At 39.3% G+C, this 288,358-nt stretch overlaps 3 protein-coding genes and 1 long non-coding RNA gene across 8 annotated transcripts; 1 reads left to right on the top strand and 3 right to left on the bottom strand.

Annotated features, from left to right (window-relative positions):
- Nucleotides 1–16,925: 16,925 nt before the first annotated feature.
- LOC127645346 (uncharacterized) lies at nucleotides 16,926–47,604 on the top strand. Its single transcript, XR_007970772.1, has 3 exons — nucleotides 16,926–17,781; nucleotides 18,573–18,658; nucleotides 46,281–47,604. It is a non-coding gene; the product is annotated as an uncharacterized LOC127645346 (long non-coding RNA).
- An 84,296-nt stretch (nucleotides 47,605–131,900) lies between these two features.
- On the bottom strand, nucleotides 131,901–176,421 carry LOC127645332 (CYFIP-related Rac1 interactor B-like). Its single transcript, XM_052128914.1, has 11 exons — nucleotides 176,243–176,421; nucleotides 152,804–152,893; nucleotides 152,420–152,541; nucleotides 151,529–151,634; nucleotides 140,154–140,290; nucleotides 134,905–134,982; nucleotides 134,008–134,124; nucleotides 133,362–133,441; nucleotides 133,134–133,260; nucleotides 132,457–132,527; nucleotides 131,901–132,300 (listed from the first exon to the last, which is right to left on the bottom strand). The coding sequence occupies exons 2-11, from the start codon at nucleotides 152,874–152,876 to the stop codon at nucleotides 132,234–132,236; spliced, it is 978 nt and encodes a 325-aa protein (XP_051984874.1). The 5' UTR covers nucleotides 152,877–152,893; nucleotides 176,243–176,421; the 3' UTR covers nucleotides 131,901–132,233.
- Nucleotides 176,422–177,959: 1,538 nt separating this feature from the next.
- On the bottom strand, nucleotides 177,960–265,798 carry asap1a (ArfGAP with SH3 domain, ankyrin repeat and PH domain 1a). Of its 2 annotated transcripts, XM_052128794.1 has the most exons (30): nucleotides 265,693–265,797; nucleotides 265,384–265,469; nucleotides 263,909–264,035; nucleotides 230,565–230,637; nucleotides 225,696–225,841; nucleotides 224,805–224,879; nucleotides 222,051–222,100; nucleotides 221,416–221,545; nucleotides 219,276–219,361; nucleotides 209,347–209,422; nucleotides 208,899–208,985; nucleotides 206,800–206,900; nucleotides 206,161–206,230; nucleotides 202,071–202,158; nucleotides 201,842–201,890; nucleotides 195,908–196,071; nucleotides 194,557–194,690; nucleotides 194,191–194,282; nucleotides 193,823–194,009; nucleotides 191,752–191,837; nucleotides 191,535–191,650; nucleotides 188,049–188,116; nucleotides 187,722–187,829; nucleotides 186,549–186,774; nucleotides 184,941–185,102; nucleotides 183,877–183,952; nucleotides 183,435–183,499; nucleotides 182,776–183,338; nucleotides 181,681–181,803; nucleotides 177,960–181,387 (listed from the first exon to the last, which is right to left on the bottom strand). In XM_052128794.1, the coding sequence occupies exons 2-30, from the start codon at nucleotides 265,440–265,442 to the stop codon at nucleotides 181,313–181,315; spliced, it is 3,462 nt and encodes a 1,153-aa protein (XP_051984754.1). In that variant the 5' UTR covers nucleotides 265,443–265,469; nucleotides 265,693–265,797; the 3' UTR covers nucleotides 177,960–181,312. The 2 variants fall into 2 exon arrangements, with proteins under 2 accessions (XP_051984754.1, XP_051984755.1); XM_052128795.1 differs by lacking the exon at nucleotides 184,941–185,102 and having other exon boundaries at nucleotides 265,693–265,798.
- Nucleotides 265,799–267,786: 1,988 nt separating this feature from the next.
- Nucleotides 267,787–281,665, bottom strand: LOC127645187 (nucleolar transcription factor 1-like). Of its 4 annotated transcripts, none has more exons than XM_052128724.1 (20): nucleotides 280,613–281,665; nucleotides 278,711–278,815; nucleotides 278,407–278,588; nucleotides 278,004–278,087; nucleotides 276,278–276,433; nucleotides 276,044–276,108; nucleotides 275,830–275,950; nucleotides 275,603–275,713; nucleotides 275,375–275,502; nucleotides 273,847–273,988; nucleotides 273,684–273,725; nucleotides 273,007–273,120; nucleotides 272,738–272,893; nucleotides 271,510–271,620; nucleotides 271,173–271,258; nucleotides 270,168–270,357; nucleotides 269,670–269,717; nucleotides 269,126–269,257; nucleotides 268,772–268,873; nucleotides 267,787–268,420 (listed from the first exon to the last, which is right to left on the bottom strand). In XM_052128724.1, exons 2-20 carry the CDS (start codon nucleotides 278,766–278,768, stop codon nucleotides 268,337–268,339), a joined length of 2,112 nt encoding a protein of 703 aa, XP_051984684.1. In that variant the 5' UTR covers nucleotides 278,769–278,815; nucleotides 280,613–281,665; the 3' UTR covers nucleotides 267,787–268,336. The 4 variants fall into 4 exon arrangements, with proteins under 4 accessions (XP_051984684.1, XP_051984685.1, XP_051984686.1 ...); XM_052128725.1 differs by having other exon boundaries at nucleotides 268,772–268,870; XM_052128726.1 differs by having other exon boundaries at nucleotides 269,192–269,257.
- Between the last annotated feature and the right edge of the window lie 6,693 nt (nucleotides 281,666–288,358).

The following is a 288,358-nucleotide window of genomic DNA, read 5'->3' as shown; positions in this document are numbered from 1 at the left end:
TGGGACAAAAAAGCAGATTTGTATCAAAATATAGGATTTGAAGTATAAGTGTAACCTAACAGACCTGCCGCTGATAAGTATGTCATTAATATTAATCAAACAACAATAATAAGAAAACAATAAACAACTCACTGCTCTTGGCAGGATAAATTTAGTAGTATTAATGGAATAGAATCACACAGTGTTGACCAGTAACTAGTAGTTTTGTTACAATTTCATTTCATTCTGAATGTTTACTTGAATACTTTATAGACTACTGCTGTAAAAAAAAAAAAAATTAAAGCTGTTAAAAAAGGACTGTTTTCTTAATTAGATTTTATTTGTTGTTTTTAATTTGTTTATTATTATTGCTTTTTTATTAATTTGTTTATTTATTATTGGATTACAGACTATTGCCTTGTCTTGAATAAATTACTTGACCACTTGAAACAATGCTTACATAATGAAAGAAAAAAGTATTGTTATTAATTGTGGTATCAAAATAGGTATATGTTCAAAACTCAAGCGAAAACCAGGCTACAGCTGCGCAGCGCAAATGTGCCTTTCAACTGCCCAGGTGTTGAGTGGATTAAATTATATTTATCCCGCATAAATGCTTATTATCTAAAAGGCGCATTTGGACTGCACGATTAAAGCCTGGTTTGCAACATCACAGAACCACTTGCACACGTGAAGTGATCTGCTTCATTCTGCTGTATTACTTGAGCGAGCGCACGTCAGCCGTTGATGATATGACCGGGTAGGCTTCCCTCTTTCACAGCACATATGACAATATTTATGCAACCAATTTGATTTCTACTGAGAATTGTCATGTTCTAAGTGCTGTGGAGGAAGTTAAGTCCTGACAGCACTGATTTGAATTTTTTTTCAAATTGCACATCATCCCATTTACTAAAATGTATACTGATTTTACAGCAGTAAAAGTAACCGGTATTTTGATATAAAATGTATAAATATGTTTGTGGCAGATCTCTGCCTTCCCTACGATGGAGGAAGTGGGAGCCAGGTGAACAGTTCACAGAAGACTTTAATTAGGTACAGTTCAAAGCTTGCGTCATACCCAAAATACTTGGCTGTAATCACTGCCAAATGTGCTTCAACTAAGTACTGAGTTAAGGGTCTGAATACTTACGTCAATGTGATATTTCATTTTTTTTTCTATTTAATACAGTTGCAAAAAAAAAATATCTTTTTGCTTTGTCATTATGGTGTATGGAGTGTAGATTGAAGTGAAAAAGTAAATAACATATTTTAGCATAAGGCTGCAACATAACAAAATTTGAAAAGGGGTCTGAATACTTTATCAATGCACTGTATATATATCAGAATTGTTAAATTCCTTACTATTCCCATCCCTAATGTTAACCCAGGGTTAAGCGCATTTGAAAAGCTCTAAACACACATATTATTTTGTTCCTGACATACACAATTATCATCTCATCAGTGTGGCTCTTGTGAGATAAGGGAATTAAATATCCTACAGAGGGTCTTCCTGTCCTGTCACTCTGAGGGGCCTCTGAGCATTTGTTTCCCCTGGCTGTGCGCACAGCTGCGGCAGTAAAACCTCCTCTGTCAGCAGCTGATAGTGATCTATGTTTGCTGTGCAGCATCTGCATAATCAGTATGCATGTCTGTATTCTCAGAGTAAGCAAGTTCTCTTGCTATCACAAGGTAAAACCTTCTCTCTGGCTTTACCTCACCCAGATAGGCTTGCCCTGGTACACATCCAAAGCTACTCAGGCCAACTTAAGCTGGTATGGAATCCAGGTGTCTACAATCATTCTGTTGAATGCCAAATCCGCAATAATTGTTTATGCTTGAATGAAATTCTGATTTTGCTCGCTGGGGCTCTTATTTCACATTTTAGGTTGGAATGGTCTTGTTTGTGCTCACGCTCTCTTTTTTGATGTGGCACTAAAACATTGCTTAATGTGGACTCTCTCACTAGCATACTGAGAGCGCTGCATTCCCACAAGTTTCGTAAAAAGCTAGAAGTGTTGGAATTTGAGATGTTTAAGTACTGCAAACAACTCTTTGTGATAAGTTCTGAAAGCCCAGCACAGTATTGATTTAAAACATGCACTGGTTCCCATAGCTCAACTGGTAGAACATGGCACATGCAACAGAAAGGTTATGGGTTGGAGACTCGGAGAACACACAGCGGGCCAAAAGTAATTTGAGTGCAATGTAAGTCGCTTGAATACAATGTAAATGACAGAAATAGGTAACTTAAAAACAAATGGGATCAGTCAAAGCAAATAGATCAGATCTGAGCAAACAATTGGAAATGGATCTCTGAAGTCTGTTAAGTGAATGTAGGCAGAGATTGTATATAGAATAAGACAGGTCACTGGAATACTTATGAAATGGTAAAAGGGCTGTGTGTAAAAGAGCTTTTTAATATAGACATCACCTGTTACCTGATGACCCCTCAGTATTGGGTCTCAGTATCGGGTCAAATCTCAGCATCTTTGATAGACGTCTCAGCCTGGAGGAAGGATCACCACCTGCAGCTCAACCTAGTGAAAAATGAGCTCCTTGTTGTTCCAGCCAACACTGATATTGAGCACAACATCACCGTTCAGCTAGGTTCATCCACAAAAACATCTTCCAAAAACAGTCAGAAATCTTGGCGTAACCATCGACAACAAACTCAATTTCATCAACCACATCGCAAACGATCACAAGATGGCGCCACAGACAGCCGCCTCGGTGTGTGTATGTGCGTTGTTTTGTTTTGTGTTTTAACTCTGTTTTTTGCGTTGGTACCGGGTGCTCTTTCACCAGAGATGAGCTTATGAACATAAGGGGTACAACTCCAGAGGACTTATTTCCTACTTTTCTTCTCCCTACACTCGAAATTTTGGACATTCTGGTCAAAGGTGCGCTCACCTTTACTCAAGCAGTGAAATGCCGAAGGAGAGGGAAACGGGCTGGTGCGCTTGTGCGTCTTCGCCAGCGAGGATTACGCACACCGTTACCAGGAATATTTCTCTCTAACGTGCGTTCACTGTCCAACAAACTGGAGGAATTACAACTGCTGTTGGGGAAAAACAGGGACTTTTCTTCATCTACTGTTTTGTGCTTCACGGAGACATGGCTTTGTGGATTAATACCGGAATCTGCGCTGCAGCTGGCAGACTTCCAAATTTACAGAGCGGTCAGAGACATGGAACTTTCCGGCAAAACTAAAGGTGGAGGAATCTGTTTTTACATCAACAGCGGTTGGTGCAACGATGTGACAGTGATCCAGCAGCACTGTTCTCCTGACCTGGAATCTTTCATCATAAACTGTAAGCCTTTTTATTCACCCTGTGAGTTTGCTTCATTCATTCTGGTCGGTGTTTACATCCCGCCGCGGGCCAACGTGCAGGCCGCACAGCGCATGCTCGCCGACCAGATACGGTGTGTGGAGCGGACCAACCCGGACTCTTTAGTTATTGTCCTTGGTGACTTCAACAAAGAAAACCTCACTCATGAACTCCCTAAATTCAGACAGCTTATTAAATGCCCGACCAGAGAGGAGAACATTCTGGATCACTGTTACACCACAGTCAGGAATGCTTATCCTGCCGTCCCCCGTGCTGCACTGGGAAACTCTGACCACGTCATGGTCCACCTGATTCCTGCGTACAGGCAGAAACTAAAGCTCTGCAAACCTTTAGTGAGGACATCAAGGAAGTGGACCAGTGAGGCTGTGGAGGATCTCCAGACATGTTTTGACACCACTGACTGGGATGTGTTCAGGACTGCCACAAACAGTCTAGATGAGTACACAGAGGCTGTGACGTCATATATCAGCTTCTGCGAGGACTGCTGTATTCCATCACGCACCAGGGTGAGTTACAACAACGACAAACCCTGGTTTACAGCTAAACTCAGAAGGTTAAGGTTTGATAAGGAAGAGGCCTTCAGGAGTAGGGACAAAGACAGATTTAATGAGGCGAAGTACAAGTTTAGCAAGGCGGTTGAAAGAGGCTAAACGACGTTACTCTGAGAAGCTCCAACACCAGCTCTCAGCCAACAACTCTGCAACTGTCTGGAAAGGGCTTAGGCAAATCACTAATTACAAGCCTAAATCCCCCCAGGCCATCAACGACCGACGCCTAGCCAACGACCTGAATGAGTTCTACTGCCGCTTTGAAAGACAAAGGGCCAGTCCTGAAACCATCCCCCATGACAACTCCCAACAGCTCCAGCCACAGTGCATCACCTCCACCTCCCCCACCTCAGCAGGGGCCGGGGCACCCCCACCAATGCCCACATTAAAGGTACCCCCCTCCACCCCCCCACCCACCCCAGTGACGACTCTTTCCATCCATGAGAGGGACGTCAACAAACTCTTCAGGAGACAGAACCCCGGAAAGCTGCTGGACCGGATGCTCTCTCCCCATCCAGCTTGAAGCACTGCGCTGATCAGCTGTCTCCAGTGTTCACAGACATTTTCAACACCTCACTGGAGACATGTCACGTGCCAGCCTGCTTCAAGTCTTCAACTATCATCCCTGTTCCCAAGAAGTCAAGGACCACAGGACTTAACGACTTCAGACCCGTCGCCCTGACCTCTGTGGTGATGAAGTCCTTTGAGCGCCTTGTGCTTTCTCACCTCAAAGTCATCACCGACCCCCTCCTGGACCCCCTGCAGTTTGCATACAGAGCCAACAGGTCTGTAGACGATACAGTCAACTTGGCCCTCCACTACATCCTCCAGCACCTGGACTCCGCAGGAACCTACGCCAGGATTCTGTTTGTTGATTTCAGCTCTGCTTTTAACACCATCATCCCGGCTCTGCTCCAGGAGAAGCTCTCCCAGCTAAGTGTGCCTGACTCCACCTGCAGGTGGATCACTGACTTCCTGTCTGACAGGAAGCAGAACGTGAGGCTGGGAAAACACGTCTCCGACTCAGTCCATTAGCACTGGATCCCCCCCAGGGCTGCGTTCTTTCTCCTCTGCTCTTCTCCCTGTACACTAACAGTTGCACCTTCAGTCACCAGTCCATCAAGCTTCTGAAGTTTGCGGACGACACCTCCCTCATCGGACTCATCTCTGATGGTGACGAGTCCGCTTACAGGTGGGAGGTCGACCACCTGGTGACCTGGTGCAACCAAAACAACCAAGACATTGGAGATGGTTGTGGACTTAAAGAAGAACTCAGCCTCACCTGCACCTGCCCCCATCACCCTCTGCGACTCCACAATTGACACTGTGGAGTCTTTCCGCTTCCTGGGAACTATCATCTCCCAAGACCTCAAGTGGGAGCTGAACATCAGCGCCCTCATCAAGAAAGCACAACAGAGGATGTACTTCCTGCGGCAGCTAAAGAAATTCAACCTGCTAAAGTCAATGATGGTGCACTTCTACACAGCCATCATCGAGTTCATCCTCACTTCCTCCATCACTATCTGGTACGCTGCTACTACTGCCAAGGACAAGGGAAGACTGCAGCGTGTCATCCGGTCTGCAGAGAAGGTGATTGGCTGCAATCTGCCGCCGCTCCAGGACCTGTACGACTCCAGGACCCTGAAGCGTGCTGGAAAGATTGTGGCTGATCTCTCCCACCCTGGCCACAATCTCTTTGAATCACTCCCCTCCGGCAGAAGGCTGAGGTCCATCAGGACAAAAACCTCACGCCACAAGAACAGTTTCTTCCCATCCGCCACTTGCCTTATCAACAATGCCCGGTACCCACCCTGACACTCTCCACACTCCACCTCTGGCTCTACATTTCACTGCACTACTCTGCTCTCTTTTATTTTATACTTACTTTTAATTGATACTGCAGGGACATATTTATATTTATATTTATATTGCTTTATTTTTATTCTTGTTCATATATTTAGAGACTGTGTGAACGCGCCTACAACACCACAATAAATTCCTTGTATGTGTAAAAAATGTACTTGGCAATAGAGCTTTTTCTGATTCTGAAAGACAGCACAATCATGTAGATGTACACTCTAAAACATCAGCAGAATAACACCCCTTCTTTATGAACATGACACACAACTCCTTGTTCAGTCACTTGTCATATCTAGACTGGATTACTCAAGTGCTCTCATTGCCGGCCTTCCTGCAAATTATCCAGAATGCAGCAGCATGTCTGTTCTGCAACGAACAAAGGGACTGCATATATATTTATTTATATATATATATATATATATATATATATATATATATATATATTATTCATTTATTAATCTTGTTGCACTCTAATCTGTCTTGGATAGTATTTTTGTGATGCAATTGAAACTTTGTAATGCAGCATTTTTCGTACTACTGTCTCAAAATGAATCGCATATGTTGTATTATTCCTCTTTTGTAAGTCACTTTAGATAAAAGCGTCTGCAAAATGAATATATGTAAATGTCAGTTTTCATTAAAACATGAAAGTTTTTTTTTTTAAACGTAATCTGTGCAAAAGATACACAATTAATGATCCAATTGTAGTCAGATTTTATTTATTTGCTGTAATCTTAATCTTAAGATTTCGGTCTTTCCCCATTCAAGTACATAGGAGCTATACATGTAGAAAATAGCATCCGGCAGGCTGCCCTGAGGTCTCATGAACATGGCCATAGAGTGACCTGACTTTATAATATTCTCTTTATTGTGCTTTATTCTATGTAATGTGTTTTCTGAATCAAAGAAGAATTTGCAAATATGTTAATCAGTAGCTTAGTGAAGTTGGTACAGTTTATGTTTCGTCTTTGACATTTTAAACTAGTGCTTAAAGACTCCTGAAGGTTCTTTAATCATGACTGTATGAACCCTGAACGTTATGTTCTGACAGATTTATTGATCAACTGATAACAGGACTTTCCCTGTATTTATCTGAACAGTTCAGGTTATTGATTCAACGGGGTCATTTGAACACTGCAGCTTGATTTTCTGATGATGTCTGAAGTGTTTCATAAACACTACTTAATGGCTATGAATGACATAAGATGACCAATTAGTCATGACTTGCCTTGCTGATATCAAACCACAGACTGACTGAAAAAATTCACAGCACACTGTCCCACACATTTTAACAGGGAAAGCCATTTAAATTACAGTCTTTTTCTATGCTTTACCCTGATAAATTATGCAGGAGGATTCTTAGATATTAGCATTGCTGTGTAATTATCTTTCAAACATGTTCACAAATGGAGCAATTCAAATATTTCAAATCCCACTGGAAAGCTTTTACAATAATAATCAAAAGGGCAGCACTTCTGGTAAACATAAAATGCTGTGAATAATGATTTAAATATTCAGAAAAGATCCTGCTTTCCAATCCCCAATTTGAGCCATATCAAACAGCTGAACTATTTGTCAATGACCCTCAGCAGTAAATCTGGGAAAACAGGATTTTCATGGCTTTGTGACTTTCTCAAATTTCACATAGTTATTCAACAACTGGTAGGCCGATGCCAACCTCGCATGAGTCACACACATATAGACAGGTTTGGGGAGTAACAAAATACATGTAACGGGATTACATATTTAAAATAGAAAATACAAGTAACTGTATTCCACTACAGTTACAATTTAAATCATTGGTATTTAGAATAGTTACATTCAAAAAGTATTTTGATTACTGAAGAGATTACTTTGCATTTTATTGTCATTTGTTTCATTTAGTCCTTTCAGAAGGAAAACATTTATACATATAAATTATGTGATCCAAAGTGCATTTGAACAGCAGTGAAACACTTTTATGATACGAGCAGACAGAGAAGTTTGGAGAAGAAGAAATAAACTGTGTAAATTGTCATCTTTACGCTGAGCTAAAATGCTATTTCTAGCATTTTTACATGCACATTGCCAGGCACGATCCTATTTTTTAATCAAGAAAGTTCACGTTGGATCAAAATGTATTTTGTCTAGTAAGACCTTTGATATTAGGGCAAATATTATATTTTTGTTAATCAATTTTGTATTGTTTTCCTTTAAAAATATCAATAAATCATAAAAAAAAAAATCAATTTGATTTATCTTGTTTTAGAAACATCACTGCATAAGATATTTAGGTTTTTCAGAGAATGTATTTTTTAGCATGTATTTTGTTTTACTGTAATTGTTTTTATAGTCAAAACAAGTGAAAAAAATCTACCAGTGCCAAAGAAGTAATCCAAAGTATTTAGAATGTTACTGACCTTGAGTAAGCTAATGGAATAAGTTACAAACATTACATTTTACATCTAATACATTTTACAGCATGTATTCAAAAGTAACCCTCCCAACCCTGCATGTAGATGCCGTCACCTGACCTGATATTGTTGTGGGTTATAGCCTCAAGACTGACATATAACTGAAGAATAACTGCCAGGCCAAATCATCTATTTGTGGATAGTCAGAACAATAAGGTCTCTGTATGTTCTATTTGTTTAGAATAAACTGTTTGTCACTTGGGGATGTCTTTTTTAAATGCTTTAGGCTCTTGAAAGTGCCCTTGTAAGTAGTCTTGTTGACAAAGTCCATAGGTAATTATACTAATTAATGACTGTAACATTGCCAATAAAATGTAGCTGTATACTTCTATCCAGAGGAGTTGTGGAAAGAGTGATAACACAATAAATTATATAGTTATACAAGCGCTAACTGTTTTCTTTGGGCTGTTTTTTTTTTTTTGCCGTCAGGGCTGGTTCTGAACATGTTGCCCTGATCCCTGTTAAAATGCTGAAAGAGACATGTGCCTCTCCGCAGCACTGCAACAAATTCTTCGAGATCAGCACAGAGGGACAGTAAACTCTCTTGCAAATATTGCAGCCCTCATCTGGTTTATTCAAGCAAGTACTATGGTAACCAATATGTAGTTAAAAAAGTGTTTTTTTACTAAAAGACTGCTGAATGTTTCCAGACGAAAATGGCCAAAAATGCTATTTTCGATGTTTGGCTGAAAGAGGAAAAAAAAAAAATGTACACATTAAAGTCTACATCCCCATGAAGTGAAGTAATTGCTCTCTTGGTCATTAGCACATTAATAAAGAGCGTTTTCCAGAGCTCATAGCCTATTCTGTCAAGATTCAAAGTGACATTATAGAAGCTTAAAGGCATCATTAAAGTAGTCCAAATTACTAACTAATAATTCTACTTACTGAAAATACAGAATTTGTTAGAGAAACATATGCTTCTTATACACTGTGACTGATTATATACATTTTAAAATATTTCAAATTTAATTGGTGTTTCTAAAATAATATTGTCTCTAATTACATCTAAATATTATTTTTGAAATAGATATTTAATGGAAGTGCATGCTTATCCAGTTAAAATAATAATTAGTTGCTGATGAAATCCAATTATACATGACATTTTCCATTAGGATTATATTTCCCCATAGCATTATCATACATTATGTTCAGCATTATATATAGTAGATTAATATGGCACTATTATTAAACCTCTGTAAATTTTCTCTCACATGGTCAAGGCAAATCACTCTCAAGCTTCAAATGGACATTCGATCTCTTGCACTGAAAAGGCGCGTCTCTCTTCCGCTCCTGGTGCTCCCTGTATTACATTCACTTTTCACACCTGTGGCTGCTAGTGTGAAATCGTATTTTAGACCTCTTTGACTTTGTGTGCAATGAATTGATTTTCATATGTATGCGTGCTTTAATTAGGCATAGGACGTGTATTGGACAGAAGAGACCCTAAAATATTATTATTATTATTAAGTCCAATCTCCAATTTTTTTAACCGTGATGTATCGTGCCACTTTAAACCATTACACCCCTAGTAGTTAACAATAAAGATTTTCTTAATAAGCTACACATTTTTATGTAATTCTTCTCTATTTTGTTCTACACAATTATGAAATCAAATACCGTATATAAATAAATATAATAACATTTCCCGTGCATTGTCATCACTGACAGTAAAAACAAAGGCAACGTGCTGTCAAATTTGTTAATGAATCACACGATTGCTACAGTATTTGTTTATTATTATTATTATTTAAACCGATTAATTTGTGAGACTAAATCAAACATGGGAGTCATTTGTCCGAATCATGGACTGAACCAGTCAGACATCTGACTTCCTCAGTGAATCGGCTCTGATTCACTCGCACACTGAACCACAGGCTATTATTTCCAGCTCCAAATGTGCAAGGAACTGTTATGTTTGCAAACTGTCATGTTTACTTTATTCAAACAATGTTCAAATTTAAAAAACTTAAATCAATCTGAAAATCTAGTAGGTCATATGTCTAGGAAAAGCAGCATTACATAACTTTGTGCTTTCTAGTGATATCTGTGGTTGAAACTTAAAATTGCAAGCAATTTGCAGAAGAATACATTATGTCAGTCTTGTTTTGACACTGCTCTTCTGGCGTATGAATCTCCCAATTTGAGCATACCTTAACATTGCCTGTGTATGATCATGACTGGAGCTGGAGTCATATCATGCTATTTTCATGTTGATATTATGTTGTACGATATAACATGAAACAGAAATATTACTTGCTTTGATGTAAATTAACAACTCTTATTCACATATTTGAATTCATTTTACACTTAAATCGATTTTCTAACATTATCCTCAAAGCACTTTAAATAGAGAACAGGAACTCTCCTCAGTCACCACCAGTAGATCTTATTATGATTATTCAAGAATTGTATCTACTATTAATGTTTGAATTGTACTACAATTTTCAATTTAAGAGGTTAATATGATTTCAATAGAAGACTTTATTTTTATACTATACTGTCCAGCTTCAGTTACTACAATAGCATGTCTATGCAATGCACACAATAACACATAATCTAAAACATAAAACGAGGATTCAATAATAATGGCAATAAAATATGCTTTATTAAATGTTAAAATAATATGCTTAAATTTGCAAGTCAAATTCAGAATTCATGCATATTGTCTATGTATGTCACATGCTTGCACTCTTGTCACACAGAGTCTAACGTAATGTGCCAAACTTGGGGCATTATGTGATGTGAAACAACCAGTCCCATTGTGAAGCAAATGAGCCTCAGTGCAGGAGAGCCCTTAAATACTCCTCCCTGCTGTCCTGGTAACTCACTCTCTGAGGGTTAAACCCTCACACTTATTCCCATTTTGATGTTTGAGTGTAATGATACACTGGCAACTTTTTAAGCCTTTGTTTGTTTTTGCAACTAGTCTAGTAGTTCTGTGAAATAGTTTGTTTTAATGTTATCTGAAATGAGGCACATTTGATTTATCCATCACTTTACCTGTTGTTTCAGAAAGCTGATCCTGTAGTAGGGCTAACTATAGCCTGTCTTTTTAGAGGGGTTTTCCCCAAAAACAGCACTGAAAGCAGTTCCATCCCAAGAGGGTTTAAACCCTGTTGTGTGGGTCATGCTCTGACAAAGAGCTGTTGTCAGGGAAGGATTACTGGGGTCAGAAGTCAACAAAGAAGAATCCCGAGTAATGCAATTGAGCACAATTTATTTAGTATTATACCATGCATTTTGTCAGTGGAACTTTTTGATTCGATTAATGAATGTGAGCACATTATGTCATGTGTAAATGGTGAAAACCATTTCTGCTTGTTCTAAGCTGAATTAGAATGCTGGTGGTACTCTATTTTAGTTTCTCTCCATAAACTTGCATATAAATAAAGGCAATGTGCACGCTGTGTAGAGATGATTTAGGAGATTACATTTGTTTTAAAATAAAACATACCTACATACAGATCAACAGAGGCCCATTATTTGATAAGATCAACCTATGCCAGGTTGATGGGTTTTTATTTTTTTGAGAAAGGAACATTTTTATAAAATATGGCTGAACGTTGATAATCAAAAATCAGGGTTCCCATGGAATACTTTTAAAACCCATGGCACTATTTAGCTACATTTCTTTTATTAAGAAACCTGAGTGCATAAGTGAACTGCATCTTTTTAATAAGACTAATAAAACTTTTATGACTGTACTATTTAGCTTTTTCTCTGTTCAGCAGCACTTTTACAGAGTGAAGTAATACTGTTTTTGTATGACAATATCCTCATTAGTGGTGCTAAGGCATGCAATATTATTATTATTATTATTCATCATACATAGGTTAGGGGTTTGTTCAAATACCTGAAACTTAAGGATTGGTCTACTTTGAAAAACTCGTTGCACCAAATTTATACTACACACGTGAATGATACCTAAAATAGACCCTCAAAACATCTTAACAAACAATGCCTTGGCTGCCACCCACAACATGCAACATGGCTTTTCTTCAGGAAATGTACAAATCTAATTTACATGTTCTTTTACCATTAAGTTAAGATGTTTACGTTCAGTGGTGGGGAATTCACTCTCATCAAGAGAGGGGCAATTCTCATCTCCTCCCACATGAAAAAATCCAGTGAGTATTAAGAGCGTTGAGAAACACCTCTCTGATTCTGACTCATTCACTGCACTTTAGAGCTCTTTGGTGAGTCTGGATTGGGGGTTTTCTTCATGCCCGTGATCTTTCATGCTATGCTGCAATTCACACCTGCTCTATATTCAGTCCTCGCTGTATGAAGGACCTGCTTTGGTGCTGGCATAGCCGAGACATCTTTGGCAGAATCCAGTCTAGTTGACAGTGCCAGGCGTTGTTGGCTGTGTGCGTTTTGGTTGCCATAAGTTTCCTACTAGTCTGGTCTGGCTCACACCCCTCTTTCTCACCGTATGCAGTGTTTGCTTTTGCCTGCTCCACTAGTTCAGAGTCTGCTACCTGTGTGTTTTGTGTATACATGGATGTGTGTGTTTATTTGAGAGAGTATTTCAGAATGCTGCTGTAGTAAATGATGTGTTGAAGGTGAAATGTGTAATTTATATGCAGCACCAAAAAGAGAGAGCGAGAGAGAGGTTGTTTCTGCTCTGATTTTCCAAAATAATACTACTGCCTTCTCCATATCTTTTGCCATGCCTCAAACATGCCTGATGTTTGAGCCTGAAGTTATTTTGAGTGTGCTGCTGTGCCTACACACTTTGGGAAATCAAACTACTGAATGGCTTACTTATAACTGTCTCTGCACGTTCAACTGGGATAGGAGAAAATACAGTATTTTAACACCCAAACACATTACACAATTCACCTTTACTGTTTCATGAAAACCTAATTTCTGAAATAATGCATACTTATTTCCTTTCCTTGCTTTCTTTCCTTTCTTACTAGCTCCTCCCTCTTAGGAGATGAAGAAAGGATGCGAGGAAAGGAAACAAGTGTAGAGGAATCTAAGAATGACAGATTTGTAAAAAGGAATGTCCTTCTCACTCACGTGCAACTTCAAAGAGTGGTCTCTGCACAACTGCATTACATCAGAGTGCATGCAGTTATATTTTTGAAACTCGATTAATTGATATTTTCATAGTAAATCTAGTAATACAAGATGCACTGTTGAATTATGTGACCGTTATAGTTTATTTAAACCGCAAAGGTAAAACATTAATTAAAATATTGTTTCAGATGTGAAGGGGAGGAGAATTTCTGCATTTCTCAATTTAAGAAACGAGAAGCACCCATAGAAACCTTGGCATATCCTTCTCTGCTCATGCTTCACCTCTAGCTGTGAAACAACCTGCTGCGATTTCATTTTTCATTTGACGGTGCACCAAACATATAATGTAGATCACGCAATCCTGAAACCGCATCATAACTGCTTAAAGGCTAATTTATACTTACTGGGCAAATATGCTTCGCTTAGTTTGCCTACAAATGATGACGAAATGCAGCGATGTTTATGTTCTGCCAATGTGTTTGTTTGGTGATATTTGTTCTGTTCGAGTACGTCTTTGAAATTCTTGACCTAGGAGAACTCAGCTGGTCGAAGAGCAGGGGCGGACTGGCCATAGGGAGACCCTGGAATTATTCCGGTGGGCCGGCCTTGAAACAATGTCAGGGGTGTAGGGAATGAGAGGCTCAGCACCCAAGTGTAGAGTTAAAATAGCCAAAGTATTTATTTATAAAACCAAAAAAACAAATACCCCATAGGGGAAAAAGTAATCCAGTCTGGGGCAGAAGAAACTGGAGGCAGGACCGACCGGACTAGGTGGGGATAGGGAATAAACTGACTGACATCAACAAGAACAACTGGAACCGAACAAAAACACAAGACTGACTAGGTACACAAGACGAACTGGCACTGGACAGGACACATGAGGAGGCTATAATACCATGCATTGGGCATGAAACACAAGACAGCTCGCGACCCGGGCACGCAACGCGAGGTAGTGTTGTGCGATCTTCTCCATAGTCAGATCATCCTATCGTCAGCATGTGAGATCGCCAATACACTATATTATTGCACGGGGGGAGGGGCAATTTACTTATTTGCTCATTTATCATTGCGAACAAAGATGGAGTTGCAACAACATACCATTTTATGTTAATGTGCTATGCAAAGAATATGAAATGCTGAATGACGATGCCGTTTTCCCCATGGCTCAAACAACAACTCTATAAGAATGATGTCTTTTTTTATAACAAGCACTCTTGACATAATTTGAGAATATTGGTCCATCACCTTGCAATTTCATTTTGATGTGGTATGAAGTTTTCTGTCTGTTTTTAAAACGGTTTCAACATTTAATTTATATAATCCTCAGACGCGTATGTCGGTGTCGCAAGTGTCAGTTATGCGGTGATGTCGATGTGAAAATATGGCAGGGCCAATTTATAGTAATATTAATTTGATAATAATAATAGCCTAATAATAGTAATAATAATAATATTAATCATACATTAATGGGAAAACGAGCCAAATATCATCTTGATATCGTCAAAGGCATCAGCTATTGGTGATATCTCTGACTATCGTCGATCCCTGATATCATTGTCTATCGGCACAACCCTAACGCGAGGTGCACCCATATTGAGACAAAAATAAACTATTGATGTGAGGACATGCCACCAAGATGACTTAAGCACAATGCACCCACGTCAATAGCAGACAGAACATGGAGCATGAATGTCCAGATCCTGACACAGACCGAAACTGAACCGGACAAGAAGTCAGGATCCAGACATTATGTTCCGGACATGAAACAAGACAGACTGAAGAGAGCACGGCAGGGAATTAAACTGAAACGGTGCGCTCACACAAAGACAGACAATGAAACACAAGACAGTCAACTTTTGTAATATCAATTTCTAATACCAATTTCTCTTCCCAGTCTGCCCCTGTCAAGGAGCATTGATGATTGGTTAAAACTACTCATGGGTATGGTTTGGACGTGACAAAAGACAGCGCAAAGAGTAAAAAGAGAGATTGGAGAGAGAGTTTTTAAAAGTTGTAACAAGTTTCAAAAGAACAAGAACAAAGAAGCAACAGCGCTAAAAACCTGCATTATTAGCTTTACATGTGGCTGGGGCAGTACATTAAACATTGTGACATCACCCTAAACTAATTTTAAAACAACGTCACACGTAGTATAAATGCCAGATTTGTTTGCCTTAGGGAGTTTGGCTTCTTCCATAGAATAAATCAGGCTTAGTATTTGTGTGAATTATTATGGGGATATTAAGCTTGAATTCTCTTAAAAAGATCTTAAGGTTTGATTATACATTAATGGGTGACTACACATAATGTCCTTGACTTTTAGACTTGAGCTGAGGACTTCTCAGAATATATTTTTAATCACACAAGACTCTGAGTCACATGTTCTTCCTCTGTCTGTGTTTTCGGCATTGCTTTATGTTCTTGGAATGGACAGCATAAGGAAATCTAATCAGTGTACACAAACAGCTTTAAACAGGCCATAATAGTTAAATATTGCACATTTTGATTGGTAGTCACACCTTTGAGGTAATCTATATCTCAGCTGTGAGCGGTTATTTTCTTTGTATGTAGTATGTACACACATGTATATTCATTTTCAATCTTTTTTTTTTTATATACAAATGCACAGTAACTAATTGTTTTGTAGTTGTTTTGGCTTATCCACAATATTTAATACATGTTTGATTTGAGTTAGACTAGTAGGCCCTGTGTTCTATTTTGTAATTTGTTGTGAAGAGGGGTGGCAGCTAGCATTTATACAAAAGTTATTTTCTTAATTTTTACTACAATAAAAGAATAAACAGTGGTGGTGTTTTAGTTTTTGATCATCTTAATATGGAAAGTTGGTTATTATTTTGATCATCAAAGTCAATTTATCCTTTTACATGGCATCTAGCACAGGATAGCAAAGATACAAATCAAGTTCCTTGCAGAAAAGCAATAGCTTGTATTGAGTTTTTATTGAGAGTGGACCCAGTTACTGTAAACATGCTCCTAATTTGGAACAGTCTGTAATAGAAAACAACCAAGAGTAAAACCACACAAATAAATTGTTTGCTGAGAGCATGGAGATGGGCAACAGAGAGTTGTGTATGTATACTGTATGTGTCATGTTACAAATGCTTTGTCAATGTAAAGCTACTTGACTCTTGAATCTTGAGAGAGGTACAGCAGGTTGAATAGCACTCTGGGCTAATGACCGGTGCCCGGTAGGTTTTTGGTGTTAGAATGATGACAAACAGGTCACCAAGAGAAAAAAATGAAATGAAACTGCTGTAGGACTTAAATGGCAGGTCAGAAACCAAGCTAGTAGTTAACCGGTTGTATTTCCTGTGTGAGATCACTGTGCAGCATCTGCTTGCTCTGAGGTTGTTGAGTTAAGAGCTTCTTTACAGGATGAAATTATTTATAACATTTATAAAGTTAGCAGATATTTTCATCCAAAAAAACTGTGCATTCAAACCATGACAGGAACTAATAACAATTCAATAACATTCTACCCTTTGAAGTTAGAGGACCAGAAACACAAGATAAGAACTGAGTATAATAGGCTTATTTACCAACTAAATACCTGTTTTGTGTTTGTTTGTTTTTTCTTTGTAGGGTATGAGAAGGATGTGAGCAGTTCCAAGTAGACAAGTCATCATAATATTCTAAATGAAGTTCATCCTTTTTCCTAAGCTTGAGTCTGAGGTAAATCACCCTATGCAGTGGCACACTCATGAACCTACTCTATTTCTGTCACCCCGGTGGAAATGTTCACGGCTCTGTTGTTATTGAAAGTGATCCTTTGTAGTTTTCCTCTATTGGGCGTTCAATTACAAGAAACCTCAAGTCTCTCAACAATGCATTATACACTTCTGAACGGGGCACTCTGTGGTGCCTAGTTCATCAAAAATACTCAGCATTTCCTGTGCTCTCCTTCACACATCTGAAACCTCAGCACACGAGCAGTTCTGAGAATTAACATCATAGTGTGACATTCTTTTCATGAGGAATTAACCCCTCTGACACTTAAGCTAAGGGTTTTCCTTATTGAACTCTAACCCACCACCAATTTGTAGGAAAATGAAAGCAATACTCAACATGAGCGAAGCACTTGTAATAATTTCTAAAGACTGGCTAATGAGTGTGTTTGTGTGCATGCCTTTTAAAGTAACAGTTTACCCAAAAATGACAATTCTATCATCAATGGCTTACCATCATGTCATTCCAAACCTCATATTACTTTTTTATTATTCTGAGGATCAAAAGCATACATTTTTTAAGAATATACTGTTACGGCCTGAGCCTTATGTTAATCTGTGTACTGTTTTGGCTGATCTGATTCTCTCTCTCTGAATAGACTCCGCCTCTGCACACCTGCAGCCTGTTTTGGGCTGGAGATATAATGGGAGAGCGGAAGGAGAATCGGGGGGTTGTTGATCACCTACGATTTGTTCCCATAGCGGAGTGATCGTTTTTCGATCACTGTTTAGCCCTGTCGAGAGCTTGGCGTGCACTGGAGGAGAAGGGCATGAGTGGACGAACGAGAGAACGAACGATTGAGAGCCCTGTGTGCGTCTTGATGTTTCCGCCAGCCGCTGATAAGCTGTGTTTTTCATGTTGTTTGTTTTAGTGTCTTGTGGGTCTATGGTCGTTAATTTCTGTCAATATCGTCTGTTGTTGTATGACACGTGAGTTTGTGTGCTACAATAAATTGTGAAACGCTATTGCGTGTCATTTATGTTGCTTAACCCCACTTTTAACCAGCACTTCAATAGTGGGGTTCGTAACATAAATGGGGGCTCGTCCAGGATTTTACTGAGTTCAGCTAGAAGTAATTAAGTAACTTGATTTGCTTTGTGTGGGTCAGGTTTGTCCTGCACATTTCCCGGTTAGTTAGAGTGAGCCAACGGGACTGTGTTTAGCGCCAGTTCTGGCTACGGTTTACTGTTTGTTGTTTTTCTTTATTATTTTAGTTTGTTGTTTTTGGAGGTATTCCGGGGGAGAGATACATCTCTTAATCGGTACCCTCTGAAGACTAGCTAGAACGTAGCTAGTTTTCTGGTTGGGTAGGTAGGTCCGGGTTAATTGCTTATGTATTTTCCTTATTTACTCAGCTTTAAAACAATCTAAAATATATATATATATATATATATATATAATGGCAACTTTTGATTTGAACAGATTTATAGATCAACCCAGTGTTGAGGGGTTAGAGGCATGTCGGAAAAATGATTTGCTTTTGATAGCCCAACACTATGAGATTTCAGTTTTTAAAACGCAGCGTAAAGAAGAAATAAAAAGTTGTTTACTTGCCCATTTGACTAATCAGGGGGTATTTTCTTCTGGTTCTCTACAAGTAGGTGATCCAGTGACAAATGCTGCAGGAAGCTTTCCATCACGAGTGCTGGTCGGTGATCAGGTTACTCCAGGAGTGGTGGCTGGTGAGGTGAGGCCACCTTTTTCTATTCCTAGATTTGAACCGATTTCGCTTTCTACTGAGGCATCACCTGATTTTCGTTCAGAATTGCGTTTAAAGGTTCGGCTAGCTCGTTTACAATTGGAGACGCAAGACCGTGCTCAGGCAAGGCAAGATGATTTAAAACTTCAAATTGAAATGCATCGAATCGATGCTGATACAAAAGTGCGACTACGGGAGTTGGAGTTGCAGGCCGTTCCAGACGTACGAACGACGGTCCAAACGACAAGTAGTGTGAATGATAGTTCGGAGACAGCTCCTGGGCTGCCAAATTTGAGTATGGTTTCTGGTCCTTCTGTTTCGGCTGGTGCTGAATCTGAGTCTGTAGTTATGTCGTCATCTACACATTTTGACGTGGCTAAAAATATTGCTATAGTTCCACCTTTTCGTGAAAGAGAAGTTGAGGCATATTTTCAGGCATTTGAACGAATCGCGAGTGTTTTAAAATGGCCAACTGAAGTATGGGCATTGATGTTACAGTGTAAATTAGTCGGTAAGGCGCAAGAAGTGTGTGCATCTCTTTCATTGGAAGAAAGTGTTCAGTATGATGCTGTGAAAATTGAGATTCTTCGAGCGTATGAATTGGTTCCTGAGCATTATAGACAGCGGTTTCGTACTACTAAAAAATCTGGTTCTCAGACCTATGTCGAGTTTGCTTGTGAGAAAGGCATATTGTTTGACCGGTGGATTAAAGCGTGCAAAGTAACGGATTATAATTCTTTGCGTGAGTTGATGCTGATTGAAGAGTTTAAGAACTGTGTTCCAGAGCGCACTGCTCTGTATTTAAACGAACAAAAAGTTAGTGCAGTGCAGCAGGCTGCGGTGTTAGCAGATGAGTATGCTTTAATGCACAAAACAGTGTTTTTAAAACCTTCAAGTGATTCTGGAGGTCCTGCACAAAAAGAGAATGAGAATAGGCCTATCTCTGATCTTAGAAACAAGTGGGTACCTACCAGTTCAAAACCTCGCAGAGAATGTAGTTATTGCCACAAAATAGGACATATTATGACTGAGTGTCGTGGTCTTAAACGAAAGCAAGAGCGACACGAGTCCTCTTTTCAGCCTCGAGGGTCTGTGTTGGTTAAAATTCTATCTTTACCTTTTTCTCTTTCTCCAATAGCGCCTGATGTCTGTTTTCGACCGTTTGTGTTCGATGGATGTGTGTCTATGAATGAGGGTGATGAAGGTCGAAAACCAGTACGGATTTTGCGTGACACCGGAGGATCTCAATCCTTTATTTTATCAGACATTTTAGATTTTTGCACAGATTCTGCGTGTAACACCAGCACAATTGTGCAAGGCATTGAGATGGGGTTTGTAACTGTTACTCTTCATCGCGTGTGGGTTACGTCTGATTTAGCATCAGGGTGTTTTGAGGTAGCAGTTCGTCCTTCTCTACCAGTGAAAGGTATTGATTTTATAATGGGTAACGACATTGCTGGTGGTAAGGTAATGCCGGTCGTGCAGGTGACTGATGATCCACAGACTGATTTGCACTCTGATGTACTGGATAAACGTTTTCCAGATGTGTTTTCAGCTAGTGCTGTTACTACGCGAGCACAAGTAAAACGTGATGTTCAAGAGAGTAACCTCAGTGATTCTGTTTTCTCCAAAATCTTGGGAGACAATACTTTTCCGGAGTCTTTGAAAGCTGCTGAAATGACTGCGAGTTCTCCTGTTTGTTTTGATCTTTTGGCAGATGTGTCAATTTCACGGGAGACTTTAATTGATGCTCAGGGAAATGACCCGACGTTAGAGAAATGTCGTGTGAGTGCTGAGAATAGTTTGTCGCTCCTCGCGATAACCAACAGTTCTATTGGAATGATGATGTGTTGATGCGTAGGTGGAGTAGAACTCCAAATGTTGAGCAGACAGATGATTGGAATGAGGTTCAGCAAATTGTGGTGCCCTTGGAATTCTGACCACATGTGTTGAGTTTAGCCCATGACCATCTCTGGTCTGGACACCTTGGGATAAATAAGACTTATGACCGGGTACTTCAATATTTTTTCTGGCCAGGGTTAAAAACTGAAGTCTCAAAGCATTGTAGAAATTGCCACATCTGTCAGGTGGGTGGAAAACCTAATCAGATTCTGACGCCTGCTCCCCTTTGTCCTATACCTGCAGTAGGTGAACCGTTTGAACGTGTTCTTGTGGATTGTGTGGGTCCACTTCCTCGCATGAGATCTGGTTGTCAGTATTTACTGACGATAATGTGCGTAGCTACTCGGTATCCCGAAGCCATTCCGTTAAGGAGTATAACTGCTAAAACTGTGACAAAAGCTCTTACGAAATTCTTTACGACGTTCGGTTTACCAAAAACGGTCCAAACAGACCAAGGATCTAATTTTTTATCTCGAGTGTTTCGAAATTCGTTGAAGGCTCTCAGAGTTTCTCATGTAGTGTCAAGTGCCTACCATCCCGAATCTCAAGGAGCCTTGGAGCGCTGGCATCAGACATTAAAATCTGCACTGCGCAAGTACTGTATTGAGACCAGGAATGAGTGAGATGAGGGAGTTCCCTTAGTGTTATTCGCAGTGCGTGAGGCGAGACAGGAATTGCTTGGATTTAGCCCTTCAGAGTTGGTGTTTGGCCATAATGTGAGGGGACCTTTAAAAATGCTGAAGGAAGAATTTCTTGGTGCAGGTCCTTCTGAGAAGTACTTGATTTTATCTCTCGCACTCGTGAACGTTTACGAAATGCTTGTAGTGTAGCAAAAGAAGCTCTTTCCCGTTCGCAGGAGAAAATGAAACGCCGTTATGATAAGAAGGCAGTTGTGCGTAATTTTCTACCAGGGGAAAAAGTTCTCGTCTTGATTCCGACCCCTGGATCTGCTCTTTCTGCGCGTTTTTCAGGTCCTTATCTTGTTAAAAATAAGGTGGGTGACACAGACTACATAATACATACTCCAGAACGGAGGCTGAAAAACTCGTCTATGTCACGTAAACATGCTGAAGCCATATTTATGTCATGATCAAAAGGACAAGATTGTTAATGTTCCTGAACCAGTCGTGGAGATAAAAGAGCGAAGTTTCGTTGCTTACTTATACGTTACCTACCGATGATGTGGATGATGGACTAAAAGTCTCTATGGAAGTCTTGAATGGTGGTTGTTTGAAAAATTCTGACGCTTTAGCAACACTTCCTCGCGAACTGTCTTATTTGTCTACTGAACAGCGGAAGGACATAACGAAATTGTTAGACAGTTTCCCAACTCTTTTTAGTGATGTCCCTCCTGGTACTTCTGTCATTCAACATGACATTGATGTCGGTAGTGCACTCCCCATAAAGCAGCATGCATATCGTTGCCCGGTGAGTAAGAGAGAAGCCATGCAACTTGAGGTGAAGTATTTACTGCAAAACAGTTTTGCTGTTCCGAGTGGTAGCCCATGGAGCTCGCCATGTATTTTAGTACCAAAAGCTGATGGATCTTCTCGTGTCTGCACTGATTTTAGGAAAGTAAATTCTGTTACTGTACCTGACGCTTTTCCTCTGCCACGTATCGATGACTGTATTGATACCCTTGGGGCGGCGAAATATATTACCATGTTTCCATGTAATTACAACGTATGTGTAATTGCGTACAGTATGTGAACTTCAAGGATGCAATAACACATTAAAATAATAATAAAAGTGGTCCATATGACTCATGAGCTATATAGCATCCAAAAAGAGCTTTAAGGAACAGAACAAGTTGTTATTACCTAAAAATCTTCTTTTTAATTCGTAAATTAATCATACAGATTTGTTTTATGAACTGGATCAACAGATTAATTGAAAAGGTCCGACTTGAACGATTCTTTCACGACCCAGACATTGCTATTTCTCCCATGAAAGGAGAGCTAGTGTGGAAGTTCTTCAGTGACTAACAGCTTAAATTTCTATATTTAAATTTCTACACCAGCTTTCTGATGGTTTTAGAAGACTTCAGAAGTGTATAATGCACTAGTCGTATCGACTGCTTTGCTTTTATGATGCTTTTTAGGGCTGCATGATATGGAGGAAAAGTGCAATATGCGATATGTTGTTGGAAAATGCGATTTGCGAAACGATAATCCTATGATGATGTAATTGGAGCGAGATCCCCCGCTGCCCAATTAAGCTGAAGTTTATTGGAATTAAAAAGGACCATCTATTCCAGAGATCACAAACTTAGTTGTTTTTTGCTCCAAATTGCATGTTGACTGCATATAATATGCCGTTTTACATTAGCTATTTAGCAGATATAAAAATTCTTCAAAATGTTTTGATTTTTTTTTTCTTAAAAGCATATGAATATAAAGTTACTTTCACCATAATGTGAAATATCCTAAAATAATTTGTTGGAAAAAAATATATATATATTTTAACACTGTAATCATGTTTGTACAGTATTAATTTCAAAATAAGTTAAAATGCAGTTTGGGACTTTTATTTAAAAAACTGTCATCCAGAAGCACGTAACATAGACATTAGCCTTTTGCTTTGGTTTAACATGCTTGTTGTCAGTCCGTGCTGAACTTGAGACTGAGAGGAATGGTTTCACGGAAAATGCATTAATTAAAACCTTTGATGAATCCACACAGACCACAGTGGCTAATAAACAAGCCAAGTTTGAGTTTGTATACCAGTGTCTGGTCTGATTATTATCTTCACACACACACAAACTAAGTGGCAATTGCACCGCCAGTCTATTTTCTGCTATTTTCGTCTCTTGTAACGTTACTGTATTTAAATAATTCGATAACACTATAATAACTACACAGTATAAAGTATTTGTAAAGCATTTTTATATAGTTAATTGATCATTCATAAATTATTTTCCTACATTATTAATACATTAATAAACTACATATAAATCGTATGTTATTGGTTTCATTTCCTTTAGCAAATTTTTTTTTATTGTTTAATAAGTTCATAAATGGGCAGTTTGAAAGCTTAGCGTTGATCCACTAACCGTTCTTACCGAGCATGATTTTGCTGGTCCTAGGCTATCTGCTGGTTGGCTGTGAACCTCAGTCAATGCAGGACACAATGCAGCTTCTGAGTGAACGCATGAGTCAGTTTATTAAACATTCAGATAAATAACCCATTTCACCGGATCACACATGTGCTTCCCCTCTGTTCATCTTCCCCTCGCTCTCTCCGCAGCACTACTCTCACGTGAACTTCTGCGAGAGTCTCATCCAAACTTATAAAACTTTGTGTCAACATCCTTCTCTAACACATGTGTCCTAGCCTGAGTATTAAACCACAGAAGCCTGTGATTTCATTTAAGAAATATCCAGTTCTCTTGTGTTGCACGCTTCAAAGTGATGTGTGAAGGTGATGACCCGCTAAAAACATCACATTATTACTTCTCATAACGCTTATTTCATGCTAAGCTTACAACACATTCCAAACTATTTATTTAATTAAATTGCAGCCCCTTATGGTGTAACAATCAAATGACCACACAGCAAACTGCTTATCTTGAAGTGTGGAACTTCCATCAAACAGACACAGAAACTGGCACAGCGATCCATCAAAATAAAAGTTTGGTTGGTTGTGATACTGAAGAAATTATGACAAAAAATACATTAATACTATTAATAATGTATAGTACAAATTGTATATTAATTTTAATAATAATATATATATTATTGCTATTATATCAGGAATAATTATATTTAAGCAAATTTCACAAGCAAGTTTGCTGTTGTACTGAATGAACTAAGTTTTTAATTTATTCCTTTTAATTTATCGTTTTTAGTGATTTCTCTTTTGTGCTTGCATTATTTGACAAAGAATAACTGTTTTAGATTGAGATGTTAAGATGTTGTTGAAGCACTTTATATGATAAAATAATTACATTTGATAATCTCTTTATGAATGAATTTGATTTGTCATATTTTTGATACAAATAATAATAATTAATCTTTTAAACATGGAATTCAGAACAATTTGGGAAAACAAAGCAGAATTAGGGGAAAAAATATTTCATCATCCTATTTTTTATGGCTTTCCAACTTTCAAATTTCTTTGAATTAATAAAAGTTGTTGATTTATTGAATATATAATTTTGCTCATTTAAACTGGCTAAATAGTTTTTTCTACGAGAGACAAATGTCATCCTGAAGGGGGCACCTCCCAGCCTGAAAGCAGAATTAATCTTTGATTGGCATTCAAATCTTAGACATTTTTGTCATACTGCAAACATTTGTTAATTAAAAACTGTGCTTATATAATTTTTCTACAAGGATTGGTACCGGAGATACAAATCCGCCCTGCAACCTCTGGAAAATTATTACATAAAATGCCCTATTCAGTAACCACAAACTACTGTTATTGTTCCTTCCGGCCTAGCGCTGAGAAAAGTAACATGTTCGGTGTACACTGTGCGTTGCTCATACAGCTGAAATTTCACGTACTGCCCTCTAGAGTAAACAGGTGGTACTACAAGCTTGCATTTCTCAGGAATCTTCCTTATTATGGTGCGATTAATTGCGTTAATTTTTTTAACACGTTTTTTTTTTTGTCAAATTAATCGCACTGAATTAACGCATTAAATCGACAGCCCTATTTATTACTTTTACTCATCACTGAGTTTTCATGCGCACTAAAATAAAATCCATTAGAACCGCAGACCTGCTCTCTGTGCATCTAAAAGTGTTTACTTACGTTGTCATTCACTCCTGACAAGAATTGCCCACTGATGCTAGAAGTGCTGACCAACATGTAATTGACCAAACATTGCAAAGTTACAAATGATTCAGCCAATGATATTTGATCTTTTGGATTTAAGCTTGATTGCCAGAGACAGATGGTTCGTAGGTGTGTACCTGACTTCGATTAATTTGAAAATTGCAATGGACTTTTCAAAATTCTTAAAGAAAAAAAGTAAAACAGCCTCAGCCAGCACCAACTGCAAGATGAGGCTGCTTCAGGTAACTGTAACTTACTGTATAACTTACTGATTGCATTGTAATTTAGCTATAATACCCGATCCTACCATCTGTCAAATTAGGCAATTTGTTGCTGAACAGTGTTTAATTCTACTTGGCTTTAACAAGTGTTTGTGTGTTATGTTCAGTATGTACGTATTTTGTATAAAGTAAGAATAGGTTGTATAAAGTTGAATATGTGCATGACGAACATGTTAAGAGGTTTTAGTTATTATAGAGAATCTTTATTTATATATTTATTCTCACAAAAAAAAAATAATGTTGTAAAGTGAAGGTTATTTATTTTTTAATACAATCATAGAGCTCAGCTTGCCTTTTTGCCATGTCACAGATGAATCAGCTAAGAGAGAAGAAGCTTTAGGATAAGAAATACAAAAAGGGGCAGAAAGTGAAGAGGATGATCTAGGAACATTGCAGTCAGTCCCAAAGCAGGTGAAGCTTCAGCAGTATACCTTGACTCAGTGGATCACAGCAAAAAGCTTTCAGTAAGAATGGGCTAGATGCATTTCAGTGACTTGAATACTCAGTGTCCAGAAATTCTGCGTTCTGCTTTTCATGTTGTTTCTTTGGGAGGCATCATAGTCGCAACAACAAAGACGCATAAACAAGTACAGGTTTCTCCAACTGGAAGAATCATTCAGAGAGCATGAAAAAAAATAGCTTTCATAAAGCATCCATGACATGCTGGAAGAGCTACAAATCAACTCAAACAAATGGAGATATTGTAGAACAGCTACATAGTGCCAATGTAGGAGAAATAACAGAGATGTGAATACTTCCATCGTTTTGTTGCTGTCATTTAATTTTTGGGGAAGCAGGGGATCGCAATCCGTGGGCATGACGAACAGAGATAGTCAATATCAGGGCAACTTTCTTGAGTGCATGAATTTTCACAAACTGTTTGACCCATTTCAGCAGCGGTGCAATGCTCCATACATTGCTTCCTTACCTGTCTCACTCATTTCAAAATGAAATGATTGCATGTATTTCAGTGGAGGTCAAAGAAAACATTGTAAAAGAAATGAGAATTTCAAACATGCATGCTCTGATGGCAGATGAGGCATGGGACAGGCACTCTGAACAATTGGCAGTATGTGTGCATTATGTTTCACCTGAGGGCAGAGTAAAGGAAAATGTCCTTGGTTTTGATGCACAGTCCATCACTGATGCAATAGAGCAATCACTGCAGTCGCATAGAATTGACCATCTAATGTGTGTTGCACAAGCATATGACAGTACTTCAGTCATGAGTGGAGCTGTGGGGGGTGTACAGGCCCATTTCAAAATACGTCATTGTGGCATGGGGGTTGTGGTCATGTGTTGGTCTGCGGGAGAGGGAAAGCGATAAGTCTCGTCACATGGCTCATAATTATCTCTAACTCCTGTCTGATGGCGAAGGGAGACTTAAAATGCCCGCCAGAGCGTCAGAGGGGGAGAGTGGCCAGAGAGCTTCAGCAGACAGAGCTTCTGATATTTTTAGGTTCATAATGAAATTTACTGTTGTGTGTGTGTGTGTGTGTGTGTGTGTGTGTGTAAAGCAATACTGCAAATTAAAGAACTGACCTTGAACCTGCTTTGTTGTCTCCTGACTCCTCCATTAGGGTTGTGCCGATGGACGATATCATTGTCCATCGTGATGGCTGACCAACATCACGATGTAGAGCCACCATCGTGATGCCACGCCCCCTTTTGCGAGTCTTGCTAGTGTGACTCACTAATCCTAGTCTATTCTATAGTTAACCTAAAAACTTTGCAGGGATTGCTCTGTAAATTAAATTGAGAATATAACTAATGCATATATGCTATTTTAAATACTGTGGTATATGCCAGAGACGTGACGTGTTAGTCTGTGAAAATACCGTGTCAGGCAGGCTGCAGAAATATTGGACATTGTTAGCTTCTTGTCTTTTTTTTACATGTCTTACACTGTACATTTAGATTAAAATATTTTATGTTGTAGGCTACAAGAAAATAGCCTTTATTAATTAATTATTAGTAGTTGTAGTGTCTCAGAAAATCTTGCTCATTGTCACATAGCTCTTGTATACACTGAAGCAGCAGTTTAAGATAAACCCAGACCAGCGAACGTCAAATAACTTTTGTCTGTTTAATACTTTTAAAGAAAAATTTCCTTGGCCATAAATCCATAATGTCAAATCAAATGAAAGAAACAAGGTGAATATGAATAACACACATTTATTAAAACATAGAAGAACAACAAATAAAGAACAAGAAAACTGGAACAACACTCAGACCGAAACTCGGCATTAACATTTCGCTTATAATTAGCAGCACAATTAACTTCAGCACATGCTACAAAATAAATTGTTATTGAAATATTGTAAAGTGGTCATATGAACTACACAAATGAAAGTTTAAAAAATTATATGCAAAATCGAATAGCTCCGCAACGGATGGCGAAAAAATGCGTAAAGAAGTCTAATATCTTTCACCATAGACCATGTTTAAATTTCAATGTTTCTGGCTAGAAATACCAACATATTCACTTTATCTGGTTTTAATAAGCTGCGGATTGGAGTAACTATACTACCCGCTGTGCTGAAGACCCGCTCTGATGGAGTACTGGTAGCACATATGCACAGATATTTCCGTGCTAATCTTGCCATGAACGGAAACCTTTTGTCGTTCGTTTTCCACCAAGTCAGCGGGTCCTCTTCCCCATCAATGGCCATTTCCTGCAGGTACATGGTCATTTCTGCTTCGACCTTTTGCTCATCAGTGAGTAAGAAAATAGTATTTATGTAAAGAGATATATTAAAATAAATAGTGCACAACTCTTCGTAAGTGAAAGCTAAAAAAAACAAAATGCTTCACGTGTCGTGCAACCTACTGATAAAGCGACGACGAGTCATTAGTTGGGTTAGTAAAATAACGAAATTATAATTTTTCATATAATTTTTGAAAATGATATGAAAATATATAGCAGGAACATCGCTTTCAAGTCCTGCTCCAGGCACAAGCGGAGGACCAGAAGTTGCTCTGGAGCCTGATCGCTATGGAGGGGGCTGCCGCTCCTCCTTGGAGCCTGTCCCATTGGTGACCCTTACAAAAATGGAGCCAAACGATGATCCGGAGGCCTTCCTCGACCTCTCAAAACAGCAGAGGTTTGGAGGGGGCCTCCCTATTAGTGGGCAGCCTGCCTGTTGCCCCTGCTCTCCGGTGGGAGCAGCTTGTGGCACAACAACTCCCCGCTGCCAGCTTCCTGGATTACAACCACTTGAGGAAGGCCATCCAGCAAGGGGTCGTTCGGACCCCGTAGCAGAGTCGGTAGCCCTTCTGCTCGTTGAGCTTTGGGAAGGACGGCCGCCTGTTCGCGTTTGCGCAGCAGCTCCGTGACGCCTGCCGGAAATGGTTACTGGTGGGGGAAACACACGGCATTGTGGAAGTCATCGATCTGGTGTTACTGGAGCAGTCTGTCTCCCAACTTCCACGAGGTATGTCTGAGTGGAGCATGTCTAAACTGCCTCAAATCATGAAGGGAGGCGGTACCTGTAGCCTTGGCAATGGTAGTTCCGGAGAGGGCGGAGCTGGGGCCGGAGGTATCTCCCAAATCAAGTTCATTCATCCCGGTCCCTTGCGGAGACCACCTCTCACCATCGCAGCTTACAGATATTGCCAGGTTGCAAGCAGAATTCACAGATATGTTTAACCCCTACCCTGTCGCACAAACCTCATAGAGCACCATATCGAGACCACCCCGGGAGTGGTGGTTCGTAGCCACCCATATCACCTTCCTGAACTCAAGAAAAATACTGTTCAGGAAGAATTAGAGGCAATGCTTGAAATGGGCATACTACAAGAGTAGCACAGTGATTGGGCCAGCCCGGTAGTTCTGGTACCGAAGATAAACGACTAGGTTCACTTCTATGTTGACTACCAGAAAGTGAATGTGGTGTCCAAATTTGACGCTTATCCAATGCCGCAAATTGACGAGTTACTCGATCAGTTGGGCACGGCTCAATTTTACTCGACGCTGGACTTAAAGTGTTATTGGCAGATCTCTTATCTCCAATATCCTGAGAAAAGATGGCTTTTTCCACACCATTCGGATTACACCAATCTGTGACTCTCTGTTCAGTTTGTGCGAAGCCCCGTTCACGTTTCAGCACCTTATGGACAAGTTCCTCAGACTGCACACAGCATATGCTTCTGCATATTTAGATGACATCATAATTTACAGTAATGATTGTCAGCGGCATATGCAACATCTGAGGGCTGTCCTGAGTACGCAGAGACTGGTGGGACTCACAGCCTATGTGAAAAATTGTGTACTTGGGCATCTGGGGTTCCACTTGGGTCACAGGCAGGTGCATCCACAGGTTGACAAAACCACAGTGATCGCAGCCTGCCCAGCGCCCAAGACCAAAAGGGGGTAAGGCCATTTTTGGGGCTGGCTGGCTACTATCAAAGGTTTTGCTTAGTTATTCTGATGTCACCAGCCCACTGACTGACCTTACTAAAAATGGGGCTCCCGATCCGGATGTTGTCCCGGCCTGAGTTAGTGGTGGGGGCATGTGACATGGGGGTCGTGATCATGTGTCGGTCTGTGGGAGAGAGAGAGCGGTAAGGCTCATCACCTGGCCACGCCCCCCGTGCCACAGTCATCCAGAAACTGTATAGCTTCAATGCTACATGAATTAAATCTTGTGCTGTGCCATACATGCAAGGCAATACCAGAAGCCACCAACTTTTTTGATTTACTGGAGTCTTTATTCTTTATTCAGTGCATCTCTAGTTAATCACCAAAAGTTCACTAATGTTCAAAAACAGCTTGGTCTACAATCAACTGAGTTGATGCAGCTGTCAACAACACGTTGGGCATGTCAGGTGAAGGCCGTCATTGCTTTAATACTTCTATGCTTTACTGCAGTGTCTTGACAAAATTTAAACACAAATGGCTATAGGCCTCCGGTCAAGACTCTGCAAGTTTAAGACTGTCTACATGCTGCTGATGTTTCCTAAATTTCTATCCATCACTGAAGGTCTCCACAAATACCTGCAGAGGGAAACTGTTGACTTGGGACAAGAAATTAATTACAAAACAGCAGTCTACGACTCTCTTAATGAAAAACCCACAGTTCAGAATGCTGCTGAGTTGTATTAAAAGACAAAGGCCTTGTGTGAGGCAAATAACATTCCAGAGTCTTCTGTGGGTTTAAGATGGAAACAGAAGAGGCTGGATGATTATGTGATGCTAACATGTAGGACAACCTCAGAAATCAGTTCTTCAGATGACTTCAGGTGTATGTTGTACTACCCTTGCCTTGACCCAATGATGCAAGAAATTGACAATCATTTCTCGGGAGTAGGAGTAGATCTTATGAAGGGCATTCAAGCCTGCCACCCATCATCAGACACCTTTCTTAATGATGAATCCCTCAAGATACTTGCCACACATTATAAAATAGAGTTGCAGTCAGAGGAGCTCCTGGGTGGCAAAAAAAACTTTTTGAACAGAAGGAAGGAGAAATAAGTAATTCCTGACATGGTGTGTACAAGCTGTTAGATATTGACATGTTCCCCACGCTGGATTCAGTATTTCAAGTATCACTGACAATCCCTGTTAGTAGTTGCAGCTGTGAACGTTCCATTAGTGCCTTGCATCGACTGCATACATGGTTAAGAAACACAATGGACCAAGACAGGCTTAACCACCTGGCAATGATGTCCATTGAGAATGAGCATTTGGCTGCTGTTGACCAGGAGAAGGTCTTTACTTTTTTCATCATTTATTAGACCTTGTGTCATTTTTATACTGCATTTTATTTCTTCAGTGAAATGCAAAATGAGATGTTAGGCAGAATGTCTTGGCTGCTTTTTTCTTACAGTGGATGGTGAATGGTAACTATAAAAGTATTCCATAGATCCTGTGCCCCATTTTCCAAGTCGTCTGAAGCCATTTAATAGCTTTAAGGACTAACATTTTAGCCATTTGTTACAGATGTTCACTTTCGTCAAAGCTCTCAAATCTCATTTGCACTTGTTTTTAGTTAAAAATGGGAAATTTAGACCTGTCGTTGACAGCACGCCATTGATAGTCACGTGTCATTTGATCAACTTTGAAAAACACAACAAGATTTAAGAGCTAAGGCAGAGGGGAAGATTATCAGTAAACAGCTAATTAAATTTCCATCATTTTAAAACACTGTATTTAAAAGACTTGAAATACAGCGCTTGAGTTGTATGGATTGCCTAATGATTTCGATACCAATATCTTGACTTCGATACCAGTTCCTAAACGATACTTGTTTTGATACCAATTTTATGAAATCCGTTTTTTTTTTTTTTTTATACCTTTATTTAACCAGGAGAAAAACCTCACTGAGATTAAAATCTCTTTTACAGGAGTGTCCTGGTCAAGATAGGCGGCCCAATTATTCAAACACATATACACACATATAACAATAAAACAATACAACACACAATAAAGTAGGATTAAAAGTACAGCCTCAGAAACAGTTGCAAATCATTAAATCTTTCTCTAGCGCTTGTATAAGTGTTCTGAAATTGCTGAAAGGCACCAAATGATTCAGCCTCAATGTCATCTGTAGAGAGTTCCATTCTGAAGGTGCAGCATAGTTAAAAGCAGTTTTGCCTATATTAGTTCTGATTCGAGGTACATGCAGATTGTAAAAAAACTGTGAGCACAGTGAATAGTTACCTAATACTAATACCTAATAAAAAAAGTTTTAAAGAATAAAAATAAAAAGAGAAAATATTAAAGGAAAAAAAGTACAAATATAAATTCAGGAATATCTTTAATTAAAAACGAATTATATTTGTTTTATCAAGACATTTATTCCTTTATTTATTTTCTTATTATTACATTTATTTATTTATGTATTTATTTATTATTTTTACAGGTTTTGTCCTCCATATGCTACATGCTTATCACTGACATTGATGAGATTAACCCCTTAGGTATCAAAATTTGGTACCGAACGACAATAAATTTTTTGATACTCTATTGTTTAGTGGCAATTTGGGCAGTGCCTAAAATTTACCGAATTCAATATCCAGCCTTAACCGTATATCACAATCCACTTTCGTTGTATGTAAAAACTTACAAATAAAAAAGAACTTACAAATATTCTGCCTAATATCTCCTTTTTTATTAATTGATGAAAGTAAATAAAACAGTTTTGAAATGACATGGAGTGAGTAGGGCTAGGTATTGATACAAGCTCTCGATTCTGGTTTGATTTGAGTACATTTAATTTTGGTATATTTCAGTTATAATGTATATTTTGCTGCATATGAAAGCAATTTGATGATTGTCAATACCAAATTTCGTAACCACAACAAAATAATACTAATTAATTTTAGTAAATTTTGTTTCAAGTTCACAAGTAGTTATTGAAGTCAAGTAAACAGTCTGTACTAAATTAAGGACAAAACGACTAGTTACAAGCAATAGAACAAATAAAAAAGCAATAGGTCAAAGATACAAATGAAGAAAACAGTGCTTTTAACGGCAATATCAAGTGAATTGAATGTTATCGAGTAAACTTTCAGAAATTGAAAAAAGTAATAACTTAATTTAACAAAACAACTAAATTACGGGTCTTCACTGTTTTTTTTTTTTTTTTATTAATTTTTTTAAGGCTACGAAAGTTATCCAGCCAAGAGCACTGAGTGGTTTTCTTGTTATTGTTGTTTATGTTCATATTGTTTCATTTTGATGGCATAGTAGACTGTAGCAGGTCTATAAGGCTGCATTTACACCTTAAAGCTGATGTATGTAACTTTTTCTGTGTTAAAATACTTTCTCTTATCCAAGCTTAATATGCAGGGACAACTATTAGTAAGCCTATTAGTAATAGGTAAATTTTCTCGAAATCTCTTTCTATGGCACTTTGAAAATTTCTCTGTTTGTTTAGAGTGGTCCGCTTAGACCCACCCCAACAACGATACTCAACCAATGGTGTGAGTTGGAAACAGGACTATCTCGGCAGCGTATTCAGAAAGCGGTTTTAAAAGCAAAGTTTATTTTTTGCTATTCCCTTTGGTGGTGCTAGTGTTGCAGAAATTACATACTTCAGCTTTAAATCCAATATTATGATATAAATGAAATGATATAAATCATAATGTTCCCTTAACATTATGATACATAAATTATTGAGTTTACATACACTTCACTAAGAGAGGCATTTTCATGGAATTGTGAAATCTATTTTAATGTTTAAGTGCATCACTGCAACTCTGCGAGCTAAGTCTGGGCGATAGGACTATGTAATCGGATATCGAACATATCTGACAAATATCCAGATGCCAATAGCTACGCTCATTAAAAAGAGATGTTGAACAATATTGGGAAATGACAATCACTTCTCCTAAGCAACCAAATTGGCCCGGTTGCTAGGGAGGGTAGAGTCACCTGGGGTAACCTCCTCATGGTCTTGATTAGTGGTTCTCGCTCTTAATAGGGTGCGTGGTAAGTTGTGCGTGGGTCGCAGAGAGTAGCATGAGCTGGGAGTCTCCCGGTGTCATGCACAACGAGCCACATGATAAGATGCACAGATTGACTGTCTCAGAAGCGAATGCATCTGAGACTTGTGACTGTGTCTTGTTGAACACAGGCATGTAAAGAGTTCTCACTATTTTCTAAACAGTTTGCTAAAATTGTGTCGTCTATGAGAATGCAGCAAATGGCCTACAACTCAGGAGGTTCTTGGAGTGAAGTTCGCTTTATCATAAAATAATACAAAATCACCTTGAACGTAAAATTGATTTATATTTTAATTATTACGATGATATTTACATTTATAAATTTCTTTGGATCTGAATTTAAGTAATTTTCCACCTGTTGTTGTAAACGGATACTTGCATGACGGCAGAGGAGGTGTTTAAAAATAGATTTTTGTTGACTACTTTGTTGTTTTAATAACTTTTTTTGTTTCATTTGAAGTGCAATTTGAATTTAGAAATATCTCAGGATTTTGTTTTTCCTGTTTCAATAAATGAATTTCATTTTGAAAGCTAAATCAATAAAGCAAAATTATTACATACACCCTCGGCAGGGGGGTTGACGAGATATTTTTTTATAAAAATATTGTGAACATATTTCTTGCATATCACCCATTCCTTCTGCGAGCTTGCTTAGAACACATAGTCATAAGCACAGCTAGTCCCTTTAGTTTATCTCTCTCTTCTCTCTTTTTGGACTGTTAAGGAGATCAACCATGGTTGACTATTTGTTTTTTGTTTTTTTATGTTGATTACCACAAACATTTACTTAGAATTGCCCCTGCTTTTCGTTTTGCAATTAAAATGTTTATTGATTCACAAAGAACACAAAGAAACAAACAACATATATAATGAATCAATCACTTTTAACATTAAACCCCCACTATAACCCCTCCCCCTACTAATACCCCCCAACCCACGGACTCAGCTGTGCTCAATAGAATATAAACACACACACACAAAAACACAAAACTAAATCAACAAAATAGAAAATACATTAATCAAGTATAATTAAAAACTAAACTGTAAATTACTCTCTCCACCGCTCCTCCCCCAAAAACGCTAAATAATTGCCACATTTCATATTGAAAAAATTCCTAACTCCCATCCTTCGGCTCGACCCCTCCTCGAAGTTAGCCATCCTCCCCATCTCTGCACACCACTCTGGGAACAAGGGTGCTCCAGCATACATCCCCTTAAAATAACCTACCTACCAATCATCACACAATTTTTTATGTACTTATCCTCCAAATGTTTAGACCAATTGACTTTGTATCCTGAGAACTTGGAAAAGGAATTAATAATTATGTGGTGGCAAGGCATATATCTAGTGGGGTCAGTGACAAATAATAAAATATATACTGTGTAAAGCAGAAGCTTATGTGCCACACCTCCCGCCACCACCCCAGGAAAATCATCCTCCTTTCTTATCGTGGCTGCTAATGGTTCCAGGGCAAGACAGAACAATAATGGGGAAAGAGGGCAACCCTGCCGAGAGCCCCTATCCAGAATAAAATAATCTGAAATTAATCCATTTGTTTGTACTGCTTACATGGTGTCTATAAAGTAACTTAATGCAACCAATAAATGTACTCCCGAACTCATATTTCCAAAATCTTTAAAAGATAATCACATTCTACCATATCAAACGCCTTTTCGGCATCAAGTGAGATGGGTGCAACTGGAGACTGATCATTCGCTACTGACCACATAATATTGATGAAATGCGTAATGTTATCAGAAGAGCTACGGCCCCTAATATACCCCACCTAATCTATATGTGTAAGAGATTTCATAATTTTACTTAATAGGTTTGCCAGTATTAAATTTTATATCTAGCTGGATCAGGGAAATTGGATGTTAACTTTTACACTCGCTTGGATCTTTGTCCTTTTTGAGAATCAGACTGATCCGGGCTTGTGTCATGGTTGGGGGAAGCTTTCCATTCTTTATTGATTCCGTATAAATTTCTAACAAAAGTGGAGCCAGTTCCATAAGATCTAAAAAAAATCAGCGGCAAAACCATCTGGCCCAGGAGCCTTGCCTGTAGGTAAGATCTTAATTACTTAATGACGTAATCATTCCATGTCCCGCAAAAATACTCCACAAAACCGACTCCAGCCAACAGGAGGCATAAGCACAAGGAACGAACAGATTCATCCACAACTGTCCCAAAGCAGTGTTATTCCACAAATCAAACTCCAGCCGCTAGGCAGAACCATCACAAAAACAAACAAAACATGCATCTCGGTTCCTCGGATGGTTAAGAGTCAAATTCACTCGAAGGCCACAAAAAAAATATATACCATGACTTACTCAGTCCATCAACTTTATAAAAGACATAATTTGTGTGGGCATGTAAATATTTTGCGGCCCTCCCCAACATCCACTCTCAATCTGGCTGGGATCCCCAGTGCAACAGCGATCCTCCGTCAATGCAAAAGTTTCTTGAAGGAGAAGTGTTATTCCACAAGACAAACTCCAGCCGCTAGGCGGAACCAACACAAACAGAAACAAAAATGGTGCCCAGCTTCCACAGACCATCAAGTGTATGTTCAGCGAGTCAATCCACTCACATGAGAAATACTAATAGGGCTTTTCCACTGCTCACTTTTTGGGGGTTTTCCACAGTGGATAATACCTGGTAATTTTTTAGTACCACCTCGGTCGAGGTTTCAGGCGAGCCCAGCCGATACTAAATGTGACGTTAAAAACTCTGCAGACCACTGATTGGTCAGATAGAATCTATAAGCTTAATGGCAGGTTAGCTTACCCTTGTGCGTCGTCGAGTTAACACAGTGATGTCCTCATCTGCGCTTTGGTGTATTATTTTCCAAACTCTCCTGGCTTATTTGGCTGTATTTTGTCTTGCTGCCGTCAGCCTGTTTTGAAACAAAGTTTGTCGTGAATCAAGAACACCATTCCTTCGATATCCTCCATTTGTTGTGTGCTTTTGTCACGTTTAAGTTGATGTCACGGCTGTGGCAGCGCAACTATGATGATGAGCCTATAATCCCAACCACGTTGAGGCTGCAGTGGAAAAGAAAGCTCAGAAAAGTAAAGCGAGCAGAGTCGAGTCAAACCGTAACATGCAGTGGAAAAGTGCCATAAATGATTTACTCGCTCCAAAGTATTTATGAAGAACAGTGCTTGTTTGGGACATGTAAATACCCTGCGGCCATCCTTCATTTCTATTCTCAGTTTGGCCTGAAACATCAGTGCAAAAGTAATCTTCCGTTGATGTAATAGTTTCTTACAGTCCTTGAATCGATCGCATTTCTCTCTTGTCAAATTTGCAAAGTCCGGGAACCAAAAAATATTGTGATTCTTCCTAGAAAGCTTTCCTTTTCCCCTTGCCTCACACAACACAAGATATTTATTGGATGATCTCATAAATTTGGCCAGAATTAATTGGAGCCTGTTTCCTTCAGCAGATCTGAAAGCGGGACTCTGTGAGCTCGCTCGATTTCCAGTTTATGGTCTGTTATTTCAAGCAGACTCTGAAAGAGTTCGTCTATGAATTTCACCATATCTCTGCCTTCTTCTCAGGAATTCCAACAATTCGCACATTGTTTCTTTGGCTCCTATTTTCCAAATCTTCCAGTTTTTCAACAAAAAAAAAAAATCCGCTTCTGACGTCACTCTGTTTACATTTACAATATAATTTACAGTCTATAAATGTAATTAATGTTAACAAGTTATACATCTTTTCAAAGGTCTAAGGGTTCAACATTGATATCCGATCTCTGTTTCATGATAGCAATGCTCCAGAAACAGCAATTTAGTTATTTGTGCCAGGAGTTAAATTATCAAATTAAATAAATAAATCAAATGAAAACATGCAATATCAAAACGGGACTTCATACCTTTTTATGAAACCGCAATCGCCAGATGAATCCAGTTCGCCACGCTTGGGTCAATTGTCCATGTCAAGCCTTCATTGAAAAACATCACATAGCACTTTTTGTCCATAAAAGTGATCAATCTGGGAAATATTTATATATTCTCCATTGTTTACATGAGATCTCGCCTGAAAGAATTACCCTTTGTCATCGTTCTTCAACAAACTATGCAATCTGAGCAGCATTCATGTTGTAAAACTGTATATGATCTTGTGTATTAGAGTCCTGTAAATAAAACGAGCCTGTCTTCAGAGTCTGTTTTTAAAAATGCGGCATAGTTTTATTCATAATAGCCAAGCAGTGCAGTCAGATTTTGTGTCGTCTTGAAAGGCGGAGCCTTAATTTTACTCTGTACACCGGCAGCGATTTTCAGAGATAAAAGCTAATTTTTTGTTAAATGGTAAAATGGTAAATGGTCTGCACTTATATAGCTTTTTTATTAACCTTAGAGGTTACCAAAGCAATTTACACTGTGTCCCAATCACTCATCCACACTCACATTCACACACCAATGGCGGCAGAGCTGCCATGCAAGGCACTAGCCTGCCATTGGGAGCAACTCTGTGTTCAGTGTCTTGCCCAAGGACACTTCGGCATGTGGAGCTGTGTGGGCCGGGATTCGAACCACCAACCCTGCAATTGGTAGCCAAACTGCTCTACCATCTGAGCCACAGCCGCACAGATCATCTTCAAATTTGATCACAACTTCTTTAGACTTGTGGCTTTGTATTTAGAACATTAACTTCAGCTTCTCTAACTTTAAAAAATAACAACATATATTAATTCTGAAACTTGGGAAATTAAGCCCACAGTGTCTTCTTTCAAATGCTACTACAACTGTGTCCATACTCCAAAGGGCCCAGTAAATACAACCATTTCAGGGATGTAATTTTCATGGTTTGTGCTCAAAAAGGGGGTGCTTATCAACAGGTTAAGCATCTTATGTGTCTAAGACATTTGCACAGTACTGTATATTAGGGCTGCACGAAATTAGAAAAAACTGACATTGCATTATTTTGATTTTTCTACGATATATATTGCGATATGAAAAAATACAGAAAAATACACTCGAATGGCTCTATTTGAGTAGAATTAATTATTCTAGAATGATTGGGGTGATTTTGTAGGGAACTGCATCTTCATGGAAAATAAAAATAAAAAAGAAACTGAAAATGACTTTTTTACTTATTTTGGGTAGTTTATTTTATTATAATAATTAATACAGTGTTTAATTCACCATGGTTCTATTGAATTCATGTAATCATTTTCTATCAATTTAGGCTAAAGTCAATGTATCTAACAAATTATGGTGTTAATAATGCATGTTGCTTACCCTAATGTAAAGGGGCTCATTTGTTAATCAAGAAGTGTGGTGTCTAGAAGGGATCTAGGAGATTACAGGAGGCTTTATCTCTGAACTCCAACCAGGTTAAATAGAGCATTACACTAAGGAGGAAGTTTCATTATCACAATAGGAAATTAATGTGAATGACAAAACATTTTATTAAATTTTATCTAATTACAAACTTCTTTTTTATAGAAAAGTAAACTATAAACATCTTTTAATTTAAAACATTTGAAAAATAAAAAAGTGCAGCTATACACCAACCCTGAGTGATTTACAAAAATACAACATAAAATAAAATGTTTGTAAAACAATTAACGCTTGTCAAGTGACCGGATAATTTTTTAAAACCCTCTTTGGTAACCTTGTTAATTGGTACCATGTCTTTCGCAAGGTGAAAGGTTACTGAATCTGTGATTTTTTTTTTTTTCTCTGTCGTTTGGAACCTTTCTCGTATGGTGTAACACTGGCAAAGGCATCCAAAATAGTGTTTTGCTTTGGACGGCATTCAGGTCTGGCTTTGCACTCATCATACAAAGATTTTTGGTGCTGACTTAAATTATTAAAGAAATTGGTCCTGTTGCCTCATGTTGTGGCAACATTTGCTAGGCACTCTTGACAAAGTACCTGTTTTTGGTCAACATCATCCTGTCTTTAGCTGAAATATTTCCATATAACTGACATTGCATTTCTTTTTGCAACCAAATTCTCAATTTCTGTCTTTTTTTGCCTGTTCCTCGCTCATAATTTTGTCATGCAACGTGCAGCATCGAACGTGTTTTAAAAACATAATAATCAACTCAGTGTATCCAAGAACCCATAAATCGGAGTAAATTACATAATATTAGTCAGATATAATGCTAGATTTCTTTTTGAAAAAAAAATTACAAATAATGTAGACTGATATGTTTACCTTACTACATTGCACGTTCTGCGATGACGATGGTGAAATGATATATCGTGCATCCCTACTGTGTGTGTGTGTGTGTGTGTGTGTGTGTGTGTGTGTGTGTGTGTGTGTGTGTGTGTGTGTGTGTGTGTGTGTGTGTGTAATATAATAAAGATGCAACGATCGACCGGCCAGGGACCGGAATTAGCCGATTTTCCACATGCCCGGACCGGTGACCGGCCGGTCAGCCTCACGTCTTTCCGATTCCAAGCTGGTCCGTTTTGTTGCCAGCGGCGCAGCGTTACGACGCACGTAAACATGTCATTGGCGTGGAAGATCTTCACTGTGAGTGAAGAATACATAAAGTTCGAAATTTGTAATAATTGTAAGGCCAAAGTAAACCGTGGGGGAACCACCACAATAACTTTCGGATCAACAAACCTAATTAGACATTTAAAACACCATCACCCAGCTGAAAATGCCCATTTTAAAAAAGAAGCTAAAAAGTGAAAGTGGCTAAAGTGTGTTGACAGGTATGGTTACAAGCCAATACCGAAGCAGCAATCAGTTTTACAACTGATATTTGGACATCTAACGTAAGTTGAGCGTATTGGACACTTCAGTTTTTCAGATCTTTGGAATTGTTTTGTTAGACGAGTAATAAAGAGAAAAAGGTCCATTTATAAAAATAGTGGAAAATTACATTTGTTATATAAAGCAACTCATTTGCAGTTAATTGTTATTTCTACCTCTTTCCAGTCACAGAGCACTTTATTTTGAGAGTTGTTCAAGTGAGAAAAGATCCTGTAACTTAGTGCAGTTTGGGGGAAATTGTAATGTTTAATAATTTATTTTATTATGAAAATAAAATATAGCATTGAAGAAAGGTAGATTTTGTTTGTATATGCGGTCAATAATGGTTCTTAGTAAGAAAATCGGAATCGGAAAAAATCTGTATCGGCAGGTCACACTTGTAAAAAAAAATTGGAAATCGGAATCGGCCAAGAAAATTGCAATCGGTGCATCTCTAATATATATATATATATATATATATATATATATATATATATATATATATACAGGTCCTTCTCAAAAAATTAGCATATTGTGATAAAGTTCATTATTTTCCATAATGTAATGATAAAAATTAAACTTTCATATATTTTAGATTCATTGCACACCAACTGAAATATTTCAGGTCTTTTATTGTTTTAATACTGATGATTTTGGCATACAGCTCATGAAAACCCAAAATTCCTATCTAAAAAAATTAGCATATTTCATCCGACCAATAAAAGAAGTGTTTTTAATACAAAAAGTCAACCTTCAAATAATTATGTTCAGTTATGCACTCAATACTTGGTCGGGAATCCTTTTGCAGAAATGACTGCTTCAATGCGGCGTGGCATGGAGGCAATCAGCCTGTGGCACTGCTGAGGTGTTATGGAGGCCCAAGATGCTTCGATAGCGGCCTTAAGCTCATCCAGAGTGTTGGGTCTTGCGTCTCTCAACTTTCTCTTCACAATATCCCACAGATTCTCTATGGGGTTCAGGTCAGGAGAGTTGGCAGGCCAATTGAGCACAGTAATACCATGGTCAGTAAACCATTTACCAGTGGTTTTGGCACTGTGAGCAGGTGCCAGGTCGGTGCTGAAAAATGAAATCTTCATCTCCATAAAGCTTTTCAGCAGATGGAAGCATGAAGTGCTCCAAAATCTCCTGATAGCTAGCTGCATTGACCCTGCCCTTAATAAAACACAGTGGACCAACACCAGCAGCTGACATGGCACCCCAGACCATCATTCCTTCTCCCCAGTCTTCCTCCAGACTCTGGCACCTTGATTTCCGAATGACATGCAAAATTTGCTTTCATCCGAAAAAAGTACTTTGGACCACTGAGCAACAGTCCAGTGCTGCTTCTCTGTAGCCCAGGTCAGGCGCTTCTGCCGCTGTTTCTGGTTCAAAAGTGGCTTGACCTGGGGAATGCGGCACCTGTAGCCCATTTCCTGCACACGCCTGTGCACGGTGGCTCTGGATGTTTCTACTCCAGACTGAGTCCACTGCTTCCGCAGGTCCCCCAAGGTCTGGAATCGGTCCTCCTCCACAATCTTCCTCAGGGTCTGGTCACCTCTTCTCGTTATGCAGCGTTTTTTGCCACACTTTTTCCTTCCCACAGACTTCCCACTGAGGTGCCTTGATACAGCACTCTGGGAACAGCCTATTTGTTCAGAAATTTCTTTCTGTGTCTTACCCTCTTGCTTGAGGGTGTCAAAGATGGCCTTCTGGACAGCAGTCAGGTCGGCAGTCTTACCCATGTTTGCGGTTTTGAGTAATGAAACAGGCTGGGAATTTTTAAAAGCCTCAGGAATCTTTTGCAGGTGTTTAGAGTTAATTAGTTGATTCAGATGATTAGGTTAATAGCTCGTTTAGAGACCCTTTTCATGATATGCTAATTTTTTGAGATAGGAATTTTGGGTTTTCATGAGCTGTATGCCAAAATCATCAGTATTAAAACAATAAAAGACCTGAAATATTTCAGTTGGTGTGCAATGAATCTAAAATATATGAAAGTTTAATTTTTATCATTACATTATGGAAAATAATGAACTTTATCACAATATGCTAATTTTTTGAGAAGGACCTGTGTGTGTGTGTGTGTGTGTGTGTGTGTGTGTGTGTGTGTGTGTGTGTGTGTGTGTGTGTGTGTGTATATATATATATATATATATATATATACTGTATATATATATATATATATATATATATATATATATATATATATATATATATATATATATATAATTATTTTGTATTTTATTTTTTATCCATAAAATGCAAGAGGGGCCAAATCAAAGGTCATCATGGGCCAATGTTTGGGCATCTCTACTGAGAGTATTACATAATCACTGATAAACTACTGTTTTTCAAATTCCTGTTAAGTTTGAATGCTGAGAAGACCCAGTTCTTCTGACATTATTTGTCTTTATCATTGTGTTCTTGCTTGAATGAAGCCAAAGTTACACCTGATAAAGTAAAGGGCTTGTCAGCACAAACAGATTTTGGGGGAAACTGAGAATGAAGTTAAGAGAAAGACATAGATAGAAAAAGACAAATGTTCACACACTGCTTTAGCTCGCTACTATCACAACTTTCCTCTATATAGTTTTGTTGTTATTGAAACAGCTACAAAATACAGTACAACCATAACAATGGTGTATTTGGTTGTGAATTAGGCCTTTTTATGGCCATAAAATTTATAAATTTTATGATACAAGATGATCTTATGCACACCAGGAATTTTCATGCAGCGAAATACATTTTCCAAATTGGTTGATTTTGTAGAGGTTGAAGGCACTATTATTTAATAATAAGAGTGTATATAACTGTTTTTGACGTTTTTTTAAGCTGCTGAATCCATCTTGACTTAATTTGACAGGAAGCATGATCCCAAAGAAAACCGAAGCTGGGAACATTGCACAGTCTTCTGTAGGGAATTCTCTTGCATATGTTTACTGTGAAACTTGAGCAACAGTGTGTCAGTGCTACAGCTGGACAGGCTCTACTGTTCTGTGCTGTAATGGATTATAACATATTCTGCAGCATTGGAGCATTTCAGGTCAGTGAGATTATTAGCACACAAATGTGGAGTAATGTCTTAAAGCCTGAAATGAAAATAAGCAGATGATCAGGATCAGTTACTGCAAGAGCACATCTTGACTGCTGTCTTTTTTTTTTAAAGCAGACCCTCTGTTAACCAGACTCTGCGGTCGCCGGTTTGTTTCAGTACGTTCTGTCAAATTACAGAGAGGTATTCTTGGAAAAATTATAAATATGGAATTTTTACAAGAGGAAGTTGGGGGCCCCCTCATTGTTTGGTCACTAATTCCCTCTATTTCTGCTTCTTTATCACACTGTCTATTTTAGGAGTGCTAGTACAGACTAGGCTGCTCATGCATATTTTACTAATGAGAGCAGAATTAGCTGAATCTGAACTATGAAGGTGTAAAACTGTTTGAGGTGTTATTCTTTGCCATTGTCAGAGCTGTCCTGCAGTGGGTAGGGCTTGTGACATAAAGAGCTGAAGAACCACAGAGTGGACCTAGTTTCAAATCCAGCCTTATGTCCCAATCCCATTCCCCCACTGTCTCTAATCTTAACTATCTTAAAAATAAAGGCTAAAATGACCATAAATATAATGTGGAAAAAATAAAACAGTCAGTCACTATTAGGGTGCACTAGGACTTTTTGTTCTTGGCTGAATTGACCCACACTTTCTCATTACTGATATTAAGCCCTTGTTAACCTTCCTGAATGGCTCATTCTCACACCCTGAAAAAGAGTGGGAATGGATGGGTCTTTCAACATAAAGATGAGATGGTCATAAAACTGTGAGATGGAATGAATTCACTCTTCAGATCCTTGATGCTTCATTTGCTCAGCAGTGAACTGAAGGTGAGATGATAGAAGCAGAGTGTCTATAAAGAAATTTGGAAAGTGAAATGAGCCGTATCAGTTTAACGTCTTTGACCTGTTCACTATTTGACTTTCCATAAATGGAGATTTTGGGAAACATGAGAGGAAAGGGTTGATTTAATTTTCTCTTGGATCGTGCATTCATCTTAGATTTTTTTTATTTATTTGCTATTGCACCTGTTAGAGCCTGTGGTGCTCGATGTCATAAGTTAATTTTAGTTTGCAATGAAAATTTAAAGATTTTCTCTGTCTGAAGAAAGTGTAACTTCCTGAAAGTTAATCTGACTGTTAATGTAATTTGGGATGATTTACCTACAGTATGTACTGTACAGAGGTACCCACTCAATCTAGTTATTGATGTAGCATACTACATTTTTTCTTTTTCTTTTTCTTTTTTTTTTTGCTAATCTGATCATGAAGAAGGTGGGGAAACGTCATGTTATACTTGGTTTTTAAACTGTGTCATTAATTCTCTCAATGCCTGTTGAGAAATGCAAGGCGTATGTATACAAAGCATAAGACTCTTTCCCTCAAAGTGTAAAATAGACACACAAGCTGGGTTTCAATCCAACTATTTTTATACACATTAAAATGTAATGCACTAGGCGTTGTGGATTTTCTAGAGTTTTGCATAAGTAATTAAATGTGCATTAACAGGTTTTTATTGCAAAACATTGACGTTTCTTGACCATTTGTGCATGTGTTGTTAGTGCACGATAGCTTGATGTGACTGTTCCAATGAAATGTCCGACCTGTGCATACGTAGTGGATGGAAATGAACAATGCTTTGTATTTTAAAATTAGTTGTCAAATTTTTTTAAATGGGCTTAAAAAATGTGAAACATTTCTATGGAAACTCAGCTACAGATGCTCCCCACTGTTCTCATTAATGGCACTTTCAGTATAGAACGATATGTATTGTGGAAAGTGATTGGAATTGTTTTGTTAAATTGTCTGGCTTGTTGAATTCATGAATAACACTAATGTGAATGGATTTGATTGAGTCGTTTGTAGCTCTTACTGTTAGAATATCTAGTATTCCTTCATCAGTTATGGTGGGTGCTTTGTGATGTTGGTAAACACACAGAGAGAGTGAGTCTGTATTAGTCTATATAAAATATATTGCAGAGGTTATGTGATGATTCCCTTTGTTGGCCATTGGCCAGTCCACACCATCTTTTTAATTGAGTTTCTCTATCCCATCTCCAAAATAATGAATGACTAAAATCTGCTTCCCACAGTTCAATTCAACCCTGTTATATCTCTCCATCTCTCTGCCCTGTTTTCCCATATTATTGTTAGAGATTTTTTTGTGTAGATTTGCATGTGACAATTTACAGATGAAAAAGTATTGTTTAAACCTGTCCTAATTTGTTTATATTCATACATTCTAAACTCTGACATATTTTGTTCAGCTGACTTTGATAGTAATCACATAAAGTGCAGCTAGCTATTCATCATTATTAAATTACATGATTATTATTAGGAATACAGGCAGTTTTTGTTTACTCAGTCCTGTTTACAGGTCACTTTGTACTTTCAGGTCATTCACACACGTTTACTTGTTTTCTAGATTTCATCCGGGTATCAGTCACTCACCCTGCCATGAGGAATATGTTAAAGAGGTTGCCTGCCAGTTGACAGCCTGACCTTCAGTGGATTGGACTGAATTTGGACAGCGATGAGGCAGAGATCATGAACCACTTACCTGAGAACACTGACCCACTGAACATCATGAGTCACACTGCCATTGACAGCACTCACAACTGTGGCAGTGATGTCACCTACAAAGCTGAATGGGTCAGAAGCAACTGAATGTGTAATATACTTCTCTTAAATGGAGATTTGGTGCTTGTAATCCATATCTATTAGCTTTGAGGCCATCTCATGTTAGTGTTCTTAAAGTGGACCATATTAACTTTGAGAAGATTTATACATTTATAATTAACCATCTTTAGTCTCATCTTGGAAAATTGGCCAAATCTTGTACAATCTTGCACTCACCCATTTTTTTTCAATAAAGAATGAGAATGTCCCTTCCTCAACCTACTTCTGACGGGCAAGTCTTTGACCTTGTGGCCAATGCAACTACCCCAACATAAAAATGTGTGGTGCAAGAAAGAATCACGTTTCCTTCTCTGTCCCCTTTGTTTGCTATCTTTCTCAACTAGTGTTCATCAATTAAATGTGTCAAAATGTCCAAACATAAAAACAGTAGCTACAGTAGTCATATTCATGGCTATGACGTAAATTAAACTAATAATTTGTTATTTTTTTAAATAACAAAGTATTTAAAAAATAATAATTTTTTCAGTAGGAAATACCTCAACACAGGAATGAAAACTGCTTGTCAAGCAAATTGATTATGTCTTTAATAAAACTAAGAGCTTAAGCACAGTATGCACAGTTTAATCCCAGATTGACCCCAGTGGGCCGTTATACTAACATATGCATATTAATCTGTGACCACATTTGAAATCTATGATAACAAGGATGATAATGCCCTTATGTTTTGATTATTAGGAGAATGTTCATATATAACAAGATGGCTTAAGTGCAATAAAGGCTGTTCCTCTTTGTGCAATGCGTTTTCTAGTGCAGCCTCAAAAAAGCACTGTTTAATGGAATTGCTTCAGGTCTGCTGTTGGGGATAGAGATGCCTTCGTTTAGATTAATATGACAGGAGATGGGGTTATAGGAGGGCACAGCCAATCTGGCTAGACTGTTTCGTCAGTGGATTCTCTCATAATCCTATTTCTCTGACTGCCACCTTCACCATGTGACTGCTTTTGTAACAGAAACCATGAATCTCCTGCCAAAAGACAGCTAAGGGCTTCATGAATTGTAAACTAAATAAAAATTAAATATGAATGATGAAATAAATGCTGATGCAGGAACACAAGTTTCAGTTTTTGTGTCTAGTTGTATATGTTATTGGCAATCACAAGCTCAGCAAATATAAAATGCACTGCATCTAAACTATATCTTTCTACCCTAATTGCAGACTGATATCGATTGCATGTCCGTCCAACAGGAACGTTTGGATGGATTGATTGGTAGGAAGGTAGAGGGATGGGTTGGATAGATTGGTAGATGGATGGATGGGTGGGTGGATGGAAGCAAGCATCTGCTAAATGTATATACATTGATTGACATTACCATAAATAGACAAAGGATGAGTTAACATTACACAACACATTTTAGACTGACTCTCTAAACATCTTGCTCAGAAATGTCCACCCTCCTGTCTGAATGTCATGTGCTTCCCGCTTTGCAGTGGAGAGGCTCTGTATCAGCTATCCCAGACTGTCAGAGGTTACAAATTGGATGGAATTCCTTTGAAATTGCACTCTCACTTCTATAATGAGACATGTTAAACTTCAGCGTTACTGGGTGGTCCTGTTACATATGTACAGTATGGCTTTCAGCACTTGCTCAAATGTCAAATTTTCGCACAGGTCCTATTTCAGCATATACATGCAGTATTACAGGCTAAACACATTTTAGGGGCTCCCGGATGCAGCAAGCACATGCTATCTGTGTGTATTTGTTTATACATGACATGTACATTATATAAAAAAGACAAACTGTAAGTATTCATGCAAAGAGTCCCAAATTTTGTCAAATTGCATCCTGCTTAAGAATTAATTTGACCCTAACGTCCTCCCTCGGGTTTTCGAGCCTGTTCTTTTAACTATTATCATGTTTTTTCTTTGATTTTCCCCTCCCCTCTCTCTAACACTCTCTGTTCTTTATCTAAGGGCAGCAGGCCAGGCACACATGTACCAGTGCTCTGAAGAAGGCCAGTTCAGTGGAAACTTGCAAGCAAACACTCCAAAAAGGACACACGCACCCCTAATGTCAGCAAATATTTGGTCACAACATCAAAGGGAATTGGCAGTCTTTTGAAACTAAAGATCTGGCACAATTGGGGCATAACTAGAGCAAAAAAGTTTGCAGTTTGAAACTTGACCTGATCCAAGATGGCGGTGCGGTAGCACGCAGCGGCCACTCCGGATCCACAATGGTGCTATTTTTGTTAAAAAAGCCCGACTTTTGCAACACATGGACATCGGAGCAACCGGTGTTCGTGTCTACCATCGCCAGACACTACTGAAATATAAGACTCATGCAAAAACCAAGCTGCATGATGACCTGCAGGAGGCGCTACGCCTACTCTGCTTGCTGCGGAGACCAGGCCTCCAGCCCTCGGCATCGCCTGATGCCGGTGGCCGAGGAGAGGACGTCGTAAGCGGTGTCGCGAGCGAAGCGCGGAAAGAGGGCGGGGGTCCATGCTAGGCTAAAAACAAACCCTAGCCGGCAGGCTCTCCGTCTATCCTGCTCTCAAATGTTTGCTCCTGGACAATAAACTGGACTATATCCGACTCCAGCAGGCTACGCAGCGTGAGTTTAGAGACTGCTGCGTCTTTGTTTTCACGGAGGCGTGGCTCAGCGACAGAGTTCGGATGCCGCCATTCAGCTAGACGGGCTCGCCTCGTTTCAGTGCCGACAGAAATACAGCTCTCTGCGGTAAGACTCGCGGTGGTGGCTTGTGTGTTTACATCAACACGGAATGGTGCAAGAACTCTATGCTAGTCTCTAGTTACTGTTCATCGCTGTTGGAGCTTGTGACTGTTAGATGCAGACCTTTTTATCTACCACGGGAATTCACCACTGTTTGCATAACCGGGTTTACATTCCCCAGTGCTAACGCTAAGGAAGCGCTCTGTGAACTGTATGGGGCTATGAGCGAACTGCAGAACGCTCACCCCGACGGACTGTTTATTGTCGCCGGAGAGTTCAACCATGCAAATCTCAAGACAGTGCTCCTAAATTCCATCAGTATGTGGACTTTGCAACGAGAGGGCTGAGCAGCTTGATCTTGTTTACACAAACATCCCAGGCGCTGCCGGGCGGAGCCCGCCCCCACCTCAGCTACTCAGACCACATCTCTGTTATGTTAATTCCAGCATACAGACCGCTCGTCAGGCGCACAAAACCGCTTCAGAAGCAGGTGAAAACCTGGCCAGCAGGAGCCATCTCTGCTCTTCAGGACTGTTTTGAGTGTACTGACTGGCACATGTTCAGGGAGGCTGCAACATATGGCGATTCCACCAACTTGGAGGAATACACAGCATCAGTGACCAGCGACATCAGCAAGTGCATTGATGATGTCACTTTCTCCAAGACCATCACCACACGCTCCAACCAGAAGCCGTGGATGACTGCGGAGGTGCGCACGCTGCTGAGGTCCCGAGACTCCGCCTTCAGAGCAGGCGATAAGGCAGCCCTAAGAACAGCCAGGGCCAAACTGTCACGGGCAATCAGAGAGGCAAAGCGTGCACACGGCCAGAGAATCCACAGTCACTTCCAGGACAGCGGTGACACGCGGCGCATGTGGCAGGGCATCCAGGCCATCCAGGCCATCACCAACTACAGGACAACATCAGTTGCCTGTGACAAAGATGCCTCCCTTCCAGATGCGCTGAACGACTTCTACGCTCGGTTTGAAGTGCAGAACGACGTGATGGCGAGGAAGTCCACCCCTCCTCCCAACGACCAGGTGCTCTGTCTTACCACGGCAGATGTGAGGAAAACTCTACGTAGAGTCAACCCACGGAAGGCTGCTGGACCAGACAACATTCCTGGCAGAGTGCTCAGAGGATGTGCAGACCAGCTAGCAGATGTTCTTACCGACATCTTCAACATCTCTGAGCAGCGCCGTCGTTCCAACGTGCTTCAAGGCCACCACCATCATCCCCATGCCAAAGAAGTCTTCAGTGTCCTGCCTCAACGACTATTGTCCCGTCGCACTTACACCCATCATCATGAAGTGCTTCGAGAGGCTCGTCATGAGGCAGATTAAGACCCAGCTGCCCCCTCACTAGACCCACTGCAGTTTGCGTGATCGTTCAAACCGTTCAACGGACGATGCCATCACCACAACCCTCCATCTGGCCCTCACCCACCTAGACAATAAGGACTCATACGTTCGAATGCTGTTCATAGATTTCAGCTCAGCATTCAACACAATCATTCCCCAGCACCTGATTGGAAAGCTGAACCTGCTGGGCCTGGACACCTCCCTCTGCAACTGGATCCTGGACTTCCTGACTGGGAGACCTCAGTCAGTCCAGATCGGGAACAGCATCTCCACCACCACCACACTGAGCACTGGGGCCCCCCAGGGCTGTGTGCTCAGTCCACTGCTGTTCACTCTGCCGACTCACGACTGTGCAGCAATGCACAGCTCGAATCACATCATCAAGTTCGCCGATGACACGACCGTGGTGGGTCTTATCAGCAAGAACGACGAGTCAGCATACAGAGAGGAGGTGCAGCGGCTGACGAACTGGTGTAGAGCCAACAACCTGTCCCTGAATGTCGACAAAACAAAAGAGATGGTTGTTGACTTTAGGAGAGCACAAGGTGAACACACTCCGCTGAACATCGACGGCTCCTCTGTGGAGATCGTCAAAAGCACCAAATTCCTTGGTGTTCACTTGGTGGAGAACCTCACCTGGTCCCTCAACACCAGCTCTATCACCAAGAAAGCCCAGCAGCGTCTCTACTTTCTTCGAAGGCTGAGGAAAGCACATCTCCCAACCCCCATCCTCACTACATTCTATAGAGGGACTATTGAGAGCATCCTGAGCAGCTGCATCACTGCCTGGTTTGGGACTTGCACCGTTTCGGACCGCAAAGCCCTGCAGAGGATAGTGAGGACAGCTGAGAAGATCATTGGGGTCTCTCTTCCCTCCATCAAAGACATTTACAAAAAACACTGTATCCACAAAGCAACCAGCATTGTGGATGACCCCACACACCCCTCACACAAACTCTTTACCCTCCTCCCGTCTGGCAAGAGGTACCGAAGCATTCAGGCCCTCACGGCCAGACTGTGTAACAGCTTCTTCCCCCAAGCCATCAGACTCCTCAATACTCAAGAGACTGGTTTGACACACACGTGTCCTGAGTTGCACTTTAATTACTGTCACTTTATAACTGTCTGCTACCTCAATAACTGCTATGTGCATAGAACATTATCTCATAGTATGTTATGTTTACATTTTTAGAAACTGTCATCTTTTTGCACTACTGACTACTGGTCGGCGCTGCACTGTCTATTGTCCTGTTCATTGTCAGAAATTTGTTGTACTGTCCTGTACTTTTTGCACATGTTTGCACGTGCACTTTATATAGGTATATGTAGGTTTTTTTATATAGGTATTTTATTTCGTTGTGTTGTCTCATGTGGTCCTGTGTTGGTCCTTTGTTGGTCCTTTGTTGTTTTTATGTAGCACCATGGTCCTGGAGGAACGTTGTCTCGTTTTGCTGTGTACTGTACTAACTGTATATGGTTGAAACGACAATAAAAACCACTTGACTTGACTAAAGTGATTAGTCAACTAATGATGTATGTTCCTCTGAGCGGCAGAAGTTCCAGTCTTTACCATATTTCATAAGACTGGTGTATATTTTTGGAAGCAGGCCATGATATGTCATTCTGCTGTTATCTGTTTGGCCAGCTGAGCTAACGGCTCAGAGAAAAGGACTAAAGAGGGTCCTGAATTAAATGTGGTGTATTGAATGCTGTGTAATTGAAAAAGATGGGTTGTCGCTTAAGCATTTATAGCCGCTATTCAGCTTTGTGCATCCCCACAGTGTGAATTCACCCCTCTAGATCAGCCTCTGTGAATAACATTTTTAATGGGTCACAAAATGCAAAAAAAGATGAAATATAGAGGTATCAACAGTGTTCCCCATTGGGCTTTTTAATCAGAATCAGAATCAGCTTTATTGCCAAGTATGCTTACACATACAAGGAATTTGTCTTGGTGACAGGAGCTTCCAGTCTACAACAATACAAACAATACCAAAAACAGCAGCAAGACATAGGTAATTAAAAACAAAAAAGAACACAAAATAAATAATTATACATATACGTACATACACACACGTAGTGCAAATCTATTACAATCTGTATATAAAGTATAATATACAAAAAACAGTATATTATGTACAGAGCAATGTAAGTAATGGCAGAAGTGGATATGTTGGATAATATAAATTAAAATTAAACTGTGTATTGCACATCATTATTGCTCAATGGGGCAATTTAATTGTTCATTAGATGGATGGCCTGAGGGAAAAAACTGTTCCTGTGTCTGACGGTTCTGGTGTTCAGAGCTCTGAAGCGCCGGCCAGAAGGCAACAGTTCAAAAAGGTAGTGGGCAGGGTGAGTGGTGTCCAGAGTGATTTTACCAGCCTTTTTCCTCACTCTGGAAGTGTATAGTTCTTAAAGGGGGTGCAGGGGGCAACCAGTAATCCTCTCAGCAGTCCGAACTGTCCTCTGTAGTCTTCTGATGTCTGATTTCATAGCTGCACCAAACCAGACAGTTATTGAAGTGCAGAGGACAGACTCAATGACTGCTGAGTAGAACTGTTTCAGCAGCACTGGTGGCAGGTTGAACTTCCTCAGCTGGCGAAGGAAGTACAACCTCTGCTGGGCCTTTTTCACAATGGAGTCGATGTGTATCTCCCTCTTCAGGTCCTGTGAGATGGTAGTGCCCAGGAACCTGAATGACTCCACTGCTGCCACAGTGCTGTTTATAATGGTGAGGGGGGACAATGATGGGGTGTTCCTCCTAAAGTCCACTATCATCTCCACTGTTTTGAGCTTGTTCAGCTCCAGGTTGTTTTGACTGCACCAGAAAGCCAGCCGTTCAACCTCCTTTCTATATGCAGACTCATCATCATCTCGGATAAGGCCGATGACAGTGGTGTCGTCTGCAAACTTCAGGAGCTTGACAGAGGGGTCCTTGGTGGTGCAGTCATTGGTGTACAGGGAGAAGAGTAGTGGGGAGAGCACACATCCCTGGGGGGCACCAGTGCTGATGGTACAGGTGGTGGAAGTTAATTTTCCCTTCCTCACAAGCTGCTGCCTGTCCGTCAGAAAGCTGGTAATCCACTGACAGGTAGAGGTGGGAACAGGGAGTTGGTTTAACTTAGTCCGGAGTATATCTGGTATGATTGTGTTGAAAGCCGAGCTGAAGTCCACAAAAAGGATCCTTACGCATGTCCCCGGTCTGTCCAGATGTTGCAGGACATGATGCAAACCCATGTTGACTGCATCATCCACAGACCTGTTTGCTCGATAAGCAAATTGAAGGGGGTCCAGAAAGGTTCCAGTGATGTCCTTAAGGTGGGCCAACACCAGTCTCTCAAATGACTTCATGACCACAGATGTCAGGGCGACAGGTCTGTAGTCATTAAGTCCTGTGATTTTAGGTTTCTTAGGGATAAGGATAATAACGGAGCGTTTGAAGCAGCATGGGACTTCAACCTGCTCCAGTGATCTATTGAAGATCTGAGTGAAGATGGGGGCCAGTTGGTTAGCACAGGAACGAAGGCACGCTGGTGAGATGCCATCTGGACCTGGAGCCTTCCTTGACCTTTGCTTCCGAAAGACACGGCACACATCGTCCTCACAGATCTTGAGTGCAGGTAGTGTAGCAGGAGGGGGGTTGCAGGAGGTGTTAATGGTTGTGTGAAATGAAGGTCCGAGTGCATGTGGGGTGTGAAATCGGGCCTTTCAAATCTGCAATAAAACACATTCAGGTCGTCAGCCAGTCGTTGGTCCACCACAGGGTTGGGGGTATGAGTCCTGTAATGTAAAGTAAGTTGTTTCAGGCCACTCCACACTGATGCAGGGTCGTTAGCTGAAATTTGTTTTTCAGCTTCTCAGAGTAGCTTCTTTTAGCCACTCTGATTTCCCTATTCAGTGTGTTCCTGGCCTGATTATACAAGACTCTATCCCCACCCCTGTAAACCTCCTCTTTGGCATGATGAAGCTGTCTGAGTTTTCCTGTGAACCATGGTTTATCATTGTTGAATGATAAAAATGTCCTAGTAGGGATGCACATATCCTCACAGAAACTGATGTATGATGTAACAGCATCTGTGAGCTCGTCCAGGTCTGTAGCTGCAGCTTCAAAAACACTCCAATCAGTGCAGTCAAAGCAGGCTTGTAGTTCCAGCTCTGCTTCATTAGTCCATCTCCTTACAGTCCTTACAACTGGCTTTGTTGATTTTAATTTCTGCCTGTAGGACGGGAGAAGATGAACCAGACAGTGATCAGAGAGCCCCAAAGCTGCACGTGGGACAGAGCAATATGCATCCTTTAATGTTGTATAGCAGTGATCCAATATATTCCTGTCTCTGGTGGGCCATGTAATGTGCTGTCTGTATTTGGGCAGTTCGCGTGTGAGATTTGTTTTGTTAAAGTCCCCAAGAATAATAATAACTGAGTCCAGGTATTGTTGTTCTGTGTCTGTGATTTGATCAGCCAGCTGTTGCAGCGCTAAGTTCCCAGACGCGTTTGGAGGAATGTAAACACCAAAATAAACGAAGAAAACTCCCGCGGCGAGTAGAGCGGCTTACAGTTAATAAAGAGCGCTTCCAGATTAGGGCAGCACATCCTCTTTAATGTTGTTACATCTGTACACCAACTTTCGTTGATGTAAAAGCATGTTCCACCGCCTCTCGTTTTCCCCGTTAACTCCGCGATGCGATCCGCTCTGAACAGCTGGAAGCCCGGCAGGTGTAATGCGCTGTCCGGAATGGCTTCACTCAGCCAGGTTTCAGTGAAGCACAGTGCAGCAGAGTTTGAAAAGACCTTATTATTATGTGTGATGTGTGAATGCTCGGCAGTGCTGTTCGAACGCCGCGCTGACGGAGTTTAACCAGCGCGCCAGCGTCTCGTAGCGCGTCTAAACAGCACAGCAGCGCCTCCAACTAAAATGTCCAGCAAAACGTCCGAATATTCAAAAACCGGGAAAAGATTATCTGGTATGTGCTGCCGAATGTTCAGCAGTTCGTCCATGGTAAAACTGACTGGTAAAAGATTGCTAAACACAGGACATACAAACAAAAACAACAAAAGAATTGGAGAGCTCCACACAGAGGCAGCCATCTGTGGTACCATCATGAACAATAACAGTACAGCAGGGGACCTGGGTAAGGACGCTGACTACTACCCCTGGAGTTGCGAGTTGCTGAGTGACTCCAGCCAGGTCTCTTAAGCAACCAAATTGGCCTGGGAGAGTCACGTGGATTAACCTCCTCGTGGTCGCAATAATATAGTTCGCTCTCAGTGGGGTGTGTGGTGAGTTGTGCGTGGATGCCGCAGAGAATAGCGTGAAGCCACCACATGCACTACTTCTCCGAGGTAATGTGCTCAACAAGCCACTTGATAAGATGCATGGATTGCCGGTCTTGGCTGCAGGCAACTGAGATTCGTCCTCTTCCACCCGGATTGAGGCGAGTCATTACGCTACCATGAGGACTTAGAGCGCATTGGGCATTTCAAATTGGGGAGAAAAAGAAAAAACAACATTTACATTTATGCATTTGGCAGACGCTTTATGGAGTGCTGGTGGTGTAGTGGGCTAAAGCGCTGAACTGGTAATCAGAAGGTCGCTGGTTCGATCCCCACAGCCACCACCATTGTATCCTTGAGCATGAAGGCACTTAACTCCAGGTTGCTCCGGGGGGATTGTGCACTGTAAGTCGCTTTGGATAAATGCTAAAGATTTATTTGTCACATTGCTACACTATTTAAGTGAACTGCAAAAAAAAGCTAAAAGGTCCAGTCACAGCACCTATAATATACACACTGCCTTTTATATACAATATTCTGTAGATACATTTTAAACAATCTTAATGTGGGAAAAAGTCATCATAGATTTTATGGATATTTTAGTTAACTTCGGGGCATGGGTCAAGTAGTGTTTTTTTTTTTTTGTATAGCGTCTTTCACAACACATCATTTCAAAGCAGCTTTACAGAAGATCAGACATTAACACAATAAAACTGTAATATCTATAATATCTTAGTCATTGTATAGTTTGGTAAAATAAGTAATTAAATAATAACTTTGATTAAAAACCCCAGTGAGCAAGCTGTGGCAAGGAACACAAAACTCCATGAGATATTGGTTAATGGAGAAAAATAACCTTGTGAGAAACCAGACTCACTGTGGGAGCCAGTTCCCCTCTGGCTAACATCATGAATATAATGCCAATCTTATGTTTAGTGCAAGTCATGGTTTAAAATTATTAAAAGTGTTAAGGGTCAATGTTTAAACAGATTTTTTATGAACTGTAATATTAATGTCTTTGAAGTCCATCCTGGATTAACTGCAGATGTTCACATAGATGCAATTGTCCTTGTTAGTTGGCTGATGAAGTGTTTTGTTGGCAATTAATTGATGGTCTATCTAGCTGGTAATTTTGGTGAGTTCTGTCCTAAATCCAAGGTTCAGGCAGTGGCATATGAAGTATCCCATGTCTTATGGTTGGAGTTGGCATCAGTTCATCCTCTGAAGTCCATCATAATAGACTGAAGGGATGTTTGGCTGGCACTGGCTGCTATTAGTCATCATCACACAGCGACACGTAGCAGTGGAGTCCAACATGAAGCAGGAATGGAGCTGGATCCAGCCGGTTCTGGTGACCTCAGGACAGGAGTTGAGACAAGGTTGAAACGGAAACAAATAAAATAATATAAGCATAGATGCCATTCAATTTATTGCAGAGTTATTATAGATCACGATCAATGTTTCTGGCTTTTGCAGACTTAACTAAAGCAGCCTAATTGTAAGTTGAGGGATAAATTAGGTTTATGCCTGGCTAAATAGATGAGATATATATATATATATATATATATATATATATATATATATATATATATATATATATATATATATATATCATAGCTGGATAAGAGTTCATCACAGGGTTAATCGTGCCGGTAGTGTCAAGGTTTTTTTGGCAGCCTTGATTCTGCTCGATTGCTTGACATTGCATCATTGCACCGTTTCTGTGTATTTAGTGTTGTGAATGTGCGTCAGAGAAGAGGGAGAGCAGGAGAGAGGGGAGCAAGGAAATCCCCTTCTGCCACGTGGGATGTGAGCACAGACTTCAGTTTGGCCCAAACTTTTTTTTTTGCCTTGAAATGCGAGAGGTCTTGCCACAGTTGGCTGCCGGCATGTATACTCTGTCCTCGCTCGCTACACACCTCCCCATGGAGTTTGGCTCACTTTGTTTCCTCAAAGATTAATGTGTCTTTGAACCTCTTGTGGTGTATGAGTGAAATACCTCTGCATTACTGGCTCCAGCCCTGTGGTGATTAATTCAATGGGAGCTATGAAGGAATTTGCTGCATCACAGAGCATGTGCAGTAGAGTCCAGTAGTGAATTTCATATTTACACATTGCATTCCATTTACATGACCATAAAGAGTTCATCTGTGGGATGAGTCCAGATCAAGGATGGGCCTCTTGTGAGGGATCTGTTTTCTGGTTCTCATTTTCTTGCTGTCTTTGTCTATCCATCATCTTCGTCTCATTTCCAGTCTCGCCAGCACCTATATCTCCCTTTTACTAGATGAACAATATATGCTGCATCACTTCGGTGTCATTAAAGGTGACCTTGGTTAATTATTGACCAGATCAGATGATTACAGCCCCGACCAAACAGCCAACCTCTGTATTGAAGTGTGTTCTCATCTACCGCTCTGTTCAGGTTTCCTGTCAAAAACTCTTCCTTTCAGAATCCCTGGATATCCTTATATGATCAATTACTGTCGAGTGTTATTGTTAGGGGAATGTTGACACCTTTTCAGAGACATTTAATCATTTAACAATTACAAATGGATCCCCCAACCACCACCTCTACCGGGAATGTCTTTGTAGCATTGTGTATGTTATCCTAATGCTCTCTTGTGGATGAACTGTATGTTTATATTAAATAGGTCCCTTTAAAGGTGCTGTGTAAGTATAACATTTATAGTGTGTGTGTGTGTGTGTGTGTGTGTGTGTGTGTGTGTGTGTACACTCAAAGGTTTTGAAACACTTACTAATTCTTAATTATAATTATTATTTTTTTCACATTTTAAAATAATACTAAAGTCGAGTTCATTCCATGTGGGGGTTGGTCTCCGCCATGGCTGCGCTTTGTCACCAATCCTGTTTGTGATATTCATGGACAGGATATCGAGGCGTAGTCGGGGTGGGGAAGGTGTGCGGTTCGGTGGGCTGGGGATCTTATCGCTGCTTTTTGCAGATGATGTTGTCTTCATGTCATCATCGGTCCGTGACCTTCAGACCCAGCATTTTAGAGGTGTTTTTCAGTTTGCCACGAATAAACTGGAAGTGCTGTCCGAGGCCAGAAGGACTCAATGGCACCCTATCAGTAGAGTAAGTATCAAGTTTTGTTTGTTACTATAGCTACTATATAGAAATATATAGCCTATATGACAAAGTTTTCACACATACAGGAGTTCACTGAAAAGAGATATCGACCCATTTCTTTTGATGGTCTGAAATCATCAGGGGCAAAATTTTCACTGTCCACCCTCCAGTATTTGAGAGAACGTAGGGGTGTACAGATATCCAGGTTTAGCGCAACAAGCCAGAGCTTCAATTGCTCATGATCATGTATAGGCAATTGATGAAAAGTTTATATTTTTCCCGGTGTGGCTTTTCTTTGGGGTTTTTGAAGGTTGAAGCATCCAGGATACACACACCAAACAAACATTTTGAACAATACACTTATAGAAATACAAATCTACAGCAAAGACAATTAAACATTTGTACAGCGCTCCTTCTCTTGTAATCAATGATGCACTTCCTGCCTCCACGCTTGACCTTTTCAACAAGCTTACTTCATCCCTCTCATGAGCACGTGTCACAGAGATGTACAGAAGTGAACATTTGTAAATATTGTTTTATTTCTAAAAATATTTAATTGTTTGGGTTCAGAAGAACTTTATTTGTCGATTGGAGTCTTGTGGATTATTTTGATGCACCCTAAATATGCATTTTGGACAGTCAAAAATAGTACATTCACTTGCATTGTTTAAAGGAGGAGGCCTGAAATGAAATCCTAAAAACCTTAAATTCTGTTTTGATGAAGAAAGAAACTTCATTTTTGGGTGAACTATTCCTTTAAGTACGCAGTCTTGTACTGTTGTCTTGTCACTTTTTGTACACTATTGTACTTTTTTTTTGCTTCAAATCAAAGTTTGCAGTTTTTTGGTTTGCTTCTGAGCTGTTTGTTTTATTTCATTTCATAACCCTTATTTGAAGGACTATTATAAAATATAACATTAAATTAGATTAGTCCGCTGCTGAATCAGACATGCAGGCCATCAGACATGCAGATTGAGGTCGCACATCAGATTTCATGACCTGGTAAACAGTGGTTCACTGAATGAGAAGGATGACCTTAAGGATCACCTTGACCTTTCTGTGGCATTTTCCTACTACCCTGTCCCTCTGGCCTGTTTCATTAAATCTCATGAAATTAACCCTTAATGACTGCGAGTGTGCTGACTCAACAACAGTTGCTCCATGTCAATCTCGCTTTAGTCTGGCCTTGGCTGGCTGCGGCTGAGGCTGAGTGAGGTCTGGAATGAGGCACCTGTCCCTTGTTTATAATTTATGTGAGAATGATGAATGCGGCTGTAATGGCTTAACCCTAGTGTAGACAGGTACACAATTAGCTCCAAGGATGAACATGTAATGACTTCATGATTTATAATACATGTTTGCTTAGTGTTGTATTATATTAGCATGCTTGTTTAAAGTTCACACAGTGGACACACTGAAGCATCTCAGCCCCTGTTAAAGCTCTTGGGTGTTGTCACAGATGTTTTAGCAGCAGATTGAAGCATTTGGAAGCTTGTACGTCTCTCAGTCCACAAACCTGCTGCTCCTGTTGTGGATTGGAGGCAGTGAGAATATGCTGACAATTGGAGGCACACTGACTGAGTCACTTTCTATGATAAAATGAAATTAAATATTTAGGTAATGTCTTAAATGATATATTTTTAATTATAATCCAAAATAAAAACATTTGTTCCTAGAGCCCAATTGCTAGTGCCGGGTGCCAACAATGCAATCAATGGTCATGGTTTTCATTCCCAGGGAACACGTACTATATACTGATAAAAACTATACATTGAAAGCATTATAAGTTGTTTTGAATAAAAACTTGAAAATGAATAAATGTAAATATGGTGGAGACTAATTTGGTGGAACAGTTACAAAATGAAAAAGATTGGCACCTATTCATCTTTTTAGCAGTTTTACAATTGGCAGCTTGTTTGTGTAACCGGTCCTGCGCGACAAGCTCCAAGAGGGATTCGAACTGGTGTCAGCTAGCATGGGAGGTGGGAGAGCTAACAAGGAGGCTAAGTGCTACAGCCTCTAGCGTCAGTCTGTAGTGCGCCTCTTGAGGCCAGGGGAGTGACGTTTAAACACCGCACAGCTATCACATACCAGATGGCTCCCATTATACTCGCCCTTAAACCTAACTCCCATCCGGTTCACGGCACCACTGAAACGGTCCAGCTCGACCCGCTCAAGTGGGATTCGAACCAGCGTCAGCCGGCATGGGAAGCAGGCGCTAATGAGGAGGCTAAAGGCTACAGCCTCTAGCGTCAGTCTCTAGTGCGCCTCTTGAGGCCAGGGGAGTGAGATTTAAACACCACACAGCTATCGCGTACCAGCTGGCTCCAATTATATTTGGACTTTTTACATTTTTGGCTAAATTTAATCTGATACCTTTGTCTGGCTCAGAGCACCATTCAAACACTCTTAGATCATAGAGTATGGATTCACAGATAGATTCCATGTGAGGTACATAGTTGGCAAATACCATTCTGATTAGGATTTGCCTTCAAGCAATTTTATGAAATCGCAAGAAGCTCCATCCAGCATCAAGATCCCAAAAATAAATCAATACCAATTTAACAGACAACAGACAAATTGTTCATTGTTGACCATTGAATGATTTTGTATCATTCTCAACACCTAATGAAAACGCTAATACCTAATCTTCAAGCACAAAGTTAAAGCACCTCTAATGTTCATATTTTTATCTTTATAGGGCTAAGCTTTGAATTGCTCCTCTGAGGCTTTTGCTGACAGAATACTGATTGTACATAAAAAATAGAGGTCACACAATTCTTGGAATATAGCAGTGGCTCTTTTAGGAAGAAGAAAACTGATCAATAGCTGCGCCTCAAACCCCACAGCCAATGGGTGTTTAAGGAAGAGAAAAGGGAGGGGGTCAATTGTTATGTCTTATGGAGGCCTTTAGGACGCGAGGAGGAGGTGACTGCTGTCAGATGGGCTCTTACATCCCCATGAGATCAGTAAGGAGGATTTATTGGCCCTGATTTGACTACAGCAGAACAAAAACTGGTTCACTGTTCTCAAGGTCATTTTTCCCTCCAGCCCTCTGATTTGTGTGCAGATCAGCTGAATAGAAAAGGCAGCATGGCCAGCATTGTCATTTCAATGTAGTTTCCTCCTTAAATTTCCCTAGATGCCCCCCAAATTTTGAAAAATATAAACTGACTTGGCACAGGTTGGTGCAAATCCATAGAGACTCCCATTTCTAACCCCTTTTGGCCCCAAGAGACCATCATTTTTCTAACATGTCTAGGAGGATGTAGAGCACCTGAGCCAGTTAGTCAGGATGTGATGGATCACCGTACCTTCTGCCTCAGCTGTTTCCTGCTGATCCCCTCCTAACCCAAAGCCCCTATCTCTCCCCCACAATGCTTTCACACTCTGCCTATCTCTGTTATCTTTCCCTTACCAATCTCACCATCTCTGCCTATCTCTCCATCTCCCTCGATATTTATATACCCAGCTGGGACCAGCTCTTCCATCAAACCCAATTGTCTTTCCAAGCTGACAGTTCCCTCCACACACCCGCAATTGACCTGCTCTTTATTTGTGTTGCCTGAAATAGCTAGGCTGTCAGTGTATCTGTGCTAGTGTAGCGCAGTTTGGAGTATTAGCTTTATCAAAGTCACTTGCAATGTCTATGTGCTTCTTGAGCGTGCCACCAGGTATTTCTCTGCATGAATGCTGTTTGATGCTTCTCTGATGTGAATAACATCTTCAGTCTCTCTGGAAAACTAAAAATACTAGCAGTGAGTTCTCTTAAAATTATCTTCAAAGGTAAAATTTGAAAGTAACATGAAAGATCAATTAATTATTATGAATTAAAAACAGCCTTTCTTTTACATAGAAGCATATGGGTTGTGATTTATAATGTCATTTAGATCTGGAGCAGATGTGTTTGAACCCTTATCCACTTCTCTTATTTTACTGTTGCAAATACAGTAGTGTCATAAAATCACTTACAAACATTTTCTGTGTAAAGTTATAACCAATTTTACAACACTTAATGATGTAATGTAACTTTAAAATTACTGAAAATTTTTCAATTTTAGCAACTTCAAAACTCAAATAATACTCCAGTTTTAACAGAAGAATTGATGTACAGTAAGTGCTTTTATAAAATTATAAGTTTCACATTTCTGCCTTTTAAACCCTCCAAAAATTGCCCACTTTCACTTTGACCATTGTAAGTGCCTCACTGTAACCTACATTTTTGCTGATATTAAAGAAAAGGAGGGACAAGTCAAAATACATTTTTTTTTGATAATCAACATTATGCGCATGTATGTGATTTTCCGAAGTTTGAGTCCACTTGTGAAAAATTTTCTATTTTGCATTTCTAATTTCTAATTAAATCGTTTATTTTTAATGATATTATCAGCATAACCGTCTGAGTGAAAAATGTGTGCAAACATGTTAAGATTATGATATAATCATTATCCTGCATGTGAATTCTTTTACAGAGCATCTTGTGAAAGTGCTTTAATGAAAGAGAACATGTCCTTTTGTACAAAATGAGTTAACAGTTTTTATGACAAATTTGCTTATTTAATTACTGATCACAAAAATGTGTGGAACCTTAAATATTTCTTATATAATGTCGTTGTAATCACTAACACACAAGCAACAGTGAGAGAGGAGCAGGTTATTTTATTTATATGAAGTTTTTTGCCCCTGCATTCCAAATTAAACCTTGATGCAATCCTTCCCCATGATTACGCATGTAATGTGTTTTCATCAGCTGAATGTGAGGCTAAACACTGTTAAAGTGTGTCGAGACTGCACAGGCAAGCCTTTGCGCGTCATAAGGCGATCAACTATTTAGCCCTTTTTGGTGAATCTCAACTGCAAAAGCCTAAAACTTTATTCCGGGTTTACTCTAGACTCAGATTTTTGAACCACACAATGTGGGTTTATGTTTTCTCTTTTAATCGTTTAATGTAATTTTTAATGACCATTGTGGAGGGTGTACCTGTATGCTGGGTTGGAGTCCTCAATGATTAATAGTGGTGTTTTCCTTATTGCATCACGTGTTGTTCTGAAAGCAAAAAGAAAGAAATTAAATTCTGAATGTAGGCTCTCATCCGCGCAGACTGACCAAAGCAAAGCGGCGTGTTTGCTCACGCGATTCACCGAAAGTGAAGCACTGCCAGCTTGTGATGCATGAATGGCTTGCATGAGTCTGTTGGTATACTGGTATACTGTTGGGTGAAATGCCCACAGAAGGGCACCAAAAGCGAATTGTAAAGCGTTTTAGATTAAAATTTTTAACTTTTTATTATTTACATTTTGATTATTAACTATAACCCTAAACCCCAACTCTAAACCTATCTGTCAGTAGAGGAAAAATATAATCTTAGTGGGAAAATGGAACCTCTAAATCTTACTTAAGTAGACTGAACCAGAAGAGTTTTTGTGATGCAGGTAGGATTACTGGTCTAGAAGATAAAATTTCAACAGCTCAGAACTTTGGTTCCAGCCATAGTCTAATGATTTCAATGCTTTGTTGAGGCCAGGTTTTAATTAGCCCACTGGATAAAATTGGTATAACTGCACGTAAACATCTGGGCCTGAGCAAAAGATTGTTCTGTGCCAATTCACTGCACATGATTAGGTTTCAGATTGGCAGTTCCTGTAAAGGATAGTGTGTTCAGTGGGCATCCAATAAACACACTTTTCTAGTGTTTACTGCAGTTGGACTGATCAACTTAGTTCAGCTGATGAAAAACTGTTGTTCCCTGTTTATCAAAAAGCCCTCTATGTCCACTTGGATTGAGATTTAGCCTGTTTACAAAGACGTTAGTACTCCGTTTCTAAAGCTGTCCTGTTCATGCCCACTAAGCAGGTGCTTGTCATCTGGACTTGTCCTGTCCTGCAGCCAAGGCAAGGATAACAAATGGCTTGGGGGCAGTTGGAGAGAGAGATGGGGAAAGAATGAAAGAAAACAAGAAAGAGGCACAACTCTTATCCAAAAAGAGCTTATTAGGAGCAGAGAGGCATGTGAGGGAGTCAGCTGCTGGGTGATAAAGGCAGCTGGAGGGAGGAAGAAGAAAGCACCATAGTGAAGCTTGTGTGGGACTGGACACCAGCCAAACCCAGAGGCCCTCACTCACATTATATAACCCTACAGTGGAATAAAAACATAGCAGCAGTAGAGCTAGATGATATATGACCAGGAAAAGTGTATGCTTTGAATTATGCAGCCAATTTAGTGAGAAGGGAAAAATGTGTTTTGTTTTTTTGTTTTGCCCTAAGAAAGTTGTAAAACAAAGACGAGAATAGATCTGCTTGTTGCACCCTGTGATGTTGTCTAGAAGGGAATTTTCCAAATAATAAATGATTGAAGCATGGATACTTAGTGATAATGGTGTTATTATAATATAATGAATGCATATTTGCATTTGCTGTTGAGCTTGGATTGCCTTGAATTTGGCCATGAAAGGATACTGTTGCTTCATACTGTCCTTGACAATGTGTTTAGTTACAATGAATCTGTGGCCAAGGTTAAATTGTTGCCTGCATACTGAAAGACAGTTGTGCATTCCACCCAGAGCGCATGCAATAGATTTACTCTGTTAGACTTTAAATAATGCACAGTGAATGTAGATGGGGAATTTTCCTGAACTTTTTAGTGAAAGTTTGAATATCCACTTGGCAGATAGGTAGTCCGGTTTACATTTATACATTGGCAGATGCTTTTATCCAAAGTGACTTAGTTTATTCAAGCTATATATTTTTATCACCATGTGTGTTCCCTGGGAATCAAACCTATGACGTTACCATCGTAGTACCGTCATATACCAATTGAGTTACAGAAACAGTTTTGATGACAGATGTGCGAGATGATGTAACTTCTCATAACGTCTAATGCAGTAGTAATTGTAAGCGGATTGCTTTTTTTGTCTAATCTCCCCCAATATTCAGATTAGTTGTCTTAAAATAGTTGTTTCTTGTTCAATACAGTTTAGCTCAATCAACAGCATTTGTGGCACAATGTTAAATACCATAACAAAATATTTTCAACTTGACCATCATTTATAAAAAAAAAAAAAAAAACAGGGGGGGGCAAAGCTGCTTGCTAGCTCAGTGAGTAAAGACGCTGACTACCACCTCTGGAGTCGTAAGTTTGAATCCAGGGTGTGCTAGACGGGGCTGCGTTACCCACATTTTCAGTAAAAGAGCTATTTCCTTTGTCTCTGGGTCACCTGGTCCGCAAATGCCATTCTCACGGCACTCTGCCACCACACCTCGACAGTCTGGCCTCCGCCCTCAGCCCCACAACTGTTCCCCGGCCAGCCGGTTCTGACGAGTCCAGAGGACGCCTCTACCGGACCTCCTCGTCAGTCACTAACCCGCCCCCTGCCGGGAGTGCAGAGCAAGGTACTACCTGTTCCGCCCTACTGCAAAGCCCCGCCGGGTATGTCAAAAATAATCGTCCCCTTGGTGCCCATAGCACGGAGCTTGGATGCGTGGCTTTCACTTCCCAACCCCTCACGCTGGCTGGCCCGGACCATCCGACTCGTTATGCAATTCAGTTTGCCAGGCCTCCTCCCCCTTTCACGGGCATCCGCTTTACCGCAGTACACAGCTAGCATGCCAAATTCCTGCCCGCGGAAATCGCTACTCTTTTTCTCTTTTAAGATCTAGCTGGACACGATCAACCAATTCAGAGCCCCCTCTACCAGGCAACTTTACGCCATGAAGTGGCGCTTGTTTGCGAATTGGTGCACTTCCCAGGCTGAAGACCCACAGAGGTGCGCAGTTAGGTCAGTGCATCACTGAGCCAAGCCACTGTGGTGGCCGGACCATTTCTGGCTTCTCCGAAAAATCCTGAATGAACTCGACGTATTACCCTGCTTTTATACCCATATGTCCAGGGGCGGGGTATGCAAATACTGTCTGCCTACTTCTCATTGGCCTTTTTTCATAGATCAGAGGCATATTCAGCGCTCAAGAGAGACCCCTAGTGTCGCTTCTTTGACACAACACCTCGTTCCCTCCATCAGGGAATGGAGGTTACATACGTAACCTAGACATTTTCTTCTTTAATATAATCTCACATAGTCCACGTATTAACATCAATTATGCAACAGCCTTTTGAACTCATCCTCTCACAGTTGTTGTTGCAAATATTGGGGGAGGCTGGGGGGGTTGTTACTATAAAGAGAATGAACACTCATTAAACATTGAACAGAGTATTTGAAGAAAAAAAAACCTCACAGTCATATCTAAGGTGACATTTCTGCTGAGCACATTCAGCCAGCCATAGCATGACAATAGCAGGATTAGTGCTTGCTCCCACCCCCATGTCACATACGTCTCTGTTAGAATGCTGTGCTCATCAGTTATCCTGCACTGATCCAAAGGCATGTCCAGACCCATCCCATCCTATAACTGCCCCTCATTATGGAAACACTCCTTACTTTGGGTCCCATGAGATGAAATTCCAAATGGAATGTGATATTCAGTCACACAGAGGCACTGAAATTCTGCACACATTCCCTGACTTTTATCCCAAAATGAATAGGGAACTCACGGTTATCACATATCCTGTGTTACCTTTACATGCTACTAAGAGACCATTTTTTATTCTATGACCCTTCTCGATTAAAACCTGGATCGTATCTGCCTACACATGACATTTCATCTGTAATTACTGGTTTCAGATTTCACAAGTATCCCAGTGTATCGTAATCATTAGGTAGAGAATCGTAATGGAATCGAATCATTGTCAGAGTGAATTGTCACACCCTTAAGCATAAAGTATCAGCCTTTAGTGACTAAATGTGTCTCGATTGGTCAGATTGATAGGCACGTTCCATGTACTGTACACTTGGCCACATAAATTTGCTTCCACAAAACACATACAAATCTGATCTACTATTTCCATTCATGCTCTGCAAACACAGTATAACAGATTTCACTTAAATGATGATGCTAATGCCTGGCATCAACATTTTACTTCACTTAACATAGCTCATGAAGACTATACACAGAAGGTGGCTGACATTGCTTTAACGATTGCGGCTCAAAACTTTCATGCGTGGATTTGCGGGCTCCCAAACTGAAGTATTTTACTAAAGGACTGAAGTTTACACACTGTATATGGCCTGAACAACCAGATGTGTTTACACTTGGTTGAGTCATGTCTTGTATGTATGTCTAACCGAGTCCTGAGGTCTTTTGAGAGATCAGATTGCCATCTCGCTCGAACGCGTCTGGAGGGCATTTAAACTTAGCCATTCATGACCGGACAGCTGTCCAATCATTATAAATGCAAAAAAGGGACTGCAGTTTAAATATCTTTGTACAGCGGAGGAGGGCGAGGCCAGGCTGGAACAACGCATACCTAGTCCCCAATCAGAATGATGGGGGCATGCGATGGATGACCGTTCGAGAGAGAGAATTACAGGCAGCTGCTCTGTGTGTTTTATTTCGTTCAGTTTATTATTAAAACTATATTATATTTATAACTATTTATATTGCCAAGCCGGTTCTCGCCTCCTCCTTTCCATTGAACTCCTTACACTGGTGCCGAAACACGGGAAGGAGGAGGGATGCCCTTTCGCGGAGTCCTCGACTCTGCCGTGCACCCAGAGGAGTGCCGCTGCCATCCGCCGGGGGACGGAGTAGCCCGACTTCCCGGACGTGGAGTACGGCCGCCGTCCGCGAGGCGAGGCGGGACTGGACTCCTTGACCGCGTGGAGCGAAGGAGACGCTGCCAGGGGTGGAAGAGTGCTCTGCCGTCCCCCAGAAAAGGAGAGGGGTCAAGAAGACCGGTGTCCGCGAGGGGAGGAGGGAAGTGACTCCAAGACTGCCTGGGCGGAGGAGTGTCCCCACAGGTCGCCGGGCTGGAACAATGCACGCCCGGTCCCCAATCAGCCTGATGGGGTGCGTGAGGGATAAAGGCGACCGGTGACGACGGTTCAAGAGAGAGAGAATTACAGGCTCTGTGTGTTTATGTTTGTGTGTTTTTGGTTCAGTTTATTATTAAACTGTGTCAAGTGCCAAGCCGGTACTCACTTCCTCCTTTCCATTGAACTCCTTACAATATTATCAATGATAATAAAATAGTTTTCAGTATAGTATAGGAAAGTAAACCACCTTTGGGCTCTCAGCACTTTTGTTTAATGCATTTCACATTGTTTTAAACATCATTGTAATCCCTCATAGCCTTTTCCCTGATTTTGCTCAGTAAGGTGTTGTCTTTTGGTATTGTGAAGAAGCTGCAGCCCTATGCAGAAGCTGCGATTATCTGGGCTGGCTTGTCATCAATCAAACATCACAACACAGAAAGTACTGACAGATAAAATCTCTCCCTTCCCTGTAGAGCTGAGACAGGAATCCTCCACCAGAGGACTCAAGTGGTCGTGGACACTTGCTTCCAAAATGTAGGCGTTTTTAATTCACGTTCTCAAGTTAACATGCAGTTATGCTTTTTAAATAAACATTACATCAAGTATACATTTATTAAGGGTTTTAGATGTTGGTTTATTAAGTACTTGTTACGTTCCTGTGTTGTCTGCCCTTTGTTCTCGGTTTCACTATCACGATTATTTCACGTTTCCTTGTTGTCCGCTCCGTATTTTTCATCTCACCCGTCACTGATCCCGGTCCATGTCACGTTTTCCCTGTTGTCCGCCCTGAGTCACACTGTCCGTGTGTTAAACTACATTTCCCACAATTACCGGCCTCCCTCGCTGCCTGCACTCATCATTGTTTCCACCTGTGTCTCGTTCAGTCTCCACTTTGTCTGTGTATTTACACCCCGGTTCTTTGTGTAGTCTCTGTCGATTGTTGTTCGTTTCTTGAATGGCGTCTAGCCTGGTCTGTGTCCCTTACCAGAGTTCTTAGTTTTGTTTTGAGTTTTGTTTCCTCGTGTTTAATCTGTTTCATTGTGTTTTAGTTTCCTGTTTTCCCATCGTGGACTTTCATTTGTGTTTTCCTTTGATTTCTTATGTGTTTATCCCAATAAAACCGCATTTGGATCCGCACCTCTTGTCCGTCTTGTCCTGCTTCAACACCCATCCTAACAGAACAATCGACCAAAGAATGGATCCAGCGGTCCAACAGGCCAACTATCGGCTACTTTGTCTTAAGCAAGGGGACCGACTGGCGTTGAACCACATAGGCGACTTCCTCAAGCTGGCTTGCGTCTCAGACTTCCCGGACTCTGCCCTGGTGGTCTACTTCAGGGGCAACCTGAACGCCTCATTGAGGGAACGGTTGCCACCAGCAACGCACGAGTACACTCTCTGGAGCTTCGTGGAGATGACTTTGCGGGTCTGCGGCTCACCGTTAACCGTGGGCGTTGCCCGAAAAGGACCTTACCTCGCCATCCACAGTGGAGTCCCTTCAACCACCTCCGGCGGCCCCAGTAACACCAGCCCCACCTGTCAGCGAACCGACCCTCACGCCAGTCACCTTCCACGAGACAGCGCGGCCCACTTCGTCAGCCCGGAGGAGGGTGAGAAGACGGGCTTCCGCCTTCCGGCACACGCCTGCCCCGGTCTGCGAGCCAGAGCCCACGCCTGCCCCGGTGAGCGAGCCTGTGCCCACGTCAGCCACGGTCAGCGAGCCCAAGCCCACGCATGTCACTTTGAGCGAGCCTGAGTCCTCGTCAGCCACGATGCGCGAGCCAGAGCCCACGCATGTCATTGTGAGCGAGCCTGAGCCCTCGACCGTCCCCGAGCCAGCGCCTGTAGCCTCAGTCGTCAGCAAGCCAGTGCCGATAGCCTCAAACATCAATGAGCCAGTGCCTGTAGCCTCTACCATCCCTGAGCCAGTGCCTGTAGCCTCAGATGTCCGTGAGCCAGTGCCTGTAGCCTCAGATGTCCGTGAGCCAGCGCCTGTAGCCTCGACTGTTCCTGAGCCAGCGCCTGTAGCCTCGACCGTCCCTGAACCAGCGCCTGTAGCCTCGACCATCCAAGAGCCAGCGCCAGTAGCCACGACCATCCGAGAGCCAGCACCCCCCGAGCTTACCAGAGCTCCGCTTTCCAGAGCTCCGCCCTCCAAGCTTTCCAGAGCTCCGCCCTCCAAGCTTTCCAGAGCTCCGCCTTCCGAGCTTTCCAGAGCTCCGCCTTCCGAGTTCCCTGAGCTTTCCAAAGCTCTGCCTTCCGAAATTCCCGAGCTTTCCAGAGCTCCGCCTTCCGAGCTTTTCAGAGCTCCGCCTTCTGAGATTTCCAGAGCTCCGCCTTCCGAGTTTCCCAAGCTTTCCAGAGCTTCGCCTTCCGAGTTCCCAGAGCTTTCTAGAGCTCTGCCTTCCGAGTTCCCCGAGCGTCCCAGAGCGCCGCCTTCCGAGATTCCCGAGCTTTCCAGAGCTCCGCCTTCCGAGCTTTCCAGAGCTCCGCCTTCTGAGTTTCCAGAGCTTTCCAGAGCTTCGCCTTCCGAGTTCCCAGAGCTTTCCAGAGCTCCGCCTTCCGAGTTCCCCGAGCATCCCAGAGCGCCGCCTTCCGAGATTCCCGAGCTTTCCAAAGCTCCGCCTTCCGAGCTTTCCAGAGCTCCGCCTCTCAATCCTCTCGAGCCTTCTAGGGCTCCGCCTCTCAAGTCTCTCGAGCCTTCTAGGGCTCCGCCTCTCAAGTCTCTCGAGCCTTCCAGGGCTCCGTCCCTCAAGCCTCTCGAGCCTTCCAGGGCTCCGCCTCTCAAGCCTCTCGAGCCTTCTAGGGCTCCGCATCTCAAGTCTCTCGAGCCTTCTAGGGCTCCGCCCCTCAAGTCCCTCGAGCCTTCCAGGGCACCGCCCCTCAATTCACTCGAGTCTTCCAGGGCTCCGCCCCTCGAGCCTTCCAGGGCTCCGCCTCTCGAGCCTCTTGAGCCTTCCAGGGCTCTGCCTCTCGAGCCTCTCGAGCCTTCCAGGGCTCCGCCTCCAGAGCCTCTCGAGTCTTCCACGGCTCCGTTTCCCGAGCCTCCTACGGCTCCGTTTCCCGAGCCTCCTACGGCTCCGCCTCCCGAGCCTTCCAGGTCTCCTACGGCTCCCCCTCCCGAGCCTCCTACGGCTCTGCTCCCAGAGACTCCAGAGCTTCCTATGGCTCCACCTCTCGAGCCTGCTACGGCTCCTCTCCCAGAGACTCCCGAGCCTCCTACGGCTCCGCCTTCTGAGCCTCCTATGGCTCTGCCTTCTGAGCCTCCTACGGCTCCGCCCCCAGAGCCTCCTACGGCCCTGCTCCCAGATACTCCAGAGCCTACTAGAGCTCCGCCCCTCGAGCCTTCTACGGCTCCGCCTCTCAAGCCTCCTACGGCTCCGCTTCTCAAGCCTCCTACGGCTCCGCCCCCTGAGCCTCCTACGGCTCCATCTCCTGAGCCTCCCTTGGCTCTGCCTCCAGAGCCTTCCAGGCCTTCGCCTCTAGAGCTGCCTATGGCGCCACCGCCCTCAGCTCCATCTCATGAGCCTTCCTCGGCTCCACCTCCTGAACCTTCCTCGGCTCCGCCTCAGAGGTCCTCCTTGGCTCCGCCTCACCCGGCTCCGCCGGCCTCCCCAGTGGCCACTCCTCCTCCCAGGCCCCCTGAACCGGTCCTTGCCCCACAGCCATCTCCTAGGCCACCTAAACCGGCCTCTGTCCCGTGGCCACCTCCCAGGCCACCTAAACCGGCCTCTGTCCCGTGGCCACCTCCCAGGTCCCCTGAACCGGCCCTTGGCCCACGGTCATCTCCCAGGCCACCAAATCCGGCCTCTGTCCTGTGGCCTTCTCCCAGGCCCCCTGAACCGGCCCTTGCCTTATGGCCAGCCCCCGGGCCATCTAAACCTGTCCAGGCCCGGTCAACACCTCCCAGACCACCTAAACCTGTCCCTGCCCGGTCGATACCTCCCTGGCCTCCTAAACCTGTCCCTTTGTGCCCCCGTGGACTGCCTAATTGCCCCTTGTGCCCCCATGGACTGCCTAATTGCCCCTTGTGCCCCCGTAGACTGCCTAATTGCCCCTTGTGCCCCCATGGACTGCCTAATTGCCCCTTGTGCCCCCGTGGTCTGTCTCATTTCCCTTTGTGACCCCGTGGACTGCCTAATTGCCCCTTGTGCCCCCTTGGTCTGTCTCTGTGCCCCTTGTGCTCCCTTTTCTCTGTCTGTGTTCCCCCGGGTCTACCCCCTCACTCCTTGGATCTTTTGTTTTTGTTCTTCTTTGTGGGGTTTCTGTTTGCGGTAGGACCGTCTGGAATCTGGTCCTTTTAGGGGGGGTTATGTTACGTTCCTGTGTTGTCTGCCTTTTGTTCTCGGTTTCACTATCACGATTTTTTCACGTTTCCTTGTTGTCCGCTCCGTATTTTTCATCTCACCCGTCACCGATCCCGGTCCATGTCACGTTTTCCCTGTTGTCCGCCCTGAGTCTCACTGTCCGTGTGTTAAACTACATTTCCCACAATTCCCGGCCTCCCTCACTGCCTGCACTCATCATTGTTTCCACCTGTGTCTCGTTCAGTCTCCACTTTGTCTGTGTATTTACACCCGGTTCTTTGTGTAGTCTCTGTCGATTGTTGTTCGTTTCTTGAATGTCGTCTAGCCTGGTCTGTGTCCCTTACCCGAGTTCTTAGTTTTGTTTGAGTCTTGTTTCCTCGTGTTTAATCTGGTTCATTGTGTTTTAGTTTCCTGTTTTCCCATCGTGGACTTTCATTTGTGTTTACCTTTGATTTCTTATGTGTTTATCCCAATAAAACCACATTTGGATCCGCACCTCTTGTCCGTCTTGTCCTGCTTCAACACCCATCCTAACAGTACTAATATTATTCTAAATTAATGTCTGATCTGTAATTCTAGCTCTTTTTCAAGGCTGAGTAAAGCATGACATCTGACTGGATTCCCTTGTTTGAATTATGTTTCAGAAAGATTTTTTACATTTTCTGAAGAAAGTGAGTGGTGCTTGCCTATGCAAAGCTTGTTGCGAGGATGTAATGGGTTGTTGACTGGGTGTTGTCATGTGGTTGTGATGTTGTTTACTGGCTCAATTTAAAAGAGCCGACCACCAAAGTCTATATAATATTCTGGTCTCTATATTGCTTGGGTCCCTCTTTCAAGCTACATTAAGTCTATGAAATGATTTGGCCTGTTTCATCATACATCGTAAAAACATACACCATGATTTGCAGTATCATTCATGTCTGTAGCACAAACAGTGCATTGCGAGTTATGCACAGAAGTTTAAAACTTATAATTAGGGGTATGAGCAGAAGTAATAATGATTCTTGCTGTAGCAAGCTGCTGCACTATTAATCAGCTTCTTATTTTACATTATTATATATTATGCCAAACACAACACCAGTACCACATTTATGTTTTTCATGTAATTAGAGAGCATTATTTCCTTCCATATAATAGCACTGTTCATTCAGTAAATGCCTTGCAGCAGTCTTAGTTGTATGATTGGAGATGTAAAGGTCTGGAATGCTCTGTTAATCTACTGTGAAGACCATCTGTATTGTGGGCATAGTAGCTTGTGATGGTGTCAATGGGGTCTTCTTGTCTGAATCTTGTGTCTTTATAAACTCAGTCAAAACCCATAAAGACGGGTCTGTGCAATCTTTCTCTTGAAATGAACAGACTAGCCACATGATACTCCATGCAGACAGAGTGTTTACTGAGGGTGCAATTCATTGATCAACACACAGCAGTCATTCAACAATGGCATATTTTTAACTGTTGATTTCGAACGCAGAAACTTATGGGGCACTTAAGGGATTAGTGGTGCATGTGCTCAATGTTTATTCCCTCTCAGATGACACTCTGAGTTGACCCTCAATTAGTTTTTTACACACTCAAGCCCCAACGGGAGAAGATTTTCCTTATGAACAAAAGGAGTCTTATCTTCAGTAAAGCTGAATGCAGACATGGCCTCTTCTTTCATTTACAATGAGAAGGAGCCCCTGAAGGACAAAAAGTATTTTTTAGGCACAACTAAATAATTTTCATGTTTTCAGCTTATTTGTCCATTTCAGACTAGATTCTAATGAAGGAATTGTGTTCCCATAACTTTTATAATGGCCACAGATTAAACAAGATTCACTTTCATCTTGATTAAACGTTCTAAATAAAGCAAACAATGAAATATATTTAAGCAATATCACAACAACAAGAATGCAGTTGTGCTAAATGTCAGCATGATTCTGATTTGGGACTATGGCTTTTTTGATATTCTTCTATACAACAGTTCTATAAACAAGAAGTTAATACTGAGTAACTATTCATTTTAGACTCACTAAAATGAATAGTTAAAGAAATCAACTCCACTAAATAAAGTGGAGTTGTTTATAGGAATAATTGAAAATTATATACTCACCCTAATGTCGGTGTCTATTTGCCATATAATGAAAACTAGTTGTGACATTGTTCTGTAAAGTCTGTAAAAAAGGACAATAAAAAAACACCATAAAACCACAGTAAAAGTAATTAAAACTCATGCACTATATTCCAAGTCTTCTGAAGAAATGTTATCAATTTGTGTAATGAACAGAATAAAATAAAATAAAAAAAATATATGCCTGATTTGCCGCTAAACCTCTTCCCTACCCTCAGCAGCAGCAGCACAGGACAGCTCTGAGCATGAATGAAAGTTGTTTTTATCCCTGTTCTCTGGCTTTGGCAGATTGTCCTTCATTCATTCTTTGCAGCAGGCACACAGTGCTTGATTCTCTGATGGTCTGTTTGCCTAATCTGCTTCCTATTTACCAGCTGCTCTTCTGGCTAACTGGGATTGTGCTCACCATGGCAATGCCCAGCCAGGCCGGTGACAAGGTTGGCTTGGCACATTGCCAGGAGAATGAGGCTGTCTCATTTGTTTTCTTTGCTCTCTTCATCTTTGTTGAAAGAGTGGAAAGCCAGGGCCCTTTAATTTATGAAGAGCGTATTTAAGGTGTAAAAACCATGTGCCCAGCCCAGTTTACTGCACTCACCAGCTGTTTATGAATCTGTGCCAGCCGCTAACAGAGGCCAAGCTGTTGGCGTGTGTGTGTGTGTGTGTGTTTGTGGAACAAAAACTTTCAATTTAATGTTCCTGTGTTTGGTTCAAAATATTATCAACTTGAGTTTTTCAACCTAGATGTACCATATCAAGGCATATGGCTTTCAATTACATCTATGACTCCTAAACAAAACTTAATCTCCTATTTGAGGGAAACACAGTAGTGTAGTTTAGGGCATATGTAGGCATACTCCGTATGCCCACCTATCTTTTTGTTAGGATCTTTTTCTCACCCACACCTGTCATATCAATTCTGAAGTCATGGATGCTTTTATGTGCTTTTTGGAGCATCTACATTTTGGCACCCCTTCACTTACATTGAACGGACCTACAGAGCTGAAATATCCTTCTAAAAATCTGCAGAAGAAAGAAAGTCATACGCATCTGGGATGGTATGAGAGTGTGTAAATGATGAGAGAATTAAAATTTTTGAGTGAAATATTTCTTTAAGTAGCACATGGGAGGGCACATTTTCCTCCTTTTGAGATACAATGTTCCACATTGATTTAGTTCTTGTATCTTTTAAGCCAAGAAATAGTTGTGTTCTCATTCTAATGCATGATGCACAATTTTCTGAAGTTTGTGACTGGTGGAATGTTCTGCTGAAATATTGTTCTACAAATGTTTACACTTTTCTATCTTTATAAAGGCTAAATTATTTTATCATCTCTACTTTCCTGGTAATTTATTCAACAAATTAACACACTTCAGGGGTTATTATTATTAAAAAACGAAAAATGTTTTCAAAAAATATATTTGTTATTAAAATGTCACTGTTTTTTTCTATTACATTAATACTTTTAAAGCTACTCAAGTTATTCAGCCAGAATTAGTGAGTGGTTTTCTCGTTTCCTTGTTATTGTTGTTTGATTAATAGACTTGAACATATGTCATAGCCTACTAGACAGTGCTCAATTCAGTTACATGCACACTTCAAGTCCAACATTTTGATGCATTTATGCTTTTTATCCCACAGTTATTCACTGTAAATTCACTTTAGATAATAATAGTAATTTCACTTTTAGGCACGTAACCGCATTAGCGCTCAAACATTAGCCCCCTGTCAAACAGTGCGCAGCTACAGACGTCAGGAAATAAAAAGTAAATATTTAAAATTTCATCTAGATCAACCAACCAGTGGTGCTCTTGCTATCGTGATTGAATGAACACCCCTGTTCTAGATGTAAAACATAGGCTAAATATAGAAAACTACTCAAAAGTTTGATCGAGGACATCTCACTTTTTTTCCGATATACATATCATTTTATTGACCAGCCCTATTTATACCATTGCATTTATCTCTCACAGGAGCCCAATAAGCTCAGTGATAGTTAAATTACAGGCTACGTTATAGATGCACAAAATCTAGTAACCAGAAATATGAAATTCACCTCGATATGCTTCTTCAAATTAGAGGCAGGATTAATGCTGATATCTGGCTTGAGCAAGTTAAACTCACATGACACGATCACGCAATTGGCCTTTTTCACTGCGGAAAAAAGAAAATCAGGACAGGGAAGTAGTGAACACAGATGGTGGGAAAATAGTGCAGAAAAAGTACAGTTACAGCACTTAAAATATACTCAAGTAAAAGTGTACAATTTTAAACTACTTAAAGTACAATTCTTGGGAAAAAGTAGTTAATTACAGTAACGTGAGTATTTGTAATTCATTACTTTACACCCCAGTGCTGTATGCGGCAGAAAATAACACCAAGTGTTTGGCTGCACTCCCTAAGATTCCTCTTGGGCATTATGTGGGACACCAAGTGACCAATTATAGGACAGTGAAGGAATAATGTGCCAAAATCTCTAGCACATCAATATATAAATGGAATGGGCAGAACAAAACACAATAACAATATTTCTTTGTTTCACAATTGCTCTGAATAATTCACATCTGCAAATTTACCAGCCAGTGCTTAGACTTGATTTCAGGTGAGAACAAATTAATCCACTCACTTTATCTGCTTTATAAATAGCAACCGAATGCTTGAGAGTGAAACCTGGATAGAGAGAGACAAGTGGTTTTATTGGTGTACAAGAACAGCCATATCCAGGTTTAAAAGAACTCTAAACTGTAACTAGAAACAGGGACCAGCTTTTGTGGCTCTGTTGCAGACAGCTAGCAGATAAAGAGGCTGTGTGAGCTGTCAGATAAGGAAGGGAATTGAAAAGGGTTTCAGTACATCATAAAACACCTGCTTACTATAAATAATGGCCCTGTTTTTTTTTTTAATATATACTTATGCATTCAGGTTAGTTTGCACCTGATCAGTTCAAAAGGCAAACAGGTGAGAGATCTAGGAATAACATACCCTTACACCTGTCATACACATATTTATAAATAATCACTAAGATTATGCTTTCTTTGAATCAGGGTCATTGGCTTAACTGTCACTGCATAATGCAACCAAAAGTTGCAAGCAACATACATGCATACAGAGATATGTAGATATACAGTACTGTGCAAAAGTTTTAGGCACTTAAGATCTTTCACAAAAACATTTGTCTTAGGATGGTTATTTATATCTTCAGCTTTAGTGTGTCAATAGGACAAATACATTTTAGACTCCCAAAAATTACTTGGAAAAGATTACAATAGATGAACAGGGTGCTCTGCAAGAGATGACATTGCCCCCACGGAACATCGAGTCAGTCTGGGATTACATGAACAGACCGAAGCAATTGAGTCAGCCAAAATAGATAGAAGAACTGTGGTGAATTCTCCAAGAAACTTTGTACATCCTACCAAATATTGATTTAGCTTTTTTATGTTTACTGGAATTTGTATGATGTTCATTGATAAATGAAAACTATTTATGGCATAATTTTTGAAGACATCCTCAAGTGCCTAAAACTTTTGCACAGTACTGTATATACACCCCATGCAACATGTGCTTATCAATGGGCATGGCGAGTGACAGTGTTCATATATCCATACCTAGAATATGCACTGAAGATGTGCTTACATAAGATATCAAGAGACCAATTTGGTGTCATTGAACCACCTTACTTTGCCTGAATTTTTTGCAAAAAATTATTTTACATTGCTTATTGTACGTAACGCAGCAGTTTACTATTTAACTGAAAACTAGAGGCACTAAAACAACAATTGCTTTTATTTTCTTTCACACAAATCGTAATAAAATGGCAGATTGGCAGTACAGTAACACTTACATTTTTGCCCAGTTCCTCACACAATGTTATCTTTATATATATATATATATATAAAGGGGAATTAGGTGGCATAATTACACAGTAACAGCGGCAACTAGGCAAAACGCTTAAGGAGGAAGCCTCCTGCCACCCCCCTTTAAACCTTTAAAGTTTGGGAAAACAAAGTGGGCATTGCACTTCAGAATGACTGTGATGCATGTAAGGAGCTTCATAATATCATTTAGCAAAAAGATCACCACTGTCAGGTGTTTTTTTTTTTTTTTTTTAAATAAAACATTCAGAATAGATTGGATTAAAGGAATATTCCGGGTTCAATACAGCATTTGTGGCATAATGTTGATTACCACAAAAGGAATTTCAACTTGTCCTCATTTTCTTTAAAAAAAAATACAAATAAAAATCTGGGTTACAGTGAGGCAATTACAATGGGAGTAAATGGGCCCAACCTGTAAATGTCAAAATAAAGTTTTCAAAAGTGCAGCCCCAAGACTTAAACAATGTGCAGGTTGACCTGATTCTGGTGTGATAAAAATCACTTACTAACATTTTCTGTGTGAAGTAATATCCGATTTTTACAACTCACGAATGTAAACCCTAAAAAGACAGTAAAAACGATGATTTAAACAACTCTACAGCTCACATAATACACATGTTGTTCCATAAACAACTGATTATATATGGAGCCAAATCAATCTCACTAATAATTCACGCACAAAAAATGATTCACACATTCACACAAAAAAAAAAAAAATCACGTCCATGAAAAAAATATATATTCACAAAAAGCTATTCACATGCGCAAAATAAAAGTATGCATACGTAAAATACATTTTACAAATGCAAAACATACTTCATAGATATACAACTAGTCGCAAAAAGTTTCGAATGTTTAAAATGTACAAGTGTATCCATGAATCTGAATTTGCAAATCGTCATTCACGTTTGAATCCCCTCGGATTTGTGTGTGTGTGTTTTTGAGAGTTTCCTGGCAGAGCTCTCTTCCCACGTGGGTCTGTCCTCTGGGTCTGTCGTTCTCTTTAGCCAATCAGATGCGAGCTTAACCAATCATATCATAAGCCACTGAGAGTGCATTCAAGGAGCACGATTCTGCGCACCTTTTGCGCAATATGGAAATGAAGCCTTTACATCAGTAATCCAGCATGGCGAACAAAGAACAGGGAAGCACGGGTAAGAGTTTAGTTTATTTCATAAAAGTCTGAGTTTACACGTTTTATTGTTTACACATTCAATCAAGACAGTTTTTCTAGTTAGAAAACTATACAGTTGTAACAGGACAGTTATAGTAATTATAAATTAAACTGCAATCAGGATAGTAAAAAGAAAGACCTGTACAAGACTAAAGTAACATTTTGAGTGTTGTGAAATTATAATTCTAAATAATCTTATTTTATAAATTGATGTATTTTAGGTCAGTGTGAACTTGCTTTTACAGTAATACATTTAAAAACATGTAGCCTAGTTACTGTTAACCACTACGTTGAAGCAATGTAGTTCGATCAAGATAAACAACATCAGATATTTAGAAACATTGTTGTTTAATGTGTAAATATATTGTCTGTACATTTGAAATGCATCTTTCTCTTCTTATAATTTAGGAATATCTAAAGCAGTATATTCTTCAGCGACTTCATGATCGTTTAGTTCATGTCTTGGAGAGACAGCCACTGAACGTTGACTACCTAGAGTTTATTTGTAGACAGGAACTAGCCTTTCTGCCTTTAAACTCTTAAAAAATTGGCCCCATTCACTTCCACTGTGACCTCAAGTTTTGCTTTGCTATTTTTTATTTTTTTAACAAATGGAGGGATTTTAAACTATAATTTTGGTATTCTTTTCCACAGGCCCTGTGCAGCAAGTATTTTCATGCAAGGACTTCACGTAACACACTCTGTCCATTCCATGTTGAAAAATCATTCTCAGAAAAAGAATACATGCCTAAGACAGCAGTTTGGAATATTTTCCAAGCGTATTTGCTTTGGCAGGCATCCAGTGTATCCTCATATTACTCATGCATAGACCTGCCACTTACACCCTTATGAAGGGCATTCATATAGTGTTATATGTCACCAGCGCATCCCTGCAGTTGTTTCACGTGAAAGAGGCTGATTTGAAAGAATGCATTCTCCTTTCACTACAGTATTATGTGCATGGCATTGCCTGCTCTGTATTTCAGCATGTGAAAGATTGTGAAAGGAAAGGCAGTATTACTTATGTAAATCCACATAAGTGAACAAGTCCTTTCATGGCAGGTAGAGGAGTGTTCAAAAAAAAGTTTACCCAGGGTGTGCCATTGACAAATAGCTCTTGAAGTGCTCCAATTCAGCAAGAGCAATGAGACTCCCGCCACCTCATTATGTCAGAGGGAAAGAGCTGAAAAAATCCATAGGGTCATTACCAGGCCAGGTTCCTGCTGCTGTCATTCATCTTTCATATATCTCTATAAGTAATTCCGCAAAACCCAAGCAAGTGTGCTCTCATCTCTCTTGTAGACTTTGGAAGCCCATTACAGCTTACTTTAAAACTGAATGTTTTTATGCCACTGCATCCTACAGCTCTAAAGCAGGCCGAAGAATGAGGGTGTCAGATCCTTTCACATGTGGTGTCAGGCTCTGTGTATACAACGATGTCTCTCCAAGGGGCGGAAAGAGGCTTTGTCACTCACATTGTGCTTGTTCCATTATAGGGTGTAATTGGAGCCTTTGCAGTTCTGGTTAAATTTGCAGTTCATTTGTTCCTTTGGCTGTATGTACTAAGATTGTTTGGATCATGAGGACAGCCTATGGTAATGTATAATGATTTCATTACAGTGGTCCAAAAACTGTACTACTGTTGTCTGAATATAGTACAGTAGAATCCTAAAGTCTGAGCCCACATTGAAAATATGGGATTCAAAGTGAAATTTAAACCTTAAAATAGAATTTCAAAATTGTAAAATTTTGAAAAATCTTAAACCAAGAAACTTCATGATATAAAATGAAGAAACATTGACCATGTTAACTTGTTCCATTGAAGCACACAAGGTACTTTTTGGAACGTTAGCAGATCTTGCTGGAATAACATAAGTCATCAGGTTTTGGACAAACTTGTGGAGTTCATGTTATATCAAGAGCATTCTAGCAAAAGCATCACATACCGAATACTAAGCAATTCTTCAATTCATGTTCATTTTTCAACTTTTTACTCAAGTTGAGCTGCTAATAAAATTTGTAATGAAAAAAATCTGTGTTAAATCTTTATCTGCAGACGTGTGTCATTTCTGCACCACTTGTGCCTTCAAAAAGAATAAAAAATAAATAAACATTGTGTTTAAATAGCCTTCCAAATACGCCCTCCGTTTGCTGTTGATCAAACAGATCAGGACTGATAGTCCCGCCCACCAACTCACACAATAGTTGAGTCAATGTTGTTGTGTCGGGCTGGGCGGATCGCTCAAAACAAACAGAGGAATTTTTATAGCACCAAAGACACAGTGTTTACAATTTGCAAGAAAATTAACCTACAAATGTCTGTACTTAGTTGTCTCTGCATTTTTCTAGTAGATAGAATTTTAACAAAGAAAAAGTTACACGCTTCAACTTTAAATGAGAAAAATCCTAAATGAAAGCACCACTATATATCTAAAAATATACATTTTACATTATTCTTAGGGGCCTTTCACACCATGACATCACTGTTTTAAATTTTTTTCAATTGTATATGTAAACCTGCTAGAAACACATCTTTGACCATTGTGATACATCTTGCTTTTTTATGTGTCTTCTGTAGAAGCACTGTGTTTTTAGACACCGTTTTATGCTACAAAGAAGTTAAACTTTTAAAAGCGCATCTTGAGACACCTGCATTCTGTTATATTTGTTGCACCGCATAGTGCTTTTTGTTGCACAAGAACATGTTCCGGCTAAAGGAACTGTTGTGTCTGCCAAAAATGTATGTTATTGCAATTTAGGAAGTTAAGAAATGAATGTGAGTAAACATTTATCTCATGACTTCATGGCTCAGCTATCCAGAAAGTCTTCAATTTACAGATCCATCTTTCTCTAAAATTGCAGCAATCCCAGCCACTCATCAGTGGGATGGTGGTCTGAGCTAAAGCAGACAGGAGAAACAGCATGAAACGTATAGCACTACCCTCGTCCTTAAGTAAACATTGTTTAGGGGACTCTAAATGATGTGGTTGGTTGAGAATAATGCACTTTGTGGAAGGATGATTTCATTGGTTTTGATGGATATTGTCTCCATTTGAGAAGTTGAACTCATGCCAAGACAACTGCAGTAACTCTTATAATTATGTGTCAGATGGGACCCTGTCATGGCTGACTGGGGCTTGCTAATTTGGGTAAGTATGTTAGACATGTTTAAATGCCTCTTTGTGTCCCCTCTCTGTTCTGCCTGGACACAAAATGCTCTTTCAGGCTTAGTTTGTCAGAGCGGCTCAAACAGTCAGCCTTTCCATACATCTCCCCAAACTGCCTCCAGACACTACAACAACAAAGGAAATGTGGAGACAATGGAGGTTTTTATAGCATCCAGGGCTGTAAAGGATCAAACCTACAGACATGTCAGAGTTGGTGATTTATACAAGAGCTTGGCAGGAGTTGTGAGGTCTCCAAATGTTAGTGGTGATATAGATCACACAGAACGCGCAAAGGCCTAGCGGATTCAATTTGGATCGTAAGGAGATACTAGAAGCTGTTGCATCAACATTCAAGAGATCCTTTAGCGACCATGGCTCTGTCCCAAAATCTAGCAAGCTGACTAGGTAGGTAGCAATTAAATGCATCATAGGTTCGCTCCCCACACAAATGCTGTTCAAAAAACTCATTTAGTCACTTTACTATACTACATTTTTGCTAAATTACTTTTGATAAACGCAAAACAGGAACACTGGAGGTGGTTAAACAACGACTTCTATTCCCTTTCATACAAATACTCATTATGTCCTTTTTTTCCATAACTTTAAAAGGTAATGATTTCCTTGCACAATACACAAACTAACATTTAATCCAAGAATTGTATGTTTCTCTGATGGTGGAAAATACTTTTCTATGTGTAGTATCTACAGATCACATCGCTCTCTCTCTCTCTCTCTCTCTCTCTCTCTCTCTCTCTCACACACTCACACACACACACACACACACATACACACAGTTTGTCTAATTGGCAGAGGTGGGTAGAGTAGCCAAAATCTGTACTCAAGTAGAAGTAAAAGTAATGATGTTAATAATTACTTGAGTAAGAGTAAAAATAGTATCCAATTAAAAGAATATTCAAGTAGCGAGTAACTAGTTACTTTCTTATGTAACAATGTGCGTGTAATCTTCAATATTCTATTACATAATACACATATAACATGTATTACAGACTATTATTATTGTTATTGGAAATTCTTTCATCATTCACCCTCATGTTATTCTAAACCTGTATGACTTTCTTCAATGAAACACAATTAAGGAGATGTCAGACAGAATCAAACATTACATGTTTGCATTTTACATTTATATTTATTCATTTTGCAGACATTTCTATCCAAAGCTACATACAAAAGAGAAAAACATAAGCGAATCATCTTAAGGAGACAGTGGTACGAAAAGTGCCATACTACAAAGTTTCACTAGCATCAGAATAGTATTCAAAACAGATTAATGTGCAACAAGAATAATTTTTGTTATTTTTTTTTTTTTTAAATGACTGGTTAAGTGCTCATGGAAAAGATGCGTTATAATTCGTTTTTTGACAAGAGTGAGTCAGCTTCACGTATGGAATTGGGAAGGTCATTCCATCCGGGAAAGTGATTTGGTGCCTCTTTGTGTTGGTACAAGGTGACGTTCCTTAGCCGACCGCTTCATGTTTACATTACAACCAACTACAGTTACAAGCTTGTTCAAGTGCGATCAGATTGCATGGTTGCTCAACTGATAAAGCGGTGCACTTGCAATGCAAAAGACCAGAATAAGAGTCCTGAAGATTACATAACTTGGTACATGAGCCGAAAGTGTCATGGTTGCTTCAGCAATTGCGTTTTTTGTCTCATATTTGCTTTTTATGACCCTATTGTTTAGATTTAGTTGTAAGGTTTAGGGTAACGAGGTAGGTGTGGTTGATCTAAAACTTGACCTTATCTGTTTGTGAGAAAATTTTAATCGTTTTTTGCGGCACACAGTGGACATTTTACCTTGGAACTGTGACAATACTGGTAATAACACGCATAATATAATTTTGTCAACATGTCAAAGAATTTTCATGGAATCAGGCTGTCCAAAAGGAAGGCAGCAAATTATGCCTTTCTCTTATTTTAGTTGGATGTATTTTTATGGTAATTGTTATGGTATCTTAGCAAATTTTTTAAACTAAACTGTTTTGAAATCAATTTTAAGCTCTTCACGTGAGGAGCACTATTTGAATGGTGTACAGAGTTGCTAGCTACAGTATGTAGATTTAGAGCCTACCACACCAGACACTTAAGAGGGACCATATCAGTTCCTTTCTTTGAAGGAAGCTCTCTATAGGTTTTGGAACAGAGCCAGTTATGCATATTTTACACATTTTAGCACATAATAAATCATTTGTAAAATTATACATTATTTTGGGCATTTCAAAGTTTGAAAAAGTCTAATGCACAAGAGGTAGACCATTTGTGGGCTTTTTTCAAGATCCTGTAGCACATTGGAGAGTCATAAAAATTAAATTTTCGATCTGTGATAAGGTTTCTCAACATTCTGTCATGACATGACACTCGGGGCCTCTTTTGATAAAAAGAAAAGAAAAAGGAGCACCTCTGCTCTGTCATACCCCATGAAGCATTCACTTATGGGACCAGAATTACCTTCCTTTTCATAGGCACCAAAGCCTTGTCGTGTGCACATGGATTTGATCTAAAGTGCATGATGGCTCAACAGGAGTGCGAGGCATGATTCAATACTATATATAATAATAATAAATATTTAAATATATATTATATAATAAACTGCATGATATAATACTATACAATACAATACAATACTACTTTATAAATACTCATACTACTCTCCTCGTGGTCGCGATTAGTGGTTTTCGCTCTCAATGGGGCACATGGTAAGATGTGCATGGATCGCGGAGAGTAGCATGAAACTCCACATGCCGTGGTGTCATGCTCGTCAAGCCACGTGATAAGATGCATGGACTCAGAAGGGGAGGCAACTAAGACTTGTCTTCTGCCACCCGGATTGAGAATTGGGCATTTCAAATTGGGAGAAAAGGGGATCAAAAATGTTAATATATATATATATTACATTTCATGATCCAGCTTGGCTTAGTGCTATCCTCCTGGATTGTCTTATGTAAAACACAGATAGCCTCAGGTTTTAAAGATGCTCTGCGTTGGTTTGTAGAGCACCTTGGATCCCTGTTACTTCCTCTTATGGAGCTTGTGGTGGAGTACATGAGATCTGTCATTACAATGTTCTGCACATTTCTGCTGGTCTGGTGCTCACAGAATTGTGCTAGGCTGACAGAAGGAGAGAAGACGAGCCAGGCTTAACAGAATAGTTCACAGATTTTTCCAAATGGAAAGTGCTGTCCTAATTTACTTCAAATGCCATTCCAAACCCAAATTAGTAAAAAAAAAAAAAAAAGAACTCAAAAGTATCCTAAACATAGTCTATTTGGTGCGCGCATGTTACATTTGGAGTTGTTTCTTATTAAAACATGTTGTATGCCTTGGAATCACATGGACTACTTTTTGATGATTTAGGATCCTTTAAGCACTCATGAACTTGCAACGGATGTCACAATTGTCAAAGAAAAATTACTTAAATTTCAGATATTACATGCCTTCAGAAGACTTGGAATATTATGTATGAGTCATATGGACTACTTTTATGATTTAAGCTTTGAAGTCATCTGTGCTTAAGATGACATTTTTAAGTCAGTTAGGATACAATTTTCCTTTTTCTCTGATTTTCCTTTTGTGAGTGACTTTATCAGAGGCCATTATTTTCAACAGTCAGACCGGAATATTTATTAAAACCTCTCTTTTTTTTCTGATTAGGAAAATCTAACAGCTATGGAATGGTTGAGTAAATTATGACATATTTTTTTTGGGGGCGGGGACTATTCCTTCCTTAGTAGTCTGTGTCAAAGTCGTTTGACACATTATCCACTGCAGCATGCCAAGCCAACTAATATGTCTCAGCTACTCACTTCTGCACAATGAGCAATTCATGACACATCTTGTTTTACAAGCTTGAAGCAGAGAATGAGGAATAAGAAGTCAGGATGGTAAAAAAAAAAATTGAATTAAAAGAGGAGAAGGATATAGAGGGGGAGCGAGAGGGACTGAGGGGTATATTTAGGAGCCTCTTCTCTGACCACTTCAGTGGCTCTGGCTTCGTGCCTGGAGATTCTGGTTTCATTGTGCAACCCGGCATATACAGAGACGCCATTTAGCCAACCAGAGACAGGCTTGACTTTGTCAGCACCACAGTGAGGGTACCTAAAGACAACTTCATCCTCCACTACTGCTACTCAAAAAAAGGGAACAGCTGTATTGAGGCCACGCTCCTATATATAACATTCCCAGTTTAATTAGCTGATGTTAGAATTCATCTGAATCCTGCCAAGAGGCCAGAGTGTGGTGGGGAATCGGGGCCAATGGGTGAAAAAGTAATGGACAAAACACTAAAAGGTTTCTTTGATGTGCCATGTCTTTCTTTTTTATACATTTGAATATGTATGTGTGTTATTGTTGTATTAAATAACATTTTGGGAATGGTTTTATTCTTTTAGTTAAATCTGAGAAGGTTTTTATCAGTGGCTTTCAACTGGTTTGTCTTCAGGACCCATATTTTACATTGACAATCCAACGAATTGTCTTTAAAATCAAACATGGAAATGTATCAATATTACTATGAACGGCATCTACCCAACAATATGCAAAATAACTAACATAGGCTGAATAGACATTTTGTAAATTATAAAACAACACCCTTACACAAGGAACAAACACTGGGTTAAGTATTCGAATTAGTCAAATCTCCATGATGAATTTACACCAAAACACTGTACAATTTGTAGATCTTAAATTAATTATTGAATAGATTGTTGAAATATTTAATCCGTTATCCAAATAATTTAAAACAATTAAATCACTAAGCTAATCATTATATCACTAAATAAATAGCTTTTTTTTATTATTTGTGCACAAGATTTGCTCTTCATTTTCTAAATTTGACTCACTAAAGGTCTGATCACACAGAATGTGCTCTAGCATGCAGGTGTCTCAAGATGCGTTTAAAAAGTGGATGTTTTTTGACAGCAGTTGACACAACATCTTAAAAAATTGGGCTCATGGCTTGAGATTGTAAAAAATCAAAAAAACTTTGCAGATTGACGCAAAAACGTGTCTTGTGTGAATAACCCCTAAAAATAGATTTGTAAATGGTTAGTTGACATTTATTATTTGCGTTCAGCATAATTTTTTTCCTTGCCCCCTTGATTGGGGTCGCAGCCCACCAGTTGAGAACCACTGGATTGTATTATAGTACCAGTCATCATTTCAAAGCGGTAGTGTGCTGGTTGCCCTATACAGATCTCAAGTTCCACTGTACACATAGTTCCTGTGGGAATTACAATTAACCGGCTGATGTGGAGAACCTTGTGATAGTTTAACTCTGACTGTGCCCTAACCACTGTTAATAAATAATTGGTAATACATTACCTCTGTCTAACGATTCCATAAGCTTCTGATTAATATTGTAAAGCTCTATATAATGGCATGGTTCCTGTGGGAACTGGAAGTGAGAAAAAAAAGTGCTTGTAAAAGCATCTGTGTGGAGATGACATTAGGACCTGCTGTTAAATGAACAGTAAAATCAAAATATCAGGTATTTTATGGCCATTGAGTGCTGTTACTTTGGTTATGGTTTTATTATTAGTCAAACTATGGTTTCTTAGTTTCCTCGTTGTAAACTTTTATACTGTAAGAACATTCCTAATGTATTCACACATCAATAACGCCCAGAAGACACTGCTTTGCTTTGACCTTTATCTTTAATTTGGTTACTCCTTTTATTATGTCCTTATGTCTCTTTTCCCCAAGTCCATAACATTAAAAGGTAATTATTTCCTTGCAAAATAGACAAACTAACCATGCATTTAATCCAAGAATTTTATGTTTCACTGGTAGTGGAAAATACTTTTCTAAGTGTAGTATCTACAAATCACAGCATTCATCTCTCTCTCTCTCTCTCTCTCTCTCTCTCTCTCTCTCTCTCTCTCTCTCTCTCTCTCTCTCTCTCTCTCACTCACTCACTCACTCACTCACTCACCATCACACAGAGTTTCCTTTATCTAATTGGCAGAGGTGAGTAACCAAAATCTGTACTCAAGTAAAAGTACAATTACTTGAAAAAAATAATTACTCAAATAGAAGAACGATGAAAATAATCACTTGAGTAAGAGTAAAAACTATCCAATTAAAAGAATACTAAAGTAGCAAGTAACTAGTTACTTTCATATTAAGGAGATGTGAATTTACTTTCACTGTATGTTTTTTCCTCCATATTTTAAAAGGAAACGGTGACTGAGACTGTCATCTTTTCCGCAAAATACAAAAAGCCACACGTTTGAAACAATGTGAGGTGGGAAAAAGATGACAGAACATGAATTTATGAATAAATTCTCACTTTAAGGGCGCTTGTCAGATTCGGACGAATCTGTCAATTAGAAGATAAGTTTGGAAACCAGTTTCTAGTAATTATTACGGTGAAAAACGTTAACAATATTCCACAGGCCCAATCATATATAATGCTGAAAAAAGAAGCAAGATCATGCTTTTATTAATGGCTACATTGACTAATTCACAATGTTTTAAAGTCCTGTATGTTCTTAGTTCAGTGTAGTTACAAAATGTTCAGGGTAGAAAGAATCTGATCATTAGTTCTGTACAGTAATGGTAAACTGCACCTTATCTCTTTATTTGGAAGTGTGTTAGGCTTATTTGAGTTCAGAAATTGTTCTCTGTTGTCTAAGAGAAAAATGCGCCACAACTGTCAAAAACAAAGTTGCTGTGCAGTGTGCACGTGGAGAGATGCGCTCCAGTAATCACGCATCCACGCGATTGACATAGTAAAAGGCATTTACACTTAACATGGATTTATACAATAGGCACTGATATATTTCAACATTGGTATAAAAATGTATACTTAAAAACTGAGGTCATAGTTACAGCATTACCCTGAAAATGACCGTCACCACAACACAGACAAGCTCACATTATCATAAACGCCAAACCTCAATTAGTTTTCTTTAGTTGGAGCTGCAATGCAAATCTTGAAATATCCACTTGTCTTTGTGTAAAAGATATATCTTGACGAAAAAAGTGTTTGTTTTGAGCGCTTGCTACTGCTGCTGAAGTAATGAACTCGAGTGACAAAGCTCAGCTGTAAAGTTCCGCCGTCATAAAAGTCCCACTCAATATATTGTGCATTTATTAAAACTTATTTAATTAAAACCAGTAATGTAATAACAGGAATTTAGCCCATTGTAACGAAGTAAAAGTAAAAAAATTTCATTAGAAATTTACTTGAGTAAGAGTAAGAAGTACCCACTATTAATCACTCTTAAAAGTAAATTTTCTCCAAAAATATACTCAAGTATATGTAACAGAGTAAATGTAATGGGTTACTGCCCATCTCTGCTAATTGGGACCATTCTATATTTTTTTATAAACAAAAAGTCTCATAATTACTATAGACTAACCTTATTTTTTTCCTTTTAAGAATTTAAGAAACATAATTAACCTTACTCCTGAATTGAATGTCCATGTAAGGATCGCCCAGATGTTTACGATTAAGGGGAGGTCTTGTCAGATTTAGCTTACTTTTGGGGACAAGTACGTACATACACACTGTCATTCTGGTCAATTCTTACCCATCCAAATTATTATATCAATTTTATATCATCATATAAAAATTCTTTGAATACACCCTTTTAGAAGCATATACACTCCCCAGAGCTGGAATCAAAAGCCTAAGGGTAAAAGTGCAATTATTGTGTTTTTGCTGTTGTAGTGGATCAATGGAAGCCTGTCTGTTTCAGCCCTCACTGCCTTCTTGTGTTCCTCGGTTTTAGGCATGTCAACTGTTGGCATTGATAGGAAGCAATTATGGGGGTCAGAGGTGAAGCGATCAGCAGTAATTATGGGAAGAGACCCATTTAATGGCTGAGCATGCATAGAAGATGACACTGATCACCTTCCAATGTGACTGTTGCATAGCTCAGCTCAGAGGCAGACTGGCCATAGGGAGTGCCGCAATGTGCATTTTATGTCTGTTGTATTGAGGAGAGTCTTCTGTCTGGCCAATCAGCCATTAAGCCCAGATCGGTAGAGTGTTGCAGTGAGGGTTGTCCTTCTGCAAGTTTCTCCCATCTCCACACATGATCACTGGAGCTCAAGCACAGTGACCAATAGGTTCTTGGTCACTTCTCTTACCCAAGGCCCTTCTCCCCCAATTGCTCAGTTTGGCTGGGCGGCATCTTGGTTGTTCCAAACTTCTTCCATTTAAGAATTATGGAGGCCACTGTGCTCTTGGGAACCTTCAATGCAGCCAAACATTTTTGTAGCCTTCCCCAGATCTGTGCCTCGACACAATCCTGTCTCTGAGCTCTTCCTTTGACCTCTGGCTTGGTTTCTGCCCTGATATGCATTCTCAGCTGTGTATCCACAACTTCACTTTTGTACCTCAGTTTAAAGTCTAGGTCTGTGGCACATTTGCATGTAAACCACTTTCACTTAACTTCACTTAATGCTAACAGGCTTTCATCAAAGCAACCAAGCATGCATATTGCCGTTTCTGTCTCCTGACCATGTTAACTTTTGTGAAAAGAATGAATAACAATTGGCTGGTGTTTAAAAGATCTTGATGGAAAGTTCTATTGCAGGTTTCTTGCTTTGATCAGCCATTTGACAACTTTGATAAACCTTACAAATATGTACCAAAATACCACAGTTACTAGAGTTATTGTTGCTACTGTAAAACCATAATACATTTACACTGATCAGCCACAACATTAAAACCACCTGCCTAATATAGTGTAGGCCCCCCTCGTGCCACCAAAACAGCATCAACCTGCATCTCAAAATAGCATTCTGAGATGCTGTTCTTCTCACCACAATTGTAGAGTGGTAATCTGAGTTACTGTAGACTTTGTCAGTTTGTACCAGTCTGGCCTTTCTCTGACCTCTCTCATCAACAAAGCAATTCCGTCCACAGAAATGTCACTCACTGGATGTTTTTTTGTTTTTGGCACCATCGGGAGTAAATTCTAGAGAATGTTGTGCATGAAAATCCCAGGAGATCAGCAGTTATAGAAATACTCAACCCAGCCCATCTGGCACCAACAATCATGCCACCGTCAAAATCACTGAGATCACATCTTTTCCCTGTTCTGATGGTTGATGTGAACATCATTAACTGAAGCTCCTGACCCCTATCTGCATGATTTTATGCATCGCACTGCTGCCGCATGATTGGCTGATTAGATAATCGCATGGATTATTGTTGGTGCCAGACGGACTGGTTTGAGTATTTCTGTATCTGTTGATCTCTTGGAATTTTCACACGCAACTCAGATAACTGCTCTGTACAATTGTGGTGAGAAGAATCTCAGAATGCTTTTCTAAGCTGCAGGTTGGCACTGTTTTAGCGGCACAAGTGGGACCGACACAATATTAGGCATGTGGTTTTATTGGTTGTAGCCAATGAGGTGAGTTCTCATGGCCTTAGCAGTGGCCATTGAGCTCCTTTTCTCCTCCATTAAACTTCGTAATTTGGTTTAATTTCCTTTTTTGATAACCATAGCATTTGATAATAATCTCTAACATTAGTAACTCTGGTACTTTGAGGTGGAAACCATGGTTTAATGATTTTAATCGTAATCCATTGAAGAAAACCATTATATTGAATTATGTAAATTCTTCAAGCAGTGCTATACTGTAACTGCTATATCTGATAGACATGAGAGGGATAACTTCCCAGCTGTTTCTGGGAAGAGGCTGCAATGATGCAATGCCTATAAAATTTCAGACATTCTACTCTCTTAAGTTTCAGGCCCAAGTTAACTTTGGCTCAGTGCTTAAATATGGCCATAGACATAAAAGTGCTCCACACTTCAGCCAAACAGCCCCATTGTTCCAGTCAACACCAAATTACTTCTAAATGCTGTTGTTGTTCAATTATGTTTAGAGACATAATATTCATGCCTGGGGAAGCAAACATTCCAAGTAAATTTCATCTCTCACACTTCATCCAAAAAAAGAAAATTCTGTCATCATTCACCAAAGGAGAAGTTTAATAGAATCTCCAAGCTGCTCTTTTCCACACAACGAAAGTGAAAGAGAGCAGGAAAGCAAAATAAAAACATTATAAATGTAGTCGTTTTGAAGCCGCATCATAGCATTCACCAAAAATCTTGCTTGACAGCCATGGTCACTATTCACTTTCATTGTTTAGAAAGGAGCAGCTTAGGCATTCTGTTAAAATAACTAATTTTGTGTTACACAAAAGAAAGTAATTTGGAAGCTGTTTGGAACAACATAAGGGTGAGTAAATGATAACATAATTGTCATTTTTGGGGTAAACTATTCCTTTAAATGCTCATTTCTAGTGAGAGATCATACTCGTCTGAGGCGCTTGTAAATATTGATGGTATTGTTTATGACGTGTGGATACTGTATATATAATGAGCGACGCTGTTAACAGAGTGAAACTCCCCTCAAGACCTCCTCGTAAATCAACAAGGTGCGCTGAACAGAAGTCTCCATGGGTATTTCTGCTTCCAAGAACTGGGAACACATTCATTTCCATTAATCTTCCAGGCCTGATGCTTCACAGAAAGAGACTCTTATAACCATCCAGTGTGAAGTGCCTAAAATACTGGACACATCTAATGTACTAGATATAGTAATACTAACAAATAAGGAAACTGTATACACAACTGTACTACATTTAAACATGTAACACAGTACGGTTTTCATGTTGCATATTTTCCTGCACTTGTTCCACTTTCTCACGCAGGCATACCTCTGCTTCAAACAAACAGTTTGCACACTAACGGTTGCAGCACATTCCTGGTCTCACATGGATGCAGTATGTGTTCAACACTTTTTAAAGAGGCTCCTCTCTCTAGTTGCTGTAATAATTTTTGTGGACCATACTGTGTAGTGAGCAGAGCCCAAGCCACAGGCTCAGAGTATTGGGCATTGAAAGGGGAGATGCTAAGCAGACCAGGAAGAGCGCTTAATAGGGACGCTCACAAATACTTGAAGGATAAAAGTGCCCTCTATTGTGGCCAGCTCTGGAACATTTTCACTGTTATCATAAGGATTCATTTCTGTATTAAAGGATTATCAATCAATCAAGTTTTATTTCACCTTTATAGTTCTTCATTTTGGCTTTTGCAGGCAAAAATCGACATACAGTGCATTCAAGCTATACATTTTATCTGTACAGTATGTGTGTTCCTTGGGAATCAAACCTATGACATTGGTGTTGCTAGTGCCATTTACAATTGTTCTTGTGGGCTTTCTGCCTAAACCAGTGTCCAATAAAGTAGACAAGCGAGGACATTCACGTTTTTCTCCAAGACTTACTTATGATGGATTCTTTCAGTTCATCCCACCAAACCTCTCTGAAAGAAAAAACATCTTAAGTCATTGACCCTTTTCAACATTTAATCTAAAATCCTGAGGCTTACACTAATGAGCCTGGTCGGGAGTAGCTACTTCATAGATGATGTACAAGACCTTTATGAAACTGGGTATATCATGACATAGACAGATAAAAGCCATTTACTAAAGAGTTTTGCAATTCAATGTCAAAAAACCCACTGTTTCAGCCTTCAGACTTCCTAATTATTCTGTAGGGAGGTCAGTCATTGAAAGCCAGCTGTTCACTTACCAACTTGAAACAACATGATAATGGTAGGGGATGTCACAAGTATTGACAGTCTGAAGTCTTGTCGCTTCTCACTTGTGGGTTTGACACAATCACCACTTAGAAATGGAAGAGGGCTGATCAATTAAACAAGTGCCTCTGGCATTTGTAACTGATTCCCTGTCATCTAATACAATACCTTATAATGGCAACAAATCAATACGAAGCTCGCCAAAAAGAACAGGAGCACTGCAGGGGTAAACTATCACTATGGACAACAATTGTCATCTTATTATAAAATTTGCAAGAATGTCTTTGTATTTGCTGACAGTCACAAAATCTTCTTGAGAAGCAAATTAAGTTCTTAGAATAAACTATATAAAGTTTGTAGGAATGTTCCTAAGTGGGATTCATGAAGAACATTCATAAGAACAAGTCAGCAATACAAAATATTTTTTTATAATTCAACTTTTATAATCTGGCCCCAGTACACAGTTGGGTTGTGGACAAATTTATGCTTGTTAGTTCTTCAGTGTGAATTGTATGAGAAAAGGAGCACAATGGTCACTGCTAATGCTACGAGAGCACACCTCATTGGCTACAACCAATAAACTCCATACTTTTCGTTGTTCTCAGAAGGCAAGAAAACTTGGTGAGGCTGTTAACGTTCACCCACAGGCAGGCACGATAACCAAGTTCTGTCATTGTTTTACAATTATGCAAATTAGGCTAACAACTGAAAATAAAAGGGGTGAGGAATGTGTATTAGTCCCATAATTATCTTCAAATTACTGTGCCGATGATTGGTCATATTTAATTTGAGGATTTAAACAATATTTGCTACAGATAATTTAGGATTGGCTTATGTTTAATATTTGGGTACGAGTCGACAGATCATATGATATATTATCAGCATAATAATAGAATACATATTATTTGTTACATTTCTTTTCTTTAACAATATATATATATATATATATACACTCACCTAAAGGATTATTAGGAACACCATACTAATACTGTGTTTGACCCCCTTTCGCCTTCAGAACTGCCTTAATTCTATGTGGCATTGATTCAACAAGGTGCTGAAAGCATTCTTTAGAAATGTTGGCCCATATTGATAGGATATCATCTTGCAGTTGATGGAGATTTGTGGGATGCACATCCAGGGAACGAAGCTCCCGTTCCACCACATCCCAAAGATGCTCTATTGGGTTGAGATCTGGTGACTGTGGGGGCCATTTTAGTACAGTGAACTCATTGTCATGTTCAAGAAACCAATTTGAAATGATTCGAGCTTTGTGACATGGTGCATTATCCTGCTGGAAGTAGCCATCAGAGGATGGGTACATGGTGGCCATAAAGGGATAGACATGGTCAGAAACAATGCTAAGGTAGGCCGTGGCATTTAAACGATGCCCAATTGGCACTAAGGGGCCTAAAGTGTGCCAAGAAAACATCCCCCACACCATTACACCACCACTACCAGCCTGCACAGTGGTAACAAGGCATGATGGATCCATGTTCTCATTCTGTTTACTCCAAATTCTGACTCTACCATCTGAATGTCTCAACAGAAATCGAGACTCAGCAGACCAGGCAACATTTTTCCAGTCTTCAACTGTCCAATTTTGGTGAGCTCTTATTTGTAGTGGAGATGAGTGGTACCCGGTTGGATCTTCTGCTGTTGTAGCCCATCTGCCTCAAGGTTGTGCGTGTTGTGGCTTCACAAATGCTTTGCTGCATACCTCGGTTGTAACGAGTGGTTATTTCAGGCAAAGTTGCTCTTCTATCAGCTTGAATCAGTCGGCCCATTCTCCTCTGACCTCTAGCATCAACAAGGCATTTTCGCCCACAGGACTGCCGCATACTGGATGTTTTTCCCTTTTCACACCATTCTTTGTAAACCCTAGAAATGGTTGTGCATGAAAATCCCAGTCACTGAGCAGATTGTGAAATACTCAGACCGGCCCGTCTAGCACCAACAACCATGCCACGCTCAAAATTGCTTAAATCACCTTTCTTTCCCATTCTGACATTCAGTTTGGAGTTCAGGAGATTGTCTTGACCAGGACCACACCCCTAAATGCATTGAAGCAACTGCCATGTGATTGGTTGATTAGATAATTGCATTAATGAGAAATTGAACAGGTGTTCCTAATAATCCTTTGGTGAGTATATATATATATATATATATATATATATATATATATATATATATATATATATATATATATATATGTATATATGTATATATTTATTTATTTAATGTGGCTTGTAAGGGTATAGGGTAAATCCAGTTCAATAAAAAAATAAAACCTTTTTTTTTTTCAGTTTTTCAGCTGTCTTCATTTCGGAAGTCATTTTCCGAAGGGATTTTATTAAATCTTTATAAAAGTGTTCTAAGCCATGAACAAAAACAACCAGCACTGAAGTGAATCACAACATTACAAACTTTGATTTGAAGCAAAAAAGGTATTTAAAAAGCGAACAAAAAGACAAATGTTTAAGACTGTGTATTTAATTGCATAGTTCATCCAAAAATCTAAATTCCCTCACTTACCCTCAAATATTGATCTGTTTTTAATAAAACATATATCATATCGCTTTAGAAGATATGCATTTAACCACTGGACATATAGATTACTTTTATGCTGCCTTTAAGTGCTTTTTAAAGACTGACTAGGTGTCATTCGCTGTGTGTCATGTAGTAGTCATCGCTGTTGTGCTCTTTTGCTGCAAATTTTTTTGCTGTGATTCTCTGATTGGTGGATTTCCCCTTATTAGGTTTATTGGAAGTGTATTTCTTTATTAGTACATTCATTATTACACATGATCCCCGTGTTGGTCCCCAAATTTACAAAAAAAAGTTAAGATAAAGCAAACTCACGGTAGGACTGTATTGAAAGGTTTATACGTTTTCATTAATAATCAATTCCCCGATGGAAAAAAGAAAAGGGTTTGACTTCCGGAACAAAAGTCTTGCATTCTTTACACATTTTCAATTAAACGTGCCCTAACATTTACTTTAGTGGAAGCATAAATGTCACTGACTACACTACACAGATACTTATTCAGCATTGTGCCACCAAACGGATCAAATGTAAGAACCCCTGTGCCACTGCTTTAGAGTTTAATGAAACCGCATCAAGAGCACCAGAGCTAGATAATACCCATAATGGCAGCATGCTTTAGGTGTCAGCATTGAGTGAGGAGTGGTGAGTTGGGTATCTGATAGCTTTGTCTGCTCCTCTTTAATTAAAGTGAGTGGAGGCTTTTTGTCAGGCCAGAATATAAGTGTCATTGTTACAGTCAGTTCTCAAAGCTCCCATTTATCCTATTGCCACACACATGTAATATTGTGCAAGTTTTAATGTATAGCACTTGCTTGCCCTGTAGATTGTGATTTTGCAAACCCAGTTAAGATTAGATTATTATGATTACAAAGGGCACATGAAATTATCAACTTTTTTGCTTAAACCCAGATGCCCCTGAAGCCCTAATCCCTGCTGACTAATCAGTTCCAGTAAACTCCAGATTAATTTATCAATTTTTAATTTCACAGTACTTAATTAATCATCACCCAGATCTCTGTGTAATCCATTTTTCTGCAGCTGTAATGTTGAAGTTGTCTGTGGAGTCACAGCATGACAAGAACCATTGCCTACATGTCTTTGTTTTGAGCCAAAGACTGAAAGGAAACAAAAGAAAACAACCTTAATTAGCATCTTTATGACAGTGAACATCTGTCCATCTTCAGCTATACCAATAAAACCTGAGCAGGATTTAAAACACTTCCAGGCAGAAGCATCATGCCCACTCAAACCAAGGGGGCAGGTGTTTGATGGATCTTGATGAAAGTGGATGTTGATTTGTACTTCCAAAATATATAAAACAAATCTTTGATGAATAAGTTGCACAATTATTGAAGGTAGAGACCTATTTGTCAAAAAATGCTGTGGAAGAATTAATCTGTTCACACGTCTAGATTTAGTCAGCCCAATCAAGATGCACCTTCTATAGATTATTTGCTTCATTCACTAAGAATGATCTACCCATGCTCATGTCTCTCTTGTATTACTTTTTTTTTTCCTATTGATGCTAGACAAAAGCTTGACCACTAGACTAACATGGCTTTTCAAGTGTTTTTTTATTTGGCCATGTCTTATCTCTCTCAAATCAAATAGGCTCATGATGCCTTTCTTGCAGGCGTAAGTTTCTGTGGTGTTAAGAAGAAAGAGCAGTGCCTTTGATGATTCATAGTCCTCTGTTGTCTTGTCCCCAATCTAGTGTGGAACATTAATTCAATGACCTCTGTTTCCAGTAAAGCAGCGGTTTGGTATTACCTGTGCTCTTTGGTTGTAGAGCACCCTGTGGTCACACGGGAGGGGGGTTAATTCACTCTAAATGAAATGAAATCAAAGTGCTCAGAGCCGTTGTGCACTGGCAGTGGTCATGCTGTGCTGCTGACAATGTCAGAGTACATTACACCCAATGTGGGACGGGCATCTTTTTATATGGAGCAATTATAGAAGACACCTACTGATGTCGTAACCATTGTAAAGGGACACATTGACCAACCGTGTCCCTTTATAACACAACTATGCTTCTTTTGTTGAGAAACAAGAGGGCCTTAGGTTCATATTTAACTGTCATGTAATGGAAAACATCTTTTGATGAGTCAGTATGTAGATGTATGTAAGAATGTAACACAGTAAAATCCACTTTTTTATACTGTTTTGATCAAAAAGGTTTTGGATCATTCCGATGAAAACATTGAAAAAATATCTTTCCAAACAATTTCAGTAGACATAAAATCTTGAGAAATCACAGGTTTATTTGTGATCTGGGAGCTTTATTCAGTACATGTCATTGAAGAGTTTTTAAGTTTATACTTTCATTCACGTTAAAAATCAAATATGGTGCTAATGTGAATGAAGTCTATTTCTAATCAACTGTTTCTAAAACATTGGATACACTGGGCCTTTCCCATCATATTCATTCAAATTGTATTTGTATGCCTATAATGTTTGCTCAGGGATGGTTGAAGGAATGCAACAATTATTATTATAATTTTTTATAAAAATGTTTGCAGAATGTAACTGAAAATGCAAATGAGGTCCCTTTCAGTGGGGTTTTTAAATGCTGGAAATCCAATAACATAACGTTATTATTTAATTTCAATAATTTATTCATGACAGCAAAGAGCCACAGGAACACCACAGGAATCAGGAATACCGTGGTATAAAGCTAATCAGGACTTTATTAGCTCCAGAAGAACATGGTCTGTGCATGTACTCTATGTGCATTTAAAAAAATTCAAATAATTTGGCCTGAATAAGGTGACATTTAGTCCAAATCTGCCCATGCAGTGTGTCCGTGCCTGCCTGCAGGAGAGAATAGTTTTAGTTGATTATAGATGGCCAGTTTGAGATTTGAAATGTTTAATTTTCGGGGATATACTGGTGCATCTCAAACAATTAAAATATCATGGAAAAGTATTTTTTTTTTTTAAGTAATTTAATTCAAAAAGTGGAAATATATTATAGATTCATTACACATACATGTAAGTATTTAGTGCCTTTTTACTAGTGACTAGTAATTTTGGCACTGTGGGCATGTGCCAAGTCCTGCTGGTTAAGGAAATCAGCATCTCCATAAAGCTTGTCTGCAGATAGAAGCATGAAGTACTCTAAAATTTCCTGGTAGATGGCTGCATTGATTCTCGACTTGAGAAAACACAGTGGGCCAACACCAGCCGATGACATGGCACCCCAAATCATCACTGACTGTAGAAACTTCACACTGGACTTCAAGCAACTTGGATTCTGTGCCTCTCACTCTTCCTCCAGACACTGGGACGTTGATTTCCAAATTAAATGCAAAATTTACTTTCATCTGAAAAGAGGACTTTGGACCACATATCAATAATTATTTGTTGTAATTTGTGCATAAATTAACATATTTTTCAGAAGGTCGACATTTCTGTATTATAAATTCTTTATTCTAATATTTTGAGATACTGGTTTTTTGATTTCCATGAGCTGTAAGCCGTAATCATCAAGATTACAACAAAAAAAAAAAGGCTTGAAATATTTCACTTTATGAGTAATTGTCACGTTCACTGTTGTCTTTTGGTTTTGTACTGTTATTTTGAAGTTTAGTTTAGTTCCTGTTTCCTGTTTTGGTAGTCCTCTGTAGTTTCTTTTATTCTGTCATGTTCACTGTGGTCTTTTGTTTTGTGTTTTTATGTTGAAGTTTATTTTAGTTCCTGTTTTGGTTTTTGTAGTTTCTTTTATTCTGTCATGTTCACTGTTGTCTGTTGTTTTGTGCTGTCATTTTGAAGTTTAGTTTAGTTCCTGTTTCCTGTTTGGTCTTTGTAGTCCTCTGTAGTTTCTTTTTATGATTGGTGTTCCCCTGATTGTTTCCCCCAGGTGTCCCTCATTCCCTTGTTTGTTCCTCTTGTATTTAAACCCTGGTTCTTTGTTCAGTCCTTGTTGATCGTTGTTTGAATGTTGATGTTTGCTGCGCCTGTATCTTGTTCGCTCGAGGACTCCCTGTGTTTTAGTTTCCTTTTCCCATTGTGGACCTTTTATTTTTCCTGTGTTTGTACAGTTATTATTTGTTCATTAATAAGCTGCGATTGGATCCACACCTCCCGTCTGCCTTCTCCTCCTTCCACACAAGCGTTACAGTAATGCATCTAGAATAATATGAAAGTTTTTTTTTTTTTTGTATTAAATTACAGAAGTTTTTTTTTACTTTTCCACGATATAATTTTTTTTTTTTTTTTTTAGATGCACCTGTATTTCAAATTAAGGATACAGTTATTGAAAAGACATTATTTGATATACTATATCCTATTCTTATGATTTCAGTGCTAATCAATCCTACACAGGGGGAAAGAATAAATTATTTTAGCTTGTTTTGGTGATGAAAATTGTTTTTTGAGGTTGTTTCTCTTGTTAGATTTGGCGACACGACAACTATCATCGATTCAGCTGGGATCCACAGAATGCCGGAACTGGATTAAAAAAAAAAAAAAAAAACTTTCTGCTCAGAATGAACCAAAATGAGAAAATATTTTTGTTCTAATCCCTGTAAACAAACGCTCATGTCTTGGGTTTTCGCAGTGCATCATGTAGGCAAGGCAAGTTTATTTATATATCACATTTAATACACAATAGCAATTCAAAGTGCTTTACATAAAGATTATAAAGAAAATACAAGATATACACTGGTGGCCAAAAGTTTGAAATAATGCACAGATTTTGCTCTTATGGAAAGAAATTGGTACTTTTATTCACCAAAGTGGCATTTAACTGATCACAATGTATAGTCAGGACATTAATAGCATGACAAATTACTATTACAATTTGAAAAAAATAAACGACTTCAAAGACAAATCTTCCATGTGCAGCAATGACAGCTTTGAAGTTTTTTGTCAATTTCAAGCATTTTATAGCCTTCAAATTAGCAATTTAGCATGATTACTCAAGGATAATATGTTGCGTGTTGGCTGCTAGAAATTGGGCCTGCCTAGATTTGATCAAATGACTTTTTTTTTTTTTTTTTTCAAATAGTGATGCTGTTTTTTTTACATCAGTAATGTCCTGACTATACTTTGTGATCAGTTGAATGCCACTGTGGTGAATTAAAGCATCAATTTCCTTCAGAAACAAAAACTAAATCTGTACATTACCGTAATTTCCGGACTATAAGCCGCAACTTTTTTCCCACGCTTTGAACCTCGCGGCTTATACAATGACGCGGCTAATATATGGATTTTTCCCGCTTTCAAATTTTATTAAAAAAAAAAAAAAAAACATTCTGTGACGTGCTCAGTTTTTTGGCGGCGTGAAGCTTTCATTAGACAAATGAAATTGCCGAACGGGTTAAGGTCAAAACAACTTTTTTTGTTTACTGTTTAGATTAAATCGAGCGCGCTCAAACTTCCCATTATTCTGATTACGGTAGTAATTTTGTCACCCTCACCATGGCAAAGACATGGAGAAACGCATATGATGCTGCTTTCAAGTTGAAGGCGATTGATCTGGCTGTTGGAAAAGGAAATAGAGCTGCTGCACGGGAGCTTGGTCTTAATGAGTCGATGATAAGACGTTGGAAACAGCAGCGTGAGGAATTGACTGAATTGAATTCAACTCCGACACCGAAGGGGATGACTTCAGTGGTTTCAGTGCACAGGACGAGGAAGATAGTGACCAGACTTTCTTGGTAGGCTACTGTTTACTTCAAATGTTTTATTACAAGCCGTGTGTGGCAGCGGGGGCGTGGTCAAGCGCCCGGGAGAGAAAAGCTGTAAGGGCGCTTACACCTGCGCTAAATTATGTCTAACACCGGTGTCTAATTTCAAGTGCCCTGCTTCACATGTCCTTCTTGGGAAAACTGTCACACGGGCACCAGTGTGACAGTTTTCAGCAGGGCACTTGACGTTCCAGGTAAGGCTTTTAATGGCCACAGCAATGTTTACAATCAATTTTATAAAGTTTCTCAATTCTTCTATGCGCCAACACTAGACTGACGTGTGTCACTCTCTCAGCTCTGTGGCTGCTGCCTTTTTAAGCTGCTCTCCCCATGCTTACTGAAATTAGACACCGGTGTTAGACATAAATTAGCTCAGGTGTAAGCGCCCTTACCGCTTTTCTCTCCCGGACGGGCGATTGACCACGACCCCGCTGCCACACCGTGTTTCGTTAAAGCCTGAGTAAAGTTCATTTGTTTCAATGTACCGGTAGGCACCTGCGGCTTATAGACAGGTGCGGCTTATTTATGTTCAAAATAATATTTTATTTAAAAATCAGTGGGTGCGGCTTATATGGTGCGCAATAGTCCGGAAATTAGTGTATATATACGTAAATGTTTTTTAAAAACAATTTAGAACAAGAAATAAGAATAAAAAGTAATAAAATACATTTAAAAATTTAAATATTTATATAAAAAAAAGAATAAAGAAATAAAATGAAGCAGTGCAGTCTTAATTATGTTAAAAAGAAAGCAATGCCTGGAGTTTTCAGCTGAGAACTTGCCTCTGTATTTAAAGATATTGGTTGAAGACTCCATAACACCACATCCGATAGCTATAGATTACACCCACAAGCTCCAATGATGGCAGTGTGCCTTGGTGTTGACCAACTCTGGCAGGGGTCGTGATGAATGCTGCTTTCAGAGTAGAACCTGCGAACAATTATGGATTGAAGTGGAGGGTGGTATTGATGACCACAAGAGGATAAAGAATTAAACATGTGGCACACAGTAGCTGAAGCTATGAATCCAAGAGTTCATAAGAGTCCAATGTGGTCACAAGGCCTCTTTGTCGCTACAGTGGTTTGGTTTGGATTACATGTTATACAGTTGACTCTATTGGTCAGCTGTATGACTCCCAGGGCATTTTGATCTTCAACATCCCAATGCGACATACTGTAGGCCCATCTTTAATTGTATGCAATTCAAGTAACAGTTGACAAGCTGCACCAAGAAAGTGCCTTAATGATCTGTTTAGGGCCTTTTATTGTTCTGTCCCATTGTTTACTAAATGGTGCGGTTGTAAATATCTTTGACAAGTATTGCATTGCTTCTCTTATTTTAGTTTCTTAACTTGAAAGGAGCATAGATTACATGAATGTTCAAAGAGCAGTTCTGCATGGGCATGTGCTGATGTGATCATATACAACCCCAGAGTTTGAAAAATGCTAATACAAACAAAAAGGAGTGATTTGTAAATTATTTTCACCCTTTAATATATTGAAAGCACCACAACTACACATAATATGATGTTTTACCTTGGGAATTATTCTTTCTTTTTTTATGTACTGTAATTTCAAATCAGATGATTGCAATACACTCCAAAAAAGTTGAAATAGGGGCAATATAAGACTAATAACAATTTGACGAGTTGAAATAACAAGGCAATGTGAAAAAGGAGATGTTAAACAGGTGAGGCAAGCAAGTCATAGTATATAAGGAGCCTCCAAAAACAGCCTTTCAAGAGCAAGGATCATTCAAGACTTGTCAATTTGCCAACAGATGCTTCAGCAAAAAATCCAGCACTTTGAGAACAATGTTCCTCAAAGACACATTGTTAGGATTTTGGGCATTTCACCCTCTACAGTGCACAATATAGTTAAAAGATTCAAGGAACCAAAAACCACTTCTCAATGTGCGAGATCTCCAATCCCTCAGATGTCACTGTCTTAAAAAATGTAATTAATCTGTAATGGATGTCATGAACATAAACATGGGCTTAAGATTGCTTTAGTAAACCTATGTTAGTCAACACCACTCGTCGCTGCATCCACAGATGCAAGTTAAGACTTTATTATGCAAAGCAGAAGCCATACATCAACACTGTCCAAAAGCGCTGCCGACTTAGATGGAAAGTAGAACAGTGGAACCATGTTTTTGGTCCGACAAGTTCTCCAGGCCAAAGAGGAAAAGGACCATTCAAGCCAGTGTCTGTATGGGCCAGGGGTGTGTCGGTGCCCATGGTATGGGTAACTCACACATCTGTGAGGGCACCTTTAATACAGACACATATGAAAACATTTTGGAGCAACATATACTGCCATCCAGCACATCTTTTCCAGGGACGTCCCTGCATTTTCCAGCAGGAAAACTTCAAACCACATGCTGCACGGATTACAAGTGCATGGCTGTGTGAGCAGAGAGTGTGGGTGCTAGACAGGCCTGCCTGCAGTCCTGACCTGTCTCCAATTGAGAATGTGTGGCGCATTATGAAGCAAACCATACGGCAACAATGACCCCGTATCATTGTGAATGGGGGAAAATTCCACTTTCTAAACTTAACAAACTTATGTCTTCAGTGCCCTAATGCTTAATAAGTGTTATTGAAAATAAAGAAATGGTGATTTTTACAGTGGTAAACACTCGGCTGTCCCAACATTTTTGGAGCATGTCGCATCATTTGAAATGACTGTACATTTAAAAAAACAAAACAATTAAATTTGTATTATGTGTAGTTGTCGTGTTTTCGATATAGCAAAGGGTGAAAATAATTTACAAATCACTCAATTTACAAAAACTTTTTCAGAATTGGGGTTATAGGTTATTCTATTTTTGTTTCTTTTTTGTTTTTTATTATGATTAATTAAATATTGTTATATTTTAAATATCCCATAGCCCTTTTTAGCATGATTCTGCTTATTAAATTTGTAGACATGTTTATTTTACCTCAATATTTTACCTGTAATTGAAAAACAATACACTTTCCCCATTTGAATCTCACAAAGGTTATCACATTGTCAAAGAACCTGTTTGTAACATGAAAGCATTTTATAACCAATTGAACCACACGCAAGTGTGAGACAGATATAATTTCACAGCCCAGTTAAGTAAACCTGGCTGATAATGTGTACTTGACAATAGAAGATAAGGCTATTAGACAGTAATGTATAGAGTATATGCAGGAAACAGCCGTGACAGCTGCGCTTTGTTCTTTGTGTACCCAAAAATGCCGACAATTTCTTATCTCAAAGATATATGAGTGTGTTCCTGCAATCCCTTGGCACACATTCACAGCCTGCAATGCACCTGGCATTGATACAAAATGTATTGAGGAAGGAAATGCCATATTTGGTCTCAGAGATCTGGAACACTCTGATATGGTACAAAGTTGTTGATGCCCTGTACACTATTTGCCTATTAGCATATTAATGTACTAATATTGTAACCTGTACAAATGAGTTTAAGGATATTTTACGTGTTCTGAAAACTGAGGTACATTTTTATTATCTTTGTCAGAGGCATTTTCTTTGTTATGAAAATCAGTGGCATAAATTTTTTCAGACACCCAACCAGAAAAACACAATGCATCAATGGCAGTCTCATTATGAATTCAAAATATTTGAATTATATGAAATGATTTGGAGCGTACTGCGTCTTCCACATTAAATGCAAATTATAATGTTGTTCCAAAAGAACACCACCCACACTGGCAGTTTCTCTTTATTCAGCAGTATTTCAAAGACATCTATTGCTCTATATCGCATTATTAGCAGCTCATATCAAGACGTGCTTTGTGACTGCTTTCCTCACATTTGATACCCAAATTCTTTTAACTCCCACAGCTGCCAAAAGAAACCTATTTGAACTCTAACCTGAAGGTCAGATTAATGGCTTAATGGATTAAAACTTTATCTTAAAACTTAATATTTACCTCATTACTACTAGACAGTTTACTTGATCTGTCTGACTGTGGATAACCTGATATTGTACCTCTGTCACCGCTGACTCATAGATATTTGTTGCTGTCACTCAGCAATAAATGCATGACAAAGACTTGAACACAAAGACAAGACACATTTAGAGAATGTGTGACACCCGCCTACAACACCAAATCAAATTCCTTGTATGCGTAAATAATGTACTTGTCAATAAAGCTTTTTCTGATTCTGATTCTGATTTTGATGTGCCATTGGCATTCACATTGAGAAGTGTCTTGCCCATTCAAATTGCACATGCCCCTTTCAGATTTTTGAGCCAAAGTTAATTTTGAATGCAACTTCTAATCAAAATGTATCTTTGATAATTTAGTTGCATGATTATTTTAAGAAACTTTTGTTGTTGTTTTTTTACTAAATCTCTAGACAGAAATCACCCATTCATATCTAAATTTGAGCCATCCGATTCAGTCACACCTTCAACAGATTATTTGTTTTAAAATGAAAATCACCTACCTACTCTCATTTTCACTCTCAAGTGTTGTTTAATCTGGCCTGCAGTATCAGTGTTCCAGTTCTACCATCCAAATGGCTTAAGACACCATCAGCATTGACGTTTCATGTTATTGGAAGAGCTGGATTTCTTTTTCCAGCTGTTATCAGTGCTTCCGAACATATGAAGTGGGGTTGGGAGGATAAAGCCATCCTGCCAGCAAACAACAACCAGAAACTGGGTCATACTGGGCACATACCTTCTGCCCTTCATGATCATTGTTTCAGACACATGTGGGACTCCATCAATGGAGCTCCTCTTTGATTCATGTCAAAATATGCAAGCTTTCATATTGCTCTGGAAAAAAAAGCATGCCGAAGACAGTGGTTAGGAAAATGACTTTCTGGGCTCTATTTTTGTGAATGTGCAAAGTATAGTGCTACGCGCAACCACCATGCACTTCATCTTTTGTCTCATGTCCATTTTCATGAGAGCGCTAATTCTAAGTGTAATTTTCGTGCCAGTGTAGAGAGAGAGAGAGACGAGTGCGGCCGCTCTGCATGTATGTCTCTGCGTTTATGTCTTATGTTGTTTCATTTTTATTATTAAACCTTTATGTGGACTGTTCAGCCGGTTCCCGCCTCCTCCTTGCCCATTCTTGAACCGTTACAACTATATATAGGTCATGGTTTATTTTTCAATTCTTTTCTTCTTCTTCTTCTTCTTATTATTATTATTATTATGTTTATATTTACAATTGTATTTATGATCTGCTATGCATTGGTATTTTTCCACCTGTTGTCGATGCAGAGTTATTTTTAAGTCACTGCAAAAGGGCCGGTAAAAGAAGTTTGGATTTGGTATTTTATTTTATTTTACCATTTCGTTATTTTGATTATATTTTTGTTTCGTTTGAAGTGTAATTTCAATTCAGAAATATATTTGGTAAAATTTTTTGTGTCAATAAATAAATGTAACTTTTCAAAACCTTAATCGTCCTGTAGAAGTGAAGTTTGTGCTGATACGATCACTGTTAATACTAGGTGGAATTTGTGTGTCAGTAGATGAAAATTATTTATAATACTTGCATTCCCTATAATTAAACGGAGCATACAGCACATCCAAATCCTGACGAGAAAAACATTTCTAAGCATATAAAAGGAGCATGTCTATATTTCTATTATTCTAATTCATTGCATAAAGTCCATTTACATAATACCTTTTAAATGTGCTGACTTTGTTTTTATTGCTTGTTCTTGAGTGAATACGTTCTATAATAGGATGCAGACTTTGCAATAACTGGAGAAGAACCTTTGAATTAAAATGCACTTGACCCAGCCCATTAGGCATGGTTGATTTCACCAAACCCACTTGCGACTAGATTTAGTGCATGCTTGCACAAAAATACCAAAAGTTCATGCGCTAAAGACTTATAGCATAGCGATGTGTAGCGCTCTTAAAATATGGCCCCTCTTTGTTTCATGAAAAGCATAAGAATGTTTTTTGAAAAATGTACTGGTCACTCCATTATAAGGAAAGTGATTGAGGATTTACGCTGTCAAGCAACAAAATTACATAAAAGCATAAAGCTGTTTCATAAAAGTGGTCCATATGACTCTTGTGCAATATTCCAAGTCTTCTGAAGACATACGACAGCTTTGTGTGATAAAAATCTGCTGTTGTAGCTACTATGTATGTGGTCAAAAACGCATCTGAACTCATAATATTTGATGTGAAATGCTAATCCGTCCTGAATGCATCCTGGCAGCAGTGAAGCACCATGCTAATCCGTCCTGAATGCATCCTGGCAGCCCTCGGCTGTCTTTCTATTATTCCAGTTATGAGCAGTTTAAAAGGAAATAATCGTTGATCTGAAAAATTTTAAAAGCATATATACTTTATACACAAGCATGAGATCTTCATCAGTGTGTCTAATATCAACATGCATGGACACGTTTGAGAAGCACAAATATCTGCAGCTCAGGTTAGGTCAGGGGGTCAAGGGGTTCAAGCCCCAGCACCGCAAAGATACCACTGTTGGGCCCCTAAGCCCTTGAGCCTATCTGCTCCAGGGTTGCTGTTTCATGGCTGACCCTGCGCCCTGTCCCCAGCTTAGTTGGGATATGCGAAAACAACTGCATTTCATTGGCTCTGTACCTGTACTCTGCACAATGACAATAAAGTTGAATATTAGTCTTAATACAGGTAATCCACTAAGATAACTGACAATTCTGCTAGAAATGTTGATTTTGGGCTTAGATAAAATTTCAGCCTTTTTTCAAATTTTCTTTGTATTTTTCTGACTTTGTTCCGGTTTATTATCACACAGGAACACACTGACATAGTGATTGATGTACCTCCACTCCAAATGCGATCACAAGTGGTCACTGGAGATGTGTTTAAACAACCATGTGTAAAAAGCGATGTGTCTCACCTTACCACATGTGTTTGGATTACCAGAGACGCATCTTAATACCAGGTGGAAATGGGATCTTTTTAATCAAAACACAGTCTATCCAAAATACTTACTGACATGGTTCCATGTTGTGGACTGTCTTTTCTTTACCTGCCATTATTTTTTTGTATTTTTCTTTCTTTTAATTTGAGTAGCTCTACATATCGGAGCTGTAATGCTGAAATTTGACCTATAACTGTGCTGCAAATGTGTCATCCTGAGGGTAAAAGCTCTATGTCTTTTGATGTCTTGGGTCTGAACAGCTGATAGAAGTTTTCTGAAATGCCAGACACATAAAGCCCAGCTGTTATATTTTATGTTGGCTATTTCCAAAAAGGCGGTCCCTATAGTCTTTTGCCCTAGGACCATAAAATCCTGTCACTAGTCACTGCGAGGTGTGTGAACAGGACTTTGTCTGGACAGACAGGGTCAGGACAAAGCCATATAGTATGGACCGTGACCTGCAAAGCCCATAGCATCTGCCATTGAACATGGGCAATAATGAGATGAGACAGTATTACTAGTAGACCTAATTCTGGGCTCACAATAGTAGGATTTCAGAGGAGATATCAACAGAAGTTAACACAGTATTGCATATACATTAAAAACAGGGATTGGCGCTTGTAGCAAAGGGGCATTTCTAGTGAGATGCCATGAGTAAGTAGTGACCATCACTATTTTGAAAATATAGAGAGTGTTGTGACACTGGTTAGCATTTAGGCTGTTTAAAAGAGCTCTATGCATGTGTTTTTATCTCTTTCAATGTTACACCATTATTGCTGTCCCTCTCTTTTATGTGCAGGCGATTGCGGCCAGCTGCTCAATCTGCAGTAAACAGTGTGGAGCAGATTACTCTAATGCCCCATAATCACAGTTACATAACCAACACACACTCATCCTTTGTTTTGATTTCATATTCCCTCCATTGCACTCTCTTACAGCTTTGCTTTCTTATCAAACAATGCAGCATTGTAGGGAAAGCTTAAGGGTTACATTTACCTTTCATCAGCCATCAAGAACAAAGTAACAGGTGGCTCTGCAATGTTTGTGCATCACATTTGGATGTGTTTTAAAATAATTTCATATTCTCAGACTCGTTGGATAGCAAACACATTTTTCCATATCAAAGACAAGGCTTCCAACAAATTACATTTACAGTGGATCTCAATCCAGGGTTGTTATTGTTTTGATCTGTTAACTTGGTTTTCATTTCCATTTTTAAAAAATCTGTTTGTCTTTTCAGTTTATTTTGCTTTTGATGTTTTTGTTGGTTCAAATGTTTTAGTTTTTCATCTAGTTTTATTGTTATCTAGTGGCATTTTGCATATCTACTGAAGGCATTTTGAAAAGGTGTCAAATTTAGTAATTATTGTGCATCAAAATTTATAATTCATAATCATTTGTGGCCATTAAAACTAAGCTTTAGTTTATCCAATTATGTTATTTGTTTATTTAGTTATTTATTTTTTGTTTCGGTTAACAAAAATGTTGTAATTTATTTATTTATGATTGTAACACTGTCTCAGTCAAGGCCGGACCACCATGTATAATTAGGGGGATGCATCATTCCCAACATTCAAATCAGATGTGTATGACTTTCTTTCTTCTGCAAAACACAAAGATTTTTAGAAGTATATCTCAGCTCTGTTGGTCCAGTCAATGTAAGTAAATGGTGACAAAACATTTGAAGCTCCAAAAACCACATAAAGGTAGCATAAAAGTATCCTCTGATGTGATATGTTTGGTTTAAAATAAGAACAGACCATAATATAACCTTTTATATAAATAAATATAATAAATATACTTTTTCACTTATAAATCATGGCATCAGCAGTCTTCTTGATTACATGCTTGAAATCATGATGGCGCTTTAAGACTGCAATGGCAAAAAATGAACAGTGAAAAAGGAGTTACATTTTGGTCCATTCTCACCCAAAAACAATTAGATAGCTTTTGAAGATTAAAATGATTTAACCACTGGAATCATATGGATTATTTTTATGCTGCCTTTAAGTGCTTTTTGGAGCTTCAAAGAGGTGGTCACCATTTAATTGCATTGTATGAACCTACAGAGCTGAGAAATTCTTCTAAAAATCTTCTGTTTTGTAGAAGAAAGAAAGTCATACACATCTGGTATGGCATGAGGGTGAGTAAATGATGAGAGAATTTTCATTTTTGTGTGAGCTAATCCTTGAACATCTTAGTGTTTTCAAATGGAACAGATGGCATCTTATAAAGGTGGCAACATGGGCAAACCGTGCATGTCTTTTTTTTTTTCATGTGGCTGATGAACAGCTTTGCGTGACCAGTGAGGAGGTGATTTAGGGTGCCTCCTCAAATAAGAGGGGATACAAGGTGAAGTGTTAAAAACCATTAAGGGGTATTTAGCAGCCTGCTTCATCTTCTTAAATGGCAAGTTCAGTTTCAGACTGTATCCTTGATCAAGGCTTCATCACATGTAAAACAGATCGGATTAGTGTATACATTTACACTGAATTAACGCACATTTATTTGGACCTTCTTAGTGGCATATGGTTTGGTATGGCACACATCATGACCTATTTTTCTTGTCTAAGGAGATCTAGAGATCTAGACTACCAGAGGGCCTTATGGATCCCCACAAAAGTCCCATACCTGCCTTTACATTGCAAGTTAAATTGCTGTTCTCATTTCGCATATTTACACTCCTTCAATTGGTGTTTGCGTCTATTTAACCATATAGCTGTCTTTACACTACAAAGACATGCATTGATTCTGGTGTATATAAAGTATATGTATACAGCTTCTACAGTATGTTAAAAATTATGTACCATACACTGTATATTTAAAAGAAATGTCTCAAATTCCTTGGAAAAGTGTTGTAATGTTTTAGTGTGACAGTACAGCATATTTTCCCAGACTGTGAGGTCCTCCACATCCTGTCAGACTTACATTGAAAGGGTTTCAAAGAGAGCCGTTACCCATTTACCACGACTTGGGCACACCTGTTAGGTTGGCAGTTATGTTTCAAAATGAGCACAATTCCTGGAATCCCACAGTTTTAGCACCAAAGGGAAACTCCCATGGACAAAACGAAGACCTCCCCCTGTCATTCACTGAGGGGGATAACGAGAAAGTACTCAGTCAAGGGTAAAAAGGAACTTCAGCATCTGTTTTATAATTGCTCACTGAACAGTACCAGAGTGGTTTTAGTTATAGTACATAAATACAAACATATTTCACGCATTCATGAACATGCAATTTCAGCAACTAAGCGAGCTACAGGGTTTTACATTAACTTCCCTAAGAAAGCCTGTTGATTAGGAAGGTAACAGTTTGCTCAATAGTATGTTTGTTGCACATGATGAAATATTTCAATTCTTTCAATATTTTCATTCATCAAGGCTGCACTGCTAAGCTTTTCGTTCTCAATAAAAGGGACAAAATACTAGACCAACATTTAAGAGGGGTTATGATGGGTAAATGTGGTTAATTCACATCTAGCTAAATGTGAACTTGGAACCTTTAGCTTTTATTATACAGCGGCACTTTCAGGCTCAATTCATTGCACTCCTTTGAAGATATGGCATATATGAAACTGCCGTATGTGATTTCACAACTAATGGATTGCAGTGTTGACACCTGATCTACTTTGCTGAGACTTGTTTAAAGACTTGCTGGCAGTTATTCAGTTAAGATGTAAAAAGTAAAATTTCTTGGACAAGAGAAAAAGTGAAAAGCATAGGCATTTGTTCTTTCTTTGCTGTTGCCTGTCTCTAAAAGTTTCAGCATGTTGCCTATTATTTCATTGGTAATATCATTCAAAATAGTTTGTATATTGATCCCAAATGATCATTCATTTATAATCCTATGAAACTGTTTGAATCAAAGCAGCATTTAGTATCATGTAAATATTGTATTGCATTGTACTCAGGTTATCATTTACACTAGCAGACATTCAATGTCATGCAAACTTCATCTCAAAATTGTTTAAAAAATTTGTTTTTAATGTATTGTGGTTTAGCAGTGTTTGCTTGTCAAAAAATCAGTTTGCTATATTTTTTTGAAATGATGTTTTATCCTTTCAAAGAATTTTCCGAAGACTGCACCACTGGCATCAGATAAAACAGATATAGATTTTCATCCGAGGCACACATATTGCTCTTTTCTTTCATAATTTCAGTCCAACATGAGTAGGGCATGATCCCTCTAGTGTCTGCAATGGGCCGATATGATTTGTTTCTTTGAAATACAGCTCCTATTTCAAAAGCTGTGCTGAAATCAGATATAATCTGAAGCAAGTTGATGGCACAATAAAAGCTTATAATTATTAAACGAATGAGTAATTGAGAGAAGGAGAATGGGAGAAGTGTGTGGTTTAGGGGTACAGCTGAAAAGCTGCATGGCTAATTGTCCTCTTCTGTATTGGACTATAACAAAAGCGAGAATATGGCAGTCTGTATTCAGTGTAGGACCGTGGGAATAATTCCGGCCCATTTATACAGGAACATTATGTAAGAGCCAAGTTGTTTGTATGTTCCTTTCTGGAATTTGGCCTCATGGATATTTTCAAAGATGCCTACATGCTTTATTTAAAACACACCTATCATATTTCATGGCTATATATTGCCAAAGACAGTGGTCTCACATTCTAGATTTTCAAAGTATAGTCCATTGGTCACATTCACCATAAGTACTCTTCAGTGCAGTCAATCCCAGGTACATGTGTAGACAGTGCTCACAGGTATACGTGGCTAGAAAAATGTAGGTTGCACTTTATTTTACAGTACATGTACTCTCAGTATAAATAAAGTGTACTTACCCAAGAAAGTAAGGAGTAATGTTGTATGGGTTAAGGTTAGGTTTAGGGTTAGTACCTAGTAATTACTAAAGTTGTTGTAATTATATAGTATGTAACTGTAGAAAAGTACTGTAAAATAAAGTGCTACCATGGAGCTGCTCATCAAATTTATGAGTGGCATGTGGACAATCGAAGTATACTTTGTCGTAACCCTAATCCAACCCCTAACCTTGGTAGCAGCAAATACAAATCGTGTGATAGATTCACGAAACAAAAAATACATTATATTAAATGCTTAATGATATTTAGCACTTATAGTCGACACTTAGTAGACGCATTATTAAGTGGTACTGGGTATTTTGTCCAAAGCAACTCACAATGATAATTACAGCGACACTCCCTGATGCAACCTGGGCTTTCGTGCCCTGCTCAAATGCACAATGGTGATAAGGGATCTTAGCACTGCTCCATTATGAATGAACTGAATCGCTCAAGCGAGCGAGTGTGTGAAGTGTAACTAAATTCAAGTGCAGATGTTTGCAATAGAATGTTCACCCACATATGACTGAGAAAGCTCCATTGTGTCAGAATCAGTCAGTTCAACTCAGCATGTTTCCAGGGTTGCCGAGATCTCCCGAGACGGAGGGCACAGGTCCAGCATTATGCACTATTTATTGTGTAATGGCCGAATGAGAGTTGGGTACTATGAAAACCCTATAAAAGGCCTCTGTTGTGTTTGAACTCACCTCACGCAGAGGTGAAGAATGACCCACACTCGGCCTCTAACACATCCTAGAAAGCAAACCTATGAAGTTGAAATTCAGTGCACATGCCCGAATGGCTATTTTCATTTCCAGTCATCTGGATAAAGAGTGGGAGAGGAAATAATGGAGCCTCAGGCCTATGTGGTGCAGACTCTCTCTAAGGATCTGACAATCCCCTTATCTACGACTGCAGCCCACCCTGACCTTCTCTGTGCATATCAGGGTTATTAATGTATTTAAACTAAAACTAAGATGAAACCTAATATTTGAAACCATCTTTGAAAAACTGAAATAAAATAATTAAGGTAAACTGAAAGGAAACTAGACACAGTGACAGACAGTGACAGTGACATAGTAGGTGACAGATACTGCAGCTTCTGTCTTCAAAGATTTTGCTTATTTTAATTGTAAATCTAAACTCTAGCAATGATTTGTTGGTTTCTTAACTGATTCTTTAGCTTTAATTACTAAAATCACTTTCATCAATTATGAAAATTAAATACATAAAAACAAATTAGAAATATGCCCATAAAATGTAAAATTAGATTAGATTAGAATCAACATTATATTATTTTATTATCATTGAGCAGATTACAAGTCGGGCCAATTTGATGCAGCTGGCCTCTAACAAGAGCAAATGGAAACATTTTATAAAAGGAAATTATGGGTAAGTGGCAAACGAGGGAGAATGGCAATATTGTGCAGATGATGAAATGTTGCTCAAAACGGAATTTTGATCAGAGAAAGATAACTGATATATAAACTGAAAACTATCGAAATCATAGCAAAAAATAACTCAAACTAAACAAAATGTTTCCTAAGAAAATTTGGAAATTGTATTCAAATATAAACACATTTTACATTGCAATGATATAACAACCTTAGGTCCTGATCAGCATAATAATGCCTTTGTTGGCACATAAGTCCTGCGGAATCCTTATTGCGCAAGAAACTGTCACAGACTTCAACTGACTCCAGCACTGTGTGGTGTGTACGTGTCTGTGTATATATATGCAGGCAAGTATTGTTTATTTACACTTGTAGTCATAGACCATAGCCGTGGGAGATCCCCAAGGAAGGACTTATGGAGGTACCTTCAAACTGTGTGCAAAAATGTTCCCCTGAACACATCTGATTTATGGCTCATATACTCAGAAAGCAAACCTTTTTTTAATATTTTGCAAGTATAATACATCCGTTGCATATTAAAGGAAGAAATGCTCCTCTAGAAAAGGATTGTTAGTATGGTGAAGGAAACTTAATATCAATATTATTATATTGGAAATTGACCAACCGATTCAGTTACTTGAAGATTTAGGTTAAAGATTAAATTTTTTATTCTTTCTATATATATATATATATATATATATATATATATATATACAGGTTGCACATCATTGAAAACAATTATAACATTAATTTAGTTTATTATTAAGGGAAAAGTGGGTATTTTTACCATTTTATGAGCTGTTTTGTTGTTCTGGTTTAAAAACAAAATTTGAAGTAATGACACAAATTGTAAGGTAAATGTGTAAACTCCGTTGTTATTGGTAGGACAGCACATATTTACGTAATTCTAAGAGTTTCTCATATTATTCATTAAATAAACAAATGCCACCATCCAATCACACCGCTGCGTCATGCATGAGCTCATAATACAGCGGAGTATTCAAGTGTCACAAAAGGCGCATTCAGGTACAGTTCATTCACCTTTGTGGTCTGTTCAGCTCTGCGTTGTTGTCTTTCATAGACATGGGTCGTATGTGTGCGTTTCCTAGGTTCAGTTGCTCGAAAGTGTTGTTTGTTTTCCACTGCGATGCTGTCAGAGCTGGAATTTGGCTGCGGGCAGTTGATTTGCCATCACTTACCAAACACGAATTGGAAAATATGTGTGTAACAAAGTTTTTTTTTTTACCAGAGAACTTTGTGAATTTGGGACGATGCAACAATTTGTGGTGATTTCACTGTCTCCACAAATTCAGTAGGCATTTTTCCAAATGATTTATTGTTGTGCATACGTTGGCTATAGAAGTTTTTTTATTAACAAATCTCTTTCAGTTTTAAGGTTTAGACGTAGTCAGTGCAACCTAGTCATCCTTGTCACCCTGCCGAGACAACTTTAAGTAAGCCATCTGTAGGTTGGTTTCCCTGAAAAGTGTAAACACATTTCTCATTTCATATTGGTTGAGCATCCTGACCAGTCCGAGTCCAACATGGTAACACTGGTTCTCAACCACTGTGTGAGTTTGTGGCAGGATTATCTGTTGATTGACCAATGGGAGATGGTGGAGTGTTTGAGAAACCTATTTGAAATATAAAATAATCTGGAATTCCGTTTGGTGAAAAAATGACAGAAATTACACACTTTCAAAACAGCTTTAATGTGACAGGTCAAGTAAAGTCAAGTCAAGTGTTTTTTATTGTCATTCAACCATATACAGTTAGTACAGTACACAGCAAAATGAGACAACATTCTTCCAGGACCATGGTGCTACATAAATCAACATAGGACAAACACAGAACCACATAAGACTACACAGACTAAATAACATTTCTACATAAAGCGCACGTGCAAACATGTGCAAAAAGTACGGGACAGTACACTCAATTACTAAAAGGAACAGGACAATAAGAGACAGCACAGTTCCGACCAGTACACATTTGTAATCGAGTAGTGCAAATAGATGACACTTTCTAAAATGCTAAATGTAAACATACTATGTCACCACGTCGTTCTGCACCTCAAACCTAGTGTAGAATTTGTTCAGCGCATATGGAAGGGAGGCATCTTTGTCACAGACAACTGATGTTGTCCTGTCATTGGTGATGGCCTGGATACCCTGCCACATGTGCCGTGTGTCACCGCTGTCCTGGAAGTGACTGTGCATTCTTTGTTCATGTGCGCGCTTTGCCTCTCTGATGGCCCGGGACAGTTTGGCCCTCGATGTTCAGTTTGTGACAGTTTGGGTTGTGCATGAATGGGAAGTGGGCTCATTTAAAAAGGTCTTTGAAATCAATCAGGGCTTAGAAGATAATTATGAGTTTAATAATTTCCACAGCATACCAGCATCAATAAATCATCCCACACATCTCTGGCAATGTTGTGAAAATAACTTTCAAATGGTCTGTTGTCTGCCATGATATGGGATTAACGAGAATGTGTTGGCATATGCTTTCTCCCTTTTATTGTGTAAAATATAAACAGTTTGAGGATGTTGGTCCATGTCTTAATGGATGCATATGCATATGCAAAAATCTCAAATCTTAATGGTTCTTTTGGTGTGCTGGATTGTTGCCACACTCTGTGTGAAGGTGAAGCGCAGACAGTGAGAATGAGCTGTTGGCACCTCTGTGGTGTTTAAGAGGCAGCAAGAGTTGAGACAGAGAGCAGTAAGACCTAACCTGGGGTCATGGAGCAAGATCAGCCACTGGCAACAATGACAACATCCAGGACTGAATTGTAATGTCTTTTGCACTTTCCCCCCATCTTTTGTGTAAGCAAATAAGGAAAAGAAAGAGATAAATACAAGAGGCTATCATATTAGAGGTAATTAAGCAATTTGTTGACATAAGGGCTGCCCACATGGCCGAGCGTTACTCAAAAGGAAACTATTGTTTGCCTGGCTATTCAAAGTTAAATCATTCTCAGCAGTCTGTGACTGAATGCAACACCATATCCCAGCATCTCTTACAAGAACTTAGCTCACTGAGTAAAAAAAATGCATTAAATGGCATGGTGTCACCTCTTTTACTAAACTGAATAACTAATTGTTTGTGAACAGAAATATGGAAATTTGATTGTAACTGTGCATTTTTTCAAATCCCTTTCAGTTTTTTTTTTATGAAAAATGTCATTTTTTTATGATTAAATTATTTTTTTATTCAAAGAAGAAAAACAAAACATATATACAACGAATCAACTGAGATGGCAGCGACCGGAGTCTGATCATTTGCCACTGACCATGTGATATTGATGAAACGCCTAATGTTATCAGAAGAGCTGCAACCAAGAATAACCCCCACCTGATCTATAAGAGATGTCATAACTTTAATTAATCGGTTTGCCAACATTTTTGATATTTGTCCTTTTTAAGACTGATCCCGGCTTGCGCCATGGTTGGTGGAAGCTTTCCATTCTTTAATGATTCCATATAAACTTCTAACAAATGTGGAGCCATTTCTGTAGCATAAGATTTTAAAAAGTCAGCGACAAAGTCATCTTGTCCCAGAACCTTGCCTGTAGGTAAGGCCTTAATTACCTCATCAAGCTCCTCCAAGGTTATCTCAGAATCAAGAGAACTGTTTTGATCAGTCGTAAGTTTATGAAGATTTAATGGTTTCACAAAGTTCCTAATATCTTCATCAGTAGATGAAGATGTGGAACTATAAAGATCAAGATAGAATTCTTTAAAAGCATTATTAATATCAACCTTTCCCCCAGAATTTCTGCTTAAACAATAATGACTCTGCCTAAACTCTCCAAAGTTTTGCAAGAAATATTCCACAGAACAAACTCCAACCAATAGGAGGCGTAAGAACAAAGGACGTGCAGACTCATCCATAACTGTCCTGAAGGAGTGTTACTCCACAAAACATACTCTGGCCTCTGGGCGGAACAGCACAAAAAAACAAACAAAGAAGGTGCCCAGATTCCTCGATTAGTCAAGTGAATGTTCTGACTTTATGAAGGATAATGCTTGCTGTGGGCATGTGAATGTTTTACGGCCATCCTTAGCATCTATTCTCAATTTAGCCAGAAACAACAGTGCAAAAGTGACCTTCCGTTAACGTAAGAGTTTCTTGCATTCCTTGAGTCAATCCCAATTCTCTCTTGCTGAATTTGCAAAGTCTGGGAACAAGAAAATGTTGTGGTTCTTCCAAGAAAGCCTTCCTTTACTCCTCGTGTAACACAAGACCTTTATCGGATGATCTCAGAAATTTGGCCAGAATTGATTGAGGCCTGTTTCCTTCTGCAGGTCTCCAAGCCAGTACTCTGTGAGCTCACTTGATTTCCAGCTCATGGCCTGTTATGTCAAGCAGACTCGGGAAGAGCTTGTCTAGGAATTTCACCATATCTCTGCCTTCTTCATTCTAAGGAATTCCAACAATTCGTTTTGCTGGTTACAATTCTCAAGGTCTTCCAATTTTTCCGAAACATTTTCCAAATCTATCTTGGTCACTAGCGGATTAGCAGCTAATTCCCTCTCCGATGACTCCATTTCTCGACATCCCCGATTCTTGAAACCAACTCTGAGAATTTCGTCTCTATGTAAGTGTTCGATCAACGTATTACAGCAAGACCCTCCAAGTCTGCTATGACCTTCGTCAACATCACCGAAATGCTGGACAGTTGTCGCTGAATTTCTGCCACCGCACCATCCAAACCGAGTCCCTGGTCTGTGGCCCTGTCTAGGGTATCAGCTTGAGCATGTAAGTGTCTTTTAATGTCTCCAGGATTTTGAATTCCTTGATATATTGTCTTCATAGAACAGTTATGGTTCAGGGTGTATAGAATCTCACTGGTTTATGACCTAAAAAGTATAAAAAAATTAGCAAAGTGCACAGAGCTTGCCGTTCACACGTCCAACCCCCGTAACAGGACTCCCCGTAACTGTGCATTTTTTAAACAGTTAATAGCATGACTGTAACCACCATGGATACTGAGATTAGTGGTTGATCAATATGTTTTTTTGTTTTTTTTTAACAATGCATCTTAAAAGTTTGCATTCAGTCTTAATGTTAGTATAAGAACATGTGAAGCAAGATGTGAAGCAGGTAGATCAACAGATTTGAAATGTAAATGCTTAAATATTCTGATATATGCAGAAATAGAAAGTGTGATGCAATCATATATTCATGGTTTGTGATAACGTTTTGCCATCAAAATTGTTGCAGTTTTTCCAATCAATCTTTAAAGTATCAGTTTAACCCACCCTCTTCTTGCACGTAGAAGAGAATTCCATGCCAGGTCATTTAATATAAAATTATTTGATATTGATTATTACTGATCATGAAAGATAGTTGATATGGCATAAGTGTTACGATCCCTTGTTGTCTGCCCTGTGTTCTCTGTCTCACTAGTCACGTTTATGTCACGTTTCCTTGTTGTCTGCTACGTGTTTTCCATTTCACCCGTCACCGATCCCGTTCCATGTCACGTTTTCCCTGTTATCCGCCCTGAGTCTCACTGACCGTGTGTGAAACTGCACTTCCCATAATTCCCGGATCACACTCCCAGCCCTGATCACTGTGTGTTTTTACCTGTGTGTTATAACCTGTCTGTTATTTTGTCATTACCTTGTCTGTTTATTTAAACCCCGCTTTCTCCCCTTCCCGTTGTCGTTCGTTGACGTTCCATGTCACGCTCTTGTCTGGTTTCACTCTCGCTGCTCGTGTTCCCTGTCAGTCTGTCCGCTCTCTTGTGGTTACCCTGTTGCCTGTCTGTTCCGTCCAAGGTTACCCTGTTGTTCTCCGCCCTCTGTATCCTCCAGTATTTGGTTTGCCTTTTCCCATCATGGATTTTTTATTTGTTCCCGTGTTTGGTTTCTTTTGTGTTGTGTCAATAAAAGCCGCACTTGGATCCACACCCCCCTCTGCCTTCTCCTGTTTACACACATCATAACAATAAGAGACCAGACAGTGATTTTACTTCATATATTCCTTATCTCACAACCAACCAACCAGAGACTTTCTTCATTAGTTGGTGTGTTGGATTGACTGTTTATCTGAGAATCCCAATGCCAGCTCCATTCACAATTACCAAGACTGCTTAGGACGTCTCGGGTGTGGTCATAAAGAGATTATACACCGATCAGCCACAGCATTAAAACCACCTATAATATTGTGCATGTCCCCTTTGTGCCGCCAAAACAGCACCAACACTCATCTCAGAATAGCATTCAGAGATGCTATTTTTCTCACCACAGTTGTACAGAGCGGTTATCTGAGTTAACGTAGATTTTGTTCAAACCAGTCTGGCCATTCTATGTTGACCTCTCTCATCAACAAGGTTTTCCATCTGTAGAACTGACACTCACTGGATGTTTTTTGTTTTTGGCACTATTCTGAGTAATTTCTAGATACTGTTGTGTGTGAAAATCCCAGGAGATTAGTGGTTACAGAATTACTCAAACCAGCCCATCTGGCACCAACAACCATCCATGTGATTATCTAATCAGCCAATCGTGTGGCAGCAGTGCAGTACATAAAATCATTCAGATAGGGGTCAGGAGCTTCAGTTAATGTTCACATCAACCATGACAATGGGGAAAAATGTGATCTCAGTGATTTGGATTGTGATTGCTGGTGCCAGACAGGATGGTTTGAGTAAAATGGCTCACTAGTTTTTATATACATTAGCATCGCATATCAATGATTTAGAGCGTGTTTATAAATTAATTATAAGTCATTACTGAACCTCTTTATAGTAGCCCCTTAATAAAGGTAACATTAAAAGTAAAGTGATACCGCCTTAATTTATGTCTGGAACAGGCAAAATATCTTTAGTATTTTAGAAGACATTCGTGTGAAGTTACATAATGAACTGTAGTATGCTTACAACCAATGAGCCATTTACATGTGTAGATGAAAAAATAGCTTGGTAATAGTTTGACCTTACCCTTAAATGAACACTTACATTAATCCATACATGTTTATGCACTTCAAAAATGTGTATGAAAAGAGAATCTGCCAGTCTGTTCTTAATTGATGACATTAGGGTGAGTCAGACTCTGGCCAGTGTTTTGACTGAAGTGGATTAGGGAGTACACTACCTAATTACAGTAATACGATTAAACAACGACAGCTGGACCACTACCACAGTCCTGCAACCCACCAAGAGTGCAGTTCAGTGTACACCGCAATATCTCTGAACAACTCCCTTAAATGCAGAGAAAATATTCACAATTATCTCACAGATGCAAATTCTTTTAATCGTAACCTCAAGTGGTTTAGAACAGATATAGGCACTGCAACTGGACTGAGTGCTCCAATTCAGACTGTTTTGTTGTGTGGTCACTTTTTCTTTCTCTTGCTGCCGAGAATGTCTTTGAGTAGACCTAAGAGAGGACGTCTCTTCAGGAAGCAATGCCTGTGAAGCGTATTTTATCACGCTGAGGCTCCTTCCGTTAAAATTGACAGCATCTGCTGCGCTCGTGGCCCCACCATTGCTGGCAACAGACGGACCTGTTGATTTAGTGAGCGCAGCAGTGTGACCGTGTCATCCAGAACTGCCTTGTGTGGACAGATGGGTCATGCCACTTTGTTCAGTCCTGAATTTGTTTTGTAATGATCAGAAGTTTTGCTATTTATAGTAGCTTCAAGAAGTATTTGGACACTTAAGGCACACTCATAAATATCTGAATGTCTTTGCAATGTTTTGAAAATTTCATCAAAATGTTGGGGGGGACAATAAACATAACAATTCTCAAGAACAATTTTTGAAGGGGACACCAAGGGTTTTTTTGTTGTTGCCCCGTTTGCATTTGTATTATTTTATTTTTTAAACAATTATTTTAATAATATATCATTATATTATTTACAATACACATATTTTAATTATATTTTAGCGGGGGGACAACCCTCAGATGGGGGCCTATGCTCAAGACCACTGATCAAAATTGCTATGTTTGCTGATCATTTGTCTGCAGATGCCACTTTCTTTGACATTATCTAATGCAATAGCAGTGAGACATTTTTAAATGTGATTTAATTGCTCAAAAGTATCTGAAAAATGTTTGGGGAGAACTGGACATGAAATACTGTTCATGTTCTGGTTGAGTGTAATGACATTGTATAGCATAGGTTTCTATAACTGTATAAATACAGTATATAAACAGTACTGCATATAGGTTTCTTGTTTTTTTGTGTGTTTGGTTCATTAAAGATGGGAATCTTTAGCTGGATATGCCATAAATGTTAGAGTTGAAGTAGAGACTGGTTTGGACAAGACAACTGCAACTACAACTGAATTATTCTTAGTTTGCAATATTTTTTACTCACCATCATTGACCTCATCCTGTATGTTAGGTTAGCATATGGATTTGCACTGTCTTACAAGTTACTGCTGCCATCTGCAGATTTGAGACTGCCATCATGTCATCAGTTCCTGTACAACGTATGTTGTGTGTGTGTGTGTGTGTCAATGAAAAGTTTATGGAAACTTTACATTGACTTCTATTGATTTAATACAGAGCTATTGATATTTTATATCTCCTAACCTAACCCTACTCCAAAACCTAACCTTCATAAAGGGATAGTTCACCCAAAAATGAAAATTCTCTCATTATTTACTCACCCTCATGATATTCCAGGTGTGTATGACTTTTTCTTCATCAGAACACATTTGAAGAAAAAGAGAAAGATTTATTAGCTCAGTAGGTCTTTAAATGGTGAATGGAGATTTCTCATTGTAAGCTCCAAAAATCACAGTCAGTCAGCATAAACATTATTGATACGACTCCAGCGGTTAAATTAATGTCTTCTAAAATGACACAATCACATTTGGTGAAAAAAAAAAGTACTTTTTAACTATAATTTCATGAGAGGGTTTAGTCCAAGCGGTCTATCATTTGGTGTATTCATGTTGCAATGGATACAGATGTAATTTCACATTCTCCACTTGGTTGAGACATCCAGGATAAGCACACAAACACACTATTGTGAGTAAAGAAACAGACAAATACAGATCTAAACCAAAACCAATCAAGATACTGTACAGTGTTCCTCCTCGCTTGTATACAGTGCTGTTCTTCCGGCTATTGCCAATGCGATTACGTCACACGCACGTACCGCTGCTCACCAGTAGCATGATTTAGAGTTTTAAAAACAACTTAAATATTGATCTTTTTCACACCAAAATCAATCGATTTTATTTTATTTTTGGGTGAACTATCCCTTTAAGACATTATTTAGATATATTTATTAAGCTGTTAACTGGTTCCCACAATGGAGGTTCTTTCAGGTTTACGGATATTTGGTCCCCATGTAGACATAACCTGACCCACACACACTCTAAAAATGAAACAATAGAGCATGTCAGTTTGTATGATAATAGCCATAGGAGCACAGCATAAATAAGTCCAAAAGCATACTTCCATTAACAGGATGTGGGAGAGTCCTGAAATACACTGAATCCAGTTGTGACATTGCTTTCAAATCTTCCTGACTGACTCACTTAATCCAAACATTTCAGAGGCATTAGTCTCCAGCATCACATTAACATTTCACTTTCAAGATTAGGATATTTCACTTCCATGTGTAATAAGATTCTGTATAATCATCAGAGGAAAACATGCCAAACATTCCTCTTTAATGACACACTCTTTCAGGCATTTAAGGTAAAAAAAAATAATAAAAAAACGTCCTCCTTACCCAAAACAGTGCACTTAACGGAACACATACAGGGAATGGTGATCTTTACAAACATTGTCAATTTCTCTTGAATGAACAATAGCTCTTAACTAGAGTTAACATGATCTCACATTGAGGAAACAAAATTTGTCATGTGGTTTTGGCATACTCACTGGCATTACTACACCTTGAAATCTGTAATCACACCCTTACTTAATAATACTAATATATATAACCAACCAAGGATCAACAATAAGTTCAAATGATTACAATATATTTAGCTCAAAATTAATTTTAGTGTTCATGTTACCGTAAAATGGACACCACAAAATAAAGTGTCAAAGAAATATGAAATACTCTTGTTCACTCTAAAACTAAAAGAAAACTTTGAATTGCTGCCTGTGGCAGGGCAGGGTCGTGATTCCACACACCTGGTCCCTAATTGTGCTGATTAGCCCGAGAGGGATAAGGGCCGACTGGAGGCTGCAGAGCGACAGAGAGAGAGATTTATGGGTAGCTGCCCGACACCTGTGTGTGTTTGTCTTTTTGATTATGTTCATTATTAAATTATCATTTACATTGTCAAGCCGGTTCTCACCGCCTCCTTTCCCTTTTGCCTTTACACTGATGCCGAAACACAAGGATGAGGGATGTGCCGTAGTGGAGTTCTCGCTTCTACCATCCACCCCAAACGAGCAGCTGTGGCCATCCACCAGAGGACAGAGGAGACCGGCCGCCTGGAAGCGGAGGAACGGATGCTGACCGCGAGGGGAGGAGGTGCTCCCAACCAACCGCCTGGAGCAGTTACCGCTGCCAGGGGCATTGGAGACACCTACCATCAAAAACCTGCCAGGGGCCGGAGGACTGCCTCCGATCTGCCAAGGGAGGTGCAGCTGTCATCCATTAGAGAATGGAGGAGTGGCCGAGGACAAAAGCTATGGCATATCGGAGAACCGGCTTGACAATATAAATAATAGTTTAATGAAGAACTGAACCAAAAGACACAAACACACACAGGTGTCGGGCAGCTGCCCGTAAATCTCTCTCTCTGTCACACTGCCATCTCCAGTCGGCCCTTATCCCTCTCGGGCTAATCAGCCCAATTAGGGGCCAGGTGTGTGGAATCCGGAACCCTGCCCTCCGCCCTGCCACACTGCCTTACTTATTAAGAAAATTCAAAGTGGTGTAAACATCACAACTAATGTTTGAATGTAATTATTTATGAAGAAATTCAAGAAAAATCATACAAAAATTAGTACAACTGATGGAGAAAAAAAAATTATGGATAAATTATGTTATAATAAGGATTATAACTTTTTTGTGGTGTCCAGTCAACCACTATTTAAACAACATGCCACCCGAAGATATTGTGAATGTGCATTTATCACAATTAGCATAGACCTCTTAATCCCTTCACTTTAATTTAAAATATTTGTTTGTCTTTTTGTGCTTGCCTGTAGTTGCTTTGCTTGTCCTGAAGACAGAATTAAAAGCCAACAGTGAGCAATCTAATGAACATATGGTGTTTGGTCTACATTACAGTGCCCATACTGTGAGGTAGTGCTCTGGAATTATGGGTTGCACACGCAGTGTTATTGGCAGGAAGTCATAACAAGTTGTTCTCTCAAAGTGAATAGACAGGGATTTGGCCCCGCACCAGCCTCCTGGGAAAAGTGTCTGAGCTCATCAGTAAAGCCATTAAAAAAACAGTGGGCTTCCGACGAGGAGAGAGGACAGTGGGTGTAAGAATCACCCATGCTGCAGAGGGGAAAATATGTGCCCGTTGATGACACATGCTGAGCAGCCATACAAAGAGGAGGAAACTACGCGCAATCTCAACACAGAGTTGAAGAGTGAGAGAATAACACTGCAGAGGTCAGATAGAATAGTAATACAAACTGTAGGGGGATTCCTCACAGATGGAGTGTGTTCCCGGAGGGGCCGAGATCGAATACTCCGGCAGTATTTTGGAACAGGGAATGTATTACTCATACTTCTGTAGAACAAACTCTGTGCTGGATGATGTGGGATTCATATTCCATTCTTGTTCCTCATGCTGATTAATCCACCAGTCAGCTGACCATCAAAGGCAAATTGATTTCAGCCTTGATTTTTGGGACATTCATGACTGGTTTTTAGGGGAAAGTTAAAGAGATTCTTACTCGTAACAAACTGAGTATGAAAATAACATGTAGTGTGGGCCTTGCTGAAAAGACCAGCATATGTTATCTTTTTGGTGCTGGTTCCAAGCATGGGATGTCTGATGTGGACTCACCAGGCTTTTGAAAGGCATAGTTCCCAAAAAAATGGAAAAATTATTTATTCAACTTCATGTTGTTCCAAACCCATGTGACTGTGGAAGCGGGGGCGGGGTCGAGCGTCCGTCCGGAGAGAGAGTCAGAATACAAGAATTCTGTCATGAAGCTGAAGTACAGATGTGAAACTGAAGTATAAATTTGAAGCTGATGAGTAATTGTTAAGTTGATTTATTGTGAAGCTATAAGGCCAGAAAGTTGCCAATCAAAAGCCTTACCTGTGTGTGAAGAAAACCGGTTCCCTGTGTCCTCCTTCCCTCCTGCTGTGAAGTTCTTTACACTGGGGCCGAAACCCGGGACAAATTAAGTTGGAGGAAGTACAACCCATGGAGTCCTCCCTGTTGGCAGAGATCCTCAAGTCCTTTGCAGGCCTAAAACAGTCCCACTAACAAACCTGCTTGAGCTCCGGCAAGATCAAGATCGCCAGTTCTTCGAGATCCTTCGGGCTCAAGCAGAGGACGGGCAGCTGGCGATCCAGAGCCTCCTCAGCCAGGTGAAAGGATCCCTGACACTCCACAGGCTGCCCCCGATCAGGCCGGAGCATACCGGATACCAGTAAGAGTCAAGGGGGGTACTCACAAGGCATTGGTGGACATGGGTTGTAATCAAACCACTGTCCACAAACGCTTAGTTCAACACAAGGCTTTGGGCACAACAAAAAGGGTGAAGGTAAAGTGTGTGCATGGGAATATTCACAATTACCCCGTGGTGACACTTATGATAAAATTTCAGGGAACAAACATAGAGTGGGGGCCACGGTTAGTTCCCACCTCACCCACGAGATGTGAAATTTGCGATGCTTTGGCAGGGGAGGCGGAGGCGGGGCTGTCTTCGTCAGTTCCAGGTCAGGATGACGTGAGGGGGGAGAGGCTGCAGACTCTCCCATCCTCAGGGGATTTCTCTTTGGAGCAGTCGCAAGATGAAACCCCCAAGCATGCCTTGGACCAAGTGAGAGTGATCGATGGTCAACAACTCCGGCCAAAGGTCGCACTTTCATATCCCTATTTCGCAATTATAAACAAGCGATTGTATAGAGTGATGCTAGGACGCTCAAACAAAGGAAGATGCAACCCAGCTCTTAATACTGCGGAGCCGTTGGGAAATGGTGTTCCAGACGGCTCATTATAATCCCATGGCGGGTCACCTAGGGGAAAGAAATACACTAAACCGACTAATAGCCCATTTCTATTGGCCAGGCATTGGCGGCGATGTTCGCTGGTGGTGTGCGGCTTGCCGTGAATATCAGCTGGTGAAGCCACCTGCCACCCCAAAAGCGTCATTGACCCCCTTCTGCTGATCGAGGTCCCCTTCGAGAGAATTGGCATGGACCTCGCCGGGCCATTAGAGTGGTCAACATGCGGACATCGCTTTGTTTTAGTCAATGCAATGCGATATATGGAAGCAGTGCCTCTGTGCAGCATCTCAGCATGTAGTGTTGCGGAGACACTCTTCAAAATAATCTCCCGGGCACTATGTGATCAGGGCACATCCTTTATGTCACGGACACTATGTGAGCTTTATGAATTGTTGGGTATTAAGTCGATTCGCACCAGTGTTTGCCATGTACTAACTGATGGCTTGGTGGAGCTAATTAATAAAATCCTTAAAAACTTTATTCGTAAGTTCGTGCAAGAGGGCTAGAAATTGGGACAAATGGCTCAATCCCCTGTTATTTGCTGTACGAGAGGTCCCGCAAGCCTCTGCGGGGTTCTCCCCATTCGAGCTTCTGTATGGGCTGCACCCGTGTGGCGTGCTTGACGTCATATGCAAAGCTTGGGAGGAGGGAACATCAGCTAGTGAAAATGAAATTCAATACGTTCTTGATCTTAGAGCAAAATTCCACACATTGGGGCAACTAACACAGGAGAATTTGCTCCAAGCTCAAGAATGACAGAGCTGACTGTATAACAGGGGGAACTCAGCTGTGGGAATTTGCACAGAGAGATAAGGTACTCATATTACTCCCCACATTGGACTCCAAATTATTTGCCAAGTGGCAAGGACCCTTTGAGGTCTCACGACAAGTGGAGGATCTCAATTATGAGGTAAAGCAGATGCAGGAGTTTGCAGATGTGTTTTCCCCTCTGCTGGGTTGTACAAACCTCATCCAGCACCACATCGAGACCGAGCCGAGGGTGGTGGTACGTAGCCATCTCTACCGATTGCCTGAGCACAAAAAGAAATTGTTCAGGAACAATTTGATGCAATGCGCGATATGGGGGTAATAGAGGAATCTCACAGCGACTGGTTCAGCCTGACTGTTCTGGTTCCTAAGAGCGACGGGTCTGTACATTTCTGTGTGGGTTATAGAAAAGTCAATGCAGTGTCTAAATTTGATGCCTACCCAATGCCTCGCGTTGATGAGTTGTTTGGGTTGGGCACTGCACAATTTTATTCGACATTGCCAATAACCCTTTGTCAAATCCAGTTACTGTTGACACCAATTTCCTGTGAAAAAACAGCCTTCTCCACACCCATTCAGATTACACAATTTTAGGACGCTTCACTCTCTGTTCAGACCACACCCAACCCCAATGGCTCCACCGCATGAAGGATACTAACGCGCGGATAAACTGGTGGTATCTGGCTCTCCAGCCCACAGACCGGGGGAACGGATGGCTCCCCGGACTGAGTCGGGTGGTGGGGATATGTGGCAAAATGGCCGTGGTCGAGCATCTGTCCGGAGAGAGTCAGGGTACAAGAGTCTTGCCATGAAGCTGAAGTACAGATGTGAAACTGAAGTATAAATTTTAAGCTGATGTGGAATTGTGAAATTGGTTTATTGTATAGCTATAAGCCCAGAAAGTTGCCAATTAAAAACCTTACCTGTTTGTAGAGAAAACCAGTTCCCTGTGTAGTCCTTTACAGTGAGCCATATGAAAATATAAGCCTCAGTCACCATTAATTAAATTGTATCTTTTTTACTATACAATGAAATTGAAAGGTTACTGAAGATTACATTATGCCTAACTTCTCCTTTTGTGTTCCACGGAAGAAAGTAAATTGGGTTTGGAACAGTTTGAGGGTGAGTAAATGAACAGCAAGTTAACCAGCATTACCAGAAAGATTAAACTTGTTGAAGATTTGTTGGTGAACATATTGGCGATGCTGGTCCACCATATAGACCATCATGAAACCAGTCTGGATAAGCATGTCTAAGCTGGTGATTTTAGCAGGCTGAATTTCCACCACATTTTTATTTGTTTATGACTCCTGTTGTTCCCATTTGTCAGTATGTGGTGGGGATACATAGAGCCAAAGAACAGGAATACTGCCTAATGACTGGACATTATTATAGTATATTGTCTTGCTGGAGTAGACACACAGTCAGTGGAAGGGGAGATTATTCATCTTTAAACTCTCTTATTGAAAAGGATGTGGGTTTAGGACTAATTATTTAGTCAGAGTGTATGGCATTCTGAAGTGGTGAGAGAACAGTGCGATTTCAATGGCCTGCTTTAAAAGCCGTGCTTTTGAGCCGTTCTATAAGAGCTGCCAGGCATTCACAGTCCACTCTTTTTGGCTAAAATAGCTTTATTCAGTTTAAAAGAGTCATGTTAATAAAAAGTCACAGTAAAAATTGTGGAAATGGACCAAAATTTGTGTTCCTGTCTGGGAAGGGAATAAAACAAGATAATTTTTGTTGGATGGCCCCAAAACAAAGAAGCTTCGTTGAAATCTAAAGGCCACACAAGACTTACAGTCTAACAGAGTGAGACATAAAACAATTAAACTACTACATTACAAAACAGACTTGAGTTGCCACATGATACATGGCTATGCACACTGTATTACAAAAAAATGCTAAAGCGTCTGGTCAAATGTATTATTGGGGGGGGCAATACTTTTGGCAGACAGTCAAGCTTGTAACATGTTTTTGATTTGCTTGGAGGTAGACTCATCATTCAAATGTCTTGTTGTGTACCTGTGAGAAATGCCAAAAGCACCGGAAATTATTAAAAGCCACAAGGTTTTTAGCTTTTATATTTGAACTATTTAGCTTTTAGATTTCTAGTCACATATTTTGTCAAGACTCATGTTATAAGATGGACAATGTTTCATAAAATTGCCGTTCACAGACCTGAGGGCATTAAGGAGCCCCTCCACACTGTTGGGTGGCTGAAATCGCAGCACCTTAATGCATCCTTTCATCTATAGTATGCAGAAAATAAAATGAGATTCATGTATTAGTTCACTGAAATGTATTCTAAAATGTTATCATAATTTACCCACCCTCGTGTCTTTTTAAACTCTAATGACTCGAAGAATTTCCTGATTACCCTTTTTTTGTGTGTAATAAAAGTGTGTAAATTGGGGCTGTCAAGCTCCAAAATGAAAAAAAAAAAAAAAAATCACCATTAAAGTATCATAAAATTGGTCCACATGACTCATGTGCTAAATACCATGTAATAGAATAGCAATTGTGTGAGGAACTGACAGAAATTTAAGTAGCTTTTTACTTACAATTATAAAGTTAACTGCTGTTACTGGATCTTTTGATCAGTTGTTGAGAACTGGATCAGTCTAATTCATAAACTAATCATTTTAATAATTTTTTTCACTTGACATCCCCACTCCCCTGTCACTTTCATCAAATGGAAAAGAGTGGCTAGGATGTTCTTCAAAAATTCACCTTTTTGGGTTTGGAATGGTATTTAAATGATCACAGATTTTTTATTTGGGTGAAATGTCCCTTTAAGTCAATGTTTTTTTGTAAATAGAGTACAATAATAAGAAATACTATAAATAAGAACATACATCGATTTTGGAGGATTTTACAAAGGCTCCAGCAGGATGGACATAGTCGTACAGGATGATAACCCCCACCATCACACGCAGACAGAATAAAACATTGTCCTCACTGGCAAAACGAGTGCGGTACTCCCTGATCAATACACATTAGAAGCACACAAGGGTTAAGTTACAAAGTTACAACCTGCTACAAGAGGAAACAGGTGGAGAACGATTAAAGATAAATTAACTCACGGTGTCTCTAACATGACTTTACACACACTTGCCATTGTACTCAGGCAATCTGTTGTGTTCTCTATGGGTAGTTCTGCATGCTGTTTAGGGAAAGATAGCAAAATAAGTGTTAAACATGATGTTTTTAATTAGAACACAATGATTTGTAAATGATAATGATAGTGAAGCATCAATATTCTATATATATCTATATCATAAGGTGTTTATTTGTGCATTTGTAAGAATAGTTCAAGAACATATGTACTTGTTTACCCATTTATTAAAAGGGATAGTTTACCCCAAAAGGAAATTTCTGTCATCATTTACTCAAACTTATGTTGTTCCAAACCTGTATGACTTTTTTCCATGGAACACATGCCTCAGTTAACATTCACTTTCATTGCATAATTTTTCCTTACAATGAAAGTGCATGGTGACTGAGGCTGCTATTCTGTCTAACATCTCCTTTAGTGTTCCACAAAAGAAAAAAAAGAAAAATACAGGTTTAGGACAACATGAGGGTCTTTGAGTCAATGACATAATTTCAATTTTTGGGTGAACTATTCCTTTAATAATTTTTCCACCCATCTCAATGACATTTGTCAGTTGTGTATGACATACTATAGGCAAAATACAGTAACGTTTTATAAGACTTCATTACAAATACCTTTGATACAAATTTTGTTGTGGCATCGCTTAACGTTTTCAACATGGGCGTGGCGTTGGCGTAGAAGAGAGACATGCGATTGGCCAGTTCGTTGTCAACCTCATTGTGCTCCTCTGGCTGCAGAAAGAAGATAACTTTTTTAAGTGATCTAAATGTTTAAAATCAATACCTTTTGAAGATTTAAAACAAAGGGTCAGTTAAGCCTCTGGGGTTTTTGAGGTTATGTGTAAGTTTTTCCTTTGTCAGCTTTTCTTAAGCAGTTCATCAGGAAAATGAAAGTGGAAATTGGGCATTCTGATGTGCTCAAAAAGCATTTTAGCTGACTTGAAACATTTCATTCATTACTGTATGCTAAAAACTGAATGTAAATCCTGCTCTAATCCGCAGACTGTAGACATGTTCAGAATGCATAATACATGTTCATCCACAGCAGAGCTCATGTTTCAAGAGATGAAAGGGGCCATCATAATTATTCCTAGCAGAGAGTGCTTTTAATTGGTGAGGCAAGGTCAACGATCCTCTGTGTCAACCCCTACTGAGGCTATCCCAGATGATACAGCACACACTAATGAGACTGAAGTCATTAGTATGCTCTACCATATCAACATCAACTGAGCACACTTCAGCCCTGTGTCAGCTAAAAAAATAAAAAGATGCAAATGGCAGGGAGACGTAGAAAATAAATAGCAGTAAATGTGGGAGAAAGATGGAGCGATTGAGATGAGAGTAATATTTCATGTTTTACTGAGTTAGAAACTTGACCTGCTCTGTCACCTCATGATCCAGACCATTTGAGAACAGAAGAGCTCTCATTAACCTCCATGACATTGGGGAACACGGTATTACTAAAACATAAGCCATCCGATAAGCAGGTAGAGAAACATGATGTGTACTCACGGCTTGGTTGATGATGCGCATGCGACTCAGGGTTCTTCTATAGTAGCTGAAGTCATTCTGGATGGCTGGGTTGGTCATCTGACAAGAGATCAGGTGAGCATTTCAAGGGATAGATAAGCCCAAAATAAAAATGTTGTCATCATTTACTCACCCTCATGCCATCCCAGATGTGTATGACTTACTTCTGCTGAACACAAACAAAGATTTTTGAAGAATATTTCTGCTCTGTAGGTCCACACAATGTGAATGGTGACCAGAACTTTGAAGCTCCAAAAAGAACATTAAGGAAGCTAAATGAAAGGTGTGGGTGAGAAATAGATCAATATTCAATCTTTTTTTTTTTATATAAATACTCATTCCTGCCCAGTAGGTGGCAATATGCATGAAGAATGCCAAAAAGAGTCGCCAAAAACAAAAGAAGAATGTGAAAGTGGAGATTGTTAGTAAAAAATATGTTTTGATCTGTTTCTCAGCCACACCAATCATATCACTTCTGAAGACACAGATTTAACCACTGGAGTCGTATGGATTACTTTTATCCTGCATTTGTGTTTTTTGGAGCTTCAAAGTTCTGGCTACTATTCACTTGCAATTGTATGGACTTACAGAGATGACATATTTTTTCTTAAAATCTTAATTTGTGTTCTGCAGCTAAAAGAAAAAAATCATAAACTTCTGGGATGTTGGAGGAAATTATGAGAGAATTTTAATTTATGGGTGATTTATCCCTTAAGAGTGTTTCTTTAACTATAGGCACTTTAAAAGGCACATTCTTTTCAAATACATTTGATAGATTTTATTGTTTTACCCTGGTCTCAGAACCAGAATTTTTACTGTAAATAAGAAAATCGTAAATGACATAAAAAAATAAATAAATTTAATGATGATAATAGAGTAAAATAATCATAAACCATTTCAAAATGTATTATTTGAAAATGATTTATATCCATTTTTGTCATGTAAGTTCCACCACAACCAACAAATTTGCAAAAGTTACTGTACTTGTTCAGGAGAGAATAGGGTCAGTGAAGAGCATACTTGAGATTAAATATGAAAAAATATTAGAAAAATTGGAAGTGTGAAGAAATATAAAAAATTTAATTAAATATAAAACTATAGTTTTAAAAATATAAAATGTGGAAATATTGTTTTGTAATAGATACATTTTCAGAAAATGTGACGATATTGTGTATATTTAGGATAGATAAAATGCTAGCTATTAAATTAACCATATCTAGAGTCTGCCATTTTCTCTCCAAAATGTGTAAATAAAATGTAATGTCAACCAGAGGATGCTTGAAAATGGCATTTCAGGGTGCCTGAGTCATGAGTCCTGAGTCATGAGTTCGACTCCAGGGCCTGCTGAGTGACTCCAGCCAGGTCTCATAAGCAACCCAAGGCAGTGGTGGCTCAGTGGTTGAGGCTCAGGGTTACTGACCAGAAGGTCGGGGGTTCAAGCCCAAGCACCACCAAGATGTCACTGTTGGGCCCTTGAGCAAGGCACTTAACTCCAGGTTGCTCCGGGGGGATTGTCCCTGTAATAAGTGCACTGTAAGTCGCTTTGGACTGCCAAATGCATTTTAGTCTGCCAAATGCATAAATGTAAATGTAAATGGTTGCTAGGGAGGTTAGAGTCACATGGGGTAATCTCCTCGTGGTCGTGATTAGTGGTTCTCGCTCTCAATGGGGCACGTGGTAAGTTATGCGTGGATTGAGGAGAAACGCATGAGCCTCCACCTGCTCTGCATCTCCGTGGTGTCATACATAGCGAGCCACATGATAAGATGTGCGGACTGACGGTCTCAGAAGCTGAGGCAACTGAGACTTGTTCTCCACCACCTGGATCGAGGTTACCGCACCACCATGAGGACCTACTAAGTAGTGGGAATTGGGCATTCCATATTGGGAGAAAAGAGGAGAAAAAAAGAAAAGATAAAAGAAAATGGCATTTCAGAACAATTACTGAATTCTCCTGTGATGCTTTTAAATGCACTGCTGAACATTGTTAGTAAAAGAGTAGAAAACTGGAGAGAACGTGAATGGTGTGTTAAGGGAAGTTTATTTCCCACATAAGTCCAGGGCCAAAAGTGTCCATAGTGTAAGAAACACCTTTAAATGCTGAATATTGCATTTCTGCTGAATGAGGGCATTTTTAGGTTTTTCAGCAGTGTGGAATGGGAAATATGTCAAAATAGCAATCATTACTATTTCATTTTACTGTGTATTTATATATTCCAGTAAGCAATTATGAAAACAAATGAGCATATGGCCATTTCATCCACTGTAGGGTTTGGTGGCAAACATTATCAGTGGAATAATGTAGACATTAATAGATTCTCTATGGCACCTCTAAAAGCAACTGGGCTTTGTTTTCCATTAATTTGACTAATTCATTGCAACTGGATTTTGTATTCCATTAGTTTAACTAATTAGTTTAATAATTTCCCTACTAAATAAGTTAACTAGCAGGAAACATCTACATATTATTCCATTGCATTGCATTAGTATGTAAGTGATGATGCAGTGTCAGCTTTTTGGGAATCAAATTAATAAGAAAACTGAGGAGAAGTGCAAGTGAAACTTGTGTTCACCGTCTGTCGCTCACTTCGACTTTGTGTCGAAGAAGCGACACTAGGGGTCTCTCTTGAGGGCTGAATATGCCTCTGATCTATTAAAAAAAGGCCAATGAGAATTAGGCAGACAATATTTGCATACCCCGCCCCCGGACATACGGGTATAAAAGCGGAGAAATACGTCAGAACTTTTCTTCGGAGCCGATGGTCGTGTTGCAGTCAGCCACGAGTTACACACCTGTTCCTGTTCCTCTGATGCTTGCCTGCTGTTGGATCTACAGCGCACATCAGCGGCTTTCTCATTCTCTGCACGGCAGTGCAGTTTGCCCCTGGGCGCTTCAACAGCACAAAACTAAAAGGTTTTATAAAAGAGTGATTTTCTCTGAAAGAAATTTTTTCCTCTAAAAGAGCAATACGCAGCTGGCCTTTTCAGGACGCGTCTTTGTAAAGATGCCCTTCCGCTCCTGTGTAGTTCCTGGATGCGGTAGAGTGCTCTCCGCTTCAGATGACCACAGGCGTTGTCTCATGTGTCTGGGTTGCGATCACACCAAGGCAGCGTTTGTGGATGGTTCATGTTCTCACTCTGAGAGCATCTGTATTTCTCCCGTTAGTTCGAGACAAAAATGTCCTAGTCAGGTCAGACAGCACCACCGCGGTAGCGTACATAAATCGCGGCATACACTCCCGCCACATGTCGCGACTCCCCGTCACCTCCTCCTTTGGAGCCAACTCAAGTCGCTGCGCGCCACTCACATCCCCGGAGACCTCAATGTGGTAGCGGACGCGCTGTCATGACAACGCAGCGGAAAGGGAACGCTGTCCCCAAACAGAGGCTTTCCCACTGGCCTATCATTGGCCTATCACACACAGGCCGTGCACCCCCTCCCTCCCTCCCTCCCTCGCACGCGCGGGTCCAATCACACTCAACAAGGAGTGTTGCATCCTCGTGGGCACTGGCCAGAGGCACCTCCCTGGCAGACATATGTAGAGCAGCGGGTTGGGCAACACTTAATGCGAGATTTTACAATCTCAGGGTTGAGTCAGTATCGTCACCTGTTTTCTCAGGTCCGAGCCGGTAGAACTCGGTAACACGCTGACGGACTGGCCGGGTGGATCGCTTGCACCTAGCGGCCTTTCCCTCGGTTGAGGTAAAACTGTGCACTTTCTTTCCCAGGAGATTCCGTGTAATCGGATCCCTGGATGAATCCTCCCTAGCCCTATGGGTTTGCAATTCGGCGGAGAAATTCGCTGACCCAATCCACTGCGGGTACTCAAATCTACCCTGTACTGGAATAGGTGCTCCACATGTCAGGACTCCTGCGTGGACTCCTCCTGTGTGCATTTTCCGCGGTACCTTGCGAGTGGACACGCGTCTCCCTTAGGCAGTTCCAGCTGCCCTCTGGTCGCCATGCTGCAGCAACTCCACCCTCCTTGAGGCTGGATCTACCACCGCGCCATTTTTTCCACATGTGACCTGAGTGGTCCATGTGACGTATTTCGCCACTTTACCTCCATTTACCAACTTAAACAAAAGACAAACACAACATATGACGGACATGTCCGTTAACGATCTCTCTCTCCCGCACGATCCTCTGCAGTCGACCTTTATCCCTCTCGGGAGGCTTGATTAGCCGGAAATGGTCCGGCCGCCACAGTGGCTCGGCTCAACGACGTGGCCGGGAGGACACAACGTCTCTTTCCCTCCATCAGGGAACGGAGGTTACATACATAACCTAGACATTTCTGTGGTCCACAAGTGATGCATGAAGCAGCTTCACCATAGAATAAAGGTGAGAGCTCTGTTCCAAAACCTAGTGAGCTGCCTAGGAAGGCAGTATTTTAATGCTCCTGACTCTCCTCCTAAGATACTTGGTTTTGACCAGATTTTATGGCAACGTGGCATGTATCTTGAAGTGGTGGTGGTGTAGTGGTCTAAAGCACATAACTGGTAATCAGAAGGTCGCTGGCTCGATCCCCACAGCCACCACCACTGTGTCCTTGAGCAAGGCACTTAACTCCAGGTTGCTCCGGGCGGATTGTTCCTGTAATAATGGCTCTGTAAGTCGCTTTGGATAAAAGCGTCTGCCAAATGCATAAATGTAAATGTAAATGTATCCTTCACAAAGAAAGCAATTACATAATGCATTGTGAAAATCTCAATAAAAAGATGGTGGACAATGCCAATGTTAATTATAAATACTGTATACTTATAATTCATTCAATACTGAAAATAATCAATAAAAATAGCCTAGTGAAATTAAAAATAGACTATTTTAACCATTATTTGTGCATGCTAATTATTGGAAAATAGCATAGTGTTTTTATATACTGTAGCTCCCTCTCCACTGAAATGTTTTCCTCATTTCCTCTTATCTTCTAGTTTCTGCTTCATACTCCCATGCTTGCTTTTGACTTAACTGGTGTGCTTTATCTGCCTCTTGCTGCTCCTGCTCAACAATTCACACTGACTCTCTATTCATCATGCTCACTTTCTGTCTTTGCTACCTCACCATCTTCTCTCTCTTTTTCTCCCTGTCTTTCTGTGCTCATTCTGGACTTGAAGCTTTCAGTCCTGCAGTGCATATGAAGCAGATTAGGAGGAGATGATTTCAAGAGGGATTGGACTGTGCAGAGTGGGTTTGATAGGCATGGTGGGACCGGAGGATGCCTAATTACCTTTAGCTCATCGAAGCGCAGTGTGAAATGTAAAATCTCAGCAAACTGCCGTGCCAGAGCCTGCTCCTGCTCCAGATGCTGAGTGGGACTGCAGCGTGAGCTGGTGAGGAACTCCAACAAGCCTTGCAGAGAATCCTCTACAACAAACACAGAAAAGGAAGATTGAGAGAAAGAACTTGTAATGCTGATAAAGGCATGGCTCACCCAAAAATTATGTCATTATTTACTCACCCTTGTGTTGTTTCCAACCTGTATGGCTTTTTTTCTTCTGTGTAGCACAAAATAAGTGTTAAGCAAAATGTGTATGGTTGACCACAGACACCATTTACTTTCACTGAATTTTTTTCCAATGTAAGTGAATGGTGACTGAGCCTATCATTCTGCAATACTTTTTGTGTTTTCTGAAAGAAAGAAAGCCATACAGGTTTTGAACAGCATGAGGGTGAGTAAATAATGACTGAATTTTCAACTACTCATTAACACATAACATTAATTTAAGGAATATTCCAGTTTAATACATTAGTTAGTAGGAATGTGCCCAAAGCCGAATACCTAATTTGGAAAGGCATGAATAATAACTTCAAAACGAATATCAAATTCATCTGAAATATTAAGACTGATCAGCCAATGAGCACAGGTGTAAAGTGATTTTTTAAATAAACATCCAAAATGACAATGATGAGTCTGTGAAGCCAATATCAGGCTACTGCAGTGTAAACCTTTTGAATGAAAATGCGTACGGTGATTTCAAGTTCAAATCAGATGGCCGCAGACTTGATTCTATTTGCTGTCTCTGTTTATTGTGCAAGCCTTAGAAATCTGAGTTTGTTATGAGTAACACTAACTAAGATACTATATCACACACATTTTCCACTTCTTCAAATATCTATTAACACATTAAAATCAAATGTTTCACACAGTTCACACAGGATTCATAAACCACCTGCAGAAGCTCGTCTGCCCGTCTTTTAGAGCTGACAATATTTACATCCACATCACCAATTAAGGAAACTACTGTACATGGATAAGCCTCGATTCCCAAAAAGGTTAAATGCTCTATAGAGGTTTAAATACTTAATTGAGTGAAAATCTATTCAGAATAGTCCTGCACATGGAAGATTGTGGAGAAATAAAACATGCAAATTATTTCCCCACTTTTCTCTTCTAGAAATATATAGATGATTGCTCTTGCTATTTATTCTTCTACATTTCGCTAACTCTGCACATGTAATTTAACTAACTAATTATATTCTGCACATTGTTAAAATATGCACGAGCAAAATAAGCCTCGAGTGTATCATAAAACTTTCTGATATACTGTAGATTTACAGTGCTTTCAGGAGGCTGTATTAATTTATTCTAATTTCTTTTAATGTTTGTATTTACTAATCGCTGCAAAATTGCTTGACACGTTGTGCCTCCAGAATAACACTGTTATACACGCACAGACATAAACAAAAGTTCTGTTTCAGCAGATTATTATTATTATTATTATTATTATTATTAATGTCAGAAATACAAAGAGAAACCACATTTGCATTTTCCACACTTAACGTAGACTACATATTCAGCTTCACCTGGTAAGAAAAAATAAAGAATATATCAATAATATAATTAAATAAAAAATTATGATAATAATAATAATTTTTTAAATAAACATCCAAAATGACAATGATGAGTCTGTGAAGCCAATATTAGCATAATATTGCAGCATAATAATAATTATTATTGTTGCTAGCAATATTAAAGCTACACTATGTAATATGTTTTTGTTAGAATAAACAACATTTAATTAATGAGCAAGTACGCCGACATTTTGTCTTCCAAACCATGAATTTGCCTTACCACAATTCACTATAGTAAGCCTACAATAATGATTTATATTTTAGAGCTTTTGAGACAGATTTGGTGGGAAATTGCATACTTCTTGCATACCATCTGTGCATGTTTACGTCATGTCCGTAAATAGAGGAAAGAAGGTCCAGCTAGCTACAACAGTGCATGTATATGTGCGGTGATAGGCATTGTGGTAGTTTGAAGCTGACAGATTGAAGCCACAACCAATGTTGAATAAGTTACTCTAAAAAATGTATTAATGACTAACTACTAATTACATTTTCTACAGTGTAAAATGATTACTGTATAATTAATCTGTCTGAAAAGTAATTGCATTACTTATTATTAATTACTTTCTAAAACCCTTATCAACCTCAACCAGATGAGAAATACAAGGATAGACATGAAGCTGTTTTTATAATTCTTTTAAATAAATCATATAAAATCAAATAAATTATTCATGAACTGGCCAAAGAATTTATGGGGACAGCATTAAATTAGAAAACATATATTTTAACATTAGACGTTAAATTTCTCTTGTAAATTCACTATTGTTTTATATAGAATTGCTCTATAGTCTGTACAGTATTTAACGCAATTACATCAGAAGTAGCTGTAATTAAATAACTGAAATATTAAGAGAAATCACTTTTCTTTTTCAATGAAAACGTAATTTAACTTAGTAATGCATTACACCCAATACTGGCCACAACACATGAGCATCATTGACCATGGACGATTCAAAAAGGCAACACTCTGGGGAATCACCCGTTTTCAAAATAAAGAAACCTTGAACCGAGTCTGCAAGCAAAAAGGGAACGCGACAGGGCCCGTAATAAAACACGAAACAAATTTTTTTCATAGGAGGTGACAACTCCGAGAAAGGTCTTAAAACCGAGTTTTTCTCGCTCAACAAGATATTTTACTGGACCGATGAAATTAAAAGACAGGTCTGAACCGTTTTAATGGACCATCTCTTAGCGTGGTAGTTCGGGAGATAGCGTTAGCCACTCAAATGGGGCATTTTATTATGGATTGTGTTATCGAAGTGCTTTCAATACATTTTCGAGGAAGGACAATGGGGAAAAAATAACTTCATGCCAATCTTTAAATCAGTCACTATCTTGGTCTATTTGCCTGTTATCTAAGTTATAATATACTCCACCGTTTGCAGTTTCCACTTTTTGACTTCATCTGATATGACTAGCAATCTTTAAGTCTAAACTTTTGTAACGCTATTCATTTTAAAACAATTGCTTTAAACCAGTCAAAACAACAGTGGAAGATGTGCTACTTATCTGCTATAATATATTTTTCGAATATCCATCTTTTACTTCCTTTCGTTATTAATTTTGTATACATTTTTTGAGGGTAGGGGGTGAGTTTTGCTGTTGTTAGTAACATTCACTCTGATAAGATGATCTGATGACCTGTAACCATGCTTACACCGGTGGTATTCAAACCATGTGATTCATCTGTGCAGAAGAGCAGAGCCAAAGTCTGACTCAAATAATTAACAAAACTGTGTGCCTCCGCAAATAACTTGCAGTTCTATGCTTCAAACGCTAGAGGGCCAAAAGTTACATAGTGTAGCTTTAATAATAATAATAATAATACTAATATTTAAATAGGCCTATCCGAGGCATATTTTAAATACAGAATCTACAAATGTAAGAGAGTTACTTTTTAAAATTAGTATTGATGCACTTCCAGTTTAAACCAGACCCACAACAGGTTCTATCCAAATACAGCTTCAGATAATGGTCTCGCTGCACACCCCCTACAAGTTAAGCTCATTCGACAGCATTTGCAGCTTGATTGATTACCAGAAAATTTATTTCGACTCGTCACACCTTTTAAATTTGGGTTACATTGAGGCATTTACAATGGAAGGGAATGGGGCCAATCTGTAAATGTTAAAATACAAACTGTTTACAAATTATAGCCTCAAGATGTAAACAATATGCATGTTGACATGATTTTAGTGATATAAAATCGCTCACTAACCTTATCTGTTTTAAGTTATAGCCCATTTTACAATTTTCATAAGGCTTTAAACCCTATACAGACCATAAAAATGATATACCGGTACACAACTTTACAGCTCAAATAATACAGTTCATGAGTTTTAACAGAAGAATTTGTGTTTTTGTTAAATTATAAACTTCAAGTTTCTGCCTTTAAACACTCCAAAGAATTGGCCCCATTCACTTTTTAAATGCCTCACTTTAAAAAAAAAAAAAAAGGAGAAAAGGAGGGACGAGTCTAAATACGTTTTTGTGGCAATCAACATTATACCGCAAATGCTGTCGATGGAGCTTAACTTGCATTGATTCTGGAATATTCCTTTAGATTTGTTTAACGATACTAGCAGAGCACCCATTTATCAGTAATGATGGAGAAACCTACTTTATGGGTAATTTATTTATAAATCAAACCCAGAAAGTATGTTTAACAAAATGAATGTAATTTGCATTCTTTGTAAAGTGACATTTTATTCTCATCGAAGCTCGGCGCAACTGTCATTCATAGAAATGAAAACTCCAGGCTATTGGCAAAAACATCTTAAAATATAGTAGCAAGTGGCAATCGACAGTGACCAAGCACATTAGGAAAAATTACAACAAAAAAAAGAAAAAATATTGACAGGTAAGATCATGTGGAACCCTAACCCTAACTTAAACCCTTACCCTAACTGCCTTCAGAAAAATAGATTTGTGGAACTGTGGTTAAGTTATAGCACCCCCTAGTATCAAACATTTATGAAATGCTGCATGTGACTTCAGAATGTTCTCTTGTCCATGTGTTTTAAGTTTTGTTAAGTTTGATTTTTTCAAATCACAAGATACAGGCCAAGTAGTAATTATAGGCCAAACCCAAAAAATGTATTCGATTATATCTTCAGAATGATTTGACATATCAAAATTATTTTGATATCTTTTGGTCAAGAGGGTCTGTAGATGATGTATACAAACTTTTGTGTGAATCGAGGACGAGTTCGAAAAAGTAGGATTTTCATAAAAATCAAGCTGGTTGAAAAGTTTTCATGCGGAAATGGAAATCCATGTGACCATATGATGTGGGTGCATTGAAGGATTTGGAGAAGGTAAGAAAAATTATTCTAGCCAATACGGTTAGGGAGGTATTAGCAAAAGCGCAAATTAGCTTATCATAGCGCTACTGTGTGACCAATTCTCACAAAATTGGAATACATCTTCCTGTGGAGACCCTTCCTGTATGTAATAAGTTTCATTACCATTGGCCATTAACAACTCAAGTTAGTAGTGCTGAAATTTGATTGGCTGCTGTCACCCATTTTTTGTTGATTTGTCAAATTGACCAGAGAAGGTGAATATTTAATTTGAACTTAGTCGACCAAATGGCTTCAGAGTTATTAATGTTTTTAGTTGTAGCGCCCCATGGTAGAACCCTATGTATCGCTACCTCTAGGCAAGCCATGCATGACTCGCTAGATACAATCAGCAGGAAAGTACGTGAAATAGAGGAGGTGGTGATTAGGCATAAACATTAGGAAAAGACGGCAGCCCTGGAAAACAGGTGTGCACTCCTGCAAGTCATTGTGGATAAGCAACAAAAGAAGCTGGAAGATTTGGAATCGAGCAGCAGGCATCAAAACATCAGAATACTGGGGATCCCAGAGGGCTCAAAAGGGAGACATACTGAGTTTGTGGAGGAACTGATCCAAACTCTGCTTGGAGCAGAACATTTCAAGTCACTCGTGGTGGTTGATCGCGCCCATCGAACCCTGGCACCTAAGCCTGCAGAGGGACAGCATCCAAGGCCTTTAATAGTAAGACTTCATCACTGCTATATTAAAGAAATGAATGGAAGCTGAATGGAATCGTTGAAAGTTGAACATTTGTTCAAAAACTCAGATAACCAGAAAACATCTCAGTAAAGAGTTTAAATTCCAGAGTTTAAATTATAAACTCAGTGAAAAAAGAAGTGTCCCTTTTTCAGGACACTGTATTTTAAAGATAATTTAAAAAAAAATCCAAATAGCTTTACAGATCTTTATTGTAAAGGTTTTAAACAATGTTTTCCATGCTTGTTCAATGAACCATAAACAATTAATGAACATGCACCTGTGGAATGCTCGTTAAGACTCCGACGGTAGGCAATTAAGATCACAGTTATAAAGGACACTAAAGAGACCTTTCTACTGACTCTGAAAAACACCAAAAGAAAGATGCCCAGGGTCCCTGCTCATCTGCGTGAACGTGCCTTAGGCATGAGGCTGTGAGACACCTGCTACAGGGAGACAGGAAGGACAGCTGATCATCCTTGCAGTGGGAAACCACGTGTAAAAACTCCTGCACAGGATCAGTACATCTGAATATCACACCTGCGGGACAGGTACAGGATGGCAACAACAAATGCCCGAGTTACACCAGGAACGCACAACCATCCATCAGTGCTCTGATAGTCCGCAATAGACTGAGAGAGGCTGGAATGATGGCTTGTGGGCCTGTTGTAAGGCAGATCCTTACCAGACATCACCGGCAACAATGTCGCCTATGTGCACAAACCCACCTTTGCTGGACCAGACAGGACTGGCAAAAAGTGCTCGTCACTGATGAGTCGCGGTTTTGTCTAACCAGGGGTGATGGCATTTATCATTGAAGGAATGAGCGTTACATCACTGTTCTCTGGAGAGGGATCGATTTGGAGGTGGAGGGTCCGTCATGGTCTGGGGAGGTGTGCCACATCATCATCGGACTGAGCTTGTTGTCATTGCAGGCTAACTCAACGCTGTGCGTTACAAGGAACACATCCTCCTCCCTCATGTGATACCCTTCTGGCAGGGTTATCCTGACATGACCCTCCAACATGACAATGCCACCAGCCATACTGCTCGTTCTGTGCTTGATTTCATCATACACAGCAAGAACTGGCAAATCTGGTGCAGTCCATGAGGAGGGGATGCACTGCAGTACTTCAGTGTGAAACTTGTTCAGTTTATGTCTTAGTAGTTAGAAGAAATCTCTGTACGATTATAATCCAGTCATTCATAATTTGTTGATAATATGGAAACAAGTGATGAATATAATCGAAAATGCATTTAGATATATAGTCCTATCTGTTGGAATCATGCCTTTCAACCAGCACTAACCGATTCAACCAGCCGAGAGACCTATATATTGATGACCGTTTGATATCCTTCTTGCAATTACAACAAGTTTTATATTACCAGCCTCTCGTTTCTTTCATTACCTACAGTTGAGGCATTTTTTGAGAACACATGATTTACAATATGAGCTGAAGCCTCAGCATACAGTACTGGACAATCTGGCAGCTTTAAAGCCTTATGAGAAGGGTAAAGTGTCTATAGTATACAGCCTACTTTAGGAATTGAGCTCAGCGTCCTCAGATCCATGTAAGCACGCCTGGGAGGTGGAATTGGGTATGGAGATTTCTGAGGAGGTATGGAATCATGTATTGGGAATATACATGGTAGCTTAGTGAATGTTCGACTGGGTTTGATCCAATTAAAAGTTGTTCATAGACATTTTTCCCAAGTTACATTGTCTAAATTTTACCCAGAGATCTCACCCTTATGTCTGAAAATGTATATTGTAGAGGGGACATTTATCCGTTCGTGACTTGTCAGAAGATCAACACCTTCTGGAACCTGCTATTTGGTCATCTTTAAAGGGTATACAATAGAGTCATAAAGGCTGACCCATTATTGCAGTTTGGTGTTTTAGTGCCAGAGATGGAACTGAACAAGTATGAGGTACAAACTGTGTGTCTCAGTACATTACTTGCAAGACGACTTATTTTACAACACTGGAAGTCTAAAGCAGTACCAACTTTTGATATGTGGGTTATGGAGCTGGGAAAGACTTTGCATTTAGAAAGAATTTGCTTTGCAATGTTAAAGAAAGCGCATATGGGAGCCAATCATTAATATGTTGGGTTAAATTCTTGCTTGTTTTTGTGCATCACTGCTGCTTAAATGCCCATTGGGTCTGGTCATGTAATTTGCTGTTGTCATAGATATCTTTTATGTCATCCTCATGCTAATTTGTAACCACCAAAGGGATGTAAAGTTGTGATTATATTGTAAGAAAACAATAATAAAAAAATAAATAATAATTGTCAGAAGGGTCTGTAGATGATGTATACAATTTTCATGCAAATCAGACAAACGGCCTAGGAGGAGTTTGAAAAAGTAATTTTGATTCTAGCCCTTACGGTACCAGAGTTATTAGCATAAATGCAAAATAACTTATTATAGAGCTACCTAGAGTCGTATGGAGTTGTACATGTATGCCTGAGTAGCGGTGCACATTTGGAACCACCCTGCCAAGTTTGGGATCTCTACGACTTATGGTCTCTGATGCCCAGATACTTTAGGGCAGAAAAAGAAGAATACTGTAATAATGATAATAATAATAATAATAATAATAATAATAATATGTAAATCCTAACAAATACTATAGGGTAATTACACTTGCAAGATTACATCCATATAGTGTTCTGAATTACTGAAATTTGCAGTGGTTCTGTGTTTGCGTTTCAAATACGTTTTAATGCAGTTTGACAAAAATCTGTTGTTTTTTTCTGTAAGTGAGATGAGTCAAGAGCATTGTTGCATACATTTACCCCCATGATATGTATCATCCACACAAAACAGAACCTAAGAATTACACAATGGCCAATTATTTAGTTTTCTTTCCTTAAGAAAAGGAACTGAATACGTTAACTATGAATAAACTGAGATTAATGATGATAAAGTATTTCAATCAATAGATAGCCCAGACTATTCTGATGGAAAGAGGTATAAAAAAGGAAAATACTGGGCTGGTGGTTAAGGGAGCAGTATTTTTGACTAAAACATGCTTAAAAACAGCCGGAGGCTTAAGAAATTTGTGGATGCATTTTTTACCATGTGATCAAGTCTCTGGCATTGAAACACAGATGTGTGTGTTCGACAGAGAGATGTTAGGTCAGGCTGACCCTTTGATGTCTCACCAGAGCCTCTCCTCCAGAGAGCGCTGCCACTGGCTGGTGTTTATGTGTGATAAAGGACGTGTCATGTATAATTAGGTCATGACCTATTTCTCAACATCAGGCTCTCCATTTGAATCAATCTAACCCACAGACTTGCAAAACAGGTGAAAAAAGTGAAAGCAATCTTATATATTTTATCTAAATCATAGAGCACATCAGACACTAGGAGTCCTACAAGATTATAAGACACTGCATGTTTCTGAGAGAACAAGAGTATGACTAGCAGAACTAATATGTTTATATGGCTCTTCCTGTTGCTGTTACACTAACAGTTCTTTGAATTTTATTGGATAATACATCAGTTATATGTACCGTAATAGTATAATTTTCCAAATGATGCTACATTTTCAAAATCCACTGTAATATTCAACAAAAATCATCTCTAGTGTCTTATGGGTCTAGTATAACGCTATCATATGTTCCAGGAAATGTATTTATTTTGAGGATAATGAATTAGATAATGAATTAGTACAGTAGATTTGGGGTGTGTACACAGTTTTAATGGAGATGACTAGAATTGTGTTTTGCAAAGACATTAGCCCTGCCCAAGGAGCGTGCTAATCCAATTATATGCACTGTTACTCTGTTCAGAGCTTGTTTCTTCAGAACACGCATTGAATTAGTATAGAAACATGCATATTAAAATAGCTTTATTATGCACAACTCTATTGTTACAGCTCACATATTCATTGTTATGACTTGTATAACTATGGTAATTGCAGGATCAAACTGACTGTAATTTGAGATGGAAAGAGCAAACAAAACACATACACAATTGAGTAACAACTATTACTAACACAGCAAGAGGAAGGAACCAAACAGTATATTTGCTTATTTTTGAGAAACCCTGCGTGTTCTGCCAAAATATACTTTTCTTAATCAGTATTTTTGCCTTGTTTCCCAGTAATAATATTTGAACATCCTTAAAACAAGATGTATTTACTTGAGAAGCAAAACTGTTTGATTTAAAAAGACTTGTTTTCAGGTAATACAGCAAATCTTTTTTTTTCCTTACCCCAATAGCTGTGCAGTTTGTGTAAAGTTCACTCCCCTGGCCTCAACATGCGCTCTATCAACTGATGCTAGGAGCAGTAGCCTTCAGCCTACTCGTTAGCGTGGCCATTTCCCATGCCAAAGATGACGGTTCGCATCCTCGCTGGTCAAGCAGGACCTGTTACAGTTGTGCCGTGACCCGGATGTGAGTGAGGTTTAGGGGTGAGTGTAACAGAAGCCAGCTGGTACGTGAAAGCTGTGCGGTATGTGTACGTAAACCTCACTCCCCTGGCCTCAAGAGGTGCACTAGTGACTGACGTTAGAGGTTGTATCCTTTAGCCTCCTCGTTAGCGCGCCCCTTGGAGCATTTCGGGCAGGACCAGTTACACTGGCAGTTCTTTCTTGTCTTGAGCATAAACCTCACTAAATTTAGTTAGCTTTAAGCTACATGGAATAGTGCACCCAAAAATACAAAATTCTGTCATAATTTAATCACTCTCAATTTATTCCAAATGCATATGCTTTTCTTTATTATGAGGGACACAAAATTATCTGGTCTGTCTTTTCAATACAATGGCAATTGATAGTGCATTAATAAAAAAAATAAAAATAAACCGACAATGTGATTTGTGTGATTCGTGTGACCTATTCCATGTCTTTCACGATATGAACCTCATGAAATTTGTCATTTTTTAGTCCATTGCACATTCATGAGCACTATGAAAAAATTGTCCTTTTTAAACTTTAAAGTGAGGCACTATCAACTGCCATTGTATTGAAAACAAGGAAGACAATATTAATTAAAAGATCATTTGTGTTCTGCATAAGGAAGTCATTCGGGATTTGGAACGCATGAGAGTGAGTAAATAATGACAAAAAAAATGTAGGTACATTTTTCATTTAATTCCTTAAGGGCAAGAAAAAAAAATTTGCCTGTAGGGAAGGAAAAATTTACTTGATTTAACTATACATTCTCTGAAAACAAGTCTTAATATGCTCCACAATTTAGACTCAAGTAACCTAATCTTGTTTAAAGGAAGCTCAGATAGTTTTACAAGGAAAAAAGCTGAAAATGGGCTGAGGGAAGAGTAAGAACAGTTTAGTAATGCCTGTGCAAGGTTATATAACATCACTGTAGCCCTCTGCTGATGTGAGTGGTACAATAATGTGTCTTTGATCATACAGATGAGTCAGGATTCATGATAACTCATGTTACTAACCATCTCACCAGGCTTCATCACATTAAAATCAAAACAAGCCTGCTACACAGCTCAGAGCCACTACTAATCTACACACCAACATTTTTTAAGTGGGTCAGTGGACCATATATCCCTGTGAGAAATCATTCACGCAGAGCCAGCTTTCTAAAGGGACATTTATTGGGAGAGCAGATAGAGTTAATTAAAAATATTCACTCATTTATCATCAGCGTCTTTGGGCAAAAATAGATGTGTTATTATTTATAGGCTTGTGGTCTGTGGTAAAGGCATTTTAAAGAGGAAACCTACCCAATTTTAGTGAGAACTCATAAAACTTCTTTAGTTTGCCCACCAGTGGGACCACAGCGGCCCACGCCCCTTCCTGCACATGCTCGTCACTCGGATGCTGTATGGCCTGAGGAGACAACATCCACAGATTTAAACATGGTAGGGGATTTGAATGAGGAGGAAACACTCTTTATAATATTAGTAGCAATAGAAATGAACTGCATCCCCCTCTATTTGACCAAGGAATTTCCATGACTTTTGTTTGTGATTACTGGATAACGACTTTTTTAAAGAGCAATAATGTACCTAGCTTATGAAATTATTTAGACCAGCACATAACTTAAAATATATTTACTTTTGTTACAGAAATTGTTGTTACCTATTTTTTTTTTTTATTATTTTTTCAATAACACAAATCTTTTTTTTTCCAGTTTATTTTATTAGTTTTATGAAGGAATTAATTAATTACTTTCCGGGCCTGGTAAACACAATTTTAGTGCTGTTTAATTGCAGAACTGTTAGTTGCATTGATCAGTTGAGTAATTATGATAATTTAGCTCTCATCCCTTTTAAAATGTATTTTGAATTAGAGCTGTAAGGCTACTCTGGAATGTGTAGAAGCTTGGTGATCAAGGAAATAAACACAGTCCGAACATGTCACACCCCTGAATGAAATTGATTCTCCTGAGTGGACCCTCTAGATTCCCATGCCTCTGAGTCAAAGAATCAATTCATTTCAGAATCGACTCCCAGAACCTACACAGTATAAAATGTCCTTAAATTACCAGAAACCCTGGGAACCCTGAATTAAAATAATACCAGGAGTCAGTTTCATACAGTAGAAAGCAACATAAAGTTTAGCCAGATTATTACTTTTGAAGAGCCTGAAATGCATTAGTATGCTGTACTTGCCTGCCTAATGGCTTCACCTGCTCCACTGTAAGACTGCAGGTCCTGTAGTATGGTCACAGCCTCTGTTAGTACTTTATTGACCTCCTCCCATTCTCTCCTCTCAGCCTCTGTGGGCTTGGCATCTGCAGAGGAGATATCAGCTTAGAATGCTTAGTGGTACTGGGATATTTGACCGTTTATACCAGAAGTCTATTTTGGAGCAATGGTACACCAATTTATTTTTTATATTTAAAATGTTTTGTGCTTTATTAACAAGCATTATTAGTTGTACATGCAGTAGTGTGTCTCAGAGACCCTCCCCTCAAAATCCAATCACAGGTGGCGATAGGAGATGCATTTGAGTTAATGTTAGTACCAGGTGTAAATTGCAGTACCATGACTTACTTTCAAAGTCCAGGAAAAAGTTCCCTGCATTGTTGTCGATGTCTCGGGTGAGAACCTTAATCAGATTCCCCATTCCGACCTGTCTGAGACCTAAAGGGGCAATGGAAAGGAAAAGTGATGCAAAACTGCTTTGTGAACAAGGTCTGTGTGGGTTGTAACTCAGCATTTGAACTAAATTCAGAAATCATAATTCATTAATGTTGGCACTCGATACGCATGCATCAAGAACTGACACCTGTGATCATGACAGCGACATCTGGCCACATGCATGAACGTGACAGGGAACATCTGTTATGGCTGGTAGAGAAAACCAGGAGAGACCCAAATACTGCTGAATTATCCTCTTGAACACACACACATACAAGACCTCACGCACTCCAACTATTACAGGTGAAAGGCTACATGCTGCTGAGAATGCAGTATAACTGAGTTTGATAATCGCAAACCTTTTCGGGTGGATCCAACTGCAAGATCATGCTGCCCTCTAGCAGTTAAAATTATTCTCTAGTCAAAATGTCACACTGAAGTCACCCTTCCATTTAGGCTGTGTGGTAAATCTTTGTGCGTAAGAAAAATCATACTGTATGTTCCCTAAAAAGAGTGAGCGTACATCCTGATTCATCTACTCTGACAGGCTTTGAGCTCAGCACAGGAGTTGGCACTGTTGCTTTGACTTCATTCGTGAGTCACTACGCACAAAAGTATCAACATTCATGTTTGAGAGACCACAAGGTCATTTTAATGCTTCAACATACATAACAATAATGCAATCTTATGCGAACTGATTAAAAAAAAAAAAATAATAATTCAACTTGATAATGTGCTTTAAACATCCTCTTTGAAAATTACATTGCTTCTAGTTGGGACCCCAAAGATTCAAGATATAAAACATGAACGAATACAATGATTTTTGTTTTATTTCTTTTATTTTCTGAAAAGTGCATGCAATGGATGGATAAAGTACCAATAATGTCTACATGTTGGGTTTTAAGTCAGATTAACAAATTTAAAGAATTTGAGGGGACAATAAGAGGTTCATTTCAAAATTACTTTATTTTTACATGTACATCATTGGGGTCTCTGGGACCCTAAACAGTAACGGTTAAATGTTTTCACTTATTACATGGCTCTCTGGAATACTCTATTCAGATTGGTTAATGGCACCATCTAGCATTTTGGTATTTCTCAGTAACAACCGCACATCCACGAATCAGACCACTCATTCGTGTATCTAAGCCTTCTTTACTACTACTCAGGTCACTATGCGATTTCTACAAGTTAGCTAATACAATAATATCAACTCATTTCAATGCTTCATGTGCATTTATTTGGCAAGTTTATAAATTACAAAATAAACACCAACAGAACTGACACAAAACGGAGGATGATTTCAGCTGCTCAGCGCATTTCTTTCTTCTCACTTAATTACATAATTTCAGTGCAAATCAATGTGTTACCTCCATTTATTTGTTTATTTTGCAAGTAGTCTTGTAATAGGCTGGATGATGTGGAGTGAGACGGTCATTTTCACAGAATAACCACCAACAGAACTCAGATGCAAACCGGAGGTGGATTTCAGCTGTTCAGCGATTTTATATATATTTTTTTCACATAATTACATAATTTCAATGCAAATCAATATGTTATGTCCATGTATTTATTTATTTGGTTAATAGCTGTGTAATAATTGGGATAACGTACAGTCAGCTGGTTATTTTTGCAAAATTCAGGCTGATCCAAGACCCCCTAATCATCCTGTCGGGTTTATTTTGCAGTAACAAACAGTTATTACTGTGCATTATCTCTTACTTAATATACAGCTCTCTGGAATACTCACTTCTGATTGGTGAATCAGGCAATCCAGTGGTCTGATATTTCTGAATAATGGCCGCACATCCATTTTGAAAGGCTCTTTGGTCTCTTTCTTCTTACATAACATAATCTAACACAAATCAGCATTTCAAGCCCATTTATTTGTTTTGGTAGGAGGCAAGTAATAAGCAGATTAATGTACTGTACAGTCAGCTGGAGATACAAGACTCCACATTGGGGTCCTTACTTTAGGCTGACTGTACATTATACCTTGCTTAAAAACCTGCCGAGCACTCTTTAAGAGGAACTGATGATAATCAACTACACTACTTAAGAGTTTATTTCTTTGAAAAACTTTGTTTCCCCTTTAATTGAACAGGCGTAGTATTTTAAAGTAGGTAAATAGGTCAGCACTGTGTCTCACTGAGCTACAGTGCATACTGCAGTGCGATTGTGTTTTCTTTACATCTTGGTGTGCTCACATTCTCATGGTGTTTAGGATTTAAATGACCACAGGGAGCAAATAAGCTCTACTGTATCCGTCTTGAACCCTCTAACCCCCCACCCCCCTCAGGATTACACTTCTCAGGTGGGGGGGTGGTTCCATCTAAACTGAGGTTGCCTATTTGATTAAAACAAACCCACCCTGCAATCCCATTGGCTAAGGAGGCAGACAGAACATTCTGCTGTTTCCATGGAGCCTAAAAATATTTTTCAACACAAAACGTGTCACCAGCCAATAGAAGCAGAGCACAGAAGTATGGGGGGGGGAGAAGTACTCGATAAGACTTAAAGGGTCCCATAAAAAAAAAATTATGTTTATATCAGGTTTGCATCCAGAAAATTTGGTTTATATTTAGGGCAATAATGCAAAATTATTATTTACTATTTCTATATACTTATATTTTGGGGTGAAATGTGATATTATGAGATTAACCCTAAAAGGACTTGCACAAATTAAACATGAGCATAGCACATGGAAGAAACTCAAGAACACATTGGGAGACAAATGTAGAATAGTTAGATGAAAAGTGTGACAGCTCATTATTTTAGTCTTTTTATAGCAACTACTTAATTCTATGTAAGATGTGTGCAAATTATAATTAACACTAAAGACACTATCATGAATTTAAACATTGAGAATAACAGCAATATATACCGTATATATATATATATATATATATATATATATATATATATATATATATATATATATATATATATATACGTATATATTTTTAGCATATATACTATGCTAGCATAGTTTCTAGCAGCCATCACTCCAACACTTTATCCTTGAGTAATCATACTAAATTGCTAATTTGGTACTAGAAAATCACTTGCAATTATATCAAACTATTTTGGTCGTTAAATTATTTCTTCATGTGTGTTTGTGAGTTGCCACAGTATGCAATAGACTGGCATGTCGTAAGTACAAGTTAAAACTATAAGAATATATATAATATTACAGTTGAAATCAGAAGTTTACATACACATTTGTTGAAATCATTCAAATTCATTTTCTAACCACTCCACAGATTTCATATTAGCAAACTATGGTTGTTTTACTTTTAACTGACTATATCACAATTTCAGTGGTTCAGAAGTTTACATAAACTAAGTTAACTGTGTCTTTAAGCAGCTTGGAAAATTCCAGAAAATGACATGTCAAGCATTTAGGCAATAAGACAATTAGCTTCTGATTGGAGTCAATTGGAGGTGTACCTGTGGATTTATTTTAAGGCCTACCTTCAAACTCAGTGCCTCTTTGCTTGACATCATGGGAAAATCAAAAGAAATCCACCAAAAAAATTGTGAACCTTCACAAGTTTGGACCATCCTTGGGGAGCAATTTCCAAATGTCTGAAGGTAACACGCACGCAAATATAAACACTATGGTACCACACAGCCATCATACCGCTCAGGAAGGAGACACATTCTGTCTCCTAGTGATGAACATAGTTTGGTATGAAAAGTGCCCATCAATCCCAGAACATCAGCAAAGGACCTTGTGAAGATGCTGGAGGAAACAGGTAGACAAGTATCTAGATCCACAGTAAAACAAGTACTACATCGACATAACCTGAAAGACTGCTCAGCAAGGAAGAAACCACTGCTCTGAAACCACTGCCCCAAAACCACTATAAAAAAAAGAAAGTTAGACTACACCTTGCAAGTACACATGGAGACAAATATCTTACTTTTTGGAGAAATGTCCTCTTGTCTGATGAAACAAATATTGAAATGTTTGGCCATAATGGCCATTGTTATGTTTGGAGGAAAAAGGGTGAGGCTTGCTAGTCGAAGAACACCATCCCAACCATGAAGCATGGGGGTGGTAGCATCATGCTGTGGGGCTGCTTTGCTGCAGGAGGGACTGGTGTACTTCACAAAATAGATGGCATCATGAGGAAGGAAAATTATGTGGAAAATTAATGTGATGAAAGAAATAAAATTTGAAATAAATCACTCTTTACTATTATTCTGACATTTCATATTCTTAAAATAAAGTAGTGATCCTAACTGACCTAAGACAGGGAATGTTTTCTACGATTAAATGTCAGAAAATGTGAAAAACTGAGTTTAAATGTATTTGGCTAAGGTGTATGTAAACTTCTGATTTCAACTGTAGGTCAAAAATGGCAAAAAATAAACCGCTTTCTCTAGAAACTCATCAGTCAATCATTGTTTAGAGGAATGATGGCTACAATGCTTGAAATTACCAAAAAAACAGAAGATTTCATACAGAGGTGTACAGAAAGAGATGTGGAAGGCCAGATGTATAACTAAACAAGAGGACAAGTACATTATTCCAAACCTTTGGCCACCTGTGTATATATACGTTTAAACAAGTATTGATTCATGGATGAGAATGGCTTTACTAGGAAAGCTGAATTGGGGGGGGGGGGGGGACTAAAACACTGTTAAATTTAAACAGGGAGATAATGATGAGGGGAACTTCTCTTTTTCTGATTTTAAAATCCTAAATCCTATTAGCACCATGTGTACCAATTTCAGTTTGGATTAGTTCTTAAATCAGCAGTGATTGTTTAAATGAGGTTTTAGATTATGGGTGTGGATGCAGTGGGCAGTTCCCTCTCCACTGCGGTACTCCTACATCAGCGTTCGGCAGCATGTGCATCCACGTGCTCTCCTCTCTACTACTACTACCACTACAACCACCACCCAACCAGAGAACAGATCCCACCCTTCCCCCCTCCCCGTTCATAACTTCATACACACAGAGAGAGGAGTGCAGGCACATGTGCAGAGGGGAGGCGACGCACTGCAGTCTGCGGCAGTGCAGAGGCAGCACTTCTCCTGACCCAGATTTCACCAATGCCACATCACACTGGGTTTACAACCCAGCACGGCAAGACATGGATGAATATGCTTCAGGATGCCCCTGGCAGACACGGCTAATGCCTACTTGCAAGCACAGCTTCAGACCTTTCATTATAAAATAAACATATCCTGCTGATGCTCATTGTCATCATCATTATTTATTTCTATTTTTACTGTTCATAGTAAAATAATGAATAATGTTATTTTTTTTTCCTTCCAAAACTGATCTATGCAATATTTTTTAAGTCTGAAAGGTGAAGTAATTTCTGCGGAATTAGTGGTTCCAAATGGAACTGCAAAAATAATGGCTATAGAGCAGAACAGTGCCAGCCCATTTTTTCAGCCTCTCTGTTCCAGCAAAGACTTTTTCCTATTTATTAATACAAATTCTCCATAAAAGAGTTCCAAGTCATGAACTAAACCAGCAAGCTTCAGTTTGAATCACAACATTACAAACTTGGATTTTAAGCAAAAAAACTAAAGGACAAATGTACAAGACTGTGTATTTAATGCCTTTAAAAGAGGTTTGAACTACAATCCCAAGAAGCATCGCACATGACATAATCTAATGAAAATCTATGTAAATTTATAAACTATTAATTTAAAGTTGTTGATTATAAGTATATACTCAAATTTTATTGCAAAATATTCAGATATATACAAATATACAAGTAGTTTAAGACTGCATCATGGAAGTAGGCAGCCGTTGTAATTTACTGCAGTTTTCAGTGATTCTGTGACTGGTGGATATTTCTCTGCAGGAACATAAGTAGTGTAGTTATTCAGCACAAATCGCACTGTTAAATGCTATTTTTTAAAACTGAAAAAATGGTTTCATCAGAAGTATATTGTCAATTTACAACCTAAGAGCTCATGGTAGGTATGTCTTAAAAGGTTTATAATAGAGATAGACAGATATATTTGTGCTATATATTAAAAAGTGCTGATAGCTGCCTTTTTTAATACTCTGTATTTCTTTGTGGCTGGCGCTGAATGATTGTACTGTTAAAACGGCTTGGTTCTAAAGTATTCCAATGGCCTCTTGAGGTGAAATAAAAACAATAGCTACTACTCCTGGGGATTTGCTCAAAACCTAAATCTTTCATCATTGACAATATTCTTCCACATTTTTATTCTCACTTCAATGCATATCTTGTTATTTTGATAAGATAATAAAGTGTTCTAATTAAATTATAAAATCAAGGGCATGCAAAAAAAAATGTAAACGTGCCCCGTCAGCACATACATAAATACATAAAAACTTGTGAATAATAATAAACCCTAATCCTGATACTGAATATAAACAAAACCCTTTATCTGGTAAATATATAGGCTATAAAAAGTTTAATTTGGTAATTGGTAAGTCCCCTGTGTATTTTGGGCTTGTTTATAGTTAAAATTGGCTTGTTTATAGTTGGTAATGCACCAAATCTAATTGTTTTCTGTTGATTATTGAGAATTGTATTGTAACAAACTGCATCCGGGATGCAAAATCCACTATCATTCAACCTCTAGTTATCATTATAAATCAATTCCCATGATGCTGCCACCCCATGCTTCACCGTTGGGATGGTGTTCTTTGGCTCGCAAGCCTAACCCTTTTTCCTCCAAAAAAAATTATTGTCATTATGGCCAAATAGTTACATTTTTGTTTCATCAGACCAGAGGACATTTCTCTAAATAGTAAGATCTTTGTTCCCATGTGCACTTGCAAACTGTAGTCTGGATTTTTTATGGTGGTGCAAGGAAGCAGTGCCTTCTTCCTTGCTGAGCAGTCTTTCAGTTTATGTCGATATAGGACTCGTTTTACTGTGGATATAGATACTTGTCTACCTGTTTCCTCCAGCATCTTCACAAGGTCCTTTGCTGTTGATCTGGGATTGATTGGCACTTTTCGCACTAAACTACGTTCATCTCTAGGAGACAGAATGCGTCACCTTGCTGTGCGGTGTGATGGCTGCAGGGTCCCATGGTGTTTATATTGGTGTACTATTGTTGGTACAGATGAATGTGGTACCTTCAGGCCTTTGGAAATTGCTCCCAAGGATGAACCAGACATGGGGAGGTCCACAATTTCTTTTCTGAGGTCTTGGCTGATTTCTTTTGATTTTCCCATGATGTCAAGCAAAGAGGAACTGAGCTTGAAGGTAGGCCTTAAAATACATTCACAGGTACACCTCCAATTGACTCTAATAAGCTTAGCTTGACATAATTTTCTGGAATTTTCCAAGCTGCTTAAAGGCACAGTTAACTTAGTGTATGTAAATTCTGACCGACTGGAATTGAGATATAGTCAATTAAAAGTGAAACAATCTGTCTGTAAACAATTGTTGGGAAAATGACTCATGTCATGCACAAAGTAGATGTCCTAAACGACTTGCCAAAACTATAGTTTGCTAATATTAATTCTGTGGAGTGGTTAGAAAATGAGTTTTAATGACTTCAAAAAGTATATGTAAATTTCTGACTTTAACTGTATATATACTGTGTGTGTGTGTATAAACACACACACACACACACACACAAACATACACAACAGTTAGTTCCGATCCTCAAATCTGATTGGACGAGAGACGCTCCATGAGTACTGATTGTCTCACACCATCAGCACGCTTCACTGTGTGTATCACTCTGCTTGTGTTCATGCCATTCTAAACTAAAGTGTAAGAGCAGTGCAGATGTGAAAAGAGCTACTGTATATGTGTTTCTTTACAGGTAATTTTTTTTAACATTACATATGTTAGCCAGCAGGTGGTGGCAAAAGATAATATTTGTGTGTCATTTGAGCCAGTTGATGAAGTGATGTGAATCCGTGTCAGTGAGTGTTTACACACAACGGCTCTATGTGATCGCTCATATTACTACTACACTACTAAAGCTAAGGAATAGCTTTAAACAGCTTTAAACAAACAACTTCAGCATTACAGCTCATCACAGCTGAGAAACACAACAGACTGATTAATTACACAACTCAAGGAGCTTGCCTCTTACTGGAGTTTCCACATTGGAGAGGTCAGGCTGTTTAAAATGGTGGAGGACATTGCGGTTTCTATAGTGAATGACTCTAGCACACCGGCTACGGCGAAATAGGGAGAATTACCCCCATTTGTACGGCAATTTTTCCTCTGAGAAAGCTGATCCATGTTTATCGGGTAACTTGTTAGAAACAGCACAAGCTGTGATACTATTTCTGAAGTGACATTTTTGAATTACTAACGAAGGCTTGGACACATCATTTGGTTTGAACCAGCAACAGCAGATTCTGATCCGTAAGAAATCAGTTCCATGCACAGATGAGTTTTTATGATCGTACTCAGTTTTTCCCCAAAAAATAATTATTTACTTGTATATCATCAATATCACACTTACAATTGTGCTATATGGCCCTAAATCAGCACTGCTGTGATTCTGCAGCCGAATCACAACAGTGCTGATGTATATATACTGTATACTATTTGACTTTAGGTCACTTTGTGACTAGTGCATATCCAGAGTTTGATCTACAACAATCTAAAGGGAAAGACAAACACAGGCGCGTGTCTGGCATAGACATACTGTACAGCCTACTGGACTCAGGCACGCAGGGCTGGTCAGTGATGGGGCTGGACAACATCAGGCATGAATCAGAGAGACAAAGCGGTCACTCCACTGCATGATTGTAATTCTGACATCTGCATTCTTCCTTTAGACTGTATAAATATCAAACAACAACCAGATTTAAAGCTGAAATGCTTTTGTTTATATATTCTTAGAGAACTAAAAAGCCAATTGTTTGCTGACTTCTCCGAAAAGTGTAAACATTGTGGCTCTGTGGCACTATCAAAACATTCCTCTGTTTGTTTGAGCATCCCAACCAGCTTGACAGAACAACACTGAGTGTGAGTGTTGTGAGGTTTGGGCGGAACTATTTGTTTGAATGACCAAAGACAGACATGAGATTATATGGGAAACGTGTTTGCAAACATCATTAGAGTCATTATTTTTGCAATTCAGGTACACTGGCTATTAGGAATTTGTAAAGAATGAGTCTGTTATGAAACAATATTCATGACCAATTATGACTTATTTTCTTGTTGCGTGATTTTGAAAGCATCTGCATCATGACCTCTTTAACATTATGTAGACTGTACCATATTCTTGCTCTTATCACGCTTCAAGGCAAATTATGTTATTCAGATCTGCAGCTGTACAAATTCAGCATCTCTGATTAACCTGAGCTGAGAGCACAGCAGAACTATACATGAACCTAAGAGCAAACCCTCATCCCTCATTCCCCAATTCCCATTTGTTATGACACTGAGCAACTTCTGCCCACAAACCATAAGAGATACAGACACAACATCCACCCTCCTCCTCTGTCATTCTCCCTAAACCCTGGAGGGCATTACACAGAGGTGTCACTCAAGCACTGAACTGAGACAGAGAATTGACACGTTTAACCATACCGATAAAGATCTTTATGTAAAGCTTTAATGTTTTGTATTTAACATTATATGTGTTTTTGTGGCTTTGACCTGAAGTTTTAGCTTAAGAAATAAGCTGTATAATACATTCTGTATTTTATAACAAGGAGGTTACAGTAGCTGTGTATGGAACTGTCAAAAGGGACTGTAGCTATGGAAGGGTTTTACTGCCTCCTGGTGGAAATCAGTAGCTAATTCTGCATCACAACCTGCAGGACCTCGATCTTCTTGCTTCAAACCAATTAAAGATTGTCTAACATATATTAAGAAACCTATTGTTTTTATTGTCAACAGGTAACACATTATAATAGACCTTATTCTGTGTAAGGGTTTTTTTTTTTTTTACATGAATGAAAACAAGGCTAGGACTGTCAAGCTCCATAGAGTAAAAAAATTACTATACTAGAGGGCAAAATGTTTAAAGGGGCAAAAAGCTACTAACAAAATGTATTGTATGGCTTTAGAAAACCTGGAATGTAGCACACAAGTCATATGAACAACTTTTATGATTTTACCCTTTTGGGAGACACTGGTCATCAACCACTTTTGCTGTTTGGGAAAGATCAACCTGGACATTTTGCTTGATAACTTTTAGATCCTTTTGTGCTCCACGAAAAATATCATCAATTTCTTTATCGAAATGAGGGTGAATGGATTGTGACAGAATTACACATTTTGAGTGTACTTTTTATTTAATTGCTAAACAACAACCTTGACCAAACCAATCATTTGATGTTAAGCATCAGAAAAAATTGAATATAGAGACAACCATCACTGCTTTACTCTTTTTTTTTTTTTTTTTTAGATGAGAGAATCGCATGCAAAAAATATTAGTATACCACATTGGTTTCAAGCAACACCAATGCATCACCAACTGCAACTGGTAGTGGAGTGTTCAATGCATTCTTTTCTATGTCTAGCGTTGCGTGTTTTTTGTTAATTTTGCTGTCATGCATTTAGCTTTCGATAGTTCATCTAGATTTTTAGATTAAATCTATAATTCAACTTTACTGTGGAATAATCGGGCAACTCCAAGGTAAATTGGAAGATTTATGCTGATCTAAACAACATATAAAAACTTAAGAATATTAAATCTACCCCGACACTATTTATTAAGTGTTCTCTGGTGGGTGTTAATCTTCACTTCAATCAATTCCTCAGTCTGTCACTTAACTAACACTTAAAGTGTAATCAGTAATATTTTATGCACGTAAAATTGGAGTTAAACTGACACCTTGGGCCGTGAATGCAACATCATTCAAACATAAAGGTTTTCGGTTACCAATGCCATTGTAGAAATTCACTATCCACAGTCAGCTTTGATTACTTTAATCCATGAGTGACAGTGTCCAATTACAGGGCAGTTACTGAGATTAAGCTAGTAGTTTTCAGCTGGTCATGTGCATCGGCATCGTCAGGTCATTTTTCCGGGGCTTCAGCCCCAAATGTTTTGACTGTAGCCCCGAATGTAATTTTAAATGTAGGCAACACAAGTTTAGGTGCAGCTCAACAACAACAACAACAAAAATATTTCTGTATGAATATACAATAATCTTAATGACACAGCCTGTCTCGCAAGTCTTCGAAGAACGAAGTATATATTTTATTATATATATATAATATTGCTACATTTTGTTTGAAGTTCACGTGATGTGGCACTCTCCCCCTCCACAAAATTAAATGTCAAGAAAAAAAAGCAACGCAGCCTTTTGGACTTTATCGAAAAGAAGAGTAATGGTGAGGATTTACTGATGTTACCTACATGTATAGCTTAATGTTTTTAAACTTGTGGGCTGGTCAAGGACGTCCAAATATAGGGTGATCATACGTCCTCTTTTTCCCAGACACGTCCTCTTTTTCTGACCTTTAAAAAGCGTCCGGCCGGGATTTCTAAATTTGTTTCGGCTTTAGTTGCATTATGACGTGCATCTGGTATAATACTTCATTGGGTGTGCATGTATATTTTCATTGCTTTAACCCCTCTTTGTAAGTCCCGCCTTCTCGCACACCAATTGGTCAATTATAAGAGGCTTGCAGCAACTATTGGCCAAATTCCTGCCTGTCAATCTCTCCACGAACACTGTTGTGTTCGTCATCAAACAGCTGAGTGGAAACAATGCCCAAACAAAAGTGCAAATTTACAGAAGATTTTTACAAATAATCCCCATGCTTTCGTCCATGTCGAGATCCGTGGGAAGCAGAATGTATGACATATGTGTGTCAAAACTGATGTGTGATAGTTGCTAATAAAGGTGCAAGTGATTTAGAAGCACACATTAGCTCTGCGATGCATAAAGGGTCAGCAAAATGTGAAAGTTCATCAGGTAAATTAACGGACTACTTTTTGTGACCAGGTAAAATTGTTATCACATTGCTTCATTTTCCATGACCATTCAAAATAATAATAATAGTAAATAGTACACTCATGGCATCAAATATTATATTTTAGTACATGGACATTCAAAAGAATGTTGGAAATGTATATTTATTTATATATATTTATGTTATGCTAATAGAGTGTTCTTTTCACTGTATTAAAGTTTGCATTCATAGTAACACTGTTTTGAACCCTATTACTCTCTCTAGTGCGCCAGTCAGTTCAGTCAGCTCCTCACCTGCTGCTGTAAACTCACGTGCTCACAAACACTCGCATATATCTGCAACGGAGTATTCCTGGATCTAAACGTTATTTAGTTGAGAAGGTAATCTTTGAGGTAATTAATGTTAACTAACATTAAATGTATCCACTGCATTTATACACTACTCCACACACAATTTATCATCGTTAGAGTACAAAAGCAAACAGATAATATTATTGCCGAAGTTACAATCATGATGATTCATGTAAATTAACGTTAGTGTTACTAGGTTAATTGGCATAACGTTACACTAATTATGGCTTCACTAGCTAGCTATCGTTAGCAGTCTGAGGTAACATTAAAAGATAAAAAGCTGAAACTGACATACCTAGATCTTACCATGCTTTTCAGACAGAGCATACAAAAATATTTTAAGAGACGTCAAACCCCAGAAGAGGAAGAGACATGGTGTCTAAGTTAAATGAGGCCCTGTGAGAGAATAGTTAGAGAATAGACTCTAGCTCTGAGTGAAAATTGTGGGTTGGGTAGTGTCAATCCAGCTAATTTTAGCCAATCGCTTTTGGCAAGGCAGGCCTTGGCTCTGTCGATTAAACCCTGGCTGGTGGTGAAGAACATAATTTATATGGGATAGAATTGGGGGTGCTGTTTCTCACAATTCAATTTATTTCAATGTTTTTTGCTCACCAGATATTTAACTTGTACAAAATTTTCTTACGGGGGAGCATGCCCCCGAACCCCACTAGAGGATCGGAGGTCCAACCCCATAGGCTCAGAAAATACTTTGGGAATCACTGTGCTTTCATTGTAAGTAAGGTGCCAGAGTGCAGAAAAATAACATTAAAATAGATGGGGGTCACCTAAAGCCAAACCTACTTAAATGGGCCCGGGCTAAGCCCTGAATGTCCTCAAGACCTGGAAACACCCCTGGTCATGTGCATATAACATGAGGGGACCATGTACAATGAAACAGCTTTTATAAGGTTTGATAACCTTAAGGTCTTTATAAGACCTTAATTACCTCGCCAAGCTCCTCCAAGGTTATCTCAGAATCAAGATAACTTTTTTGCTCAGCTGTCAGTTTAGGAAGTTCTAATGGTTCCACAAAGTGCTTATAATGTTATATGTTTCAAAATTACAATTTATTTATTTTTCTGATTAACATTTTTTATTGATTCATATAGATAACAAAGAAAAGAAAAACAAATGTATACAGAATCAACATTTAACCCCCACTATTACCCCTCCCTCTCCCAATGCCCAACCCCACCCTGACCCTCAACAACAAGGCTTTGCAATGGCAAAAATCTTCCTGTTCAATACAAAACCAGGGAGGGCTCTCTCAGGTGGAAGCGGACAATGAGCCAAATGTCTGAGTCCGAATGCATAATAATAAAACAAAATCTTCGGTCAATGCAACTTACTGAAATGTTATATGGGACGTTTACCATTCCAAATGAAGGACTTTGTTATGCTATCAAATTGCTTGAAATTAGAGAGAGGGACATCTATAGGGAGAGACTGTAGCAGGTAGATGAATTTTGGAATACAATTCATTTTGATAACATTAACCATCCCAATCATAGATAAATGTAATTAAGCCCACCTGCCCACATGGCTCGAAAACATTTTTATTAAAGGGTCAAAATTAAATCACACAAATTTGCTGGGAATAAAATACCCAGAGCCAAATTGGTTGGATTTAGACCAATTAACATTATATCCTGAGAATTTAGATAAGGAATGAAGAATTCTGTGGAGGCAAGGCATATATCTAGTAGGATCGGAGACGAATAATAAAATATCATCAGCGTAAAGCAAAAGCTTATGCGCCACACCACCACCACTGGAAAATCCTCCTCCTTTCTTATCCAGAGTAAAATAATCTGAAATTAATTAATTTGTTTGTACCACCGCTTATAGGTGTCGTAATACAACCAATAAAAGTATTCCCGAACATTTCCAAAATCTTAAAAAGATAATCCCATTCTACCATATCAAACGCCTTTTCGGCATCAAGTGAGATGCAGTGACAGTAGTCTGATCATTCGCCACTGACCAAATTATATTGGTGAAACGCCTAATGTTTTCAGAAGAGCTATGGCCCCTAAATAAACCCCTCCTGATCTATATGTATAAGAGATGTCATAACTTTACTTAATTGGCCAACATTTTTGACCATATTTGAATGTCGAGCTGGATCAGGGAAGATGGACAGTAACTCTTACACTCGCTTGGATCTTTGTCCTTTTTAAGAATCAGTCTGATCTGGAATTGCATCATGGTTGACGGAAGCTTTCCATTCTTTAATGATTCTGTAGAAACTTCTAGCAATAGTGGAGCCAATTCTGTAACATAAGATCTAAAAAAACATCAGTGTCAAATCCGCCTGGCCCCAGAGCCTTGCCTGTAGGCAAGACCTTAATTACCTCGCCAAGCTCCTCCAAGGTTATCTCAGAATCAAGAGCACTTTTTTGCTCAGCTGTCAGTTTAGGAAGTTCTAATGGTTCCACAATTTCTAATATTCTCATCAGTTTTATTAATATCAATGGCTGAGGTAAAGATTTCACAACCAGCAGATTTCACTGAGGTAATGGTAGAAAAAGACTCTATATGTTTTATATATCTAGCCAGAAGTTTTCCTTCCTTGCCCTGAATTGCCAAAACTCCACCTTCCCCAACAAAATAGTATTTTATCTGTATTTCAATCAGGTAAATTCTCTGAGGCTATCAGATGACATTCGGCACTTCAGCTCTGCCTTGGCACTTTCAATATTCCCTTCCAACCCCACAAGTTATTGTGCTTTGGATTTTTTGCTGAATGAGGCATACTGTATGATCCAGCCCCTAAGAACCGCCTTAAGTGCTTCCAAAGCCATGCTCACAGAGGATACTGAGGACCAGTTGGTCTCCATATAAACATTGATTTTTGGAATTCAGGATTTTGCAAAAGGGATATATTAAAGCGGCAACTGTATGATTTCCTTTTCTTCATTTGTGGCAAAACCTCTAAACTCTAAATGTTTCCCATTAAGCAATCAACAATAGATGAAATGAGGGACTTAGATATAAAATAAATATATTCTAGATTAAATCTTATGGATAAATGGATGAAAAATGTATAATCCCAACCAGATGGATTCAAAAGTCTCCAAATATCTGTAATACCAAGATTTTTTACATATCCTGTGAAGCGTCAATGTTGCTCTAGGGGGCTTAGACACTTTTGCTATGATCAAGGACTGAGTCCATCAAAAGATTAAAATCTCCTCCCAATATTATATAATGAGGGGTGTCAGCAGCTTGCAACATCACTTCAAGATCTATAAAAAAGCCCTGATCATCAACTTTAGGTGCATAAATATTAGACAAAACAAGATTTTGCCCCTGAATTTCGGCTAAAACAATAATGACTTCCTACTTTATCTTTAAGCTGTTTGAGACATTTGAATTGTAGATGCTTACTTATCAGTGTAATGACTCCCCTGTTCTTACTTGAGAAAGATGCATTTCTTGAAGTAACACTATATCATATTTCTTAAACTTAAAAAGAGAAATAATCTTCCCATTCACATTCCACATGGAGAGAGAGACAATCCACTCATATTAACATTTGACATTTTAAAATATTAGAAAAAACTAAAATAATAAAGACCACATTCCAAAATTAGTGCAACAATCAAACCCCAAATTCCCCCAAACCAAAGACAAAGAAAAACACGCACATTAACCTCACACACAGCAGCACCAACTGGCGCGCTTCCCTCTAAACTCAAACAGTCCATGTATGCATACAAGAGCCCCCACGACAACATTGCTCCCGGAGTGCTCAAGTCCGGTGTTTCTATAAACATTTTGTGAGACAGAATTACACAACAAAAGATAATATATAAAACAAACTCCAGCCAATAGGCGGAATAAACACAAAGGACAAGTAGATTCATCCACATAACTGTCCCGAAGGTGTGTTCCTCTACAAAACAAACTCCAGTCACTAGGCGGAACCAGCACAAAAAGGCGCACAGTTTCCTCAGACAGTCAAGTGGATGTTCAGTGAGTCAGTCCATTCGGCTGCAACGTGAGTACCACAAAATAACTTACTCAGTCCATTGACTTTATGAAGGACATTGCTTGCTGGGGACATGTGAAAATTGTATAGCCATCCTTAGCATCTATTCTCAATTTGGCAGGGAACATCAGTGCAAAAGTGACCTTCCTTTGATGTAAGAGTTCTTGCATTCCTTGAATCGATCACGTTTCTCTCTTGTCAAATTCGCAGAGTCTGGGAACAAGAAAATGCTGTGGTTCTTCCAAGAAAGCCATCAAGTTCGATACATTTTAGGCACTGACCGAATTGCCTCCAAAAAATCGAGTATCGAAAAATGTCTTGTTGTTCAGTTCCAAATTTGGATACCTAAGGGGTTAATCTCATCAACGTTAATGATAAGTATGTAGCATGCTAGATGTGCCCAAATCTAAAAGTACTGGTGATTGACTCTGTTTAGGCATCAATGAAAAACACTAGTATCAGAAAATGGTTTGAGTTCCAGGGCTGAGAAAGAATATTATAAGTAACATTGCTAACACTGTTCTACATTACAGAGAAATACTAAACCGTAATAATGAAATATAATTTAAGCGCACGCAAGAAGCAAGCCGCAGTGACACCGGGAAAAGCGGTAATGAATCTGAATGTGTCGAAAAAGAGACTGTCTGAACATTTTGTTAATTTATAGAGAGAAATGCACATTTATGTTGAGCAAACAGACGATGATCTCGGGATCAATGATGGTCAGAGTGATCGCAAATAGCTGATGCCTTTGACCATGTCTATTTGGAGGATATTTGGCTTGTTTTCCCATTAATCTATTAAATAATAATTATTATATTATTATTAGACTATTATTATTATCAAATTAATATTACAAATAATTTGCCTGTAGGCACAAAGACACGCATTTGAAGAAACACTCTTTATTATATTATTAAGTACAGATGACAGAAAAGCCGTATATGGGCATATATGATGTGCTGATACAGAGGCGTGCAGTCACGTGGAACATGCGCATCTAAGGATCTCACACTCACACTTTTTCTGCCTTCAGATTTTTTATTTTTACATTTGATGAGTGCTACAAATCTCATTCCAGGAGGTGCTTTGAGTTCAGTTCACTTTATTTCCACAGAGCAGTTTATTGTGAACGCAACTCTGCAGCCTGTAAAATAATAAAACTATATAAAATAATACAAAAATTATAAAATAATACAAAAACACATTCACCTCGAACAATGATTTATATTTCAGTGATTATTATCATCATTATAATTATTAGTTTTACATTTATAATTGTTTTTATGTCTTCATTTGTGTAAGTAATTTTCCGCCTGCACGTTTAGACGGATTCTTGCCTGATGGTAAATGGAAAGGTGGCAATTTCAATTTAGTAATTTATTTGATTTAAGTTTTTCATTTTTTAAATAAATTATTTAATTTTCAATGCAAAATCAATAAAGCAAGAATATTCACTTATCCCCAGCCCGGAGGTTTCTGATGTAATTGGATATATATAGGAGGGAACAAAACAAATTTATTCACATAAATATTTTATTCAATTTATTTTCCTGGATAACGAAATACCCGACAGGTAGAGAATGCACGGATGAAGCTTCTTTGTCAGAGAGATTTTCACAACTGTTGTTTTTCAAAAAGTTGAACAATACATTTTAAATACACTTATTTTTTTTCCAGTTTCATTTGAACTTTTAGTTAAAATAAATAATAAATAAAGTTTAAAATTTGAAATCAAGGTGTCTTGCTTTATTGTAGCTTAACCCTAACCATTTTTACCGAAAATGATCCCCTAGTACCACACTATCTCTACGGCAGTGATCAATCGACGTATTACAGCAAGATCCTCCAAGTCAGCAATGACCTTTGTCAGCATTGCTGACATGTTCAACATTTCTCGCCGAATTTCCTACACTTCCCCAACCAAATCGTCTCACTGGCTCATGGCCTGCTGCTCAGGGGTGTCAGTTTGAGCACATAAGTGTCTTTTAATGTCTCCAGGATTTTGAATTCTTTGACGTATTGTCCTCCTAGAACAGTTATGCAACAGAGTGTATCGAATCTCACCGGTTTATGACATTAATAGTAAGCAAAGAGTGCAGAGCTCGCCCTTTCACACGTCCGGACCTCGTATGGTGTCCATGTTCCCCTTACAATTCATTTCTTAAGAAGTTAAACTTTTTTAATGAGGAAAAAAATACTGAGCGCATCTTTAAAACTGAAGCCACTAGAGTCAACAAAACAGAAATATGAAGAAAAAAAAAATCAGCAGGTTCCCCCAAATACTCTACTGTCTGCCATTGTTTGAGCAAACATATAGTTCCAAAACCAAACTCAAGCCATTAATTGAGTAAATGTTGCTGTGTCGGGCTGGTCGGGATGCTTAAACAAACAGAGGAATGTTTTGAAAGCACCATAGTGCCATAGTGTTTAGATTTTCAAGGTAAATCAACCTGTGTCTTACTTATACAACATGATCACACAGGAAGTCGGCATGTTCTTTTCAAGAGTTCAGGTACCCTAGAATCGGTCACATTATGAAACTCGCCAACAAGTGCCATCTGCGATCAGATTTTTTTGCATTGGCTCCAGTCTGTTTACCTCCCCATGTGGCACGACCAGAAGGGCATTGTGTCAGCAGCGCGAGAGACCCGGGTTCGGATCCTGCTCTGAAACCAGGAAGTAAACGCGTTTGCATAATCAGTGCCGAGTGATGCAGAGGTTGCATTTTCTCCTCTAACATTACATTTTTACTCTACTGATTTTTAGGTAGTGATATTTTTAACCAGAGCACATCTGTCCTCAGACTAGGCTCTTTTAGTTCTCGTAAATCTTCTTGATAGACACACACCAATCTAATCTTTCATTTATTGTCCTATTGTGTTGTTTGCACTCTCATAATTTTCCAGTACTTTCCACTTGAACTAGGAAGAGGGACTGTTTATGGCAAGGTGCTGATTGCACAGAATCCATTCAAGACTGACTCCAGCTTTACGAGTCATGATTATTAGTTTAATGCCTTCATACTGTAAATATGTATATTAAGTATAAAGATGTATCAACTTATTCATTATTAACTTCAAAGTGAAATGAGAAGTGAAAAATTAGAAACTACATGTTAGTTAGACAATACAAAAAGATTTTATGGTGCAACTGGAATGATTTGTCCTTCCTTAAAGGAATAGTTCACTCAATAAATCTCTCATAATTTACTCACACTCCTGCCATCCCAGATGTGTATGACTTTCTTTCTTCTAAAGAACAGAAACAAAGATTTTTAGAAGAAGTAGTATACTTCGACTTTGACATGAACGTCTGTGTACAGTTGAACGCAAGCCTGTCAAAGTGAACTCCATCTGACTGTGCACGCATACACAGGCATTTGGCGCATGCACGCTACAACTGATAAGACACCAGACTATTTCTCTTCAGGAGTTAAGACCCATAAATATGTCTTTATATTCCTTCAGAGTTATATAATTGCAGGTATCTCCAGACCTCCTCACACAAACACTCTTGATGTGCACATACACTGATGTTGTTTTTACCATTGTCTCCTTTTGTTTAGCAGCGATTACATAGACACTCTAATTAGCACTAATAATTCCAAGCGCATGAGCATTCTGCGTGTTCAAACACACACGGTTAGAAAAATGGAGCTGTGCGCATTCAGTGCTCGCACAATCTGATGACTACATTTGCGTCACACGTCCTGTATGCGTACGCTCAGCATTCGCGTCTGACCAAAGTATCCTTTGGGTTTAAGACTACAGTGGTTTAATCCATGTCTTCAGAACCTTTTTTACTGTACATCTTGCTATTGCAGTCTCTAGGCACAATCATGATCTCAAGCTTGATTTCACTTCTTAGTGCATGACATATGCACCGAGCACTATATGGTGCTATAGGAAGAGTAATTGAGCTTGAAATTATGATCACCAAGGAGACTGCTGCCAAGATGTATAGTGAAAAAGGAGTTATATTTTGGTCTACTCTCACCAAAAACCCATTAGATCACTACAGAAGACATTGATTTAATCACTGGAGTCTTATGGATTACCTTTATGCTGATGTATCTCCTTTTTGGAGTTTCAAAGGCCTGGCCACCATTCACTTGCATCGTATGGACCTACAGAGCTGAGATATTCTTCTAAAAATCTTCATTTGTGTTCAGCAGAAGAAAGAAAGAAAGTCATAAACATCTTAGATGGTAAGAGGGTGTGTAAATGATGAGAGAATTTTCATTTTGGGGTGAACTATCCCTTTAACAACATTCCAGATTTGTATTGAACTACTTACTAAATAACAAATGATAATTGCAAATTGAATCCAGGATTAATGAATGCTTCATTTGGTAACATAAATGAACTGCTTTTATTCAAGTCAAAAATATTATTTAACATGATTGAATCAACCTTTTTGCATTTGGTTGTACTAACAAAAGCCATTTTAAGGATTTAATCTAGTAGAAAAAAACTCATTAAGTTCAAAAGCTCATTAAGCTCACAACTGCATGTAACCACTTTTTACAATGTGAAAAAAATTAATAATCAGACACTTCAAAATGTGCAATCATGAGCTTGTTTCCTCTCTCTCGCTCTCTCTCTCTGTAAAGTTGTGTGTGCTCATTAACATAACTTCTGCAATGCAATGGCTACTGAAATGCTAGATTCACTTCTCTAAACCTCCTCCAAAAAACAAACCAAGCAGCATGGAAAAACACCTCAGGCAGGAACAGGAGAAACTAATGTCAGCCACAGCTATTGGGCCTGTAAGAACATGCTTCCCCTGGCATGACAGTGCAGGTGTTTCTGTTCTCTCCTGCGTTGTTTTGCATGCATTGCTGAAAAACACATGCTGTGTATTCTTAGACAGTGTCATTTTTGTTCTTTTACTGCCTTTACCACAGACTGGCCTGAGGAAACTATGATACTGTATGTGATAAATTCATAATTAAATGATAAAATGTTCCCTAAGCCATTTTATAAAAGAAAAAGCAGTCAAAGTAAGGTGAAGGTTGGTGCTTTCAGAAGGACAGCAATTTGTTTTAATGCATCTGGGGAAGCCCTTGATCAAGCAGTAAAGCATACAAATGTGCTCAGAGTTTTTCATGAATGCTCAACCATCGAATTAGGTGTCAACTTGCTGCTTGACTGTGAAAACTGATAAAGCGAGCCTCTCCTGCCACAAAAGCATAACCAGGCAGCTGAACCAACATCTAAAAATGGTTACCTCCTTCACAAGCACAATCATTTAAAACTGAAAGCACAATATAAGCTCACAAAATGTAAATCGGGACAGACATGTTACAGTAGATCAAACCAACACAAATCCTTTATTTCAGATTTTAATTTTTATACAGCTTCTTCCATGTACCCTACTGCAAAATAAAATCATGACAAGGGAGCAAAACAATATAAATACTGATCTACTGTATGGACTGAAATAACCTGAATATCTCAAAGAACTTTGCTTCTTTTTTATTTCTGTGGCTGAATCAAAATGTAGTGAAAAAAACGTGCTACTCCAGACAAACATAAATTCTCCAGCGCTTACTGCTTCAGTTAGTCACAGATGCCTTGAGGGCATGTAAAGTGCTTCTAGACTAGACTAACCCTGCAGTACACAGGAATGCTCAACTAATGCCAGACACACATTACAGCATGACAACAAACAGCACTTCAGATGTCATGAAGTAGCTGTTTACACTAAAAGCCGATGTTATTAATCAGAATTATCTTTAATCAAGTGATTAAAGCAATGTAGGGTTCATTGCTGTCTTATGACTAGTGTTTAAAAACATCTTCCCTCTGTGTGCGCAACCAGTCTGGGAACAAAAGCCCACTTGATATGAATATATTTCTTCCCATCAAAAGGTTTTGATTATTACATTTTAATAGGTAAAAATAGCCATAATTACAACAAGCATTAAGTTATACTGCCATGTGTTATTTGCGTTCTTTTAGCAAACTATTCTCTTTCTTCAACCCTTAACAATGTATAGTATCAGTTTCAATATGCTCTATACATTGCAGATAAGTCATGCAAAATAACATGATAATACACTATTAAACTTTATTATAATGTCAAATGAGGTTATAATAAGTTATGCAAATATACTATGATTTCCCATAACCTGTGCAAAATGGACATCTTTGCACACAACCTGGTGCTTTAATGCTGACCACTGGTCTGGAGGTCATAATGAAGGATGCTGTGTCAATATTTGGAGTTCATGAGCTTAATTAAAACATGTGACCTTGCACATCACATAGAAATCAGGGGTCCCAACGAGGAGTGCACTGCAAAGACGCTATGTATGCAGAAAAGCAAGCAAGCAAACACACAAAAACAATAAAAGGGATTTGGATATATGCATAAATGTAGGTTATATATGTACTAATGAGTTATACTTTGATTGAAACAATGTATGCACACATACAGTGCAATGTTGTCAGATAAAATGTTTCATTCATTATTAAATGTTAAATGATTAATATTCATATATCAAAATAAATATTTGTAAATAGATAAACATGTGTATAATCCACATAAGCTGAGGCTGAATGACAGAGCAAATAAAGGAACTTGCTGCTGCATTGAAATGCATGTTTTGAATAAACAAAATCAGGAAGTAGCATGATCTATTTGAACACAGAGGAAGTCTGAGAACTTGTCGAACCATTGCTTTTGTTCATATGAATAGTCTCCGTTTAATCGTAAAATGCACTCATTTTCTTCTTCTTTGCAGCAGAAACATGCATATGTTACATGTATACAATATATATTGTAATACATGTAACACAACTAATATAACACGCCAGAGAATCCCATGTATCTGCTATCACCGCCCATTACAATGAATACACTTCGAGTCAAACGTTACTAAACGCTTTCCCCCAGACTGTGGACTAATGCATTAAATTAAAGTTTGATATTATTTACAGACACCACTGATCCTGAATGTAAATGACTATTTCAATTCTTCCAGTTCAGTTTCAGTTTTTTTTTTTTCCTGTAGTCATTTTACACGCAGGTCATCTTTAATTGACCCTGCTCTGCTCAAACTCACCTGTATGCTAGAGGGGGGAAAAATCACCAAGTATCAAGATGCATAGAGGAAACATATGGCATATTAACCCATGATTCTTACCTTAATTTCCAGTTACTTTCAAATGTAAAGTAAATATAGGGAAACGCTGGAGACCAATCAGCTCAACGGATCATTGTGTAGCAGTGGAGCGTGTCTACATTTTCCGGATTGGCCAATCAGAAGTGTTGCGTTTGCCGTCAGACGCGCGCAGGTTGAACTGAACTCGGCAGCGGGACGGAGGGCTAAAGAAGCTCTGCCTACACCTATAAAAGGAGTTGATTTCGAGAGAGGAACCAGACTAATTTTTCTACGCCCGTATCGTTTTTATGACGACTTTGCTTTCACTTCTGTAATTTTGAACATGCATACGTCACTGGCGTGACGCTCTTTTGTTTTGTTTTTTTAAATCGGATCTATTAAGTTATTAAAAAACATTAAAAAAATAAAACAAATCGCACGAATAATTTCTTGAAACAATAAATATATAAACACTGAAACAATTTAGTATTCAAATATTGTAGCCTATTAATATTTGAAAAACTTTTGTCCACCAAATCAAAGTCAGGTCGTGTAACTAACATGCAGGTAGTCATTCTGGTGTCATGTGACCAAAAAGAAAAAAGCCGAAAGGACCCCTTTCATCCCTCGTGGCTCTTTAATAATATACATATAATATATAATACAATAGGCTTAGGGTTAAGATTAGGGTTTAGAGTTAGGTTATAGGGTATGGGTTGTGTTAGGGTTGAGGTAAGGTTAACAGTGTAACTACAAATGTAATTAAATGCAGGTGCTTTAAATGTAAGTGCAATGCAACAACACATACGTACATAATAATTGCATTGTATCAAATGCTTAAGTGCATAGTATAAAGTGGGACCAAAACTTCTTGACTTCTATTCCTGACTCCAAATTCATTATATTTGTCAGTAAAACAAAAATCCATTGTTTGTGAATGACCAACATACACTCCTTTTTCAATGCAAGTGATGCAATGCAACAAAAATTTTAACATTTCCTTTAAAAAGTAAAAGTTTTGCCAGGGTGTATGGATGTCAAAGAAGGGGGGGGGGGTGTTAAGCCGTCTTTATTAAAGTTTTTGAACTGGATAACCAAGTATGGTTTTCTTTCTGACTGAACTTATAGTGCAGAAAACACAGACAACCAAAACAATTGACAAGAGAGTGGCAGAATACATCCTAAATGTACCATTAGTACTGAATCCAGTTTGTTCACTTCAGTGTTGCCATTTGACTGTTTCCTTTGATTTTTTTTCCGTTGATATGCTACAACACTGTCAACACAAGAATCCATCAGCTGAAGTTGGACTGAATTGAACTTCTATATAAACACACACTTGGTCCACCAGTGGGCATATCATAGGGGACTAAACAAAACAGAAATGGTGCATATGTAACTCTATTCCACAATCTTAAAGTTGTTTTTGTCTTGTTCCTAGAGCAGAAATGTTGTGCCAAGTTCTTGTTATTTATCCCTCAATTATCATAGCTTAATGTAACAAGACCTAAAACAGAGGAATCCACAATAAACATCACTTGAAAGTACATCCCTCTCCATACTGAAACACTTTAGCCCTATAAATGTCACACACTATCAGCATCATCAAATATAGTACAGGTGGCATTCATTCCCGATTAACTTTTTTTTTTTATTGATTCGTACATATAACAAAGAAAAACAAAACATATATACACTGAATCAACATTTAACCCCCACTATTACCCCTCCCCAATCACCAACCCCACCCTGACCCCCAACGAACATCCCTGTGGTTACATATAAATACACACACACAAAAAACTAAAAATATATATAGAATAATCATACACATTTAAAACTATACTTCTCTGTCCACAGCCGCTCCCCATGAGTCCCCCAAAAATGCCAAATAACTGCTCCATTTCCCCATCAAACAAATCCCAGATCCTCTGCCTTCTACATGAAACCTCCTCTGCCAACCTCCCCATCTCTGTGCACCACTCCTGAAACGAGGGTGCTCCAGCTGACTTCCATCTCCTTAAAATAATAGTCTGCCTATCATAACACTGGTCAGGACCCAATTTTGGATGTGTTTATCTCCTATATTGATGACTGCCCTCTGGGGCAAAATGAAATTTGAGTGCCCAATACGTCACCCATAAAACTTTGAACCTTCAACCAAAATTCTTGGATCTTAACACACCACCAAAAAACATGGGTTGTGTATCCATCTTCTGATTGGCATCACCAGCAGGTGGGTGTGTCTTTAAGACCAAGCCTATACAATCTAGAGGGGGTCCAATAGACTCTATGTAAAATCTTGAATTGCATCAGACGGACCCTTGCATCTCTAGATACAGACTTGATGCCTTTTAGAATCCTAGCCCACACTCCCTCCTCCAATACTAGATTAAAATATTTCTCCCACAATCTCTTGATAGAAGTTAAAGCTCCCAGACTCTGAATTAGCAGGGAGTAATACACTGATGCCTCATATACTTTTCCAAAAGCAGTAATCACCACTCCCAGAGTATCTGCCTCTTTAGGGGGGTGTATGCTACTCCCAAAAATAGTACGGAGCAGATGGCACAACTTTAAATACTTAAGAACTGAGATCTGGGAATCCTTTACAAGGATCTCAAAACTCCACTCTCATATAGGTCACCGATCGTATTAACCTCCCTCACAATCCACTCTGACCAGCAGAAAAGGGACTTATTAATACATAGTTTTGGGTTCAGCCATATGCTCGAGGCAACATTTAAATAATGTCAGAATGAAACACTCTGGATACTTTTGTCCATACCACATGCAAATGCAAGATAACAGGTGTGACTTAACTTCTCCGAATAGTCTGATAGAAAGGATTTGCAATGGCGAAATAGGGGCAAGAACTTCCTGTTCAATACAAAACCAGGGTGGGGCTCTATCAGGTAGAAGTGACCAATGAGCCAAATGTCTGAGACCGAATGCATAATAATAAAACAAAATCTAGTGTAGGCCTAGCCCACCTTTGTCAATTGGCTTATGCAACTTACCATAATTGTATCTGGGATGTTTACCATTCCAAATGAAGGACTTCGCTATGCTATCAAATTACTTAAAATAAGAGAGGGGGACATCTACAGGGAAAGATTGTAGCAGGTAGTTGAATTTTGGAATACAAATAATTTTAATAACATAAACCTTACCAATCATAGATAAATGTAACGAAGCCCACTTACACACATCGCTCAAAAATCTCTTTATAAAAGGGTTCAAATGAACTAACTAAATCACACAAATTTGCTGGGAATAAAATGACCAAATACATAATGCCCTGTTTGGGCCACTGGAAGGCGCCCGGCTGAAAATACGTTACTAGGCAGTACGCCGTCAGAGCCAAAGCTTCGGATTTAGACCAAATGACTCCATATCCTGAGAATTTAGAAAAGGTATTAATAATTCTGTGGAGGCAAGGCATAGATCAAGAGGGTCAGAAACGAATAATAAAATATAATCTGCGTACAACAAAAGTTTACACGCCAAACCTTCCACCACCACCTCCGGAAAATCATCCTCCTTTCTTATATCGGCTGATAATGGTTCCAGAAAAATAATGGGGAAAGAGGGCAACCCTGCCAGGAGCTCCTATCTAGAGTAAAATAATCAGAAATTAATCCATTTGTTTTTACCACCGCTACCGGGTGCCTATAAAGTAATTTAATCCATCCAATAAAAGTATTCCCACTGGTGGCATCATTAATACAACATTGTTTGTTATTACAGTAATAATAAAAAACCAAGGATAAATGAGGCAGCATTAGTTCATTCTGAGTCATACAGAGTCAGTCACACACTGCTGTGTCCCCTTGGAGTTCATTTGAAATGAACAACACACACACACACACACACACACACAAAAACCACATTCCATAGTCACTGTAAGCAGACAAAAAAAATAGCCAAACCAATCTTTAACAGATGTTTTCTACTGCAATATATGTATGTTTTACACAAAGTCAACCATTTTTGACCAGACAGATCTACAATTTGTGCTGTTTGAGTGAATGATCAGAGCTTTACAATTAATGCTAGATTTTATGCATGACATCCAGAGACTAGGTGAGCCAAATACATTATTGTTTCATATACTAAAACAAGATTGACAAGGACACTTTCCAAGAGGCATTGGTTTTGTCAGATTTGGCATTAAACAACAATGGGGTGTCAAAGAAGCAGTCTCATAGATACAACTAATTCCATAAACACCATAGACATTGAAGAGGACATGTGCCCCCTCGGCCCACCTATTCCTGAATATGTGGTTATGTGGTGAATATAGCCATCATATTAACATCTCAGTATGGAGAGCATATTCTAGCATAATTTTGTATGCCTCTAACTCATTGAGGCTTTCAGAATAAATGTGATTTCTGACTTTTAATTGTCACACTAATAAGCAAAGCAATGCAGCCTGAATTAATTCATATATTGATAGTGTATTTATAAGAGATGAGATATTTGCTTCAAACCTTAACATTTTGGTTTTAATCCCTGATCAGCATGCCACTATGCTGGGAATTTAAACACTGGTATAGTATTAATGTAACTTCATTGTATTTTGCTCTCATCCTCATTTACTGCTTCCAAAAGTTCAAGAGATGATTTGTTTTAAACAGTACACCTAAATGTCTAGAGTCACTCTGGCTCCATTAGCAAACAGGGTTAACATTTGCACACATTTTCATTATACATACGTACATAAATATACACTTACATCTGTGCATATGTATGTACAAAAACACACTTAAAATGTAATTCTATATGTGTACACATACACAAAGTTACAGCATACATGTTAAGTGCTAGATTCCAAGTATAGCTACTGCAAACCCAGTTTGGCATGCTGGGTTGCCATGGCTACGATAATACTGGTAGGCAGGAAAACACAGTTTATGAACAACACAGAGTTTACACATTTCATCCTTGAGTATTCAGGGAGCATGGTATTGATACTTCATGTTTTGTTTGTCTGGAGACTGTTTGGGTTTCAGCAGCTATTTACAATGTCCACAGTCCAGTGTGAGGCCAGAGAGCGTGGAGTTTGTGCTAGTTTGAGAGCCTCATGCCTGACACCATTGTATGCTGTCAGTCTGACAGACTGTGCACGAAGGACACTGGGAAGACGCCTTTTCTTTCTGGTTGCCCCTCTATGTGCCCGATCTGAAAAGACAAAGGAGTTGGAAGAATGAGGGAAATATCTGTCTTAAGAGCTGTGTTTAAGGGATATTTAATCCAAAATGCTAGCCTCGGTAATGATTCACTTTCATTGCATTGAAAAAAGATGCAATGAAAGTGACTGGTGACTAAGACTTAACATACTGCCTAGGAAAGACAATGATGTGGTTTTAAATCAACATGGGGTAATTAAATGATGACAGAATTATTATTTTTGGGTGAACTATTCCTTTTATGAAACATTAATACAAGCAATTGCATGGCATTGATTTACTTACCCACCACTCCTGGTCTTCCTCTCCTGTAACAATTATAACTTCTCCCTCCAGGAAGGTCAACTCATCATCATTATCCGCTTGGCAATCATAGATGGTTTTCACACGCTTGACTTTGTTCTTTCCCTGCAAAGAGATGTTTTCCAATTATTAACTCCCCTGCATACATCCTACTAAATCAAAGACCGAACAGGAGTAATGCTATTTAAAACAAAGTCTGGTGTTTTTGAGTTCATTTTGTTGGCTCGCAACATCTCGCTGGGACAAACTTTCAGAAAATCTTCTTACCGGGTGGTAAACACCTTACTGCCATTGGTTTATGTCATCGGTAGGTGTGACCTAGAGCTCCACCAACTTAGAGGCCAACAGCTAATTCCTGTTAATGCAGTGAAAGCTGAAGTATGTAACTTTTTCTGTTTCAATACTTTCTCCTATCCCAGCTTAATTTGTAGAGACAACTATAAGTAAGCCATTTATACAGTAGGTTAATTTTCTCTGAAACTGTTAGCACTGTTTCTGTGGAGCTTTGAAAATTGCACTTTAGGATGGCTAAAATCTGTACAAAATGCTGCAGCTAGACTTTTGACATCAACTAGGTCTTCAAATCATATTATTCCAATTTTAGTTTCTTTGCATTGGTTACCAATGAATTAAAGGGTTGATCTTAAGATTTGATTAATTACATATAAAGCTTTACATAGTTTGGTGCCAGAATATTTAGCATAACTTTTAAGACCAAACGAAACAGACCTCTTAGATCTTCTTGTCGTGAACTGTTGGCTCCACGATTATGGAACAGCCTGCCCAGGGATATAAGATCTGCTGAATCAGTATCTGTTTTTAAGTCTTGTCTAAAAACTTATTTGTATAGACTTTCTTTTACTACTATGTGAATGTGTTGTGTTTTACTGAGTGTGTTTTGATTTTATGTTTTGTGAAGCACTTTGTTCTAAATTGCAAAAAGGTACTATAAAAGTTATTATGATTTACATTTCAAACCAAAAGATATACTGTTCTGAGCTTGTTCTGAGAAAAGGTTTAGCATCATTTGTTTGCAGATGCCTTTACATAGCACTCTCTAAAATGTCTTTCACTCACCACTGTGTTGATTTTGCGTGGCATAGGGACTGGCATCTCCATAGCTCCTGCCGGTGCACCATTCGTGTCCTCACTGGCCTGTCTGGGAGACAGCTCCTCCTGCTGACTGAATGACTGTAACTCTGTCAGCTGGGGCTTTGGACTTGTTTCCTCCTGTGTCGGCTGCCTCTCTGTGGGCTCAGATGCTGAAGACAATGAAGGCTTGGATGGGAGGTCAGAGAGTTGTGGCTTGGGGGGCAGATCCTTAAGCTGTGGTTTCGGGGGTAGGTCAGAAAGCTGAGGTTTTGGGGGTAAATCTGACAATTGTGGTTTTGGGGGAAGATCCGACAGTTGTGGTTTAGGGGGGAGGTCTGAGACCGGTGGTTTCTGAGGCACCTCAAGAGGCTGGGACTTTTCTGCGGGTTGTGGGATTTTAGGCGGGGGCTCTGTGGGTCTAGTTATTGGATCTAAAGCTCTAGTAGGGGGGGTGTCCTGGGCCTGTGGGGGTTTCAGCAGCACATCGGGGCCCTGACAGGACTTGTCCATGGAGGGGATGTGGATTGTGTCAATCTTTCGTAGTGCCACTAAAAGTGTAAGACCATAATGTTGCAGTCACAGGTATATTACTTACAAAGTTTAAATAAATGTTACATTGAACACATGTTAAATAATAATAATACCTTTTTGAGGTAGTTTGGGAAGAACTCGTGGGCCAAATGTTGCTTTTGCGTTCATAGAAGTAGTGCTGAAATTCAAAAGTTCCAGTGATTAACACAGTTGTCTATGAATAATAAGTCTAATCGTAAAATAATATAAAATAAAATGAAAAAAAGCTAAAGCTGTATTTTGACAGACAAATGTGCTAATATCTAATAAAATATGCATGATTCTTAACATCCTTGAAATGGTGAGCTTTTTTACCTTTAAAATATATTAGTCAAAAAAGGCACAATTGGTTAGATTTTGTACTTTTGGTTGCAGATTGTGTTAAAGAGAAAGGTTTAATATAAAAATGCTAACACTAATGCGATATCTAATTGAATATTTGCAGTGACGCATTAACAGTAATCTGAAACAACAAACAGCAGGTTTCTGTGGCTGAAGGTGTGTGTAGTTCACCACCTTTGGTGCTGCTGAATTCCCTCAAACTTATTGGCAGGGGATGTCCAATTTGCAGATGGAGGTGTGCACTCACTTCCTACCGGGTTCAGAATAAAAAGAAGGAAGAGGTTTAAAGTGATTCTATGTTCTGTCATAGAGATCTGAAATTCCTATCTCTCAATAAAAGCTTCAACCATATCCTTTATTTGATACCACAGCCTCTCGTTTTTACATCCCATTGGCCTACATTGATGTCACCAAGGCATCTTATACACTTTAATGAGCTAATTTAATTAAAATGTACCTCTTTCTTAATTTCATATCTATTTAACAAATGATCACCATAGGTCACAGGTGAAAAACATCACAAACTAATTTAATTATTGTAAATAGCTATTCATGAATCTCAGAACCACAAAACGAAAAAGAAAGCAGCCATAAGTTAATAAATCTGGAGATTTTATAGAGCTTAAAGACCCCATGAAATAAAAATCGGCGTTTTGTGGCTTATAGTCCATGTGTTTGCTATGTGGTAATTTATATACAAGTGTACTCCTAAACAATGACAAAATTCTCTTTTAGCAGGCATACGCATTTAACATATTCAGTCTTTATCTTCCAAAAATATTGGTGACTTATGTTGCACTACAAACAGGTTTTCACTCCCACTGCTTGTTAAGCACAATTTTCATGGGGTCTTCAAGCACTTTAACTGTCATTGTGGGGGTGAGGAAATAGAAAATATAAGGCCAAGCACTAATTCTATTAATATCTGTCGGGTGTTTGATATTGTCACCAGTGTGTCACACATTCTCTGAGTTCACAAACTCATGAACAATGGCCTTGAATTAATTACATAGAGTGTAACTTATATAATGGGCATTAGAGGTCTGACTGAGAAGAACTGCTGGTCAGCATCAAAATGTGCACCCCCCCCCCATTCCACACCAACACCACCACCACTATCAGCAAAATAATGATTCTCATTTCTTTCCAGCAGAGGTGTTACTTGATCATTTTCTTGAAGGCGACGCAAATGATGTTTCTTGAATAACAAAATCTGAGGTGTTGCCACCTGGACGCACCTTTGCTTTGAGGGCCCTGCAGCACAGGACTTGGGGGATCTGACATGGTGCGCTTGTGTCCGGGCGGTGGAGGAGGTGCTCTCTTCTTAGATAGTGTGGAGCTGCCTCCTACACTTGACTGAGATCCCAGTGGCAGGGAGGTGGGCGGTCCAGAGGAAGGAGCTGAAAGAGAGACGAGCTGACGTTGTGATTGGTCGAGAAGCACGAAAAGCGCATGCTCTGAAGTGAGACCCAAGCACGCCAGAAAATAAGAGTGAAGCCAGCCCTCATTATGGACTTGGGGCTGGGCAGTATGACGATATATGAACTGTGCGATGGTAGAAATGTCTCAACTGTTTCTCCCACAGTAGATGTTAAGTTTCAAATTTAAGATAAAAATGCACATTCGGAAAGCAAAAAATGCACATTTTAATTTTAGATGTGTGCCAAGCACTGACAAAGACTTAGGTTGAGGTCTTTGGCCATTGGGTCTTGATCTCTTATCAGCATCGTGCTGCATTAGCAATGCATTTTGAAATGCTAAGTCAGGAATGGAGTTCAATTTCAGAAAATGTGTCTTGAGATCCCAGCATTATTACACTCTGTTGCACTATGTCTAGTGTGATGTTTGAACAGTCTTTATTGCAGCACTGGCCTCAGATACATGCTGTTATCGCAATGAGGTGGAGTCTGAGCCGCAAATGCAGCTTATCAACCAAGATCAATTGAATCCACTACTATCTGGATATATTACTGTCGTAGTTGTTTAAATGTGTTCCATTTTGAGTTTGGTGCAGGCCAGTCAAGTTCTTCCACACCAGATGCAGTAAGCCATTTCTTTTTGGACCTCACTTTGTGCACAGGGGCATTGTTTTGCTGGAATAGAATAGGGATCTCCCCAAACTGTTGTCACAAAGTTGGAAGCTCACGATGCCCTAGAATGCCATTGTAAAGGGTAGCATTATGATTTGTTTTTACTGGAATTAATGGAGTAACCAAACTCGTTAAATAGAAGTTTAATATTTTAGAGTCAGAATTATCCATTGTCTAATGTTAGTTTTACTGTTTTGAGTCTTTTATTTTTAACTCTGGTGTTACATAATGTGAAGCTGTTTTGTTTATACTAGACTTATCAAGTTCCAAATAAAAAGAGAGAAAAAAAAAATCAAATCAGTGTAAAAATACTAGATATAAGATTTTGGTCATGCCGCCCACCTCTGTGAGGAGTGTAAACTGATTTTCCATAAACAGCACAAAATATGATGCCTCAATATGGTTCAAGAATACAATCAGCAGGTTGGTATTGGATTAGATGAAATGGTACAGCCAAAGGTTGCACATTCCAGTTTAGTTTGCAAGCAAACAGTGGTTGTGGTGTGAGAGCATTTATTTTCAACACCCTGCAGATTTCCTCTGCTTGAAAAGTCTTCAGTAAAGGGTAATACATTCTCCAAGGGTTAACATCCATTGATTGCATAGAAGGAATACTATATACCTCCTCCGCAATTAGAGTTAATGCACAGACATAAGGCACATGCAAACCAGTCAATCTAGTATCATGAGCTCCTCTTCTGTTGCCTGCAATGTAACAGCATGTCATGCATTCTGATTTAACAGGTGTGTCCAAACCTTTTGATATGGTCTTGCTGGCAATTGTGGGGCCCTCCGATATGGGAGATGCAGGTGTATCGGTAGAAGTACTGTAAACAGGGTTGGCAAAGGCTCCATAGGAAAGTCTCTGTTTGTCCCTGTGTCCTAAATAACCTGGTAGAGACAGCTTCTCCTGAGGAGAGACACTGGAGGAATGACAGAAGCTCTGAGGTCGCGGAGAACGCTCCTTCTTCACTGGACTAGGCTATGAGACAAAAAAATATTTAACTTTGCAGAGGCACTTTATACAGTAGCACCAAAAGTATTTGTACACAACAAAAAATGTATGAATGCCATTGCAATAGATACAAAAAATTAAACGAAGCATTATCTGCAAACAAATTATGCTAGAGCGATATTCTCAGAACTACTACTTCTACTTCTCATGTGATTAATTTGTCAAGCTGGTTTTAAGGTAATTTCTTCCGGATGTATGAAGTCAGTTCCCCTCAAGTTCAAACAGGTGCCCTATAGCAGATTACATTAACTATGGAAGTGTTCCACTAAGTTTGACCACCAAAATATTTCTAAATACTTTTTAATCATAATTCTGAAAAATATTTATTTAGTTTTAGGCTTCATTTTAAACATTAGAACACATTTCTATTTGTTTTTTATATATATTGTGACAGGGCGGAGGGCAAGGCCGGTTTGTGATTATACACACCTGGTCCCTTATCAGGCTAATTAAGCCTCTGAGAGGGATAAAGGCCGATTGCGGACGGTGGTGCCGTGAGAGAGAGATCATTTATGGACATATCCGTCATGTGTGCATGTTTGTCTTTTGTTATATATATATGGTATAAGGTGCGTTTTATTTTTGAAGTGATCATACCTATGCCCTATTCCCTTCAGAGACAAAGTAATTTATATTGGAAATTCAGTATGAAGGCATCTCACAGAATGACCACATGACGATCATGATTGTTCTCCCTTCGAAGTGCCCTGCAGAGGTTGATTTATCCTGTTGGGAACGCAGGTATATACATTTATCTAATGAAATTACATTCAGACATTTTGAATGTGCGTTATAATACCAAAGACTTTTTGAGGCCAACCGATCTGCGTGACTACAGAGTTCTTCACTGACCAAGCCAGGTGGAACGTTGGTTAAGGAGATAGGTTGATAAAGTGAAAGCTGGGCATACAAACCTTGTCATCTAGGTCATCGTCACTCTCATCAATCTCCTCCAGCCGCAGATTCCACTCATATTCCACATGGACATGAGGATTAAATCTTCCAGCTGCTGCCTCCACCAGCTGAAAACACACAGAAACATTCAGTCACAAATCCATTAACATAATACACTTCTCTATGACATTAATGCCAGAAATGGGCATGTTTTGAGTAATTACACGTGGCTGTAACTTGCAGTTGTTTGTATGGCAAAATTCTCTACTATGTAATCGGCTCCAACACATGAACAATATTTCTATTAAAAAAAATCAAAAACATGAAGTAGAATACTTCACACTTACTAGCTCTTCACACTGTGCATTTTTCAGTCGTCTGGCAATGTCCAAAGCTGTCTCCCCATTTTTATTTACTGAAATTAAACAGACAACATAAGAACAGCCAGTAACCTTTGTGCAAGAGTCATTCACTATAGAAACCGCAATGTCGTCCGACATATTTAACAGTATGTCCTCTCAAATGTGGCAACTCCAGTAAGAGGTAAGCACCTTGTGTTTGTGTAATTAATCAGTCTGTTGTGTTAATTTAAAGCCGTTTTCCCAGCTTAAGTAGTGAAGTAGTAATCTGAGAAATCATGGCATACCGATGAATGGAAATACTGACTGACTGGTGATTCACCTCAGCTGACTCATTTACACACAAAAATGATCTTTTGCTGCCACCTGCTGGTTAAAATCAGCGATGTCACAAAAATAAATACAAAGAGACAAATCTTGCTTTTTACACATCTACACTGCTCTTGCACTTTAGTTTAGATTGGCATGAAACACAAGCACAGTGATTTGTATTCACATTTTAGAATAATTGTAAATTCATCAAAACTATGGAATAACATACAGTGGGTACGGAAAGTATTCAGACCCCCTTAAATTTTTCACTCTTTGTTATATTGCAGCCATTTGCTAAAATCATTTAAGTTCATTTTTTTTCCTCATTATTGTACACACAGCACCCCATATTGACAGAAAAACACAGAATTGTTGACATTTTTGCACATTTATTAAAAAAGAAAAACTGAAATATCACATGGTCCTAAGTATTCAGACCCTTTGTTCAGTATTTAGTAGAAGCACCCTTTTGATCTAATACAGCCATGAGTCTTTTTGGGAAAGATGCAACAAGTTTTTCACATCTAGATTTGGGTATCCTCTGCCATTCCTTCTTGCAGATCCTCTCCAGTTCTGTCAGGTTGGATGGTAAACGTTGGTGGACAGCCATTTTCAGGTCTCTCCAGAGATGCTCAATTGAGTTTAAGTTAGGGCTCTGGCTGGGCCATTCAAGAACAGTCACGGAGTTGTTGTGAAGCCACTCCTTCGTTATTTTAGCGGTGTGCTTAGGGTCATTGTCTTGTTGGAAGGTGAACCTTCGGCCCAGTCTGAGGTCCAGAGCACTCTGGAGAAGGTTTTCGTCCAGGATATCCCTGTACTTGGCCGCATTCATCTTTCCCTCGATTGCAACCAGTCGTCCTGTCCCTGCAGCTGAAAAACACCCCCACAGCATGATGCTGCCACCACCATGCTTCACTGTTGAGACTGTATTGGACAGGTGATGAACAGTGCCTGGTTTTCTCCACACATACCGCTTAGAATTAAGGCCAAAAAGTTCTATCTTGGTCTCATCAGACCAGAGAATCTTATTTATCACCATCTTGGAATCCTTCAGGTGTTTTTTTAGCAAACTCCATTCTGGCTTTCCTGTGTCTTGCACTGAGGAGAGGCTTCCGTCGGGCCACTCTGCCATAAAGCCCCGACTGGTGGATGGCTGCAGTGATGGTTGACTTACTACAACTTTCTCCCATCTCCCGACTGCATCTCTGGAGCTCAGCCACAGTGATCTTTGGGTTCTTCTTTACCTCTCTCACCAAGGCTCTTCTCCCCCAATAGCTCAGTTTGGCCGGACGGCCAGCTCTAGGAAGGGTTCTGGTCGTCCCAAACATCTTCCATTTAAGGATTATGGAGGCCACTGTGCTCTTATGAACCTTAAGGGCATCAGACATTTTTTTTTGTAACCTTGGCCAGATCTGTGCCTTGCCACAATTCTGTCTCTGAGCTCTTCAGGCAGTTCCTTTGACCTCATGATTCTCATTTGCTCTGACATGCACTGTGAGCTGTAAGGTCTTATATAGACAGGTGTGTGGCTTTCCTAATCAAGTCCAATCAGTGTAATCAAACACAGCTGGACTCAATTGAAGGTGTAGAACCATCTCAAGGATGATCAGAAAAAATGGACAGCACCTGAGTTAAATATATGAGTGTCACAGCAAAGGGTCTGAATACTTAGGACCATGTGATATTTCAGTTTTTCTTTTTTAATAAATGTGCAAAAATGTCAACAATTCTGTGTTTTTCTGTCAATATGGGGTGCTGTGTGTACAATAATGAGGGGAAAAAATGAACTTAAATGATTTTAGCAAATGGCTGCAATATAACAAAGAGTGAAAAATGTAAGGGGGTCTGAATACTTTACGTACCCACTGTAAATGGAACTATGGGAATGTTGTGACTAAACAAAATCCAAAATAAATAAAAACTGTGTTATATTATAGCATCATCAAAGTAGTCACCATTGGCCTAGAATTTGCAGACATGCAAATACTTGCTTGCTTTTTAAACAATACTGAAGGAGTTCCCATCTATGTTGGCCACATATTGGCTGTTTTTCTTTCTTATTTATTATAAGTCATCAATTTCTTCATAAAATTGTAGTTTTATAATGAAATAAATATTATGGTGGCACAATTATATTTTTGTCTGCAAAACTTTCAACCATTTAAGCATATGCCTTCAGATCAAAAGATTTTAACATCATGAGAAAAATTTCAGTCAACTGTTTCAAAAGTTTTGACGAAATAATGCGAAATAGATTTAAAATAATTGAATGTAAAAAATCTATTTAGCATTTTTTTCTCCCCTTTTCTCCCCAATTTGGCATGCCCAATTCCCAATGCTCTCCAAGTCCTCGTGGTGGCATAGTGGCTTGCATCAATCCGGGTGGCGGAGGATGCATCTCTGTTGCCTCCGCGTCTGAGACATTAAATCCATGCATCTTATCATGTGGCTTGTTGAGCGCATTACCACAGAGACCTAGTATGTGTGAAGGCTCACGCTATTTCTGCGTCATCCATGCGCAACTCACCGTGTGCCCCCCCCCCCCAAGAGCAAGTACCACATTATGCAACCATGAGGAGGTTAACCCAATGTGACTCTAGCCACCCTAGCAACTGGGCCAATTGATTGCTTAGGAAGTCTGACTGGAGTCACTCACCACACCCTGGAATCGAACTTGCGACTGCAGGTGTGGTAGTCAGCATCTTTACTTGCTGAGCTACCCAGGCCCCCTAAATCTATTTGTTTTTTTTTTACTTTTATTTCAACACTTAGAATAAAATAACTTTTTATAAAATAACAGATACATAAATATTTTATTTTTATTTTTAATTTTTCTAATGTAATTATTTTTTTTTTTATATAATATTACCAGCTTAACAATTTAGGTAAAAAGTCACATAAAAAAAAGTAATTGTCCACCTTTTGCTTTAATGACAACATACACTTGAGCTGGCATGGACTCCACAAGTTTGTGCAAGCCTGATGATCTATGTTATTTCAGCATGATCTGAGAATGTTCTAAAGAATGTTCAAAAATGTTCATCAAATGGAAGAACCAAGATTTGAAGGAAATATATTACTCTACTGAGACTTAGAGAGTAAAAAAGAGAGGGAGAGATATTGATAGGCTAAATATAACACACAAATTATGTTTGTACTTACCTAGGTCAATAGATGGCTTTCCCCTGAGCAGCAGTTTGAGACACTCTGGCTTCTCATATGTGCAGCAGTAATGCAGAGCAGTGTTTCCACTATCTGTCTGTCTGTCTGGAGTTCCACTGTACACAGATAGACCCATTTTACCCTCTCTTTTACTCTTAACTCTGTCCTAGTGAATATTAGTGGAAAAATGCACACCACAGAATACTCTGTCTGGTACCTGTTTTGTACAAGGAAGTCCACCAGGTGCAGTGAGGTCTGGTCAGACGTCCGCACAGCAAAGTGCAGTGCAGTCTCTCCGGGATCCTGTTGACAATAATTCAATACAGTCAGAAGCAGGTTTGCTTCAGATAACAACCCTCAGAATTCTCAGAATTGATTTAAATGTGCTGTAAAAACATTCCATATTCTTACAATTGACCAAGAGTCAATGTAAAAATGCAGGCAAACTGCTAAAAATAGATAGATTTGCCCTTTGAAGGTCTCTGCGTTGTTCTGTCTTTTCTGAGCACTGAAGTAAAGCAATTATTGTTAATAATAATTGTTAAAACACTTTACAAATTCACCCCATTATTAATCTGACTCCAATTTTAAATTGACCTCTAATTTAGATTAAGGCTCTAACTACTTTCTGATCTTTCTTTTATTTTAATATTTTAAGTTATTGATTACTACGAATCCTCCTCTATTCAATTACCTTTTGATCAGGTTCTAATGAGATTCAAACTGATAGTCTATAAGTGGCTTCCTCCTACATTAAAGCTTCAGTTATGATATAAATTATTCTTAAAATGGTATTCTCCTGCTCGGTTCCTCCAGAGCAGTTTCTCCTATTTTAAAGACCCAGTATTGATACAAATGATTTCAGAGGAATACAGAATAAATCAAAAAGTTAAGTTAAGATGGCCCCAGCCGCTTTAACTCTATGAGAGAAACATAGAGAGAGAAAAGGCGCGGCTGGTGTGGCCTGCTCCCATGCTTGGCACTTCGCCTTGTTCCCCCCTGTCAGGGGTAAAGAATCAAAAGGCTTTGACAATTTTATGGGGCATTGGGGAAGGGTACGTTCAGCCTGACACAGCCGGTTGCTTTGGCATGTAAAATACCTGCCCGCTCCTGTGACAGAAGTACACGTACACGGCTCAGCGCATGGCGTGATTTAAATTGGACCCCTAGTGTCGCTTCTTCGACACAACGTCGAAGTGAGCGACAGACGGGGAATGTCTAGATTACGGATGTAACCTCCGTTCCCTGATGGAGGGAACGAGACGTTGTGTCCTCCCGGCCACGTCGCTGAACCGAGCCACTGTTGCGGCCGAACCTCATTGTCGGCTCCTCAGAAAAATCCTGAATGAAACAGATGCATTTCCCTCCCTTTATACGTATGTTCGGGGGCAAAATTCTGTCTGCCAATTTCTCATTGGCCTTTTCTCATAGATCAGAGATGCAAAAGGCGCTCAAGAGAGACCCGTAGTGTTGCTTCTTCAACACAACGTCTCGTTCCCTCCATCAGGGAACGGAGGTTACATCAGTAACCTAGACATTTTCGCACAGTGATGCCTTTTGTTTTCTCAGGTGTTGGTCTAGTTTGTGAGAGAGTTTGAGTGTTGTTTTTCCCGGAAGTCTTGTTGTTCCATGTGGGCATGTGCTGGGTTGGCACCTAGCCTTACAGTCAATAAGTAGGTTTTGGATGCTCTGGGTAAAATAATGAATGGACATCAAAGGAAATTGTTTATGCTATATGATTGTGTGCAGCGTAAACAGACTCAAGTTTTATTTTCATACTTTATTCTAAAAAGTAAAGTTTTAGAATAAAGGAAGCATCACCAGCCTGGTCACTGGCATATGTTATGTTTTGAATGTTGGTTCAGAACATTGGATGCAAGAATGCTGATGTTTTAATGAGGATTTTTGACTTGCTTAACCAGATAAACTTTCTTGGTTAACCAGCATTACCAAGTAAGTTAGGTTAAGTTTTAGGCAAACTTAAGTTTGGCAGTGCTGATCCACAAGCTATAACAGCACCTACCAGCCTAGAACAACTGGTCTTTTCAACAGGACATATATATAGTGTCCTTGCACACCCTTGTGCCAAATGTTTGGCAAAAAATGCTACAAATGTACCCCTTATTAACCACTAATTAATTTACAAAGGGTCTCACTAGTTATGTGTCCTGAAATGTTTACATAAACTCTGACTTAGATTACAAAATCTCATTACCACCAAATTCAGCATATAAATAATAAATTCCATGATGGACAGAGAGAATCCAACATTACTCAGAGCTCAATACCTGTCCAGCTTCTGGAAATGGATCTATGAGCTCCACTCCATCAGCATAGAGCTGAATAAGGGCCATCAGGTCTCGAGTCCTCACGGCCTCATAAAGGTCACCCTGTCTGGCTGTTGCTGTAGTGGCTGTCCGGCGAGCAAACCTGTGCTCCACATACTTTGCATTTATGTACTCCTTTCTCTCTGTCCTGAAGGGTTGATTTTATCCATTATTTCAAATTACATATCAAATATCTCAAATTCAAATCGAAAGTGTTACATAAGTGTAACAAACAGTACAAATTAGAAAACAGGGGTGCATCTTAACAGCAAAAGGTCTGCAGAATCATATGCATTTGTTAATGTATGCTGGGTGGTGTAGTTACTCACATGTCACTTGATGGTGTTGGCTTTGGTGATGGACTCGGCAGATTCCCTTCCAAAATTTCATTAAAACTACTGTTACCCACATTCTTAGCCAGCTGTGGAGACGTAGCAATTGAGATAAATTAATGATTTTTGTAAGGCTGAATGTCATCAAGTGCAAATACTGTATATACAGTTACATGACGCAAAGTCAGTTATAAAATATATATTTTTAAAATTCTGGTAAAAAAAAAAAAATCATACACAGAGACAGTTAATTCAAATATTTGTCTGCAAAATTACAATCATCAAAAGATCATAAGAAACATATATTCAGTAGAGAATGTCACTGGTAGATAGAGTAAATTATACATTTTATGTTCAGATTACCAAGAGTTCAGAGGCGCCGAGTTTGTCGAGTTCCATGGACTGGATGCGTGAAATATGGACTCCCATTTCCCTGTGGATCCCTGAACACTCGATGCATGTCAGGATGCCAAGGTTAGTGGATAACCATTTAGGCTCTGCAGCAGACAGAATGGAAAACAATTATATTTGTTTATAGTTTTGGAGGTCTTTCACTTTGGAACCACAAGGTGGAGCCTGAATCTAAAACCAACTTACTTTCTGAATACAGTGCAGTATACAAAATGTATTGCCTCCTATTTTTTAAAGGGGTCATGACATGCCTTTTTATTTTAATATGTTCCTTGAGGTTCACTAATAATATTACTAAAGTTGTTTGCATTTTTGTAAAACATGATCATTGTCCATCCTCATTCTGACCCTCTGTCAGAAACGCTCCGTTTTGGTGCTGCTTCTCCTTTAAGACATGAGAGTAAATGCCCACTGTTCTGATTGGCTGACCTGCTCTTTCCTTGCTATCTCACAGCTCACCATTTCTGGGCGGGGCTACAGAAATGATAAGGTAAAGTTGGCACTGATGTGTTGTTGTGGAGATGCAAATATCTACCACTGTGTGAAATCACAATGTATATAGGTTGTAGAGAACGAGTCATTTTGGCAGCTTGGTTTCAACAAATACTCTTTGGCAGTGAGGGGAAAGTTTTAATTTCTGAAACTTACAGTACATGGAGCGTGGTGCTGGTGTAGTGGTCTAAGCACATAACTGGTAATCTGATAATCAGAAAGACACTGGTTCTAACCCCACCACCATTGCGTGCTTGAGCAAGGCACTTAACTCCAGGTTGCTCCAGGGGGATTGTCCCTGTAATAAGGGGACTCTGTAAGTCGCTTTGGATAAGGGGACTCTGTAAGTCACTTTGGATAAAAGCGTCTGCCAAATGCATAAATGTAAATGTAAATTTTTATAGTACAACGAACTCTTACATGCTAAAAGATCAAGGACACTTAGATTCATGTCATGACCCCTTTTATTTCAAGTGACTTCATCATGTTGCATCTGAGTAGAGTCCAGTTATATAATGGAAATAAATACTGTTACATAAATATTTTTAATTTTTAATTTAGTTTTCTGTAAAATTGTCACATGTAGTAGATCATATGGGTATTTCATGCATATAAAAAATGTATATACAGTGAATACAGTACATATACTGCAGCAACAGTAGTAGTAGTATAGTAGTTTACAATTCCAAACATGGTAATAATTTTGAAGACTCGCTGCATTGATAGAATTTAAGTGGCGATCTTGTGTCAGACACCACACCACTGGTTAAGTTTTGCCATAAGCAAACTTTCAGAAGCAGATTTAGCTAACCTGAAGCGCTACAGTCACAACAGACTTCATTCCCAGGCATGCGTAACACGTCTTCAATGATGACTTTGGTCAAGTCTTCCATACTGTCATCTCCAGCACTCTGCTCGCCACGGAATGCCATGTTCAGAGCCTCCTCCTTACTGTTAGTCAGCACTGAGATCCATCTTCACATCACACATGTACATATATATGCATTAATCGCTTGCACACCACTACAGATTGACACACGTGATAACATCTTATGTGAAAACTACACTTGCACACAAAGACATGTTTCATTTTCTGTACACACAAACACCATTTGTGTACCATTTAAACAGATATTTAAAAACCTACTGATTTACTACAAAATATACAATGTAGCAGGGTGATATATTGAATATTCATGATATATTTCTTATTATTTTGATGTTGACATAAAATTAAGCAACACTGTAATTATCATACATAAATCATAAAATCATAACATAAAATACGGAATCAATTATATAGATTAAACCCCTCCCCCCGAATATTACCCCCCACCTGACACAAATATGCACTGCATTGGTCACCAACAATTAAAACATAATAAATAAATAAACATAAAAAAGACATACTTTCAAGAATACACATACCCAACTAAATTACAAATCCCTCTCCACTGCCCCTCCCAAAGAACCCTCCAAAAAGCCAAATATCCACCCACTTTCTGACAAATCACATTTTCCCAGCTCTCTAAAAATCACCTCAACGAATGTTGCGAACCCGCCCATCTCCCCGCACCACTCCCCAAGCGAGGGTGCCCCAACCGACTTCCATCCCCTGAGGATAATTAATCTGCCAATCAACTCGTCTGACCCAACTTTTTAAATATCCATCCCCAATGTTTATTACTGACCCATCACCCATGATACAGAGTCTGGGGCAAAAGGAAAATTGAGTGTCTAATACCTCACACATAAAGCCCTGAACCCTCAACCAAAATTATTGGATGTTAACACATCCCCAAAAAACATGTGTTGTGTCCCCCGTCTTCTGATTGGCACTGCAAGCAGGTGGGTGTTTTTAAGACCAAGCCTATACAATCTAGAGGGGATCCAATAGAATCGATGCAAAATCTTAAATTGCATCAGACGGACCCTTGCATCTCTAGATGTAGACTTGATGTTTTTTAAGAATCCTAACCCACACTCCCTCCTCCAATACCAAATTTAAATCTTTCTACCATAATCGCTTGAGAGAAGTTGAATCTCCATCCACCAGACTCTGAATTAACATGTAGTAATACACCGATCTTTGTCCTTTTTAAGAATCAGACTGATCCGGGCTTGTGTCTTGTGGTTGGCGGAAGCTTTCCATTTTATAAAGATTCTGTATAATCTTCTAACAAAAGTGGAGGCAGTTCTGTAGCATAAGATCTAAAAAATTCAGCGGCAAATCCATCTGGCCCCGGAACCTTGTCTGTAGGCAAGGCCTTGATTACCTCACCAAGCTCCTCGAATCTCAGAATCAAGAGAATTTCTTTGCTCGGGTGTCAATTTAGGATGTTCTAATGGTTCCACAAAGTTTGATCAGTAGAGACGTGGAACTATGGAGATAAAAATAGAATTCTTATATTATTAATATCAATAGCCAAGTTAAATATTTCACCACCCGCAGATTACACTAAGGGAATGGTAGATAAAGACACTTTCTGCTATATATATCTAGACAAAAGCTTCCCTGCTTAGTCCCCTGACTCAAAGTATGACTGTCTTGACTTGAATAGCCAAAACTCCACCTTCCGCGCCAAAATAGTATTATATCTGTATATCAATCGGGTCAATTCTCTAAGGCCATCATACAATATTCATCGGTTTTGCTCTGCCTACATTTTATACCACCATACCCACCATATTCAACCCTACCCAACCCCAACAGAACAATCCCCAATCAGAACAACAGGACTTAAATACATGTATACATATATATATATATATATATATATATATATATATATATATATATATATATATATATATATATATATATATATATATATATATATATATATATATATATATATATACATGCATAAATGACATGATTAAAAAAAGGATATACATATACTGTATATACATACCTCCACTCAGTCCACGTCTAAGGTTTGTAAATCATTAATAAATTGTTACCATTTTTCAAAGAAAGATTCCCCCTTACCTCTAATATTGTACTTAATTTTTTCAAGTTTTAAAAAAAGGCCAAATCTTTGAGCCAAACTGAAAACGAAGGGGGTTGTGGGGAAGTCCAAGATAACAGTATTATGCGCCTAGCGAGAAGAGATGCAAAAGCCACAACGTCAGCCTGTCTACGGCATAAAGGTGGAGACCAAGATGAAACACCAAAGACTGCAATTAAAGGGCTAACAACTAACTTGACCCCTAGGACATCAGAAATTATTGTAAAGAAAGAATTCCAAAAGTTTTGCAATTTGGGACAAAGTACAAACATATGTAAATGGTGAAAGTTTACATTTATCACACAAATCTGAAACATTGGGATATATTTTAGAAAGTTTTGTCTTCGAGAGATGAGCTCTGAAAATCGTTTTTAAATTGTATAAAGCGAAGTCTAGCACACGAAGTGGTGGTACGTATATTGTCTAATACTCTACTCCAATAGTCATCCTCAAACATAAAAAAAAATTTAAGTTCCTCTTCCCAAGCCCTGACAGTTTTAATACTGTGAGAATTATCCTTTGACAAGATAACTGCATATATCTTTGAGATAATCCCACCCATATGAGGATTCAGTTTAAATGCCTCTTCCCATGTAGACTTTGTAGACAGAGAGGGAAAACCGGAGAAGTGCCTAATTTTAAAATGACTAAATAGGTGAGAGGGAAGCAGATTAAATGATGAGGATAATTCAAGAGAATACGGAATCTGAAAAGGGAGGAGGAAAGAGATGATTATTACCTATAGGAGCCATGGTTGATGCCGTGTAAAATTTAAAATGATGCCGAAATTGGAATCAGTCTGATTAGTAAAGAGAAAATCATCTATTGAATTAGAAATATATTCACAAAATGCTGAATCAGATAGAAGCAAGGAATTGAACCTCCAGGGCGGAAAATTGTGATATGAAAATAAAAGAATGTCAAGACTTAGAGGGGCATGGTCTGAAATAACTATGGGCAGATATTCAGAGTTTACAACCTGAGGAATTAGAGAACTATTGATAAAAAAAATGATCTATAGGAGAGAAAGTTTGATGGACATACGAATAGAATTACAGTGTCTCCATGTGTCAATGTATCCATTCTAAACCATAAACTCAGAAAATATCTTTGACATGGCAGAGGGAACTTTCATAACAGTACTTGATTTATCCAAATCTAGATCAATAACATAGTTTAAATCTCCCCCAAATATCAAAAGATGTGTGTTTAGAGCTGGGATCTTTGACAACAAATTCTGAGCAAAAAGGGTATTATCAAAATTTGGGGTATATACATTTACCAAAACTACTGGTGTTTGTGAAATTTCCCCTTTCACAATTTCATATCTACCATTCACATCTGAAATAACACTGTCAATAGAGAAAGGCAAAGTCTTATTAATCAAAATGGCAACTCCTCTAGACCTGGAATCAAAGTTGGAATGAAGCATATGTGATGTCCAGCGAGCTTGGAGTCTGCATTGATCCTTGAGGAGCAGATGAGTTTCCTGAAGGAATACAACATCAGGTTTTTGTAGTTTTAAATGTGTCAACATTTTTGATAATTTAATGGGATCATTCAGTCCTTTCACATTCCAACTAAGGAATCTAATTGAGCCTCTGGTATTGTCCATCAAGTTAGGTTAAAATATATGTAGAGAGGAGGCCACAAGCGAAGGGAGAAAAAAACAAAACAAAAAAACAACCACCATCCCTCCCCCACCCTAACCTGAACATCACTCAATTTCTTATCTCCATTCCCAAACAATGAAGGCAGAACACCAAAACTCTGAAACATCCGATGCTTGTAAACCATTTCTATTCACGTCTATGTCGAATGAAGTCACTCCCGAACATATGGAGTAACATAGAGAACATTCAATTCAGGTGACATGAAAACATATATTTGTCTAAACACCCTCGGTTAATAGTTATCAGTTAAATCTACAGGATTCCTAGGATGTTGAATACCGTTCGTTAAGCCATCGTTGTGCTTCTTTGGGGCAGTAGAAATAAAGCTTCTCATCGCCGAGGTCAATCAGCAGGCGAGCAGGAAATCAAAAAGAGAACAGCACGTTCTTCTCACGCAGGTTGTTTCTCACAGTTGTAAATGCCGCCCTCTTTTTAGCAACACTGGAGTTGAAATCAGGGAAAATTAAGACCTTACGGCTCTGATAGAAGAGTTGGTTCCTATTCAAATGCTGAACAGCCTTTTCTTTGTCGTTTAAGTAGTGAAACCGCACGATCATCACTCTAGGCCTTTGATTCTCTCAGTCAGCCGAAGGTGCAGGGCCAATACGATGTGCTCTATTCAGCAGCAGGGGAGTTGGAAAGATTTCTGATCCGAACACGTCCTGGAAAAACTGTGACATGAAAGTAACCGGATCGCTCCCTTCTGTTTGCTCAGGTATGCCGATGACCCGAAGATTGCAACACCGAGAGCACCGACTCAAAGTCCTCCACTTTGTCGGTGAGTTGTTTGTTAGCCGAATTCAGCTTTAGCACCATCTGTTCCAGTGCTACAATGCGGTGGCTGTAGTCATTCAAGTGCTTAATAAGCTCGTCAAACGGCCGTCCTTGTGACTCAATGCTCGATTTAAAAATCTCAAAATACGCAACAACTGGGGCAAGAGCAGAGTCAATGGCTGCTTTTACCTGTTCTGCGATGGTAGATGATAGCTAGGAGATCAGAGTGACACAGAGATTTTTCCAGATCCAGCGCCAGCTTGTCGTCATTACCCTTAATCACGGTCGCTGACCATTTTAGTTTCCATTGCCTTTCAGAAGCCATAAATCTTTCCAATCTACAATCTTAGAATGAGTAATTAACCAAATGTGTTAAAAGCTTCAGGTAGCTTGAAAGATATAACTGTAAGACAAAATGCTTGGGAGCCCACTTCACGCATGTCTTCTCTCACATGATCAACCGTAATTCTCTGCCTCAGCTTTTTTTATATTCCCTTTCAACTCCACGAGATCTCCGCAACTCTTGTAACCATCTCATGAAGAATTTAATCTCCATGGAATTGATCGATCAAAGTATTACAGCAAGATCCTCAAAGTCCGCAACAACCTTCGTCAGCATTGCTGACACATTCATCAATTCACGCCGGATTTCTTTTAGTTCACTGTCAGCCCGAGCACGTAATTGTCTTTTAATATCCCCAGAGCCTGAGGATTTTGAATTCTTTGACATATTGACTCCCCAAAATAATTAAGTATAAGGGTGTATCGAATCTCACCGGTTTGTGACACAAATATTATTAAAACTAGCAAAGTGCGCAGAGCACGCCGTTCACACGCCGACACTTGCATGGTGCCCATGAGACCTTATTAACCATTAAGTTTCATAAAAAACATGTCATTTGACTGGTTTTACAACAATTAATTGTCCCATGACAATGAGTACGAGAGTATTAAGAATCATCTCTGATTTAAACTCAAATAGTAAAAATTATGTTAAAGTTGATTTAATGAATCCATTCAGAACTCTGATTCCAGTATTCCAACCATGTTCACGGAAGTAGCCGTGTGACATTTTTCGAATATTAAAATGTTTCAGTAAAAAAAATCAAAGATGGCGCTAAATACACATTAACACACAAAACCAACAGATACAGACACACACACACACACACACACACACACACACACACACACACACACACACACACCTTGTTCTCGCTAATGAACATCACTGAGAAATAAAAGATGGTCTCAGCTCTCAACCTCACAAATTCAATTAAAACTTACATCACAAACTCCTGTTCATCCTCTGCCTGGAAATGATATGTTCGATTATCTGTAGGGGGAAAAAGGGAGAGAGATGCTGTTATTAGGGGAGAGAGAAGTACACTACAGTACAGTCCTTGAACACTGCACTTAGTGCTCTCTGTGTAATGGAGTTAGTCTACTTGAGGCTTTGCTAGCACTTGGCATGGATGGAAGTACTCTGTAGTTTAGCGGGTGGAAATTCACTCACGGGAGATCAGGTCAAAGCACTTCTTATCCTCTCCACTGGGTTTAACCTGGCAGGTCAACAGATTCAGTCTCACTGGTTGCCTGTTGGACTGGACAGAGGGGGAAATGGGTAATTATCGAGAAATTGAGTGACCCACAAATCAATAGACCTGAATAGAGCCTGAATGAGACTTAGGGTACCCACGGTAAGTATTAGACATAATTATACCATGAAATAAAAACAATAATGGAGGTTACCTTGACCTGATTAATATATTAATACATTACACACTGATGCATATTCAGTGCCTGGCAAAAAAAAAAAAAAAAAGTCGCCATTTGGATTTAATGGGGACACATAATGCCCCTTTATACACGATGGAATTTAAGTCTCAGGTGTCCCCAGAATATGTCTGTCAAGTTTCAGCTCAAAATACATCACAGATCATATATTCTACCATGCCTTTATACCCCTGTTTTGTAGCCCTGTTCCAAACGGGCTGTTTTAGTGTCTGTAGCTTTAAATGCAATGGAGCTGGAACTGGGCTGTGCCTTTCCAGCTGGTGCCATGGATACCCCGGTGACAACAATGCAGGAGAACTTAAACAGTTAAAAAAATTATAAATAACACAGAGAACTCACTAAGTCAATCATCTTACTGTATTGTGCATAACAAAGGTCGAGTTATGAAATATGAAAAACAGCTATAAATGTCGAAAATACCACTATCGTTTTTAAGATAATGACCGGTTTTATTACACGGAAAATCTTCATTGCATGACCACTCAAGCAGGGCTGTGGAGGACGGCAATCATTTTATATTGTAACTGAAACAGAGCTACAGCTTCACTGTTATGGAATAAGGTTGTTAGGGACTAGTTGTTACATTACAAAATACACAATGATTTCACAACAAATGTTTTTCACGCAACATGCAAATAAGCAAATACAGAAAGTCAAATTGCACACATTAAAAAAGTATAAAGTGCAAAACTTACGACTTGCAAATCTAAAGTTTTGTCATGGAGAGTTTGTATCGATCCCTCCTTGATCCTTAGCTTTGAAGCAAATGCAGCCTAGTGTTGACCATCGCTGATGAAGCAGTCAGAGATAGCCCAAGCGGCTCTAGCTAGGAGATAAATATAGCGGACTGTGCGACGCTCGCTCAGGTATTAATGAGGGCGGATCTAAGCTAATCGGGTGATCTCTTCACCAGCCATGGGAGGTACCTTTCATTTTTGATATCATAAGAGGTTGCAAACGTGAACTGCTCATTTGGAGACACTGTTTTTTTATTGATGGAAAGAAACAAGGGGATGGTCTTTTACCATATTTTGTGGTTGTCTACACACAATATTATGTTAAAAAAATTTAAAAAGTGGATTTTGTATAATATGTCCCCTTTAAATAAGCAGATACTTAAGAGCCTGTGATTGTATCATTATTGCAGTGATTAATATGTTTCAGCTGGCAACAATTCTTTTAACCCTAACGGATGTAGTGTGTAGCTTCTCATTTCTTAAACAACCATGTTGGAAGACGTATCCCATGGTCGTGGAAAAGATGTTACTGTGTTTCAGAAGGGGCAAATTATTAGCCTGCATCAAGCAAAGAAAACAACTAAGGAGATTGATGAAATTACTGGAATTGGGTTAAGAACAGTCCAACGCATTTTTAAAACCTGAAAGGATAGTGGTGGATCGTCCGTTTCGCGGAAGAAATGTGGTCGGGAAATAATCTTGAATGATCGTGATCGGAGATCACTTAAATGCTTGGTGAAGTCACATCATAAAAAATTTACAGTAAAACTCAAGGCTATATTTAATAGTGGAAGTAAGAGAATTTACACATGCACAATGCAAGAACAATTGCAGGATTGGGACTTAACAGCTGTGTGGCCACAACAATGCCACTTGTTACTGAGGCTAATCGGAAAAAAGAAAATTCAATTTGCTAGGGAGCATTAATTTTGGACTGTGGAGCAATGGAAAAAGGTCATGTGGTCTGATGAGTCCAGATTTACCCTATTCCAAAGCAATGGGCACATCAGGTTAAGAAGGGAAGCGCATGAAGCGAAGCACTTGGTTCGACTCTCCTGGCATCAATACAAGATTAAGCCAAAAATGTATGCAACGCTGGATGGAAATAAATGTAGTGACATTGGATAACTTTGTCGAAACAATGCCATGAAAAATGTGCACCATAATCAAAGCTAAAGGTGGTTCAACTATACTAGAGTATGCGGGGAAGAAAATCCAGGCGGTGTATTATAAAATATAACATGTGACTTGTCTGAACAATATGCCAGCACACTAAAGTAATAATCCACAAGAGACAGCATTGCAGTGATTTTACCACGGGCAAGGGATGTTCTTTAGCATGATACAAAGCAGAGTCTCAAAACAATTTCACTCATGGTAAAATTAATGTAACACACAAACTCCAGTGACGTATTGCTTTTATAAATGGCAGCAACAGCAATATGATGAAAGGCACCAATGTTAAATAAACGGCTACATTTTTATTACATAAACAATTCGTCTCTAAGTTATAAAGTTCATTATCCCAACAGTAGGCTGTTTGAGTTTGCCAAGCAACGAAGAAACTTTTATTGTGATTTATAGCAATTTTACATTGGCTTTGAGCAGTCATACATAAAACTACAGCATGTTTTATAAAAAACACTCAACTTAAAAAAAGGTGGGGACAAAAATCTGATTCACAAATATTAGAAGAAGACTGCATTTGTGTACATGTGTACATGAGTCACTGCATCTAACTCCAACATTCTCAAGAGGTTCAAACATACACACAAAAATCTACAAACAGGCTCTTAGGACAAAAGCCTTTGGTGAAGGTAATGTGACAAAACAAATGGCTGCAGCTCCATAGATAGACAATTTTTTGTGACAATTTTCCTAACTGCGTAAAAAGTCATAATATGTTATTGGCTGCAAATGGTGCCTCCAACACAAAAACAACAGTTTGAGATACTAAATAAACAATAAACCATTAATTTATCACATTTCCATTATCTCTCTTTATCATCCAGTAAACATAGTTCTTGATGTGTAATAGAAATGTACACTGTTTCAAAAAAATCTGTTTCTAAATAATTAATAAATTATTTTTAAAACCGTACAAGGACAAGCGCTGTAGTTAATTTGAATGAAAGATTACAGACATCATGGCAGAAAACTGCAGCACATTAAACTGCTATCAGGAAAGAATATGAGCACATTGCAACAGAGACTGGAGTGCAAAATGCTTTGGCTCCACACAGCTGGGCAGCAGCATCCTTACAGGAGATTACATGAAAAGACTCATAGACCACCTGGGGCCGGAGCATGCTGGGTCTCATTCGTGCTAATATCATTAGTATATGAGTCAGATCACACCGGGTGCATGTTGCTATGGTAACTGTGCAACACTAACCCTCATCTATACCTGTGCTCTGCAAGTGAGACTTTCGACTGTGAGCAAAAGTTAATAGATTGAAAGTCTTAGGATTGATTAATATATTGTTTACTGTCCTACAAAGTCAAAACACAATAAATATACCAACAGTGAAACTGAGAAAAATGGCTTCAAAGTTGTTTGGTTTTAGTGTGGATTTTGTAGTTACTAGGAATTTTTCACACTCCATTTACTCTTTATCTGAGCATAGTTGAGCCAAACACATAAGTCAAAGGACAGATTATAGACAAAATGTGTCGATACTGCATTTTGTCTTGCATGGTAGTATATTACTGGTAAGGTTGAAATGGTTCCTATACAAAACTATATGGTTCGAATTGTACTGCAGTCTCATCTCACATCAAATGATGCCTCTGAAAATATAAATATTATATATGTATAAATTGGAGGCTGTCCATTTTCCAGAGTAATAAAGTTCATTCTGCATCTCTGAATAACTAAACTAACAGAAAGTTAAAAGAAGCAGCAATGGGATGAAAATGTTTGTGCACATGCTTAATTATTAGTGTTTACATTACTCAATGTATCAGAACATATCAGGACAGCCTATCTTTGAATTAAAATATTAGCATATTCTGAATAGATCTTGAGCAGTACTTCTGCACAGTAAAGCCATGGGTTAGTGTGGTACTCACTGTGGCATGAGAGATGGTGAGGATGCCATTCTTCACAGAGCATTTCCTCCTCTGCCACACCTTACGGATCCTGTGGATGGAATAAATACACTTCCTCAGCATCTCAAAAATGGTATTCAATCTAACATGGGAATTTCCTTACAAAATGTATTGATCATATCATTGACCCTTCTGTGCTGGTACAATTTAAGATCCAGTGTAGCTATTACTGGGTCAAATCAACCCTATGTGGCAAATCACAGCTCTAGAGTCACAATTTGAGGTTTATGACAGAGCGTGAATGAGACAAGGTGACCATGAAAGCAATTTAAACGATCATGATCAAATCACATCTGAGGAGGGTATCATGAATATTCAGGCTTAATTGTTGATTTTAAGTTGTAGTAAATCTGTGTTTAACTATAAAAGGTAGTTACTGTTATATTTTCTGTGGTAAAACATCTTGGTGTATTTGAGTATCTCTTGAGTTCAAGGCTGGAAAAGTGATCAGAATGTTTTTCTAATGTTTAATCAACCAATTAAAATGTAGCCAATCCAATTAGGCACAATAAAAAGACAATTAAGTAACACTATACATAGAATATCTAAGAAAACAGAAACATTTGACTGAATTTCACTTGAATTGGTGTGCAAACTCACCCATCACTCTTCTTAAAGAGATAGCCCTTCTTCTCACTGCCAAACTCTTTATTACCCTGCAGCTGGTGCATACTGTAGCCACTCTGCTTGCTCTGAGAATCCTACACATGACAGCAAAACAGTTTCATAATTTTGACACAGCACTGAGCAAATATTGCTGTCATTACAGAAATCATGAGCTGAGTTAACATAAACCTTTCATGAAGACAAAAAACAGCTTACAAAAGGTAGATGTTACTGTTAAATCAATATATATATAAGACTGGAAAAAAGCAGCTTTAAGGGTTGTCTACAAAGGACATTTTCTAGCATTTAAAAAAGAAACACGTTAAAGTCAGATTAACTCCCATACACAGTTGCTAATATAAACACTCAAAACACTATTATATTTGTAAATATTCTTATCCCACCCCCATATTCATCTTATTAATCCATTATTTTAAATCTGCTATCACTCAAAACTATGAAAAAACAGCAAGATGTATGTTTATATATACTAACAATTACAAAATAGCTCAGAGTGAATGCAAGAATGCATCCTGTGTGAACAGCCCCTGAAATGTTTATTTTATCCACTTACTCTCCTTGACTTGAGTTGGAAGGCAGTGAGGAAAAAATGAGGAGAAAATTCAGAAACGTAGATGTGAGATTATTATTGCAATGAGCATACAATACAATACATACTCAGAAGGATAGTTCACCCAAAAATTTAAAATCTGAAATTCAGTCATCATTTAAACAGCCTTGTGTTGTTCCAGACTTTTTTTTTTTAATCCTCTGCAGTACACAAAAGGAGATGTTTGGTAGAATGTTAGCCCCTGTAATTTTCTTTGTATGGAAAAAATGCAATGAAAGTGAATGATGACTGACACTACAATTCAGCCAAACAACTCCTTTTTTGTTCTATAGAAGAAATAAAGTCATATGGATTTAAAACACCAAGATTTGAGTGAACAACGACAGGACTTTTATTTCTGGTAAACTATCACCACAGCCACATCCGAGGATAATATGACACAGAACATTGTTATTTAATCTAGACTAGAGATGTCCGGTTCAAATGGACATCATTTCCAAACCAAACACATTAACGATCAAATGCTGGGCTCAACAAAAGAGCTTGTGTTGTCACTGCCTGACCCTAATGTCCACATTTCCTCTTTCTCAGAAGAAAATGAAAGCTTGCATACAAACACTGAAAACCCACTTCACATGTCTCTCAAAATGTCATGGCGAATTCTGGTAATGAAAAGCAAATTCACATCTGGACTCTTTAATTTAATATGCTGAGAGCAGCATATAAATCCATTGTCCCATACAAAGGCAAGTCTTCTGTGGGCAGTAGACAGCATGACATTTAGGTAGGGAATGACACCGTTTTGATAGCTCTCTCTCTGTGTGATCAGTAAATCAAAGACAAAAGGTCTCATCAAGTCTTTGTGGATTAAGGAACAATGTATACTGTGTCCTTGGGCAGTGGGTCTCAACTAGTTCGTCAAAGGTCTGCTCTGATATGGTTGCTGGCTGCAAGGAAACCGCTGCAAATCGCTGCAAAGCAAATCTAATAAAGAAAATACAACTAACCATATAATTGTGCATAATTAGGATGGAAAAATAAATAGGTTGATCAACTTTTAAAATGAAAGAAAAAATGCTTAGCATACATTATTTTGTTAATGTTAAAGGCAGTGCATCCAATCAAACTACAGTATTTTGCAGCTAATTTGTGAGTCTCTAGGTAGAAGCTAGACAAATTAGACAAATGCCAGGTTGCATAATGCCCTAAACCCTTGAAATATCAATAATAAAAATACAAAAGGGAAAAGAAAATATGTCCCAGATTACATTAAATATGGGTTCATTTGCCACATTAATTTGTGCAGTGAATTGTTTGCTGAGATCATGAAACAATAAAAATTTAGAAGCCAATAAATACATTGTATTAAATGTTGGATTGTAAGAATATTTTAATTTACATTAAATTGGGTACTGTATTGGGTCCTACTTGATATAACATTTTTGTCATAAAGTTGGGTCAAAACCAGTTGAAAACCACTTTCTTTGAGGAACACCTACAGGAACATGTCTGGAGTCCCTACCTCTTTCTGGTCCAGTTGTAAAGACGACTTGATGAGATCTCTAAGAGCAGTCAGCTGTTTTTTCTCCTCGTCTTGGGTCTGTTTTATCTGACAATACAGATTTATTGTGTTATAATATGTGGCGAAATTAACAATATAAAAAACATGCTGTCATTTCCTTATGTCTAAATGTCTAAGCTCTCTACATAATAGTATAAGCTTTCTTGATAGTGGACTTTTATTACTTGCTCGAAGGAACAGTTTATTAACTTTTTCCTTGCTTGAATATGAGATACTATTTCACAATGTGTACTCATATTTTCACAATAGAATATCTGATATATTCGTAATGTTTTCATAGGTACATCTTCATAATATCAGAGCTAACATAATAACAGAAAACTATAAAAAAAAAATTTAAAAAACCTAGGCAAGAACTAAAGAAGTACAAAATAGGAGGGTAACTAACATTATAGAGATCAGCAGCTAACTTCTCGATATACTGCTTCAACTTATCAGCGGTTTTCAAGCCATCCTGGAAAAAACTGAGACAACACACATAAACTCTATTAAAGCACAAATCAAATATTGTTATGAAATCGTTCAACATGTCTTATATATATATTATATAATTATACAATATTATACATATATGTTTTATAACTATGGGCCGAATTCACCAAGCAAGTAGGGGTGTAATGGTTTATTGTGCACAATACATCATGGTTTTAAAATGTGATGATGCGCATCTTGTAGATCAGATTTTTTTTTGCATCTGTTCTATTCAATAAGCATGTTGTCCTACACCTAAGTAAAGCACCATACAAACATGTAGTGACTTCCAGCAAAAAATCGTATTCATTTTCAATGAGAGCTGTCGATTTCCAGTGACATGAGGGACAGCGACTGCTGGTAACTTAATGTGGGCATGGCGAGTGACATGACTAAGTTTAGAAAAGTTTAAATTTATGCAAATGAGGAGTAACTTTTGGGAGCGACAACCAATAGGAGTGAAGAGGGTGTCAGTGGAGCTCACGTCACCCATATACTTTGATATAATGCCGATTTGAGGGTAAGCAAGACAGAGTAGAATTTCTGTGAGCGATTTCACTGTTCTGTATTATTTGTCTGTTCATGGCATATGCATGGAAAAGAAAATGTTGGCAGTCTGAGAAAGTTTGATTTGAACCTTGATAGATTGTTTATCTTATTTATAATATGGTTCCATGAGTACTGCTACAGTTCATAGAAAAATACACTTCCCTGCAGAATATGCATTTTTATGGACAATAAAAACTGATTATTTGTCAAATTAGAATGATAACTTATGGCCAGGTGTGCAGTCCACCTATAACATTAGAGTGCAGTAGGAATGCCCACAAGCAATTTCACAGTACAGAGACTACCGACATCAAGCCATAAAGTCGCTGCCTTTCTACAGAACTGCTGGTCACTGGATGCTTTTTGTTTTAGGCAACATTCTGAGTAAACTCTACAGATTGTTGTGCGCAAAAATCTTAGGAGATCAGCGGTTACAAAAATACTCAAACCAGCCCATCAGGCAACAAAATAATGCCACGGTCGAAAACACTGAGATCACATTTTTTTCCCATTCTGATGGTTTGTGTTTCTGATGATTTTATGCATTGCAATGCTGCCACACAATTGGCTGATTAGATAATCTAATCGCATTAATAAGTAGCTGAACAGGTGTACTTAATAAAGTGGTCGTGAGTGTATGTAATCAGAGGCAGTGTGTAAGGAGCATATATATAACATAATTTTGTATTTTTAGCAAAGCAGAATTATTAGTTCATATTTCCATTTTGTGTCACTACTGCCTTGCTCTGAGCAATCTTAACTTTTGTTTATTCAGGCTTAGTTTAAGAATCATGATCCAATAATATTTCAATTAATATTAATCGGTGAGAACTGATTTGGTTTTGATTGTTAAACTCTGCTGGGAGTGTAGGATGTTGAAGAATTCGAAATCGTCAGCCTGTGGGGACATTACATTTTTTTTACAGTCGCACACGTCTGACACCTATCGAGAGCAAGATAGCAGGGGTCTGGTTGGGAAAGAAAAGTTGCGCCTCAAAGTTGGTCAATATATTGCAAACATTTATGCATCGCTAACAAAAATCTATGGAGGTCCTCAAAGAAATTAATCGATTGACTACATCTATGGAGGTGAAACTTTCCACCCTGATCACAAGTATGAATGAGGCTGAAAAGCAAATCGAGTTTCTGGATGCAGCCGGAAAAGAGCTGCAGACTAACCCCCCGGCCACCAAAACTGATATGGATCAGGTGTGGGTAATATTAGAGGATTTGGATAATCAAAGCAGACATAATAATGTTTGTTTTGTTGGAATTCCCAAGGGAAAGGAATGTCAAGATATGGTCAAGTTTCTGTATGGCTTATTCCAAATTTGTTCAACAGCGAGCAAAAACTAAAGACTTTGTCTTAAGTGCGGCAAAGAATAAAGGCAAATTGTGCTTGGAGAATTACAACATTTGGGTTGTTCAGGACTTTGCCAGTGCTTCACATGCAAATGTGAGAGATTCAAAGAGTGCAAGAAGTTACTTCACGCACAGGATGTGAGCTTCGCATTGCTTTACCTGGTTAAGCTGAGAATTGATGCCAAGGATGGACTTAAGACGTTCACATGCCCACAACAAGCTATGGACTTTGTTAAATCAATGGAGTGATTGGGTGACTCTGCCTGCATTTACCTATGCACCCCCTTTTTGAGCACAAACCATGAAAATGGTTGTATTTACTGGACCATTTGGAGTATGGACACAGTTGTAGTATCTTTTGAAAGAAGACACTTTGGGCTTTATTTCCCAAGTTTCAGAATTAATATATGTTGTTAGAGAAGCTGATGTTTGTGCTGAACATGTTTTTATAATCTAAATAAACATAATAAACATCCTGTATGCAACCCTTCTTTCCCTATGTTCTCTCCTTTAACTGACACTGAGGTCTCTAAACTCCTCCTCTCCAACCATCCCACAACCTGTTCCCTTGACCCCATTCCATCACACCTTCTCCAGGCCATCTCTCCGTCCATCCTACCGGCACTTACACACATAATTAACACATCCCTTCTTGCAGGCACTTTTCCCACTACATTTAAGCAGGCTCGAGTAACCCCACTGCTGAAAAAACCTGCACTTAACCCCACACAGATAGAACACTACAGACCAGTCTCTCTCATCCCATTCATGGCAAAAACACTTGAAAGGGCAGTTTTCAATCGGATCTCCGCCTATCTCTCACAGAACAAGCTGCTGGATGACAATCAGTCGGGCTTCAAAAGTGGACACTCCACTGAGACTGCCCTGCTGTCTGTCATCGAAGTCGCTGAGACAGGCGAGAGCTGAATCGAGATCATCCGTTCTGATTTTGCTGGACTTTTCTGCTGCCTTTGACACAGTCAACCATCAGATCCTACTCTCCACCCTCTCTAAACTGGGTATCACTGGAACTGTGCTTGACTGGTTCAACTCTTATCTCTCAGAAAGGTCCTTTGAGGTAGCATGGAGAGGGAAGTATCCAAGCCACACAAGTTACTTACTGGGGTACCTCAGGGATCAGTGCTTGGGCCACTTCTCTTCTCCATATACACAACATCACTGGGACCCATCATCCAGTCACATGGTTTCTCTTACCACTGCTACGCTGATGACACGCTAACTCTACTTGTCTTTCCAGCCCAACGACACCACAGTGACCATTCGAATCGCTGCCTGTCTGGCAGACATCTCGGCCTGGATGAAGGAACACCACCTTCAACTCAACCCTGCCAAGACCGAACTCCTTGTCTTTCCAGCCAACCCGGCTGTTGAACACAACATCACCGTGCAGCTGGGTCCAACTACAGTTTCGCCTTCCAAAACGGTCAGAAATCTAGGGGTAACCATTGATGATGAGCTAAATTTCACAGACCACATTTCAAAACTGCAAGATCTTGTAGATTTACACTCTACAATATCAGGAAGATAAGACCCTTCCTCTCTGTACATGCCACACAACTGCTCGTTCAGTCCCTTGTCATAACTAGACTGGACTACTGTAACGCTCTCATTGCAGGCCTTCCTGCATGTGCTATTAGACCTCTCCAAATGATCCAGAATGCAGCAGCACGTCTGGTCTTTAATGAACCTAAGAGAGCACATGTTACACCACTCTTTGTCTCTCTCCACTGGCTGCCGGTTCATGCCCGTTTTAAATTCAAGGCCCTGATGCTGGCATATAAAACAGTCACTGGGTCTGCTCCAGCATACCTTAAAACATTTATGCAGAGCTACGTTCCCACCAGAAGCCTCGCGGTCGGCTAAGGAACGTCTCCTTGTCGTACCAAAACAAAGAGGCACCAAAACACTTTCCCGGACTTTCAGTTTCATCATACCACGGTGGTGGAATGACCTTCCCAACTCAATCCGGGAAGCTAACTCACTCTCTATCTTCAAAAAACGGCTAAAAACACATCTTTTCCAAAAGCACTTAACCGGTCAATAAAAAAAAATAAAAAATATATATATATATATTTACATTTCTTGTTGCACTTAAATCTGTTTTGTATACTATTATGATGATAGTGAAACTTTGTAATATGGCACTTTTTGTACCACTGTCTCCCTAAGATGATTCGCTGATGTTCTTCATCTTTTGTAAGTCCCTTTGGATAAAAGCGTCTGCCAAATGAATAAATGTAAATGTAAATAATAGAAGTGCCAAGACAACACAGAAATACAGTGTTCTCAAAGCCACAAGTCTAAAGAAGTTATGTTTCAAATTTGAAGATGATCTAACAAACAATTTGGTTCCTGCAAGCTTTTTTCTCTGTAAAATCGCTGGAAGCCTACAGAGTAAAATTAAGGCTCCACCTTTCAAGACGACACAAAATCTGACTGCACTGCTTGGCTATTATGAATAAAACTATGCCACATTTTTAAAAATAGACTTTGGAGACAGGCTCGTTTTATTTACGAGACTCTAATATATAAGATAATAAACAGTTTTAGAACATGAATGCTGCTCAGATTGCATAGTTTGTTGAAGAACGATGACAGAGTAATTCTCATGTAAACAATGGAGAATATATATAAATGTTTCTCAGATTGAATCACTTTTATGGACAAAAAGTGCTATTGGATGTGCGACAGGGCAGAGGGCCAGGTGATGATTCTGCACACCCGGTCCCTTATCAGGCTAATTAAGCCTCCAAGAGGGATAAAGGCTGACTGCGGATGGTGGTGCAAGAGAGAGAGATTGTTTACGGGCAGCTGACCACCGTGTATTGATGTTTGTGTCTTTTGTTTATGTTTTTCATTAAAATATTATTTATATTGTCAAGCCGGTTCTCGCCTCCTCCTTTCCCTTATATCCCTTTACAGGATGTTTTTCAATCAACGCCTGTCATGGACAATTGGCCCAAGTGTGGCAAACTGGATTCATATGGCGATCGCGTTTTCATAACAAAGGTACTAAGTCCCATTGTGATATTGTATGTTTTCATTTGTACTCCTGGCACAATTAACTAAATTGCTGTTTCTATCGTGAAACAAGAGATTGGATATCAATGTTGAACCCTTAGACCTTTGAAAAGATATCATTTGTTATCATTAATTACATTTATAGAAAGTAAATGATATATTAAATGTAAGCAGAGTGACGTCACTTCCACATGCGGGGGGATTGCGTATCAACAGGTTAAATCAACAATATAGACTACACATCGTACATTTGCTGATGCAGTCTGAGAGGGTTTGTTATTTAGTTGGTTGCCCACTGTGTCCCTCTCTCTCACTTTACTTAAATTGATTTATTTATTTTGGGGGTTCAATGTTGTTGTTTACTGGGGCCTATTAGCAGGGGCCTACTGGGGCCTTGAAAACTTCTATGTTCAGTTCATTGGCATGGTTTGTGTTAAAAAAAAAAGGCTGAAGTGCATCTTTTTTGTTCTGAGAGTTATTAAGAAATGTATGGTTACATTAATGTTGGATAGTGGTCTATATAATTTAGCCTTGGGTACACAATTTTTCTTTGGATGTCATTATGTCACACTTTAATATAGGTAAAAAAATTCTCAATAATGGGCTGGGGAACCCTATTAAAAGAAGGAAGGTTGTATCTTTTCTTAAGTGCAAGATATATGATATAGTGTTAATTCTAGAAATTTCTCATTTTTTCACAGGAAGCCGAAAAACTCGGCAGGCATGGGGTAAGCATGTATTTTGTAGCGCTGGTTCGAGTAAGAGAAGGGGACTCATCGCATTGGTATTATTGTTTTAGCTGAAATAAAGGGAGAAAATCGTATTTTGGCAAAAATGTATGCACCCAACACTGATGATCAGAACTTTTATATAGATCTTGAGGGGACGTTACAAGCAGCTGGGATCCTCCATGATATGGCTTTGGGTGAAGACTTCAATCTGTTAATGGATCCTGTCCTTGATCATATTGATGCAAAAGTCTGTAGGCCCTTTAGTGCAACATTGACACTTCAGAGGATGTGTAAAAATCTTGGTTATACAGACATTTGGAAACTTCTTAATCTACCTGGGAGGGATTATACCTTTTTCATCAGTTCACAAGATTTACTCTGGAATATATGTCGCTTATTCCATTTACCACTGATTGCTCAGTTGGGAAAATTTTAGTTTCAGATCATGCTTTGGGTTGTTTAGAGATGTTGCCACATATAGAGAAAAGAAAATCATATAAATGGTGCTTTAATACATCCCTGCTACAAGACCCAGCATTTCAACAAATGTTAAAGACAGAAGTTAATGTTTATGTAGAAACCAACTGGTCCTCTATGTCCTCTGTGGGCTTGGCATGGGAGGCACTTAAGGCAGTTCTTAGAGGGTATATCATACAAGATGCCTCACTCATTAAAAAGATAAGAGCACAGGAATTCATAGAATTGGAAAAGACTGCTGAAACAGAGCTGAAGCACCGAATGCCATCCAATGGGCTTTAAATATAGGTATGATACTATTTTGTCAAAGTAGGTAGAGTTTTGGTTATTCAGGGCAAGACAGACATACTTTGAGTTAGGGGACAATGCAGGAAAACTTCTTAACAAGATACATAAATCAGAGATCATTTTATTCCACCATTCCTACTGGAGGCAATATATTTACTTCTGCCGCAGATATTAATAAGACCTTTAAAGAATTCTATTTTGATTTTTATAGTTCCATGTCTTCGTAGAGCCATTAGAACTTCCTAAATTGATGAATGATCAAAAGACTTTCTTGACTCAGATGTCACTTTGGAGGAGCATGTAGATGTAATTACCACCAGTTAAGGCACCAGGGCCAGATGGTTTTGCAGCAGACTTTTTAGATCTTATGTCACAGAACTGGCTCCAATTATGCATTATGAAGTTCACACAGAGTCGTTAAAGAAAGGTGAACTACAGCCAACCATGACACAAGCCCTGAATTGTCTCATTCTAAAAAAAAATAAAGACCCAAATGAATGTAAAAGTTATCGTCCAATTTCCCTGATCCAGTTAGATGTAAAAAATATTGTCTAAAATTATAACACCTCAGGTAATTACACCTCTTATACATATAAATCAAGTCGGGTTTATTCGTGGTCGTAGTTCTTTTGATAATATGAGACGTTTTATAAATATTATGTTGTCAGCAATGAATGATCAGACCCCGATCGCTGCCATCTCACTTGATGCCGAAAAGACGTTTAATATGGTGGAATAGGACTTTAAGATTTTGTAAATGTACAGGTTTGGGAACACTTTTATTAGGTGGATTAAGTTACTCTATAACGAACCATCAGTGGTAGTGCAAACTAATGGATTAATTTCTGATTATTTTTGTCTTGGTAGGTGAACCCGGCAAGGCTGTCCTCTCTCCCCTTTGCTGTTCTGACTTCCCTTGGAACCATTAGCAGCCGCAATAAGAAAAGAGGATGATTTCCCAGGTATTTTAGCAGGAGTTGTGGTCCACAAACTTTTACTCGATGCAGATTACATATTATTATTTGTCTTCCACCCTAGAAAATATATACCTAGCCTCCATAGAATCAATAATTCTTTCTCCAAATGGTCAGGATACAGGGTGAATTGGTCTAAATCAGAAGCTCTGAGAGCATTTTGCCCGACCACAGCTTTCCAACCTGACATCTTTCAATGGCCCAAGCAAGGTATTAGATATTTAGGCATTTTATTTTGAGCAAGAAATTGTATTTCTTAGAGATTTAGTTAGTTATTTTTGTCCCATTTATAAAAAGGTTCTCGTACGACGTTGATGGCTTCTTTACATTTGTCTATGGCTGGGAAGGTCAAAGTAATAAAAATGAATTGTATCCCCAAATACAATTATCTACGACTGTCTCTCCCTCTAGTAGCTCACTCTTTCTTATTTTAAACAATTTGTTAGAATATCTAAGTCTTTTATTTTTATTGGTAAATTACCCCGGTTACATTTCAGTAACTTACATAGACAAATTGTCGAAGGAGGTTTAGGCCTCCCCAAAATGTCGTTTATTACTATGCTTTTAATCTAATAGACCTGGCCCATTTGTTTCTTCCACCAAAGAAAGCCTCTCCCTGATATAACATTGAACTAGTGGTTCTTGCCCCAATCTCACCATTGCATTGTCTTTTTATTAAATTGCCAAGATAAGTAAAAATGCATCCTATTATTTCACACTTACATTCAGTTTGGAAAAAGGCTTCCCGTATGTTACATTTTGATACTTACGTAACTAAATGTCTTTTTTTTTGTGGTAGTAAACAGCCCCCTAAAGCTGCAGACACTATCTGCAGCCTTTGGAAAGTGTCATGAAGTGTCAGTGAATTACTCCTTTTTGATTCTGAGTCTGGGTAATGGAGCCTTAACAGCTCTTAAGAGGTTATGGGAAAGAGATCTGAACTTGGTACTGGAGGATGGGGAGTGGTAAAGAATTTAAAAACATGTCTAGGCATGCAAGGGTACACCTCATTCAGTTTCAGATTTTGCATAATTTCTACTGGACTCCCTCTAGTCTGTTTAGGCTTGGTTTATAAGACACATCTAAATGCTGGCGATGTCAGTTGGAGGATGGAGACATGGCCCATGCTCTGTGGTTCTGTGCTTAGATACAAGAATTCTGGGTAAGAGTCCAGAATCTTTTCTGTGAGGCTCTAGATTGTCAAATTTCAATATGGCCTAGATTATGTATATTGGGGGATGGAGCGGTTATTAAAGTAGGTGACAAATATACAAAAAGCTGGGTCCAAACGAGTTTAATGATTGGCAGACAGATCACTCTTAGAGGATAGAAGTCAAAAGGCGCTCCCTCATTTCAAGAATGGTTCACCGAATTGGGCAGGGTGTCGGCATTTGAAAAGATGTCACATAAACAGCTTGGCAGATTGGTCATGTTTGGTAAGAAATGGGACAATTACTTGGCCTTTCTGGAGGGCTCTCGTGTGGACCATGTGGAGAGAAACATGATTGCAATTGAAATTGTGCTATGTGTCCTTTGTGGAATTTTTATTTTCTACTTTTCTCTCTTTATTTGTTGATTTCTGGATTTTTGTTTCCTCAAAAATATTTTTTTGTGTGTGTTTATATGTGTGTCTCGGGCTTTGACCACTGTGATGTATGTTGGAGGTTGGGGTGGGGTTGGTGACTGGGAGGGGAATGGGGAGTTAATGGGGTTTGATTAATAAGTAAGTAATAATGTTTGATTCTGTGTTTATTTATTGTGTTTTGTGTTGTATAATGCTTAGAATCAATAAAAAAAAGTTAATCTGAATATTGCGCAGTTAACACCCACGGAAGGCAAGTGGTAAATTTTTTTTTTTAAAAGAGAGGTTTGTTTACATTTCTATTGATCATGGCAGCAGCAATTCATTAGATGATGTTTAAATTATGGAACAGAGCAGGCATATAATCAACAGTGTGGTGTAGTTGAGTACACTCATTTTAAGGAGCCTGTTCAGGTGTCTTGATCACAGTGGTGGAGCATGCTGTACAGCCTTAGGTATTGCCAGATTGTAGTAGTCTGCTGCATCCACCACCAAGCACTCAGAACCACAAGATTGGGAACTGCGCTATGCAAATTACATTCAGCACTAATTTTGTGGGTGCATTAGCACCGTTCCCTGATTTGCATGATTCCATTAGTCAATTGGTCGCTAAAATAATGCAAGCAGCTCGTGTAAATAAATGCTGCAATCAGCAGGCACAATTGATTCTAAGCAAATTCACCCCTATGTCTGTAGTAAGTAGATCTGATGAAATGTCAAACCCTTTGAATGTAATTCACACCCTAAATCTTAAGAGATTAACTAATCTAGGAGCTATTTCTTAGGAATTGCAACAACAGTTTGTACATCAATGATAAAAATGCAATTCTGGGATACTCACTTGCACTGTGCATGATAATATTTGATGAGATTCTGGAGGAGGTCCACTCCCTTCTTGGTCTTTATCTCGTTCACTTTGATAAGGTACTGTTGGAAGCCATGGACAATAAAACACACATGAAACCCTGCACATAAAACAACACACTTCTGCTTCTGTGTGCTGATAGCAAATTTTATTTTAGACATAACACCCTATTATAAAAAACACACATTTTCTTTGGAGTGGTTGAAATGGCTCAACTTTAGGTACTGCATTTAAAGGCTCTACCCTGACACAACGGGTGTAAATGGATAGATTTGCAACAAATTATGAGAATGTGAAAGAATTCTCACTGTAAAAACCGCACCAGACAAAACATGATGTATATGTCAAGAGTCTATCTTTGTTTTGCTGAGCTGCTGTGTCTGAAATACACTAAGTATGTGGACACTCCTACACCACACCCTTTTGTGTTTGGTGAACAATTAATTTCAAATCCATGTGCATTAACAGGAAATCCAACCTTCTTTTAAATGCTATAACAGCTTCAATTCTTCTTCTTCTACTAATGTTAAAACATGGCTGAAGGATCTGCTTCCATTCAGACACAAAAAGCAGAAGTTAGGTCAGGCACTGATTTTTCAGCCAATGGGGTCTGGCTCACAATTTGCATTCATCCCAAAGGTGTTCAAAGGGGTTCAGATCTGGGCTTTGTGCAATCCAGTCAGGCTCACCGACCCCAGACCCCATAAACCATTCTTTATAGACTTCACTTTTTTCACATGTACATTGTCACGCTAGAACAGAAAAGGGCCTATTCAAACGAAAATGTTTGTCTGACCGTGCATTCAGACCAGAGGCTGTGAGATCGTCAAATTTCGCTCTGGCTGCCCTGCCAACAACGCTATCGATGATTTGTGGATGCTCTAACGTAGTTGAAATAGGCGGCAACGTTCGTTCAGAATGCATGGTTTTGTGAACTATATTTAAAGGGGCCGCAAAACATCCACAAATGTCGACCGGTATCTTTTTGACGTCATATCACAATTAGCGTATATCCTCATGAAATCTTTTAATATATTATTATATCATATTATTGTGGAGCGGAGGGGGGCGGCGGGGCCGGGTCGGAATATCGCGCGCCCGGTCCCCAATCGGACTGATGAGGCGCGCGAGGGATAAAGGCGGCCGGTGACGATGGTTCGAGAGAGAGAGAATTACGGGCATGTCCGTCATGTGTGTGTTTATGATTATGTGTTTGTGCTTTTGGTTTAAGTTTGCATTCAGTTATGATTCATGTTGACAAGCCGGTTCTCGCCTCCTCCTTGCCCATCATTAACCGTGTTACAATTATATAAAACATAATATCCACTTCATCAACTCACCTGACACACCAACAATTTCAGACACCTTTGTCCACTTTTTTTTATTTATTTTTTTATATCACTGTAAGCAAACAGGGACAGATCATATATTATGTGAAAACCCGCCATGGCAATAATCAGTTTCTCCTCCATTTTGTCTTCGGAACTAATGTTTGGTGGGAACCAAAGTTTATACTGTTGTGTTCTCTAGACTTCGCTAGACTTCTCGCACTTCTATACTCCAATAGGTCACCGCCGAACCGCGTCAATGCTCATTACCATAATGTTGCCTACACTTGAACTTTCCTCTGATGCCCACACCGGCCAAGACGTGCCATGCCACTTCTCGCCGCCAAGAGATGCTTCTTAATGCCATAGAAAAAACTATTTCCGGTCGATTTGACGCTCTCGAAGCCTCTGGTCTGAACGCACCATGAGGAGATTGCATGGCCATGTGTTTGATTTTATACACCTGTTAGCAATAGGTCCAGATGAAATAGCCAAACCTGTAAAATTAAAGGGGGTGTACACATACTTTTGGTCATGTAGTATATAAATGCATCTGGCCTCTCAAAACACGTCAAGTTAACCATCATTGTAGAAAAGCAAGTGGGGATTTCTGTAGCTCAGCAAATAGATAATGCACAGCAAGTCATTTTAGATAAAAGCATCAGCCAAATGCATAAATGTAAGTGAAGAATCAAAAATATCTGTCAAGCTAACCTTCCTTGAGGAACAAACTACTTGAAGAAAGAGAGAAAGTTTTGATTTACACGAGTTCACACATACACACACACCTCACACATCTGCAGCTGAAAGATTCGTCGTTCCTTCTCCATCTCCTCTGCAATCTCTGCACCGGTGATCTCCGTACGGATCATGCCGTGCTGCTTGGCATGTTCTCTCTTCTCCTTCTCAATCTTTGTGCTATGGAAGAAAAGACAAGAGACACAACCATAATGTTGATATTCTGTTTTTTGTGCATTGACATTACACTACTGCACATCATTACTTTAAACAAACATTTATATACAAAGAGCAAATTATGTTAGATTTCAAGTGCTTGCAACGTAACAAAAGAGCAGTGTTAAAAGTTTTAGGCAGGTTTAGGTTATAGACTTCTGTTCAGTGTTAAAAAATGCAGCATCAGTGCCGCTTTGTCATTGATATGTCACACAGCATACATAAATGTTTAAATATATGCAAGGAAGAATCACAACTCAGAATGCAAATAGATGTAAGAGGACCAATTATACAAGATGTTTATATTTAAAATGCTGAACATTTTATCAATGTAAATGAATGGTAGATTTTGGAAGACTTGAATCAGTAATATCATAACCAGAACCAGAATGTTTGAGGAATATCAAGGCATTGCTTCCTTGCAAGCACTGTTATAAACACAAACAAGTTACACTACAAAGATACTTACAACTTGGTCTCATAGTCTTTCCAGGCCTTGTCAAAAGGCTTTTTAAGATCCTGTGGTGGAGGAAATAAAATAAATTGTTTAGGAAGCAATTAGGTTTATTATGAAGAATTATAGACCACTTTTACACAATTAAGGACTGTGTCCAAAATTACAGAATATAAATCACCACAAAGAAACTGACTAAATTATAAAAGATAACATTATCTGAACACTACCCATAAACCCAGCCTTACATGAACTAACTGGTAATGTGATTGCTTTATCAAATTTTCCCACTCTCAGCAACCTATTCTCTGGACTTAATCACATCTTTCCACATTTCCAATATCCAATTGTTCATGTGCTCAGCCAATAATTAAAGAAACAAAGCTAGTAAGGCTTTTGAGATGTTTTGGTTCAGTCCATTTGGAGTTTTTTTTATTTTACAGTACCTTAAGTGTATCAGTTGCTAGCTTCATTGCAAGGGCATAAGCATAAAATTGTTTACACCATGAATATGATCATACAGAGACTATTGAAGCAAAATTCAGAAGCTTACAGTGGTATATGCTTCTGAATACATGGAAGTCTGAGAATAAAGAGATGTGACAGATCTTTCCATGCACTGTTCCACACTTTTATGACAGGCTTGTAGAACGTAGTCTGCCATTCATGTTATTATTTTAAAGAGTTTATCTATTATGCTGTTTTTTTAAACACGACATGATAAGCAAAGTTGAATGGAAAAACAGTCCATTTCATTAACTCATTTTAATTTTAATTTCATTAGCTGCACACAATGGATTACAAAACATAAAATATTGAAAGTCTTGAAACAGTTTACATAAAAAAATATTGGATTTAAATGTATTTAAAAATGTAAATGAAGTTTTAGAATAAAAAAACTGATGATATAAAATTAATAAAAAATGTTGCACTATTTCTGGGTCTGAACAAATAAGCAACTTAATTAGCCATGGTAACTAATTACTGAATATTGGCAAATGTCTAATTTAAGTGCATGTTGTCACACAAAAAAATACATTGTCAAATCGTCAATTCAATATTTCACTTAAATTGTTATGCTAATAATAATAATAATATACATATATATATATATATATACATTCAAATAGAAAAATGTGGTTGTCTTAGACTTTTGGACCCCACTGTATATAGCATGTGTATTGTTCAGGTAGGTCTTCCACTCCATTTTGCAGTTCTGTTCTTTGCTTTAATGCTGATGCCACTGAATATGAAACCTTGTGTTTGTCTACATTTCCTCAAACAATTTAAGCATCCAGCTAAGGACGAGTCCTGATTACACTACTGGAACATTAGTGTAGGTGCTTGTTAATGGTTTATGAGGTATCTAGTCTAGAGCAGGGAAAGATTTTAGAGAGAGCATATAATGTACTCCAGGGACGGCACTTACACCCTTCAGCTGCCTCTGTCAATAAGGGCATCACAGAATGCTTTCGTTTGCGCTGAGTAAGAGGGTGAAAGAAGGAGATAGAAAGGGAGAGACAAAGTATGAGGGAGATAAGTGTGTGTTTGAGTGTGTGTGTATATGTGTGTGAGAGAGAGAGAGAGAGAGAGAGAGAGAGAGAGAGTGTTCGCTAAATTTAAACACTACGTTTAAATTTCACTATTGCCCTTCTTTATTTTGACTTTCATTTATAAATTCACTTTGATTCTTTAGTCACCCCTTTTACCTTGCTCTGTCAATAACATTTTAGATAATTTTTTTTAATGTTGTACACACACACACACACATATATTAAAACATATTTATATTTATTTTTGTAGATTTTACACTATTTTTGATACACTGTTTTTTTATTATTATTTATGCACGCACTGCAAAAATACAATAAAAAATAAATCACTTCCTTAATCATAATTTTTGTCTTCCAGTTAAAACAGTTTTCTTGTTTTAAGCATACATTTTATTATGTTTATGTTTAAAACAAGAAGGAAAAAAAAGCCAATATTGTAAGAACAATAAATACAAAATTATCTTGTTATAGGGTTGTTTAGATATTCTTTATGGAAAACAAGCCAAAAATACTTTTTAAGAATTGTTTATCATTACATTGTTTAACACTATATAATTTGTCACAGCTAAGCTGCAAATGCTTTACATACACTTAAAACTAAACCAGAGCGAGAGCGAGAGCGAGAGCGAGAGAGAGAGAGAGAGAGAGAGAGAGAAAGAGAATGAGATAGAGAGAGAATGAGAGAATGAGAATGGGGGCTGGTAGGTATGTGTCCTCCGCCTACTTTGCAAAAAGTGTAGCCTCATCACTTCCACTCAGAAATTCAGCTGATGCTGCAGAGCCTGGGTCATGATAATGTGAAAACAATCAGAAAGGCCTTCTAAAACAACTCAGCATGTCATGTGGCCCCACACTTAGTGTAAGTATTTTTCACAAACAGTACATGTTTGCCTTCAACGACTGGCTGACAGGAGTGGTCTGTCTGATGCCTGACCTTTTTATGACAGTCAGCTGGTGCATGCTTCAAAACGACTGTCAAATGGTATTAAATACTCCCACACTGTTAACTGGCAGTAACAGTGACCATTCCTTCAGCAGAGTGTTTTATAAAGCACAGAGGACAGAGCAGAACCCTGTAATTTAACTCCGGCAAGATGTATGCTGTACAATTTTTAATATAAGAGGACTCATTAAGGCTAGTATAGGGCAGTAAATCATGGTGTTCATATGAGAGGGTCTATTCCAATTAGTCCAGAAACAGGCTTTTAAATCTTACCCCCTTCACTCCCTTTAGATCTCCTTTGAGCAGAGAGTCCAGGGTGAAGATGACATTGTGGCTGAGACTCTGAAGCTGAGGAGAGAAGTCAGAGGAGAAATCTGAAACACTAACACACAGCAGAAGGCTCCAGTAATGATCAGAGTACTCACAACATCAACATGGACTTCTATAATCTTGCTACTGGCCATTTATAACTTAACCCAAAAATGTAAACTCGTCATTGTTAAATCAACCTCATGTTGTTCCAAACCTGTATCTTTAACAAAAGGAAAATATTATGCAGAATGTTTGGGTCTGACAGCCTAACTCTTTTTTCCATACAATGAATGTAAAGTGTTACTGAGGCCCTCATTCTACCTAATGTCTCTTTTTGTATTCCATGGAAGAAAGTCATACAGATTTGGAACAACCTGACAGTGAGTAAACGATGACAGAATTTTCAGTTTTGTGTTTATTTCCCATTTATAATTATTATCAGTAGTATTCAACACCAGGTCACAGATTCTGTCCATTAAAATCGCATAGTTAAAAATAATAAAAAAGATTGTTCATTTTAAGTCATCCTACTAATCTAAATTAACAATTTAAATGCGGTTTACACATTTTTGGGAAAATTCTTTTCATTAATTTATTTTTTAAATGCTCAAGATAAAATCTGAACAAACAAACAAGCTAAACATCTTCTGAAAAACTGGTGAACAAGAGGAATTTTTACTAACAAGTGTCCTATTAGTAAATTTGGTCACCCAGCCAGAACCATTGAAATAATCTTAGTGGATATTCTTATATTGTGATAAAAGTATTCTAAATTAATTAAAATGATAAGAATTAGGTACGTAAAATGTCATTGTCTTCCTCACAGAGACAAATCTGTCCATTCCCCCTCACCAGGTTCTTGAGCAGAGCGGCCAACTCCTTGACGAGGCTTGAGAACTTGATGAATGCTGTTCCCAGATCAGAGTTATCTCGGCTGATAAAGTTGCTGCCAAACTTGTCCAATGCCTGCCCATAATTTTCTTCATTCTGCACATGCTCTGTGGAAGAGAAGACCTTACGCTTTATAAAATGGACAGGAAAATAAGTAATTGTACTTCTATCATAGCTACTAATAAACATAAACTATATAAATAAAAAAAGAATAACACCAACAATCTTCTGAATAATTCATTTCAGCACATACGCAGGCTAGAGGGTGGAGTCTGTGCTTGAATCCTCAACATAATTCAAATAGAATTCCGTGTGGAGGAAATCAAAAGAGAGTTCCAGTATTCCCTGCTCATTCCTGAACTAGGACAGCTTCCTGTTTAAATCCCAGCCCACAGGATGCAGAGTTAACCAATAATAGCTCTTCCTATATACAAAAGTTCTACAGCTGTCATCTTATTGAGTGTCAATAATTTAGGAAAAAAAATGTAGGTGCCAAATCACAAGTCGTCCAAGAAGAAAAGATAAAAGCTGTTTCTTGCTACATAAGAGACAGGGTTACTATTTATTATATCACAATATTTAGTGTATAATGACTGCAAACTAATTCTCTATCCAGTCTCTACACTTATCTATAGTATTACATTGAGATTTACCATGAACTACAGACCCAACAATGCGCAAATTTATTAACATGACATACAGGTAAACTGAATGGGACAAATCTGCAATTTATGCAATTTTGTGAATGCATATTAACAGCATAAGTGATTAATAACAAGTCAAACAGACTTAATATTGTATTAGTAAAAGCAATTTATTAACAAGTAACAGGTGAATATGTGTCAAAATACAAATGACCTGTTTCATGTGATGTCAATGTACGACCCCACTGCAATGTTTGTGACTAAAATTCCATATACCTTCAGTGTGCTGCGCTGTGGGATGCGACAAAGGTCGGTACATTTTTTTTATTCTATTTATAAATCTTGAAAATGTGATTCTGCTGTTCAAGTGACACAGCTTCATTTTGCCATAGTCAAGCAGTGATGAAGGGATTACATGGATTAAAATCACTTGTTTGTTTTTACAACTTTATTCAGACATGTCAGTTATCTGCACGCATCAATTATATTTATAACATAATCGAGTCGCATACAATTAAACTGGAAATGAACAGTATGCTGTTAAATTCATAGCACCCAGACTGTATAAAGGTATGTCATAATTTGTAACACATTGAAATAAAAAGCACAGTAATGTCAATATACTGTCCTTATATGTGTATATATATATACTAATGTCAGTCAATAAACAACACATCATAAATTATGAATCACACCACCAGACTACAATGTAAACATATTTGTCATACTGTATACACTAATATGCCTTGGTTGCTGTAAAGCAGTCAATGGAAAGGAGGAGGCGAGAACCAGCTTGATAATATAAAATAATATTTTAATGATTAACTTAAAAGACAAAACACACACAAGACGGACATGTCCGCAAACAATCTCTCTCTCGCACAACCCTCCGCAGTCGGCCTTTATCCCTCTCAGAGGCTTGATTAGCCTGATAAGGGACCGGGTATGTAGAATCACGACCCAGCCCCGCCCTCCGCCCTGCCACAGTTGCTTTCTGTGTATTCATGAGTTAAAAGCAGCTCTTACATTCATACAGATTGTATCATCAGATGGGATTCACTGGCATATAGAGATGAATCATGGATAAAATACATTTAAATGTACACAAAAGTCAATTTACCGCCAAGAGGAACAATCTAGAGGAATCGCAGCATGTTAACAGAGCTCATTCAGGATATTACACAAACAGTTGAACAAAAAATCAGCTGAACTCATTTCTGACTGTTTATATGTCTATGTTATGAGCTCATGTCTAACTGTGCTCCTACATATGAGCCTCTCCCAAACACATAAACACTAAGAGGTGGACACAATCTACTTACATCTGCAGCGAAAATAAGCAGATCATGTGACATTGGGGTGTACTGCCTCTACAATCATTTATTTTTTATATTTTCTCACAATGGCATTGACACTTCAGATCCTTGTATCAAATATTTAAAACAGTTAAATTAATGAAGAATCAGGTCATCTAAATAAACGCAACAATCTGAAACTGATGAAGATAACTTTAAAAAAGAAAAGAGAGAGAAAAACTAAATCATAATATATCTAATACAGTATAAATATGAGCACAACTTTATGTATCACAGCATGTATTGCATTGTGAGGTAGTTGGCAATTGCTGATACATTAGACAACACAGATTAAAAGGAAGCATACAGATTTAAACAATACTGTATGCGACGTGACATCAGCAGACATCTGCAAAGGAATTCAACAGGAAACAAAAGCCACATACCAAGTGTTAAAAGCTCTGGTATTAATCATCGCAAGCTGATTAGAATGCTTATATACAGTAGCATCAAATTAAACAGGATCATGAGGGAGACAGGGAGACATTAACAAACCGACTGATGTGCATCATGAGCAGCTACATTCACCTTAAACTGCTGTGACTATTTACAAACCAGAAAGGTGACTTTTCTGCTGCCATTTGCTGACTCATGACAAGCCCCAGAAAGTATTAAAGGGTTAGTTCACCCAAAAATGAAAAATCTCTCATAATTTACTCACCCTCATGCCATCCCAGATGTATATTACTTTTTTTCTACTGCTGAACACAATCAAAGGTTTTTAGAAGAATTTCTCAGCTCTTTAAGTTAAGTGAATGGGTGCCAACATTTTGAAGCTCCAAAATCCACATAAGGGCAAAATAAAAAGTACTCCAGACACTCTGGATGGTTAAATCCATATATTCTGAAGTGAGTTGATAGGTATGGGTGAGAAACAGATAAAAAAAATTTGTATATATATATATATATATATATATATATATATATATATATATATATACACAAATTTTTTTTATCTGTCAAGCCTCTGGGTCCAGCTGATTTTTTGTTCAACTGTTTGTGTAATATCCTGAATGAGCTCTGTTAACATGCTGCGATTCCTCTAGATTGTTCCTCTTGGCGGTAAATTGACTTTTGTGTACATTTAAATGTATTTTATCCATGATTCATCTCTATATGCCAGTGAATCCCATCTGATGATACAATCTGTATGAATGTAAGAGCTGCTTTTAACTCATGAATACACAGAAAGCAACTGTGGCAGGGCGGAGGGCGGGGCTGGGTCGTGATTCTACATACCCGGTCCCTTATCAGGCTAATCAAGCCTCTGAGAGGGATAAAGGCCGACTGCGGAGGGTTGTGCGAGAGAGAGATTGTTTGCGGACATGTCCGTCTTGTGTGTGTTTTGTCTTTTAAGTTAATCATTAAAATATTATTTTATATTATCAAGCTGGTTCCACTGGAGTCATATGGATCACTTTTATGCTGTCTTCATGTGGATTTTGGAGTTTAAACATTTTGGCACCCATTCACTTGCATTATGTGGCGCTACAGAGCAGAAATATAATATGTGTTCTACAGAAGAGAGAGAATCATGGGATGGAATGATGGTAAGTAAATCAAGAGATAATTTTCATTTTTGGGTGAACAATCCCTTGTGTATACATAGGCTTGTGTATACATTTTTCCTGCATTCTGGGTCATCTCATACACAGTCGAGCGCTCAGCATTTTAAAAAAACTCTTGCTAATACTAATACGTTCGATGCATATGCAGTATGACTGCTTTGTGATATTCTTTTTGCAAAGTCAATGGTAAGTGCATGCTCCGATGATGCACACAGATGAGGAATGTCCATATGTACAGAAAATCTGATATGCACACAGACACTCTGCTCAAACAGTGCCGATGTGCTACCGCAGATTTTTGCATTGTTGCACAGTCTTCATCTCTCTGTCCAAGTATACATGACACCATGCGCAACTGAATAGGTGAAGAAAGAACGTCAGCCGAGGAAGTGTGGTAGATGTTTTCCAGGTAACCTTTTGCATCTTAGTGCCGCATCAAAGAAGTCAGCTACAGAGAGAGTTTACAGCCATGTGCATTTCTTACATTATTTATGCATTGATTTTGGTGCAGGTCAGATCTATGTAATCCGTTGTGTTTATGGGGTTGTCTAGGGCTGTCACGATTATGAAATTTGGCTGACAATTAATTGTTAAACAGATAATTGCGATTATGACGATTCATTTTCTGCTTTAGGGCTATGACAGTTAATTGTCTCTTTTAGGACTTTCACCACTACTTGTCATATTAAATGTCATATTTCTTATTTAACTTCAATTATATAAAACAAATAATATAACAGAGATATATAATTTATTTTTAAGGCTTTAAAATTACATGAAAAATAATGTTTTAAATATCAAAAAAATATTTCTAAATACATAAAATATGTAATGTGTCTCTTTTTGGTCAACTTTAGTTTTGGTCAATTTTACATGTACACTGTTGTTTTTGGAACTCCTGTATTTTATATTAAATATTAATTTATTTTTATTAAAAAAATATAATTTTTTAAGATATTTTTATTCTATTTATATTATATTATACAATGACAAACTTTTTCTGTCCTAATTTCTTTCCCTTCACACAATATTTTAATGCTCTTTGATTAAATTCATGACCCCTTATTTCTCATGAAGCAAAACCTTTGAGATTCAATATCATCATATTATCACTCCACAAAAGTAGATTAAGCATGCGTGCGTCTCCCCTTCTGTGTCACTGTGTCTCATTAACACTGCATGTATGAACTCACAATGACCAAAAACTTTTGCATTTTCACGATCGTTTAAAGTGAAGCCGGAGTCGGCTGGGTCAAATCTTACCTTGACCCGAGTTGTAGATTGCTTTGACAGATTTCTTGACCTTTTGTAAAGCTGTTCTGTCCTGATCCAAAGCCTAAAAAGACAGACAAAAAGAGAAGAGGATGGTTACAAACAAGACTAAAATAAGTCTGTGATTTGTTTATGATTCATGATGACTAAATTCATCAATCTAAGAATTCCACAGGAATTACACCGCTGGCCACACCTCGAGGAGCAAAACCAAACTCTGGGGATCCCATGATCACACTGTCTGTAACCATGGGAACACAGCCACAGCAGGGGCTTGGAGAATCTTTCTACTCACAGATGGGCCAACAGGTGGTGAAAATATCTGAAGACTGAATTACATGCTTACAAACTGCTACATTTGAACATTCAAGAGATGTTAAGCAGAATGTAAGAAAGTACGAAAATGGTGACCAAGGCTAACTATCTGCCTAACATCTCTTTATGTGTTCCACATAAGTAAGAAAACCAAGGGTTTGAAACGACATGAGGGTAAGTAAATCATGATGTCATTTTCTTTTTTCTTTGAACAGAAAATCCACTAGCTAATACTTTTGATGAACAAAAGGTTTGATCTACTAGGAAAAGACAGCATGGGGTGGTTGAAGGAGACTATTAATGGGTACACACAACTTCGCATACCAGCAATGGACCCTTGACATGCAGTTTCCTAGCAACAGCAGTGAAAGGATGGGAGAACCCCTCAACCATACTTTTGTCTATTAGAAGGCTTCACTATCAGATGTGGATATAATTTTAAAAATCAAAACCATTGGAAAATTGAGTCCGTAGTACACAACACATGTCCCGAAGGTGGTCACAGATCTCAGCTTGTGCATTCGCTTTGGGAGTGACTTTTTTCCTCTACTCATAAAAGCAGACAGGAGCAAAGCAAATAAGGTTAATCAGAACAGGTAATCAAAGTCAATCCTCTTTTCTAACTCACGATAGCCTTGATTAAGATTTTCAATTTTCTCATCTACCCAAACACTGAACAAGAGTTTTTCTGGTGCTCCAACCACACAAAACACCCATATTTTTGACATTTGCATTACCTGTGTAAGGTTAACAGCCCTAACCTTAGTGATTGACAGCAAAGAACACAGCCTTTGAAATAAATTGAAGAACAGCTGTGTATAAATTAAACCTATTTCCTCTGAGAAGCCCACTGACCTTGCATACATTTATTTCTGTCTTCAAAAGAAACAAAACAAATATAGACTAGGGAAATAATGCATTTCCTGCATGTGGAGTCTTTTACTACATTTGAACTCTGGTCCAGACTGATGCACCTCTTCACTCTTGGACATGTCTATGAGGATGAAGGGGAAATTATGCCAGTGAACGGAGTAAAGGCAAGCTGACTCAGAGCAATAACCTTGTTAACTTGTGATTAAGAATTACAGATTGGTCAAAAAACTACTAAAATAAATGACAATTTTTGTTTTTTTTTACTAATTTAATTTGTAATTCATTGAAAGTTTTGGCCAAAAGTTCTAGGTTAGGGAGGTATGTTTTAATATTTTTTAATCTAAAATTCACCATAAAACTCTTCACTATTCACCATTTTAGTTGCTATTGATGCCCCCAGCTGGACATTTCACTGGAAACCTGCAGCCAAACATGATATACAGGATTTACATTTTGAATTGCAAAAATGGTGTTGTTCATGTAAATTTCATGAGAATAGGCTGGATTCACAAAAAGACATTCTTATATTGATTGTGTCCAGTTTGCCAGGGAAACCCTGGTTTGTTAGTTGATTGAAGGCACTGGCCTCAGAAGCACGTGCGTTGCATTTATAATCCAGTCTGTAGATTGATGTCTTTCTATATTCTTGAGATGAGTGGTGTTTCTGAACAATTTATTAAGTCTATGTACCTCCTCCTTCAGGGATCTCAATGTTGAGACAGAGAAATACTGACCATTTGGACAGATATGGCGCAGTGGTGATTTCTGAGTGGTACTTCTGAGTCAATAATGAGATACATGATTTCCCTCTGTGGCCATTCTCTAATTTTCCTGCAGCTATTTTTGGACATTGGCACACCAAAATTGGACATCCTACTGTAGTGCAAACAGAGATAGACTCATTGGGCCAAGACTCTTTTAGAGCTTTTTCTATCCTTGGCCATTTGGGGCATTTCCCTTATTTCATTGTTATTGACTGTTATAAAAAAATAAGTAAAACAGAGCTACATCATCACAGTGCACCAAACATTTTTGTTTTAAACCCAATAAACAATCCTCATTGTTTTTTAGTTTTTTCAGTGGAACACAAAAGGAGACATTTGGAAGAATATTTACTAGTGGTCAACCAATATATCTAAATAATTTTTTTATTTATCGCATCGGCTGTTAAATTTTCCCCTTTAGCCGATTTGTTTCTTGAGGGTGCTGAGAATCACCTGCTTGCATGTGAAGTGACTGAGACATGTAAACGACCAGTCACGGTTCATTTTGTTGTTAAGTACCATCGTGTTACTACAACAGGTGTGCAACACAGTGTCATTTAAACGGTCCGCATATCAGAGCCATGGCAGATGCATCTGAGCTCATAATGTTAAAGTGCTCGCCTGTTTCATTCTCCATCACTCCTCAACAGTTCTCTGTAAATTTTAACAGTCTTGTCTAATGATAAAAAGGCAAATATCAATAAAACTAATATAATTTACTATAGGTCGACTGATATATTGGTTTTGCCATTAATAGGCACTGATAACGATTTCTGGAAGGAAGCCAAATCAGCTTCATCAACAGGGCCATCTACAATGTTCTTCTGACACCCAAGAATCTTAACCAGTGGTTTTGAGATAATCCAGCATGCCCTCTCTGCCAAACCCCAGCAACTCTCAGGCACATCCTCACTGGCTGCAAAATCAGTCTGTCCCAAGGCCGTTACACCTGGAGGCATAACCAAGTCCTACGCCAACTGGCATTCATTCTGGAAGAAAGGTGATCTTCCATCAATGCCCTCGCAAACAGCTAAAGCAGACATGGGCAATTTCCGGCCCGTGGGCTGGATTAGGCCCTCCAAGTGGTTTAATGTGGCCCGCGGCTCATTTATTGTAAAAGCGTTTTTTTTTTTTCATTGGATATTTCAGTTAACTTGCATTGGGACGCCACGTGTCTCCACAATTGTTTAACATGCTCAGGGTTGCCAGATAAGAGAAGCAACACCCACAGTTTGAGATTTATGCTTGCACAAATTGGAAATATTCCTCCTAATGTTATACTTATTTTGTGCAATCTGGCCCTTTGAACAAATTTAGATCTGTAGTGCAATATTCTGCTCAAGGAAAAGTGTTATATGGCTACTCTGTGTCCATTTTTGAGGCTGCTTGTGATGTTTGGTGCTACTAATTTTGCAGGTAAACCTTCTCAGTGATTAAATTAAATACAGAAGGAGATCTCGCAATCATTGACACACGGAGGGGTAATCATTGACATGCGAGCCAAAGCAAGCCAGAGATGAATATGTATATGTATTTTTTATTTGTGCAATTTAGAAATGTTGATGTCCCTTTGCACCTGTATGTTAATCTAACTCTTGCAGTAATTATTTATCATAGTCAAGCAGCCTGTGTTATTCAGTTGTGTGCTGAAAGCCAAACCATCGAGGAGACCCACATCATGACCCTTTTAGCATGTAAATGGTAAAGTTTTAGAACAAGTAAACTTGCCTGCTTTGCGACAAACATGAACAGTTCTATAAATTGCTTTTTTTTATTATTATTAAAACAGACCCCTGATGTAGAGAGGGTTAAATTGAATAATAAATTAACAGGGAAGTAGAGATGGTAAAATAAATGTATAAGCTCAGCCTTTATTGAGTTTTTAATGCCTGATAGAAAAGTATCTACATTTGTAGAGCAATATAATACTTTAGGCAATTGCAGAATAGTCTCACTTTTTTGTCAAAATTGAGTACACAACTATTTCTGTGCTTAAAAGATACAAAAACCAAATCAATGCAGAACATCATATCTCAAAAGTAATACAATGTGGCCCCCTATGCACTACTTAAAGCCCGATGTGGCCCCTTTACCAAAACAGTTAAAAATATTAATAATTACACACCATCACCTTTACAAATTAGTTTCAGGATTTTACATGAGTAAAAGTAACTGTTATATTTTGACAAAATGTTATAGTTTCATATGAAATAATTTAAAGGTAGAATCTATTAGACCTCATTTTATATCAACAGTAGCAGTTGTAGTTAAAGTTTCAAGATGTGTTTCAGCTAGTATTAATTTATCATAAATGCATTAATTTATTATTATTATTACTATTATTTAAGACTAGCACACTGACCTAACCATGGTAACGAGGAGCCCTTCCTTATGTTTAATATGAGTATAAATATGTAATATTAGGTAACAAACAGGATAATAATGGGCTCATATAAGTAAATATGTTCTTCAATTTTTAAAAGGGGAAAGAAAACCTCCTGTAGATTTTGTTGTTGACATCAACAACAGAAATAATGTCACTTGATGCATGTCCTTGTACTGGAAAATCATGAGCAAAACTATGCAACATAAAAGGAAATGTGACCCAGGATACATTAAATACAGGTTTAATCTATGGCAGGTCGACACTTGATTTATAATGTAAAATCAGCATCCTGAAGCAAAACCAGTTGAGAAGCACTATGTACAGACAGGTTAAATGTACAAACAGGAGCAGTCTGGCTGTGCTGTCGCGCACCTACAATATATGTAAACAGTTAATAATCATAGGACATTACTTCAAAAGCTCACACAGCTGATGTTATTTTTCATTTAGTAGTTAATTTAACATGCTATGCTAACATGTAAACAAACATGCTTTAGTTATATAACATGTTATAGTTACATGCTATTTTTTTATCACGTTTATAATTCTGTTTATTATAATTCTGTTAACTTTCTTATTTTTCTATTTATTTTAGTTTCAAAAGGGAGACTTTTTTTTACATATACTTCAATAAAATAAATGGTTTCAAATTTCAATTATAATAAAGTGTTTGCTCAAATAACCCTTCTGTTTTCACAGATAATACTAATTGTGTAATATAATACCGTATACCGTGAAACTGTGATATTTTCTGAGACGGTTATCATACAGTGAAAATCTCATACCATTGCAACCCTACTCCTGACTGCTCAGACTTCGCTCTGACTCTTCCCTCGTGGTCTTCTCGGAATCTCGTTGGAACCAGGTCCATCACGTGTGAGATCCACTTAAGCTCGGGACTCGACGTCCCGAGAAGGAGGGAGAAGGCCTCGCTTCACAGCTAACCTCACTAATTCATACAGACATTAAACTTCGATCAGACAAAGATCAAAACATCGACGGAACGAACTTTCGCCAAGCGCCAAGAACAAAACAACACAAAGAACGCAAGTACATCTCCAATATTGTGTTCAAAGTGCTGGTGTATTAATTAAATAATTTGGTTAATCCGATAGCAAATCGATGTAGACTCAAAGAAGTATAAATGGTTCTTAAGGTATTGTCAACAGACTCCGTAAAGATCATTTTCACTGTAATGATCAGTTATTTCACATTCTGTCACTTTTCACCAACCTGTCTCATGTATATATGTATTAGATTAGATTTATGCTTAGAATAGTAATAAAGTTTGTTTGTGTTCAAAGACCACGTGACTGTGGTATATTTTGATAAATAATCTCATCTCTGTTTCTGAAAGATTTCACTTCAAAGCTGTACCTAAATACATGTGATATTTTTTTCAATAAGCCATGAGAATAATATCACTCCAATAAGTGAATTAATCATAATTCACTTATTAAAGCTAATTCCTTACAGTAGAAATTGTGAGCTGATACAACTATACGTTTCAATGGTGGAGAACCTTTTAAGACAAATAATCTAGTTATTTGTCATTTATCTTATTTATAATTAGTGATGCACCGAAATGAAAATTCTGGGCCGAAACCGAAAATTCTGGATGCAATTGGCCGAAGAAAAGAAAAATGTAAATAGTTTTTTTTTATATAATTGTATTAATATTATACTTTTTAATACATTTCATGAATTTAATTCATCTGAATTGAAAAACTACAAATCAATAAAATTATCACACTTTCTGAGGAGCCGGAAATGGTCCGGCCACAACAGTGGCTCGGCTCAGCGACGTGGCAGGGGAGACACAACGTCTCGTTCCCTCCATCGGGGAACGGAGGTTACATACGTAACCTAGACATTCCCCTTCTGTCGCTCTCTCCACGTTGTGTCAGAGAAGCGACAATAGGGGTCCACTTATAAAGGTGCCATGCGCTGAGCCGTGTACTTGAACTGCTGATACAGGAGCGAGCAGGTATTCTTACGTGCAGGACGACCAACTGTATCAGGCTGCACGTACCCTTCCCCAATTCCCCATTTAAGCCATCAGGATTCCTTATTGTTACCCTGGGGGGGGGCAAGGTGCTGGCCGCCAACCTGGGAACGGGCCAAGCCTGGCCGGGCCTCTTTTCTCTCTATGTTTCTTAGAGAGACTAGAGCAACTAAGGCCGGGGCCCTTACACGCATTGAGGGAAGGGGGTCTTAGCCCTTATTCAGGGCGGAGAAGACCCTGCGGAGGCCACGCCCACCCGAGGGGGGAGGCAAGTTTAAGTGGCAAAACCATCAGAGGCCTGCCTTAGGTCCTATGTGGAAAAGTTGGTGCGGTGGTGGATCCAGCCTCATAGAAGGGGGAACATACAGCACGGCAACTGAGGCAGCCGTGACTGCCTAAGGGAAACACGGGATCTCTGTGGAGATCGTCAAGAGCACCAAATTCCTTGGTGTTGAGGAACCTCACCTGGTCCCTCAACACCAGCTCTATCACCAAGAAAGCCCAGCAGCGTCTCTACTTTCTTCGAAGGCTGAGGAAAGCACATCTCCCAACCCCCATCCTCACTACATTCTATAGAGGGACTATTGAGAGCATCCTGAGCAGCTGCATCACTGCCTGGTTTGGGACTTGCACCGTTTCGGACCGCAAAGCCCTGCAGAGGATAGTGAGGACAGCTGAGAAGATCATTGGGGTCTCTCTTCCCTCCATCAAAGACATTTACAAAAAACACTGTATCCGCAAAGCAACCAGCATTGTGGACTGACCCCACACACCCCTCACACAAACTCTTTACCCTCCTCCCGTCTGGCAAGAGGTACCGAAGCATTCGGGCCCTCACGGCCAGACTGTGTAACAGCTTCTTCCCCAAGCCATCAGACTCCTCAATACTCAGAGACTGGTTTGACACACACGTGTCCTGAGTTGCACTTTAATTACTGTCACTTTATAACTGTCTGCTACCTCAATAACTGCTATGTGCATAGAACATTATCTCATAGTATGTTATGTTTACATTTTTAGAAACTGTCATCTTTTTGCACTACTGAGTACTGGTCGGCGCTGCACTGTGTCTATTGTCCTGTTCATTGTCAGTAATTTGTTGTACTGTCCTGTACTTTTTGCACATGTTTGCACGTGCACTTTATATAGGTATATATAGGTAGTTTATATAGGTATTTTATTTTGTTGTGTAGTCTCATGTGGTCCTATGTTGGTCCTTTGTTGTTTTTATGTAGCACCATGGTCCTGGAGGAACGTTGTCTCGTTTTGCTGTGTACTGTACTAACTGTATATGGTTGAAACGACAATAAAAACCACTTGACTTGACTTGACTTGGGAGTCCGCTCGCCAGAGGGGACAGAACCGTGGTGTTACACACAGGGGGAGTCCAAAGGAGGCCTTACCTGTGGAGCACCTATACCAGTACAGGGTAGCTTGTGGTACCCGCAGTGACTTGGGTCGGCGAGTTCCTCCGCTGAACTGTGACCCACGAGGGCTACGGAGGAATCAACCAGTGTCACAAACCTGAGATCTCCTGGGAATGAAGGCGCACTGTTTCCCCTGCTTAGGGGGAAGGGCGCTAGGTGCAAGCGATTCACCTGGTCAGATCGTGGGCCTGCTACCGAGTTCTACAGGCTCGGTACCTGAGAAAACACAGGACGATACTGACTCAACTCAGAGATTGTAGAATCTCGCAAAAGTTCTAGGTGTTGCCCAGCCCGCTGCTCTACAAATGTCTGCTAGGGCAGTGCCCCTAGCCAGTGCCCATGAGGACGCAACACTCCTGGTGGAGTGAGCTCGGACCCGCAAGGGGGGGGCACGGCCTGGGTGTGATAAGCCAGGGAAATGCCATTGACAACCCAATGGGCGAGTCTCTGCTTGGAGACAGCATTCCCTTTCTGCTGTCCCCCAAAGCAGACGAAGAGCTGCTCAGAGCGTCTGGTGCTCTGTGTGCGGTCCAGATAAATACGTAAAGCACGTACTGGACACAGCAGTGAAAGGGCTGGTTCTGCCTCCTCCCGGGGCAGCGCTTGCAGGTTCACCACCTGATCCCTGAAGGGTGTGGTAGGAACCTTGGGCACATAGCCCGGTCGTGGTCTTAAGATCACTAAAGTGTCTGCCGGACCGAACTCCAGGCAAGCGTCGCTAACAGAGAACGCATGCAGGTCCCCGACCCTCTTGATGGAAGCAGGCGATCAGCAGGGCGGTCTTGAGAGAGGGCCCTGAGTCCAACTGAGTCAAGCGGCTCGAAGGGGGGTCTCTGGAGTCCCGTAAGGACGACCGAGAGATCCCAGGAGGGGAACAGGTTAGGCCGGGAGGGAGTTATCCTCCGGGCACCTTTTAGGAACCTGACGATTAAGTCGTGCTTACCAAGAGACTTGCCGTCTACCGTGTCATGGTGGGCCGCGATAGCGGCGACATACACCTTGAGGGTGGAGGGAGACAGCCTCCTCTCCAGCCTCTCCTGAAGAAACACGAGCACTGACCTAACTGCGCACTTCTACGGGTCTTCGGCTCGGGAAGAACACCAGTCCGCGAACAGATGCCACTTTAGAGCATAAAAATGCCTGGTAGAGGGGGCTCTGGCTTCATTGATTGTATCTATGACGGTCGGTGGTAGGCCGGCTAGATCTTCCGCATCCCGTCCAAGGGCCAGACGTGGAGGTTCCAGAGGTCTGGGTGCGGGTGCCAGAGCGTGCCCAGTCCCTGAGAAAGAAGGTCCTTCCTCAGGGGAATTCACCAGGGAGGGGCTGTCGTGAGGAGCGTGAGGTCTGAAAACCAAGTCCGGGTGGGCCAGTAAGGGGCTACCAGAATGACTTGCTCCTCATCCTCCCTGACCTTGCATAGCACCTGTGCAAGAAGGCTCACTGGGGAAATGCGTGCTTGCGCAGCCCTCAGAGGCCAACTGTGTGCCAACGCGTCTGCCCCGAGGGGAGCCTCTGTCCGGGCATACCAGAGCGGGCAGTGGGAGGTTTCTTGGGAGGCAAACAGGTCTACCTGAGCCTTGCCAAACCGGTCCCAAATCAGCTGGACCGACTGGGGGTGGAGCCTCCACACTCCGCCAGGCAAGCATTGTCTGCTATCACATTGAGGTTGCCGGGGATGTGAGTGGCGCGCAGTGACTTGAGTCGCTGCTGACTCCAAAGGAGGAGACGACGGGCGAGCTGTGACATGTGGAGGGAGCGTACTCCGCCTTGGCGGTTTATGTAGGCTACGACCGTGGTGCTGTCTGTCCTGACTAGGATGTGTTTGTTCCGAATTAACGGAAGAAACTTCTGCAGGGCCAGAAAAACAGCCAGCAGCTCTAGGCAGTTGATGTGCCAGCGCAGCGGCCCACGGCGCCCCAACCCAATTTGGAGGCGTCGGGACACCTGCTGCAAGGTTACTCCTGCCCTTAGAAAGCAGAGGTTTGTCCAGGGTTTGAAGGTTTGGCGGCAGGCAGAGGTAACTTTTACGTTGTGCGTGCCGCGGCGCCATGCTCGTCTCGGGACTCGAGTCCGGAGCCAGTGCTGAAGTGGTCTCATATGCATCAACCCCCGTGGCGCAGCCGCCGCGGAGGATGCCATATGCCCCAGGAGCTGTTGGAAACGTTTTAGCGGGACCACGGCACCTGGCTTGAAGGAAGCGAGGCATTTCAGCACTGACCGAGCACGCTCGTTGGAGAGACGTGCTGTCATTGAGACTGAGTCTAACTCCAGACCGAGAAAAGAGATGCTCTGGACCGGGGAGAGCTTGCTCTTTTCCCAGTTGACCTGAAGCCCCAAACGGCTGAGGTGGCTGAGCACCTGGTCTCTGTGTGCGCATAGTAACTCTCGGGAGTGGGCCAGTATGAGGTTCGGTGCAGCCAGCGTGGCGGGTTGGGCAGTGAAAGCCACTCCTCTAAACTCCGTTCTAGGGGCACCAAGGGGACGAGTTTTTTGGACGTACCCGGCGGGGCTTCGTAGCGGTGCGGAACAGGTAATGCGGCGCCGGGAGGCAACGTGCGCTTCCCGCGGTTTGCTCAACGCTGGGGCTGAGAGCTGGGCCCGGGTTGAGGCGGAGCAGGGGCTTGCCTTCTGGCCACGGGAGGACGCCCTCGGCAAGCAGACGGGGCATGGGCCGTGGCGGCAGGCTTGCGGCGAGGCATGATGTGAGAGATGGCCTCCGTCTGCTTCTTTACCGTGGAGAACTGCTGGGCAAAGTCCTCGACGGTGTCGCCGAAGAGGCCGAACTGGGAGACAGGAGCGTTGAGGAAGCGAGTCTTGTCAGCTTCACGCATCTTGACCATGTTCAGCCACAGTTGATGTTCCTGGACCACTAGCGTGGCCATCGCCTGCCCGAGCGCTAGCGCTGTGACCTTCGCCGCTCTCAGGGCGCAGGTCGGTCGCTGAGCGCAGTTCCTGCAGCGCTGTCGGGATCAGGGCTACCCCCGTGCATGTCGCGTAGTGCCTTTGCTTGGTGGATCTGCAGGAGAGCCATGGCATGCAGGGCGGAAGCGGCGCGTCCGGTGGCGCTGTAGGCCTTCGCTGTCAGCGAGGAGGTTGCTCTACAGGTCCAGGAAGGGAGTACGGGGTGACCTCGCCAGGTGGTAGGGGTTCCGGGGCATAGATGGATCGCAACCGCCCTATCCACCTGAGGAATCGCCTCGTACCCATGGCGCGCTCCGCCGTCGAGGGTGGCGAGGGCAGACGAGCCTGTGGCGGTGTGACGAGTGGAGAGGGGTGCTCTCCACGAAGACGTCAGCTCGTCATGCACTTCCAGGAAAAACGGAACCGGGGGGGCGAGGCTGTGAGCGGCGCCAGACCCCAGGAACCAGTCGTCCAGCCGTGATGGTTGTGGGGAGGATGGAGGGTTCCAATCCAAGCCCACGCTGTTGGCTGCCCGGGACATCTGTGCGTCGGCCTCAGCCTGGGAGTGCAGGCCCGAAAGCGGCAGCCCAGGGAGGAGCTGCACCCGCTGCCATCCCCAAAACGCCTCCATCGCTCACGGTTGTAAGCAAGCCGCGACCGCAACGTTGTCATGGTCATGTTCTCGCAGTGAGAACATGAACCATCCACAAACGCAGCCTCGGTGTGATCGCTACCCAGACACACGAGACAATGTCTGTGGCCGTCGGAAGCGGAGAGCACTCTACCGCATCCAGAAACAACACAGGGGCGGAAAGGCATCTTTATAAAGACGCGTCCTTAAAAGGACGTTCAACGTCTTTTACATTTTTTAGAGGAAATAACTCTTTTAAATAAAATCACTCTTTTATGAAAAAAACTCGTGAGAGTTTTTTAATCTGCGCTGTCGAAGCGCCCAGAGACAATGAGGGGCGGGGAGGCATATATTTTCTGCCTTTTTTCTCTTTCGGCCAAAACAAAAAATGTCATTTTTGAAATATCGGTGCATCCCTATTTATAATGGTTGTCGAACGTGACTAATTCCGTTATACATTTCATTACCTAATCAGGTAGAATAAGGACAGTTTAATTTAGTTCATAGCTCACATATTTCAAGACTCTAAATTCCCTTCTAAATTTAGCATACCAAATATCCTTACATATAACGGTGGTAGAATGTGTGCAAATTACCCTACATATAATGGTGGTAGAATGCGCGCAAAATACCCTACATAACTTATCCCGTCCACATCTTTAAATTATATATGTAATACCCTACACTGTAATAACATAAATTAAACAAAAAATGTATGACCACGAGTGTATTGTTATTACACAACTAATTACAACAATCTAACTGCATCTTCAAATGGCTTTATAAGCTATTAGGCAAGACCACAGTAAAATGAATAGAACAGTGGATAAGAGCACTGCAGAGACGATAAGAATTGAAGAGTCTCGAAAACTCAGCATGTGACTCAACAGGGGACCAAAATCTTCATTATGATAAGGATAATCACTTGACCTTGGGTTTGATACACCTAACATCCTCATTGAGCCACTTTTATCCTTAAAAAAATTGCTAAATGTAAAATTATAGCCTGATCTGGCTTGACAAGTTAAGTTTGATGTGCTTTTGTCAACCCAACCCCATCTAGATACCAAATCTAAAATGCTGCACTACATCTGCTTTATTATATACAAAAAGTTAACTGCCCTTTTAAGAGCACATGCTAAAATACACACGTTTGCTCAAATATGACACCCGAAAGGACAAAATAAAAGGCATTTGTTTTTGGTGACTGGCTAGACTGCACTACACGCTAAAACTCATCTACACACCATACTCATGATGAACCTTGACTCTTTGGTGACCCACTCTATACCGATGTCTATCACTGAGCTTTTGGCTCTATTCCTTGAGAGCTCAATTCACAGCAGGGCTCAAAAGTAACACTCGGCAAATGCCAAATGGAAGTAAGAGAACTGCAACTTTATACATGGTTAAATCAGACTGTAAAAATTAACCAATCTTGATGCTGAATGCAGGTTAGAATCTGTTTTAGTGTAAGCATTTTGAACAGGAGTTTGTGTAAACCCCGGTTGAGAACTCTTAAGTCCAAGATTGGCCGCAACCCACTGCCTTTTTTGGTTATGATGAAGTAAGGGCTGTAAAAACCCTTCTTCATCTCGGTTGGAGGGACAGGCTCTATCGCGTCTTTGAGTAGCAGAGTTGTAATCTCTGCCCGTAAGGTGCTGGCGTTTTCGCTGCGCATTGAAGTGGAGTGAATACCGCTGAAATGAGGCGGGGGCCTGGCGAATTGAATCGCGTAGCCGAGGAGGATGGTACTGGCCAGCCAACGTGACGGGTTGGATAGCAAAAGCCATGCATCCAAGATCCGTGCGAGGGGCACTAGAGGGACGGTCGTTTTTGACGTACCGGGTGGGGCTTCGCAGCAGGGGGGGAGCAGGTAATAACACGTCGGGAGGCAAGAGTGCTTCCCGAGGTTTGGGTTCTGAGAAAAGACTCAAAGCACTTACCTTGCTCCACGCACCCGGCAGGGGGCAGGTTAGAGACTGAGGAGGAGGTCCTGTAGAGACGTCTTCGGAACTCTTCAGTGCCGGCCTGCCGGGGATGGGCAGTCGCGGGTCCGGAGGCGAGGTAACTGCGTCCGGGGAACTGGGACTGTAGGATTTTGGTGTCGGGGTGCAGTTACAATGGCACGCACTGGCTAGATGACCCAGGAACTGAGGAAATCGCTCTTTTATTTACAGTGTGGGTAGCCCGAAGGGTTGCGGCAAAAGAAAAATAAGGATTTTCCTCCCGGCCCTCCACCGGGGGACGGAGTGGTCTTGATACCAGCTCCGGATATGACTGTCCGGGTCTTCCATCTCAGGAGCGCTTAGGAGCTTTCTGGGTCCTAGAGGGGGTCCTGGAGATGGGGGTGTTGAGATAGCGGGCCTTGTCAACATCGCGCATCTCGGCCATATTCAGCCTGAGGCTGAACGAGGGTGGCCATTGCCCGCCCGAGTGCCTGCGCTGTGACTTTCGTGGCTCTGAGAGTTCCTGCAGCACGTCGGGGTCAGGACTACCCAGGTGCAGTTCTTTGAGTGCCTTGGCTTGGTGGACCTGCAGCAGAGCCATGGCATGCAGGGCGATGGCAGCCTGACCAGTGGCCCTGTAGGCTTCCGAGGTCAGTGACGACGTCATCCTACAGGCCTTGGAGGAGACTACTGGGCAATCCTGCCAGGTGGCGCCGTTCCAGGGGCACAGGTGGATCGCAACTGCTCTGTCCACATGGGGGACCTCGGTTTACCCATGGGCCACCACACTATCAAGGGTAGTGAGAGCGGACGAGCGTGGAGGTCAGTTCTGTGCAGTGAAATGTGCCCTCCATGACCTCGTCAGCTCGTCATGCACTTCTGGGAAGAAAGGGGGCGTGAATGGGAGCGGCACCCTGACCAAGGTATAAATCATCAAGCTGTGAAGGCTGTGGGGATGATGAAGGGTTCCTGTCCAGCCCAATGCTCATGGCGGCCCAGGAAAGCATGTCGGCCATCTGCGCATCAGCCTCAGACTGGGCGTGCTGACCCGAAGGTCGCAGCCCAGTCGAGTCTTCTGCGTCAGACGCCTGAACGCTCTCCGATGCAGTGGCGACGTCATCATCAAACTCAGGGGGCTCGAGGGAGAACGCGGGCTGGTCGTGAGACAAGCCGCACTCACTTCGAGCCCGGACGGAAGCAAGCGTTCCGGGGGGGCGGGTGGTTCGTGGGGACATACCCGGCGAAACTGAGCCTGCTGCCGTACCCAAATCGCCTCCATCGCCAGCCGGGTCGTCCTCAATCCTGTGTGAAGGAGCGACGCGGGGGGCGGCTGAAGTGGCATTAACTTTGAGAAATGAAAGCCGCGACCGCAATATTGTCATGGTCATATTCTCGCAGTGAGTACATGTACCATCCACAAATGCAGCCTCAGTGTGATCGCTACCCAGGCACACAAGGCAGCGTCTATGACCGAACATTTCTCAGTTTAATAGAATTTAGAAAATTCAAGTGAGGAAAATAGTTAATTTTGGACCCTATTTCTCAGTAATCCAAATCTATATCTAAATGTAAAGCACCTATTATACTTTCTGACTACTGACATTTCAAAACTGGTCAAATAATTTGCTTTTACTGGGGCAAGAAAGAGCAAAAAATAAACAAAAGATATTACCAACTCTAGTGCACTACTCATTGGGTCAAATCTTGACGCTATCTGCCTCAGAAAATAGGTAAAGATGTTGGTTGAAAAACAGTGCTGCAATACACACTTTGTACTGCCATTCTGTGCAACCACAATAAATTAGATTCACACCTAGAACAAGTAGATCTATATTAGACCTTATCAAGAGATCAAATCAAGAATCAAGACCAACGTATGCCTGCCAAGCGAGAAAAGAGTGGAGAACACTCTCCACAGCCTGCCAAAAGGTCTTTTACAATAAAACCTTTCCAAGACCTGAACAGACTACCATATGCACATTTAGGTCAGGAGATACCTGCACCCGCTACCACCCACAAGAAACATAAACCCTTTTAGGAATTACTTCTCTCTGCCAAGCCAAAGCCAGCGCTCTGCATAGGTGGTGTAGGGAGGCTGTAGTGTACAGCACAAGTAAATGTGCTCAGGCCAAAGTTTCATGGAGTTTATGAATCAGAACTGCAGACCAAGATTGATTCAACATTATTCTGTCTGATTTTATTACAACAACTGTGGAAGAAAAGGATACAAACGAGCAAGAAAATTTGAGAAAAGCAAAGGGAAGCATTGAACAGCCCAATCATTGACAAAGCCGCTGGACACCAACAGGCCTGGCAAGAACTCCAGCATTGGCAGTGATTGAATCTGTGGCTCTAGATATGAAAAGAACTGGGCATTATGCAAATTATAGTTTGCTTGGTGTGTATCCATAGCAGCAGTCCCTCTCACACTCAACGAGAATGCTAGTTATGCCTTTCATTCTAAGGATTTCCGAGCCCTTATTATGTTCTGCCTAGGTCTGGTTCAAATTACACGGGGACACACACACAAACAAGCAGTCACAGACCCACACTAGGGATGTCATTGAACAATCAGTGTTTTATTTTCGTTGTTAACTATTTGATAGATACTGTAAGCTTATCAATTGTCAAATAATCAATTCTACTTGCTCATGTTATTTCTTGTCAGCAACACAAAATAAAAACACAGACACACATCCTTTACTTCGTTTCCCTATAGATGAACTACATTGTAAAAACAACATGACAACAAGCACTGTTGATTCACTGGTCTCCCAGTATTACCCACACCGACAATCACTGAAGTTCTGCCCCGGAGAGCATGCAAATACATTAACCTAAAATCTCACTGTCTCCAGTGTAGAGGTATATTATTAACTGTATATTGGTAAGGTAAGGTCCAAAATGAGTGGTGAGTGGTGGTGGCATAGCGGCTAAAGCACAGGTTAACCTAGCTGATCTGTTAATCAGCAAGGTTGCTGGTTCGAACCCCACGGCCACCACCATTGTGTCCTTGAGCAAGGCACTTAACTCCAGGTTGCTCCGGGGGGGATTGTCCCTGTAATAATTGCACTGTAAGTCGCTTTGGATAAAAGCGTCTGCCAAATGCATAAATATAAAATATTCCAAGATCTACAACATGAAGTAGGGCTGCTCGATTATGGCAAAAATCATAAACACAATTATTTTGGTCAATATTGAGCTCACGATTATTTAACACGATTACTCATTGACTTTGAAAACATAATGCATTTATTGAACTTTTAAAAAAAAACTTGAAATGTAAACTGCACTGTGTAGGGAAGGAGGCTATTGTCATATGATAAATATTTTATGTTACATATGATAGTCAAATAAAGGAAAGCCTCCATCGCCATCATTTACAGCAGGGGTGCTCACACTTCTATAGATTGAGATCTACTTTCATCATGTTATTGCAGCAAGATCTACCATGTACAATAAAGGCTTTACATTATCACAATACCAAACTTTCAGTAGTCGGTAATGAAATTTGACAATTCTCAATACCAGCTTCAAAACCACAACAAATAATAACACTAACTAATATGTTAATTATGGAAGAATGGTTTCAAGTTCTTCTATAATTATTCAATACTAGTAAATGGTCAGTAATAAAATAATAATAAAAAACAGCAATGAATAGAAATTTATTTAAAATAATAGAACAAAAAATACAAATTAAAAAAATTCAGAGCTTTTTAACAGCTTTAAAAGTTATTAACAGCAGTAGGTATTCAAGTAAACATTCAGAATGTTCAGAAACATAAAACTACTACTGATCTTTGCAGTATGATTATAATACATTTATACTTTTTAAAGCTAATAAAGTTACCTAGTCAAGAGCAGTGAGTGTTCTCTAGTTTTCTTGTTATGGTTGTTTAATTAATAGAATGACACCCTAGATAGCAGCAGGTGTATTACCTTACCTTTATACTTACAAGTGCTTTTTATGTTCACTTTAGAAATCACCCTCTGTGTTAACATGAATACCTCACCAAGACTGGCATTTTGGCAAAATTTTTAAATGTATTTGACCGTTCAGGTGCACATTATCATGAGCATTTTCGGAACATGCAAATGTTCGGCACATACACATACGCCACCTACCAATCAAACAGGGCACAGCTGTTACTATATTACTAGCGAATTATAAAATTACGTGCTCTGGATTTCTTTCAACAGCAGAATAATATTGTACTCACCATTCTCCGATAAAATATTTTTCTTGTGCAGTATAGCTCTGTAAAGGGATATAAGGGAAAGGAGGAGGCGAGAACCAGCTTGACAATATATATAATAGATTTAATGATAAACTTAAACAAGACACAAACACACATGATGGTCAGTTGACCATAAACAATGTCTCTCTCATCGCCCTTTATCCCTCTCGGAGGCTTAATTAGCCTGATAAGGACCGGGTGTGTATAATCACGACCTGGCCCCACCCTCCACCCTGTCACATTCCTCCCTCGTTCTCTCAGGCTGGGGAGCCCCCGGCATGACGTACAGCCCGCCCCGCCCCTCTTTCCCTGGGAAGGGGCGTAACTTCTGCCCCGTCTGCCGGCAGGTCATCCCCGTCTACCTGGATGAGTGAGGGAACAAAGTGAGGGAAACAGAAATAATTAAAATGGGGGGTACTTCCTGTAACTATGTAGTACCCCCAAAATAAAACACAGTAAAATGTAAAAGAGAGGGAAAAGGCCAACGTGGAGCGGCATTGAGAGAGAGAGGAGAGAGAGATGAAAAAAAAACTCTTACTCTCCAGTTCTCCGATACACCGTAGCTTGGTCCTCGGCCACTCCTCTACCCTCTAATGGACTACAGCCACGCCTCCCCGGGCAGATCGGAGGCAGTCCTCCAGCCCCTGGTGGACGGAATGCCCCACCGCATTCTCGGGAAACAGAAGGGGTCTCCTCCGCCCCTGACAGCGGTTCTCCCGCTCCAGGCGGTCAGCAGCGAGCCCCTCCCCACTCGCGGTCGGCGGTCTCAGACCCCGCCGCGTTTCAGAGGCTGGTAGGTGACTCTTCCGCCCCTGGCAGCGGCCCTGACAGCTCCAGCCGGTCGGTTAGAAGCCCCTTCTCCCCTCGCGGTTGGCGGTCCCGGGTCTTCAGCACCAGTGTAACACAGTTCAATGGAAAGGAGGAGGTGAGAACTGGCTTGGCAATATAATTACTATTTTAATGATAAACTTAAACAAAAGACACAAACACACACATGACGGTCAGCTATCCGTAAACGATCTCTATCTCTTCACACCACCTTCTGCAGTCGGCCTTTATCCCTCTCCGAGGCCTGATAAGCCTGATAAGCGACCGAGTGTGTATAATCATGACTTGGCCCCGCCCTCCACCCTGTCACAAGCTCCTTAAGTATACGTACATTGTTTTAAAGGAGTTTTAGATATTATTTTGGAAGACGAGGCAAAATAGACTAATCAATCTAATTTGTTCCAGTGTACAATGGGCTAAGACTACACTCTCTCGCCTTTATGTTCACAACGATCCATCTTTAATTCACAAAAAACAAACTATCATTTTTTTTTTATCCCCTTCTCGAAGGTCTTAGTAGTGGCAAGGTTACTCGACTCAATCCGGGTGGCAGAGCACAAGTCTCAGTTGCCTCCACTTCTGAGACCGTCAATCCACGCATCTTATCACATGGCTCGTTGTGCATGACACCGCGGAGACTCCATATGTGGAGGGTCATGCTACCCTCCGTGATCCACGCACAACTTACCACGCACCCCATTGAGAGTGAGAACCACTAATCATGACCACGAGGAGGTTACCCCATGTGACTCTAACCTCCCTAGCAACTGGGCCAATTTGGTTGCTTAGGAGACCTGGCTGGAGTCACTCAGCACACCCTGGATTCGAACTTGTGACTCCAGGGGTGGTAGTCAGCATCAATACCTGCTCAGCTACGCAGGCCCCCTAAACTATCTCTTCTTAATAGAGCTGTGTATCACTGATTTTCTTCATGATTAGATAGGCACAGTAAACGTGACACATATATTTTTATTCACTATGACTCATGAGCAAATGCAGCAAATGCGTGTGAGTGACGATCAACCCCACGCCAGAGTGTGCATCAGCCAGAAGAAGATTCAATCTCTTCCCCGGTCACTTCACGCAACTCTTAGACGCAGCGCTGATCACACAGAGAAATGCCAGTTTTGGAGTTTATTTTCATAATTTCCACTTCCTTATTATTTGAACTTTAATAAAGAATGCTTTAAAGATATAATGCTGGGGTGTTTCATTGTGAAACGGAATGCGGCACATTCTTCGTTTTATCTCGATTATCTTGTTTTCATAATTGTTGGAAGCCAAAATCGGAATTGAAAATAAAATGTGATTAATCGCCCAGCCCTAACGTGAAGTTTTAATGAATTTGAATCTATATCTTCTATATACGTTATTATTAAAATAAATACATTAACAGAAAATTAAACAATTCACATATTCATACTAAACAAGCACACTAAACAGCGTTTTTACTCACTGAGCTACCCAGGCCCCCTAAATAATGGTTTTATTAAAGAAACATGCATCTTTTTGTTTTGTGAGTGTCAAGCTGTTCAACACTTAGTTTATTATTGTTATTGCTAATGATTAATTGATTTTCAATCATTAAGATTCATGTCTTAAAATGTTCTACCCTAACACACAAAGAGCCAGGTGGAGATTCCTGTGGGATGCTGAGGAAACATACTGATCTCACAGTGAAATGTCTGACAGGAGATGGCGCTTGTTGGTGAGTCAGCTTAATGTAGTCGATCATAGGACACTGGAACACTCGGAAACAAAATGCCAACTTCCAGTGTAATCATTTTGCTTCTTCAAAAAAAAAATATAAGCATTATATCAATGAATCCGTCAGGTATACGACGCAGTGTGTGACGTGCCAACATTAGGTACCACTCAGGTGCAGGATATCTACTTACATTTCTCCTTTTGCACTTAAACCACATGATTTGCAATGCTGGAAAAAGTTACATCAAAACTAGACCCAAGAATAAACAGAAGTTTTGCTGAGGGCCAGCACCAAAGTGAAGCTATCACCAATTAGACCATAGAATTGTTGATTTAAAAAAAAGATTTTATCTAACTGGTTGAAAAAAAAAAGAATTATGCTTAAATTTCAATAACTGCCCAGCTGTGAAGTAGTTCCATTGTTAATTGAATTACAGTTGCATATAACTTCCACCACATTCTATAAATAAATAGTTTTGTACTAGTAGTTTTGATATATTATTGGTTTCTTACTAGCATATATTAGTTGAAAAAAATAGTAATGGCAGCTCTTTCTAAACCAGATACACAGGCCACATCAATACTAATACTTTTTTGTTTCATTCCATTACCTCATACTTGTGACATAAGGAAATGGAAAACATAGTTTTTAAAGAAAAAATTATTGAGTATTGTATTGAGATACCTGATATATTTCATTATGCAACATTGATTGAAATCAAGCAAGCCTGGCAAGAAGCATTTGTGTAATACTTGCATATAACATTTCAGGCCAAATTAACTCTGGACTGTGAAATAATTAAAAATGAACGTGGTGGCGTGGCCATGAAAATAGAGCCCCGTAGGTTTGTTCAATGGAAAGCTTAAACAACAACATTTTAGGAACAGAAAGTCTCAGCTGGTCCTCCAGTTTGACACTCATCCTTCCAACTATACACAGTCCTGTAAATGTCATCCTCAGATAGGGGCGAAGAGAAGATACAACATAAATTCCAAAGCATATATTTTCCAGAGGAATTTGCTACCCATAAACAAATCCGCTTTTTCTCATTTACAGTCTTCTCCAAAAAGCTAGAATTCCAGACTGGGCCGGAACCCACTGCAATGAAGGCTTTCTCTTTGCTGTGATAATAAGGATGAATCAATGAGAATGATCAATCTGACTACATTTCTAGCAAATTCTGATACAAATGTATGTATTTTAAACCCAAAGAATACACAGTTAAGTGTCACTTCACAACAAAATCTGTGAGGACATCATAATACCTCAAGCTCTCCCACAAAGTTAATCCACAAACACCTGAGCTCATATACAGCAAAAACCAAACTATGTACTATTAACTATATAGCAAAAACTAATCATCTTCAACAGTGCTGTGTCTAAACATATTTTAAGTGTTAGTGGTTCCAGCCAGAGAAGGAAAGCCTGTGAAGAAAGAGGTGCTGGTCAGCCCTAAAGGCTGGTGAAAAAGACACGTTGTCCGTGTCTAGGAGTTTGTCTGGTGACCTCAGCACAAGGACACTTGACAATGTGCACTGTTTTACCCTCAGCCACTGCATGTGCTTGTTTAACCATCCTGCTGAGCTCGACTTTGACAATTCTCAAATGACAAACACACAGCACAATCACACATCAGCAGAGTCTGAGCCAAGAGCCGCAGCACTATTATTCTGCTGACTAATACTAAGCAGACACTATTCAGTTATCACAGTCCACTTAAGAGACTTCTACTTCTGACTGATAATGACACAAGCGCCAGTCAAATGCACACATCCGAGCATCCTAGCAAGCAAAGCACAATGGTTAAGATATTTTTCATTTAAAATCGATGCCCCTAAAAATACATTGAGGTATTTTGCACAAATCTCAAAACTAGAGTTTTATGTCTTTTAGTCTTTATCTTTTAGTCTATGTCTTTTAGCTTTGAGGCCATCTACAAGCTTGTGTACTCCAAAGAGCTAATAATTAACTTTCGTATTTTAGAAGGTAGAGTCTTTCTCCTCCAGCAGAACAGACCAAATATACTGATGATTTTTGTCCCTCCCCTAAAATTACCTGAATCTATAGCATAACAAGTACCATCAGGTGTGTCTCAATCAGCTCTCTATTTCAGTAATCAGGGCACTGATCAGGGAGTCTCAATTGCAAAATCGTTCCAGGGCACTGAAACGTTCACTCCAAAAAAAATCCCAGAATGCACCGGGAAAAAAACAGAAAAACCAGGGAGCATCCCTGCTCACAATGTTCACTCACCGGAAACTTCATTATATCTTCTGAAGTCATCTTAAGTCATTACAGGATGAGCATAAGTGTGAATATATAGTATGATGCCAAAGCATTATTTTCTCTTTAAAGACAATTAACTTTCATCATGAAGGGTTAACAATCTTTTAAATACAGTATTGAAATTGTAAAAATACACTCCTTTGAATATTTATTTCTTTATTAATCTTTTCTAATAACAATGTACGTTTTAATATCTAAAACGAAAACTCACGATAGTGTCATTTATACAGCAAAGTCGCTGATTATTAGCAGCTGCATTTGAATGCATGAGCTCGTTATCATGTCGCAGGTGATTGAGTCATAAGTGTTCCAACGTTAAAAAACTTGTAAAATTGTCTCATTGCCTTTTGACTTAGGCAAAATAAAACGGCCTAAGTCACACACTTGACATAGGCCATTATACTATAGGGGTAGAATTGCATGATCTGTTCAACTGAGGATGTGGGCGATTTTACCAAAGGTGGCCAGCATCATGAGGAGATGACTTATGCAAAAAAAATCATTTTTGTCAAAAAATGACTTAGGCAATTATTTTAGGAAGGTGACGATATAGAAAATAAACTTACGTGACACAAAAAATAAGTCAGGTTTGGCATCTGTATGCTAATTTTAAATAAATTACAACAGGGCTCTACAGTGCGAGTATTTCACTCGCATTTGCCCCTAAAAATAGATATGTGCGAACTGGAAAAACTATTTACGAGCACAGTGTGCGATTCAAGATTACAAACGTAACCCCCCTTTTTAAGATATTTAAAAAAAAATTACAAAACCCACATTCCACAAGCGGAGCTTTCTGTGATGACGCGGTCCAGTCAGAGAGAGAAAGGTGAACAATGGAAAAAAGTAGCGGTATAGGCGACATCGCATTTTATTTTAAGCGAAAAAGAGATGAGAAAGAGGAATTTGGCGAGGGGGATTCGCAAGGTTCAACTAACGAAGTCTCTTCACAAGGTTTACCGGAGACGGCTAACGTTAGGGATGCTGAGAGCAAAGCTACCGTGACAACAGCTGTCACTTCAACGTCCACTGTAGCTGGTGGAGTGAGAACATAGCCTATAGATTCAATGCAAATTGGCTCAAAATGTTCCCATGGCTAGAGTTCGAAAACAACATCATGTTCTGCAAATAGTGTAGAGGGCAGAAACAGGTGGGCAACTCGTCCTTCGTGTCAGGAAACCCGCATCTAAAATAGTGATGGGTCGTTTGCGAACGAGTCGGCTCTTGTAGGTGAACGTTAGGAGCCGGCTCGCATATCAGAATCTATTTATACATATATTTAAAAACAAATTAAGATTAAATTGAATAATATAGGCCTAAATGCTCAAGCGCACACATTAGTTCTGACTGTCTGCTCAAGACTAAATGCCTCACCTGTTGTTCCTGTCAATCAGACACGCAGTGTCAACCAATGAACCAAAGATGCGTGAGGGAGGGCGGAGCCAATTTATGTTCAGATTGTATTTGAATTGTTACATTTAAATGCACTTTGTTTATATACATTGAAAAGTTATACTTTAAATGTACATCCTTCTTTTTTACGTTTATTTCAATTTGTGGGATGCTGCAGTTTTGCAAATAATTTATTTTTCTTTGATATGGTGCATTATTCTATTATCAGTAGGCTATTGCCGCTACCTATATGCATACTACACAGTTTGCGTAGGGCATCAACTCCCTAGGATGGCACCAGAAAGTCCACCGGCTGCCCTTACTCGTTCGCTATACGTTATTCAAGGACCTGAAAGCAGTTGCGGAACACTGACGATCGCTTCATGCTCATATCACGTGTAGGGCATTAATTTGGCCAGCGGTGGCCCTGTCTATTATGCTGTTCAGACTGTATTCGTTTTGATTGGTTAGATTTATATGCACTTTATATACAATAAGTTATACTTTAAATGCAAATGTTTAATAGTATAATTTTTCTTAACAAATCACTGCATTTTTAAATAAATTGTGGTTAAGGTAGAGTATAATTACATTTAATAATTTCATTAGAATTGTTTTAACACAATTATGAAAAGAGCCGGAATGCCCATTGCTAATCTGAAAAGAGATAGTGTAGCGAAACATCTCACGGCAGAGAAACCATCAAGCTCGGTGTCAGCAGCCTTGAGGAGGCAAGTGTTGCAGTCTGAGGAGGAGAAGAGGAAGCAGCTGAAAATAAAGATAAACATCGCATACTTCATTGTGAAAGAAGAAGAACCTTACGTCAAATTCGGGCCGCTTATCAGACTCCACAAAACTGAGTTTACATGAATCCCACATACGACAATGTGCGGAGATGATCGGTCAAATTGCTGACATAATGAGAGATCGCTGGCTGACCTCTAAGTATGCCAGATGGTCAACATACAAAAGATATCCTTTGATTCTAGTAGGCATGGGTTCAATGTGTGATTTGGGAGGTATGTGCTGTTCCACAGATGTGTGTCACTTAGTACACGCACACACACTCATACACGCAGTATAAATATGTATGTAATAAATTGTTTGTTAATAAACTATTTAATTTTCACTGTGCTCCTAAATTTCTTTGTGTGCTCCTAAATTTTTTCATTTAGGAGCGCATGTACTCCTTGGGAAAAAAGTTAGCGTAGAGCCCTGTACAAAAAAAAAACTAAATTAATTATTGAAAAACTGTTTTAGTAGTGAAGTGGAATGAAATCATTCTATTTTTAACAAGTCAGCCTAAAGAGCCAGAATTCGACAGCTAAATATATTCATCTATGAAATAGTGTTCTTACAGCAAACAAGCACATAAAATGCACATTTCAACAGATATTTGTCCAGCTTTGTCAACTGTTCCCTGACATAAAATGCATGAATTCAGCCTATAGTTGGATGAGTTTTGCTGCAGTGCAGAGTATTACTTAGCGTCTTTGTGCAAGGGATTTATTTTATGCCATGTAAATGAAGCACTAACTGCAGTATCAGACACTGGGGAGTTCTCTCCAAAGCGCTCAGGGACATTTTGCTTCTTCCTCTTTTGTTTTATGTTTTTTTTTATTATTATTTTTTAAGAGAGAGAGGATTATCAGTTCTGGCAATATTCCTTCCTGCTGGGCTAAAACAGTGAATATCTTATGTCCTTCACTCTATTGTGCTTTTAAAAAAGGACACAATGTAAACAAGCAATTTCGAAGCAAGCCACAAAAAAGGGACGCTATCACTTCAGAATTGTCCACAAAAGATGTTTAGAAAAAATTATAACGGACAAAGATGAATAGAAATTGTCTAGGACTATGCATACCGGCAGCCTGTCGATAAGCAGTCTATACATCCACCTTGCCATCTGGTCCTCATAATAAGTATGTACGAGTGTAATGTCATGGAAACCATTATCAAGATGGAGAGGCTTTGTGTGGAATGCAGGATTAGGGCAAAGGTGTTGTGGGCAAAACGACTGAAGTGAAGGACCGTGAATAAGAAAGATTATACAGTGGAGATACAATACATGGTATAAAGTATTAACCCAACCATTTTGTTTAATATTTTACCTACCGGACCTACCAACAGTGTAGGGAAAAGTAAAAAAAAAAAATGTAAGTGACCACAGAACCATCAAGAGGAAGTGGTTCGACCAAATGGACACCATCTAAACCGTCAAGCAATGGGAGGGAGCTACTGGAAGCTTGCTTTTAAAACAACCAGGCCAATTTAACTGTAACACTTGTGTAAAATCACCATGCGACAACTGCTTTATGTAATTATGCATAATTATAGGAATCATTATTTTGTCTGATCTGATTGCTGATAAATTTTAAAATGCAATCTGTTGGTTCTGATGCCACCGCCTCTCTCTGAAAGTTTACTGCTTGTAGTCTGGCTACCCGGGATAGCCTGCAAGCTACATGACGAACGTCAACTTAAATAAAGTTGATTTTCACCTGTTATATATGTACACCGGCCCCAAATATCGGCTATCGGTCTCCTTGATTACTAAAAATCGTTATCAGTAACGGCCATGAAAAAAACATATCGGTCAACCTCTAGTTCCATGCCTTATGTTTCCTACTCCAAAACAGCTTATATGTTGGGGCCTGGGTAGCTCAGCAAGTAAAGACGCTGACTACCACACCTGGAGTCTCAAGTTCGAATACAGAGCGTGCTAAGTGACTCCAGACAGGCTTCCTAAGCAACCAATTGCCCAGTTGCTAGGGTGGGTAGAGCCACGTTGGGTTAATCTCCTTGTGGTCACTATAATGTGGTTCTCACTCTTGGTGGGGCGCGTGGTGAACTTGTGCGTGGATGCCGTGGAGAATAGTTGACAACTATACTAATATAATAGACAACCGACGTAGACTAAAGGCCTTTTTTCCCTTATAAATCCCATATTTACTGTGCATTTTCACATTGAGAAAAAACTGCTGCTTTCAGGGGCTGGAAATAAGGTGCATTTGACCTGTTCTGAGACCAGTGCAGACAGACAGCACTCTGGAGTTTAAGTCATTCATTAAATAGGGACCAAGGGAGCATTCAATAGCTTTCCTATGCAGTGCATACCCACCTAACATCTGACCAAAAGTTAATAGTTTTATTTCTATTACTTTGAATATAAAATGTTTCTATACAGTTGTAATACTTTTATGTCATAATTTTTTCAATTTCACGCATCCAGTTAAACAGAGCTTCTATTTTGGTGGAACTTTTATTTTGACTGCATCTGAGATTCTCCTGTGTGATAGTTTTTAATAAGGTCTGCATTCTAAATTAAATTCTGAAATACTCATGAGCTGAGATCTCAGAGCAACACTGGAGGAGTCTGTGTTCATGTTCACAGCCACTCATACACTAAATGCACTTCATTATGTGCATCATGTGCATGTGTGTGTGAAGTATGACAGAGAGCAGAGCAGCACCTCCTGTCCATTCTGTCATTGATTTAATCTAAAAAAAAAGTCACATCCTGTACAATTTTGCTAATAGCATAACACTGTAGTAAAACCACTAATGTGCTCTTTAAGCAACCCTGCCCGAGCTTCCTGTTCTCCTCTTTAAAACTCTCACTAAAAGATTTAGACTTGCTTGCCCATGTGTATTATTTAGAACACTGTTCATTCACATTCACCCAAGACATTGCTAATTCATGGTGGTGACTTTCACATCTCCTGGAGTCATTTGAGAATCAATGTTGCTTTTTTGGCCCTTAAGACAATGAGGCAATAGAGAGTGGACTCTGTACATAGCAAGAGGAAGGCCCTTCATCCGCCTGCAGAGCTCTGTATTGTCTTGGCAAGTCAGGTGTTCACTTACGGTATGTGTAAGTAGGTTAATCCCTTCTCTCTCTCTCTCTCTCTCTCTCGCTCTTGCTCTCTCTCTCTCTCTCGCTCTCTGCTCCTGGAACCACTGCTCAGGAGAATTACCTCTCCTTGTTACACAAACTATTCTTAGAACAACACAAATCTCAGCTCCTCAGAGGACGAGAGATGCTGGCATGACTTGTGAGACTTCTGCCCTTTGAGAATTAGGGAAGCACAGCTGGCTGTTCCCGATAGAGGTCGACCAATTATCAGCCTGGCCAATAATCGGGTCCGATATTTATAATTTTTCTAATTTTAGTAATCGTTATTTTGTCTGATCTGATTGCTGATAACTTTTCAAATGCGTTCAGTTAGTTCTGATGCCACCACCTCTCTCTGAAAGTTTACTGCTTGTAGTCTGGCTTAATGTCCCACCCACAGTATTATCGGATTGGTTATATGTCACGAGTAAATGGCCAATCAACACTGTACTCCGTATTCGTGGTGAGAGGTGGGAAAGAGGAAAGTAGCTAGAGAAAGGTGCTTGGAGGTCTTAATTTCCTCTTACTTTGCAGCTATAATGTTGAAAAAATCCCCTTAAAACTATCAAACTTTTACAAACAATTGCTTCTTGCCTGGTCCTTAATTTATAAACACAACTTTTCCCCTCACAAGTACTACATCTAGAACAACAGAGACATATTATATAAACACAAATCATTATTCTTGGAAAACTGGTTTGTCCATGGAGTTTATCTGGTTAAACATCTCCTCAATTCTAGTGGTGAATTAATGTCATACTCCGAACTTCTAGACAAGTATGGTATTCCTATACCACCGAAGGAATATGCCGTAGTGTTTGATGCAATCCCTTCTGGTGCTCTAATGCTTCTTAGAAACGATACAGCATCTGTACCAACTTTTTTGCCACTGGATCCTTGTGTGACTACTGTTGGCCAGACCTGTTTCTCCTCTAACTTGAGAAACAATAACCAAACTATACGTACTCTGTTTCAAAAAGAAATAGTCTCTGTTCCAAATGCTGTTCCTTATTGGAATAACCTTACTCCAAATCTGGACTGGAAGAAAATTTGGTGCTTACCTTCCAAATACCTAATTTTAAATAAGATTAAGGAAGTATCTTTTAAAATGTTGCATCGCTATTATCCCTCCAAGGTATTTCTACAAAGATATAAGAAGGACATTGATGTGGACTGCTCATTTTGTCAAACGGCTCAAGAAGACCTGCATCATTTATTTTGGACTTGTCCCCACTCTTGCACTTTTTGGCAAGATATCTGTACATTTATCTCCCAATATATTGACTCTGAATTCTCACTTTCCTATGACAATGTATTGTTTGGTTTTTTACATACCCTTCTATCAAGGCAAATAATTTCTATATCATCAATCTGATGCTATTGCTGGCAAAATCACATATTCACAAATCTAAGTTCTCCAACCATAAACCTTCCTTTGCCATCTTTGAAAACGAAGTCAAACAATACATTAAGACAATCCTATACTCTAAAAACAGGAAAGCTATCAAGACCTTGCATCTATTTACCCTGTTTAACATCTTTCAGTGCTGATTTGTGATTTTTGTTTTTTGTATTTTTATTTTTTTGTTAGCCCTATGCTCCCCTGGTATTGTCTGCCTTTGTGAATTATATGTTTTCTGTATTGTTTATCAATGAATGCATCAATAAAAAAAAAAAAAAAAAAAAAGCTAGAGAAAGGTGAATCACTGAGAGGACAGCTGTTTTCAAAGGTAAGAATGCAGATACTGAAATTGTAATAAACATCCGGGGTCTGGACCCCGGATTTGTTCATGACAACGGCTGTTTCAACACTTTAGTTTAGCATCGCAACAAAACAACAGAGCTGTGTACACAGCAAGCGCTCTGGGGCGTAGATAGCACTGATCTTTCTGCGCTATATCTTTTAATATTTTTCTATTAGCACGAAACACACTTCATTAATGCCCTTTCGCACTCTGTACACGTTGCCTCTCTCCCCAAGTAGTAGAGCTGCAGACATTGTTATTTCAATGACAGTAGACCGTAATGGAGAAATACAGTGAGCAGCAATATAGATTGTTGGCAGAGATAAGGACTGATTCAACAGAGTGCTCGCCCATATGAGTTGGTGTTTTTACATGTTGTAACTGATGATGGCATTGATAGTAGCTAACTAACCAACGTCAGGAGGCTTAGCAAACATAACATCAACTTTGGTAGCGTTAAATCTTTGACCTGCATTGTGAATAAAATCCTGTTGGCCTTTTTGCACTTGACTAAACGGGATAGCCAGCAAGCTACATGAAGAAAGTCGACTTAAATAACGTTGATTCTCACCTGTTACCAAATGTTGATACATAACATTCTGTTATGAGCTTTTTAGTTCATTATTTTTATATATTTAAAGTTTCAGTTCAAAATAAATGCTTCTAGTAGCTCATTCCACTTTATTTTGATAAAATAAATAAAATAAAGTTGATATGATATTTTCCAGTATTTTTCAAAAGATAATATTGAAATGTTCTGTTTTGTAGTATTTCATTAACCTGTTGATACGCACCCCCTTTTTGAGCACAAACCGAAAATGACATACCTGAACTTGTAATGTGTATTTACACATGAACTGAAAATGTATGTATTTACTGGACCCTTTAGAGTATGGACACAGTTGTAGTATCTTTTGAAAGAAGACACTTTTGGGCTTTATTTCCCAAGTTTCAGAATTAATATGTTGTTATTTTTTAAAGTTAGAGACTGAAGTTTATAAATACAATGTTCTCAAAGCCACAAGTCTAAAGAAGTTATATTTTAAATTTGAAGATGATCAAACAAAAAATGAGGTTCCTGTAGTACAGACTAAAATTATGGCTCCGCCTTTCAAGACGACACAAAATCTGACTGCACTGCTTAGACTTTGGAGACATTTTGTTTATGAGACTCTAATATATAAGATATATAAGACACCTCTTGACAGGGTTGTGGCACCGTGTGCAATGGGCACGCTACCGCTGGCCTCTGGACAGGACCCCGGCAGCGTTGGCACATAAACTGCCTAGAGTTGTTGGCTGTATCTCTTGCCCTACGGAGGTTTCTCCCACTAATCCGGGGCAAGCACGTCTTGATCCGTTCAGACAGCACTGCGACGGTAGCATACTGTACATAAATCGCCATGGCGGCATGCGCTCTCTTCATATGTCACAACTCACCCGCCATCTCCTCCTTTGGAGTCAGCCGCAACTCAGGTCGCTGTGCGACACTCACATCCCTGGCAACTGCAACACGACGGCGAACGCGCTGTTGCGGCAGGTTTCGCCCAGCAGAGAGTGGAGTCTACACCCCCAGGTGGTCCAGCCGATATGGGACCAATTCGGCAAGGCACAGATAGATCTCTTTGCCTCCCAAGACGACTCCTACTGCCTGCTCTGGTACTCCCTGACAGGAGCTCCTCTTGGGACAGACGCGCTGGCACACAGCTGCGCAAGTACGCATTTCCCTCAGTGAGCCTTCTTGCACTGGTACTGTGCAAGATCAGAGAGGACAAGGAACAGGTCATCCTGGTGGCCTTCAGATACCCCCCTTCGAGCCGCTTGATTCAGCTGAGCTCAAGGCCTTCTCCCTGAAGACGGCCCTACTGATCGCGTTAGCCTCCATCAAGAGGGTTGGGGACCTGCATGCGTTCTCTGTCAGCGACACCTGCCTGGAGTTCGGTCCGGCACATTCTCATGTTATCCTGAGGCCGCGACCGGACTACGTGCCCAAGTTTCCTATGACCCCCTTCAGGGACCAGGTCGTGAGCCTGCAAGCAAGCTGCCCCGGGAGGAGGCAGACCCAGCCTTCTTGTTGCTGTGTCCGGTAAATGCTTTGCATATCTATTTGGACCGCATGCAGAGCTCTAGATGTTCTGAGCAGCTCTTTGTCTGCTTCGGCGGACGGCGGAAAGGGTACGCCGTCTCCAAACAGAGGTTAGCTCACTGGGTCGTTTATGCTATTTCCTTCTCACACCCAGGCCTACGAGAAGTATGGCATCCTCGTGGGCACTGGCCCATGGCACCTATCTGCAGAGCACGGGCTGGACAACACCCAATACCTTTGCCAGATTTTACAATCTCAGGGTTGAGTCGGTCTCGTCCCGTGTTTTGTCAGGTCCGAGCCGGTAGAACTCGGTAACGCTGCACAACCAACCGGACGTTGTGTCCCTCATGCCACAGCACTAGACCTACCACTGTAAATACCTTTTTTTCGGCTCCTTAGTGCAAAATCCTGACTGGCACTCGATGCCCCGCTTCTCTTTATACCCGTATGTCCGGGGCGAGGCATGCAAATTCTGCCAACTTGACATTGGCCTTTTCTAAGGTTCAGAGGTACGTTTGGCATCCCGGGAAGACCCCTTGTGTCACTTCATTCGACACGTATCGTTCCTTCCCTCGGGGAACGGAGGTTACAACAGTAACCATGACGTTTTTGTGAACGGTGACATAGTCCTATAAACAAGGACCTACGTAACGTTAGATATTGTTTGGATGTATGGCTATAGATAGCTAGCTAAATCGATGCTATAAATGCTTTAAGGTTGACAGTAACTGATCAAGTTTAACTCACATTAAACTAGTTATCTAGTTAAACCGTACTTATCCTTAGGTTTGGCTGAATTAACAGTTTAGCTTTCTTGTTTTTTTTTTCCTCTTCAAATTTATGTTATAGCCTCTGCCCCTGCCAACCCTGGAATGAGGAGACCAGAAGTCTCAGGAGTCTTTGAGTCTGTAAAAAAAGTAAACAAACCTAAAAATAAAACCACATTTTTTTTGAGGTAATGTTTGTAATATTGTATAGTTTAGGAACTGGTATTGAAGTAAAGATATCGGTATCGATATTGAAATTTTTTTGAAGATACCCAGCCCTAATTGGGAATTGGGCATTCCAAAATGGGGAATTTTAACAAAATTATTTAATGGTTATTTATATGGCAATTGTGGTATTGGCACAAAACAAAAATTGGAGAAAAATATTTGTTAAACGTGTTAAAGAAGTGTTAAAAGACTTTCTTATTTCTTTAAACCTGTAAAAAAAAAAGAAAAGAAAAAGTCAGTCCTATAAAAAATTCGATCTTGGAAGCTGTAATCTCATATTTGACCAAAGGTTCAATGGCAAGCTATCTTAAATACTTTGCGTCTTGCAGATGACATCACAGAGGTCATCATCAAATGGATTGGGCCAGCGCGTATGGCGTATTGGTGCACCACAGAATCAATACAACAATAGTCAGTCCAAATGGCCTCTTCTCACGTGAATGTAACAAAATTCACATTTGCACATTCAATTCAACAGCATGCATCGCTTGACTGAACCAAAAGTGCACCGTTATTTGTTATTACAGAAACAATAAACCGTATAAATGCGCATAGACCTAGAATAAAATAGTCAGATTCCCTGAAAAACAGTTAATCCATGACATAATATCTATTCTTCCGCATGCCAGCCTTCATCAGCTCCGCATTTTGTGTACTGCACTGTAAATCCACATCAATTGAACTACGGGCAACCCAACTGGGACGAGCCGGAGCTTTTAAAAGAGCGAGTCAAGGAGAATTAAAATGTTGTAGGACAGAGTGTAGTTTTAAGTACATTCTAAGTCACAGACCCTCCATTTGAATTGTCTTTAACATGGGCTCGTCGTCTCAGGACCGTTATTTTACCCTCGCACAAAAGCGCGAGCTGAGCTTCCCTCACACAACAGTAATATAGCGGCCTTACTCACCTCCTCCAGAACACCGACCGTGTTCCGACAGCTCTGCAAACGGGTGGTGAAGCTTGAAGTCGTGGGGGAATTGTAATCCTCCGTCGTCTCCGAGAGAAACTCGGACACAGAGATCTGATCCGGCATCCTTGAAAACAGTCGCCCAATACAAATGGAGGGGAGAAAAATCACAATAGCACCATTAATTAGATATATGGGTGGTCAAGAATGGAGGGATATGTCTCTGTTTGGGCAGGATTGAATGTGTAAAATTACACTGAACGTAGCCAAATGTGCGGCAGTGTCGTTTTCTTCACTGACTAGGCAATTCCCGTCCCTAGAGAGGGTCGTTGCGTGTAATTTCCACGACTTTCCTCTTTCCTTGTCTTAATTGTCCACTTGCATCAACAGAAAAACAAAACGGCTCAGACTCCTCTCCTTGTTCTCCCAGTGTAATATGCGCGAATGGTTTAAATACCCTCATTCCAAAAATGCAGCGTTAAAATGGTTTTGGGGTCCTATTTAAGGTATTTCGTTAAATTATCGGTCTCGGGAGCGGTTTCATTCTGTTTTTCTTTTCTCTTTCCTCCGTTTTTCTCCCGTTCTGACGGTCTGTGTGCTCCCTGACACCAGCGCGTGCACGCACTCTCATCTCCTCCCACAACTGATGACGGCGATAAACAAGAGAAGAAACTGCGCAGGCGCTAAAACGCGATTTCTAGGGATTTTTACTGCTTTATGTTGTCCATTAAGCGGCGTGTGTGTGTTTCACAGTATTTGTGAGTGCCAAATTTTTTGAAAATGTCCTCAATAATATAGTGAAACTTGTTGAAAGCCCACTACACATTTTAGGTGGTCCTTACATTTTCAGTCGGCCAAATCATGTTTAGCTTTAAATAGTGATGTGCACAGGTTTCTGTGAGGGTTCGGTATAGGGGGAAATATAATTAGCCTGCTATGAAATCAATGGAAGTCTACGAGATGTCCTCGCTGATATGGTGAAACGCGCGCGCGTGTGTGTGGAGACGAAATGATTAAGTGATATTTAATGTAAACCGGAGCTGAATGTTACATGCACTGGAACAAGAAAGGTTGGTGAGCACATTTGGCCTAGTAAATGTAGTTTCAATAGCATCCTATTAAATATTAAATGCAGATAGACTGCATGACAGACTGTATAGGTGTTGTTATAATACAGAATAAACACAACTACTGTCGTACAAAAAAAAAAATCCTTTATTATACAAAAAATGACTTTTTTCTTTGTAGGAAATCCAGCAAATAAGCTTTAAGTAGTTTTTTGTTTTTTTTTTACAAACCCATTCACAGACAACCAGGTACTCTTTGGTTAAATTTAATAATAGTTCGATTTCTCTGTTGTTAAATGAGAAGTTTTGTAGATTCACGTACTCACTGGAAGCACATATAGCCTAATGTGCAGATGGAACATTTAATTATTCAGCACATAAAAAAAAGAAGTACATTTTCCAACTCACCGGCTCCATAAGGAATCCCTGGAGGAATAACTCGATAACCGCGAGGATGCGGACCTCATGGCTCAGTAGTCACCTCAAAAAACAGCCTCGAGTTGAGACAACCACAAAAAAGTATTATTGTCAATGAGTTGAGCTAGATAACATACCAAACAGCCTACTTCTATTAGCAGAGACTAAGTGAGAGATAATGAATTAAAAATACTTCGCATAAAACAGTGTGCCTTTTGTGGAGTTTTAAACTAATTTGCTCCTGACATCACATTCATCTCCTTGAAACAAATTGGGAAAAAGCCACGCCTTATAACTTACCGAGACCGCTGCGGTTTCACCCCGTATAAGTAGTTTGAAAAGTCATTGCAAAACAAATTTGCGCGTAAAGATCTGTATTTCCAAGTGGCTCCATATTCACTGCATTTTGCTGTTTCCAGCTCTGGGACATTACGGGCAGAAATCACATGCCGCTAGTTACAATGAGCCAGGAATGTGCGCATTGATCTGCTCAATCTGGTGCTGCTGGACAGGAAGCGAAAATCAAGCATGTGGGGGGCCGGAGGAGGGAATCCAGCAGGCACGGGATCTCACAGCTAATGGCAGGACCTAGGAATGCTTAACAACTTTTCGAAGGAAATCTGACACCGGCATCAAAATGAACGCGTTAAGCAGTGTTATCTTCAGTCTCATTTATTAAGAAATTGAGTCATGCTCTCTGACTCTGAGAGAAAATGCTGATCAACAGAACTGATGTGCATCCCAGAGATGACATTGAGAGAGTGATGTATAAGAAAGCAGTTGTTGCCTGCTTTATTATTTTGAGTCTCTTTTTGACCCAGAAACACAAGTTTTATGGATTAGGCTATAGTAAGAACGTTTAAGCTTTATAACTAGGCCTATATAATTATGTTTCCAAAACTCTGTCTAGAGATATTATAATTTCTATACGCTTTCCTTTTTACTTTAGTGCATAACATTCTAAATGTCTTGTCTCTGGGACAAAGTGACTCGAAATAATCAACCAGGCGACACATGCTTCAATAGGTTTCACTCTTTTGTCATTTCTCAGGTCACATATTCTCTCTCAGCCAATGAGACAAAAGCCTTACTTTTACACATACACACACACACACACAAAACAGTCTATTGAATAATGCTGCACTGTTCTCTCAGGCTAGAGAAATTTAAGTTTAACTGAAATCCAAATGAAAAACAACAATAATGATCTCTACTAATGGAAATGTGTATTTTGGAGACTATTGAAGAGATTACAAGTGAGAGTGACTACAGCATTTGGCTCATGTGAGGGATGCTGTCGTGACCTGCAGTTTCCGATAGTCTACCTCATACGACACATTGTGGAAAACAACACTAGACACCAGTAATCGCATTTAAATGTACATTCCAGGCTCAATACAAGTTAAACTCAATCGACTGCAATAGTAGAAAAATGTTGATAACCACAAAAATGTGTTACATGTCCCTTCTTTACTTTCATTTATTTTAATCTGGGTAATGTTAGGCACTTTCAATGGAAGTGAATGGGGCCAATCTGTCATTAAAAAAAAGTGTATGAGTGATAAAATTGCTTACTAACCTTTTCTGTGTAAAGTTACATTATATGCAATTTTATAACTTAATTTCAATGATGACATAACAGTTCACAGTAAACCCTAAAACATCCGTAAAAACGATTTAAACTTTACAGCGTGAGTTTTAACAGACAAATTAATATTTGTGCTTTTATAAAATAAGCAGAGCATTTCTGCATTTAAACCCTCCAAAATATTGTAAGTGCATCACTGTTACTTAAATTTCTACTTTTTTTTTTTTTTTTAGAGGGAGGAGTCCAGTTTTCTTTTTGTAGTAATCAACATTATGCCACGAAGGTTGTCGATTGAGCTTAAAGGGATAGTTCACACAAAAATGAAAATTCCCTCATCATTTTGTCACCCTCCTGCCATCCCATATGTGTATGACTTTCATTCTTCTGTAGAACACAAATTATGATTTTTAGAAGAATATTTCACCTCTGTAGTTTCATACAATGCAATTGAATGGCTATATACATCTGGGATGGCATAAGGGTGAGTAAATTATGAGGAATTCTTTTAGTAAATGATGAGAGAACATTTTTGTGTGAACTAGCCCTTTAACTTGTATTGATCCCAGTACATTCTTTAAAGTAAGTTAAATGATGGTTATAAATTCATCTTTTCTTTGCATATATTCTTTTCAAATCAGCCCAAAACAGGAGCTTTCTCTAAAAGTTAAGTTTTATGACAACTAGTTTAAACTTTTGGTACATTTTGGTACACACTCCTATCCGGATACTAAAAGTCCTGCAAGAGAGCATGTAAATATAATTTTCCTGACGTATCGGAAAATACACAAATGAGTACAAGAGAAAAAAAGTGCATTTATTATGGAGGATCTGCAACAGAATGATCCAAACAAGACATGAGCAGCTCGTAGAGCCCTCTTATCCCCAGCAACTAGCTAAGGCAAACAAATATAAACAGAAGGATTCATCTCCCCCATTTTAAAGTCTCTCACATCTAGCATCTACCTCCAAGCAACCCTGATGCTTTCCATTTTTCCGCTTTCCAAGCTCAACTGGCTTAATCAAATTAATATTTTTTTAAGTTAAAATAAAAAACAGAACAAAACAAACAGCCAAAACAGATTTTTAATAACACACCTATATAAAGGCAATAACAATTGTTGCTATTACCACACAAGTTCCTTTAAAAGAAAAAAAGTTGTCTGAATGTCTTAGTCACGTAGACATGTTGATGGGTTGAGCTGTTGGACCCCATCTTGTCTCTCGCCCTATTATGATAAGGAACCAGTTTACTGCATGCTGTGAGCTCACAGCTACAAAGCCACCTCCCACATTCTTGGAGGGATGTTGCTAGGGGGTGTGTCCAGCACAGCCCCATCTATGAGGGGATGGGACAGGTTAATCTGAATCGGAGTCACTACTGTCTTCAGATGATGAGCTGCTGGAGCCATCTGACTGGTCGTCATCATCTTCGTCATCATTCTGTGTCCCATGAATACAAATGTAAAGATTCATTTAAAATAAATAACTCTCTGGTATGCCATGAATTTAGATCACATTTTCAAATAAAATATAATTGAAACAAAATTAAAAGGTACAGGTCACCAAAAAATTTTAATTGCACCATCATTTACTATAATGATGTAGTCACCATTCACCTTTATTGTATGTTTTTTCCATAAAATGAAAGAAAATGTTCACTGAGGCTTTTAGTCCCTAACATTCTATCTTACATCTCCTTTAGTATACCATGGAGGAAAGTCCTAATTAAATGTAAATGATGACAATTTTCATTTTTGGGTGAACTATTCCTTCAACTTTTACAGAATTAACCTCATCATCATCTTCATCACTATCTGAGCTGCCGGATGACTCTTCTGAGTCTGAGTCTGAGGTGTCTGTTTTGTCATCATCATCAGAGTCTGATGTGTCCTGCTGGAAACCACAGAGTCACAAACCGGCAGTTATATGTATTGCACACAAGCTATCAGCATAAATCAGTTGGGGAAGTTAAAGCTGATGGAGCACCCCAAGACATTCTGCCTTCAACCTAAAATGCCTGAATAAATAGTCAAGTCCATTTTTACCAATTGTAAATATTGCAGATATTAAACAAATCTACATTCAATCCTTCAATCCAGAGCATTTAGCTGAGTCTTTGTGTGGCCCAGAGAGAGCGGGCGTTACCTTGGCCCGGTACGCCATTGAACGCTTGCCCCCCCCGACACCCACCGCCGTGGCTCTGGCACCTACCGCCTTCCCCTTGGTTACACAGACTTTTCCCCCTGAACCTTGCGCTTTTGTTGGGCTTCGTCGTTTCTGTGTGGGCAGAGAGAGGATGGGGCAGGAGTGGGGTTGCAAGGATAAGAGCAGCACAGAAAAAAAACATGGTCAAGTTTTAAGTAATGATTAGTAGCCCATAGAGCAGCCCTAAGAACATTATTCATCCTAGTCATGTTAGTTTTATATGAGAGATGTGTGATTCTGAATGGGGAGAATGGAAACAGCAAAGGCATCCGTGATGGCATGGATAGAAATGGTGGAAAATAGTGTCTACAAGCAAAGTCAATCAACTAAATTAAACAGTATATAGATTTCAGAATATAGAAAGGTAAATCTCAATCTTAGCTATTTGAATGCTTTGAGAATGGCTGTGTGACACATTACGCTATAGAGAGCACTGCAACTTATAGAGTATGTAGCCACAAAAATCAAATGAGTACTTGCTTACTGTAGAGGAGAACTCTTTATAAACTGCACGCTCCTGAGGAGAAAGTGACTATGAAAAAAGCAGAACACAGAAGAATTAATAATTAATAGATTACCTCAATAAATAGATAATCTCCAAAATGGTATTTTATAATAATAATAAAAAAAAATTTAAAAAAAAAAATTAACTGACAAGATCTAGTTGTATAAATACTAAATGTATTTGTGTTGTACATGGTTCCCACACCTTTTAACCTGTGAATTTCTAGGACTTTCCCAGTCACTTGGGATTACAGGTTAGAGTTTAGTCAGTTTAGAGAGATTCCACTCACATAACAATTATTTGCCAGTGAAATATTTTAGAGCAGAGCATACCATTTTTTTATTTAATTTTTTTTTCAACGTTCTATTGCTTATCCAGTCCTAGAAATTACAATTCTGAAATTGCATGATATTTTCAGGTTTTCAATTATTGTGGGAACCCTGGTTCTAGCACTGGATGATTTAACAAACTTCCTACCTTTACCCAGGATTCAAGTTCAGCTTTGTACTCGAGCTGTTGCTCCTCCACCTGTTTTTTATATTTGTCCTTCTGGCTCTGGCTAAGCTTATGCCATCGTTTGCCGATTTCCACCATGCGCTCCTTCAGGCTAAAGTGATTAAGCTCACCATTGGTTAGGAGCTCCTGAGAGAACATTTGATACCCACTCCTGAGGTTTAAATCGAGGCAAAGAAAGATTGAACCGAGAAGAGAGAAAAAGGACAAAAGCAGATTAATAGTGTTTTTTTTTTTGTTTTGTTTTTACAAAATCAGTCTCCATTCAAAGCACTTGCATTCTATTATTACAAAAATAAAAAAGGTGCATCCCAAACCGTACACTTCAGCACTATTCTACTTCAGTTTGTAGTGCTAATGCGAATAGTATGTTTACACTGAAAATGAAACAAAAAGAAAAGTGTACTATGAGTACCTGGATGATGCTCTCCTTCAATAGTCAAAACAGAGTGTAAAATGGTGGAACACCATGCACTCATTGCTCTTACATAGCGGAAGGGATGGAGTTACCTGGCTGCGTTGCTTGTCTGACAAAAAAACTGAAAATCATAGAGAATTTTGCAGCTAGCGAAACTTTGAAGACAGCACCTTAAAAAAGTGAGTTGAATGCTTTCCCATTACCTCTCACTGTGTGAATATTTACATTGTTTGAGATATAAGTGTTGAACTGAGGTTGACTAATGCACTAAAGCTAGCAGCAACACATCGCATCACATCGAGTTTGAAACATCACTTCCATCAGCTGTTAAATGGTGAATGCTTCTATGTAGTAAAAATGAATTAAGTGTTCCAAATGGGACGTTACTACACTTTTAAAATTCATACAATATACACTATGCATGTAGTGTATATTGTATGAATTTTAAAAGTGTAGTAACGTCCCATTTGGAACACTTAATACAATATACACTATGCATGTAGTGTAGGTGTATAGTGCATCATTTGTGAATGTAAAAATGCAGCACTCACACAGGTGGCTTTTTGGGCTCTCCATCAAATTTCAGTTTTCTTTGTCCCTGTCCTGATAGAGCGGTCCTCATCTCTAACAGTTCTCTCTACAGGATAAAACAAAAATGGGGCATTAGCAAATAAAGAGCCTATTTCTTCCAACAATGTAGCGACTTTGTAGGTGAAAACACATTAAACTGAGCATATACAGGGACACATTGAGATACAAGTGTATCCATTGTAGACCCTCCTCCACCTCTACTCTGGGGAGGAGGAAAGTTAGGGGTGACCAACATTTTGACATTTCTTCAGCACAGGTGAGAAGACAGTGTTCAAAATGTTTGGTCCGGTACTGAACCTCGTATCGCTTCTGGTCCTCAGCAGCCTTTTTGATCCAAGGAATCTTCTCCTTCTTTTCCATGGCGTTCCATGCAGCATCCATTGCATTCTGTGCTTTCTTCCGATCATTCTGTCAAGAGCAAAGCAAGTTTTAAGGTTATTGTTTCTAGAAGCAATATGTGTAGTGGTAGCCTAACCCATGCTCAACCAGGTGAAGTTCTCAGTGTCAAGCATTTGTCTTGAAATGCTTCTTGTAGTGACAATATTAAAGCAAATCAGGACATATTTGAGGTTTAATATACAGCTGTGTGGCAGGAATTTCAACCTTACCTAACCTATTTAGTGTATAACTATAAAATAACTATATAACTTAATAAATAACTGGTTATAATAGTAAGGGTATTAACTGAAGGGGTTTCTTGCTACTGGGCTGTGAGCAAAAGACTGCAGGATTAGTCCCTAGTAAAAGTGATGAATGAACTGGAGAGTCATTGACTATGTTTACATGGACACCAGAAAGCGGCTTATTGCAAGAAAACAGCATTCCGGTTTACATGCACTGTATAAGAGGCATACTCTTTACTCCTGTATACATGCGGCTTGGTCAATAAGCAGCTTTCTCCACAGCAACGTTATTTCCCCGCACGCTTGTGTAAATAACAAACATTGGATCCGAGGAAGACTTTGCTATTTTATTCTCTGTTGCTTTGCATTATTTCCAGATATTCCAGAGTTGTTGCTGTGTTTGTTTCCTTCACTTTCTATCGCGACCTGCAGCAGAATTGCGCTGCAATATTGGTGTGTCCCTCTTACGTAAAACTCTGGGACTTCCCCGCTGTACGATTGTATATGCAAATGTGAGGGACAGTCTCTATTTTACATTGGTGTTTATAAATGGGTATAGTTTATAGTATATGCGTTTTTCCCACTGTACTCCCAGACATGTTTAATACTTTCCGCTATGTTGACTTGTTGTTGGGCTCTATCCTATGACGTTTGTTATCCTGGTCTGTTCCACGCATGCACACTTTTCAAACACAAGCCTTTTTCTTAAGTGCATGTAAACATGATCAATGAGGTGACAACTTTGTTAGAGCATTGTGCCTGGAACAACTCCTCAGTGCATTAGCAAACCTGAAAAGTCTCTTTTCAAATTACAGCTTTTAAAACCTATAGTAAGATAAAAGCATCCTTCTTTAGTATTCTTTCCATTCCATTTAATGAAAAATACCAGCTTTTGCTCTTACCCTGTATTTAGCTAGATAGTCTCCTATCACGCTTTGCTGCCACATCTCCTCAGGAGTCTTTGGCGTTTCAGGGAGCCGTGTTTTCTTCTTACCATCTCGCTTCTCTTTTGAAACCCCATGCGCCCATTGATCCAGTTCAGTGCCACGACACCGATCCTACATCATGAGAAGAAACGAACCCGTCTTTCAGAAAATTCCGGTTCAGACAGCATACCCCATGAGCAAAATAGTGTCCGGTCCAGAATTAAGTTCATCTCATACTTGCCCACCTTCACAGATGGGGATTTATTCCTAAGGGGGTTACCGGCACCTGCCATGCTCAGCTTGGTGCCTCCCAGCTTCTCCTCCCCCAACACACGATCCCTTTCCTCTTCTGGAAGACTCTGCAGAAAGGAAGATCAAATTTACACCTGGTATTAAGATGCATCTCCTGTGACCACTTGTGTTCGTATTTCGAGGGGAGGTTCTCCAATTTCATGATCAGATTTTTTTCTCTGATTTTCTTTTTAAAGCCACTCGAAACCATCAAAGTTTAAACTCTTGTTTTAGCACAGCTGCTGATTGACAGGTAACAGGTGGTGCTTCGCTTCTGTCCGGGATGCATTCAGGGCAGATTAGTGTTTACACCTAAAATGTAAGGTGGTCACACACGTTTTTATCTACCTCTGAATGTGGGTTTTGTGATTCAGTCAAAAAGTGTTTTAGACCTGGTTTACACCTGAATTTAGCGCTGACCATTTATGATCAGATCATCAAAAATGCATCTTAATACCAGGTGTAAATGGGTTCAAAGAAATTAAGGCAAAGTAAAAATAAGCAGAGCTGCCTTTTGAAGCCAGAAAAATACATTTGTCAGGTTGACTTTTTCCCTTTTCTTTTCCTTTTCTTTTTTTTGGAGAAGAAGGCTTCAGGGTTATGGTATGAATTTGTGGTGCCAATTTCTTACCTCAATAAACCTCTGAATGTCAATCTCATACTGTTTCTTTTTCTGTAAAGACAGTAAGGCTGGTAAGTGTTAAAGTAACAACTGTGTTATTAAGTTAGTGTTATCTCTACCATAAAAACTATTTTACAATTAAAGCAATCCAGAGTGGATGGGGCTGCCAGACCTGTTCACATCTCTTCTGGAACATATCCTTCTCTTTCTGAGTCATCATCTTCCACTGCTTACTGCATAGCACCATTCGCTCTGTACTTGGCACGTCCTTCATGTTTACCATTAGTTCAGCACAGTACAGAGAATACCCATTCCTGCAGAACATAACTATAATAATAAACATAAACAACATAAAATCCCAGCGTGCATCTCAGCAACTGCATCCATACAGACAAGTATGGTTCCACCAGTTTATTTAAAGGGATAGTTCACCCAAAAATGAAATTCTCATCATGCATACACCCTCGTGCCATTCCAGATGTGTGTTACTTAATTTCTTCTATAGAACACAAACGAAGATTTTTAGAAGAATATTTTAGCTCTGTAGGTAATTTCAATGCAAGTGAATGGTGGCCAAAACCCGGCATGACATACATCCCCACCCCTCTTTCCCTGGGGAGGGGTGTGCCTTTTTGCCCCGTCTGCCGGCAGGTCATCGCAGTCAACCTGGACGAGGGAGGGAACAAGGGGAGGGAAACAAAAATAATTAAATAGGGGGGGTACTTCCTGTAACAGTGTAGTACCCCCCAAAAAAACAATGTAAAATTTAAACGAGAGGGAAAAGACCAACGTGGAGCGTCAGTGAGAGAGAGAGAGAGGAGAGAGATAAAAAAAAAAAAAACTTACTCGCCAGTTCTCCGATACGCTGTAGCTTGTTCCACGGCCACTCCTCCACCCTCTAACGGACGACAGCCGCGCCTCTCCGGGCGGATCGGAGGCAGTCCTCCAGCCCCTAGTGAACGGATCGCCCCGCTGCGTTCTCGGGGAACAGAAGGGGTCTCCCCCGCCCCTGGCAGCGGTTCACCCGCTCCAGGCGGTCGGCAGCGAGCCCCTCCCCGCTCGCGGTCTCAGACCCTGCCGTGTTTCAGCGGCTGGCAGGTGACAGCTCCGCCCCTGGCAGCGGCCCTTACCGCTCCAGGCGGTCGGTTAGGAGCCCCTTCTCCCCTCGCGGTCGGCGGCCGGGCTCCTCGTCCCCCGGCTGCTCCGTTGGGGTGGACGGTAGTGGCGAGAACTCTACTACAGCGTATTCCTCCTCCTTCCCGGATTTCGGCACCAGTGTAAAGCAGTCAATGGAAAGGAGGCGAGAACCGGCTTGTCAATATAAATAATATTTATGGATTACTTTATTGCGGCCTTTATCTACTTTTTGGAGCTTCAAAGGTCTGGCCACCATTAACTTGCAATACATGGACCTACGGAGCAGAGATATTCTAAAAATCTTAATTTGTATTCTGCAGCAGAAAGTCATACACATCTTAGGTGACATGAGAGTGAATAAATGATGAGAGGATTTTCATTTTTGGGTGAATTATTCCTTTAAAAACCCTCATCAGCCCAGATCATTTATATTTTAATAGCAGCAATCTTGCAATTAAGGGCAACATTTGAGTTAAAACTTTATAATCCATGCAAAACAACTAGGTTATGACGCGCCTCCATTCCTGAGAAAAACAAATGTTACTTTGTGGTTTGATAATTACGGTGGTGGTTTGGTTGGCCGGCCATCAAACTTGTCCTTGAGCTGCCGTTCAGCCTTGGTCAGGACAGACTTCACGTGCTCATTAGAGTTTGCATCTGGGTGAGCTTCAAAATACACTCTCATGCTGTCCTGTATGAAATATGATATAATATGAAAGCAGTATTTTAGGTTGAAGCTCAAAGTTTCCTTTATCTGTCAAATAAAACGGATTAAAAATATGAAACCATACCTCATAATGTTTCTGCAGCTCTAGTGCTTTGCTGATCCATTTCAACCTCTTCTTGTCTAAAAGTTGTGACCACAGTTTTCGTAGTGCTTCTTTCAGCTCCTTCTGACTCACCTACATGTATTAGATTAAAGATATTCTTTTAACCTTTTGTCTAGGTTTACCATCAAATAGTTAATCGTCACTGTTAATGTCTGATTTATTTATTTCTCGCTACCAAACTCTTTTACCTCTGGGTGAACTTTCATATAAGTCTTCTTCTCATGGTTGTACCATAGCTGCTGAGGGGTCTTGGGTTTCTCTGGGAGGTCTGATTTCTTTCTCTCCTCTATTAAATCTGGGTGGTTCTCCCTTAAAAGAATAGAAGCTTCTCACTGAATCACTAATAATTATAATAAAAAACTTGTGTTAGGTATGTGTAAAAAGAGAAAAGTGGACACTAACTTGAATCTTGCCATGTTCTTCTCAAAAGCCTCTTTCTCTCTTTGGAACTCTTGAATGTACTTGAGCTGACAGAGTAATATTATGTTGTTTAACAAACAGATATAATTTAGAATTTTGTAATATTTAGAAGCACTTTACTGTAAGCCAAACAAGTAGTATCATTTTGCAAATACAAGCAACTATAGCACTGTTCTAGATTACAGCAAACAACCAAACATCTATGGACAAACTAACCTTCTTCTTTTCATGAATCTCCTTGTATTTTTTGGACAGAATCTTGGTGAGATCTAAATTGCTCATCTCGGGGTGTATTTTTGCATACTTGGCTCTCTTCTCCATAAAGAAGCGAAAGTATGGCGTTAGGGGTTTCTTTGGGAAGTCTGGATGGGTCTGAAACATAGGTAAATGTATAAACATCACAAATTAACTAGGGATGCACCGATATGAAAAATATCGGCTGATACCAACACCGATATTTTGCCACTCACTTTATTTTGTCATCAGATCACTGGTTAACTTAATTTACAAAGAGGTACAAAAGCTTTTTTACTGTTATAACAATAAATAATTTCTATTGAGTGTGGATTGGATCTGTTTAACGCATTACAAGCCAATATTTTAAAGAGAGCCACAATAAATGCTAAATATAAGATGAAAATATTTTAAAAGATACAAAAACAGGATGAAAAACAAAAACACTTCTTAAACATTGCACTTCTGTTTTTGCAGTTCAAAACAACAGAACTCGCAATTCCACTGACATGTAAACCACATTATGGAAAAATTAAGTTTTAACCAAAGAAACAAAACCTGTATATATTCTGTATTTTATTGGTATAATGGATAGTGCCATACAAACCGCTAGAGAGGGCTGCTAGCTTAGAGAGCAGACTATATTTTGAATCAAAGCCTTTAAAGATTTTAGTAATCGCAGAAGTCAAGTCAAATGGTTTTTATTGTCGTTTCAACCATATACAGTTAGTACAGTACACAGCAAAACGAGACAATGTTCCTCCAGGACCATGGTGCTACATAAAAACAACAAAGGACCAACATAGGACCACATGAGACTACACAACGAAATAAAATACCTATATAAACTACCTATATATACCTATATAAAGTGCACGTGCAAACATGTGCAAAAAGTACAGGACAGTACAACAAATTACTGACAATGAACAGGACAATAGACAGTGCAGCGCCGATCAGTACTCAGTAGTGCAAAAAGATGACAGTTTCTAAAAATGTAAACATAACATACTATGAGATAATGATAACGTGTGTGTCAAACCAGTCTCTGAGTATTGAGAAGTCTGATGGCTTGGGGGAAGAAGCTGTTACACAGTCTGGCCGTGAGGGCCCGAATGCTTCGGTACCTCTTGCCAGACGGGAGGAGGGTAAAGAGTTTGTGTGAGGGGTGTGTGGGGTCGTCCACAATGCTGGTTGCTTTGCGGATACAGTGTTTTTTGTAACACACTGTAGAAGGCCATATTGCGATTTCAATCAATCACGCAGCCTTAATAGTTATTATACCGATGTCTCAGATGTCAAAGTCTGCTAGTTTCAAAGAGTTTTGTATGGTTTCCCTCATAATTTATCCTAAAGGTAGTGCCGCTTTACAACTGCGATGTCTGTTCATGGCTGTTTTTCCAGATTTACGTGAGAATGATAAAGAATTCAAATTAAATATTTCATATCTTATGGGTGCCAATGTACATACTTCTACTTTCTGTGGCTATTATTATTTCTGGATTGTGCATTTAAATTCATAGATTTTTAGTTTGTTACTAATTAACTATAAATAAACCATCTGTTTTTCATATCGCATCTTCATGCCTATAACCGTTATGCAGGTCAATTATTGCCTGATAAATCCATAAGTGCATCACTAGAATTAACTGAAGTTCAGATAACACACCTTCAACATTTGGCTCAAGAAGTAATTCAGCAATCTTACCTTCAATTTTTTCCCTTTGTAAGGGTTCTTCACATATTCAATAGCATCCACAATGAGCTCTGTCATTGTTCTGTATTTACGCACCTAGGGGGTAAATGATGTTGCGACAGAACGAGCTGATCAGAACAATAATGGAGAAATCAAGTCTTATTTTTCAATTAAAAAGAAATACAAATTGTATTAATATGCAATAATTGATTCTATTATTGTATGATTATACAGCTATAATTGCTGCCTCAACAGAAAACAGTACATTAAAAAGATTCAAATGTGCCTTCGAAGTTTGAAGAAAATCTGTATGTGATTTTTTTTTAATAAGGAAAATGTATTTAATATAAACACTTTTCAGTGTCATTTGGAATACACGCACATAATTGCTTTAGCTCAATGGAATTTGGCTCACCTCTGTGGAAACTTTCTGCCATTTCTGCTTACACATGACTCCAGTGAAACCTCCAAACCCCACCTTCTCCCAGTCAAAATGAGACTCTGTGGTTTTATATTTCATTGAGTCTCCATCAGGTAGCAGACTGCATATCCTCTCCAGCAGTGTCAGACAGTCCTCTTTGCTCCATGTATCTACACCTTACAAACAAAGTGCACGCCAAATTACTTTGTAATGTGCTGAATGTTATTTTTGTATGGACAAAAGCGAATTAATGTGTCAATATGCAAATAAATCCACAATCGATGGCATGTAAGCATACTTGACTCGTTTTGGATTCTTCCAGTCTGGGTGCCAGACACACTGGTGCTGCCATTCATGATGACAGTTCAGTAAGACCCACCTTGACACTTCAATGGCCAAGTGGCTGTATGGAGGGAGAGCAAAGAAAGGCTTGATCACAAAACATGTGGCTAGGGAAGGACTGTAGTGTGAGAACAGGGGGATTAAAAGGACAGAAGTGAATTGGGAGGGGAAAGTATCTTAATTTGTTTTGTGAATGGTCGTCTACTTGTGATATGAATATTGAAATGTACTGTGGATCTCATCACTGCCACCCAGAGGAATTTCTGCCCATGCCCCGCCTCTTGACCACCTCGATAGACAGCATCATCGTCGTAGCCATTCCAGTGTATCAGCGGCGGTGAACGGTGCGAAACCATGAGCTGGATGCCTTAACGCGTATTTTCCCGATGATAACCGATGTTCGTACCTGATTTTTTTTTTTTAAATAAACTCAAGCCAGTGTATTAAAAGTAACACACGCCAGACCGACAAGACGCATTGTTTAAAGGGCCAAGTCGTGCCAGGATTTTAGGATGCAAGAGACACGAAAGTATCCGGGCTGGTGGTAATTTATGGAAGGAATGGCAGAAGGACTATTCTTGGGATTGTGTAACCAACACCAGCGCAATGCAAGGAGGAAAACAAGCCTTGCGAATGTGCATTTGTGTACGCGGAAGCCTCGGTGTGTCCTGTTCTCCGCTCTTTTCACGCTGACGTACTGCACACTCGTCAACGAATTCACTATTTATGCAAGCATACAAAATATAACGGGCATTTTATATTCTGAATAGTGAAAGATATAATTGTAACGTTGAGATAAGCACAAATTACGTTGGCTTCAGATTCTATTTTGATAATAAAATGTCATATCATATCTTCTCGTGCAGTTTGTGTATATTTTAGCCTAGCAGTTAATAATAAAGTCCGTAATTGCTTTTAGCCCGCAATATGCATTAATGTTCTGTACATTAATTCAGGGAGTTTGGACAGAAGCGTGCCCGCGTCCCTCGCTGCGCTCCCGCACAATTCGCCGGTTTCCCGTTTACAGTGTGATCCCCGCCCGCGCGCACGGTAAAACCGAGCCAAAAGATCGTAAAAAAATAAAAAAATCTATTCTCTCTGCAACATACTATACTTAAAAAAAAAAAAAACATTATTATTCGTGTTACGTTAAAACTGTTTTTGCTAATTACTTTGCAGAAAGTCTGCCGTAAAGTTCGAACTATCCAAAAATGCAAAGTGCATTATTTTTAGAACAACTCTTAGAAACAAAATGACCGCCTATTTACTTACGCAATCTTATAAAACAGTGTAATATATTGATTAATTAATCAAATTGATCGTAGAATTAAGTTTCCTGAAGCGCGCCGACCGGTCCATTTGCAGCCCGAGTAATGGCGTCTTCATTCCGGCAGGAGTCACCACGCAGCTTCCGCTGGCACGAATGCCTGAGCTAGTGCGCGAGCTATTGGTGAAAGCGCGTGGAATTCTGCTTACATCGATTAAATATGTGAAATGCTGTTTTAATATCTACATATTAATAATCTCCTTACTGTTGATATGCTCCAATGTATTTAACATGCGTATTTTTAACATGTTGCAGGGATTATGTCAATATCCAAAAATGCAGTAAATTACTATAAAGCGAATTCGGTCATAATTACACACGATAAATGTCGAATTCTGATAATATATAAAATATTTTTCAAAGCCTACCATTTTTGGGTGACTCAGAGTTTAAAAGAGGAATGAACGGGCGCCTCTGCCTTCCCTCACCCCAGAGCCCTCACTGCAGGGCCGCCATGAATGCCACAAAGACTCGGGGACGAGCAATTTGAAAACCGCTCCAAACGGCATCAAAAATCATCAAAAGACTTACCTTTTTCAAAATCCCGTCACGGATGGATTTATCGATTAACGACGCCTTCGTGTTATGCGGTTTAATTGTATATAAGTATCTGTTTTTTAGCCGTGAACCCCGGGGAGTCAGGTCGAAAAGAATCCGACAAAAGGAGCGTCTGGTTCGGTATGAAACTCCGCCCAGCGCCGCAGGGGGAGGAACTCGAGTGAAAACATGCGAGAGGAAAAAAAGACAAAGGCGGAGGCTTACATATTTGATAGTTAAGATTAGCGTACATTTTCGAATGATATTAGTTGGATGCTTATTCATTTATCGAATCATTGTAGAATTTTGTGCTCACTTCGTAGAAGTAATTTACCGTTCGTTACCACCTTACAGATAACAATAATCAGAAAATATTCGTTTGTAATTGTAAGCTTTTCTCTTTAGTTGTGTACTTAACGGTACCAAAGTATAGACAACATTATATGCAACAGAGAAAGTTAGTCAACACAGCGGACTTCAAGTGCTAAACCGATTAGAATGGGCGTCCACGTTCATGCCGCTGCTGCAGCGACACACACGGCCGCTGCACTCCAAAAATCTCGCTTCCGCGTGCCCAAAATGCATTGGTTGTAATGATAATGTTGAGCTGGGCTTCATGGTGCAGTTTCCACGGGTTGGCAGAGACTATGCAGACTTATTGCTGTTTGTAATTACATTTCCATCGCTGGAATTTGGGCTCAGAAAGCTCGATTATCCAGATGCAGTTTTCTCTCATACTAAGCAAATGTGCCGTGACTGTTTTCTAGCTCTCTCATTCTCTCTGATTATACACAATCTTCACGTCGGAGATTTTCTTTTATGTTAAGCTGACCAATGACACGGGGAAAGGAGGAAACGGCTCTCACGGACTCAACCCCCTCGGTTTGACCAGGCTGCGTTGCATTCAAAGCAATACTAGCAGCATTTGTTGTACCGGTGTATGAAGATCAACATAGGCCTACAATATAATTAACCATATTTTTAACAATTGTCTCTGCAAACGTTTGCTAAACAGGTTTTTTATGATGTAATGTTGGAACTTTGACTCATGGATATTATGTAATAAAAGTTCATGTTAATCGTTAAATTTGTAGGCTACATCTTTTTTTTTCATGAAATTTTTTTTTACCATATATTTAACAAATCGCTCAAATTTGTACAGATTGAACACTGCATAAATACATTCATTTAGTGACATGCAAAAAGCAAGGGTAAAACATTATAAAAATGAAATAAAATAATTAAATAATTAAATAAAAACATACATACAGATAATAATGATATGGTTTAAAAGTAACAAACAGTTAAAAGTCATGGGACAGGAAAGATCTCATTATAGCTACTAGTCTGAAAGGATATACATTTTTTCTTATTAATAGTTTTCAGAGCATTTATTTAGTAGAGTTCTACCAGGAATTCTGCATATGTAGGTAACTTTTTATGAATGAAAAAAATTATCGATTTCCAAATACTTTTTTTCATGTATGACAAATAATGTCTTTACGGTTAAAATGATAACAACTTTAAATTTGAGAAATAATAATGACTAAATTTACACCAGAAAACAAGTCACATCACTACACACACATACACACACAAACAGATGATCAAGGCTTTCACTCCTGTCTTTACCTAAAGTGCATGTGTAATTCACATCACAGTACCTAGTAGTGCATTACATTCTGTGCAAAATGGTAAAGTGAACTAAAGTGATTTTTCATACAATGCTTATATGGTAGCGTAGCGTCCACGTTTTCCTTCAATACATTCAATAAGAGAGTTCTAGTAGAAATTGGCTTGGTGAAGTTGAATTTCTGGAATGAAATAATTGGGGAATGCATTTATTAATACAGGATTTACTCAACAGAGAGAGTCCTTCCAAAGAAAGTTTGGGCAACTGTTTATGGTGTACCTCATAATTTAAAAAGGTTTTCATCAGATGGATTACACCCAACCAAATGTTTTTAAAGGGATAGTTTACCCCAAAATTTAAATTCTCTCATTTACTCACCCTCATGCCATCCCAGATGTGTAAAAATGTCTTTCTTCTGCAAAACACAAAGTATCGGCTCTGCAGGTCCTCACAGTGCAAGTGAATGGTGACTAGAATTTTGAAGGACCAAAAAGCACACTAAGTCAGCATAAAAGTAATCCATAAGACTCCAGTGGTTAAATCCATATCTTCTGAAGCAATATGATAAGCATGGGTGAGAAACAGATCAATATTCAAGTCCTTACTTACTGAAAATGGACACTTTCACTTTAACATTCAGTCACCTACTGGTTAGGGTTGGTCAAAGGTGGAGATTGATAGGACAAATGGTACTTCAATATCGATCTGTTTCTTCATCTTATCACTCCAGAAGACATGGATTTAACCACTGGAGTCTTATGGATTACTTTTGTGCTGCCTTCAGAGTTCTGATCACCATTCACTTGCACTGTGAGGACCAACAGAGCAGAAATATTCTTTCATAAATCTTAATTTGTGTTCTGCAGAAGAGAGAAAGTCATACACATCTGGGATGGCACAAGGGTTCTCATCTCTTATTTGCAAGAACATTGCAAAAAACTTGCAATAAAATCAAGGAATAATCTACTTTGTTGCCAACATGTAAAGACAAAGGATGGAAAGGAATATCTAGGTTTTCTGCCTTAGACAAAAAGTCTTTCCACCAAAGATTTCACCATGGGTTCCTGCTGGATTTTCCTATGGGGTTTTATAATGGGAGTTTTGGATTTATGAGTAAAATAAAGTCAGTGGTAAACATTACGTGATAATATGTAAACGTTTTTTTCTTCAACATATATGATACACATTCATACCTCAAACTTGAATTTTGAAGCCGCGTTGAATTGCATTTAAAAAACAGCATCTTCAAAATACACATTTCAGGTATGAAAGTGTGTAATTTATGTTGCAGAACAAAACATCTACTTATCGTCAATTAACGTTTACCACAGACCTTATTTTACTCATAAGTTCAAAAACCCCATAGGAAAATGGCAAAATTGACTTCAGGGTTCGCCTACAAATTGAGGTCTTGGCTGAACAGCTCTATAGCCAGAACCCTTCTAATAGTGAAGCCTAAAATAGCATAACACTACTCTCCCATAGACATGGCGGTACACTAGCGAGGTGACAAGAAGCCTTTCTTTTTGAATGAATATCTATGGAGGAGATACCTCAGTGTGCTGAATAAACTGCTTCTGTGAGGAAATAGCTCACCAATTAATGAATTAACTGCCTTTTAGCTAATGTTCAAAATGTTTTACACTAAACAATGCTTTTGGAATGAAATATGTGTGGAGTTTACTATGATAAATTGATGTTTTACAAGAGAAGTCACAGACAATTTTGCGACAGGTAGGTGTCACATTACGGCTTTCCCCTCTCATTAATATGCTATCCGCAAACGGTGACTTACTGTTGTAACATACTAGTTAACCGTTACACTCTCTCATATTGAAGAGCAGTGGAGGTTATCTCAATTAAGGCCGGATTTACCACCGGGCCGATTGGGCCGGTGCCTGGGGGCCTCTGGCCTGTAGGGGGCCTCCAAGACCCCACTAACTGTGTGGCCTCATCCTTTTAAATTTTATTTTATTTTAAATTAAATTAAAATTACATTTAATAAAATTTTTGATTATTGTGTGTTTGTGTGTTAACAATAATTTATTTGCACACAAAGAAGTATCATGATCAGTTTTTTGGCTGTGTCGGCTGTGTCTGATGATGACGTTGAGTCAGGTTACCGCGGAAACTGTTGACAGTGGCAAGACCGGCGGTAGAAGATAGTGTGAAAAAAAGAGAATTGAGGACAGCGAAAAAACAAACAACATGGATAAAAAAACGGTGGAGCAGTGGAGCCACGAAACGGAAAGCTAAAAGGGAGAAGGATAGCAGAGAGGATTTAATTAGGAGAAATATTCCAACCATCTCCACTTTTTTCAAAAGTCAGCTCGACGCAAATAAAGAGCCTGGCGGTGCCTGCGGTGATGCTAGCGAAGAGGAGTTTAGCACAACATCTAGCCTTGCTATTTCAGATGAACCTGAGCATCAGCACCAGCACGACAAGACAGAGAACCACAGCCTGGCTGGAGTGACAGACACCTGTTCAAGTGACAGTCTCCGACTCCGCTTGAGACCAAAACCGAAGCAGGCGCAAGATTGTGTGCCCAGGGGCCTCTGCTTTCTAAATCAGTGGCTGATCTCAATATAAATATAATAATCTCTTTAAATTCTTCTTCTTTAGTTTTAGGTTGTTCGCCACATACTGAGCAGGGAGAAGAATTTATAGTAGGCCTATAAAAAAGTACTTAAATATTGATCTGTTTCTTACCCACACCCATCATATCACTTGTAAAGACAAGGATTAAAAATTTTTTGTTTGTGTTCAGAAGAAAGAAAGTTTTACACACTTGGGATAGCCTGAGAGTGAGTAAATCATGAAAGAATAAAAATACTTGCTTAACTATTACATTAATTGTATTTAAAGCTGGTAAGATTTGATGTGCATCCCAAACCGCACACTTCTGCACTATTTGACCTGAATTTGAAATGTAAGTAGTGCATGTAGTACGTTTACAATAAAAATGCAACAAAAAGACGTGTACTACAAGTACCCAGATGATGCACTTTTTCATGTTCCTTGCAGCAGCCTACCATATAAATACCATGAAATATGATAAAAAATGCCAAAGTTTTACTATATTATACCATCATTGTACCATGATACAGCCACATCAGGCTTTAAAGAAAGATAAAGATTGTGCTGTGTAAAGTCAGAGGGATATGTTTTTGTCCATAGTTTCTTTAATGCTACACAATATATGTAGGCTACTAAAGAAAATTTTCAAATTATGCTACTAATATCACCAACAATTACTTTGGTGCTGTTTAAAATCTCCTGGGACAGCATGCCCCTATACTCCCTTACAACATCGTGGTAAATAGATTGTGTACTTGATGGGCCCCAGACTCCCCAATAATGATGAAAGCCTACAAATGCCCCTATTGTGAAACATACTGTACTGTACAATGTGCATATATCTTTAGGTCAGTGCACCTTTGCATTTTTTATTTTATTAATATTATTTTTTAGACCACTTGGGTTGGTTTACGTGCACTTTACATTAAGTTTGTTTCTATATATATTGATACCCATTCATGATGCCTTCTTAAAAGCCATAACATGCACTTACATATTTATTCCCAACATGGTTTATATTATTGTTTTGCTAGATTGAGTTTATACCCATTTGTGATGTGTATTTAAATATATTTTTATTTGTACTTTGTGACTGGCGGGTCTCGCCTAGGGTGCCAAATGGGGTGGCACCGGCACTGTAACCAACGGACAGAGTTTAGCTCTTGCTTCCATGTTCTGCTTGATCAGCACCTCATTGATGCGAAGCTTGTTTGTATTTTTTTAATAGATCAATAACAAATACAGTAAAAATAGATTCAAACTGTTAAGTCTGCTCGGGGGAAGTATATAATATTACATAAAGTCTTTAAAGGAAACACATCCCTGTACAATTTTAATAGATTTAGCTTCTTTGAGGGAAAAACTGAATTGACACAATGCACCATTTACCTTTTAAATACCATAAAACATGGTTTCTTTCTTAAGAATTAGCCCAGGTATAATTTTAATTTAGCCATTAAATGATCAAAATGTATATAATATGCATGTCTTTCTGATTTGCAGTAAAAGGCTACACAACAAAACATGTTTACACTGTAAATATCTTTTTTTTATTAATATCTTCAACAATACAATCAAGTGTCTGGGCAGTGCTAAAACAAATGAATAGCTGTCACTGGATATTCATTGCAAAAGCTGTAGCTTACATCTATTTTTTTTATATTTAACTAAATATTTTAGAAGAGTTTATTCTGAATGAGTTAATTAGATACTTCTTTAACCTTGTTTGTTATTAGATAACGATTAGGTAATAGCCAAACTTTTTTCCAGTTAACATCCATCAATTGATTCCAGTATGTAATTACATTTGGACTTGTAACCCTGTCTTTTTGGAACAGGACTCCTATTGATCTATTATTATTGACAATTAAAGGAGAAAAATATTTCATCTGCAAAGGAGTGTTTTGGTGTGAGGGGAGGGAGTTGCTCACAATCCTTTGCTGTCTAAACAACATGCATACTCCAGATGGAATGGCACAAAGACCTTTGCGTATTCCCCTGGTGGTACAGGATATTAGGGTACAATGGGGCTGAAGGCCCCTGGGGTAAAAGACACTTTGGGTTTTATTTTCTCTCAAAAGACTAAATAGCAGCAAAAAATACCACAGCACTTTCCTAAAGACATTTTTCTCACAATATGATGCAAAATTTTGCGGATTCATGAGATCATTACATATTATGTCTAAAGGTTGGTTTTGAGGCAGTTTGATCTAATACTTATTTTTTAAATGTTGCTAATTAAAATTCTTGAAATTACCACATTTATTTTGAGACAAAATACTTATTTGTTATTTTCAAGTTGATTAAATCAAAATATTTTTAGTAACTGTCTGATAAGTGAAAGGACACTTTTTTTTGTTTTTCTTAAGTGGGGGGGAATAGATTTTATATTAAAAGTGGGCTCACATTGACTGATCCAATCAGAACAGAGATTCATTTGTTTATAGATGTTCTGAAATTCCAAATATTTTTTAAATTAACAGGAAATTGTGTAACCTTTTCCAAAGTAAAATTCAATTTCAATAAAATTTCAATAAAAATGATTAAGTTGTTACTCAAAAAAGCATCTTGCTGTCTCAAAAAGATTTACTTAATTTGACTAATTTTTCACTAACTATTGCCCCATATACACAATATCCCCCTACCTGGGGGCTCCCTCACCACCTTTTATTAAAAACTGAATTTTAATCAAAACAACCTACTGTATTATTTCTATTCACACAAATTATGTTGCCCCATCAATATTATATAATATATACAAATATATACAGTTATGTGAAAAAGTATTTGCCCCCATCCTGATTTCCTCTGTTTTTGTGGATATCTCATACTAATTTGTGCCAAATATTCAAACAAAATCTAACATAAAACAAAAGGCAATCTAAGTAAACACAAAATACAGTTTTTAAATGATAATGTTATTTATTGAAGCAATAAAGTTATCCAATATCAGCTGAGCCTGTATGAAAAAGTACTTACCCCCTTAGTTACTAAATCCCCAATATGAAACTGCATTGATAATGGGGTTCAGCTGGACTAAACAAACCCTGGCCTGATTACTGCCAGCCCTGTTCAATCAAATCAACACCTAAATATACAATTTCAGCAGCATGAAGTTGGCTAAAAGCTCTCACCCAGTAGTACACTATGCCAAAGTTCGAAAGAAATTCCGTAAATGATGAGGAAGAAGGTGATTGAAAGGCATCAGTCTGGGAAGGGTTACAGAGCTATTTCAATGGCTGCAAAGAACCAGCGTGAGAGCCATTATCTCCAACTGGAGAAAACTTGTCACAGGAGTGAACCTTTCCAGAAGTGGCCGACCTTCCAAAAATTCCTCCAATTCCTGAAGTCACCAAAAAGCCAATGACAACATCTAAGGAACTGCAGGCCTCTCTCACATCAATAAAGGTGACTGTTCATGACTCCACTGACCAAAAATGCCATCCATGAAAGAGTGGCGAGGCAAAACCACTACTAACCCAGAAGAACATTAATGCTCGTCTGAATTTTTGCCAAAACATCTTGATGA

Source organism: Xyrauchen texanus, chromosome 6, assembly GCF_025860055.1.
Source record: "Xyrauchen texanus isolate HMW12.3.18 chromosome 6, RBS_HiC_50CHRs, whole genome shotgun sequence".
NCBI classification, from domain to species: domain Eukaryota; kingdom Metazoa; phylum Chordata; class Actinopteri; order Cypriniformes; family Catostomidae; genus Xyrauchen; species Xyrauchen texanus.
The sequence above is the reverse complement of the archived record's forward strand: the minus strand, read 5'-3'. Positions and strand labels throughout refer to the sequence as shown.

Bases quoted from the DNA above. Each gene is read 5' to 3' on its own strand.
- LOC127645332 (XM_052128914.1), bottom strand. From the start codon at position 152,876: ATGGGGAATCTGATTAAGGTTCTCACCCGAGACATCGACAACAATGCA. The intron at 134,125-134,904 runs GTGAGTACACAT...TTCTTTCTGCAG, and splicing joins TGCGCATCATCAACCAAGCC to CCAGAGGAGCACAATGAGGT. The intron at 133,261-133,361 runs GTGAGTTAATTT...TGTATTGATCAG, and splicing joins AAAGTCATGTTAGAGACACC to GGAGTACCGCACTCGTTTTG.
- asap1a (XM_052128794.1), bottom strand. From the start codon at position 265,442: ATGAGGTCCGCATCCTCGCGGTTATCGAGTTATTCCTCCAGGGATTCC. The intron at 206,231-206,799 runs GTGAGTTTGCAC...TTCCATCCACAG, and splicing joins CTCTTTAAGAAGAGTGATGG to GATCCGTAAGGTGTGGCAGA. The intron at 183,339-183,434 runs GTATTATTATTA...TTACACTTTTAG, and splicing joins TCCCAAACTACCTCAAAAAG to TGGCACTACGAAAGATTGAC.
- LOC127645187 (XM_052128724.1), bottom strand. From the start codon at position 278,768: ATGAATGGCAGCACCAGTGTGTCTGGCACCCAGACTGGAAGAATCCAA. The intron at 275,951-276,043 runs GTTAGTGTCCAC...TATTCTTTTAAG, and splicing joins AAGAACATGGCAAGATTCAA to GGAGAACCACCCAGATTTAA. The intron at 270,358-271,172 runs GTGAGTGCTGCA...TTTAAACCTCAG, and splicing joins GAGCCCAAAAAGCCACCTGT to GAGTGGGTATCAAATGTTCT.